The following is a 288,358-nucleotide window of genomic DNA, read 5'->3' on the forward strand; positions in this document are numbered from 1 at the left end:
CCATATCCGCTATTCAGGAGGCCAAGAAACGAAGCCCAAAGCGTTAGGGGTTCATGAGGACTCACCAGGTTGGCTCCTGCAAGCTCTTGCATTTCTCAGTGTAACTCAAACAGGTGACACACTGAGAAGACATCCCCAGAGCCCGAGGAGAATGATTCGGGAGGGACTGAAAAGTTGTCTTCCCTGGCCAACACTTCAGTTTAAATGATAAAGCCTGTGCATCAAAAAACATACTAAATTTAAAACCTGAAACGTGGGCCGATTTTGCAACTCTCAGAAACCCTTTCCTTTAGTTTCATGGAAAACACCAGACTCATCACAGTGCACCCCTGGCTGCTTTCAACACTGCCTGCAAAACCCCGTGAGCTTTCCAAGAAACCACCAGGCAAGTCACGACCTGCCCGGATTTCTGGTGGCCTTCCGAATGCTGCTCTCCACAGCTCCCCCTTTGAAGGGGGGCCAGAGGGTCTGTGCGTGTCCCAGGCCCGGCTCTGGGCCGTGGAAACGCCCCGTGTCCTGCATTGCCAGGCCTGGGAGGCTTTCTATCTTCATAAAACAAAGTAATTCGCTTTTAATGAGTGCCGGTGTTTTCGTTCCCAGTTGTATTTGAGCAGATAATGGGTTTGAGGCCTTCCCCACAGGGTTAAACCACGGTGACCTTCATAATCAGAGAACAGAAATAAATTATATTTACTCATAAATGTTACAAAGTCTCCAGTGCCCAGCTGCCTGCTAATCACAGATGCTGTGATAATATTTTGCTTTTATCGGGCCTCTCACTCACGGGTAACAAAGTGCTTTATTATTCCGCCAGGCAGGTAGGGAGCCCTCATGCTAGCGGCTGGGCGTCAGCGGCAGGAAGCTCTCAGGCAGCAGGTGTGGGTCACCTGAGTTGCTCCTGAGAGCCCCCTGAGCCTTGAGAACAGGTTGATGAGGGTGGGCGGGCAGGGGGCAGAGGCCCCACGAGACCTCCCCACCCTACGATCCCTGAATAGGCGCCCTGCAGTGTCATGGGTCCCTCTGCCCACCATCAGGAGGCCAATGAGTGTCCTGGCTCCCGCCAGGTTCCAGTGGCTGGTTTCTGTGCAAGGTCCACATGGGCTCAGCAGGAAGCCAGCAATAGAAGAGCTGGGCTGTGGCTACTGGAACCCACTGGTCTGACAAAATGCAGGTCCAGTAAACGGGCCTTACTGCAGGGAGCCAAGGCCCGAGGGACATGAAGCTTCGGAAAGTGACGATGGCAAAACAGGATTCGTCGTCCACACTCCCGACACTCGAAGCTCATGGGCAGGCCCCAGCTCCCTCACTCTTCTGAACAGACCCTGCCTTTCTCGGGGAGCTAAGAGGACAGGCAGAGGATCCCTGGGCTCATTCACCGGCAGCCCAGCCCTGGAACTGCATTTGTATTTGGGGGGCTCTCTCACAGCTCTGGGTGAGTTTCCAGTGGCGTGTAAGGGAATAGCACTTTCCCAGGACGAGGCAGCACAGCGCGGTGGAGCAGGCCCAGCCCCTCCGGCCCCTGCGGCTGGTTAGTCCCACCGCTGCTAAAGTATGCTAAAGTAGAAAAGCAGACGCTGCCTGCCCCATTAAATTTGATTTAGAAAACAGAGAGGGCTCTAACAATCTGTCCATTTGAGTCAGAAAGCGTAAGGGCGCTAACGACCGCTACGTGGGTTTTACTGGCCAGCTTGGCACTGGATGGAAATGCACTTCCGACAGTCACCAAAAGTTGGAGGGCAAGAATAAAATAAATCTCAAATAATCACGTTGTATTTTTGACGAGTTAAGTAAGTGTGTTTTATGCCCTGGCACATGAGCTCGCTTTCCTGTGCTCAGTGATCGCTGGACAAGTACTTACTGGGAAAACTAGGATTGTGATGCATTATGCATCTCATCTGATGATTAAGCCCTGGGGCACATCTGTTCGGAGCTGACTCTAGGAAATCAGAGGTTCAGCCAAGGCTGGGCAGAGTTAAGTAACAACCGTAATGGGCACGATCGCAGCCCCCGGTTCTCGGGTGTGTGGCTGCCGGGCCCCTTGCTGCACGTGACTCTGAGATGGTCGGACTGGCTGGGCCTTCAGCATCTTGTTTCATTTTGAACTTTTTTACAAGCCTTGCTTTACTTTCATTAAGGATAATTTTCTCAGAGACAGTGGAAACGTCCCGGACCATCCTCTCCATTGACTTGTAAGAATTACACAGTAGATACCAACACAGACCTTCAAAACGATATTCATGGCACGATGGGGCTTGAGAAAGGAGCCGGCTTTACATATCACGTCCCCCCATTTGTACTTCAGGGAACGGTAACCAGGGTCTGCTGTCAAACAATAAACAAGCACCTCCTTATCTAAGATCCTGCTTGGTGACTAACAGTGCTTGGCCCTTTGAAAGACACAAAGCTGTTATGGGTCGTAAACTCAGACCGAGTCAGAAGGGCCCTAACTCCTGCCGGTGTGAGCTTCTCAGCGAAACTGGCCTGCTACCTACCTCTCTGGCCAAGTTTTTATAGAAATACCGGGGAAGAGCACGTGCTGAGGACAGAGCCGGAGCTGCCATAGGACACCCTTCTGGCATGGGCACGGCCAGGGCCCACTGGGGGCCTGAGAGTGGAAAGCCATCCAGCATCCCTGTGCTGTGTTTCAGGACCGGCTCCGCCGTGTCCCGAGTTCACCAGGGAGCTGGTTGGATGCTGGGCACTGTTTCCTGACTTCGGGTGCCCGGCCACGCCGGTTTCCTCGGACTTTCCCAGTTTGAGCACTGAAAGACCTCTGTCCCAGGAGCCCGATTCCTGGACAAAGCAGGACAGCGGTCACCTTGCCCGTTCTCAATAAATGCAATTCAGGATCAGCGTGGAGAAGAAATGAGAACAGTTTGCTCTGTTGTTAGTGAACGCATCCTGAGTCCTGGACAGATTACTGCTGTTCTAGAAACCGACCTCAACAGCAACAGCAAACGTAAATGCTAGACATCACAGGCAGTAGTGATTCAAGGCAGGGTGACCCGTGGGCGGACGCTCAGTGGAGTGGGCCGGCCAGGTGACACACTCGGTCCCTCCACACCTTATGACTGGCCGCGCGGCACGCCTACATAGTAGAAACGGGACTGCACACGTATGATGCCTAATCTATTTATAAATATCTCATGGACAACGTGACACAACTGTGCTGATGTGTAATAAGAAACTGCCTCAAACCTGGATATTGGGCCACGAATATCCTGGGAGCTACAGAGGCTTGATAAGCGCACAGGGGGTGGGGGAGGGGGCAGAATGACGCCCGCGACAGGCAGAAGACCAGGCCACCAAGCTGGCAGGACTGAGAAGCCATGGCCACCAGACGCCCCACCCAACCTGGTGACTCCTGCTGAGAAGACACCTTTGCACTTGCCACAGCCCATAACATCTGCTGATTTATGATTCAGTCACCTGTCACCACTCCAGTAGTCTGTACACGGCTAGTTTGTCTTTTCTGGGAAGAGGGGAGAGGGGCATAGGAAGACTCCTTTTTAAAGAATGCCAGCTAACGATGGAGGAATGACAGAATTAGCAAGTGACCATTTAGCAACCCCCAGGAAAAAGTGATTCTGGCAAGAACCACCAATGGCTGCCTAGACCACTAGGTAAAGTAATGGTGGAGAACAGGAAACCCATGTTTGCCAACATTTTCCCCTTGTAAAATATCCTTAACGTTTGGTAATTCATCTCCCTTAGTAATTACAAAGGTAAGATGGTACCTTTCCGGTGGAGGCCCGGCGACCTTGACCTCAGCCAGGTGCTGGAGCATTGCCCGTCCCAAGCTCATCCCCAGTGTGCTCATGGAAGCTTGCCACACACATCCAGGATTGGATGTGACAACTGGTCAGGACCCTTCAAAAACCTGTCATGAGAAATTTTAAGAAACATAGGGTGGGGCATTCTGTATTAAAAGAGAAATAAAATACAGAAATGTTTGAATCTTGATCGTAGTCTATGTAGGGAAGAAAAAGCCATAGACAATTCACTTTCGATCACCTGGCAGGTGACACTGGACTGTGCGGCCAGACCACTGAGCTAGTGCCCGTGTCCTCAGGTGTGACAACGGTACCGCACAGGTCACTGGAGAATGTGCTCTCAGGAGGTGCCGGTGGATGGCTTCCCAAAGAGAGTAATTTTTAAAATGCTTTTTTTTTTTTTTTAAAGATTTTTTTTTTTATTGGGGAAGGGGAACAGGACTTTATTGGGAACAGTGTGTACTTCCAGGACTTTTTCCCAAGTCATTTGTCCTTTCAATCTTAGCTGTGGAGGGTACCATTCAGGAGTCGAGGAGTTGAACTGGCAACGTTGTGGTTGAGAGCCCACTGGCCCATGTGGGAACCAAACCGGCAGCCTTCGGAGTTCGGAGCACAGCGCTCCAACCACCTGAGCCACCAGGCCGGCCCTAAAATGCTTTTAATCATTTTTACTTTGGTTCGAACTGAACCCCTTCCTGGTTTTCTATTTCACTCTGTGTGGAGGGGGTCCGCAGGAGGTGGGACGGGGTCACAGGCTGGTCCCTGGAGCAGGCCTAAAGGACACAGAGCAGCGGCCATGGGTTTACTCAGTCTTCTTCAGAAACCTCCCTCCATACTTGGGAGAGTGGGAAAGTGCCGACTTGATAACCCGCGGCAGGTCAGCGGCCCATACATCCTCGTTTGGACATGCTCAAGGTCAAATTCGCTCAGCTGCAGCGGCCCGTGGACACATGAGGCATTGTTTCCCAAACATACACAGCCCTCGGTGTTCACGAAATGACCTTTGCATCCTTAGGACAATCTAAACCGGTCCCAATTTTCCCTTTCATCATCTTATCATGCAAACATCATTTTTCATCATTTAACCAGCTCTACTCAAGATAAATGCCACCCTGTGAACGCGACCCTCCCGCCAGCTTCGTCAGTGTAGCACACGATGCCAAATGTCAGGGTGAGAAAAAGCGAAGCTCCCATCCCCGGGCCAGTATCGCGTCCCCAAGAAAACCCGTTTGGCGGACCTTCCATGATGCCGTGTCCACAGGGCCTGGCTGTGCACCCTTAAGCCTCCCCGCTCTCAGGAGGCTCTCAGCAGCCCTAGTGTCCTTGGTAACGTAAGAGCTCTGCGTGAGGCTGCTCTAGTCACAGAACCGCTGAGCCTGGCATGTGCCTCGGAACGGACATGGGACGACGGCAGCACAGGTCCCCTTCCTGTTTCGTCCTTTCGCAGGCTCCACTGTCCCAGTCACTGGTGCGGCCCAGCGTCACTCCCAGCCCCCTTCCTCATGACTCCCCTCCAGGGCCTTTAGGCTCCCGTGTAGAGCTGGCATGTCTGACCTCCGGTCCTGACACTGATGAAGGTACCACTGTCCTTGGAGGGTCCCCAAACTCCCCTCGCCCCTGACCAACTTCTGCGTATCAGAACTGCCTCTAGAAACCTTCCTTCTCACAGCTGCTCTCAGCCTGCACGCAGCACTTCTGACTCGGCAGGTCACACGCAGCATCCAGCTAATCTGTGTTGCCAGCCTGCGTGGAGGCAGGGACCTGTTGTCAGCACACCGTGGCAGGACTTCCTGGACAAAGGGAGCAGGCAACTTACATGCTAGCTCACCCCCAACCCAGTCCCCACCGCCACTCAGCACCCATCTTTGTGGAAAAGCCCCTCAATAAAGCGAAGGCTCTCACTCAGTGCCCTGAGCACCCGCGGTCTTTCTTCTTTGCTAAGCTCAGAACCTGCGGGAAGACAGAGCTGTCCGTGGACTTGGATAAAACGCGGGTCCTGGATGTGGGGTCAAGGAGCGCGAGAAAGAGCAGACGTGTCTGCTTTGCAGTTAATCTCAGCACTAACTTTTTCATGTTTCCTGGACGTTTCACAACTTAAACCATTACTTTAGATACACACGGAGACACATATGGCTTCACGTTATGTTTCGAAACACAAACTGCTGGAGGGTCATGTTAAGATGCTATTTGAAAGTCTGTGACAAAACTGGAGTCTGACAGGAGTGGCGTCCATGAGCTCAGGGCAGCTTTCCAAGGTGTCCACGATGTAGGACAGGGCACGGCCGGGTCCGTGTGTTATGTAGAGGACATTTTATACTCACAACGTGTGACTGATGCAATAATTGAAGGTGACATTTAAATCAAGTTTCAGCATTTAAGAGAGAAGCTAATGTTAAGGGCTGGAGAAACAAGGGACATTTGTGAATCTGTGGCACACAGCAGGTACATGAGGACATTTGTACTTCTTCACAGAATCAGACTTGGCCGTACTTAGTAGGTGGCGTGTGTCGCTCTCACTGGTAAATGGTAACGCATGTTCAGACCTCCCGGATCCCATCTCAGCACGCAGTACCCGTGAGGTACCCAGGGTGTGTTTGGCAGCTTCGAAATTGCTCAGGAAAGGGCAAGACGGCCTGGAACTGATGAGCATAAGTGACAGAGACAGGCAGGGAGGAATGAACATTCTTTATCATTTCACCACTTTGGATGAGCGATGATGAAAAACTCCCACACGTGCGATACCGCAACAGTATTTGTAAGGCTTACGGCAATTGTTGACTTTTCCAAAAACACTTGCATTCCAAATACTTCAAAGAGTCAATTAAATATCAGGTACCACATTGAATGGATGGTTTTAGAACTTCTAAGCAATATGTAAAAGGGATTTCAGAAGCATCACTTTCTTTATGATAACTGCACCCTCTGGTGGGCCATTCTGTCTATTCAAAAACAAGAACCACACATGCGTGTACACACGTGCACACCACACCCGTCGCATCAGAGAGAACACCGCCCAGCACTGCCCCCCGTCTCCTTTCTTCTCCTGCCTCTACCTTGTCAGACACACACACACACACACACGAAAATGGTTTAAAACATAGAGTATTTACCTCGGATCAGAAAATTATTTCCAAATATAGTATTTTAAAAACAACAGACCACGAAAGAGCTGCACCAAGCGCTTACAGTCAGGAGAGTACAGGCCTGTGTGTCTGAAAGGGCACGTGGCTGACCAGCGGCCTCCCACCCCACCCGGCTACATCCTCAGGGAAGTCCGTCCTTGCAGGGCCTTGGTGGTGAGGTCGGCTCTCGCTCTCAGCACGCTGGCTTCCTCGGCACTCCCGGGGGCCTGCGTGCTCTTCAACAAGAAGTGTCTGATAAAGAGCGTCAAGCCTTCTCGCAGCACGCCCAGCTTCGGATTGTCCGACACCCTGCAAAGGGACAGCACAAAGCATCAGCGACAAGCTCACCACTCTCTCCTAGGCCTCCGTTCTGGGGGGTCTCCAACGTGGAGACAGAACATCGTTTCTTTTAAACACAGAATTCTCAGAGAAGAACTTAAGACATTCCATTTCCTAGCAACTGCTATTAGTTTACTATTAGGTGGGTTTCATGTGCCCCAAACCAAATGTGTATGACACTAGCTTAGAACTAAAACTGAAAGTGATTTAAGCTACATTCAAAGTACAACTACGTTGCTTTTATAAATCAATCTCACTTCGTTTCTTTTCCATGTGTTATCAGGACAAGCTGGGAACCTACCTTGCAAAAATTAAACCAAGGTCTTCAACTTCTGTTTCCATTAACAGCATATATAACACTTTTCGTAAAAAGTGGACTCTAGGCTTGTCCAATTCACTGAATTCAACTACCTAACAGAGCCAGGACAGAAAAGAAAAACGTCACACTGATTTAGTCAACTTTTTCAATGATTTCCAAATATAATAATTAGAGTAAAAAAATTATCCCTCCGCCCTTTAAATAAGGCTATTGGCAGTTTTATAAAAGGAACAGTGTTGGCAAGGACCCGGGGCCACGGGAAACCTTACACACTACTGGCAGGGGCGTGTACACCTTAGGAATCAGGAAATTAATTTCTAAAACTGAAACATGTATTATCTACACACATTCTTAAAGAAACCCCCCCTAATTAAAACACACACACACACACACACACACACACACACACACACAGAATTTAGATCTAGGAGAGACTAATTCACATATATACATCCCCTAGAAAACATATATATACATGAGAGGATACTACACAGTGGACTACTATACAGCAGTAATAAACTCAGAGAGTTGTGGATATTAACAGGGGTAAATTTCAAACTCAAGCTGAATTAAAAAAACTGTAACAGGATACTAAGTATGGTGATTGTACATTATCCTCAGAGATTAAAAAATGTACGATGGTGCTAGAAGCACCTGCAGGTACACAGGTGCAGCAAGAGCACAAAGCGTGCCCGGGGGAGGACAGCCCTGCGGGGCAGCGTTGCGGACCTCTGAGCTGCAAGGACACCGCAGGCCCTGCCCTGCGGCCGCACTGTCGGAGGCACTGCATCCTACTCCGGTTTTGGAAAGTGGTCCAGCAGTTCCCCTCAGCCTAGCTTTCGCGTTCCGTGGTTTCAGTTACCCACGCCAACTTCAGTCAGAAATGAGTCAATTTCCCAAACCATCGACATCGTCTGCTCCTGACATTGAACCCTGACCTGTCACGGCTGATGAAACCAGGATAACCTGAAGCAGACAACCCTCCTTTGGACGTCAAGTCAGAAGGTCAGCAGCAGCCTAACCCTGCGTCACAATGCCTTCCGTCACCTGGTCACGTAGGCACTGTGTCACCTCACACCCAAGAAGGTGAGCACAGGACAATGAGGTGTTTTGAGAGAGTAACCACACTCGCATAACTTTCATTACAGCAGGTGTTATAATTGCTCCATTTTACTATTAGCTATCACCGTTATCTCTTACTGCGCCTAACTTACAAATTAAACTTTATCATAGGGATGTACATATAGGAAAAAGCATAGTGTATGCAGAGTTGGGTACTATCTGTATTTTCAGGCACCCACTGGGGGTCTTGGCACGGATCCCCGCGGATAAATGGGGACTGCTTGCTGTATATGGCTCAATGCCTTCATTTTCAGTACAGTGGCCCAAACCCTACCCCATGCTCCAAAGAGACACAAGGTCAGCCTGAGTTTAAGTGCTCTGGTGAATGGATGAATAAATATAAATAGAAAAGCACAGCTACAGTCTGTCCTGCAAACCAGGGAGAAGGCACATAAGTCAGTCCAGGCCACGAACTCTCTCTGACCCTCAGGTTCTCCCGGTCCGCCCCCAGTGGTATTGCTGCTTCGCCGGCCACCTCAAAGCCCAGCTCCTGCATCCAGGCTTTACCAGGTGCTGCAGACCAGTGCCTGGGCATCTGCATTTCCTTGGCTCTGACGCACCGTGGAAACGAGACGGGGGAGGGCCGCCCAGCACTTCAATGTCTACAGCAAAGGGAGGTACGGCTGGGGCGGCACCTTGTCGCCGAGACCAGCTCCTCCGCCCCCCGCTTTCTCCTATCTTATCAGCGGCCAGCACAGGACTCACTAGGACCTACTCAGCACCCCGAACCCCGAAACCGATTCACTTAGATGAGCACAAGCAGTGACTGTGTCTCCATTTACCAGGCAGCTCACACTGCATGCTCATCTGGCTGTTTTCTCTGACGGCTGGGACCATGAATCCCTTCTCAGAATCGGAGGAAATGTACTTTTTAAGATACCAAATAGAAACAATTGTATTAGCACTTTCATTGCTTTCAATAATTTTATCTGTTACACAAACCTTTAAGATGGAAAGTGGAAGTGATTTTGTCTTCAGCAAGTGGCCCACCAGATGAACCAAATTAGAAAAATTAGTAGCTGGCAAATTTTCTAAGTCCCGAAATTTGTCCCATATGCTGAACTGGAAAGTCATCTAATATAACAATTAAAAAGAAAAAAAAAAAAATTTAAACGCAACAAATTATTAGAATCAATCACTAAGAATACAATCGAAAGGTACTCCACTCAGTCACTCATTTGTAGTATCATAAAAACCAAGCCTTTTAGGAGCAACCACACGTCCCCTTCCCACGTACAGCGGTTTGAAACAGCTTCCCAGTAATTTCTGTGGCTGCAGTCATTTCCTTCCAATTGGTACAATAGAAAAGAACACTGAAAAGGACAGGGCAGCGTGAAGCCAGGGGCACTCCTCAGGCCACCAGGCCGTGACACCCGGTCCTGTGACAGTCCCCGCGCACAGCGTGGGCTCCTGACTCGGAGGTGGGCGGAGCGTGGGGGACGGGCGGCCTGCTGGCAGTTACCTGGAACCTCCTTTCATAAGCACAAAACTTGGAGGCTAGGAATGCATAGAAAGGGTTGTACGTTTTCTCTTGAAGGCAGCAATCCATGAGGACGTGAACGATTTCTCTCTCCTGCTGATCCTTAAGTCCAAGCCTACAGAACACAGAGTGACGACAAAGCTTTCACTTGCCACATTTTAGCAGGTGCAGGCAGAAACCCTTCTGAGGAACGCATCCTGTCAGCAGTTTGGTTAAAAGGAAGCCGGGAGGAGGGGGTGGGGGAATAAGACAGGAGTCAGAGGCCCGGCCCTAACCTCTCAGACCTCAGGGTTTGCGACAATGTGGTGAAGGTGGAGGGGACCCCGTGGCCCGGGGTCTGTGCCACCCAGAGGCCGCTGACTGATGCCCGAACGGCAAGAAACAGGACTGACACTCAACAGCAGGCCCCAGTCAGGCTCTTGCCATCACACTGACTTCCTCATGTTTTCAAAAATTTATGGGCTAATTCACACACAGTAAGACCCATCCTTTCAGTGCACAGTGCTGGGTTTGGACAACCGTTTGTAGTCCTGTAACTTTTCCCTGTATCTCATTCTGAATTTGAAGCAAATAAGGAAAATGAGTATTTCATTTGTTTAGCAGTGCTTTGCTAAAGGACACAGGTGTACTTTTTAAAGTTTATTACAACTAATTATAGAAGCTACCAGGAAGTTCTTAAATTCGAAGTGATTAGAAGACAACTTTAATCTGAAGATTTTAAGCAATTTGTAATGACCAACAGCCACTCAGAATTACCAGCTGGTCACCTCATACTTTTGATCCAAACAACTCATAAATGCTCTCCTCGGGAGTGCACAGCGGCCAGCGGGCAGGAGCGTCGGCTGCGGGTGTCCGGGGCACGAGGACCAGGACCAACCCGGGTCGTGCCAGCAGCCCGACCAAGACGCAAACCGAGCTTCTTACTCCTCCTCCGACAACAAACTACAGCGCATTCACACAAATGCTTACTTTAGAAGCTTTTCAAATGCGTCCAGGAAGTCTTCACTTGTCATTATTGTACAAAATATGTTCCTCCTGACGTCAGTGTTCATCCGCTGCTTCCGCGCGAGTTCCAGCACCTTAGCGCTGACCTGAAGAGGGACACCGAGGCACAGGTCACGTGAGTGTTGCAATGAAACCTGGAACTCAAGCTAGGTTTCTAAAAAAGCATGTGTGACTTTGTGGCTTGATGTAAGCCTAAGTGAAATTATAGGTAAATACAGGGCTGTAGACGTTAAGCCTCTATTTTCGGGCAACCCCCACAAAGAGGAAAACCACCAGGAGACACGGCAGCCCCGGAAGAGAGCAACACAGGTTCAGAGACCTACAGGAGCTGTATGACCTGTGAGGCTCAGCCAACAATGAAATAAAACGGGGATAAGAGGTCACTGCTGCAAGCGCCAGCACAGCACAACCAAGTGTGACGTGGAATCCTGGGACAGAAAGAGGACACCAGGGGAAAAGAAAGGGGATCTGAGTAACATGGACTTCAGTTAATAAGTAATACAAAGAATTCTGACAATCTGAAATCTGAGGTTACAGGACCAGCAGCCATCTCTCCTGGAGACGACGTCTGCGTCTCAAGGCCTGGGGTCTGTCTGCAGCAGGAGTGTTCTGATTTTCTGTTCCCCTCAGTCCATTCAACTTTTAAGTCTTTTATGCAAAATGTTTTGCAGCTTTCGACAAATCTTTTAGAAAATAACAACATAAACTAAATTAAATTGTATTAGAAAGCTAGCAATTTCTCTAAGGTCTTCAAGTTAAGTCCAACAAATACTAGGTGGCCACTGCAGGGAAAGCCAGTGAGACACTGTGGGGACACGGGGACACGCCTAGCGGCAGTGAGCACAGGGTCACCTACTGTGCCTGCCAGCTGCTTCTGTGGGACCTTCTGCTGAGTGCCGTCAATCATGGGGGCCCCGCTCCAGGCGGACCCCACGATCCACCAGCGCCCAGTGTGCTTGGCGTTCAGGATGCTGTCCCAGGAGACACGCAGCTGAGTTTCCGGGCCGGAGCCAGCGCCACGCACCTGATGGAAAGAAAAGGAGCTGGTGAGACGCTGCAGCCGGTCCAGTCTGCATGCCACCACCCCAGGCTTTGGTTTCTGACGACGGCATTTCTGGTGCAGGGACGTTGTGATGAGGCAATGCCAACCGGATGTTAACCTGCCTGGAATAATGCCAAGTGGGAGGTGCACACCCAGGAGCCGAGTCTGAGGTCTGGGGTCTGTCACCCCAAACACCGTTGCCACAGCAGGGGAAGAGGCTCGGACTCAGAGGCCACAAGGAGCCCCATCAGGCTGGTGGAAGGAACACGACCGGGAGCGGCCTGTGGTCTGCTGGAGTCCACGTTCTGGATCTGACGGACTCACCCTGACTGGGGAGGCCAGTGGGTCTCAGCTGGGACCCCCCTAGGGAGCCTGAACAGATGAGTTCCTTGCCCCCAGGGCTAATGTCACTGGTCTGGGTGGCCCCGGGCCCGCCCTCTTCCCAAGTGACCAGAGGGTTCCACTGCGGCTGAACCTATTGTGCAGCCAAGTAGCAAAGGCTACGTGTGGGGGACGCTTAACTCACCGGGACCCCCCCACAGCCACTCATAGGGACACCCTCCTCCCCCGTTTCCATTCGAGCCCCGGGAACTCTTACTGACCAGACGGGCCCCTGTCTCGTAGCTCCGACTGACTACCCTCTACTGTCAAGGGGGTTCCTGCAGACACAGAAGCTCAGAAGCAGTAGCAGGGAGTGCGAATTACCAAAGCTCTTTGTAACTTCCTCAGTTTCTCCACAGGCTCGGGGTCATAGCCTGGAATCTTACGCATGTCATTATTCTTCAGTGCCAGCATGATCTCTAGCATAAACCGGACCTTCAAACAAACCAATCAAAGAAACAAAAACCATCATTTCAAGCTGCCTAACAATGGAGCCTTCAATTTGGGAAGATATCAACCAATTCTGTGCACGTGGTCATCACTGATGACATCAGAGGTGGTCCCAGCCTGCACTAATGTACCAGCTAGGCAGGGCTTTGCAGGATGTTAACACACCTCGGTCACCCGCCCTCCCAGGGGCGCCGGCACGACCGCAGGCTCCCTCTCCTGCGCCACCACCTCTGACCCGCCCGCATCACCCAGCCCCGGTTGCCAGTGCCTTCCTGCAGACTGTGCTGTTACCCTCTCCTCTCCTCTCCGTTGTATCTTCAGCTTCTTCCCCAATCCCGGCATTTTGACTTTTTTAAGTTTTAAACTGGAAATAATACCATACTTAGACAAAAGTTGCAAGAACAGTACTGGGAATTCCCAAATACCCTTCTCTGAGATTTCCCCAAATGTTAACTTTTTATTGAGCTATAACTCACATACCATAAATCTCACCCATTTAAAGGGTATAATTATTATATTCAGGGTTGTGCAACTGTCACCACAATTTTCAAACATTTTCAGCACCCCCCAAAAGAAACTCCAAACCTACTAACAATCACTCCCCTTCTGGCCCCCACTGCCCAAACCCTAGGCAACCATGAAATCGACTTCCGGTCTCTGCTGACTTGTTTTAAACTTGACCTCTGAGCCTTCAGCATGGGCCAAGTTCTTCCTCGGGACAGTCCGGCTGCCCTGGGGCCTTCCTTAGGCTCTGTTTCCCCCACCACGCCTCCAATGTCAGTGCTCCATAACCTCAAGGCTCCCACGACCCCCTCCTAGGGCTCAGCCCACACATCCTCCCTGCGAACCCAGGGGCTCTCGTTTCAGGATTTCAGAAACGGGCCATTCTTCCCTCATGAGTCTGTCTGCTCCAGAGTGCACTGCTGCCCACGGAAGGCCCCAGCTGGGAACCTGGGCTGAGCCCTGACCCCTCCTTTCCTCAGGCCCCCCAACCCACACCCAGTCCGGTCATCCCTAAGTCCTGAACCCACGCACCCGACTATGCTAGCCCTCCCACCACCGTCCCCAACCTCTGAATGGCAGCTCCCTGCCTGACCACCACCCTCCTCTACACTGTAACCGACGTGACCACTAGCACGAACACTTCCCACTTCACATACCTGCTCAGAACGCTTCACGCCTCTAGAATAAAATCCCAACTCCTTGTGAGGTTTGCAAGGACCCTGAGAAGGCCTCTGACCTGCTCCCGTGGGCTCCTCACACGAGCCCTTTTCTTATTCCTCACACAAGCCGCATCCCGTCCTCCGTTAGGGGGCTCCCCACGCCCTCCCATACCCCCAACCAGCGAAGGAGGCAGGAGCCATGATCAGCTCCATTTCCTTGATGGGGACCTGAAGCCCAGAAGACTTGGTCACCATGCTGTGAAGTGGCAGAGCCGGGACGCGGAGGGCTGGCTTTGAGCCCCGCAGACTGTTAAGTAAACTGATTCTGAAACTCACAAAGGACCCGAGTTCTTAATAAAGAAACGAGTTTGCTCACACACTGAAGACACCGCTATCAAACCCCTACGAGGCAGGTGACAGGGAGCACCAGGAAATGAAATGTACTATTTACCCCGAATAGTTATTTTAAATTCTGGTCAGTTTGTGAGCGTCCAGGCACTTAGGAAGCGGGTGAGGTGACGTGCTCGTACCCGGGTCTGGTCCTGGAATTTGCCGTGTGCCCCACTGGCTTTGGCCTGCGTCTCCGAGATGAGTTCCTTAAGGGACAGAGCATCATCTTTCCTCAATGAAAAGCCGACATTTTTCAGCATCAGCAGGATCAGTTCAATATCTTTTTCTGTGAAAGTCCCAGTAAGTTTTTTCAACACGTCGAAGACGAGAAGAGACCGTACGACATGGAAGTTATACAAATGGGCAATGATGGCGAGCAGGTTATCATTCTCCTTCCCTTCACTTCCCTTTTGATAGACGTCATCAAACCTCCTCACCACGGCCTCCAGAAAGTGAGCTCCGACCTGGAGAAAGGGGACACCAAACATCACTGCAAACACGTGACAACCGTGTGGGCTAGCCATTCTCAGGGACCCCCCTTCCTCTTTCAACAAACTTGAAAGAATTAGTATTTTTAAAACTAACACGTAAAATAAACATGTGGTCGGATATGAACTCCACCGGGCCATAAACTCTTACAACGTAAGTCTGAGAGCACAGTGCATTATCTGTGCGAAAACACGGACTCGGAAATGACAACACAGGGCAGCACGGCGTCAAACCTTCACTGTAAACACGCCCTCTCGTCTTTAAAACCAACACACTGGTATCTCGGGCCGGCAGCCATTCTGGCTCCTTGGAAAAAATCCTTCAACACGTTAAGGATGCGCCTACGTCTCTGAACTGTACCAATGTCGATCGCCACTCACTTCTCAAGCTCAGGCTGGGCCTGGAGGGAGGAGACGGAAGCAGGACCCGGTGGTATACGGAGTAATGGTAACGGTCTAGCCGAGAAACGATGACCTGAATGACTGCAGGTGTGCCGGCGCCGGGAAGACGGACTGGGCACAAGAGTGACCCAGTGACAGGAATGGCAGGTATGGCCGGCCACTGCAGGTGGCAGACTGAACACCTGGGTAACAGGCGTTGGGAAGAGCAGGTGAGTGGGCCGCACAGAACCAGTTTAAGGGGTCATCAGCTAGAGCCACAGAACGCCAGGCAGGGCTGGCTGGAGAGCAGGAGGGCAGTTAGAATCGGGGTGCAGATGAGACCGACCGGACAGGAGAGGGTCGTATACACGTCACTGCTAAACAGCAGATAAATGCTAGAAGATCCCAGAGAAGGTGCCAACAGGCAGGGGGGAAGTGACTCCACGCAGGCCAGCTCGGGAGGCCGGGCACGCGCCTTGCTTATAAAGACCTGAGAGGCCACAGGTGTCATGTGGAAATGCCCCTCAAACCCCTCACCAACGCTACACCTGACAAGCGTATCCTCCTGTTACCACTCTGTCATGTGCAAATGTTCCTACAAAAACGAGAATTCTGCAGACACCAAGAAAAATCCAGGCAGAAGATACACTCAGGTAGGTTTTCAACACACGAATGGAATTATTTATGTCAAAATGTGTCAACACTTTAGACTCCATTTCATGTCTTCAAAATAAAATGTAACTTAGCGTAGCATTTAAAAACAGGAGGAACATTCATGCTGCCGACATTTTCTAAGCATGCGCGGTAATTCTGACTTGGGATTTTGACACAAATCTGCAGATTTTGATTTCTGAATGACTCAGAAGCAATTCTGTAACTGACCCCATGGAACCCACGACACGCTTTTCCTTCCCCGAGTCCCTGAGGACGCTCTTCTCCTGACAGAATGGGGAGCTTCACAGAAGCAGCATCCGGAGAGCTCGTCACCTCTGGCAGCCGCTTCAGGGGTGTTGTTAGAGAAAGTACTGCAATGACCCCCTGGAATGCATCGTTTCGGTGTCCTTCATCCCATCAGTGAAGGTTTCAGACCAATAACCTCAGTTTTCAAGCCCAGTGAGTACCTGCTGGGCTGTGGGAGGTCAGGTCTATGGCTTTTACCAGAGGGTCAAACGCCGGCTGTGTTGTAACCGTCAGGTTAGGAAGCACCCAGCCTGACGCAGAACCACGGGACAGTAAGGAAGCCCTGGCACTACAGGCACTAGGAGCGCGTCCCATGATCCCCTCTGCGTCAGTACGTGACTAGGCAGAGCGTGACTAGGCGTTGTTAATGAAAATGAGCTCAGTCCTTAGAAACGAAGCCCTTTAACGTCGGGGAGCAACTCCCTCAACAGCTGGTGCGCATGCAGCCAGGACAGTCCTGCCGCCCAGAGGACGCGGGGCCTGAACCTCTCTTCTGTCCTCTGTCCCTGCTTCTGTCCTCTGTCCCCCGGCCCCCGACACCCACTAGGTCCCAGACTCTCCATCTTTCATGCGAAGTTACTGAGCACTTCCAGGGGCCAGGCCTCATAAATGTCCCTACACCAACTCTACATAGGACACGCCACAGAGGCAGAGGTCACGAGTGATGGCTGGTGTGTGGCAGAGCCGTGCTCTGGATGCGGGCAGCGGTGTCCCCACACACCACATGGCTGTCATGGCAAAACCCTTCACAGCATGAAGAATTCATTTTGGCAAGTTTGAGCACTTTAAGGTAAGAGCCCCACTCTAAGACCGCAGATGATTTTTAGACTATGACAGAGAACAAAGTATTGAAAAATAAACGGATGGAAGAGCAGTGCCGTCGAAACCAGCTTAGCAGCTGAGAACAAATTCCAGAGTCCTTTCACAGCCTGCGCTCTCAGGACCATCACACACTCTTCCGTGGTTCCCTGCACTTGCCAAGCGGGGGGCGGGGGGGGTGTTCAATCAGTGTCTGCCCTGCTTATCTCGTCGGGGACAGAGAAGAGCGACCGTGCCGAGGACATCAAGTGTGCATACTTGCACCGGGTCGGACCTGCAGTGCTCTGCCGCGAGGCCTGTTCTTGGCAGGAGGGCTGTCAGAGGCGGAGAAAGTAAAGACCACCTTTAAGACACCACCATGTAAAGATCCAAGCGACCAACACGTTCAGAATGAAACCGTCCTCCGGGAAATGTAAGGCTCACTGGCTGCGTCACCGCCCATCTACCCACCGTAGCATAAACTCCTGGGTCAGCTCCACCGAGGGAAAGAATACGGACCAGCGAGGTTACGACAGAGGCCGACCCCGGCAGGGGTGGGTGACTGTGGAACCAGAGCTAACCCAGAGGGTCACTAAGCAAGGGCCAAATACACAGAATGCGGTGGGGACAACTGTTTACTCAGCAGCACCTATTAGGCGCTTCACAGCGTCTGGTTTAAATCTGATGAAGACCCCATGAGGGGATGCTGCAGCCCCACCCCAGACGGCACACGGGCTCGGAAGGCTTCCGGGCCACCTGGCGGCCCAGCCAGGCCTGTCGCACGGCTCCTCACTGGGCGTCCAGTTTCACCTCACATTCTGGGGCCTTCTTATGAAAAAACGTACAAATTTCTCGGGAGCAAGACCACACAAACCACTGTAATCTGAATGTCTGAAACAAGCCAGTGTTAACGTGGAGAACACCAAGAAAACGAAGGCCGTCTGAGGCATAACAAAAACAAACATGCTCGAAGGGCCCAGACACAGAAGCGGAAGCTGACCCAAACCAGGGGCTCCCCGAACGTGGCCACGGATGATGGGGTACAGACCGGATCGTACCGAGCCTTCCGAGGTCTGTCACGGAGACAAGCACGTTTAGACCCCGACAGAGCCCTACCTCGATTCCCACGGTGCGGTGAAGAATGCTGACCAAGAGCATGTGCTCCATCACCAGGCGACTGGGCACGGGCGTGGCCGGGGCGCAGGCGCTCATGAGGACACCCGTCAGAGTGTCGTTCATGTCCTTCCTACTGTGCGCCATGTACAGCTCCTCCAGCTGTCCGCTTATGGAGGCCATGTTGGGCTCACTCAACCTGCAGACGATTGAAAAGACAGCCACACGACGTTTCAAAAGAGGAATGACTTTCAGGTCAACTGAAATAAGTGAAAAAGCTATCAGTACCACCAACACGTCCTATTTTGTGTACACATTGCCCTGCGAACAATTCTTATTGGCTTTGACCCAGCCCTAATGACCCAGCTTCCACCGCACACAACACACACACTTCTGGACTCTTCATGTGCGACTGTCGTCTCTCCAGCTGAAGCGCCCCACAGCGAAGGACACGCAGGACTCCCTGTAAGACCACAGACTGTGCTGACGATGCCCCCCGGGGAGCTGACCCTTGTCCCCAGGCAGAGGCCGGGAATCATACTTGCACATCAGCATGCGTTGTTGGGAAAGCCTCTAGTTTCCATTTTCCCGCTGGCAGAAAACCTGCAGTGCCTGACGCTGAGAAAAGGCTGCCCTGCTTAGGGGGAGGGGGCATCTGTGCACAAAGCGTACACACCGCGTACACACCGCGTCTGTGCCTGTGCTCACACTGTGCACCCGAATGGCCTGTTCGGTAGAATCCAGGCTGTACCACGGGAACAGTGTTTTAACTAAAAAGAAATTTTTAAAAAAGCAGTGGGAGGGCGGTTTGCGTGACCATAAGCATAGCCTGAGAGAACCGTCCTGTGCCGGGACGGTTCTGTCTTGGCTGTGGGGTGGGGACCCAGGGCCTCTGGTGTGACGCAGATGGAGAATGAGCAAAGGGGATGGCAGCCCACCGTGGGGCCCCCACTCGACCCCGCAGGGAGGAGGGTAGCCTGCTACCCCTGTTTTGGGACTTGTCAGGACATCCACGTGGGCACTGTTGCTGCTCTCAAGCTCAAGGGTTCAAAGTACCAAAGAGCAAAGGTGGACATCCTGCTTGTCCAGGTCCAGCGATGTCAAGAAGGGAACAGAAAGGCGCCAATCACAACAACAGCCCCACCCCTTCACTTCCAGCTTAATTCCTGGGATAGTTTCTGTATTTCCAGGAAACAGACGTCTTTAAGAGACGCACTATGACGACGCTGTGAGGTTACCTGTTAATTAGGCCCTGCACGTGCTTCTTCAGCCGTTCCCGCTCTTCCCTTTTCTGGGCATCCACTGTCTCCTCAGCCCGCCTTACATGGGGTGGGATGTACCTGTCACCATTTTCACAAAGACTCTGCTTGAAAAGACAAAAAATAAATTACAAAAAATGTACACTGAACAAATCTCACTTTTTCCTTCGCTATAACCACCTTTACATGTTAATTTCCCCCAAACTGGCAGAAGCTGTAACTATTGACCATGTCTGCTCTATAGATGTCACATGTTGACCGAGTGCCCAGGACAGTGCTGGGCTTACTCCACTCAGCAGTCTGCGGGAGTCCCCACCTACATTGGCGTCAATACGTGTCCCTCTGCACTTCTTCAGACCTGCTGTGCCCCTCCAGGATCTGCCGGCAGAGCCCTGTATTCCACAGGTCTGTCTGGGCTTAGTTTACCGCAGGCAAGGATGTACACAAACCCCTAAATTAAATGTACCCCTGGTTTTCGAGGGATAGTACTCTAAAAGAATTTCAAGCTTGTTCAAAAGTAACATCCAAATTTACATGATAAAATCAAAACCAACCCACTGCTCAGTGTCCCCCAGATGATCAACAGTGGGGTGGCCATTAAGTCGCTGGGACACATAGTTTTCTAGAGAAGTTTCCTCCCTTAACTCATTACGGAAACTTAGAAACATAAAAGTAGACAGAATAAGCCGATTTCCGCACTCAGCTCACACAATTACCAATACATCAACTGTGCCCCCTCTGCCCCACGCCCCGCCCCCTCCCGTTTTTCTACGGGGAATCTGAGGACCCAGGTGTTCACACCGTACCTGAGGCGCTGCGCCAACAACCTCCGAGGAATTTTTACTTCTTTCTGCATCCTCTGCAAAACGGACTCTCTTTCCCTCCCTCTTCTCCCTCGCTCTCTCCTCTGCTTCTTGGGTTTCTCGCTTTTCCTCCTGGACCTCCTCCTCCTCCTCCTCCTCTTCCTCGCTCCGCGCTCCCGCGTCTACCTGCGGCTCGTCCTTCTCTTCCCCGCCCTCCTCCTCTCCCCATCCGTCCTCGGTGTCGCTCTCCAAATCGCTTTCGGGGAGTGTCTGGGTGGCATCTTCCTCCTGCTCACTGCTGCTTTCATACAAGCCACTGCTGTCCCCTGACCCCAGGACTCCCAGAATGTAGTCGAGTCCATCGCGGGCAAAGCTAGGCGGCACGGAGCTGGCGTCGTCCTTCCTTTTGCGCTTGTTCAAGCCGAGGCACCGCTCCAGCTTCCGGATCTCTCGGTCCTCCTCCTCGTTGGCTGCCAGAAGTGCCCGTTTCCGAGCGGCGGCGGCCGCGGCTGCCGAGGGCCTGGTCCTCCCGCGCGGTCCCCTGGCCTGGGCGTGGGCCGGGGCGGCCTCGGCCCGGGGAGGTGGCAGCCCCTCGGCCTGGGCGGGTGGCAGCCGCTCGGGCGGCCGCGGGGCCCGACGTGAGGACGGCTGGACGCCCTCCTCCTGAACCCCGTCCGCCCGGGGATCGCTCGCTCCCCTGGCTCCGTCACCGCCGCCCGGGCCCGGACCCCGCGCGGAGCCCGTGGTCCTCTGCAGCCGGCGCGCCTTCCTCAGGTGTCGCTTCTCCTTCCTCAGCTCCCTGCGGCTTTTCCTCCCGCCGGGACGCAGGCGCCCCTCCGCGCGGAGTCCCTCGCGGCCACCCGGGCTCTCTCCCTCGGAGGTCGCCTGCACAAACTCCTCCACGGCCAGCTTTAGCCGCTTCAGGACCCCCGCCCCGCCGCCCCGAGGCCCGCGGGACAGCCCGCGCCCGCTTCCGCGCTTACTACGGGCCGGTCGCCGCCGGCTGCCGCCCCAGCCTGACGCTCCAACACTCGTGGACGCCGCCATCTTCCGGGACGCACCGACGCTGACTTCCGTCCGGGGCGGGACTTCCGTGCTACACGGGGCGGGGCGGAGCGGCGCCCCCTGCTGGCGGGTGGGCGGCAGCGCAGGGAACCGCACAGCAGCAAGTGCGCCTATTTGAAGTTCATGTGAGTACGCAAACACGTTCTCACTTAATAATTGAAAAAAAAAAACAAAAACCCTACAGATTATGGTAAAGAAGCCTCTTCACGCCCTGCCACAGAAGTAACCGTACTTGTCGGCAGGGCGTGAATCTTTCCTATGGGATATGTACATTTACGTGGGTGTGCACATATCCCATAGGAAAGTGTGTCATGTTGTTTCCTGCGTGTATTTTACGGGGTCTCCATGCTGAACTTACTGTTCTGGGACTTGGTTTTGCACTCAACCTCAGGCCTCAGATGTCTCTGGTGCTGCGTAATGACTCACCTTCTGTTTCCGGTTGCTGGTCTCTCCTGGGATGCTGGTCCCCTCTTTATTCCTCTGTTGATGGACTGCACCGGGATGATTAGTGTCCCCAAATTCATGTGTACCAGAAATTGTGAACGTGACCTTATTTGGGAATAGGGCCTTTGCCGATGTAATCAAGTTAAGAGAAAGCCTTCCTGGGTGGGGGCGGGCCCTAAATGCAATGACAGGCGTTCCTGGTAAGAGGGAAGTTTGGACTCTGCAGGGAGGAGGCCGCGTGAGGAGCGACACAGAGATGGAAGCAATGCTTCTACAAGTCATGGAACTCCGAGGGTTGCGGGTCGCCACCAGGAGCTAGGGAGACACCTGGACAGATTCTCTCTTGCAGCCCCAGGAGCCAATCCTGCCCGCACCTTGATTTCAAAGGCTGAGGTGAGAGCTGAATGGGCCCTTCAAGGTCCAGTGTGGAGCGCTCAGGCACCGCCCACCTGCCTAGACCACTTCTCCTAGGGCAGGGGACCAAGGGACTCCCAGCTGTCTGGGGGTGAGAAGCAGGAGGAGGGGTGCCCGGGCCAGCCCTCCCATGCCTTCCTGAGTACCTCCGCTCTGTGCCCTGGCTGGTGGGGCTGGCTGATTTCTACCCGGAGGGGCTGTGGATGAGCGTGCAGGGCTGTGGAAGGGAGAGGCAAGAGCCGGAGGAGAAAGCTCATCCTGGCCTGTGTCCACCTCCAGTGCTACAGTGCCGCTGCTCACTCAGCACCCTCGCCCCCAGGGTTGAGAACCCAGGTCCCTCCAGGGTTCTCACTGCTGTTGTCACACCCTGGAGCCCTCGCCTCTCTCTCATTCAGTAATTTCTCTGGGGGTAATTGGGGAGAGGGAGTCAGTCCCCCTTGCTACTATCCCATTTAACAGGAACCAAACAGGTAAAATTCATTTCCTCCTACAGAGTGCTTAGAAGGGTTCTGGCACATAGCAGCTGCTCAGTAAATGCCAGTACCCTCCTGATTGCCTGGCTCCCGCCAGTCCTCTGCTTGCTCACATTCTGACCCCTGGATGCTGTGTCCGCTCTGGCTTCCCCAGGGCGGGATTTTCTTGTCTCTGAAGTCACAACTTCTAAGACTTTGTGGGGGATTGATGTGGGCAAATCTTGGGGATATTTTTCGTCCTCAGATCCCAATGTGAAGGAGGCTTTTGGCAGTTATTCTGGCTGCTTCTCCCCTAGAGGAGCCCTGTACCTCCAAGCCTGCAAACTGCTACGGCCTCTTCCCCAGGATCCTCTCAAGGACCCTTCCTCAGGACCTCTCCCCAGGCCTCGCCAGGCATTGGCCAGTTGATGGAGAGGAAGTTCTGTTTCTCCAATCCTGGTGAAAGGGCTGGGCTGGGGCAATAGGAGACTACCATCTGGCAGCAAACATAAAAGAACGTTGATGACACAGGGGCTGATGAGCGTGTAGGGAATGTGCACGTCGCCGGGCCAGCGTGCAGGCGTGTGCTCTGTGTGTGTGTGTGTGTTCCTGTGTGTGCCTGTGCCTGCAAGACACGGGCTTGGAGAGGCTGGCAGGGGCCAGGAGTGACAGGGGTGGCCACTGGTGCTCCATTTTGTGTTTGTTTGGGGAGCAGTGGGAAGCCGGTGCTGTAAGGAGAGAAGCGGGTAAGAGTTGGGGGGAGTGACCTACATTGACCTGCATTTGGGAAAGATGGTCCTGCTGCTTACAGCGCTGACCCAGGCGGTCAGGAACGACGCGCAGACAGAGGCTCTTGCATCAGACACTTGTCCCCCAGCAAGGAAAAATTGTTGGTTGGGGCTTTGCCTGACAGCTCTTTAAAAATAATAGCACGAATGATCTATTAAGAGTCATATGACATACAATTTAAAGTGTGACCTTTTAACTCAGTGTCTTAGTGCGTTCAGGCTGCTATAACAATACCACAAACCATGGCTTAACCCGCAGATGTTTTCTCCTATGGTTCTGGAGGCTGGACGGCTGAGATGAAGGCACCAGATTCCCTGTCTGAAGGGGCACCTTCTGGCTGTGTCCTCACAGGGTAGAGGGAGAGGGAGGGGTCCCTTTCCCACCGTGCTTGGATCCCATCCTGAGGGCTCCACCCCCATGACCCAATCACCTCCCAAAGGCCCCACCACTTAACGCTGTCACTGTGGGGACTAGGGTTCAACATAGGAACTTGGCGGACACAGTCCGTAACCCAGGTTCACAGGCTTTTTTGTTTGTTTGTTTCAATGCATTAATTTATTGATTGATTATTTTAAAATATTGTTTTTTTCTTTAATTTTTTTTTTCTTTTTCACCCTTCTTCCGCCTCCCCCTGACTCTGGTTCAAGCATTATTTCTCAGTCTAGTTGTGTAGAACTCAGCTCCCTGGCCTATGCCCTGGAGCTGTTGTTCACAATCTTAGCTGTAGAGGGTGCAGCTCACTGGCCCATGTGGGAATTGATCCCGCGACCTCGGCGCACCCTACTCCAACCACCTGAGCCACTGGGCCGTCCCTATTTTTTTCTGATACAAAAATAATTTGCTCACCATAAAAATGGAAATATTATAGTTATCTGTGTGTAATGTAGAAAGGGGAAGTCCTCCATAAGCTCTTCCTTCCACAAATTTATCAGATTTATCATGCAGATATTAACCTGCGTTACTGTGATTTTGTTACCAAAATAGGCTACACTGTTTGCAGTTTCCATCTTGCTCTGGGTGGTACAGCTTAGGTCTTGTTCCCCGTCAGTGATCTGGGTCCTGGCAGCAGCGCCACTGGATGCCTGTTAGCAAGTGGCGTCTCAGGCCCTCCCCAGACCCACTGAGTCAGGATTGGAACCTGCAGATCACTGACTCTGGACCCCTCACTCTTCTCAATGGCTTTATGAGCATAATTTACATAACCAATCTGCTAATGGAGAATATTTGTTTCCTTTTTAAAACGTACAATTTTTGCACTACTAAAATGCTATAGCAGATATTCCTCTGTGTGTGTGTGTGTGTGTGGGTGTGTTTGCAGGATTGTGCAAGTGTTTCACAAGAATATCATTCTAGAAGTTGCTTAGGGAAAGTGTGTAAGTATTTTGTTTTCATTAACACATAATGCCGCGTTTCCAGCCTTAAAAGCTGTGCCAGCTCGTGCTCACATTCCGTGTTAGGCTTGTGCCCCATACCCTCTGCTTCACTGACCCATCTCGGGTTTTCATTTTTGCCCATCTGCTGGGTGAAAGGTCAGCACAAAGATGCTGCGAGGTCACCCAAAGCCTCTTCTTCAGTTTCCTTCACCAGCCAGCCGCCATCGGTCAGACCTGGGTGCTGCCTGGTCTCTTTCTTTGCGTCCTGTGGCCACAGTCCCAGTGCAGCCCAGCCAGGCCCTCCCTTTGTCCTCTGCAGTTTCCTGGCTGCCAGAGTTGGCTCTAAGCCTAAACCTCTCGTGCATTGTCCTGCTTCAGATCCTCCCGTGGCTCCTTGTGGCCTGCATACCGGCAGGGAAGCCTTGCCTGGGACACAAGACCTGCTCACACTCACCTCAGCCCAGCTGGAGCCGCCCCACCCCCAACGGATCCTGGGTTTTTCAGGACACGTGGGTCTCATACTCCTTGACTCCTCATGTGCCCTCTGACTGGAACACTCTCCTGCTTCCTGCCTGACCAACCCATCCTTGGCTCAGAGACAGTTTCCCTGTGTCCCGAGGTGGTCAGCTACTCCTACCCTAACCCTCACCTACGGGGGTTCCGTGGTCACCTCTGACCCCCACGCTGGACTTTGTGTGCCGAGGGAAGAGCTCAGACTCTGTCTTCTTCAGCTGCTTGCTCATTGCTCCCCTCCCACCCCCAGGGTCCATACCTGGCACACAGTAGGCACTCAAGTTTGTGTTGGGCAAATGAACAAATCAGTGAACAAATGACTCAGCGAAAGCCTTAGATTGAGTTGGGGCAGAAATGAACTTTCAGAGTCACCACGTCCACTCTGCTCCTTTTGGTATGTGAGCTGTCTATGGAGCAGTGGGGCCAAGAGCTGCAAGGCCCAGGTGGGGCTCACAGGGCCCAGGTGGGGCTGCAGGGCCCAGGTGGGGCTCACAGGGCCCAGGTGGGGCTCACAGGGCCCAGGTGCGGCTGCAAGGCCCAGGTGGGGCTCACAGGGCCCAGGTGGGGCTCACAGGGCCCAGGTGGGGCTGCAAGGCCCAGGTGGAGCTCGGGCAGCAGTGAGCTGTAGCAGGGCTCACATGACACTTGGAGAAGGACGTTTTGGTGGGAGAGGCTTCTAGTGAAACTCGGCCTTAGCTGAGCTTGTCAACAGGACCTCCAGTCTGTTGTTTTTTAGGCGTTACTGTCGGGTAAGCTCACCACTTGACACTATTCACCAGATGACTAAGGAGACGTCTCTGGGTCATAGACCTGTGCCTCCATCTCTTGCCCAGCAAAGAAAAGTGAAAAAAGGCATAGTTATATGTTGTGGTTTTCAATATTTTTAGTTTACAAGCCAAGTGTTTATCACATTAAGACATGGATCTATAAATAAATTTGAAAGCAGTGATACATCTGGGCCTCAAGTTGAGGCAATGATCCGTAAATATATTTGTCGGTGTCACTGCTCCCTTTTTTATTAATGTGGCGTTTGTTATGGCTATCGGTCTTCTCCCCGGTTACCAAAGTCCCTACAAAAACCTTTGTTGCTGGGCGGGGACCCGCCGGTCAGCTCTTAAGCTTTATCCGAGTAACATAAAGTGACTTCTCCCTCTGGCTCTGTTTCAGGTGCATCATTAATTTTCATTAGGTCTTCCTGCTCTTGCTATCTGCTCTCCCCATTTTCGGTGTGCTTGTGTATTATCTAGAGATGCTTCCCCCATTGGCAGCGTGTTTATTACCTAAATGCTCATGAATTAAGGGTAGGGAGTTACATTTCGACACAGGCACACTTACCTTCCTGAGAAAAGCCAAGCTGTTTTGTTAGTTATGCAAGATTTCTCATTTCTTTTTGTTACTGTCTTTGTTTTTGCTGTTTCCGTGAAAGGCTTTACTGTCAGGCAGCTTTATATGCATGCGGGGCGATCTTAGATGTGGTTCATTTCCCATTACTATTCTTACATGAGACAATCTATCCTAACGCAGGGTATTTACTGTGCGTTGCGCCAGCGTTAGACCAAGTGCAATATTTTTTGATGAATTTTCCCAAGAAAATAAATAGAAAACAAATTATTTTATTTGAGTGAATTGTAAATTGTATAAAGAGCTACGGGAACACTGCAGGGTTCGGGAGTGAGTGCTCACTTGTGCTTGACAGTGTAGTTGGTTGGAAATGCTGTAGAACTTTTCGCAGCATTTATTGATCTATTTCTGGCATACGAATCCCTAGACAGGAACTGTCTATGGGCCAGATTTTACGACCTCAATATAGATGCGAAGCTTTTAATGCACCTTTTGCCTTTATCATAATGTCACAGAGAAAATCAGAGTGGGTACAGATGGCCTGCTGACATCAAATTCCATGTTTAATTAGGTTAAGACTGCTCCGTTGTGCACAGCCCCTACGTCTAAAGATTTCAGAATAGTTCTTGGCCCATCCGGTCATGGGGCCTCTAAAATTAAGTAGGCAGGAGCCCCCCACCCCCCCATAAGGAGAAGGCAGAACTACTGTGATGTTCCCAGAGGGCCTCGAAAAGACCACTAAATCCACGCGTCAAGTAGTGTCGAGATCAACAGTAAAATACTAGTTACACCAACGTCAAAATACTCGTCCTGGTCAGATGCACTCTAGCCTCTGAACTGATAACACCAAGGAGGTGTATTTAATAAGTTAACTTAGTCGATCATTTGGTAACCCCATCTGTGTACATTTCCAGAAGCCTCAGTTCTTTCATGATAGGAGGGGATGCTGTTAAAATATTCCTTATCGGGGCCGGCCTGGTGGCTCAGGGGGTTAGAGCTCCGTGCTCCTAACTCCAAAGGCTGCCGGCTCGATTCCCACATGGGCCAGTGGGCTCTCAACCACAAGGTTGCCAGTTCAATTCCTCGACTCCCACAAGGGATGGTGGGCAGCGCCCCCTGCAACTAAAATTGAACACGGCACCTTGAACTGAGCTGCTGCTGAGCTCCCGGATGGCTCAGTTGGTTGGAGCGTGTCCTCTCAACCACAAGGTTGCTGGTTCGACTCCTGCAAGGGATGGTGGGCTGCGCCCCCTGCAACTAGAAACGGCAACTGGACCTGGAGCTGAGCTGCGCCTTCTACAATTAAGACTGAAAGGACAACAACTTGAAGCTGAACGGCACCCTCCACAACTAAGATTGAAAGGACAACAACTTGACTTGGAAAACAGGCCTGGAAATACACACTGTTCCCCAATAAAGTCCTGTTCCCCTTCCCTAATAAAATCTTTTTTTAAAAAAAAAGGAATATTCCTTATCAAAGCCTTCCACGAGATAAGAGATGGAAGGGTTTTATGCTGGGCTTGATGCTGCTGCTCAGTAAATGGCAGGAATTATTCTACTTAATGGAGCACGATGGCTCCATAACTAGTACTTGTTGGGTATTGAGATAAACTTCCAGTTGCTTTTTTTGAAAAATTACTTGTCTTTGGTGCTTTTGCAATCCCATTCCATGGGAAGATATAGCTGTACTTCGGAGGACAGGAATATAAATCAGGGTGTTAAATGCTGAAAATACAACTTCAGTGCTGCTGAACACCAAAAGCCAGAATGCTGATATCTAAAGCTTATGACTCTCTTTTCCAGAAATAACTCAACATGAGTGTCCGATAGCCTTATTCATTTAGTTTTTTTAACAGTTTTCTTGAAGTACAGTTGCTGCATAAAACACACATTTAATGTCTACAATTTGATGAGTTTGGACATATGTGTACACCTGTGATACCATCACCACCATGAAGGTCATAAACTTACCCATCATCACCCAAAAGTTTCTCCACGCCTCCCCCTTTTTTTGTGGTGAGAGACTTAGCATGAGATCCACACTCGTAATTCATTTTTAAGTGCACAATTCAGTATTGTTAACTAGAGGTACTATGCTATATAGCAGAACTCTAGAAATTGTCTCGCGTAAGTGAAACTCGACACTCATTGAACTTTACATCCCTATTTCTCCGTCCCCCCAGTCCTGGCAGCCACCTCCTACTCTCTGCATCTATGAGTTTACGTTAGATTCCTCATCTAGTGGAATCCTGTAGGGTTTGTCGTTCTGTGATTGGCGTATTTCACTGGGCATGGTGTCCTCGGGTTCCATCCATGTTAAGTCCTAGACGATAACATAGGTGAAAACCTGCATATGAAAACCTAATAGGTAAGGTGATGCCTTTCTAGATCCAACACCAAAGACTTGGTTCATGAAAGAAATAACTGAAAAGCTGGACTCCATTAAAATTAAAAGCTTTAGCTCTGCAAAAAGATAGTATCGAGAGAATTAGAAGACAAGCCACAGACTAGGAGAAAATATTTTCAAAAGACACATTTGATAAAGGACTATTATCCAAAATACACAAGGAACCCTTAAAACTCAGCAATGAGAAAACAAACAACCTGACTAAAAAATGGGCAAAGACCTTAACAGACACCTCACCCAGTAAGACAGATGGCAAGCAGGCATGTGAAGCTCCACATCATACGTGATCAGGGAAATGCAAATTAAAACAACGAGACCCCCCCACATACCTATCAGAACGGCCAGATTCCGGACACTGACACCCAAATGCTGGCGAGGACGTGGAGCCACAGGAACTCTCAGTCACTGCTGGTGGGGACGCAAAGGGTGCAGCCACTTTGGAGACAGTGGTGGTTTCTTACAGAACTAAACACACTCTCACCATGTGACCCAGCAATCGTGCTCCTTGGTATTTACTCAAAGGAGCCGAAACTTATGTCCACACGAAACCTGAGTTTATAGCAGCCTCATTCATAATCGCCAGAACTTGGAAATGAGGTGATGAGGTGATTCCATCCAGGCAATGGAATGTTACTCAGCGCTAAAAAGAAATGAGCTATCAGCCATGAGAAGACATGGAGGAACCTTAAATGCGTATGACTAAGTGAAAGAAGCCAATCTGAAAAGGCCACGTACTGTATGATTCCAGCTGTAGGACATCCTGGAAAAGGAGAAACTATGGAGACAGTAAGAAGGTCAGTGAGTAAGGGAGAGGGAAGGATGAAGGGGTGGAGCACAGAGGATTTTTAGGGCAATGAACCTACTCTTTATGATTTTATAATAATGGACATATACGTTGTTAAACATCTGTACAAACCCATAGAATGTACAACACCAAGATTGAACCCTAATGTAAATTATGGACTCGGGTGATTTTGATCATAATTTGATCAACCACTGTAGGTTTATCTTTGTTAACAAATGTCCCACCTGGGGGGTGATGTTGACCGTAGGGGAAGCTGTGCGTGGGTACGGATGGGGATGTAGGAAATCTCTGTGCTTTCCTCTCTGTTTTATCGTAAACCTAAAACTGCTCTAAAAAAGTGAAGTCATGAAAAAAGAAAAAAAGTTTAGCTTAGACAGTGGATATTGGAGATGAATAGCTTAAAAAATTAATTTAGTTTTTACATCCTTTAAGCTTCATTAACTCCCTTTCAGGAAATTGCACACTGAGGCAATCTTACTCTGCTCTCCCCAACAGAAACCTCTTCAGACTTCGCAGCACGCTTACAGATTCTGTTGCTAAAGCCCGCAGCTCATCATTGTCCTTCTGGCCGTTTGCCACAGGGCGGCTGTGGCCAGCCTGGGACAGGACCAGATGCTCCTTCAGAGCGGGCCTCAGCGCAGGGCTGCTTCCTAAAGTGGAAGGGGCAGGTGTCACTCTTTGTCCCCCTCTCCTCCATCTTCGATTCACATCCTTGAATAACTTCCAGGATGGAGGAGGAGAATCCAGAAATAAACTCTCTGTATATGGGCGGACCTGAGGATGGTTACATTGCTTCAAGTTGATTGGTGGGCTGGCGGGGTACAGAATTTTAGATTGAACATAGTTTTTTTCCCTTGGAAATTTGAAGGCGTTGCTTCATTATTTTCTAGCATCTAGCACTGTTTATAAAAAATCGGAAGCCAATCCGATTCTTGTCCCTTTCTGTGTTCTGAAATGACATCCTGGGGTGTGTGTCTTTTTCATTTATTGTGTCGAGAACTTTAAATCTGAAGACTTGTGTCTTTTGGTTCTGATAATTCCACACGTTATCTCTTTAATAATATTCACCTCTCAGTTTCTTTATGCTGTCTTTCTGGGACACTTATTAGTTAGATGTTAGATTTTGGGGGGATTGATGTTCTAATCCTTTTATGGTTTCTCATATTTTTCATCTCCTTGTCTTTCTTCTCAACTATATCTTCCAACTTTTCTATTGATTTATTTTCAATGTCAGCATTCTTCTTGAGGTTTCTTTTCCTTATGTTTCCTTTTTCATATCATCCTTGTTTTACGAATGCATTGTTTCCCCAGTGTCTCTGAGGACACTAGATTCTTGTTTAAAGTTGTGTTCTGTTTCCTGCAACATCTCAGATCACTGTATGTTTTTAAAATACTGTTTTAATTTGTTCCTATTTTGAAAAAATTTGTTTCTTACAATTTCAGAAGCATTATACATTTATGTAATTGGAAGATGGATTTGGAAAATAGAAATGGAAACATGCAGCAATGAAAAAAATCATGCCTGACACCTGGGGATTCGTATCTGAGTGCACCTGTTTGCAGAAACGCACACACATATGCACACATATGTGGGTGTGCTTACAAACACATGACATGTTTTTAATTGATATGGGGTCATAGCTACATATGGCTTCTTGATTCCCTGTTTCTTGTTTGTCTTGCTCTTTCTTCTTCATATTTCTGGTTTCCCAGAAACACCTGGTCGTCCTTTGTTGACTTTCAAGCTCAGGAAGAGGCCAGGGTGTGCTGAGCGTGGGCTCTGTGTTTGCTGTCAGGCTGCACTTGAGGGTGAGTGGGTGGGAGACCCACGGGCTTATGTCATGAACCTTGCACTGTGACTGATGTGGAAGTAGAGAAAGAACCCACAGTCATATGCTCACCAGCCCAGTTAGGCTTCTGTAAGCACCGTGATTTCCTGTCGTGGGACCAGAAGCCGGGGCCAGTGACAAACCGGCCGTGGGTTTCCAGGGAGCAGCGGAGGGCTGGCGTTCAGGGGTCAGGCCAGGGCACACCTCAGTGCAGAATGGAGCCGGTCAGCACTCATTCCATGTGCTTATTCTGTGCTCACTTTTTTCATCTCACACATTCATTACTTGTCCCATTTTACAACATGTGATCTACAGATATGTTTTTAACGAGTCCCTCGTGAAGAACTTGTGTCTCCCGTGAGCTGGTTCTTGCCTTCCTCTTTCTCGCTGGCTGGCTAGCCCTCTTCAGTTGGTTATTACCACTACCCTTATCCCTGAGGTCAGTGTTTCCAATGGGTAACATGTCCAAGCCCGATGATATAAACCCATCAGGAGGAGTCGTCACTTGGTTTACTGCAAGGCCTTTCTGAGCCATAGGTTAATATATTAATGAAGACTGTGGCCGTTACCCTACATTAAATAATGGCCGTGAATGACTGCGAGAAAAACATCCTTACGTCCTCCTGCAGAGTGCGAGATTGATGAGAATGGATTACTCTGCCAAGAGAACTCAAAAATATTACAACCTTTTATTCCTCTGCAGCTTGGACGGGTGTGTATTCATTTCTAAGTTACTACAAAAAAAAACAAAACCTCTCACAACGATTCTGAGCTAAAAACACATTAAATCATCACGTTAATTATATTGAAACAGCACACTGAGATTCTGTGGCTAATCTAGTTTAAACTTGGCCTCTGCAGCTCACTCAATATTTTATTTCTATTCAGGTCATATTAGTCAACTGGCCATGAGTAGCTGTATTTATTTATCTTATTAGTTTATTTTGGTCCAGTAGTAAATTATGATAGAATTATAATAATTCCTCCATTTATATACATCTCACAATCACCTACAAACTTGACCTTCTAAAATGTGATCTAAACACAATATATAATAAATATTAACACTTCCACGGTTGTCCCTTCCACTTTTCCAGAAGAGTTTAAATGGCCCAGAATATTCTGGGTTCCATTTTTTTCTCTGAAACTCTCCCATTTAGTACTTTATTTGTGGCATTACCTCTATGTTCAAAGAGATACAGAGCCACATATAGTATGACAATGTACTTTAAAGCTAAAAAAAAAAGGTGGTGGTAGAGGGTAGAAGGCGCATTGGGCTCCAGGACTCTGTCGCTAGCTGGCAGATGTCACCCGGTGATGGTCCTGGGAGGGCAGCAGGGATCCAGGCTTCCTGTGTGTCTCCAGGATTACCTGGGGGAGGCAAATGAAACCCAAGCAGGGCATCTTTCCCCCTTTAGTCTTCACCAGACCTGTGCTGAGAATGCTTAGAGGCTCAGTTAAGGGGATGCCTCTTCCGGGGAGGGACTCCCAGGGTCAGATTCATTAATTCTTGTCATATTTTCACAGTTCAGGCTTTGGCCCTGAGCTTCCCAGGTTCAGAAACTCGATTTCAGCTGAGGACCTGGGCAGATCAATTCTAGGACAAAACACACTAGCCAAGTTCATGAGAGTGGTGATGAAAACAGACTGTTGGTGTATTTAATGCACAGTGAGATGGTCACAGGAGCAGGTAGTTGTTTTCCTGTAGGCAGCCTGCACGGGAAGTGCAAACGCCATCAAAGGCTGCCTGAGGAGCCATGACTCCAGCGAAGGGGGCTGGCTGGCCTCCCGGTGTGCTTCAGGACAGCGGGCTGGATCCAGCAAGTCTGACTGTTGTCCACAGTACAAGCTCAGTTCTCCTTTTATTTGTGGTCATTACCAAGTGGAGTAATGTCCTTTTAGGTTCTGTAAACACAATGAGGAGAGTGGGCTGTGCGAACGTCTGCAGGATGATGCCGGCTGGGTCTGTGGCCACGTTCACGTTGACCACTGCCACCATCTCATCGAACTCTCATCCCTCACCTTCGGAGATGCAGAAATAAGTTCTGTGGCAGAAACAACATGGCAGAAATAAACCATCACTTCAGAGAACTGATTCCTGTCCCTGCCCCTTGGCTGACAACCAGAAGTAGAACTTCGAGTGCCTAAGCTAATAGTTTTCCTCAGCCTGTTTTTGGGAAGAGGAGAACCAAGCTGGATAAACTCCTGCCAGCCACCCTGCATGCACCCCCTCTGTGTGTCCTTGAACCATTCTGAATTCTTGCGTTAGTCCAACACAAACCTATTTATTTTTGCTAATGAGACAGAAGTAGAAGGTGGGAATTTTTACAATGTTAGACATTATGCGTTATAAGCCGAGCAGTCTAATTATTCACAGGGATCACAAATATTCATCCCCACTCCCCAGTCCATTGTTTACTATTGTCACATGCCTACGAGGCATTAACCAAATTTGCATTTAATTAGAAGAGAACATCCATGATTTCAGATAAAACTCATCCCTCCTAATTTTGAAAATTAATCTGATTTATTCCCACTTGGATTTCTAATGCTTCTGAAACAAATCTTTCAGAAAAAGAATAATGTGTGCTTTCTTTCCAATGATCTAACTTCAGAACGTGACTAAGTGGCGTTCAAAAATAATTCCTCATTTAATGCGACAACATAACCCTATGTTTTGTAACATCTTCACCTGCCTCCCCAGGTCCCCTCCAAGCTGTCCCTGGACAGCGAACCCAGCTGTCAGTGGCAAGGTCCATGACACCGAGGCTCCCAGCAGGGCTGCAGGGACAGCCAGACTCTGCGGTGTCAGCCGATGCCATCGACCGTCTATGCTGGAAAAGTCCAATAACCCCGAGACTGACCGTGGGCTGGGACTACAGCCACACCATTCTGATCATGTGAGTACTAAACGTTTGAGGTATGCAGAGAGAATGATGACAAAGGTGTGTTTTCAGATCAGCAGTTTTCACCGTGCCCTCAATAGACATTTATCAAGACATCCAATGAATATAAAAACACCCACATCTCTTTAGAAAACTGGAACATGTTCCGGGAGCAGCAGAATTCATAAACTGCAGGATGACTTGTTTTCTGCACGCTGGCCTGATATAATTCACAGATATCACCTCTCGTCCTGAGAGCACTCCTCGTCACTGTGCATTATGGGAATGTCAGGCTGGATTTATATGAAGGAGGATTTCTAGAGGTGGTATTATTGATGGTGAATGGAAGATTCACCAGACATTGGAAATCGGAAGTACTTCTGAAAACCCCCTTTCCCTTGAAAGGGCTATAAATCTAAAAATAATCTTGAATTCACAAGCAATCCTTTTATGTTATAAGTTGATAGCAAATATATTACTGAAGAGACACATAATTACCTTAAAATCTACCACAGTTAGGGATGCATTGGAGCTCTTAAATTATAATTTAATTTTATAACAGTAAAAATTTTAAGAAATATTTTTACTATTCGTTTTCTTTGAGTTTCACCTTTTATCCTCATGTTTATAATGACAAAGTAGGACTGTTCATAAACGAATATCCCAGACAGCTCCAAATATGTAGCAAGCTGATTTTGTTGACCAAGAGAATGTGGCTTTATCGTTCATTCCAGTACATGAAACCGGCAACCACAGAACCCGGCAGCCTGGCAGAGACCGTATCTATGGCACCGTCTGTCTTAAAGAAGACCTTTGTGGACCAATGGGGTGGCCAGGGGCTGGAGATGCTAGACCTGGGGCTTCCTGGCTGCATGTTAGAGTTTATAATTCAGCCAGCTCAAAGGGGCATTTTTTTGTCTCTCTGTCTAACCATGTACCCGCGTCTACACCCATGGCAGCACCGTCTCCACCTCCATCACTTAGCTGCATTTCCATCTGTCTCTCTGCTGTGTGTGTTTCTCTCTCTCTCTCTCTCTCTCTTACCCCCCTCCCTTCACCCCTCCCCCCTTTCCTGGGACAGCTCTGGGGAGCAGCAGAGAATACTCTGGACTTAGAGCAGAGATCTGAACTTTGGGGTTGCGTCTGCAACCCTCAGTATGTTATTTAACCTCATCATGTTCCAGTTTCCTCATCTGTTAAAAAGGGATGGTAACCATAGTTTATCTCATTGGGTTATTGTGAATTTAAATAATGGATAACGTGCTTTGTGGGCTACAAAATTCCACATAAAAAGTAAGCATTATTAGTGATAAAAATGTTGGGTCCATGTGGCGGTGATAATAAATTAGGGGACATTCTCATTTTAAGGCACATTCTTCAGTGCCTTCTACAGTTGAGGCCCATTCTACAGTTGTAGTGTATTGTGCTTTGCCCATTGGGAGAGTTCTGGGGGGTGTGAAGGAGGAACGAGGCCCAGGCTACCTGGCTACCTGCTGGGGCAGGACCGTGGAGTGGATGTGTGCCGAGTGCTTACCCCTCTCAGCCTCAGTTTCCTCTTCTGTAACATCCTTGGTTGATCCCATTAGAAGACATCACCCTAAGATCTGGGCTAAGCCCACGATTTAGGAAAAGCTACCGTGCTTCCCCGAAAATAAGACGGGGTCTTATATTAATTTTTGCTCCAAAAGACACATTAGGGCTTATGTTCAGGGGATGTCATCCTGAAAAATCATGCTAAGGCTTATTTTCCGGTTAGGTCTTATTTTCAGGGAAACACGGTAAGTGTAAAGATAAGTAGGATATATAGCACCACCTTTGGTCCAAAACGGGCCAGTACTCTGATTCGTGACGGGCTCCTGGGCTCCAAACCAGGACCGGGCAAGAGGAGGGAGTGACGAGGCCCCAGGAGCAGGAAGGAAGACATGCTGAGCCCAGCGGTTGCGCAGACAGCAGGGGGCGGGGGTGTGGTGTCATGGGCGTCTCACGAGCCATTGCTGCCCCCTAGCTCCACCAGGGCTCACAGTGCAGCCAGGCAGCACCCTCAGAACGTCCCCTTTCCTAGGTAGGACAAGCAGCAGGACCGGTGGAGGCAGCTTCTTAGGGGGCAGGGCCAGGAGTGAGGGAAGAGGGGGCCCAACCCTCTGTTGCCGTTTTTTTAACGCTGCAGGCCTGCACACTGCTCACACCAGACAAATGTGACGGCGCCAATGAAGCGCTTTCTGCAGGCTGCGTTTTCCAGGCCAGGCCTGTGTGTGGTTCTCATGTTGGATTTCTAAGTGGATAGTTAGGGCCGATTCACGCATTTGAAGATTTCCTGAGGAGGCATTTCTCTGTCTGTCACTGTGACCTCTGAGTCCTTGGCTACAAAAGGCCTTTCCGGAGGCCGTCCCTGCCTCTAGAGAATCGCCCCTGAGCAGACAAGTCACACACACACAAAGATGACAGCAAGGACTTCCGTCGCACCTGCCGTCACATTCAAACACAAAGCAACACTAAGCACTCGGCCTGTTTTGTTCATGTGTCTGTCTGGACGTTTTCGTCCTAGAAACCTTCCCAGAAGACAAACTTAGAAATTAGTGAGTCCTGCACAGATGGAGTAGTTTTTCTGTCCTCCTAGGTCAGTTTCCCCAAAGCTAACATGTCCAGCTACAACTGGCCAGTGGTTCTTCACTCAGCCCCCAGGGTCGTCGCGTCCTAACGACTGGCTAATGAACTCCCACGCCAGGGACAAGGCATGGCGGGGCATGCCAACGGCATTGTCCATCTTGCTTTTAATGTTTATGGCGTGGGCATTATTGAGCTGACTTCCTGGACAGAGTGACTTTATGACACTCACTTGAAAATTGGTTTAAAAGTGCTGTGAAAGAGGGACATTACCAGCAGGATGCTCAGGAATGCCACAGATCAGGGCTGTGTAAAGGCGACAAGATGTTTCTGTCACGGTTTACGAATCACCTAGATCAGCTTTCTGCCCCGTAAGTAATACTTGGCACAGGGACCTGCTTTGTGCCTGGGAGTTTTTAGCCGCCACCTGGGGCTGGTTCTTTTTTGTGGCGTGTCACCATGGCCATTACCTGGACTATGTATAGACATCCAGGCTGCCACCATAGGCATGGTGTGCCCCGTGGCAGAGAAGACTAGACAGGGAGGAACCCTATTCCCAGAAAACTTCCTGTTTTGTCCGCTGGCACGCAACTTGCCACCCAAGAGCCAAGAGATGAAAAGATGTTGGTTCACTCAAATATGTATAAAGACAGTAAGACTCAAATGCTGTAAAAATGTCAGTTTTCCCCAACAGAATTCCAACCAAATGCCAAGAGGATTTGGGGGTTGGGAGGTAATGACAAATGATTCAAAGTCCATCTGGAAAAACAGACATTTGGGAGTAACCAGGACACCCCAGTATGGGGACAAGGGGACACTCTCAGTGCTTCCCCCTCCTGCTGCCCCTCTTGACTCCACCTGCTCCCTCCTGGGCCCAGTTCCCAGCATGTGGCCTGGGAGAGTCCCAGAGGCCCCTCCCAGCCATGGCTGACTTTACCCTCCATGGGTCTGTTGGGCATTCTCCAAGGTTCCTACAGGCAGTCTTCCGCACCAGGGTCCTCTAGGAGCCCTCTGCTTTGATGGGGCTGGGTCCAGGGCAGCCTTTCCCAAATGAGTCTGGTGGCTTCAGCCTCCTCTGGGCAGATGACAGCAAACTTCCACATGGCCCACCTGCCTCCAATAATCTGTGTCCACATAGGACGTTAAATAATGTGATAAGTACTAGTCAGTCGACTACTAATCAAGCCCAGGTGAAAAGAATGGAGCAGATTGGTACAGGGGCTGGTACGAGAGCCAAGACCTACTGTTAAGTAAGGATATCAAGTGGCAGAACAGATCTCAAGGTGTAATAAACAAGTGTTCATGCCCGTGTAGAGAATCCGGCCCTGTGGCTCCCAGAGAGGGATCTGAACACAAGGGGAGAAAGCCCAGATTCTTAAATGCACTGCCTCACCATTTCCATCTTTTCCCTCCTTAGGAAGTATAGTTTTAAAAAAGTGAATGTAAAAAGGGCAAGTTCAGCACCACTTTCCAAAGCTCTGTGCTCCTTTCTGGGAGTTTTCAAGGTGGTTCTCCCATCGAAACCTTTTCTCCATCAGACAGCCTCTGCCCTTAGGCTTTGCACGTCTGACTCCAGGACACATGCCCCATCCCCTGGGCCTGCCGACTTCCCTGGGGGCTATCAGCTGTTTGAGACAAAACCGTGTCTGCAGTGAGTATGAGTCCGCCCTGCTGGCCTCAGCCGGTCCTGTCTGTCCCTCTTTGACTGCCTGCCATGCTGGCCCACGCCATTCTCCCACTGCTGCGGTACTTCCTGCCATTCAGGGGCCTCGTGACAAAGCTCGTCTCGTCCAGAGTGTCAGTGAGTCAGAGGGAAGGCGTTTTGATGTTGGCACTGCCAGGGGAAACCGGTACAGAACCTGCACAGGTCCCTTCTCTGGGACTCAGTGGGTCCTGCTCTCCTGTGTGTATCGGCCGTGCTGTTGTGTGAAGGGTGGGGGCCTCCCGGGACCTGACAGGAGGGGAACAGGCCAAACTGTGATTACAACACGCTTTTCAGGTCTTTGTTCTCCTGCTTGCTTCCACAAGCAGAGTCCCGAACGGGTCTTTATCGATACTCAGTGAGAGTTAGGAATGGATAGCAGGTGTGTGTGCACGTGTACATGCACCTCTCCAGCTGTGTCTTCAGCTGTCCGTCTGAGTGTAGGCTGTCGCCAGTTCTCCAGCTCTAGTCCATCAGCACATGGCTCCTCCCAGCCTTGCCTTGGCTGATGTGTAACCTCCCACGGCGACAGGGAGGGGCTTGGCACCCACCCCCCACCACTTGTCTGTTCTGTTGTGGTACAATGAACAGCATTTCCCAGATTGCTTACCACCCCACCACGGGAAACACCTTTACCAGCTAGAGTGTCTTTTGTCTCCATTCTAGAAGTTTCGGAGCTTTGCATTTTACATTTAAGTCTATGTTCCATTTTTTAAAATTGAGAAATAATCCACATACCATAAAATTCACCCTTTTAAAGTCTACAATTCAATGTTTTTAAATATATTCACAAGGGTGTGCAACCATCACCACTGTCTAGTTCCAGAACCTTTTCATCACCTTGAAAAGAAGCCATTTCTATGGGTTATCTTTTTACTTTCCTGATAGTATCCTTTGATGAACAAAAATTTTAATTTTGATTAAGTTCGACTTGTCTTTCGTTGTTATTGTTTGTGCTTTTTGAGTGATACTTAGGAAACCATTGCCTAATCCAAGGTCATGAAGCTGTACACGTTTCCTTTTTCTTACTACAAAGCCTGCCATTCTTACCAAGATCCAGCCATTTTTCTTGAACAAGAGATACCTGGAACGTTGCAAACCTTTGGTTAATTTCCAGAATGCTGATGACATTGATTCTGACGTCTCATTGCTTTTATAGAGGAGAGGATTTTTGGAGGTTCTTATTCTGTCATTTTTGCTTACATCATCCCATCATTCTACTTAATTTTTTTTGTAGGCATGAGATAAAATTCCTCTACTAAATCTCTTTTCTGCTTAAATTTGTCAGGGTTCTGTTTTGTTGCTTGCAAAGCCTCTTACAGAAGTGCTTTCACTAATCTGTATTTTGGGGTTATTACCTTGACTTTTTTTTAAATCAAGGGACACTAAACTAAACAATCTCATGAAACTATTGCTTCATTGGCTAAAGAGATATTTTTGAGGATATTTTCTATCACATTTTAAAATATTTTCCACCTGAAGGTCTACATGAGAGCATTTCTTCGAGAGCAAAGAGCTGGGGCAAGCTGTCTCTTCTGAAGAGCAGATATGCTTTCTTCTTATAGCTAACGAACATGATGTCACAATCCTATTTTCTTCTTCACTTGTGATGCCAGGGAGCTCAAAAAATTTAATTCAAAACTTGCAAATGGGGTACTTTATGATCTGCTGAATTAAGTTTAATTTCTTCTATCACTTATTATTCTAGTATACATGTTCCTTGGGTCTTATTAAAAAATATGTATACTTTCTTATCTATCTATCATCTTTTTTTTTTTTCCTCTTTAAAAGCGGCCTCAAATCCTTGGTAAAATTCGGAGGAACTTGCACTTCTCTCTACACCCAGAAGACTGACTGTTGAGTTAGCTCACGGTCTCTGCATTACTTTACACCGTCTTGACTCTGGGAACATTAGTCTCTGAGAGGCCGTCCGTCCGTCGTAGTGACTCAGATTATTGGAATGGCCTGCCTGAGTTTCATTCTGGCTCTGCCATCCCCTTTCTGTGTGTCCTCGGGCAAATCCCCAACCTCTTTGTGCTTTAGTTTTCTAAACTGTACAGTGGACATAATGAGTACACAGAACGATGGTGAATGCTAAACTAGATATACGCGGAAGGCAATTAGAATGGTGCCTGGCAAACAGTAAGTGCTCAGACATGTTTGTTATTTTCACTAAAAAATGAAAGTTCAAAAAGCAGGCAGGACTTAAAGATGGTGCAAAGTTGGGTGAAATGTTCAAGAAACTCCAGGTCGGGGCATAACATAGAGAAGTTGTAGCTTGTGACATTTCCGCAGGACAAGGAGGGGTCAGCAGCTTCCAGGAAGGAAGGGTCTGGGGGTGTGTGCGAGGCCAGGACAGTGAAGGGAGCCAGCTGAAGGAGTGGGTCAGGAGCTGAGAAGGGGGTGAATTTTCCTTTCGTGGGGATGGATTATGGAGGGAGGAATGCAAGCCCGGGTTTTCCAGGTCACTAACTTGTGTCTCCTTAGGAAAGTCCCTCCATTTCTCTGGGTCTTGGTTGTAATTAAACTAGGAGGTTTCTGACTCCTTCTGGCGTCAACCTCTGTGATTCTTCCGGGTCTCGCTCCCTCTGTATCATGATGAGGTTCATTTGACGGGTTGCTCCTTTTCCCGCTTTGACTCATTTCCCTCCTAAATTTTGTGAGCTGAAGTTGGAAGGAAAAAAAGAGTTAAGATGGATAATTAAAGCCAAGAAAGATGGTACATGACTGAATACATTATGAGCCAATAAAAATGATTGAAACCAACCTGCAGTAAGTTAATGTGTATTTATGATACTGCCTTTAGAAACTGTGCTAAATTGTCTCTTAGTTCACTGGAGCCAAGCGGTGTCCTGCATAATTGCCTGGAAGGTGTGACCCAACATCCTCCATGAGGATTAGCGGGTAGGGGACTCTCCGTTCTGAGCCCAGTGGAGTAGAGACAGGCTCTGCTTGTGAGGATTAATTCTGTGTCAACTTGTCTGGGCCGCAGGAGCCAGACATTTGATCTGACATTACATGGGGTGGTGTCTGGGAGGGCATTTCTCCAGATGAGATTAACATTTGTAGACTGAATAAAACACACTGCCCTCCCCAGGTGAGTGGGTCTCATCAGATCGTCTGAGGTCTGAATAGAGCAAAAGGGGGTCAGGGAGAGTTCCCTCCGCCTGTTTTCCAGCCGGGACATCAGACTTCCCTTGAACTTGAGATGTCAGATTGTGGGGCAATTCCTTATCACCTATCTATCTGACCATCACCTAGCTGTCCATATATGTCTGTCTCTCTCTGTCTCCTACGTTCTGTCTCTCCGGAGAGCTCTGACTACATTATTGCCTGAGCACATACTTAGGCAAACTAATGAGTGCAGAAGAATTTATGGGGGAGGGGACGGTGAGTGGTTAGGGCACGATCTCCAGCACAGGGACCTGGGAATGTCACTGTGTGTCACGCATGCTGCAACAAGGCTTTGGTTTTATTGCATGGGAGGGAACATGGTGCTGTGAAAAGAACAAGAGTTACTGAGTCAGGTGGATCTGGGTTCGTATGTGGACTGTGTAAACTGAGTCAGGTCGCTTTTCCTCTCTGAGCCTCGCTGTCTTTGATGTTAAAGGAGATGCCAATACCTCCTTCACAGGGTTCCTGTGATGGGTAAATTATGTACTCTATGTGAAACACCTGGAATGTGGTATCTACCCTACAAAAGCTAGCTCCCTACTACCCTAATTTCTCTCTCACTCACATACACATGAAGTGTTGACCTAAAATATAAGGACATATGTGCTAAGTGTCAAATCAGTGGTTGGGAATATCACTCCTGGTAAGTTTTCTGTCTGACGCCTGGACCATAAGCTCTGTGAAAACAAGACTGAAGCACTCTTATTTCCATTGTGTGTCCCTATTTGCCAATCAGAGAGTGAATGAAAGACTGGAATTGTCAGGAAAGACTTTGTGGAGAAGGCTGATGTTGGTGTCGCCACCGAAGGGTGGTAGCCCTGAATCTGAAGAGGAGGGAAGAGGATATGGAATGGGAGAAGGTGCTGGGCCTTGGCCCTGGGAAGGCTTTGGGGGCTGGAGAGGGGAGGAAGCCAGGCTGCAGGAAAGGCCTCTTTACGGAAAGAAGTGGGGAGAATGGCTGGAAGGGCAAGGTGGGGTCCAAAAGTCACGGTCTGGAATGCTATGTTAAGGAGTTAGATTTTATTTTGTAGTTAATGAGAAGAACTGCATTGAAGTGCTTTGAGCAGGGGAGAAAAAGTGTATTTTGGGAAGAGTCATGTTTCAGAGGGAGGTAGAAAAGAGGGTGTCGGCTGGGGTGTCTCCATCAGATAACTGGGCACCAGCTCCAGCGTGGTTGGGGCTTACTTACACAGTGGCAGTTGGAGGTTTCCCCAGGGCCAGCAGAAGGGACAAGCCCTAATGCACAAGCACTTGTCAATAGCTTCCTGTTTTCTATTGTCCCTTTGGCCAAAGCAAGTCACATGTCCAGGCCCAGACTCAGTGGTAGGAAATAGATTCAACTTGTTGATGGAGGAGGGACAAAGCCACACAGCAAAGGGGTGAGCGTGTAGGGAGGGGTGAGCTTGTGGCCATTTTATGGTTCCTACCCTGGCCTAAGTACTGTAACAGGGAAATAACTAAAACCGTGGTGGAAGAATCTCTACAGACAACTGCACAAAAGAAACAAAAAGGTCTAGCTGGTTTGAGTGTTGGCTTAGGAAGATCAGAAGTGCCATAGCATCCACTTTCTGGAATACATGTCTAAATGGCACACATCTTAAAATCTAATGTGTTTACATTCTTAGTGGAGAGATTAACCCAGAAATTATCCAGCGCCGTTGCGGGGACAAAGGAGCTGAGATCCTGCGTGACAGCCATTGTGGCAGCTCTCAGACCCTGGGCGTCCGGATGCTTTTCTGTGTTTCGCTGGTTCTTTAGGGCTCTAAGACATTTTAAAAATAAAGATGAATGTTGAATTTAAGGAGCTAGAAGTTATTCCTGGTGTCTTATCAGGCTATGGCAGCAGGAAGACGTGCTCAGACAAGCCTCCTGTTCTGTGTCCTCCCACTACCAACATTTTCCCGTAAAAAGCATCATAGGCACAGTATTTGGGGGCCACACGCTTTTCAGAAGTCATACAAAAGTTTGAGTCTTGAAAAAATTTTTTACTTCAATATTGCAAAAAGTACTGCAAAATCTAAATTAATAAATATCATAAAAATTATTTGAAAGCAATTTGTAGATTTTCTCACTTCCTAAGAATTCTCAGTGATGCCAAAAAAATCCCAGCCAACAGCAATTTAAATGACTTCCTTATAGCCAAATAAATTCAAAAGTAAAATGATAAATATTCCTTAAAATTCAGTTTTATGGCAAAAAAAAAACACAATAAAAGATACTTAATGCAGAATGAGGTGAATTACTGTGTTTGGCACGTGTAGCGTTCCCCCAAATAAACGTGCTGCGGAGGGTCCTTACACCTCCCCAGGAACAGGGAAGGGCCTGCCATTCAAGGCTATCTACGTTTTCCAGGTGGACAAGCCCAAGACCTGTGGCAGCCCACGCCCCTTATCAGACCCAGAGAACCCAGGTTTCGGGGTTTCCGCCCAAAGCGTGTCCTGCAACGACCGATTTCCGCCCTTTTACCTACTTCGGCACAGTTAAAGTTTCCGTGGGAGAACGGCTCGACTCTGCCAAGTGCCCTGCAGGCTGAGCTGAGTGAGGGGCACTAACTGGCGTGGCCATGGCTGATGAGTAACTCCTGTGGGGAACCAGAGCGCCGAGCCTGCGCCGGCCCGCCCACCTCCATTACTCCGCCCGCATAGGAAGGAGACCCGCCCCGCGAAGCGAGCCTCACCGCATCCTCCCGGGGCTCCGGCGGAGATCCCGCGGACCCTGCCCGCCTCCGCTCCCTGGGGGCGTGCCCCAAACCCCGCCCCGAGGCCTGAGGCTCCGCCCAGTCCCCTTGCCCACGCCGCCTTAGGCCCGGCGGGCGCCACGGCGCGTCCTCTGACGCGCGGCGCCTTCGTCTGACGTCAGGCCCCGCCGCGGCCCCGCCCCGGCAGCGCGGCGCCCGCCCTCCGCAGCCCGAGCGTCTACGCCTGAGGCAGCGGCTGAGGCGGCGGCCGCGCTCGCGGTCCTGGTGGCGGTCACTGCTGTCGGCCAGCTCTCGTCCCGGGCTAGCGGAGCGGCCGTGCAGCCCCTCGGACCGGCGGGCGATGGCGCGGCGGCGGGCGTGAAGGAGGATGGAAGGGCAGGACGAGGTGTCGGCGCGGGAGCAGCACTTCCACAGCCAAGTGCGGGAGTCCACGGTGAGCTGGCCGGCGACCCCACGGCGACCCGCCGGCTGCCTGCGGCCCGCGCCGCTTCCGGGCCCCCGCCCCTTCCCCTGCCCTCGGGTCCTCACCCTCTGCCCCTGGCCCTCCGCCCCAGGCGCCCCCAGTCCCCGCGGCGGCCTCCCCTTTGCCACCTGCGCGGCTTCCCGCCCCGGGCTCCGCCCCCGGCCCGCGCCCACCCGCTCTCCTCCCGCTCTCCTCCCGGGGCGCCTCGCGCGGTTCGCACGAGTCCCCTGTGGTCCCACGGGGAATGCTGCGGTGCCACCTGCACCCTCACGGGGCCATGCCCTCCCGGCATCGCGGTGGCCGCCTCGGCGCTCCAGGTGGTGGCCGGCCCCCGAGGGCTCGCGTGCCCCCGCTCCGCGGCCTGGCGGATGGACGCGTGTACAGTCCGTGCAGGTACCTGGCGGTGCCCGTGCGCCCCTCGCAGGCGCTGGCGCAGGACCGAGCTCGGTCCCGGGTCCCCGAGGAGCAGCGAGCGTCCGCTGCCCCGCTCTTCTGTCGTCCAGGTTAGCGTATTGTGCACCGTGCGCTCGGTCCCTCACCCCGGCGCCCCCCAGCCCCACTTGCACTAAGTCCGAAACCTTCCGTTTTGGGTGGGAAGACCCGCGAGTTCTGGGATTGAGGGCCGAGCAGAAGTCCACGGTGCCCTGGAAGCGACTTCTTGGGAGAGCCGTCCTTTCTCGCTGCGGTGCGCGCTGTCGCTGCCGGGGGTCGGGAAGCAGGCGTGGCCTTCGAAAGCCACTTTGGTTTTCCTTTTCGTGAGAACACATTGCAGTCGTGTTTGTTTGTGTTTCCATAACGGGGTAAAGCCGTACCCCTCCCTCTTCTAACTCAGCCACACTCCTGTTTTGAGGTGAAAAGATTCTGGTTTAGAATTGCCTAATTTGTGTAGCTCTTGATCTTGAAAATTGAGACTCACTTCGCCAAGGCACACCTGAGAATAAAGAGGACCTATAAAGTCGGAACTAGTGGAATTTGATACAGCATATTTCGTTTAATTTTAATTTTTGAAGTTAAAGCTCAAACAAACAAAAGTGCATACTCACGTGTGTAAGGCTTGAAGCGTTTCACTAAACACACCCGTGTAATCCTGAACCCAGACTGAGAAACAGACTCTTACTGGCAACCCAGAGGCCCAGCCCTTTTTCCTGTCCACTTACTCTCTGCCTCGCCAAGAGTAGCCACTGTCCCCGTGTTAATACATTAGTTTTGCTTAGTTTTGCACCATTATATAAATGAAAACTTCTAGCATGCACTGTTTTGGGTTTCTTTCACTCAACAATGTTTGTGAAGTTCCTTTATATTGTATGTGGGCATAATTCATTCTCAATGCCGCAGTTGTGTGCTTACAGCATAACATTTTTATTTCACTGTTGGTGGGCCCTTCCATGGTTTCCAGATTTGGCTACGGATATTCTTGTCTGTGTTTTTTGGTGAACATGTGTATGTATGCATTTCTGTCAGGTGTAGACCTAGGAATGGGACCGCTAGTAGGTTATGGGTTGTGCTCTTGTTCATCTGTACTTTTAATGCAGTTTGCCAACGTGGTTGTACAGATGGACGCTCCCACCTGCACTGTGTGATAGGGGTGCTTGCTTCCCATCTTTACAGCACTGAGCACTTTCTCTTCTCTTTTGTCTTAGCTACTCTAGTATGTGTGTGATAGTATTTATTACACAAAATATTTTCTTTGCATTCCCCTGATGATTAATGAATTTGAACACCTTTTCATGTTTATTGGTCATTTGGAAATCTTTTGTGAAGTAGCGTTGAGTTTTCCCCCATTTTTAAATTAGTTTATATATCTTTTATAAAACGTTTGCAAGAGTTCTTTATGTATGCTGGATATGATGCCTAGGTCTTTTTTTTTCCATTTTGTGGATGCCTTTTCATTCACTGAATGATATCTTCTGATGAGCAGAAATTCTTAATTTTAATTTAGTTCACTTTATCAAATTTTTTTCTTTCATGGTCAGTGCTTTTTTGTGTTATGTCCCTTTGCTTAGTCCAAGGTTATGAAGGTGTTTGCTTGTGCTTTTCCCTAAACGCTTTATTGATTTGCTCTTCCCACTGAGCTCTGCAGTTCATTTGCAATTTATTTCATGTGTATGCTGTGAGGTAGGAGTCATATATATTTCTTCACGTGGATGTCCCATTGTTTCAGCACCATCTGTGACCTTTGCCATAAATTAGGTAACTGTGTATTTGTGGGGTTTCATTTTGAACTCTATGCTGTTCCATCGGTCTATTTGTTTTTGGCTTTAATTTTAATTAATTAGGTATTCTGTCATATGGGTTTAGAAAGGGACCCAGGAGCTTTATTACTTTTGTCTCTTACCCTGGAAACCACTCAATTTTGGCACCGATTCTAGAGTCCCTTACTTCTGCCCCTCTCCTCCCACACTTCCTCTGGACTGGCACCCCTGGGTGGTGAGTGTACTCCATCCTCCACAGAACCAGGGAAGACAGTGACCAAGTGTAGTGAGTTGCAATTCACCATTTTTAAGTGCATAGTTCAGTGGCATGCAGTAAATTCACATTGTTGTGCTATCATATCATGACCACTACCCATCTCCAGAACTTTGTTGTCATTCCAAATTGAAACTGTCCCCAGGGATCAAAAACTCCCCGTTCCTCCCTCTCCCCGGCAGCCGGTTAACTTCTCTTCTACTTTCTGTCGCTATGAATTTGGCTATTCCAGGTATCTCCTGTAAGTGGAATCATACAGTATTTGTCTTTTTGTGACTGGCTTATTTCACTCAGCATAGTGTTTGCAAGTTTCATCCATGGCATCGCACGCATCAGAATTTCCTTCTCTTCTAAGGCGGGATAATATCCCATTGTATGGAGAGACTACCTTTTGCTTGTCCACTCATCCTTCGATGGACACTTGGGCTGTTTCCTGGCTGTTGTGAATAATTCTCTGAACATCGGTGTACAAATGTCTCCTTGAGATCTTTCAGTTCTTTTAGATAAGCACCCAGAATGGGATTGCTGGACCACAGGGTGGTCCTGAGGACCTGTCACTGTTTCCCAGTGGCTGCACCATTTTTACACTCCCAGTAAGCAGCGCAGTAGGCTGGCTGCTTTTCTCCTTCTCATGTGGTCATAGAGTCATACAGTGGAGTAGTGGAGTGGATGCAGATGCAATAGCCCACAGACTGAGGGTGTCATAACGGGAGCAAGCAGGAGAGGGACAGAGGGATAGAGGAGTCTTTGTCCTTGAGTTTCTAAACCGGGTTCAGTCAGTTTCCCTTGGCTGGCAGTACAATGGCCCATGAAGATGCTGTCATGGTAATCCCCGCAGCCTGTGAATATGTCACCCTTTGTGGCAGAAGTGACTGCAGATGTGGTCAGGTGAAGGGGGCGGTCATCCTATATCACCTGAGTGAGTGGACGGTGATCCCCAGGGTCCTTATGAGAGGGAGGCAGGAGTGTCAGGTGAGAAGGAGCTGTGACCAGCACCAGGTGGGATGATGCACAAAGTGGAGGAAGGGGCTACCAGCCAAGGAATGTGGCGGGTGGGGGGGTCTTCTAGAAGCTGGAAAAGGCAAGGGAATGGATTCTCCCGGCCAGTCTCCAGGAGAAGCTAGCCCTGCGGCACCTTGTGTTTAGTCCAGCGAAACCCATGTTGGATTTCTGACCTCCAGAAGTATGAGGAATAGATCTGTGTTGTTTTAAGTCACGAAGTTCGTGGTAACTAGTTAGAGCAGCTTTGCCTACAGCTTTGTCTCACCTTGTACTTGAGGTGAAAGGAGATGGAGGCATTCCTAATTGCACTTGAGATGTTCTTTCCTTTCTTCTGTTCTTCCTTCTTAAATGACAGCTGGAGGTATGGTTCCTGTGAGACGTAGGCATGCAAGGGACGCCACCTCCTTTACCCATGATTTTTGGTCTTAGTCTTCCTGTGTTTCCAAGCCAGCATTACCCATAGGACAGAGGGAGTCTCGCAGAGCCCTGTACTTCTGTTCTGTTCTGCTACTGTGCTCGGTATGTGTAGATACTCATTCACGATGGGATTAGGGCTTTGAAGATTATATCCACGTATGGTAGTGGGGGCTGGTAATTTAAGGAATTTAAGGCATTATCGGAAAAAAACACATCAGTGAATCAAGTTCAGAATTAATCTTTGAAAGCCCTTACAAATGTCTTAACACTTAAAAGAAAACAATTTAGAAGACACCAAATAAAGACATAAATTCTGATTTTACACCATTAATATCTTCTGTTCTTTGTGTGTTAGAATCTTTTCAGAATCCCCTTCCCCAGAATTTCAGTGGGATCCTTATAAATGCGTTTTGGGTCGTTTCGAATAATACGCTTTTTGAGAGTATTTTTTTATGTCTGCCCTCCATCCAGATGTTTAGTGTCCTTCTTATTTTTGACTTGGAGTTGTTGACGCCTGGCCTCAGCTCCGAGCCATCATTCCAGTGGCACAGAGAACTTGTGTGCTGAGGTGGCAGAGGCTCTGGGTGGCCTTTCCCAGTGCTGGGTGCAGAACCCGACCTCTGCGTTGGGGACGCCTTGTGAGAGCACTTGTTATCTTTTATGTACCTGCCTTCCTGCGGCCCTCACAGACACGTGCTGGGGGTACCTTCCCCAAGGCCGGTCCAGAGGAGGAAGTGGGAGGAAGGCAGTAGGGGGAACGCTCACTGTAGCGGGGTAAACCCTCAATACTGTGTTTCTCTGAAAATGATACCTAGCCGGACCATCAGCTCTAATGCGTCTTTTGGAGTAAAAATTAATATAAGACGTGGTCTTATTTTACTATAAGACCTGGTATAATATAATATAATATAACAATATAATACTGGGTCTTGTATTAATTTTTGCTCCAAAAGACGCATTAGAGCTGATGGTCTGGCTAGGTCTTATTTTCAGGGAAACATGGTATCAGAAATCTGGTAGCTAAATCCTCAACTTCTGAATTGGCAAGTCAGTATATATTGTTCATGTTGGTGAACAGAAAATACTACCTAGTGTTATGAAAGTGATTTAGAAAAGCAGAGATTGCCTATGAAAGGGAGAGTTGGGTAGAAGCTGTACTTTTCTTGAGGTCTTCTCTGCAGCAAATGCTTGTGTATCTCTGACATGTAATTTTCAAGTCGTCCCTTAGAGATTTATCTACCAGTCCTTCACTTGAAAATATACATCATTTGAAAAAATTACACCAAATACTACAATTTTTATATTGTTGACCTTTTTCCATATTTAGCACTCATTTCTTAGACCTATGGTTCTCAACTGGGGTGACAGTGTCCCATCAGAGGACATACAGCAATGTATTGGCATCTAGTGAGTAGAGGGCAGCAATGCTGCTAAAATCCTACAATGCACAGGACAGTCCCCCAACAACAAGGGATTACCTGGCCTAAATGTGGAGAGCACTGAGGTTGAGAAACTGACGAGTTGCCCCAGAAGTACATAAGATAAGCATAGAAGTAATGACACGGTATACAGCACAGTTCGAGTAGCCTCTAATAAGTGATGCTTATTTTCTATTGTGAGTTGCCATAGGAGGGAATATTAATACTAATTTAATTGGTATATTGTAATTAAATTCCTTTCTCTTTTAAAAAAAAAATTGGGGGTAGATTAAAGGATAGAGCATTCCAAACTACTTAATGTTAAAAGGGAATTAAAAAACCCCACTTTCCATTATGATTGCACACCTTGTATGTTTTTTAAAAAGATTTTTACCATGTTAACCAAAAACTGTGTTTAAAATTCAAAGTAAAACAGAATCAGTTACGAAGAAGTGCTGGGATAGCTTCTCTGGATTCAATCTGTGCAGAGAGTGAAGATTCCCAAGAATATGTGGAATGATGAACCTAAGGGAAACCCTCCCTCCCCCCCCGCCGAGAATGAGTATTAAAAAAAAGTATGTTACATCATACACACCAGGCATCAAAAGCAGTTCCCAGGTAAATCAAAGACCTGAAGATAAAAGATAAAACCGTAAAAGATAACATAGTGACTTCTGGTTTCCAGTCCGACATGAAAAGAGCTTGGAAGTCACCACTCCCATCCTCCTAACAAGTTGAAAATCAGCAGCTCTTCTCAGATACATCAGTCAGTTGAGAACTGGAGAGGGGTGGCCGCCTGGGTCCCCGCTTACCCGGGACGAAAGCCCTCATAGCACAAGCCTGCTGCGAGCCAGTGCTGGTAGGAGCACTTAGATGGAAGCTGCTGATGTCGCGAGGCTTAGTGTGGACTCTCTAGCAAGAGAGTTAGAAACTCTGGGGGGGGTCCAGTCTTGGAGGGCGCCCCCACAATTTTCATGAGTTTTACCTGCAGGAGCTCTGCCTGGTTCTCAGGGTAAAAAATCAGAAAAAACTCCCCTTGTGCTTCCAGCAGGGGAAGGGGGAAAGTAACCATTTTGAAAAATGCCTGGAGCATTTGAATTTAGGTACACATCTTAGACCTGGAATGTAAGGGTATTAGCTTTTAACAGCATAATTTAAATGTAGTATCAGGTAACTTGTGACCGGGAACCTCAGCTCCCAAATGCCTAGCCATTCTTAGCAGCACGAGGACTATAGCCTGTGGCCCCCAGAGGGCCGATCGCCTGTCCTCTGGGTCAGCTGGCACCGAGGCCATGCACCTACGCTGTTTCTGCTGGTGAGCTTGTCACCTTGCTCATCCTGCCCTGATGGAAGCTTAGGGGGAGAAGCTTAGTCTCCCCAGGGAACCAGGAGAGCCGTCTCTCTCGATCAGCCGGTCCTTGCCAGTTCTGGTGAGGCGCTCGAGTGATTTTCTCCCTTGGGTTAGGGATTTCCCTTCGTCGCACTGGATGTAGGAGGACAGGAGCTGTCATCCGGCTTTCTTTCATGTCACTCGTCCCTGTGGGTCTGTCTCTCTCTAAAGACACACTCATTTAGAGGGGCTCCTGCTCCTGGTCCCACCAGTTGTGTGGTTTTTGTCCAGTCTGTTATAGTAGAATTTTTATTTTCATTGTGGGTAGCTTTTATTTCCAAATTAATAATACGTTTGCTTTTATAATTGTTAGTCTTCTACTCGTGAATGAATTGCTTTCCACTGGTCTTTTCATTGCATGCCACGCACTTTGGTTCCTTGATTTCCTTTTTTCCATTAACTTTCATCCTTCTTATTCACCACTTCTGCACTAACTTCCTGAGTGCCTGAAACTACTGCTCTCCACCTTTAAAAATGAATTGAAAATCCTGGAATATCCTTAACCACGACCTTCTATTCTTCCAGCTTCCTTGGTTAAGTTCTTTTATTGCAGCCGCTTCACTGTGAACTTCCACTCCCATCTTCCTCTGTCCTTGCGTTCACTTTCCTCCCGAACTACTTAGGTTTCCAACCACTCCGCCTTGCTGATACCCTAAAGCAGTGGTTCTCAGACAGTGGTCCGGGGATTTCTGGGGGTTCGGGGTTAAATCCCAGGCGGCTGAGGTTGTGGAATGAGAGAGCTTGTGGAATGAGAATGGATTTCTGGCCCAGCCCAGGAAGTGGAGAAGAATAACGTTTAAAGGCTGCCAGAAGGGAAGCTAGTGCCGGAGGCTGGGAGAACAATCAGGAGGAAGCTTGTTGGCATGGAAATTGCTGCATAGAGGTCAAGTGTTCACAAGAAAGTGCAGCTTGGCTGTTGGATTGTTACGGACCACTGCCAGAGCACTGTGAGTTGGTCAGCGGGTGTGAAGTTGGATTAGAGGCGGGAAGAGTGAGTGGGAGGTGAAAAGTGGGTCTGCAGGTACAGGCTCTAACAGGGAGGAGAGAGAACAGGGCATCTGTTAGAATCAGGCCACTGACGTTTCCTGGGGACCCTGCCCGCATCGCCTCAGCGTCTGAGATGTGCTGTCATGTTCTAAGGTGTCACCGGGCCACCGCGCTGCTTGGAGTTCTGGCTTGGGCTGGCCTGGGGCTTTACAGGCCACTGCATCTGACCACTCACTGCCGCTGAGTCTGGTGTGTTTCTCTGCTCCGGTTACTCTCCCACTCTCCCACTTCATGAGCTTGCTTCTGTTTCACTGAGAAGATGGAAGCCAGCACGCTTCCACCACTTCCCCTCTTCCCTACCTGCGAGGAGCTCCGTGTTCTGTCTCTGCTTGTGCTAGTCTCTCCCGTGGATGAGTTTATGTCCAGCCCTGTGGCTTGAGCGCATTTGCTCAGCCGCTCTCCCTCTCCTTTCTGGCATCAGTAAATTTTCTCTACTGTATTATTGCTACAACCACCTGTAACTTCTCCCATCTTAAAAATAACCTTCTTAGGCCGGCCCGGTGGCTCAGGCAGTTGGAGCTCCGTGCTCCTAACTCCAAAGGCTGCCGGCTCGATTCCCACATGGGCCAGTGGGCTCTCAACCACAAGGTTGCCAGTTCGATTCCTCGAGTCCTGCAAGGGATGGTGGGCTGCGCCCCCTGCAACTAAGATTGAACACGGCACCTTGAGCTGAGCTGCCGCTGAGCTCCCGGATGGCTCAGTTGGTTGGAGCGTGTCCTCTCAACCACAAGGTTGCCGGTTTCGACTCCCGCAAGGGATGGTGGGCTGTGCCCCCTGCAACTAGCAACGGCAACTGGACCTGGAGCTGAGCTGCGCCCTCCACAACTAAGATTGAAAGGACAACAACTTGACTTGGAAAACAGGCCTGGAAGTACACACTGTTTCCCAATAAAGTCCTGTTCCCCTTCCCCAATAAAATCTGAAAAAAAACAACAACAATGAAAAAACAAGACACCGGCTAAGAATTTCCCCAAAACAAACAAACAAACAAACAAAAAAACCTTCTTCACATTTCCTTCGCTTTCCATTACTATAAACTCCTGGAAAGAACTGTCTACTTAATTTGTTTCCAGTTCTTCTCTCTTAATCTATGTCCGTCAGGGTTTTGCCTCCACGCCTCTAGAAAAACAAGTCTTGTCAAGGTCATAATGGCCTCCATGTTGCCAAATCCACGGTCAGTTCTCAGCCTGTCAGCAGTGTCTGGCACAGTTGGGAATTCCCTTTTCCTGGATAGCTTTTAGGATGCGTCCCTTTTGCCTCCTACCTGCTGCTCCCTTGTCAGCTTTTGCTGACTCCTTCCTTCCGTCAGGCGGACTCGAGCTCATGACTCCCGGTGTTTCTGTGCATCACTCCTCTTTCCAGGGCTCTTCCGGCCCTTCTTAGACCCCCTTCCCTTGTAAACAGCTTCCCCTGGTGCCCACCTCCTAGAAGACCTCTCTGTTTACATTTCTTCACCAATCACGGGCTTTCCTTGTTGGCCCATCTCCCCCACTCCGGAGGATCTTGTGGGGTGCTGGCGTTCACACTCGCTCACCCCCTGGAGTTCTGGGCAGGCTCCCTGCAGAAGGCCACTTTGGTGCCCCTGACTGCTGCTGTGGCCACAGTCAGGACTGTCTCTGTCACTCTCCCGTGTGTACTGGGGGAAGCTCAGTCTTCCTGTCTGTCCTCAGCATGTCGTTTCCTGGAGCACGTGGGATGGTGCATGTCCACCGTGTAGTCCAAGGTCATTCTCAGTCGGGTGCCCACCTTCAGAAATCCATGCATACCCTCATCGCATCACCTGGAATGGTTCCACTCGAGAGTCTTCAAAACATTCCACCGTGATCCACAGCGCTAATGAACCTTTGTTTCTGCACACTCGCTCTTTGACTGTAGTGCCGTCTCCTGTTCCTCGGCCGGTCCTTGTTTGCCTGCCTGTCTGCCCTGGATCTGATAGAAATTAAATGGAATTTAATATTAAAGTCTTTTGTTCAACTGCTGTTTATTTTGTTGTGCTGTGTTAACTGAACGATTATTTCCCCTCTCCATTAATTAAGTGATGCCTGTTGGCTGTGTAACCATATTACATAAATTTTTATGTAATAGAATCTGTTTTGTTGATCTGTCATGTTTTGGTGCCAGCACACTCTTTAAATGTCATTGAAGCTTTATAGTAGTATGTTGTAGTATTTGGTAGGTATGGTAGCTTCTCACTGACTTTACCTTTCAGAATTGTCGTTGACATAATGGTTTTTTACACTTCACATGACTTTGAAAACAATTTGATTAAGTTATGAAAAGAAAAATCTCCATTGGGCTTTTTTGTTTTTTCTGGAATAGTATTAAACTGGGGTAACTGACTAATTCATATAGATTAATATTTCATTCAAACTTTATATTAGCAAAATATCTAAAATGTTTAATTTGTAATAGGTTAAATCTTTTTTCCTATAAATACCAAAGATGTATCTTCTATTACTTAAAAAAAATATGCAAACAATGTAAATGATCTGTCAAATTTGCTTCATTTCAGATATGCTTCCTTCTTTTTGCCATTCTCTACATCGTTTCCTATTTCATCATCACAAGATACAAGAGAAAATCAGGCAAGTAGAAACATTGTAATGAAAACTGTGATTCTCATGCCAGGTGGCCTGGGCATGGCACGTGCCTGTCAGTGTGGCAGTATATGCAGCGTGCCCGTGACTGCAGCAAGCAGTTGCCTGGTACTAAGAGCACTAAAAATACCCTCCAGGGAGTCTGACTACTTGTGGGGTCACCCTCTTAGGCCTGAGCCCTTGTTTATCGTATTCTTATGTCCGGCTGTTCAGTAGCAGGGAAATTCGGAGCTGCTGAGGCTATCTGCTTCCTTGTGACTGGCCCTGGATCTGCACGTCCTTACCCTATCCTCTCAGACTATCAGAGTGTCTTTCTTTCTCTGAGGTGACGGAGAGTTTAGAGTCTCCATAATACCATATCCTTTTATTGTTTCATAGATATCTTATCTCGCCAGAGGGACCACTATATAGTTATTTTTTTTTAAATGAACTTTCTGCTGATTATCTCACAGATTTTTGTGCCAGGGTTTTATAAGTACCTAAGCAGTTGCCTTACTGCCTTCTGTTAATTTTCTAGAAATCACAGGATTTTCTACCTGTGAGTCTGGGGCTAATAGTAGGTGCTGTATGAATACTTAAGGATTTCACATGTTAAAGATTTCTCACGTTGTCACATTACACTTGTCAGGTGTTTGAGAGCAGTCAAATGACGCTGGCTCTAGTGTGTCACTTCAGTCCTGGGCTCTGACCGCACTGACATCCCCCTGGGAGTTTATAATCTCTCAAAATTTTGAAGCCCTGGGATCCAAGACAGTATCTTAGCCATTTTTAAAGATGTTTTGGCATAAGCTTTCATAGACTATGGCCACAGGAGAGCGAGAGAGATAATAAATGAGTATAAAGCATTGTTTCGGGGAACTTAGGGGCTGATGACCAGGAAAATTGGAGCTGTATTAGATGCATTTTAGAGTAATCACAGGGAGGGGTGTGAGGACTCCGGCTCTAGTTGGTAAAGTGTTGGGCACAGAGTTGAAGGGGCCGTGGAGATAGTAAAGTAGTCTTCATGATTTGTTAGTTTTTGGATGTGGGCACAACACTATAAAAATTAACTGTGATATGTTGTTTTGTGGTCCCTTTTGTTGTAAAGCTGTTTTGGGTACCTGTAGTTAAGAATGGAGACCGGACTAAAAGAATGGCCCAAATATGCCACTGACACTGGAGCGGCTGGGCACGCAGAATTGAAGGAGCCTTTGACAACAACTCCAGCGAGGCAGTGAGGGGAAGCAGGCGCCGGTGCTGTGCAGTGTTCTCGTAATTAGATCCTAGTCTCTTTGGCTGGGAAGTTTACGTGGGAGGACAAAGGAGATGGTGACAGCCATGAGAGGCAGGGAGAGGGGCGGGCGAGTGACCATCTGCTACCTAAAAAGATACACGAAACCCGATGCATTCGTGTCTGTAGCCTGAACAGTAAGATGAACTGTGGGGGCGAAGGTATCCACGGAAGTTCGGGTTGGTTCAGGAGAGTCCTCGTTAATGTTGTTCCCAGTGGCAAACTCCAATTGTAGAGAAGTACACGAGTTCGAAGGCCCTGGTTTTAATCTTACAGTAAACTTTTTTTTTAACTTTTATCAACCAGAAAATTTCATTCATTAGCAATTTCACTTACCTTGTATAATAATAAACTTGATAGGGTCCTGAGGTTCTACTAACTTTTATTTTCTTGAGCACTGACTATTTGGAACATTTTAATTTACATATGGGCATTTCGTTAATCAGGATTTTTTGATTAATCAAAACAGTATTCTCTAATTATATGCTATCCTATCTCATTTAATGAGATTTAAATTTAGATCTGTGTTGAAATAAACACAGTGCTGTTTGAAAATTGTTTCCCTTCAATAATTGCTTCTTTATATTTTTAATAAGTTAATGAAGCATTTTGTTGGAAGATATCAGAATATTAATACCTTAAACATTTTTGCAGATGAACAAGAAGATGAAGATGCCGTAGTCAACAGGATTTCGTATGTATTCTCAAGTCCCATTGTTCTGTTTTTAATTCTGAAGTCATAAATTCTCAGCATTCAATTCTACCTTTTGGGCAGAAATGTGGGAAAAAGTTCACCTGAAGTATTATAACACCTCCATCGGTTAACCCTGCGTGGAAAGAGTGCAGAGGCAGATAGGCGCGGCTACCTGGGGATTGATTGTCTCCTATTGACATTTGCTTGTTTAAGGAGCTGACAGATTTTATGTTCAGAAGATTCAACCAGGAAATGGGCTTCAGGCTGGGGAAATTGCTGGGCCATAAGAAAGAAAGCTCTTGGCTGTTTGAACAGCCTGCTGAGAAGCGTGTGCTGGCTTTGGAAGTGGGGGCCGATGTGGTCTGGTTAAGTGGACATTGACCTGCTGTGAGCAGGAGATGGGCTTTACAGGTGTCCTCGAGCTCCCTTCTGCTTATGTATGCTGATGATATGTGATTGAAATAAATGCCCTTTAATTTTTCTGAGGAATCAAACTACATGGAAAGCAGTGAATTCCTTTCTATCAGATTTTGCTTGATTAAAATTTGAAATTACACAGACAGACTAGATAGGACGGTATCTGTATCCCAGGATTGTTTTTACTGATACTTTAAAATTTTTTTGAAACAGTCCCAAATTTATAAGGAAGTTAGAAATAGGATGCAAAGAGCTTTTTTTCACCGAACTTTTGGAGACGTTGCGGACCAGAAGGTCCATTTCCTCAGGATACTTCCACGTCTGATTTCTATGAACAGCGTGTTTGCCTGTGAATGTAGCATTCTAGCGTCAGAACGGTGAGGTTCGCACTGTCACCCCCACTGCAGCTCCCCAGTTGTCCCCATGGTGTCCTTGCAGCAGGAGGCGCCAGTGCAGAGCCACAGTGCAGGCCGCTGTCAGGCCCGGTACTCCCTGGCAGGCACCCCGGGACATTGCTTCATGTTTCCTCCGCTGCCCTGGCTTCATTCCCACCTTGGAAGATGACCGGCCAGTCATCAGATGGGGTGGCCCGTCCAGTGTTCCTTCAGATCAGTGTCAGGCTGTGGTGCGGGCAGAGACAGAGACTGCGTGTGCCCATGCACGCACGTGCTTCGCTGCCCTGGGATGTCACTCTGCCATGAAAAGGGGTGAAGTGCTGACACGCTACGACATGGGTGTCCCTCTAAATGTGCTGCTGAGATAAGCCCGGCACAAAAGGCCACAGTGTGCGAGTTCATTATGGAAGCATCCAGAAAAGGAAGTGCAGCAAAAGCAGTCTGATGGGGGTGAGAGGAGAGGTGGGGGGCAAGTGCTTCATGGCTGTAGGGCTTTATTTTGGGGTGATGACAAGGCCCTGGAACTAGACAGAGGTGGTGGTTACACAACCCTGTGAGTGCACTAAGTGCCACGGAATTGTTCACTTTAAAATGGTTCATTTTATGTGAATTTTACCTCAATGAGAAAGCAAAAACTTTCAGCTAATAAACAAACAGGGCTGATTTGATTCGTAACTGAAAATGAGTATAAATCTGCTTTACTTGGTAATTAAATTATTTTAAACGCTCTAGGGCAAACAACTGTAACTTCGTTTCATAGTGGGAATTCTTTTTGTTTTTAAACAATTTATTTTGTTTTCTTTATAAATTTTTTTTTTTTTTAATTGGGGAATATTGAGGAACAGTGTGTTTCTCCAGGGCCCATCAGCTCCAAGTCATTGTCCTTCAATCTGGTGGAGGGCGCAGCTCAGCTCCAAGTCCAGTCACTGTTTTCAATCGTAGTTGCAGGGGGCGCAGCCCACCTTCCCATGTGGGAATTGAACCACCACCCTTGCTCACCCTCTAACCACCTGAACCATCCGGCCGCCCTATACTGGGTATTCTTGCTGTATGGGTTTAAAACTTCGGCCTCTAAATTGATGATTTTAACCTACTGGAGTAGGGCTCTTAGTTTCATTCCTAGCACCACGGCATTGTGAAAATTCTTACGTGAATCATCGTTGTCTCAGGTACTGCTCCTGTAGAAACAGAACAGGCGGCTTCACTTACTTGAAAAAGCCACTGTGCTGACAGGCCGACTGAAGCGCACATTAATTCATTAATTCTTCCGCAGTGCGGCCCTCTCGCACATGGAGCCTGTGACATACGCCTCTGCCCCTTGGGTCTGTGCTCCACTCGCGTGGTGCGTTTGCCTAAATGCATTTGAACATCAATAATTGATAGACGCACGAGAGCACGTCACCGGCTCCTGCCCCCGCAGTGTGTTTTATGGCAGGGTGGCATTGCCTGCCACGCTCAGGAGCGGTCCCACCTCCTCGACCTGCTTTAGCACGGGGCTGGCGGCGCACGTCCCAGGGCTCCGGTCCTCTGCACCCAGCCCTGCGCACAGACTCCCCTTCCCGAAGGTGGACGGGTGTGCTCTTTCTGTAAAGTCAGGAGGGGGGCGTGGAGGAGAGGGGCCCCCGCGAGAAGGAGGCTGACCTGTGGCCCTGGCCCCCACCGGCTCCCCTCTGTCTTTCACTGCCTTGGTTTCCTTCTGTGATGGAGTGAGTGAGAACTGAAGAGGGAGGCAGACCTGGGTTCAAATTCTGACTCAAGATTACCCTGGGTCCAGAAGAGACTGAGGAACAAAGATTCATGTTTTCCATATGAGAGGTGGGTCTCCCCCTACTCTGTAGTGCCCACGCGTGCATTAAATGACATGCGAAACAATCTGGGAGTGTGTTTGCTGCTTCATGGGCTTGAACTCAGCCCTCTTTCCTTGTCTTAGTTCCTGCCACTGCAGGGAGATGTGGGGCACTGAAGAGGAAGAGACACCGGAGGCTGGGCCTCAGGAGAGGAAGGGGCCGTCCTCAGACAGGTTCGGAAGTGCAGGTGATCGGCCGCCAGCCCTGCGTGGCCACGTGACCGAGGCCCCACGCTCCCTGCTCTGGCGCTCCAAGGAACTCCCTCCCCCTTCTCAACCAGAAATGGCATTTTCTGAAGGCTGCTCTCAGCTAGTTCTGATCTGATTGATTTGGATCAAAGCAGTCCATATACAAATACAGTGCCTAGTTGGTGACACTGCTTTAAGGATGGCTTGTGAGCCAAGCAGGAGAGAGGTCTGGCACAGTGTCAGAGCCAAGAGGGTGGCCAGGTGTGGGCTCTCAGGATTTGAGAGGGGGAGGGGCGTTTCCCTGCAGAGAAAATCCTGGCATGAGTGCCGTCCCAAGGGGGTGAGGAGGGTAGGGGCACTCTGTCACAGGGAGTCCGATCTCACACAGGGCAGGGAGGGCATCTGTGCAGGATGGCACAGCCCAAGCAGACTGAGGAGGGTGTCTCCAGATGGATGGCCTGGCATGGGTGTCAGAGCTCAGGTGGAGAGGGAAGGTGTCCATGGGCAGGACAGTCCAATACGGGGAATCACCTGGACAGGAGGACAGCTCTGCGTAGGCGGGGGGAGGCAGTGTGAGGGGAGACTGACCACACAGGGTTGGTCCATTCGGATGATGGACACCAGTCACAGCTGGGGGAGAGGGAGACAACGAATGTGATGAGCACTGAGCTGTTGGCAGTGCAGTTGGAGGTAGCGGTGTGGACTCAGCGTGCGCAGTGCCGACGGAGGAACCAGATGCAGACGTGAGTGTGTGTGTGAGTGTCTGTGTTCACGCGCGCATGCATGCATAACACCCTTACGAGCCTCGGCCTGCTGCCCACTGAGAACGCCTGGGAGCGCCAGGCCCAAGAGCACCCAAACCTTCACTTCTACATACAGCTTCCCACTCAAAGGAACCAGGGCTCCTTGGGGAAAGACGGGCGCAGGGTTGGGGTAGGGACGTTCCAGGTCACTGTACATATCGTTGTGCCCGAATGAATGATGGCGGGCATGTCAACAAGGCTCAGAAGGTTTGAGGGCTTTCACACCAAATTAGGGACGGTCCTGATTGTCATGGATCCTACACAGAATAAAACAAAACAGTCTCGAGTCATACTGATGGAAATCAATAAATGGTAACTTCTTTGACAAGGCTCAGGATATTTTCCTAGTTTCAAGCTTAGCTTCCCAGACAATACTTCTTAACGGGAAGAGTAACCTGGGATTGCAGGGCCCTGGCAGACCCCACCCTGACCAGTGATCAGAGAGAATGTGACCAGTGGTGGGGTAGACCCCCTGGGAGCCTGCAGTGACAAGCACAGAGCCCGCTTCTGTGATCTGGTTTCATGGACGTGCCAGGCTCCGCATGCCCTTGCTTCCCCGCCAGGCTGCTCCGTTGCAGTTGATACCACTGGACTGTTGCCACCCTCAGGCTGAAAACTCGGTCATCCTTGACCCCACTCTCACCCCACCCCCGGAAGTCCTGTGGGTTCTGTCCACAGAGTCCGCTACATGTTAGAAGGAGGCAGTACGGAAACTTCAGTTCCTAGGGGGCACTTTTCAGAGTTGCATCGTTACTGACCACTACCCTTTTCCCATTCGACTCAGGGCCGTACCTTAAGGACCCCTTGGCAGCATTTATCTCCAGCACGTCTATCTTTATGAATGGCTCTCCTTGTAGCTACTCAAGGGCGTCAGGGAGGATGGGATTATTGTGTTTGTACCTCTAGGCCCAAAAACAATACCTAAAATGCCATAGATTCTAGAAGTCTTGCTGAAAGAGCCAGCATGACAGTTAAAATCCTGAACTGCATATATTCAGGATTTCCCGGGTCATTTGTGACTTTACTTACTCTGTCTGTTTACCCTCGGGAGCTTATAGCAGGTCCCAGGTTTGGTTTGGAAACTGGTTGGCCTTCCTTGCTGGGTATGTGGTGGAGTCATGGGAGCCAAGTGGGAGGGTTCTGCCTTTACTGACGGGAGTGAGAAGGGAGACGCTGAGGAATGAAAAGCTTCCCAGGGCAAATGAGGTAAAGGGGGACCCTAGGGAGAGAGCCCACTGTGCCCCAGGGCACCGAGCCATGGGACCCACTGCCATTTGGGGTATGAGGAGCTTAGGTAAATCTGCCTGTGTGTGGGACTCTTGTGGCAAGAGAAGAGTCTGGAAAAGTGCGTTGGGTGGCTGTGCAGGACCTGGCGTGGGGGTTGTGGACTTGACCTTAGTTTTAGCTTTGGAAGGACAGAATTAGTGAACAGGACAACTTCCCCATGAGACTTGTGAGGACAACACTGAAGAAGCTTGCTTGAGGTCACGGGCTGGCCACTGGCGAAGTGGGCAGTGGGCCTCCTGGGACGAAGACAGTCCTCGTGCTTTTCCCGGGAAACATGTCCATTCAGCAAAACCACTTACAAGACTTGTCCCGTGTCTGATTTGAATTGTAGTTTTGGTATGTTCCATACGATGTACATGTCAAAATTTGTCCGTGATTTACTGAATGCGGAGCTTTGTGGTGGCTTGGGCTTTTACTAAGTAGGAAAACACTTTTGTGGGTCGCCACAAGGTGGCGCTGGCCTCAAAGCTACTCTTAGACGTGTATTTTGGGCGGTTAGTATGATTTTTTTCTTATACCTTCTCACATTTATTTTCAGATTCTTCCTATATTTGATATTAAATTTCTCTCTCTAACGTTAATGAGGTTCCCTTTTTCTTTGCCATTTAAAAAAATCTTTAAAAAATTAGATATAAAATTTCAAACATTTCAGACGTGTGTAACTGAGAATGTGAAAGCCCTTAAAATCTCTCTCTCCGATGGGACTGTCATAATTTGCTAGATTTGTCTTGTACCTCCATTTTTCTGTGGATATACCTTGTTTCCCCGAAAATAAGCCCAGTAAGATCGTCAGGCAGACGCATTAAGTATGTTATGACGATGTTCCAGAAGAAGATGACATGACTGTATTTGAATAAATGTAGATTGTGGTACATGAAAAAATAAGACATCCCCTGGAAATACGCCCTAATGTGTGTTTTGGAGCAAAAATTAATATAAGACCCGGTCTTATTTTCGGGGATGCACTTTTTGGGGAGGACATGTTTTCTATTATCCATGCTTTCCTTTAGTTTTTTTTTTTTAACTTATTTTAGACATTTTTCCATACTTGTATTAGTACATATTAGAGATAGTGTATTAAAAAATGACAAAATAGTGTTTTAAACACTGTTTGATAGTATAGTGTTGTTTAGTAGGTATGTACTGTTTACTAGTGTAATTTATTTCCACTGTACCCATTTTAACAGGAAGCAGACCAGCGGCTTTGCAAACTGATTTTGCCCTGAAATCACTGCGTTTTCAGACTGATTTCACAAGTATTTTTTCACCTGAAACAGTTGTTGCATTGCTGTTAGCGTATATCGCCAAAGGTGGTAATTAGATGCTGCAACTGTGAAATGAGTCCTCGAATTTAAAAGAGGAACGAGACTTTATCTTATGGAAAATATGTGAAGGACTCTGTCTTGAGTGTGTTTACCTTTCAGGGCCTACTCGTTAGATTTAGTGATCTTTTCCCAGTAAGGAGTTTTAGAGTTCATCTAGTTTAACTTGTAGGATGATACATAATCATGTTTTCCAGCCACATGTGTTTAATGAAATTCTTACATGAATCTTGTTAGAGTAAATAGTTTCAGAGTTTTGTTCTTTTTGAGTTACTTCCACATTCCTTGCTTTGTCCGCTCACTGGTGACAATGACTCTCTTCTCTTGCAGGTTGTTTCTGAGCACGTTCACTCTAGCGGTTTCAGCTGGGGCTGTCTTGCTTTTACCCTTCTCAATAATCAGCAATGAAATCCTGCTTTCTTTTCCTCACAGCTACTATATTCAGTGGCTGAATGGTTCCCTGATTCATGGTTAGTATATATCTCTTAATATAATACCAATTAAGGTTTTTCAGTCTCTACTGCCCTGTACTTGATGCGTTGCCGTTTTGTACTTTCCTTCATAGTATGCATCTTCCTCCAACAAACCATGTGAGTCCTTAATAAAAATCCGCAAACCAGATTTTACTTAGCCATCCCTATTCCTTGTCAGTGGCAGAAGCCTTTCCTTTTTTACTTAATCAAGAAACAGTTTTTTATACTTGCCATGATTTTGATGGGTAAATTTTCATTGAAATACGGAGCAAGAAAAGTTTGGTTTATCTGGACATGTCCAAAGAACTCAATCTCCATTTAAGATCTAAAGAAGGTAGCCGTGGTTTCCATTTTATTTATTTGCTGTTAGTTTCTTCAGTCATTTCAAAATGTATGATTGGTGGGGGAGGAACTCTTTCATCAAGCACAAATTTTAAAAGCAATGTGGCTTTAAAAGAAAGAATGACTTACTGTAGGCAACGTGGTTTATTGCTTTGAAGCCAAATAGCGTTCTAGCCTTGACTCTGCCATTATCTAGAAATTTTTAGTGAGGTAGGATATTTTAATTTATAAAATATATAAAAAGGTCTAAGGCATGTATCTTTTTATATGTTTCATACTCCCTTGCTTCTCTTTATTTTTCCCCAATTTTGAATTACGGGATCTCGATGTATCAGACACATCAACTTTTTAATCCAATTTTTGTAAATACGTTTTTCTAGTTGTTATTTTGCTTTTGAATTTTATTTGCTTTTATGATTTACAGAATTTTTATATTTTTATGTTGTCCTGTCTTTTTCTTCCTTTGGTTTCTCTAATTGTTTTTGTATTTAGAAAATCCTTCCCTTCCTGAGATATGACAAATACACCCTTTTTTTCTAAAAAAAATGGTTTTGTTTACAACTGTTTGATCCAGCTGGAGTTTTATACGCATACCTTTTCTCTCATCCCTTTATGGATTTTTTAAAAAAATACATGTTTGCTATGTAAAATTTGGAAAACAAAATTTATGGGGAAGAAAAGTATTATTATTCAGAATCCTGTAGTGTGGAGAGCTACTGTGGATGGTGTGCCTGTAGCCTTTCGGGTGTGTGCATGCACAGGGAAAGGAGCTGATGCCCCCCAGGGGTGTCGGGGGGGGGGGAACGGGGGAAGTGTTGTGCTCACTGTTACTTTGTATCCTCTCCATCCCAAGTGGAGGTTCAGTGCTTTTCTACACTGTTGCAATATTGCCTAGAGCCATTATAATCATGGATTGTTCCCAAGTTTTTAACTAGAAAAGCTACATTGTACATCTTAATAAATAAATATTTGTCTTTAGGATAAATTTCTGCAATTTGCTTTCAAGGTAAGCATACTTTAAAAGTTTTTGAAAAGATATTTCTTGATTATCCATCAAAAAAGCCTTACGAACTTCACCAGCAGTTTCACTTTTCTGGGTGGTATGTGAGAGTCTTTAGTCCCAGAATGTATCTTCACCAATTTTGGGTGTTTAGTTAAAAAAAAAAATTACTAAATTTAATAGATGAAAAATTTCTCCTTTTAAATTTACATTTCTTTAATTACTAGTGCAGGTGGACACTTACAAAGTACATTTTAGGCGATTCACATATATTTTTTAGTAAATTGCCTACCTGTATTCTCTCTGCTCATTTTTTCAGTGGTTTTAAATAATTAGCTGTCTGTCAGGTTCGTTGCAAATATTTTCCTCCCAATTTCTTTTCATACTACCTAAGCTGTTTTTGACATGAAGAATTTTAACATTTGAGTCTAGTCTTCTATTTTAATCTGGTCTTGTGGTTTCTGACATGCTTGAAAAGAAACAAATGGAGTCATTGACCCTCTGAAGACCAAATGAATTTAGTAAAGTTAGGACTAATTATTAAGTGAATAAAAAGAAATTACTCTCTTTTTCTTGCTTAGCAATTGGAAAACTCAAATAAGCAAACTAAGGTTGTTACTGAAATGGATATAAAAAGTAAGTCTGAAAAGTCAGTCACCCGTCATTAGGAAAGGCAGGAAAGAACCTGGAAAGTGTGGCTCTGATTTCCTGGTGAGTTCTTTTTAGATGACAGTGCTGTTTGTTAGTAACAAATACTTGGATAACATATAATATACAAAACGGTTTTTGTATGTGTTGTCTAAAAACCTTTGAAGAAGACTGGCACAGTTCCCTGTGGCCTTTCTTTGAAGGTGGCGCTCCACATGTTTTCACCAGCAGGGCAGGGTGTGGTCTCAGCCGGGTTAACCAGTGTGACGGGTGAACTGGCCTTTGTTTTCAGTTTTACCAAGTAGAAATTGCATGCTCTACTTACTGACCTTCAGATGCTCTAAGTCAGGGCTGATTCTTTTTTCTGTTGATGGACTGGAAGGAAGAGCTACCCACACGTGACACGCCGTGTGTTTGGTGCTGAGGCCTTAGCTTTGGGAGTAACGTTTGTTTGTATCCGCTGTCTTTCTCATTGCAAGGTAAGGTATGTAAGCTCAGGCATTTCATTTTGTTTACAAGTCAGGGCCTGGAGCAGTGCTTTCCACATAGTGGTCACCCAGTGAACGAATGTTGAATGAATAAACTGTATAAAAACAGTAACTTTAACCTCCAGTAAACAACATCAGCCGGAATTTGGGGACTTAGAGGAAGAACCTTCTGAATGATGTCATTACTTCAAAGTGTATTCTCAGGAGACCTGGGATGTCAGCCCTGGAACTCATTCTCGAAGCTTTTATGACCCCCGGCTTTCTTTCTACTTTGGATTCTTTGCTAGAGCTGTCTCCTTTGCTGCATGTAGTGAATTTCGTAAAGCTTCATATTCATCTTTGTCTTCTGAATTTATAGTTTTGTTTAACCTGTGGATGACATCCAAGGGAGTGCTTATCAGTCCCTTAGATTGTTTTAGGATTGAAGGTTTGTCAACCTTAGATATGCTTGCTTCTTGGCTTTTAAAAAATTGTAACCATTCATGGGAGCAAATTGCTGTAAAGCAGACCCGAGAGAGCCAATCGTGTAGTTCCAATCCGAATGTGCAGGCCTGAGAACAAGGAGAGACAGTGCTGTAAGTCCTAGCCTGAATCCAGAGGCTCGGGAAGGCCAGTATCCCAGCTCGAAGGCGGCAGAGAGAAAGAACTCTTCCTTACCCTGCCCTATTGTTCTGGTTAGGCCTTTAACAGATTGGGTGAGGCCCACTCACGTGGGGAAGGCAATCCGCTTTACTCCATCCATGAACTCAAATGTTAATCTCTTCTAGAAACACCTTTCCAGACAGAAATGTTTGACCAAATATCTGGTCACCCTGCAGCCCCATCAATTTGACACATAAAATTACCCATCACAAGTCCGCCCCTTGTCACCTTAGCAGTCATTTGTACTGTCTCTTGACACTGTGTTTAATCTCTATAAAGACAGTAACAAGGTCCTGCATACAAGTGGAAACACCCTGAGCCCATCCCCAGAAGAGGAGGTAGAGTTCTCGAGTGATGTTTACTCTTCTCCTTGGTGCCCATATTAAATACTATGTTGTAAAGTTAACAATACTTACATGCTATGATACAAAGTCAATGAATACGTCTAATGTTACCTGATAAGGGAATAAGAGAGGGAAGAAAACAAAGATATTGACTCAATATATATGTGTATCTGCATACTTACACTCACAAACATATTCATAGCAAACTAAGGAGGAAATCACTCGTGACAGTTACAGTCCTCATTTCTGGAACTGCTTACCTGGTCATAGCTGGTATTTATAACTCCCTCTTCCACTGCCTATTCTTTGTCTTCAGCAAGGTCACAGCTCTTTACCTGGTGGGGTGACCCAGACCTTTATTTCCGAAGCGTTTGGCCATTAGTCATCCTGCCCAGACTGAGTTGTCATGGTTTTCCACTGGCCTTTGTCATGGGGCATGGAGTACCAGGAGATGCGCTGGGGCGCTTCTGTATTCCAGACCAGCTCTTCCTGCCCTCACTGGAGCAGAAGTCCAGTTTCCCCGTGGTAGGCAGCGTCCGTGCCCACAGCCAGCCCAGGAGCTCCATTCCTTGGCAGTTGGATTATAGGTGTTAGGAGCCCCAGGTGGCTGGTTGGCTGAGTCACTGTTGTGTCTTCTGGCGGAAGCTTTCTTCCCTTTGAAGCGGGAACCTCTAGGCCTGATCAGAACAGAAGGCCGCAGGAATAGGAAGCAGCAATTTTGCTAGTGGGTCACTAGGGGTACTAAGGAGAGGTGCCACTCCCGTTCCTCTCCCCGATTCCTGGACTGGTGACTCCTGGCTGTGGGAGAAACGCCCCCAGGTATTGAATGCAGAGGCAGAGCCTATACAGCCTCCTGGAGAGCCTTGTGCCGGTCACCGAGCTGGCAGTGCCACCTCGTTGGTGCCGTGGTTGAATCTTCAGGAGCCGTCCTGCCATTCTGTCAAGGCAGCTGCTTTAGGATGGTGCGAACGCGGTAAGACCAGCGATTCCACGAGCGTGGGCTCACTGCCATACTCTTTGGCTGTGAAGTGAGTTCCTTGACCAGGAGCAATGCTGGGAGAACACGTGGTGGACAGGGCATTCTCGGAGCCTACGGATGGTAGTTTTGGCAGAAGCACGGTGTCAGAGAAGGCAAATCCATATGTGGAGTGTGTTCCAGTGAGGACAACACTGCCCCTTCCATGGTGGACAGGGCCCAGTGCAGTCAACCCCCACCAGGTAGCTGGCGGGTCACCCTGGGGAATGACGCCATGTTGGGGGCTCAGCGGTGGTCCCTGCTGCTGGCAGACGGGGCCCTCAGCGGTGGCCCCAGCCAGGTCCACCCGGTGAGTGGAAGCCTATGCGTCACCTCCATCCCTGCCACCAGGGCCATGTTGTCCTTGAGCCCACTGGGTGATGCAGGGGTGGCGGGGGAAAGAGCCTGATTGGGACCCATGGACAGGTCATCATTATTAAAATCCTCCTCTGCTGAGGTCCCCCTTTGGTGAGCAGAAGATACACACGTATCTTCACGTTTTTTTCCCATTCAGAGAGGTCTCTCTGCATGCGTCTTCCCCAAATTTCCTTGTGTGGGGACAGAGCCAAGAGTGCAGTTTCCAGGCTCTCGGCCTCATGTGGAAAGGTACTGGCTCGGGTAGTAGATGGCCGTCAGCTGTGGCTAGTTGGCCGTCAGCTGTAACCAGTGAGCCAGTTAGCCACTGATATAACTGCCATGGCTGCGCTGGTTGGTCAGTCGAGTCGGTCATTTGGCAGGCAGAGAAGCAGACAGCAGGTTGCAGGTCGTGTGGATCCAGCCTCCAATGAGACTATAGTGGTATGGCTCCCCTATCTATGGCTCCGTGGATGTTCCTTTTTGGCCTCACCATATCCTGTGTTCTTATGTGGGGAGCGGAACTAGAGGCCCCGCAGGCTGCCTCGCATGACACATGGTGCAGCGAGCAGGGTCTCCCACACGACACTTGTCACCAGTTTTCCAGTCGTTTTCTTTCCAAGCCCCTGGCCATTAGCCACACTGTTGGCCACAGGCCATGACTCAGCATATAATTGCACGTCTGGTCTTTTCTCCTTCCAAGCCAGTGAACGACCAGGTGTGCTGCTCAGAAGTGTGGCCACTACAGAGATTCCCTCTCACCGCTGTCCATCCGCGATGCCGCAGACGGCTGCACTGCTGCAGCTGTCCACGTAGCGCACGTGTGAGCCAGGTCTGAGTCTTGTCCTCTGTCAACTGGTCATTACGAACTCCCCGTGAGACTGTAGGTGCAGGCTGGGGAGAGAAGGCGGGAGTGGGACTGTGAGCGTGGGCTGCTTCTGCATGGACTCACTTGTGCCTGAGCACGTGTGCCCCACTTCCAGCGGGTGATGGAGTGCTGCTGTGCATGCCCGGCCCTGGCTCGTGGGTCGTGGAGCACCCTGATTCTGATGGGCAGCACGATCGCGTGGGCACTGGGTGGTCATGGTCACGTCGGCAGTCTGCTGAGGCCAGTAGCAGGCCACAGGCTGTCTCCCCAAAGGAGAGCAGGCTGCAGGTCTTTATTCTAGAACCTGGGGGCCTGTGCTATGCTTCACCCAATGGGCTGCCCCCGACACTTCTTCCCCATGGGGGCTGCTGGGTCCTGCGGCCCAGGGCAGCCTGCGCCTGCTGCAGAGCTTTCTCATTCTAGGCGGCACTCTATAGCAGCTCTGCCAGTCATTCGGAAAATGGGCCGAGGTCACACACCCAAGTGAGGAGCGCAAGGCGTTGGGTCACATGCACAACTGACCTTCTCCTTAGAAGGGTCTCTCAGTGTGCTCCTTACCACTGAGCCCTGCTTTTGGGTGGGTTTATCTCCCACCCTCTGACACACTTCTTACCGATAAGTCTAGATTAGTTGCAACTTCTTGCTAACTAGGTCCAGTCAGCGTGCTGTCATCAGGACAGTGTCCTGTGTGTGATGTGCAGTGGGAGGGAAAGGCCACAGATTCCTGTGCCACAGGGCTGGGGAGCTGCTGTACCCCCGAAGTAGGACAGTGAGGGGCATTGTGGGCCTCGCCAGCTGAAGGCCTTAGACGGCTGCAGACAAAGGCATTCATCCCATCAGCTGCACACCACGGAGCAGGACATGTTAGTTTACTCTGGTCATGAAACCACATCTGGTACAGCCGCGGCATTTAGAGTCACCACCTGGTTAAACTTGTGCTGAGCCACTGTCCACCCCATAGGTCCGTCCGTCTTGGGGACGGGGGCCTTGCCACCCCTGCGTGTCTCAAACCCACGATGGTGACACTGATCTCTGCAGTCCTTGCAGGGATGTGTCATTGTTTTTGGTGCACTGTTTTCCTAGTTAGAGGCAGTTAGAGGCTTCCACTGGCCTTTCCCATAATCGCAGGCCTTGCTGTACGAGTCACGGAGCCAGTGTGGGGATTCAGCCAGCTGCTGAGGATGTCTATTCCAGTCATGCATTGGGACATAACCAAGAAAGGTTTGGGGACCCACTGAGATGTGTGACACCTGAGAGAAAGCTCCACTGTTCACCTGACCCCCAGAAGTCCCCACTCTGACGGCGGGACCACAGTGACGGTCTGGATCTCCTGGAATTAGTGTCAGTTCAGAGCCAGTGCTCAGCAGCCCTGGAAGGTCGGGGTATTTCCTTCATGCCAGTGCAGTTACGTCATCCGCATGCATTGGCCAATCATTTACCATCTTGTGACATGCATGGGAGTTTCTGGAATTGTTTTTGACTTTTTTTGGTTAAACCTTTCATGAATTTATACTAAATTTTTTGAGGATACAGAGTATGTCTTAAGATTCAGTCTCTCACGGAGCACCCAGTCCAGAACTTTACACTGAAAATGTTCAATAAAGATTCACTGATGGAATGAATACAAGTTATTAATTGTATTTGTTAGGAAGATTTTCGTAAAAAATGAACTTAATTTGAAAAGAAACTTAATGGCTTATCCTATAAAATTGCCAACATGTATGTTTTTGATTGTGCCTTTAAAGTGTTAATCCCACGGATTAGAGGCTGAAGTGTGTGTTGACAATGCTTTCGTCTGTGTAAATATATTTTGTTTGGCGTCAGTACAGTGTTTGGATTCTGGACACCTGGGTTTGGTTGCATGCTAACCATATTATCTTAGTACGTGTAGCAAGTATCTCTGTTTTGTAGCAAGACGTATCTCTGTCTACAATGAGAGAGTGATGAAAACACCTTGAAGAAGGTAATACACAGAAATGGTATTGGAGCTGGAGAGAGGCAGGATAATAATCTGGGCGTCGGCAGATTCAGCCGGGGTCTTTGTCACTTGTCAGCAGGGAGCGGGGAGCTGTCCCATCATCTCTCAGTGTGGGTCACGGCATGCCCACAGCTGCAGGTTATAGGATGGTACAAGGTGGGCAGAGATGACAAATTAAAATGGTAGCTAAACTTTGTATTTTTGTTGTTGTAATTAAAATAGGAAAAGAACAAAAAATGAACAGAAAAAAGAAAGTATCCATTTGTATTCACTTTCTATAGCTTGTATGTTAAACAATTAGTAGAAAAATGTGAAACTTCAGTTCCATAAATAGAAAAACAATGATACAGCTGCTTTCTGGGTTTTCCTTTGGGAGTGATGCAAACGTTTTGGAGCTAGTTAAGGTCGTCGTTGCACAGCACTGTGAGCATGCTGAATGCCACTGGGTTTTTCACTGGAAATGGTAATTTTAGATAATATGAGTTTAAAATTAAGATAACATCCAAACAACGGTACATCTTTGGAGGGTAGGAGAATGATGGAATTAAAATTGTAGCCTTAAGGTCAGGACAGAATTCTTTCGTTACTGGTATTTCCCGCACCGGGGCCCAGGTTTTGCTCAGCTCTCTATCCTCACTTGGTTGCTCAGTGTGAGGTTAAAAGACAAGCACAGTACAACTGACTGGTCTGCAAGGTGTGTGTGCTTTACTCTCATTTGTCAACAGGAATAGGCTATGTGCTGTTTGGATATTATGAAGGATATAAAATCCATCTGGATTTTATCCATTTTCAAGTCCCACAGGAGACAAGCATCAAAATTTTAGATGATAAGAAATCAAACTTAAAAAAGGTATTATACTTTCTTATGTATAAATATTAAATTAAAAGTCAACCCTTAATAAATTTTAATGTCCCATCGTTTAGTTAAATGTTACAATTTGGTCTCAATAGTTCAGCCATGTATTATAGTGTGTGTGTGCATCACTAGTTGCTGGATATTTATTGCGGTATTGTTTATAATAATAAAAGTAAAAACAGTCTAAATGTTGAAAGTAGTAAATTTGCTTAATTAAATTTTGGTAGATTCGAGCAGTGGAGGGATTTTTTTGGCCATTATAGATGGTAGTATAGATGAGTATTTGTTGCTACAGAAAGGTGTTGAAGAAAATGTTTTTATCTGGGTGGTAGGATAATATAATGTAAAATTTAATTTTGGGATTTGCGCTGCATAATATTTCTACAGTGGACATGCATTGCTTTTTTGTTATAAGAAAAAACTTACATTAAGATAAAAAGTTTCACAACTCTTTGCAAAAACTGTTCATTTGTTTTTCTTCTTAGTAAATAAGCCAAAGCTATTCTAGAACTGAAGTTCTTACTACACTCACTATTCCGAAGGGAACTTGTTGTCTTTCTTCTAAGGCTTATGCTTTCTTGGTAGAATTATTTTATTAGTCACTTTTAGACATTGGATTAGATTCTCAATTCCACTGAAATATTTGTTTTAGCTTAATTTTGACATTTTGGGAGTTACTGAATATAGCTGAACTTGGATTAATTTTCTTAATTAAATGTATGAAGTTTTTGCTCTGTGATGCATAGTATTTTGAAATATTTTGTGACTCCAGCAGATGGCACTAGAAGTTAATGTATCCTGTGGTGATCTGGCAATTAATTCAGTTTGGTGTGGTGTGGTTGGGTTTTAACTAAGTATTCTGGGATTATTAAATAATCTTTGTTTAAGTTCAGGTACCTCTTCTGGGGATAGGCATTGGATATCTTTCAAAAAAGGTTGTCATTGATACTGATTTAGACAAGGAAGGTCTCTGAATTTTTAAGGTCTTTCTACTGTATTGAAGCATGTAATTTTAACTTTCTGAAGTACAGAAATTTGGTTAATATTTCTTTTTATTTTACAAATTAATATGTAATAATATATAATAAAATAAAGGCAGTGGTAGTATGTTATGTGTATTAGACCTTATTTTTAATTTAGGAATGTTTTATCAAAATTATAGAATGTTCTTAGGGGTATGTCTGATGTATGTAAAATACCGGAAACTTGCTAAGTTTTAGACAGTTGCTAAGAATATAATTACTACTTAGGAATTTATGTTAGATCTATTATTTTTCTGTATTTTAGATGTTCTTTTCATAGTAACTTTAACTTTCTGTATGTTGCAAATTCGATAATTAGATTAGCGTAAGCTAAGTCTAAACCTGACATTTATTCTGGTTAATAAACTTATGTTTGCATTTAATTAGTTAGACTTTGAAAAGAACTAGTTATTTATATGGATGATTATCCTATTAGGTAGGATAAGATCATCAACTCTTAAATTCTTAGTGTTAAGTGAATATTTTTTGTAAAAATCAATCCAGTTGTATGCAGCTTACCGACGGGGTATATATTCTAAGAAATGCGTCGTTAGGCAATCCTTTTCATTGTTGTGCGACCATCATAGAGGCATATACTCAAACCTGGATGGAATAGCCTGCTGCACACCTGGGCTAAGGCACAGCTTACTGCTCCTGGGCCACACGCCTGTGCGCCATGTCACTGTACAAAACAGCAGGAAACGAATCAGGCACAAGAGAACTTTTGTTTGAGCAAGAGCCCTGTGAACACGAGATGCGTGAGGCTGCTGCCGGCGTCACACAGCTGCTGTTTTACAGCGCACTTTTCTGTGTAAGTCGGAAGGGTACCCTCTAAACTCACTAAGAAGTTTAGTGTAGTAAATACATACACCATGGTCGTTTATTACTATCAAGTGTTACTACTGTACACAGTAGTGTCGCTACACTTACACACCGTCAGCGGCACCACTAACACGTGACCACGCGATGTGCTCTGGCATCATGACTATGATGACCTTACCGCAGCTACAAGGTCACTAGGCAATAGGAAGTTTTCAACTCCGTTATCATCGTATGGGAACACTGTCGAATATATGGCCCGTCATTGCCTACAATGTCTGGTCATGACTGTGGTGTATGACTGACCAGGGAGGTGCTAGATTATATCGTAACCCTTTCTACGACTGTGGTTGGCAAAACCACCAGCAGTCATGTTGAATCTCCCAGAAAAAGGCAGCTAGGGGAAGATACAAACTGTTAAGTTTCATATAATATGTATTTATAAAGTTCAGTACATAAAAGACGGCATCAAATTTCCTGACAAACCAAAGGAGTTGGTGTTCAGAACCTTTGTGATTCTCCTGTTGTTTTCTTCACTTGTTCAGCAGACTTTGTTGCTTACTAGTATCTGTCGGTACAGATTCCTTTCATTAGCTTTTCATAACTGTCTTTGTTTTCAGTGTGTTGGTTAGTCAGAGTAGGTACTTTTACTGATGTGTGAGCTTTTGCCTAAGGCAGAGTTTTATATCTTAACATTTGACTCCAGAGAACAATTTGAATTTGCAGTTTTCACTGCATGAAAGAGACATACATATATGATCAGAAAGATCAATTCTGGAAGCATGTATATTTATAGGTCAATAACAACAATAAAAGAGTCTCCTGTGCTAGGAATGATAGGTGATTATTTCAAATTGCAAAAACTAGGTACAAAGTCCCCCCATCCCATTATAAAGTACAGTGGGCTCTAAGCATTCAAAGGTTTATATACGTGTTTGCGACTATCTGAGAGTGGCCTTTGAAGCTCCCTGCCACTGGTAACATGCGATTTTACTGAGGCTGGAGTTGGAATTGTGCATTCGAGGCGACTAGTGATGGAGTGGGTGGTGGGGCCGAGGGGCCCAGCTGGCATCTGCACCTCCGTGCAGCTTTCTGTCCTCGGCCCTTACACATTCTGCAGGGAGGTTCTATGACATGGGGTGTGGAGAACTTTGTTTCACAAGGGGCTTTAAATATATTTTTAAATATATGTTTCGTGATTTTTAAGGGTCTTTATGTGCTCCTTAAAGAAAACTTAGAATATGCAGGAAAGTTGGAAGAAAAAAATCATCTATAATTTCACTGTATTCACATTGTTAATAATTTGGTGTATTTCTTTGCAGTTGTTTTCTATGTGTTTTTTTGGTCATCGTTTTTATGTATTTTTAATATCATGTCTATATACAGGTTTTCGTTGTATAAGCTTGTCTTGGTGTAATTAATAAGAATGATTTTTTTTAAGGAAGGGTTGAGAATGAATTTTAGCTGTAACTCACATCACTTTCCTGTCTTTCTCTGCTTTAATTGCTGGCGTGCATTAGAATTTCTCAGGTTTTTGGACCATTTGCATTATGTTGAGACAAGGTGGGGAGAGCTGACCTTTGTTTACCAGTGTTACTGCTCTTCTGTTCTCCATGAAAGCCCTAGCAGTTAGGTTCTAGCCTGTTTTATACATGAGAACAGTGGAGGTGAAGCCCTTTTTCCAGGTCATATGTAGCTGACGGTGCAGACCCAGGCTGGTCAGAGAAAGTGCCACTCACTCAGACATCTGCCAGCAGGACTGGGTGGGTCTTCCCATCATGAACAGTGTGGGTACCTTGTCTTGTTGGAGGACATTCTAGTGCACGGAGTACATGTAGTACATTCGGTGTTTGCTTGGAGTTGGGTGTGTTAAGAAGGCTTGGGTGTACATGTGCACACAAATAAATGCAAACACAGAAGTGCTCAGTCCTGTTTTAGTGTCTTAGAAACGATCAGAAGCTCAGCTGAACATTTTGTTTTATGCAGATGGGGAGAATTAATGCATGTCATATTCTCATTTAAACATTTCCCGTAATGAAATCTTATTAAACTAACGTTCTCTGTTTGGGGAGAAAAAAGGTCATGAGCAGAAATGAAGATTTTCACAGGGTTGCGTTCCTTCCTGGAGGCTTCGGGAAAGAATCCGCTTGGAGCTCCTTCTGATTATTGGCTGAACTTGGCTCTCTGTTGGTCGTCCGACTGAGGCCCCCGTCTTCTTGCTGGCTGTCAGCCAGGTGCCAGTCTTTGTCTTAGAGGCTGCTGCCACTTTCTCATGTTTTCCAGCAAAGGTGGGTCGAGTTTCTCCCTGACTTGCTCTTGTGCTGCATCTTTCTGACTCCAGCAGGAGAAATTCTCTGCTCTTAAAGCCCCACCTAGTGGGTCAGTCAGTCCAGGATGATCTCCCTGTCTCTTCGTTAAGGTCCTTGACCTTGGTTATATCTGCATTGCAGAGTCCTTTTTGCCACATATATTGGGTTGAATAGTGTCTTCCCCCATCTCTCAAATTCATGTCCACCTAGACCCTCAGAAGGTGACGTTATTTGGAAATAATTTCTTTGCAGATGGAGTTAAGATGAGGTCATACTGGAGTAGAGTGGGCTCTAATCCAATTACTAGTGTCCTTATGAGAAGATAGAGACACAGACACAGACACAGAGGGAGAGGGCCACATGGAGACAAAGGCAGGGAATGATGCACAGACAAGCCAACGGATGAATGCCAAACCCTGTGGCACCCGCCAGAGGACGTAAAGAAGGGTTCTGCCCCAGAGCCTTCAGGAGGGGCGTGGCCCTGATGACACCTTGGTTTTGGACTTTCAAACCTCTAGAACTGTGAGAGAAAAAATGTCTGCCCCCGTTTGTGATACTTTGTTACAGTAGCTATAGAAAGCTAAGACACCATGTAACAATGTATCCAGAGTCTAGGGCTTAGGTGTGGGTGTCCACACTGCCTACATGAAGTGTGCAGCTGAGTACAGCGTTGGAAAGCACAGCCCATAATGAGGAGAAAATCAATTAAAACTGACGCACAATTGACACAGATTCAGAATTAGTAGACAAGAACATGAGAACATTTTTAATAACTGTATTCCAGAAGCTAGAGGAAAGATAGAGCATATTGAGACATGGAAGTTATAAAAAAGAACCAAATCAGACTTTTAGACATGAAACCTATAATGTCTGACATGAAAATTTATTGGATGGGATAAAAGCAGATAAGACACTGCAGAAGAGATTAGTGAACTTGAAGACACAGTGGTGAAAACTATCCAAAAGAGAAATACCCAGAGGAAAATAATGACAGAATGACAGAAAATCTGATCAGGACATCAGTGATATGATGTTTCTGAAGGAGGGAGGGTTAAGAAAAAAACATTTAAAAAATTAATGGCAGAAAAATGTCAAGATTAGGTGAAACCTATAAACCCATTGATCCAAGAAGCTCAACCAGCCCTGTGTGCAGAAAGCCCTGTGTGGAAGAAACTACCAAGAGACATCATCAGCTTGGTCAAAACTGTTGAAGAAATGTGAAGAAAACTGTACCAAGACATATCATCGAATTGTTCAAAACCAGCAAAAGAGGAAATCTTAAAAGCATTCAGAGACAAAACCATGTAAAGTACAGAGGAGCAATGATAAAAACCAGCATATTTCTTGTGGGGGAAAAAAGCAAGCCAAATGCAATGGGGCAACATTTTTAAAACACTGAAAGGAACACCCTGCCAACCTAGATCCAGTGAGAATATAGACAGTGTCAGACATCCCAAAGGTACAAATTCATCACTGGCAGACCTGTGCTACAAAACGTCAGTGGAGGCAAGTTGGTAGGACCTGGAGATCTGGACTACAAAACAATGGAGTACACTAGAAGTGGAAATTTGTGGGTAAACATAAATAAGAGTCTTTATTATATGTTATTAAAAGATAATTGGTTTAAATAAAAAAAACAATATATTGTGAGGTTTGTAACACATGCAAGTAAAATGTATGACAGTAGCACAAAGATGAGAGGAAAGAAATGGAAACACTGTCACAAGGTTCTGATGCTGCGCTTGCACTGTTGTGACAGCACTCGAAGGTGGACTGCGATGAATTAAAGTGTATATTATAGACTTAAAAACCCTAAAATAGCTCAGTGGGGTAGGGTAGTCATTGAGCAAACAAAGGAAACAAAATGGAACCATAAAAAATAGTTACAACAAAGGAGCGTAGAAAAAGAAGAAAAAGGAAGGACAGAACAAGGATGGATAGAAAACAAACAGCAAATTGATAGAGTTAAAACTGACCATATCAGTAAACGTCTGTGGTCTAAACACCCCAATCAAAAGGCAGGGATTGTCAGACAGAAGACAAAAGTATATGCAGCCTCCGAGAAATCCACTTTAAATATGAAGACACAAATAGGTTAACAGGAATAGGGGAAAAAAGATATGCCATGCCAATTCTATATTATTGTCAGAAAAGAGTAAGGAATAAAGATTGTTTCATAATGAAGAAGATTTATTCATCAAAAGAACGTGATAATAAACATTATCCACCTAATAAAGAACTGTTAAGTACACGAAGCAAAAACTTACAGAAATGAAGGGATTAATAGTCAAAATCTAAATTATATTCAGATATATCGATTTCCTCTTTTCAATAATCGATAGAACAAGTAGACAGGAAGAAATTGAGGCTGCAGAAGACTTGAATAACACTCTTAACCAGTTTGGCTTCATTTATTAGAACACTGCCCAACAATAGTACATTTTCAGGTATCCTGGGAACAGTTATTAAGAGAACCATATTCTGGGCCATAAAATAAGTCTCTATACTTTTAGAAGGATTTAAGTCATACACGATATGTTTTTTTTAATGATGATGAAATTAAGCAGAAAATTAGTGACAGAAACATCTGGAAAATCCCTTAAGTATTTGGTAACTAAATAACATACTTCACAATAACTCACAGGTCAAAAAAAAAAAAAAATCAAAAGCGAAATTTGAAAGTATTTTGAACTGAATAAAAATGAAAAAAAAGTCAGTTCAAAATGTTTGTAACACTGTTTTAGAAAAGAATAGAGGTCTCAAATTAGTTTGCACAGTTTCCACCTTAAGAAACTAGAAAAAGGAGAGCAAATTAATCCCAAAGTAAGAAGATGAGAAATAAAAAAATAGATAAGGAGAAATCAGTGAAATGGAAAACAGAAGAAATACTGAGAAAATCATTGAGAAGATCGATAAAATTGATAAGCAAAAAGAGAAGACATCAGTTGCCAACATCAGGAATGAGAGAGGTGAGTTCACTATACAGTCTACATCTATTAAAAGGATAGTTAGTGTATATTATAAATATCTTTATGTCAATAAATTCAGCAATTTAGAGAAATGGAAAAATTCCTTGAAAGGCAAGAATTACTGAAGCCCTGTCAGACATTGTGGAAATGTTACAAACATTCTCACAAATAAAGCTTCAGGCCAAGAGGTCTTTACGGTCAGTTCTACAAAATATTTAAGGAAGGAATAATACAATTCTACAGACGTTTTTAGAATATCGAAAATGAAGGAATATTTCCTAACTCATTGAGGCTGGCATTACCCTGATACCAAAACCAGACAGACATTACATGAAAACTACAGACCACTATCCCTCATGAACATAGATGCATAAATAATACATAAAAGTTTTAGCAAATCAAATATAACAATACATAAAAAGGAGAATACATCATGACTTTAAAAAAAACTCAGTGAAAGTAATTTACCATATTCACATGCTAAAAATGACATATGGTCATCACAATATATGCAGAAAAGCATCTGACAAAATTCAGTGTCCATTACTGATAAAATCTCTAAGCCATCTAGGCAGGAAAGGGCATTTTCTCATCCTAATAAGAGCATTTATGAAAACCCTGCAGGTAATATCAGACTTAACAGTGAAAGACTGAATGCTTGTCCTGGGATGGGAACAAAGTAAGGATGCCCCCTTGTACCACTTCTGTGTGACATTATTCTGGTAATTTAAAAAAAATAAAGAACACTCAGGTTGGAAAGGGAAAAGGGAAACACTCTATTAACAGGTGACATGATTGTCTATAGAAATTCTTATGGGATTTATTATTAAGAAGAGCTATGAGAACCAACAAGTGAATTGTGCAAGGTTGCAGGATCCAAGATCAATATACATACAAATGCAGTTGCATTTCTGTATACTAGCAGTGAAAAAATTGGAAATTGATTTAAGATCCAATGCCATTTATGGACAGTAGTATCAAAAATGTGAAGCACTTAGGGATGTGTGGACTTAGGTGTATACTGTAAAGTATAAAACACTGCTGAGAAAAATAAGAGTACCGCGGTAGATGGAGAGCTCCGTCGTGGTCATGAATTAGAAGATAATACTGTGAAGACGTCATTTCTCCCCCAACGGAGTCACCACAGTGCTACTCGAATGACCACAGAGTCAACACAATGCTACTCGAAACCCCAGCAGGCTTTTTTGTAGAAATTGAAAAGCTGATCTAAAATGCAGATGGGAATTCAAAAAACTTAGAATTTCTGAAACAACTTTGAAAGAGAACAAAATTGGAGGCCTTAGTACTGGACTCCAAGACTGTGTGAAAGCCGTAGTCATCTAGACAACGTGATATCAGCATAGACAGACAAACATCAAATCTATAGAATGTGGAATCTAGGAATATATTCACTCAATTCTCACGACCACCTATAGACAGGGTCCTCAGCCTTTGCTTTACAGGTAAGAGCCTGTGACTTAGCAAGGCTGTCACATGGAGATGCAGACAGAACTCGAACCTGGTCTCTCTGAAAATCTAGGTTGTGCTTTTACTCACATCCTAGGTGCTCAGAGGAAAACAGTAGACTAATCATGACCCCTTTGAATGAAGAAAAGGGTTAAGATGTTTGCAGGCTGGAAAGTAGAAAAGTACTTTGGAGCAATTTTTATTTTAAAAAGTTCAAATTAAAGGTTTTCCATTGAAAGATGTAAGACATTTTCTAAAAAAATTGTGAAACATTTTATTTCCTGCTAAGATGAATATATGGTAAAATTCATTAACTCTGTCTAAATTTTTGAATAAGAAACTGTAAAGTGCTTTTGCTACTGACTCAGCCTCACATAGTCAAGGAAGGAAATCTCTCCAGGTAGCCTGCGCAGTGCTGCATTCGTTCTTTTTTGCTTGTACTCCGTGCTGTTCCAAAAAGCATCTAGGCGATTATGAAACATATATGTTAATGTGAAAGCAGCTCAGTCAGGCCTGGTGTGCTGTGGTCCCTGAGAGGCTGTGTGCCATCTGCACCTGAAGTGTTAGCTCTGTGAGGGCAGACACTTGGTGTCTGCTGCTCACTGTCCCTCCAGCCTGGTCAGCAGGGGCGTTGGAAGAACATCAGTTCCCACTTTCTTTTTTTTACACCCCTCACAGATTGCTAACCCCTCTCCCCCAATCTACTACCCCTCTGACATCGTATGTAGCTGTTACAATTCCATTGACTATCTTCCCTGTGCTGTACTCCACCTCCGTGACCGTGTGTGTGTGTGTGTGTGTGTGTGTGTGTGTGTATATATATTATAGTTGACCTTCAGTATTATGCAGCTTCAGCTTCAGGTATACACTGCAGTGGTCAGGCATCTACACCGTCCATGAAGTGGTCTCCCTAATGAGACAAAAGTATTGAATTATAATTGCATGTAGTACGTTGAATTTATACTTAGCATGATTCTTGGTTTCATAAATTTATAAAGATTATAGCCATCGTTTTGAAAATCAGTTTTAACTTTTAGTGTTTTACCTTTAAAAAGTGTGAGCTGTTGGGCCAAGTACTATCTCAATGACACGCCTAAAGCTCTGTTTTTCTAAATCTATTCTTATCATCTTAGTCACTCTTTACTGTGGTCTCATAAAAGAGCGCAGGATGTGCCCGAGAGGGAAAAAGGTATGTGGGCTTGACTGCCTGCCTCTCTTCCTTTTCCTTCTCCACCTGGAACTGCTCACTAAAACTCCGGTGATGTGCTGGCTTTTAAAAATGGCAGGAATTGGCGCGGCTGCTGGCAGGCTCTGCAGCCTTGGCACGCTGTGTGAGCGGGGGCCGCTGTGGAGAGTAAATGAGTTTGTATCAGATCTGTAAATCACTTGGAATGGCGCTTGGCACGTAAGGGCTCAATAAATGCTAATTATTAGTTTTAGAGTTTTTATGAGGCTTAAATTAAACGAGATTATGCATGTAAAATGTTTAGTAGAGTATCTGGCATTTATTAAGTGCTCAATAAATGCTAGTGGCTCTAATTTAAATATTCAGGTGCCAATATGTCTAAAGAGGCTGTCTTTGGCTCTCCGCACAGGTCATATCTTTAGTGAATTTATTTTAGGGCATGAGGAAAAATAATTCATTTCTCTGTTGGCTTTTACCAATAGGTATGTGTTACAAAGTTACACAAAATTTAAATAAATAGGTCATTGCCTCTGACTTCTAAGTGTCGGCCATTTGTTCTCCAAGTTTGTTTCTTTTTACTGTTACAAAGTGTAAGTAATACATGCCTTGGCGTGGTGGCTCCTTAGGCGAGGCCTGCGGTCTGACCCTCCAGTGCCGTGTCGCCCTCTGCAGGTCTGTGGAACCTCGCTTCCCTCTTCTCCAACCTGTGCTTGTTCGTGTTGATGCCCTTTGCGTTCTTCTTCCTGGAGTCCGAAGGCTTCGCTGGCTTGAAGAAGGTGAGTGTACCGTGTTGTGGAATTCAATGAGTTCCACGAAGAAGGAAATGTCACTCATGCTGAACTGTACAAAGTCGGGGTAAACACCATTTGACGGCAATGGAAAAGGTTTACTCTTGGCTTCTTGTCAACAGTTAGGTTAGTAATATTGCTCATTGGACGCCTTTGCCGGCACACAGGGCGAAAGGCACCTTTCGGCCCTTGAATGCTTTTATGGTCTGTGCAAACGTGGTGGGGTGTGCTTATGTGGAGTGGATAAATTCGGTGTGACAGCTGCTGTTCCTCTCGTAGGCTCATTTAAAGCATGCCATGAAATTCTACAAATCTGAAAGTATGTCTTGATGTGAAAGTGATTTCACAGCCAGTGTTTTTGGGACTGTATGTACAATCAGACCTGTCCGTTAGGTTGTCAGGTGGCATGGTGTTGTCAGCTGGTGACGCTAGGTGAGTAGGAGGTAGGGTTGGAGGTGCGCCAAGTGATAGACTGTAAGAGCTTCTTAATCAGTCCAGACTCTAAGTGGGATCACTCCACCTACCCTTGAGCATAACATTTTAAAGTGAAAGGGGTAGAGTTTCTATTTATAGTTTGTGGAGTTCTTTGCTATAATTTTTTGGAATATAATGCAAAGATATAAGTAGCTAATACTTTTTGGGTGACTTTTAAACTTGACAAAAGAGTTCTAGTGTTACAGTTTATTTATAGATGCATACCTTTTTAATTTTTAGTTCCATTCATATTGTGATATATGGAGTATAAGTGTGACTATGTATCTTATTGAACAATACTGTCAGGCCAGTTAAATAAATCTGGCAGGGGAAGCTGTAAGCAGTGTGTGTACTTCTTATTTCATATACCTTGCTGTGGGTTCTTAGGGAACTTGTTTAGGCTAACATTTCCCCAACGCTTCCGATTTCAAACCGTACATAGAGCGCATTTTAGCCCTGTCCACTGAAGGGTTCCGTGAACAAAGCAGTGAGGTGACCGTGACAGTGCTGTTTCAGCAGAGTCCCTTTCATGTTTTCTAGATGCCACTCCATACTTTGGCAGCGTGCAGCGGAAAACCAACAGTTGATTTCATATCTAGTGAATACCGGGATCGGAATGGGTGGTTGTGTTTGGCCGCCAAGCCTACGTTGACAAAACTGGCTTTCATATATTGGACTTGTTTTTTATTATGATGTGTTTAACTTGTTTAAGTCATTTATGTAATGTGAAAAATTACATAATTTTAGTTTGAAAAGCTCTTTGTTCATAATTTCTTGAAGAAATTATAGGACGTTTTGTTGCTGAAAGGGGTTTAGCTCAAACCCTCCTTTTGTAAGGAGAAAACTGAGGTCCACAGCTACTAAATGGTATTAAAGTGTCTGTGAACCACACGTGTACAACTGCAGAACTAGTATCCATTCCAGAGTGCTTGTGTTCTAAACATGTCAGCGCTATGGGGAGTGCGAGGACAACCAGCAAGGTGGGTGAGGTGACCGAGGACAGAAAGGGAGAGAGGCAGAGAGGAAGGATTTGGAGCGGGGCTGTCAGATGGCATGGGGACAATGGCAGGATGACCTCCTGGAAGCCAAAAGTGAGAGTGTCTAAGGGAGTGGCGTGTAAAACATCACGTTCATGAGGGGCTGTGGGTAAAGCCCGAGAGGAAATGGGGTCCCTGGAGACACTTGGGAAAGCAGTTTCTGTGGGCATTTTGAGCCTTTTGATAGATGTTCACTCACTTGGCAGAGGTTTACTAAGCACTTACTAAGTACTAATTGTTATGCTGTTAGAGGAGCTTCCTGGGGACAGACCTGAAAAGACAGGGCTCCTGCCTTCAGTGTGCCAGAGGACGAGATCAGAGAGCCCAGGGACAGCACACGGTGGCAGGGACGTGAGGAGTGGGCGCCCGACCGCCGGGCTTCCGCCTGCACTCGAGCTGGGCCTTGCAGGGTGAGCAGGCTTTTACCTGACTGATGGCCTTGCAGGCATGATTCTGACCAGCTCGGGGACTGGCTGCGCGTGCTATAGATCCAGAAGGTGAAGGTCAGAGGCTCAGCGGGGTCACGTCCTGCAGGCCTGCACCCTCCGCCAGCTCGGTTGGTCTTACGCTCTAGATAACAGGGAGTACGCAAGGGTTCTTGAGAAGGGTTTTCGCATCTACTGTTTCAGTTCAATCCAGAGATAAAAGCACAGAGTTTAAACATGTCACCTAGGGAAGGAGGACGTGCTCCACGCAAGGCGAAACCCTGTGTTTTGGAGCGGCACCACCAAGCTGAACCAATCATGCACGTGGCTCTTGCTAAATGAGTGTTTCCACATGTGTCCCTGAGGTCGCCACGTCCTCTCTTCCTGTCTGCATGCTTGGTGCCCCTCACCATGTGCCCAAGCAGCCTGAAAGCTCGGTGTTAAATCTGTTTTCACATTTGGTATCATAGGTGGCACCCAGCTTAGGCTTTTTACCAAAATCTAGTTATTAAATAGATTAAAAAAGACTGTAATATGGACAACTCCCTGCCTGCCAACAATTGTCCTCCCTTCTTGTGAACCAACCAACTAGAAAGGGACTTGGCTGACTTGATTGGAGCAGAATTAGCAACTATCTCTAGAATTAAAAAAAGAAACTGACACAGAAACCTAGTGACATGTCAGTATTCTCGTGTTCCCTCTCGTAGATTAAGGGCAGATGGAAAGTCAGCTCGAGGAGGTATACGAGGTTATTAAAGGTGCTTCGCACCTGCAGTTGTACAGCATTCTTCCCTCTACATTGTTCACTTCGAGTCCCTTTACCCGCGATTCAGTATTCTCTTCTCAGCTCATCTTTGTGTCTGTTGCTCTCCTCAGAATTCCTCAGGGTCACCAGCTCTATTTCCTGAGCAAAGGGGACTGACGCAGTGAATGGTAGGGTACCGTTGGCATGACCAGTGTGAGTAATTCCCAGACACAACCAAGAATTGAAGAAGCGGGCGAGAAGGCAGCCAGCACTCGGGAGGTTCCCGCTCATCTGGCTCTGTAGTTATGGAGTGAACGGAGATTGTAGAAACCAAACAGAAAACTGGGTCCTTAGTGCTGTTCAAGGAGGAGGGTGAGGGGTCGTAGCTTGGGGCAGGGACCTGCAGAAGGCAGTGAGAGTCATACCGCCTCAGGTTTTCTTTCTGTAAAATGGGCACAGTAATGAGAGTTACCTTGGTGGATGACATGAGAGGAGATTCTTCATGGAAGCAAACAAATAGCACAGGACGCAGCTCAGTAAATGGTGGTTGTTACTGCCACTAACCCAGGGCTCAGTGCATCTGACCAATAAGTATTCTAGAATGTTGTGTGGGATTGCTCGAAAGCAACTCAGTATAACAGTTAGCTCTCAGTTGTTCACTTATTACCTTAGGCAGTTTTAAGATTCCAAATTATTATTCCCATTTTGAAATGGCCTGGACTGAAGCGAATCAAACCTGCTTGAAGATGAGGTGCATTCTAGACCTTATTAGAAATGTTTGGAAAGCTTTAAAACTAAGGGGATCATGATGTTATTTTAAAATACCCATATTTTTCAGTTTGAATGAATGGCGTAATGTTTGCAAGGACTGTTAGCACTACAGTGAAGTGTGTGTGTGTAAAGCACACGCTTGTGCCTTTCTGTGACAGGCGACCACAGGTGTTTACTGTGCAGAGTCTAAGTCACGTTACGACCTCTGGTTGTTTACGCGGTGCCACCGGCCGTGTCAGTCACTACCTCTGCTGCTTCACGGACCCGCTGCCTCCTTCACACAGCTGGCCAGTGAGCACAGACCTGTGTTTGTTCCTTTGAAGCTCTTTCTCATTGGTTACGTCTGACACATTAGTTCCCAGCGATACTGCAGAGAGCTTGGAAACACCTCTAATTGGTAGATCGGCAATAATTTGAGTAATGACAAACTTGGAATGCAGTTGAGTTAAAGTCCCTCTGCATTCCGCGGCCACCCTCCTGGTGCTGTTTTACTGTGTCTACGTCTGGTGGAGTCCCCAAAAGGCATATGGCCCCGCGTCCTCCCAGTGATTCCCCTGGGCGATCGATTTTAAAACAGCCGCTCGCATGTTGTGCCGAGATGCGGAAATTGGTCGCTAGCCACCGGCGGGCGCAGGCCTTGGACTGAAAGTCAAATTAAGCAGAATTCTCTGCTTAGTTTTTAATTAAGCCTCTATGTTAATTCAAACAGGACATTTTGGGCCTGCGGGGTTGGCCATGTCCTTTTAAGGGCCTCAAGTAGCCTTTCTTCTTTCGCCTTACCATGGCGTGTGTTTCTGTTTTAGCGGCACGGTCTCCTCCTTGTTTCTCATCTACGAGAACGTGAATGGTTTTGATAACGCAATTTTTGTTTGTTTGTTTTATCTTGGAACTCTAACTTACTGTTACCAGTTGAATGTTTACCAAATGTGGAAGATTTTGCTGTCACCTATATGTATTGTATCGAACATCGTTTATGTCCATATGAGTTTGAACCTGCCCGCACGCCTACACCTTAATGTTTCAACCCTGATAAAAAGGTTGCATTTGCTGGTGAGTGTTTTGTGGTAGAGACACTTTCCCCGCAGTTTGTCCCTTGGCCACTCAGCCTTGTGCCCGAGTCTGAGGGTCTCCGGACCGCCGCGCTGCTGTCACCGTCAAACTGCCACTTAGCTGCCCTCTGCCTCCGAGACCTCTGGGTTATTTGGGGGATGGCAGAGAGTTTTCCAGTCTCATGAGGAACCCAGAGGTTGAAACTCTGGCCAGGGTTTGAATGGGAGTAAGCAACATGTTTGTTTCATACTATGTTTTAACCTCTTACATTAAAATGTTATGAGGACAAAAACTGAACAACTGAATGAAAGTGACAAAAATCTCCTCAGTGACAGATTAATTCCTAAACCAAAAATGTTTGTGGGAGGAACTTAATACTGTGCCTCACTTTAACGCCCATCTTTGATTTGAAATCATAGCATAAAATTTAACATAAGTGACAGCAACATCCTGACCAATTACCCAAACCATCCAGACATCCCGAAATGTCCAGAACATAGCACACGCTCTGAAGGATTAAGAGGTTAACTCCTATAACTTCAAACGGAGTGCTTGATAATAAAAGCAAAAAGTACAAAATTTGCGGTGACTTCCTTTCTTAATTAATTAGACTGACCAGGTGGAAACGAAGAGCTCCGTGCTGGTGCTTGGAGCCCATAAAGCCGGGCACCACGGCCGCACAATAGAGGAGGAACAGAGATCGCTTTAATATGCTTCTATCCTGTGTCACAGTTTGAGATTGTCCTGGTTTATGTCCCTTTTGGCAAACTTACATAAAAGTGACCTTGTACTGTATTTTATGAGCAGATGACTTTTCCCCGCAGTGGCTAATTTGTATCAGGCCTCCACCTAAAGAGATGCAGGGCCGACTAGGAAGTCCCGCGCGGCCTCCGTGAGCTTTCATTGCATTCTTTCATTATTTTTGCTCGTTTTTGCCGCTGCTCATCCATAAATTGTTGGAACGAGTGACTAAGGAAGTACTGCTTAGTGTCAGTGGCACAGGCGCATATTCCGCAGGTTTTTGTGGCCAGAGGAAATCACGTCCAAAAGGGAAACTCCTGCTGGGGACCTTTCAAGGAAATTCACCCAGGGTCGCGTTTTGATCTTGGTGTTTATTACAGAAGATGGAGTCATATCTCACTAACTATTGTTATGTGTTAATGTGATTTTCCCAACACCTTCCAGAAAAAAAATCATTCAGTCGGTTATTAATAGAATCCCTCCACCCTCCCCCAATGGGCAGCGCTGTTTTTCCCCCAGAGAAACAACATGGATAAGAATGATTCTTTTTCAAACATTCGATTCTGGCGGTGTTGTTATACTCGAGGTTCCTTTAGGAATTGTCACTCTACTGTAAGAGGCGTGGTTACCCCAGCATAGCCGAGATTTCAGACCTGGAAGCTTGGCACACAGGACCTCAGAGAAAGACATAAAAGTATTATTTTGAGGAACAGAGTATATTTATTTCATTTAAAAGTTATTTGAGTTTATAAAGATTTTGAACTAAAAATCATTTACTTCATGAAATGACATTCATTTTGTCTCCATTCTTATACAGTTGCATATCGGAGGGAATTAATTATAACTTCAGTAACATCTCTGTTTTTCTTAAATAGCAGCTGTGTTTTTAAAAGACATCGCTCGCTTCCCCTTTGATGGTCCGATACTTTGAAGTGGACTATTATTATATAGCACTTTCATCCTCATCTCCACTTATCGAAAAGGAGAGCTTTCTCCTGGGCTAGGTGTCTCTTTATTTGATCAGTAGTGTAATGGCAACATCGTGAGCTTTTAGGCCTGGGCTTAAATTCTGACTCTTCTCCTTGCTGACCTGGGCTTTTAGGCATGTTTCTCGGTGTCTCCGTCTGTGAAATGGGCCGGCAGTGTTACCTTGTCACGGGGTTTCTGAGGGGCTCAGTCGCCCATGCAATGTGTTTGCAGATTTCCCAAGAAACAGCTGCAGCGGCAGTGACAATAGGTGCGCAGGGTGGCAGCTGTGCGAGCCTCTGTGAGACACCATAGGCTTGGGTAGGACTGAGTGCTTTTATACGGTGTCTATAGCAACGCGATGTGAGAAATTAGAGGGGCACAGGCAGCCAGCTTCGTTTATTTACTTTTTGAAATTGAAATTGTTTTATCTTATACCAGTATGGGTTGTAAAAATAGGTATTATGTTTAATAGGTAACTAAAGTTCAAGCTTTATTTTATATGATGATTAAATTACCAACAAATGTCTCATAATTCAGGGCTCTTTGTTAAATAGGGAAAAGTTTTGGTAGGGAGGAAATAAAAAATCACCAGGTTTAGGTTTTAAAGTCATTGTAATTTTAATTAAACTGGCCCTAAGACTTCCAATTTTCATGACACAATTTTATAGAAATAGTCATTGTCAATTAGAGTCTCTTTTCTAAAACATTTTGGGGGAATTGAAAACTGTCCACCCTTGCTTGGAATGAACTTTATTTGAAAGTAAAATTAAATGTCAGATTTAATGCTGACTACGGAGCTTTTTACATAATTATGGCCCACACCACAGACCCGTAAGACAGAGCTCAGCCAAAGGGCTGGAGTTCAGACTGTTAAAATCTTACATTTATTTGGCATTGACATGCATATTTATTTGTCTGTAGAATCATTTGTCAGGATGTCACACTGTGACTCTTCTGATCGCTAGGAAATGTTGGCCCACATGGAGCTTAAACTTGGCATGTTACTTTACAAGTCATTTGGGCCAGTTTGTACCGGTATGTGTTTAATCCAGCATCTTGAACCAATGTCCCTGATTCCTCTTTCTCTCTACCTGTTAGTTTTACTGGCCTTTTGTCTGGCACATAGTAGTAATTCAGCTAGTTGTCAATTTGGGGGCGTTCTTTGTCTTTTCCCAGATCTGGGAGGCTCTGTGTTCCCTGCTTGAATCAGTTCTGATTTCATCGACAAGTATGGGTCCTGGTGTTTTCTCCTGGCCTCTCCTCTCTGCTTTGTAGCTGTTTTGGCCTTTCATGGCTTTAAGGTTGTTTAAAGATCTTTTCCAATCTGGTCTTTAGAGTTTCCTTCTCGTGATTCCAAGATGATTTCTACCAACGGATGAGTCCTTTCTGACTACCTCTGTATTCCAGGATGCTTAATGTTTAATTTTCCTGTGTCTTACTTGGCTTGCATGAAGCATACTCACAAGGCTGATGATTTTGGCTGATTTGCCTGTGTATCTTGACTTCTGTCGGTTTTTCATTAATATTTTAATTTTAATTGAGACAATTTTAGAGAAAGCCAATTAACCCTGCAGTGTATTTTATATCATTGCAAATTACCTGTCAACATTTGTCCTTGGATTATTGTGTAATTATAATTAGTGTGTACATATATTTTGTGTCCCTACTTTAATAATTCACTTTATGTACATAAATTTTCTGGTGCAGGAAAAATTGTCCAGGACTTGGAAATGGGCGCAGGAGACCCTGGGGTTCCTCCGCCGGGTGTCCTCTGTCAGGGGGTCCTGAGCGTTGTGCCGAGGGCCCACAGCTTTGGTGATTTTCTGATGACTTGGCTATTTTACATGTCCTTAGGGTCAGAGTTCACTGGTAGGAAACCGAGAGCAGGGCAAATGAATTGTGTCTGATAGAGATGTAATTGATTCCTCCCTACACATAAGACAGCTCTGAACATTTCATTTTATTGTCCATTGGATATTATCCAGTTTTGCGTCTATTAGCAAATTGATTTTATTTAGCATTTCTGATTATCTAAGTATATCTGGGGTCTTCAAATTCTCCTTTGACGTGGTTTTAACAAAAATTAAAACCATGTGGCCGTGCTGGCAAAGGACGTGAGAGAAAGGACCAGGTGCTGGGGAGGAAGGCGGGGGCTGCAGTCAGCAAGCCACAGGGACGCTGGCTTTGGGCTAAAGAAGAGGATGTGGGTCCTGGCGTTTGAGCGTCCGGTCAGTGCTTACAGATGTCTGCCAGGACCGAGGCTCCTGAGACACCTCCCCCAGGGCCAGATCACTGTCACCAGAAGCGGGAGATGGTAAGAGAACAGGCAGGGCAAAACCCCTTGAATATAAAGACGAGCAGGGGCTCAGAAGATAATGAGACGTTTGGGAAAAGCCAGTACTAGGAGGAACACCAAATTCAGTGTACTACAAGTGTTAATAGACAGAGAAGATTTCAGGGAGACTTTGAAATATCTGGTCTAGCATTTTTGATGTTTTGTGGCAGAAGGAATTAAGGATATCTCAACCTCCATATTGCCAGAAATGAAAGTTTTACTGACTCATTCTGATAAAAACAAAGTCAAGTGCAGAGTTTCCAGGGTATTTCTTCAAAGAATGGAGAACTCCAATTTCATACAAATTGGTCTGGAGATTTGGAGATGGAACCTTCACAGTTTTGTGTGATGGGACCAGTATAATCTTGATACTGAAAGTAGCAATGATAATATGAGAAAGGAATGTCATAGGCCCTTCTTATTCATGAATACTTGTAAACCTGAAAATCTTAAGCTGAATCCAGCCATGTGTACAAAAGATCATCATCAAAAAAAATTTATTTCAGGTATGCAAGTTTGGTTTAACATTAGGAAACTGATGATTGTAATTCCTAGTAGGAGAGTGAAGGAGAATAAAACCAAGTGAGTACCTCAAAAGAGGCACAGAACACATTCAGTAAAATCAATAACCATTCACGATTAAAAAGCAAACTAAGAACTGAAGGGAACTTCCTTAGCCTGATAGTGGATCTACCCTAAACCTACAGATAACATTGTACTTAATGGTAAAATAGTAAAAGTTTGAAATTGGGATGCCAGTTTAAATACTTTTATTGCTAATAATAAGTAACAATATAGTAGAGTTTTAGGGAAGAAAAGGAATAATTGAGAGAAACAAACAAAATAGTCATTATTGACATGATATTGTCTATTGAAAAATTCTATAGAATCTTAAGATAAATTATTCAAATAAAATTTATCAAGGAAGGTGAAAATAAGATTAATATAGAAAATCAGTAAATAACAGCAATAAACAGAAAACTTAATTAAAAATACCTTTCATAATAATTAGACAGTGTAAGGTATGCTGAAATAAATCCAACAAATGATATGTAAAACCTTTATGGAAATAATATATGGGAGCAAAAAATCTTATCGAAAGATGTTAAAGAAGACCTAAATAAATGAATAGATATTTCCATGTTTGTGAATTTCTTTATATGGTGAAAATATCCGTTCTCAAATTATTTTTTAGAGTCAGTGCAATCCTAATAAAAATTCTAAGAGGTTATGTGATGGGATAAGCAGATAGTAAAACTCTTACGGAAGAGCAGAGCACTAAGGACAATCAAAGCAATTCCGAAGAACATGGTGACAGAACTTTATCAAATATTAAAAAAGGAGCAAAGGACTTGAATAGACATTTCTCAAGGAAGGTATACACATGGGTGATAAGCACATGAAAAGACCTTAGCACCACAGTCCTTAGGGAAATGCAAATCAAAACCACAATAAGGTACTTCTTCACACCCACTGGGAGGGCTTCTAGCAAACAAACAACAAAAACCCTACAACAACAACAACTCAGAAAACACCAAAAGCGCTGAGGCTGTGGGAAGTCAGAGCTCTGCACACGGTTGGAGGGCATGTGAGACTGTGTGGATGTCACGGTCGTTGCTCAGAAACTGGAAACAGCATCACCGTGGGATCCTGCAGCCCTATGTCTGGGGATCTGCACAGAAGGACTGAAAACAGGACTGCACAGACATTTATACCCCCATTTTGTGGCAGTGTTACTTACAGCAGCCAAAATGGAAACAACCCACTATCCATCAGTGTATTACAAATAAACAAAGTATGGTGTGCACACTCAATGGAATGTTGTTTAGTCTTTAAAAGGAAGGGAATTATGACACGTGCTACGCATGGATGAAAAAACTACCAACAAGCATCTCTAGAGAGTGTCAGACATTCCCTTCTCCGCTCCCAAAGTAATCATTAAGGGTATGGACAGAAGGGTTTGGGTCCCAAGTCAAAGAAAACAGCTTTACAGAAAGCTTTCTTAGGCTCTATAGTGAACTATTTTTAATATTAATATTTTCTGCAGTCTTTTTTATACTATATACTTATTTAATGTAGTCTATGCAAGATAGAAAAACGAAACCTGTAAGATGTATTATGCTAAGTGAAAGAAGTCAGGCACAGTAAGACCAGTACTACTGTGTATAATTCCGTTATATGAGGTACTTAGAGTTATCAGATTCATAGAGTCAGAAATAGAATGGTTGTGGGGCTGGGTGAGGTGGGGGAAAGGGGAGTTAGTGTTTGATGGGTGCAGGGTTTCTGTTTAGGAAGACAGAAAGTTCTGGAGATGGATGTGGTGATGTCTGCACAACAATGAATGTGCTTAATGCCACTGAACTGTGCACTTAAAATGGTTATGGGGGTAAATTTTGTTCTGTGTACTTTACCGTAACAAAAAAGTACATACACGATGATCACATTGGTGGTCACCTTTGGGCAGCGTGGTGAGCAGGAGGTTGGTGCGGCTGAGAGGGCCTCGTGGGTCTACATTGGTCCTGGGCATGTTGCTTTTTGGGTGATGCAGCCACAGGTATCACAGCCGTACACAGCCAAACAGTGGACTTTCATTATTTAAAAACAGAAAGAAAAAAGGTGACTTATTTCTTGGTGATGGGCTCACATGAGCAAACAGGCTGATAGGGAAAAGCAAAATGCCAATTTATTGGTTTTCAGTAGGAAACGCTACTGAAATACTCGTGCATGTACGAATGCACACCTAAGCCACCAAAGCAGCCGTTACTGAGAGCCGGAGGGGATGAGGAAGTCAGGGAGAGGGACGCCCGACACAGCGGGTGAGAGCAGACAGCCCCCAGCTCTGCGGGCATGTTTCCTGTGTTGTTCCCTGTCGTAAGGACAGCTCTTCTGGGCTGTTCTGGGATTCCTAGTGCCCTCTGTGCCACATAAGCAATATGACACCGGTGTCTGCATTAGCATGTTGCACTTCTTTATATTCTGTCCAACACCTTAATATCTTGGACATTCTGCTTCTGTAATGAATGAATAATAACCCTAGCGACGTCCCTTTGTTGTGTCTCTACTGGAGCTTGTGCCTGGGTGTGCATGAAACGCACAGTAAGGCTGTGCTGTGATGTCCTACTATGTGAAGTGTCTTATAGGACGGAGCGCTTGCCCTCAGCACCATCTAGCTGTTACGGAAAATGAATGTTCTAGTAAAAGGAGCTCTTATGTGTTTTGCTTTGATTTCTTTACTAAAATTATAGGTTTGCCTTAAGTCTGTTTTCAGCTTCCTCCCCACCTCCCTATTTCCACGTTGGTTTGTCTTTGTGTCTTATGTCTGTCACGCTGGGAGAGGAAAGCAAAGCTGCGGGAACTGACAGGCCCGGGCGTAAAGTGAGTTCTGGCAGCCACTGAACAGTGCAACCACAGGCAGATTGTTTAACCTTCTCGGTGTGAGCTTCCTTATTTATAATAAAATGTACCTTTCCATTGATTGTGAAGATTCAGTGAGCACATTTAAAGCCACTAGTGGGAGCTCTCCAAATGTCAGCCCCCATCTCCTCTTTGTCCTGAAGTTAGAACAGAATTAGGGGGCAGGCCTTCACTGGCTAGCCGGGAAGTGACGGGACGCAGTATACTGAGAAAGAATTCCTTCCGAATTCAGATTTTTGTTTAAAATGTTTGCTATAAAGTCCCAGCAGTCTTTTTATAGTTCAGTTCTTTCATTTACATGCTGGAAACTTGCTGTATTAATGTATTTACTTGCAATCTGGAGGACTTTTGTTTGGTTAATGTCATGAGAAATTCAGCCCATGAATTTGAATACAGTGATATCTTGAATACAGTTGTTCTATGAACGAGCTACTAGTGTTTTCATTTTAACTCATCCTAAAATACTTTTTGTCAAATTTTATGAACTTGAGCATCTTGTAGGTTTAGTTTTTCTATCTTGTATGGACTACATTAAATAAGTATATAGTATAAAATAGACTGTAGAAAATATTAATATTAAAAAATAATTCCCTGTAGAGCCTAACAACGCTTTCTGTAAAGCTGTTTTCTTTGACTTGGGACCCAAACCCTTCTGTCCATACCCTTAACTTTGGGAGCGGAGAAGGGAATGTCTGACACTCTCTAGAGATGCTTGTTGGTAGTTTTTTCATGGTTTAAAATAATGAATATCTGCCTTTATTTTCTGTTCTTTCTTAGTGCTTCTATCGATCTTACCCAGATGACTGCATGTATGTTTGGTGCGGTCTTGATGTCATGCTGAGCAAACCTTATCTTAATGTTACCAGGAGACCCTTTTTGTTAAATGAAAACAATGGCTTGATATTTATTTTAAATGTTCTGTGAATGTAGAAAATTTTCCCAGGCTTTCCTGATGGGTGGAGACATAATATATAAAGTGGTGTTTACATACCTTCCAAGAGGTCAAGATATCCAGGCAAAATCTTGTTTAAATGTTCATCACCATAGAAACATATCAGCTTATTGTTAGAGCTTTTGTAAGTACATTGTAATTTTCACTTTATTGATGTTCAGTACAGAGCAATTAAATGAGTGATTGACCAGCCAAAACATTTCAAGAAGCAATTATATCATAATTATTTTAGTGTTTTAACTTTACTCATTCAGCACTTACTTAAATCTAAAAAGAAATTTATGAGTTTACGTGTATTTAGTCTTTACTAGCCTATTTAATCTAACACAAACTGTTACAAGGTTGAGGTAGTTGTGATTTCTGAAATAATACTGGTCTGAAACTAGTGTAATTAATTACATAGCTTGCTTTTCTTAAGAACTGTGTGGCATCTCATTGGCAGAAAGTACTTTGTTTCCTTGGTGTTTTTACTAATTCACTGAGTGCTTATTCCACTATGATTTTAATAAAAGTAATGGCGTTTCATTATAGTAACTTGGATTTATAGTGTTTTGGGAGGGGTTAGGATAAATATTCATACTGGGGACCACAATGTTAGGAAGTTGGTGAAATCCTAGTGGTATGTGACAGTTGAAGCCCTCACACTTCCGTGAAGGAGGTGCAGCTGTTGAAAATAAGCAGCAGTTCTGTCAGTCCTCTGAGCTGTTCTTCAGGAGACGCATCTGTCTTTATACGATGAGCAGTGGACGCCGCCTTCCTGCAAACAGGGTTGGCCACTCTGTCGTTTGCAGGGTATTGCAGTGCGTTGCTCTGACATCTGGCACATCTTTGAGCTCAGTGTATGTGAGAATGGAGTTGATAGGACCTTCCCCTGGGGCCTCTCCCTCCTGATTCTGACTCTTAATGGAAAAATGAGCAGTAGGCATATTTTTTTTGCTTATATGCCATCCTGCTGGTGATTAATGGTGGTGATAAAAGCTCTCACAATGCTTTTCATTACTTTGCAGACAGAATCACATACAGAAGTTTAAAAATCTCACACATTACATGCCACAAAGCCCATATTCGTTAGGCTTTGTAATATTTTTATGATCTCAAGAAAGGTACTGATAAGTTTATATTTTTGGTATTTGTATGAGCTACTCGATCCTGAATTAACAAGTGAAGTTTCTGATTATTTATAGTCCCATCGCTCCTTTTCTCTTTATCCTAAAGTTGCTCGAGGTAACAAATCTGCCACATTGCATTTAATGAACAAATGTGTTATATTTTTCTATTAGTGTAGCTAAAGTTCATACATGTGACACTTAATGGATTTCAAGTTGGGCTGATTTTGTCTCATTTAAACACAAAAAGATAATGAAATTCACAAAAGGAAAACCTAAGTGTCCTAGCCGCCTAGTGGATTAAGTCAGAATAACAATTATTTCTTACTATATCAGTCACCTTCAATATTTCATAAACGTGTAATCATTTTCAGTGATTTGGATGGCTCGCTCTGTGGCAGCCTTTTCTGTAAATGTAACGTTGCTAATTTACTCTTTTTATTTAGATCAATAGCTGAAAATAGATTTCTGTTTGTGAGTTATTTACTAGCTTTCAAAAGAAATATTAATCCATTTGAAGTAAATTTTTGAACAGTTTATATGATTTGACTACAGAGGCTTTTTTGGTTAAATGTTTCCTATTTGATGTTAAGCTTAAGCATGTGAATATACAGTTTAGACCCTTTTCTTGATATTAATCATATATCTGTAATAGAAAAAGCATACTCTTGGAATTGTGTAGCTTGTTCCTTTTTAGAAAGACTGCTCACATGTAATTTTTTAACACATACAAGATTTTTAGGGGGGACTTAGTTTGTAAGTATATGTGGATAAATATGTGGATATTTAACCCTAGTAACACGTTCAGTCAGATAGGGTCATACCTAGGTTGTATTTTAAATACTGCCTATTTTTCTCAGTGAGAGAATATACTTTTTCTTAGTATAAACAGAAGGGATGAGTTGTTGAATTTAATAGTAGATTTCCTGTTTTTGACATAAATGCTACTTACAACACTAAATAGAGCCATAGCTTGTTAAATGAGGAGGTTACTTTAATCAAGCTGTTTTTTGAAGAATTTTATGTCAAAGTTAAATGTAGAAAATGCCCAGAAAGTACTTGAGAACACAGAGAGTTCTTATATCGGATCCTGTTAGGAGCAGGCTGTTCCCAGTGTGCTCTGACCAGTATGGGAACCATTAAGCATGTGTGGCCTGTACATTTAAAATAATTAAAGTGAGAGAAAATGAAAAGCCAGTTCTCTGTCACAGTGGCCACATTGAAGGGCTCAGTAGACACATGTTGCTAGTGGCTGTCACCTCGGCTTAGCTCAGTAGAGGATCTTTTCGTCCTCACAGGAAGGTCTGTCTATTGGACAGTGCTGTTCTGTGTTCGTAAGTCATAACTAACTTGGTTTCTTTGATCTGCAGTTGTTTTTTATGGTCTACACAGCAGAAGAAAGAACAAGGAAGGCCCCGTTCTGTGGATACACTTATGTAGCACGTAGCTGGTTAAAGAGGACGCTCAGGAGAACACTTTCATTACCTGTTGTCACATCAGTGCATCTGTCCCCAGTTGCAGGCTGCACAAGTCTGTTGGCGAGTTATAACTGAGAGTGGCTTGGCCAGATCTGCATTTTGAAAGGATCCCATTCACGCCGCACTGTAGGCGACAGGTCGGAGAGAGGCACAAGTGTGGGGCAGGACACTGGCGAGGAGGTTAGGGAGTCGTCCCTGCGGGAAGGACACGCGGCTGTGGGAGGAGAGGTGGAAGCACTTACGCTGGCCGGACCAGGGCCAGGGTGTGTGCGTGGGGGCAGTGCCCCAGCAGAGGAGGGGCAATGGGACACTGAGGGAGAAACAGGTTTCAGGATTCAATCGTGCTTGACGTCAGAGTTAAGTGGACGGTGCCTGTGAGTTACCTAGGGAGGTGTAAGTGGGGGCGTATGGGTCTTGGCCTCAGTGGGAAGATTTGAACTGAAGGTACAAACTTTAGACTCCTTGGCCATATGAGGAGGCAAGGTCTCCTCGGGGAAGGACCGCAAACTGTTGGGTGAGCCGTCTTCCCCAGAACAGACAGAGGTGCCATCAGGCTGGCAAGCCCCTGGGGAACTGTGATGCTGAGGTTTGAGAAGCACCTACATAGCTGTGAGGCTGGGCTCTCAGACTGAGCGGTGGGAGAAAAGGGGGCCGACAGGTGTTCGTTTGGAGAAGGAGAGACATGAGGCCGGGGACCGTGTCAGCCATGCCTCACTGAGCGAGAGCAGTCAGCTGCGGAGCAAGAGGAGATGTGACGGGGACTCAAGGAGAACATAAGACACTTTCAGACTCAGAGCAGGAGTTGTCATTGAGCCGGAGGTCGGTGTAAGGATGGCCAGGCAACGCTGAAGACCCACTTCGGAACGTAGCAGCACAAATTCTCATGGTTTTGTAAATTGCTCTCCCAGGGCTGAGAATTCACGGAGTGAGCTGCCAGTGGAATTCAGCTGGCCTGGGGAAGCCAAAGGGACCAGGAATCCTGGGCTGTATCGCTACTGGATTATCTGTCAACTCCCGGAGGGTATAGGCCAGCAAGACAAGGCTGATGGAGGGGTGGGGGGATCGAGGCAGTGGAGGTGCTGATGGTGAGGACACAGCTCAGAGAGAGGACCGGAAGTGTCAGAGAAAGTGGGAAATGGGGCCGAGGGAGGGGGCGTGGTAGATAGAATGGAGTTCAGCTTCTTAGGAGCTTGTATGTTACTCATGCTGACAGGATGTGACAAGAAGGACTTGTCAGCCAGGTGCGCGTATCATTAAGAAAGACGGGATTGTTCGTCAGAAGTCTGTAGGCGGTAGGTGACAGATAGGAAGAGGGTATACACTGGTATTAGAAGGGGGTATAAATTTCATTCAGAAACACAAGTGGTACGAGAACTCCCAAGCCTTGGAAAGTTCAAAGACAGAGGTGATGATTTGAGTCATTAACTTTGTACGGTGCTTTCTAAACACCACTGTGCTAAGTGATCCATATATTAACTCACTTGGTCCTCACAATAACCCCACGAGGTAGGGCGTTAGTAACAAACCCATTTTACAAAGGATTCCTCCTTTGGAAACTGAGGCACAGCAAGGAGTAGTCGTTTGCCCAAGGTTATACAGTCGGTCAGCGATGGAACCGAATTTGAACTAGTCTGCTGCTGGAGTTGGGGAGTTAACTAGCTCACTACACAGTCTGTCTTGTAAACTGAACTTGGATATTTTTAAAAAGCTATTCTTGTGGGTGTCAATCTGCTGGAAATTGATTCTTTTAAGAAAAAAATTGAAAAACAAAAATAACATTAGTTAGCTTTCATATTGCTTAAGTCAGGCACATCCACTCTAGAAAATTCGGAAAACACAGAGAAGCACAAAGTATATAAGAAGCAAAGTTCCTTGTAGCTGGAGTCCTAGCGATGGGACAGTCCCTCCTGGCTGGCCTGCAAGGCTGGCTGTCCCACTGTCACCATAACACCTCTTCCTGCTTCCGCGCAGGGCAGGGGTAGCTGCAGCCAAGCCATCGTCGGCTGTCTCACTCCCCTTCACAGCTCAGCCCCAGACACGTGTCAGTTGGTGGGTCACTGGGGACCCTTCCTTCTTTTCCTGCCTGCCTGAGAGTGTTCGCTGTCACATCCTGGGGGTCTTTCCATAGCCCCCAGCCCAGCCTGTGGGGGCCCCTGTTTGTTCTTCTCCAAGAAACCATGTTAGCTTCCCACCCTGGTCACCCCGAGCTGCCCAGAACTGCAGAGGCTCGGAAATTTCATGGGGCCTACTGCAAGCTGACAGGTGAGTCGCAATCTGTGCGGACGCTGGGTGTAGATATGGCTCCTCAGTCAGGGACAAAGGACTTCCCTGCTCCCAGCTTCCTGCAGCTGCCAGCGCCGTGGATGGTGTGGCCCAGGTGGAGGCTGCTCCCGTAGTGGGCTCCTGGCCGAGCTGAGGGACCCAAGTTTCGGGCACTCACATTATTTAAAATGGGCGGCAAGCAAACCCGCCTGACCTTGCTCTGGAGGGGACATTATCTTTCTCATACGAGACAGTGAATACATAGACCTGCTTCTGCTTCCGCGAGACAACAGTCTCTGTCTCCCAAGGCTGTTTGCTATACACGCATCCTTGAAAAGACCATTCCTGTGTCTGCTGTGAACTGCACAGAAATGGGAGAGGCCCATCCATCATCTCCCAACACGGAAACATACTTGAAGAAAAACAAACTTAACTGCTATGAAACATTTCTTAATATCAGAGGAAGTGAGTAAATCTTATGGAGATTGAGACCTTACCATTTATCTTCATCATCATCATCATAACACTTATGGTTACATTGTTGTAACTGTTTAATACAATAATTATAACATACTATTAAAACACTTGCTTGGGCAGCGGGTCTCAAATAGTTCCAAGGAGCACTGCTCTTAGCTCATAGACACTAGCACTGGTATACTCTTTGGCACATATCACAACACTTCAGACATGCGTGTTACGTGTTGTGGGAGCCCTAATATTCCCATGGGCGGTCAGAGGCAGGCGCGTACTGTGAGCATATAACACACACACCAGAGTACCTGCTCTTTATCTGTGCTTTTTATAGGCTTTCCACAGAATAGTTAATGTGTAATAAAATGATTCTTGCTCAGGAAAAGAAAGATTATTGCTGAGAAAGAGAGAAAGAAAGAAAAAGAAATCACTGTTAAAAAGTGGTGGTTGTATCTGGGTAGCTTGAGTGGTTTGAAAGTTGTGAAGTCAGGTTCAGAGGGTTCTCCCGTGAAATGGGAGTGTGTTGCTTAGGTGTGTGTTTTGTGACTGTTCACATTTTATCTCGCTGGAATAGTCGCTACTGCTAGATGTAAACTATGAGTCTCATCTGCCCTGGTTCAGTGGCCTCCTCCCTGTGGGCGCAGGAGCGCCAGCTCTCACTTGGGCAGGGCAGTCCCATGGTGGTGGTGCTGGGCCACTGGGATCCATGTGAAAACCTGCTCACCCCTGGTTTAGGATGCACCTGCCCTCTCCACTGAATTTGAGGAACTGGAGTGCCATGATTTAAGTGCAGCCTATTCCTGTAACCTGGAAATTGGAAAATGATATTTGGGGCAAAACTAAAATATGTGTATGTTTAGGAGCTTTGTTTATAGCTCGTATCTCTAAACTATTCTTAATGCAGAAGGAAAGATTGCGTGGCTTATTGCGAAACATGGAAATATGTCTCATTTTGTTTGCTGTGTTAGGTGTTGTAGATTCGTGCATTAGCATATCAGTATGGATTTTTAAGTTTAGGTACAGATTCAATCATTGGGTGGTTTCAGGAATGTAAGGAAGTTTCTTTGTTTTTCGTTTTTGCCTTCGCCTCTAGTTGGCCCTGAGGTCAGAACCTGCTTCATATTTATAGCAAACTGTGCATAAGGATTCTTTGTTATCTTCCAGCCTCGTGCATTAATGAGAATTCTGTCTGATGTGGAGAGGAATGAGATGTAATTGGTTTATCTACTGTCCTCTTGGTTTCTCAGGTGGGATTAGCACGAGGAGTTCTCCGGCCGCGCACTAGAGGGCGCTGGAGGCTGGGCGTCGCGGACGACGCCGGTACCCGCGGGCCGACTGGGGCTTCTGTGCCTTCAAGTTCAGCGGGCACTAACCCGTTTGGCTGTCCCAGTTAGCCTTACATTCCTTTGATGAGAATCACAGATAAAAAAATTGTTAATCTACGTTCATGGTGGAAAGTGTTAGGAAAGTAATTAATTGTTTGAAATAGTTCTGCAAAATGTTTTTATGAAGCATTTTTTGGGTGGTTTCTTCAAAGCTTGATGGTATTTTATGTCATTTTGAATGTGTCAGTCTACACATTACAAACTGTAAGCCTTTAGTGCTTTTTTGTCCAGCTAATAAATATAAATTTCCTCTCCTTCCAAAGAATTTTTATGCTTTCACATAATTGTTCATGAGATGAAATAAAATATTAAAATTATGTCTATTATATTTTTCAGGGAATCCGAGCCCGGATTTTAGAGACCCTAGTCATGCTTATCCTTCTCGCATTACTGATTTTTGGGATAGTGTGGGTGGCCTCCGCGCTCATCGACAATGACGCTGCGAGCATGGAGTCCTTGTACGGTAGGCATGGCCCTGCCCAGACCAGCTTCCATGATGGGGGCCGTACTCACCAGTCCCTTTTTAAAGCATTTCAGGAATTCTTTGTATAGTTAACCCTTGTTGTTAATTTACAGACTTAAGTTTTCTGACATGTTTAAGAAAAGAAATGAATACTCATGTGTTTCCTATATGCAGAACTTGTAAGCAGCTTTTCAGATTTTTTTTTTTTTTTGGTTAGTTGGTTTCTGTTCTTAAAATTCCATGGAGGCTTTTTTTCTCCCTCCAAACAGGTTTTGCAAGGGGGTTATTTCCTGTTCTTCTATTTTAGATCTTTTTATTGTACAATTTAGAAATTATATGGTTTTAGTAGACTCAAACAGGCAATTACAATGTTTACTATACATTAATTTATAGTCAGCCCGTATCTTAATGTACAGTATTTTGGACTTACTAAAATATATTTACATTTTTTATAGATCTCTGGGAGTTCTACCTACCCTATTTATATTCCTGTATCTCACTGATGGGATGTTTGTTACTTCTCTGTAAGTATTTTTCTGACTTAATATGATAGGGAAGTAGAATTAGTCTGTGTTCTAGAAAATTATGGGAAATTTTCCTGATGAGATTCCTTAACAACTTGGAGATTTTTTTTTTAAAGTTGGCTCTTAACTTTTTTTATGTTCAAGATGAATTTTGATAAACTGAAACCTTGAAATAATGAGACACTGTGTTGTTCTCTACGGAAAGTGTCTTCCACAGGGTTGGGGGCGGGCTGGGGAGGGGGAGATTCATGCACGTGCACACACATGTGCACACACACACACGTGCACACACTGCCATTGCAACACTACTTTCTACTTTTGAATGGTGATGGTAGAATTTTGTATGGTGAATTTGTGGTCTTTATTTTAGAGTTTGTTTAGTTTTACTTAAGACATTACAACATTATCTCAGGGATATTATAAGCAGATAAATGTAGTTAAAAGGATTTAAGATTACAGTTGTCACTTTTAGATATTCTTGTCTGGTTCTCACTTCCATTAGTACTTGAAATTTAATCTGTTCTTTCGTTGGTTTTCTTTAATTGCTTTTAAGTGAAAATACTTACTATTCAACTGCTAGAGTCTTGCGTGCTCTAAGCCTCTCTAGTCGTCACCCGTCTCTCCTTAAGTACAGGAAGACACCCTCTTTAGCTCCTCATCAGAGATGCTGATGAGCCCTCCAACCAAACTCAGAGAATCTAAGTCAAGACAAGAACTTTCTTAAAGCAGTAGTGTTTGAGCTGCTTTATTTTCTGGACTGGTGGTTTATCTGCTGAGTCTGAAGTGAGCTTTCTGTCTGTGATCCCCCTGCAGTGTGCACCCCAGTCGGCCTTTCGCGCATGTTCACGGTCATGGGTCAGCTGCTGGTGAAGCCCACGGTAAGTCCGTCACAGCAAACCACTCGGTTTGTCAAGGAAAGTTTTGCACTTGCACACCCTTTATGTTGTGAACTGGCATAGTTATGGTTCTGAAAATTTGGCTGCATATTACATCTTGATTAATTAAATTGTACTCTTTCCCTTAGTCTCAGAAATTCTATATATTCATTTTTAAGTGATTTTCATTTGGTAGTAACTCTAATGATTTGTCCCTAAGTTTCTTGACCTCTAGCTATTTTGTCAAATATTTAATAATGCGAAAATAATTCTTAGCTTCATGCAGGGAATTTGTCACTGAAATTACTCTCATGGCCCCTCATTGCCTAAAACTCTAAACCACTTGTGTGTCCCGGGACCTTTCCCAACCTTCCCGCTGAATAGCCCAACAGGTGCACCCTCCACACCCCCCAGGTGCCCCCACAGACTCCTGTTCGAGGCTGCAGCTGACTTGCTGGCTTGGAGCGGGCAGCACGATCTCCCCAAGCACGTCTGAGGGCTTCTCCCACCAGCGTCCCTTCCCTGCCAGCCGCCGAGCAGCCCCCTGAGGTCTGGCTCTGGTGTGTGTGCACTTAACTACCGTCTCTGAACCTTCCCTCACTTCTTCTTTATGTTGAGAGAATTAAGCTCCTTCCTCTGCAATCTCATATTCCCCTTTGTTTGTATCTTACTAGTTGCCCTTATTAAATGATGATGGTTATATGTTTGTTTTCCTATCAGGGTGATTCATTAAGGGAGAAGAGTGAGGAGATACCATAATCGATTTATTTTTTAAGCAAATGCTTGCTTAATTGTGAAAATTTTTTTTTGTAAATGACCAAATCTCGTCATATCTTCTTTTAAATAAATTGGATTTTTTTACTTGCTACCTAAAGATACACACACTCAGATATAATACCCATGCTATTAAATCTTGAAATTCACTGCTCTCTTCAACAGGTTTTGTGACACTGCCTTCATTTCATTTCTTCCTAATTCTCTGTTTGGGTGTTTTTGGGTTTTTTTGTCTCTTTTTTTCATTTTCATTTCCTGCTCCCTAAAATAGAGGCAGATGTTTAAAGTCCTGTCCTGGGTTTACAGTGCTCTTCTCTGTTCTCCTGACCCCCCTGCCACTTACTTCACTCCTAATGCCTAATTCTATGAGAACAAACCAGTCCAGGGTAGGTGCTGAAACTGAATACCCCACAGAGCTGAAAACGCATCGTACGTGAAACCAAACTACTTCTTCAGCTCCCCTCCCCAGACTTGTCTGTTATTAACAGTCTCCTCAAAACTTTCATTATCTTTGCCTGTTTTCATCTTCCTCACATCCAATAATAATGGTTACTTACTGAGTAACTGAATATGTGCTATGCGCTTGCAATAAGTACTTTATTACACACGTAATTTCATGGAACCTGATGACAAACTGTAAGTGAGGTGGTGGTGTCCCCATGCTGTGGCCAAGACAGCTGCACGTCAGGGAGGTCGTGTCTGTTCTTCAGGCCCACAGGTCTGGGAGGTGGCTGGGGGTGGCTTCCGAGCCTGCGCTCTGGCCCAGCGCTCGCTCCGTCCTCCCTGGACACTAGAATATAAGCCATTTAAGGTCAAGGACTATGTCTTACTGTATTGAGGTCCCCATGGGGATGATAACAGTGTGTTTTCATAGGCTTGTTGTAGAATCAAGGGGACGATGCTCGGAAACACTCGACACAAATATGCCATTCATGTGTGACTCACACAGCACAGACCGGTGGCGGTTAGGCGTTATCGGACAGTTCGCAAGTAAGAGGAAATCCTTTTCAGTGTTAGACTGTAAGGAAAGTGAAAACAGCAGAAAGTGGCGAGAACACCAAAGGGAAAGAAACTTGGTATGGTGGCCCGTAAAGATAGAGTCCCCGCCTTCCTCAGGCGCGGGCCGTCCTGGGTGACTCAGCCCCGGGTCACTGCCTCCTGGCTGTTCAGTGCTCCCTCTTCTCCACTCTGGCCTCGCTGGCCGCCTGCCGAATGGGTCTCCCCAGCCCTCCTTGCTCACACGATGGTATCTTTTGTAACTATTTATGTTTTGTTAATATTTATTCTTATGTTATTTGATTTTGTTATTAGCTCTAGGCCATAGGAGACTATCAATGTTTACTGAAATACTGGAGACTATCAATGTTTACTGAAATTTTTTTATTTAAAAAAATTGGATTGTTTTAAATAAGTTTTGTATAAATTCTGCAAATTTGGTACCTGATAGGGATTGCATGATTTGAGAGTCCTTTTCCTGAAAATACCTCATCAGGCAGCTGAAAGAATATACACATATAGGGTTTCCATCTTTTTGTTTTGTCCATCAGCTCCTCACAGTTTACTGCTGTGCTGGGAGTAAGTGGTTTGGGTTTCAGTGACAGAGGACACTGATATCAGCCCTTCTTCCTTTCAGATTTTCCCGGAGCTGGGGACATGCTTAGGATTGTCTCAAGAAGGAAAGCTGTGTTAACAAAGCTAGAATTCAACAGTTTTAGGTTTTATCAGTTTCAAAGACAGTGCAGATAATGTCCCATATAATTGCTTATTGATTAGTGGTTTTTGGGTTGTTGTTTTTTACTCATGTTATGTGGTGTGATAGTGAGTTGTATCTGCGAGAGCTTACTATTTCTCTAGGGTTCTGTCTACAGGATGATTTTGATAATACCAGTGTTTAATATCTGTGGAAAATGTTATATTCTATAACGGTGTTGTAAATGGGAAATGCTGCATGATAGTGATTTCTTGTTTGAAACGTTCTGTAGGTAAATAGAGATGAGAAACCAGTGTTGGACTGGGTATCTGTTTCTTCCAGATCTAAAATACTGGCTTGGGCATAATGAAATATTACTGTATTTACCCTTGTGGATGTTTAGAATTTATACATTTGTCATTGAGAGAGCTGTAGAGTAATTTAATCCTTTAAAGTTTAAAAAAATCCCATTTAAATATGTAGATTTTGTGATCATCAGCTTTTGATGTACTTAGTTATACACTAAAATATTTTTACTTCATTTGTACACAGAGTAGTTTGAGCATTTTTATTTTAACCCCTAGTAGTTTGAGTGGTTGTCTAAATTACAGAGCAAATAGCCTCGATGTTCTCATCAGCACTAGTTTTGTAATGCTGCATCATTCATCATTCAATAGTTTGCTCTTTAAATTTAGATTCTTGAAGACCTGGATGAACAAATTTATATTATTACCCTAGAGGAAGAAGCCCTTCAGAGACGACTCATTGGTACGTATATATTACCTATTAAGACCAGAATAAAAAATTATTTAATTTAAAAAAGACAGACAACCTAGAGGAAAAATACAAGCTTCTCAGTACCTGGTGCGGCAGCGCGTGGGCCTCCCCGGTGGGGAAGGGTGTGCTAAAGACTAGTGCCATTTTGGTCAGATTCCCACCTTTCCCTGACTGCCTGGCTTAGTCAGCAAGGTCAGTTCCGAGACTCTGGCCATTGCAGGACACCTCTACTGCCGATCCTACTGTACTGGGAGCATGGTGACTTCAGTTGCTTAGTGACTGTCATATCCCTATTTCATTTCTCTCATGCTGAATCTTTCAGGTGAAAAGCAGTGTGTTTTTTTGACACTGAGGTTGAAATAGCACTAAGTTGTACTCTGTTGTTATTTGACAATGGAGTTCATTGTCAGCTGATAACCAAGTAAGCACGTCAGAGACTTTAAAATTTTACGTTTCGTTACTGATCAGTTTTGACTTCAGATGTAGAACCAATGAAAAAAATAGTAATGACACTAGTTTAACAGAGAAATGACATTGTTTGGGTAAATTTTCTTTTGATTTTACCTAGGTGATTTTCACCCTGCACGCTTTTCTCTTATAAAGTGTTTTTTTAATATTGAAAACCCACCACCAATATCAGATTATTAGTAGCTAACTGTATTTCAGAATCATAATGCAAGAGTAGGTCTAAAATGAAGGGTTACTGTAAGTATGAAATACTAAGAAATAGAAAGAAATATATCTACTTTCAGTTACAAATACTGAATTTTAATCATCAATCCAAAAAGTGTTGATAATACTTATAACTTTGTTCTTAGATGAGCGAATTTCAGATTGCATCTGTTCTAGAGAATTCTTGTCAGTAATATTGTATATTTTGATACTGATAACTTTTAGACTGGAATTACATGTATCTTTTATTATTCTAACTTTATTAAAGCTACTTTAAGATTTAAGCCTGTTTAGTTCTAGAATTGTAACTTTAATCAATACTGTTAGCTTTATAACATTTCATGAAAGTGATAAATATTATATAAATTTGTCTTATTTAGATAATCATGCCATTGTGAAATAAAGATGCCAGAGTTGTAAGGAATAGATGCCAGGCTGCCACCTGCAATGTGGGGTCACGTTTCAGGCGGAGGTGCAGACCATTTCTTACCTATAGACCAGGAGGCTCGGGTCCAGGAAAGTAAAGTGTAGTGCTCCATAAATTAAAGGATTTGAAGTAAGTCTAATCAGGACCAAACCAAACTCAAAACATAGCCTTTTCTTACTTTGCTCTGACACAGTAGGAAAAAAAGTCCTCCCGAATCTTTCTAGATCCTTTTGCTCCTCAAATCGAAAGTGGTTCGTAATGTCTAAAGAAACTGAATAGGAAATACTTGCCAGAAGGCTGACATTATAAAATGAAGCCAGCCCAGAAATGTCCGTGTGGAGAGGACCAGGGATGGTTCCATAGCTAAGTGTGTGATTTGTTTTCTGCCGTCCTGGTCAGCTGCGCGCTACCCCTGACTGCCTGTTGGCCGGCTGTCCTCAGTCTCACCAGCGACAGTCACTAACAGTCTGTCGGAGGACTTGCTGCAATTTTGCTGTTTGCTGCTGGCTAGCACTGGGACTGTTTCAGGTGGAGAAGAATAGGCTTGTGACATAAGAGGCTCTGTGGCAAAATGGACATCTTACTAACAGAGTTAGACTCGTGAGCTTCAGTACAGTATATTTACCAATATGGGTGGAGAAAGAAAACCAAGATGGAACAAAACAACATTTGCTGATTGGCTATTTTTAAGAAAATGTAGATCATAGGGAGTTAGTAATAGAAATCATCCCCATGGGTTTTATTTCATCTCGAATTTCGTGAAATGTGTTTTGTGGTACCAGTTACATTTTAAATTATTTTTTACAAGTGAAGTTTTCATTGTTTTTGCTCTGGGCTATTAAAAAGAATTGCAGATAAAATTACTTTTATCAGAATAAAAGATTTTTAAAAAATACAGATTACAGTGGCGATTTACCCAGAATTTGAGGTGATGTTTTGTTAATGAATGGCACACTGAGTATGCTGTGTGGGTCCGTGTGGGGACACGTGTCACGTGAGACCTGGGGACATCTGCATGGTTTGCTCCGAGCCCAGCTTTCCAGTTATCTGGAAAACATGATACTTAATATCAAGAAGTGCTTTAGTGCAGGGACAGCACTAGTTTCTCTGGGAGATAATATGACTTGTTGTGGTTATTATATTACTGGAGATGAGCTTTCGTGCCCGGTTTTCCACGTCTCAAGATTGCTCTCGGATGCAGTGTGTGCCGGTGACTCTTCTGTCATCCTGTTTGCCACTCGATGGTGCTAGAGGTTTTGTTCTTGTTGAAATAGTCTCACTGCATTAAATATGTTAATAAGATAAAGCTGACCTGTGTGCTTCTGGGAGGTGAGCCAGCGTCCTGTTTCCAGACTGCGCCACGCTCTCCTCCCTTTTCTGTTTCCTGCGTGTCTTCTTCGGAGCAGCAGGTTTTGTGGAGATGAATTTAGACTCTGAGTCTCAAATCATAGACTAATTGACTGAAGAAGAGAAGAAGAGTGAGAATCTGTAAGATTTTATCCAGAACTGAAGCACTTGGAGAAAAGACATTGCAGAGAAGCCATTGTTTCTGCAGCAGGAGGGCCCCCCAGCTTTCTGCCATCTGGTTGAGACAGCCCCTCTGCTATCTACCTCATCATGGCGGGATAGAGACATGTCCCCAGACTCAGCTTCGTGTGGCATGACTCCTGCTTCCTCCCGTCCCAGTGCACAGCCTGAGCTCTGCAGGGGTAATAAGTGCATTTGCCCTTCCCCTTTTCTGGTAGTCAGCATGACGAGCAGTGTATCCAGGTGCCTTGCATCTCAGACTCTGTCCCCCATGTCTATTCATCCCATTTCGGACCTGATTTCCCACTGTCCCAATGGTAGCTCTGAAACTGTGTGCTTGTACCCTTTGGAACAGAGCTGACCCAGCAGCAAAACCTTTGTAGCCTCAACCTCACCATCTTGCGTGAAGAAACTTGGCTGTGCCAGCGCCCTTGCTTGTCCCGTTGCCCACCCTCTCAGGTGGTAGCTCCGCCCTCTCCCAGATCCTTCATTTTTCTGTTCCCGGAGTTTGGGTAGGTGTCCTGTTCTCTTTTGCTGTTTTCAAACTCACATCATTGGGCTGTGACCCGAATATGTCCCCCTTTTCCAGTCACTCCTCACCTCGCAAGCTATTCCTCTTCCATCATTGAGGACGTGAGCTCCGCATTCACCATCATTCTCTCTGGGACAACACCTGTCATGATGCTTGGAGCTGGCAGTGTCCACATGGGTGACCTTCCTGGACGCGGGGACATTCCTTGACCTTTCTCGTTGCACAGCCCCTCCGGCCCTCGTTGCCTGGGATCAGAAGCCTGGCGCTGACAGTAGCAGGGACGCACGTTCTTGCATAATCGCAGACCCAGTCATCCCACGCTCCACCTCCCACCCTCAGTTCATTCCTGTAGGACTCCGTTTCCTACAGTTCTTCAGTATTGAGATGTAACATGCCGTTTCTCTATCCTAATAGCTTTGTTACCTTCCCCCGTATTTCTTTTGTCTGCTCGTGTCCTTACACGGTGGGAATTCCTGGGCTGGTACCATCAGTCCTCTCTTACTCTGTTGCCCTCGTGCTTGGCCACCCGCCACTCTCGGTAACAGCCAGCTCTTCACGTCTCCTCACTCACACCTGTTCACCTGACTGCAAAGCCTGGCCTTTCCTTAACGGTGTGATCAGTATCTTCAATTGACATTAGATTCTGCTAGATGACTTACACTCTCTTTCCTCACACCTTCTTCACCATCGTTCTCAGCTGATAACCTTGCTTGAGAGGACAGAAGCGATCGTGAGGAAGTGCTCCCAGGCTTTTTCCTTCACTATTGATGGGCAGCCTCCTCCACGCGCTGCCTCTTCTCCTAATGCTGTACCTGGATTGTCCGTGCTTCTGGCCCAAGTCAGCCCTCCCCCAGGGCCCTGCGTTCTGTCCCTTCTCAGTGATTCTAGGGTGCGATCAAGTGATTCCACGACTGTGTCTTCCTTCCATAAGTGGCTTTCCCCACTTGGGTCTCTTCCATCAGCGTAGAGCTGTGTTGTAATTATTCTCACTGGAACCTTGGGGTGTGGCTTACTCTTGCTAAGCCTTGCCTCCACCCTGCCACTTCTTCCCCTGTTTCCTGCTGTATTTCGTCGGATGGCACTTGCCACTGTCTGACACCCTGCTTTACTTTCTGTGTGTCTTCTGTCTGTCCACACTAGAGCAGGAACACTGCAGGGGCAGGCATTCTTGTTCCTTTTCTTCCTTTCTGTGCCCCTGATCCTATGGCAGTGGCAGACACAGAGTGGGTTGATTGAGTAAATAAATAGATGAAAAACATGCATGTGGAGGGTTGTCATTGTGCCACAGAAGTGAAGAAGAAAGAAGTGGAAGGTGGTGGTAGCGTCCTGTGGACAGTGTCCGGGAAAGCCTGAGGTGGAGTCCAGGAGACAAGCTGGGGTCGAGGGGCGGCAGGGCCATGCGTGCTGGGGTGTTCCTGAGGAAGGAGAATTAGGGTGATTTTCCCCATTGTTAAGCCATGAGGTTTGAACAGCAAGATCCATTTCTGCTCCAAGACCCCTGCAGAGCAGCCCAACAGAAAGTCCCATTACATTAATTGTGGTAGAAAATCTTTTGTACTTCCTGCCCAGGATTAGGAGGTACATGTATCATTAGCATGTTTAAATGTTTAAGTAATGCAGCAGCATTAATTGAAATAATTAGCTTTGGGGTGTGTGTGTGTGTGTGTGTGTGTGTGTAGCCTCTGGGTGTACTGGGTAACTTTAGAAACACCATAATGAATAGGAATTAGTTTTTGTTGTTTAAGTTCAAACCCTTCACAGTTCCTTTAATGTAATTTATTTAAAAATATTGTAGCCTTTGAACTTAATGATTCAATTGAATTTTGTTAGGTGCTATTTTCATCCTCACGATAAAACGTTCGTATATCACTTTTGGTAGCAGTTACTTTCCTGGTTGATTCTAATCTCTTTTTAAAGCCTGTTCTGTTGAAGCTTGTATTCTTTATTCTTAAGAGCAAAGAAGATGTACTTGTTTCATTTTTGCTGAAAGTCAGGTTGTAATACTTTTGTATTCTGAAAAATAAAGAATTTTAAAAAACGAACACATCGACCTTTCCATGGGGCTAGTGACCTGTCAGAAGCATTTTGTCACCGTCATCCTTGAGTCTTGCTATTTACAACTGAGTTGAGTTTGCCAGGCAATTTTATGAGGGTGCCAAGGTTGAGGGTGGTATTTGTGCTTGCCTTAGAGTAACAGCGTACGGTCAAAGGCATTCCCCATCAGCACTGGCAAGATGATTTGCTAATTTGGTTATTATCTGATGTCTTTCACCTAACACCCCTAATGATATAAGGAAACTTATGTCAGATTTTATCTTATGTCCTGCACCTTATTTCATCTTGGCTCTCTCGAGGTATTCTTCTGTAGTCTAGCAATGGTTATTTTACGAATACAGTTTACTGTTGATTATATCACTAAAGTGAAACTATCTCATATTTGTCAGAATCTGAGCCACTTTGAGAAAGGTTTAGGCTTTGACAGGCTGAAGGTGATCAAATACCAGCTTTCATCAGGAACGTATGTAGCAAAGATTACTGACACCGAATTAACCCCTTCTTTGGCAACACTGGGATAGAAGAAAGTATTTAGTAGTATCTTGACTTCCTGAGCTAATGGAAAGAATATTAATTCTACTGGTATTACTAATTAAATAGTTTCTTTCTAGTAACATATCAACATTTGGGTCCAAGGCTTTGAAACAGTGAGAGACATCTTGTTACAATTTATTCAGCTTTTTGGGTCATATAATCACTTTTAGGACAATTAAGATGTGGCCCAAACAGATTATTTGTTACAAAATGAAATGATGTGACTGAAGAGAGATAAGCTAATACATATATAGTAGCAGTGGATGAGGAATACTTTGGCATGAGAAACTATAAAATAATTTTGAGTCAAGTATTATATATTCTCTGACATTTAGAGAGATTGCATTATATAAATGATCCAAATCTGTTAGCAGAGCTCGACTTTCATATATATACACACAGGCTACTTGTTCAGCTGTAGCCTATTTGGGTGACGGTGTTCCCGATGGCAGCACACAGAAATACGAACTTTAAAAAGTAACCTAGTTTAAGATCTACCAGTAATGTACTCGTATATCTAAAGTAGAAAAAAAAGCCAAACCATTAATTTTACATAGCTTTATGTGATGTTCCTAAAGCTCATTGTTTAACATTTTCTATCTTTTGGCCATTTATAATGAGAGTATATTAGCATTTTCAAAATTGTGTTGGATATCGAAAGTTTCATGTTATTTGTTTCCATATTGAGCCATATTTTTGTGGATATGTCAGAAGTAAATGGAAACTATTATTATTTTAACAGATATCAGCATTGCAAATGAAATAGAACTTTTCTAGAAACAGAAGTTTAGAGTGTCTGGGTTTTCTGTCTGCTCTGTAGATAGTAACAGTGTTTGTCCATGCGGAAACGATGCTTAGCCATCTGAGCGTCCAGGTTTTGGTTTGCACCAGCTTCCTGCGGTCTGCCTCATCAGCCTCGGCTGCTGGTGTACAACACTGCTATTGGTGTAGGGGATGGAGATGGTTCACTCTACGAGTTATTGGGAGTCTTGGGCTTGCAACCAAATTGTTTGCCTAAGCGATGAGAAATAAAAGTGCTTGTGTGACCTCACATTTTGGTGAGAGAGATTACTCTGGTTACTTTAAAGTACTAACTGTGATCAAAATTTGAAGAGTTGTTACTTGGGTAACAGATTTTCTAATCAAGTTTCTTTTTGGTTATATGCTAAATTAAAAAGATACAAGAGAAAATAATTGTTTATGCTATAGGTGTCCGCTTCTAAACGTTATGAGAGGAAGTTCAGTTCACTGAATTGTTTAGGGATATCATCTTATTGCTTCAGGTGATTTGGATTGTTTACATACCAAGTTGGAGACTTATGTTTGTTTTAAGAAATACATTATTATATGTTTTAAACTAAATAATTAGAACCTGTCCTTTAACATCCAAATGTCAATTAAGGCTGTCCTATGCATCAAGAACGTATAAGGACAACTTAGTTATTGAAGAAATGCTAGACTTTGGGAAATTCTGATATCTTGGAAGCAAAATGTTTTCAATATTACACTAGTTTTTCAGCTTAAGAGTAAAGCTGGGAAAAGTTGCCTTCAGCTATTAGTTTTCCTGAATCCAAAGAGACGGGTGGGGCAGGATCAAAAATACTTATTTGATCAAAGTTATTGGCTCTGAAGTTATTCTTACTGATGTAAGAAAGATGAAAGGTGTTGTTTTTATTGCACGCTAGTAACAGTGTAATTTTGAACTAATTGGTGTTGAACTGCCAATCACCTGGGGGAATGCAAATAGATACTCTTACAATTTCCTTTGAGGTAGTGAAATCTTATGTCGAGGCTGGAAGGAAAACAGAATAATACCGTTAAATTGACCTTAAATGAGCTGCTTTGTGGTTTTCTTGGAGAATCCCTTTTTATTTTTCATGACTAGTCCAAACAGGTTTGGTCTACCAATCTGACTTATTGACTAGACAATGCTGACAGAGAGCATTTTGGATCCGTCTTGAAGTAAAATAATGGTAAGACGGTTCTCCAGGATAGTTTGATGGTTTTGTTGGTGCAGCTTAAATTTGTGCCCCGTTCCAGGATTTGTTTGCAGTTGTGATTTCTGACAACAGCCATTGTTTCCTTCTGGTCATTCACAGTGGGGGCTGCTGCCCAAACAGAAAGCATCTGCTCTCACTTAGGCGATGGTGTGTAGTAAAGGACGGGAATATCTTGGAAATTTGTGTTATCCCCAATGAATCTAGTCACTTAATAAATGCATGATTTCTTTGAGGACAGTAAGAATATATTCTTGATTTTTGTACACACGGCAGTATTTATTAACTGCCTATTGTGGCCCTCGCCCTGTGTCACCCCCACGTGACCAGTGTTTCAGAAGAACCACGTTAGTTATTTTCCTTTGAAAAATAATACGTTGTAATGAGCTTTGTAGACATCAGACCCACAAAGCAGGCATTTGTATCTTTTCTCTTAATTTTAAATTGGCAGCAAGAATATTGCCTATTCTGATATCCATCCCCTTTCAAAATTCTGAAGACTCACCAGATTGTTTTTTGTGGTGCTGAACTGGTTGCTGGAATGATACTTTTTTACAAGTACAGGGATGTAGTGTGGGATTGTACTTGTAATTAATCAGATCTAGAAGTTAAATGAGCATTAGCTTTAGGTACACACCATATAATTTATAAAGAATGGGATAAAAAGTAAAAGGTACTTATACCTAAGACTTTATATTCAGAGACACTTGAAAATCTTACAATGCTGTGCCGTCTTCTTGTTATGTGGAAATAGCCATTAATTCTATGACTTAATGTTTTCCCTTTTTGCTTTTGCTGCTAGAAACTCTAAACTAAATTTGTAGTCAAAATTGAGCAGTTTTGGGACACACTACCTGAATATCTCTGTACTGTCTTCACTCCCACTCTCTTATAAGTTATATATTGACAAGTTCTGGAAAGAATATGTAACATTCCAGTGCATTCAAGAACACACGTTCTCCACAAGAGAGGGTGTTGGATTTCTGTCCTCAGTGATGGACAGAAGTGAGGAAGGAGATGGGAAGGGAGGGCAGTGCTCACTTTTCCTAGAAACCTGGGGTAAGACTGGAGTTTGGGGCTTGGAAAGAGAGGCCTCTGAATTCCCTTATTGCACCTGCACACCTGCGGCCTCGCACTGGGCCTGCCTCCAGAGCCCCCAGAGCACTGAAGCTTCTTCCTTCCAGGCCGGGTTTCTGGCCGGTTCACCCGGTCCTCAAGGATGGAAGTTGCTGGGCCCTCCAGATGCTCTGTCACTGTCTGAGCAGCTGTCTGGCCTCATTAGGTGTGCAGGGAACAATAGCAGCAGATGAAAAAAAGTTACCACTCACTTATTAAGGCTGAGCGGCGAATGCTAACATGGGGAGAGAAATCGTACTTAGTCCCCAAAAGTAATCCAGACTCTCAAGGAGTTAGAGCAGAAAAAGGACTGCCTAGAATGTGGGAAAAAATGAACTGTTCACCAGACAGAAGGTGGGACAGCCTGTGGTAGCCACAGTAGCAGTGTTGCCAAGGTGTCCAGGTCCTAACCCCCGGAGCCTGTAAGTATGTCCCCTTCATGCAGTGTGATTAAGGAAAGAGTCTCGAGATTATCCCGGATGATCTGGTGGGCCCAGGGTCATCATAGCTTTGTTATGAGTGAAAGATGAGGCAGGGGGGCCCGAGGAGGACACGTGGCAAAGGAAGGAGAGGCTGCAGTGGTCCGAGGGAGGGGCCACGAGCCAAGGGATGCTGCAGCCTCTGGAAGCTGGAAAAGACCCGGACATCGTTCTCCTGTGCGGTCTCCATAGGAACGTGGTCCTGCCGACACCTTGGTTTCAGACTTCTGACCACCTCCCGCATGAGAAAGTAACCACTGAAGCGCCAAATTAAAGGGGGGAAAGAATCAACAGAAATTCCATCAGCTGGGAAAAGAAGCAATAAAGAGCAAAACAAAAAGACATTACGAAATTCCATGAAAGGAGAAAGCACCAGTCTTTGTAGTAAGCCAAGCAGTGGATAGCAGGGTTCAGTCCCTCAGTGTCACTGGAGCTTCTGGAAAACCCACTGTGAAGCCTGCTCTGTGTGTAAACATCTAATTACATGAAGTTATCAAAAACATTTTTCAGACCTAAAGGACATGAATTTGGAGCTGGAAAGGGGTTTGCTTAGTGCTGCCACGCTACATTTAAATGACTCATCACAAGGACACTGGTGCCCAAGGTCCTACACATTCCACAGGGACAGTGAAAAGCAGTTCATATACATGGGGACAGGAAGAAGAGCTTGGGACTCCTCCAAACCAACCCTGGAAGCTGGGAGACAACAGAGCAATGACTTCAAAATTCCAAAGGATAATTAGTTTTGACCTAGATTTCTATATTTAACCAAAGTGTAAGAAGAGCAAAGGTAAAATATTCAGACTTGCATAGTCTTAAGAAAATGACCTTCCACTAACCATTCCTTAGCAGCTGCTGGAGGTATGCCCCACCGAAGTAAGGGGGGGCCAGGAAAGAAGAGACACGCTAATAGGACTTAAGAGCTGTGCTGCCGGAGAGAAGAGAAGGAGGTCCCAGGATGACAGCGTCATGAGGTCCAGACTGGGGCAGCCTATAGACGTCTGCTAGGAGAATTTCTTCAAGAAAACAAAATAGGTAGTACCGTGTTTCCCCGAAAATAAGACCTAGCTGGACCATACGTCTTTTGGAGCAAAAATTAATATAAGACCCGGTCTTATTTTACTATAACATAAGACCGGGTCTTATATAATATAATATAATATAATATAATATAATATAATATAAGTATAATATAGTATAATGTAATATATAATACAGTGTAATACCACGTCTTACATTAATGTTTGCTCCAAAAGACGCATTAGAGCTGATGGTCCGGCTAGGTCTTATTTTTGGGGAAACATGGTATAACTGATGAATTTGAAAACCAAGAGAAATTTGAGTGCTCCTTCTGAACAGCAGATCAAGTGACCCATTCACAGAATTTTAGACCAAGAAGGGACCCTTGAGATTACGTCCTACAGAAGCAATAGAGCAAGAATGTCCTGGTCTCTTACAACGGTGTTTATGCAGCATGGTAGTGACCAAACATGGAGGGAAGCTTGAGTGTTCACACATGGAATGACTGAGCAAAACCAAAGTGCACTCATGCTGTGGGCTATTACTCCGCTGAGGACCTGGCTCTGTGGGCACGGAGGTGTCATTGAGTAGGAAGCAAGTTATGGTAAAATAACGTGGGTGATTTGACCCACTCTAGTAACATACATAATGAAAACATACGTAAAGTGTGTATGACTAGATGAATATGTACACAAATATGAAGAAAGCTGTTAACAGTTGTCACGGGAGGAAAATGGGATCGCAAACAGGAGATCTGGACTTTCTTTTACTTTCTATAATAAGCACATGATACTTTTAGAATTAATAAAAAATTAATAATAGATCCAATAAGAATTTTACCAAAATAATGTATTTTCTAGGAAACATGTAATGTTTAATCAGTAAGAACTTGGACTTGTTAAATGGTAAGAAAACGGGTGTACTCTTCTGTGAATCACAGCAGCATTTGTTTTTATTCTCAATGATCAGAATTTGCGGTGTGTTATTTTATATTTTAATTAAATGTGAACGCTACCTGCTCTGTTCTGTTGGGGTTCGGTTGTTATTATACTTCTAAAATAGTTTTGCTTTCACTAGGAGTGTCTTCATCAGTGGAATACAACGTGATGGAGTTGGAAAAAGAACTTGAAAATGTAAAGGTTCTTAAGACAAAATTAGGTATTGTACATTTTTTCCCCTTGACTTGTGTTTTGGTCTTGGTTTCTTTTTTTCTTTTTGACATGTTTCATGCGAAAATGTTTATTAAAAGGACATTAGAGATGGTGCCATGGAAAAATTCAAGTCAACTTATATTGAGTCTGTCAGGTAGATTTCTGCAGGCACTCAATTGTTAGAAATTTGAGTGCTCTTTCTGAACAGCTGATCAAGTGACCCATTCACAGAATTTTAGACCAAGAAGGGACCCTTGAGAGCTCTACTGATGAAGCTTCATGTCCATCTTATTCACCACCTAGGGTCCACCACCCAGCTTAGTATGTTTTTTTCTTTTAATGGTTTTTAAAAAATTAGTTTTAGGTGTACAAAACAATGTAATAGTTAAACATTTACACCCCTCACAAAGTGATAACCCTCTTCCCCCATCTACTACCCCTCTGACATTGTATATAACTGTTACTGTTCCACTGACTCTATTCTATATATAATTATACTTGACATTCAGTATTATTCAGCTCCACCTTCAGGTATACAGTGCAGTGGTCAGGCATCTACACCATCCATGAAGTGGGCTCCCTAATAAGACAAGTGCCCATCAGATACCCTTCCAAATCTTTACAACATTATTGATTATAGTCCCCAAACTGTTTTTCGTATCCCCGTGGCAATCTTGTGCTTTCTAATCCCCTCCCCTTCTCCTTCATTCCCATCTCCCTCCCATCTAGCAACCCTCAGTTTTTCTCTATATCTCTGAGACTGTTTCTGATTAGTTTGTTCATTTATTCTATTCTTTCGATTCCACATATAAGTGAGATCATACGGTATTTGTCTTTCTCTGTCTGACTTATTTCACTCAGCATAGTGTTCTTTAGGTCCATTCATACAATTGCAATTGGTATTGGTTTCTTATTAAAGATTTTACTGTAGTCCAAAATATTAAAAAATTATGAAATCTTTAGTGTAAATTACAAGCTTTCAGTCTGTCCAAAGCCTTGGTACAGGCTATCCTTTTGGGGAGAGGCTAAGCATCTATTGATTCACTTTGTTTTGTTTTGTACGTTTTAATGGCTTTTAAAAGATGCTGACGTCAAACTGTCAGTCTGCTATCTTTTCACTTGCAGTAATTCTGACAAGTAATCGTGTCATCCTTTCCTTTCAATGGCTTTTTTCTCTACCTGCTTTTCTGGTGTCCTCTTGATCGTTCATTTTGAACAACCTGATTATGATGTGCCTTAGAGGAATTTCTTTATATTTCTTGTTCTTTGGGTTCACTGAGTCTTGGATCTGGGAATTTATAGTTTTCATCTACTTTGGAAAATTTGGGGCCATTATTTTTCCCAATATTTTTTCTTCTCCCTGTGCCTCCCTTTTCAGGGACTGCAATCTCATATACGTTAGCTCACCAGAAGCTGCCCCTAGCTCAAGTGTGTTTCTTTAGTTTTCAGGTTTTTTCTTTTGTGTGTGTCACTAAAATATCTTCCCAGAGCTAAAATATAACCAGCACAGGATTGAGCTGTTTCATGGAGCAAACTGATTTTAAAACTCTGATATTTATAGTTGGAGGAAAATTAAAAATAATTTGTGTTTTTTAAAAAAGAAATTCGGTAAAACGAATACATACTGGTTATAGTTGTCAGAAATGAAAATGTGAACCTGGAGAGAATTTTTGACAATTACTGAAATCTTCTATTGTATTGTTTTTCCTTATAATAGAGAGGCGGAAAAAGGCATCAGCATGGGAAAGAAATTTGGTGTATCCTGCTGTTATGGTTCTCCTTCTTATTGAGACAGTAAGAATTTATTTGTCTAGTTATGTAAAGCAAATTATTTTATATTTACTTTAACATTTGAGTATGGCAACTCCCTCAGCTAAATGGTTCCAGGTAAACTGGTTTTCTATCAACAAGATTAAAATCCATTTATGCCTTTATTTGTGAAAACTTAGAACAAAAATAGAAATTCATGGTAATTTTTTAAAAGTCTTCAAAATTATCTCTTTCTTCAAGAAAGCAGGAAATTCATTCTTTTATTTCAATGAAAATTGAGACAAGGTGCTATAGATACCCTGCTTCAACTCTGTGATAAGATATGAAAATTATATTATTAAATTAGTTCTGATAACATTTCAGCCACTTTTTTAAATCTGTGGAGTTGTGGGTTTCCAGTTATGAAATCAGTTAGTAAATGGATCTATATTATTTGCTTTTGTCACAAGCCTTGAGATTATAATAATTTGCAGACTCTTTAGAATTTATTCTGGAGTTTTTGTAGATAGTCTGATTATTGTAGGTTTATATGTAGAATTTTGGTCTTGACTACTCCTCTCTTCTGAAGCATACAGTTGGTTGGTTACTTAGATTTTAGTGTCTGTGTATTGGCAAATACGTTTGAAACTTAGAACTGATGGCTTACTTTTTGTGTTGTAGTCCATCTCGGTCCTGTTGGTGGCTTGTAATATTCTCTGCCTGTTGGTCGATGAAACAGCAATGCCAAAGGGAACAAGGGTAAAGTAAAATGTTTTAAAATGTCTTTCTTTTGCAAGAGTATTCTGTATGTATACCCTGCGTGTTTCAAATGAGCCAATTAAAACAGTCACCTTTCTGCATGTATATTCTTCAAATTGTATGAATTTCTTTACACAAGGAGCCTTCATAAACAGTGTTTACAAACTATGATTTTTGTTTCTGATATCTTACTTTGGATTGGATGGGCCTTTTATCAAGCATCAGAGTTTCCTTTTATACTCTGTATCAGAGTCTATCTTTGTTTTACTGAAATTCACTATTTGTGATTCTTTAAGAAAATGTATACTCTGAAATAGTGACATATGAAGAGTTTTTTAGGAGATTCACTGGGTTTGCAAAAGATCCAAATGTATGATTGTAGGGACTCATGCTTCAAAAGTCACAGTTTATGAAACTGAGTCAAAATATTCAGTTACTGGAGGGGAGTCAGATGAACATCTTTTATGAATTAACTTAGTTTTTATCTTTAAAAATTGATGATTTTTCCTGCTATAACCCAGAAGTGTTAACTTTTCCTTTCTATTGTGAGTTTTGATCCCCCCCACCCCCAGAAATTGGTTTTATTGGATGTACTCAAGCCTCAAGTTTTTCAATAAAGAAAAAAAATCTCTAAAAAATTGATGATTATATTAAATTCTATCAATTAGCCTATTTGAATATATTTCCATAGAAGGTAGTTATCACTAAATATTCATATTTGGCGTACTTTTTCTAGGTGTCTCTATAAACTTTCGGATACTTGAAATGGCATTTAAATTTTGACATTTTATTATATTTTTCTAAGTCAGCAGCTTTCCCATTCACCACAGAAATGACTTCAAAACTCTTTTAGACTTTTGATGCCACTTGTCTCTCTGAACCATATGATATACCTTTTCTCTCATAGAAAAAAGCCAATGTCTATCTTGATTCCTTCTCTCCAGTCCAAGACCAAGATACCGTATTCTTTCAGAAGCGAACTCTTTCAGCCATATTCTCGATTTAGATTCCCCTGTACCCCCAAAATACCTTTCCAGGACTTTCCAGTTCCATCTGTTATAGCCATCGTCTCTCCACCAGTGTGACCTAACAGCAGGCACCAGGTGTCTCATCCCACCACAAACAACAACAATAAACAATTCTCCACAGCCTGGTCTTTGACTTTTGTTTAGACCAAATCCACTACAGAGTAAGAAGTCACCTACTATGGTGCCTTCTTTCCACCTTTTAACCTATTCAATATACCACACACTAGGTAAGTCCTAAGCCCCATGGGACATTTTTGTACCATCCCCTTAGTGCATGGTAGAGAGGGACTTATACCTGGTATGCTCCTTGTATGATTGTGTAAATAAATCAGATCACCCTAATCCTGCCTGTAGGCCTTCTCTCGAGACAGGGAATATTTCCAAAATGTTTTCCATGCCAGTTGTTGGGGAAGAAATGTTTTTCCTCTACCCTTCTAGGCTCTTCTGGCTGAGAATTTGACATGAGACAGATAAACAGAGAAAATCAAATTTAATTACATATATAAGGAGGCCCCATAGACATGAGACCTTAAGAAACAACCAAAGCAGGTAGTATATATACCATTTTCAGAAAAAGAAACAATTACTTGTGAAGATTGCATAAAACAAACAGTTTGTGTTTGGATTAGTGACTTACGAAGAAGTAACAGAGTTGTTTTGTAGCGTCCTCTGCCCCAAATTCCCTCTGTGGTGATAAGGACATCCCCCCGTCCTCCAGGCACAAGGAGGATGCCTTCCCATAGCTTTTTGTGTTCGTGGAACAGACGAGGGTCAGAGTGTTCTTCCTGCACTGGCTATTTCTCAAGTAACTAATTTGAAATAATCAACGTGCCACCTTGGCATATTTTGGGGTGGTCTGCCCTGACCCCCATCAAAGTCAGTAAGCTTTCTACTAGCATCATTCATTTCTTATTCAAATATTGACAAAAAGTTGATCAGTTCTTTGCTCTTACCTTATTTATATGTGAAATTTCCATGGTAATCTTCCTTCTTTATGCCTAAATTGAAATATATAAAAATGAATAATATTATTTATTGGTTTATTTTTTCTTAGTATGACTATACATTCTAAATTATCCTGGTATTTTTGTTAGATGCAATTGAAGCTGATAGTAAAATAGTCGTTTATATTCAGATAGTTCCTTTAATTAGTAAGCTTTGAAAATATTGTTCCTACTTCAGTTAAGAAATAATTTTTTTTGCCAGTCTGGTCTCACTAATAAATGTTACTTTTTCTTTGTGTTTGTTTGTATATGTTCTAGATAAAGATAGGTTTTGAGAATAGGTATAATGGTCAGGAAAAAAATTTATAGCATTACATTTTAAAATTCTGGGTTCATGATTTATATCTTTTAAAACTCTGAATTCCCAAGGAAGATTTGGGGAAAGGAACCTTTCAAGTATAGAAACAGGATATGCATGTTTACTTTCTTTCTGTGCTTAGCTTACTTTTGACATACTTTAATTGCATAATTTTTATATGTTGCCTCAGGGTTCAGATAATTACGTATTTTATTCCTATTGTACTATTATATTTAAAAAACTTTTTTTCCAAGAATATTCAGAATTTCACAGTAAGCATAATCATATCATTTTTATAAGTAACTTAAATTTGAGATAAATGTGCAATCTTTTGAGCTTGTTAAAATTGTCAACATATGGTTGAATTAGTTGATGCTAACTGTCTAATGTCATGTTTTATTGTCCTTTGAAAGTCTAGATGTTATTCTAGGATATTAAACATTCCTGATTTCAACTGTCCTATATTTATGAAACACCAGTGTTAGGGAAACCAAATATAATAGTGTCATTGAATTCTGAAAAGTGTTGTTTCTTTTTTTTCCAGGGCCCTGGAATAGGAAATGCTTCTCTTTCTGCTTTTGGATTTGTGGGAGCTGCTCTTGAAATCATTTTGATTTTGTATCCTTTCTTTAACCAAACGTTCTGTTTGTTAAGTTTTCTGTCCAGTTTTCTGGGACAGTGGTCATTTATCAAGACACTTGCCTGGAAGAAAAAAACAAGTCGTTGTTCTGTAGGCACGCCAAGGGGCTTCGGTTTTGCTGTGTTTGGAGTTTCCTTTGGGCCTTAACACTTGTGGAGACTCCTGAGAACGTAAGAAACCTGCATTCTGTGAAGAGTTTTTCCTTGACTCTCCCAGCTATCTCATGGCGTCCTCTGTGGTCGGTTTCTATAGCCTCCGAGTTTTTGGAGACTTTATTCCCAAGAAGGATGACACAACCATGACAAAGGTGAGGTGACGTCTCAGACAAACTGTGGACTGTTTTAGTTGGTAATCACCCTGAATGGTTCCCTTGCAGTGATAGGTATTTGTTTGTAAGTTGTGTAAACACAGACGGGAAGATTTTCAAAACGCTTAAGGAGTGGGAAAAGGATGTGCTGTGTTGCTTTTGGAAGGCGTCCATTCACTTGTAAATGCCGAGGGCGCAGGGCTTGTTGGCTAGCTGTGGAAGGCTCCTGAAAGGACTCTTTTTCCTCTAAAGAAAACGCGTTGCTAATGAGTGACTGTGGCTGTGTGGAACGTACTTCAGGGAGCTTGTCTGCAATCCGAACAACTTTGTGGCTACAAGCAGTAGAGGCAAAGTATTTCAAATCTGAGAAATTAAAGCAAGGCGGAAGAGCTCTCTATTCAGAAACATGTAGTCTGAGGCTGATTGGACTTTCTACAGTATGTCCTTGGCTTCTGAGTGACAAAGGCTGTTATCTTTATAGTGGCGCAGCTTTGTAGACCGTCCCCACAGGCTGACAGTGGAGAAGAACTCGGAAGAGCTGTTGGGTTCCTTTCTTTGTATTACATACTCGGTATTGTCATCTTGTTTTCAAAGAGAGAAGTTATTTTCTATGTATCGATCAATCTATCGTCTGCATAGTATCTATACCTATATCTATATCTATCTATCTATCTATCTATCTATCTATCTATCTATCTATCTATCTAATCTATCTAATCTATCTAAAATGCTGTGACTTCTTGAGATACTTAGAATCTAGTTTAAGGACCTTACATGTTAATCAGTATTTTCAGCTCCTCATATTTATTATGAAAGAATAAGCTGGTGATGGAAGGAGAACTTAACTCTGAGTGGTGAGCAAACACAGTGTGATATATGAATGATGTATTATAGAAATGTACACTTGAAACCTATGGAATTGTACTAACCATTGTCACCCCAATAAATTTAATTTAAAAAAAAAGGATAAGCATACGATACATCGAAAATGAATTACTAGAATTTAGCTGTTTTGGATTTCTAGCTTTCTGGTATTAAATCTTATAATAGTTAAACATATTAATATTAGACGTAGATCTTATATAAATCTTGAGCAGTACTTGGCTTTAAAAATAGAGTCAGAAGTATTAAATGTATTAATTCTTTTTTACTTGACAGGCAAACCCTTTTGAAATTGGCAACCTCAATCAATAATGTAAAATGCATTGTCTGAGGTGTAATTTTAGTACATGTGCTGCCGAAGCAAGCACAAAAAAGTAATTTAAGTGTTCTGTAACTATATTTGTGCCAGGCTCTGTAAATATCTAGAACTTACAGATATAACTTGAAACATTTGTAGACCAAGTTTCTTGTTCTTTGTAAATTCTATATTGAATAGTGTGATTAAGAAGTTAGCACACAGCCCAATAGGTAACTGGAATGTTCAGTAGCTTCCCAGAAGGGGAGTGGGTTTTATTTTTCATCCTCCTGCTTAACTGCCCAGTGTTTTTCTGACTTCTCTTGACAGATCATTGGGAACTGTGTGTCAATCTTGGTCCTGAGCTCTGCTCTGCCTGTGATGTCAAGAACACTGGGTGAGTGTAACATTTTCATTCAAAGGCCATACCTTTTAAAAATACCTTTTCTATACTTCTTCCTTAACGTGCAGTTTCTAAAAGATCATCCTTTGAATATATTTCCTCCCACATTGTTTGATACCTTTACTTTTATACTTCATTTACATGCAGAGCTATACCAAGCAAATACTTTTATCAAATAAAGATCATTTAGTTTTTTTTAAATACCGAAAAACATTTCTTCTCTAAACAGTGGACTTTGTTTTTTTACTGAGTAGTTAAGCTTTTGAGTTAAGCTAGTAGGAAACTGAGTTTTAAAAGAATGTTTAATGATTAGAAAATATTAAATTAATTTTTCTTACACGAAATATTTTTAAAAACTTGTAATTTGTGGTTTACAAAATTGAAAATCTGTGAAACAGGTTTTAAGCTGCTTTGTGCCCCTGGAACCGACTTGAAAGAGTGACATATGTGAGAGCACACAGATTTAAAGGACATCCTTTCATCTTTAGGATTTTACTTTGCCTGTCATTCATAACATTTCCTTCATTTTTCACTTCCCAGAGAATTTTGATCTTCTTTCGAAAGTAAGACATTTCCACTTGGTCCCTGAGTAGCTGAATGCATCTTCATTTGACCTCCTTACCTTTTATGAAGCTCTGTTGCAGACCGTACGCTCAGTTCTTGAATAAATATTATTTCAGACAGTTTCCATTAGGCAGTTCTGTTCGGTTTTCTAGACTTGGGTTTTGACTTGAGTGTTCACAAACGATGAGAAAAATCCCATCGTATGGCCTCAGCTCCTGACAAATGACTCGGAACTCTGAGTTGCTTCTGTTCTAGCTCTTACCTCCATTATTTATTCAGGACTTGTTGGCCATGAGGGGTTCGGGCTGTGCCGAGAAAGCATAAGCTTTATACTTAGCTTTGTAATTCTTACAAGGAATTGTACGTTTTAATAAAAAGTGAAGTCTAGGTATAAATGTAAAAGGGACCCTTCTCCACAGACTAAAACGAAGCTCATTCATTTCCTATTTCTTTTATGGTTGCTTTATAGAATTTTTAGTGTTCTGACACCTGCCTAATGGCATGCTAACCTTGAAAATACCAAACATAAGCACTTTAGTAACTTGATTTGTAGCTGAATCTTATCGTGTGTATTATGAAGTCCAACAAATAATTCCTGTGATATTACAGCCACCCTACCATTTTGTCATTTATGAAACTCACTGCACTGTTATTGAAGGTTAAGTGTTAATAGTAATACATACTGATTTTTATGGAAGAAAATTATATGCTGAGTATAGTTTTAATACAAAGAAAACAGTTTAATGGCAAAATTTGCTTTTTGAAGATCAACAAATTAAATTCCTGAGTAGTTTGCCATAGAGATAAATAAAAAGAAGAAGAAGAAAGATGGAACAATTAAAATGGCACTAGCAGATGCCTGGCCCCAGCTGTCCAAACAGGATTAATGGGGTATGCTCGGGTACAGTGAATCATGTGGTGCTTTGCAGAATACCCACACGCACTGCAGTACGCGTTATGCCCAGTGGCACTGAATAGATGAAAAGAAGTAAATACGTTAAACAGATTCATAGAGGCTTTTCACAGTAGTAAAAAAAGCAAATTTCTAGACTAAAAGAAAAAGCTTTATTTTCGTATGATGGGAAATGCAAACTAGAGAGTTACTTTGTAATTCCTCTATTAACCCTTTAGAATTGAGTCTTTGATTTTAAGAATAAAAAATGTAGAGAATGGTCATGAATATTATCCTACTGTATAACGGGATTTTGATTTACTAGCTGCAAAGCTTATAAGACTAGAATAGAAGATGTGTGTAACAACCACATTCCAGGCTGTGGAATTCTCCTCTCTTCTCATTGCCTCTCACAAGGAAATCCTGACCCATAGGGCACTCTCATTTGCTCCTGTGAACTCCGCCGTGGCATCGCATCACTTACAGTTAAATGGGAAATGAAGTAACCAGGATGCTCTGAATTGCCCTGTACACACACAGCTTTTCTCCTATTTTAATAATTTTTTAGTGATGATTATAACTTTAATTGTAGATTGAAACTATGTTAAATCCTGTATAAAATAATTAATTTGGTGTTCTGTGAGGGTTTTTTTTTCTTCTTTAATTTGCCAACTGATACTATTCCTGCATGATAGGCATAAACTATAGCTTTAGATTTAAATGCTGGTGTGATATGACATATTTATTAAAGAATCCCTTTGGAATACCTTCTTATATTTGAATGTGGAAAATTTTGTACACTAAGTAGATTTTATATGCATATCACTTGCTGTGAAAGTTTGTGAGAAAAATTTTGGCCATGTATTTTTAATCAAATATAATTAATATAGATGACAGTTTTGTTATTTATAGGAAAGGCAAAGAATCTGTGCTTGACATTTTTATTGAAACTCTTTAAAGCCTTTTCAAATCAATGCCATCCATGCCAGTGGATGATTTCCAAAACATTGTTTGCTGCCTGTTTAGACTTCAGTTTTGAGGAGTCCAACATTTGGGGGGATGTGATGTCCATATTTTTAGTAAACGAGTTACTATTTGGTTTAATAGACTCTCAAGGTGATTGGAGGAGATAGTTTGCAAACAAAGGTGACAGTGGAACAGGGTCAAGCCTAATAAATGATCTGTAGATGCCCAAACTTTTCTATAGTCAGATATTTTAAAGTTAGCAATGAATTTTGTAAGAACAGATTTTGTCCAATTGCCGACGTGTTCTTTATTATGCTTCATCCAAAAACCGAGAGATTGACATTTTTTGTGTTCTATATTTGAAATATCCTTTAACTAGAAAATTTTCTCGAATGCAACCAACAGACTTTGCAGTACTTTTATTAATTACTATTTTAAAATTATTTTTATAGTAATTTTTTCATCCTGAAGTTCTTTCTGTGACTTGTACATTATTCAAGGCCCAAATGCAGATTTAAAAAAATGACATACTTATGATATCAAAACAAAAACACCCTTTCAAATCAGCTTGAATTTATTTGTAGTATCACATATTTCTCATCTGGGTCCCATATAGTCCATCATCTTGCAGGAGATAAAATGGATTATTCTCTTTTGTTCCTTGATGAAGGAACCCTTTTTAAAATCCTATCCTTTTTGGAGAGATTTTTATTATTTATAAATATACTACTCATCTTTACCCTGGGCTTTCCCTCTCTAGTTCTGAGAGTCCAACAGAAATAAATGATGGTTAGAAATGACAGATGTGAAATAGAAGTATAAATCATAATATATATATATCCCTAACTATAATTTTGATGTAGAAATAATTCCAAACCCCACAGTGAAAATTTTTCAGCAAAAATTTGTATACGACTTAATTATGTTCAGTTGCTTTGCAGAAAGTAGTAAATGAGTGATACTAATTAACTTTTGATTGATTACTAATGTTCTCGTCCGAACAGTAAATTTGTATAGCTAGTTAGGATTTTTTTTAAAAAACTTTTATTTATTTAAGTGTGTTTTTCTAGGACCCATCAGCTCCAAGTCAAGTAGTTGTTTCAGTCTAGTTGTGGAGGGCTCAGCTCACAGTGGCCCATGTGGGGATCGAACTGGCAACCTTGTTAAGAGCGCCATGCTCTAACCAACTGAGCTAACTGGCTGCCCCCAGTTAGGATTTTTAATAAAGGAAAAGTACTCTGATCCAGTGTCTGAGAGCTTAGAGAGTGACTGGCACTCACCCCCCAATGCCTTGTCTCAATGTCTCTGTTTTCTGACACTGTTCCTGTTCAGGCTTATAATCTTGCCTGAGAAAAGGTCACAGCCACACGTGTCTAAATAACTGAGCTATCTGATGACATACATTCAAATACCTTAAATTGTAGTTTGTCATAAAATATTTTTCAGATGAAAATAATTCCAGTTAGGATCATTTAGCTGGAAGGAGCCTTAAGATGGAATTTTTAAAATATTAACAATTAAAATGTTACAATTAAAACTAGAAAGCAACCTATGGTAAGGGTCTAATTTGTACTAGGAATCAAGACCCCCCAACATGGCTGAGAGTGTTAGTAAGACATCTGTACGTAGTCAGCTCAGACGGAACGGGTGAACCGGCGCCCCCAGCACCCTGCTGAGCAGAATAGTGCGAGCGACGTTCTGGACCCGTTTCCTCTGCTGGTGGGATGCACTGTCTTTGACTGGTAACCCACGTTAGCTGTAGTTTCTGTTCGCTTGTTTGGTAGATGCCTGTTACCTGGCTGAGGAAATTTCCTTCTTTTCCTACTTTGCTGGAGTTTGTTTTTTTAATCAGGAATGGATGCTGGACTTTTGTTAAATGTTTTTTCTGCATCTATTGACACAATCAAGTCTCTTTTCTTTTTTATTCTTAACGTGCAGAATTACATTGAGTCATTCTTGAATGTTAAACCAATCTTGCACTCCTGGGACAAACCCCACTTGGCTGTGACATATTATCCTTTTTTTATATTGTTGGGTCCAATTTGATAAAATTTTGCTGAGGGGTTTTGCACTTGTGTTTAGGAGTATACTGATCTGTGGTTCTCTTTTCTTAATATGTTTTTTTCTGGTTTGATATGTGAGTAATGCTACTTTCATTGAAAGCATCCAGAAGTATTTCTTCTTCTCAATTTTCTAGATGAATGTTATAGACCAAATGTTTGTGTCCCTCCCGCCCCCATTCATATGCTGAACCCGAATCCCCAGTGTGATGGTGTTTGGGGTCTGGCCTTTGGGAGGTGGTTAGGTCATGAGGGTGGAGCCCTCAGGAATGGGATTAGTGCCCTTATGAAAGGAGGCCCCAGGGAGCTCCCTTGCCCTTTTGGCGTTGCGAGGATACACTGTAAAGGCAGCCATCTATAAACCAGGAAGCACACCCTCTCCAGACACCAGATCTGCCTTAGTCTTGATCTTGGACTTCCAGCTCCCAGAATGGTGAGAAATAACTGTGTGTTGTTAACAAGCCATCCAGTTTATGATACTCTGTTATAGCAGCCCCAACGGACCAAGACAGTGAGTTTTTCAAGCATTGGTTTTTCTTCCTTTAATGTTTGATGTAGTTGATCAGTGAAGCCATCTGGGCCTGTTGGCCCAGGTTCGTTGGCATAAACTTACTCCCCGTTTAGTGTAAGTAGATGTACGGGTGCAGTGCTGTGATCCCACCTCTCTCGTGACAATTTGTGTCTTCTCTCTTTTTCTCTGAACATACAGCTAGAGGTTTATTGATTTTTATTAATCTTCTCATAAGACCAGTTTTAGGTTTCATATAGTTTTCTCTATCCTTTTTATATTTTCTATTTCATTGATTTGCTTTATTACTTACTTTGAGGGTCATTTTCTCTTACTTTCCTGTTTTCTTGAAATTGAAGTTGAACTCCCTGATTTGAGATCTTTTTTCTTTTCTAATATTGGCATTTTAACCCTGTCAATTTCCCTCTAAGTCCTGTTTTGAATGCATCCCCCAAATTTGGATATAAAGTGTTTTCATTTTCATTCAGTTAAAAATACCTTTGACTTACTTACCTTGTTGTTACTTCTTTGACTCTGGATTATTCAGAAGTATTTTATTTAGTTTCGAAATGTTTGGGATGTTCCAGGAAGATTTGTCTGTTATTGATTTCAAATTTAATACCATTGTGGTATGGAAATATACTTTGTATGACTTGAATCATTTTAAATTTATTGACACTTGCTTTATGGCCCAGAATATGGTCTATATATTTCTTCTGTGTGCACTTGAAAAGAAAGTGTATTTTGCTACTGATCGGGTAGAGTGTTCTATAAGTATCAGGCCAATTTAGTTGATAATGTGACTCAAGTTCTCTTTATTTTTACTGATTTTCTACCTGCTTGTTTTATCAATTATTGAGAGAAGGGTTTTGAAACCTATGATTGTTGATTTGTTTTTCCTACAGTCCTGTCAGTTTTTGCTTCATGTATTTTGAAGCTCTGGTATTAGATACATAAATATTTAGGGTTGTTATGTCCTTTATAATTATGATAACGATAGTGACATTCTTTATTGCTGCTAACATTCTCTGCTCTGAAATCTACTTTGTGTGACATTAATATAGCCATTTTAGCTTTTTTAGATTAGGTTTAACATAGTATACTTTTTTTTAAATTCTTATACTTTCAACCTGTTTGTGTCTTTATATTTAAATAGTTTCTTTTTCTGTTTTTGCTAGATACTGTATAGTTGGGTCTTGCTTTTTTATCCATTCTATCAATCTTTGTCTTTGAATTTGGATGTAGACTATTTACGTTGAATGTGATTATTGATATGATATTTTGAATCTGCCATATTGTTATTTATTTTCTATTTGACCCATCTCTCCTCTGTTCCCTTTTTCCTCTTTAGCTGCATTCCATGGATAAATTGCATTTTAAAAAAATGATGTTACTTTATCTCCTTTGCTGGCCTATTTGCTATGTATAACTCTGTGTTGTGTTATTTGAATAGTTGTTTAAGGGTTTATAGTATACATTTTTAACTTAATCACAATCTACCTTGAAGTGATATTATAGCACTCAGTATAAGAACCTCACAACAATATACATTTGACCCTTCAACAACGTGGGGGTTAGGGAGGTTGAAGCACTGCACAGTCAAAAATCCACGAATAACTTTTGAATCCCCCCAAATTTTGTTGTCCCTTGGTGGGGATTGGCTCCAGGACCTCCCACAGATACCAAAATCAGCAGACGCTTAAGTCCCTGATATAAAATGTCATAGGTCAATGCATACAGTTGGCTCTCTGCATCCATGGACCTCAAACTGCAGATCGAAGACAGTACAGGTATTTATTGAAAAAAATCTGTATATAAGTGGACCTGTGCAGTTCAAGCCCATGTTATTTGAGGGTCAACTGTACTTTTGTTTTTTCACTGCCATCCTTTGTGCTATTGTCATACATTTTACTTTACATGTTATAAACCCCATAATACATTGTTTTTATTTTGCTTTAAACAATGATCTTTTAAAGAGGTTTCAAACTAAAATATCTTTTAAGTTTGCTCACATAGCAATCATTTCTGTTGCTTTTCATTTCTTTGTGTAGATCCAGATTTCCTTTTAACATCATTTTCCTTCTGCCGGGAACACTTTCTTTAACAGTCCTTGTAATTCAGGTCTACTAGTGATGGATTCTTTCAGTTTTCTCAATGTGTGAAATGTCTTTATTTTGCCTTTTTTTTTTTTTGGATGTTTTCACTGGGTATAGAATTTTAGATTGAGTTATTTTTTCTTCAGTATTTTAAAGATGTTACTTAACTGTCTTATTTGCATAGTTTTTGACAAGAAATCTTCGGTGTTCATTATCTTTTTTCTTTTCTATGTAATTTATCCTTTTTAAAATTTGACTGCTTCTAAAATTTTCTTATTGGTTTTAAGCAGTTTGATTATGATATGCCTTGGTATAGTTTTCTTCAGAATCTTGTTCATTGAATTCGTTGAGTTTCTTTTATCTCTAGGTATATAGTTTTCACCAAATTTGGAAGACGTCCAACCATTACTTCTTCAAATATGTTTTTTTCCCATTCTCACTTTCCTGTTCTTCAGGAACTCTCACCACAAGCACACTAGCAATTTGAAATTAATTCACATTTCACTAATACTCTATTCATTTTTTTGTCTGTTTTGCTTTCTCTGTTTCATTTTGAATAGTTTCTATTGATATCTTCAAGTCCACTAATCTCTTCTTTTGCAGTATCTAATCTGTTATTAATCCCATGTGGTGTGTTTAATATCTTATGTCGTAATTTTTCTTTGTAGATCAACTCGGGTCTGTTTTATTTCTTCCATATTGCTACTTAAGTTCAATCTTTCCTGTAGCTTGTGAAATACAGTTGACCCTTGAATAACGCCGGGTTTAGGAGCACCGACTCCCCCACACAGTCAAAAAAATCTGTGTATAACTTTGAGTTCCCCAGAACTTCATGTGTGAGGGAACATCTGGTCTCTTTTACTCCATGTTGGCTGGAACATGAAATTAATAAACATATTTCTAATTGATGTAATTTAATGAAAATCTACTTGCATAGTAAGGCTGGTCAAAAGGTAAAGTCTTTGCTGCAACAGCGTCATCTTTCATTCTACCCCCAAAGTAGAACCTCTATAGTTTTAGAATGACTTTGTTTTTGAACAAATTGTATAATTGGCAATGAGCCTATTTACATTAATCCTGAAATTAATGATGTTTAAAATGATTGTAGAGTTTAACTGTTTCTTTAAGTCGCATTTATTTTTTGACAGTATGTCAGGGTAATTTATTTCAGAAGTCTGGTTTAGAGGAAGGAATTTGAAAACCTAGTCAAGAAAATTTAAACTAACCATAGTGAGAGTCTAGAGTGGGTAGAAATGTGTTAATCCCAATGTTTCATTGAAGTACATTTAATCTCTAAATTTGTTTTTTTTGTAACAAGATGTATGTGTTCTTTTTGGCAGTCTTAGAGTAAAACCATGGATAGCGACGTCAGCCCTTTGAGTGATACGCCAGGAAACATCATTTAATGATGAAGTTACTTTAATGAGCCCTTTAGCATGTCATTTATAAACTCTCTCTCAACTTCTTGCTAGTTAAGGAACATGAATATGCTTGCTAAAAGTTGGAGTTGACTCAGGTGGGCTAACGAACGTAAATTCTGTTGACTCATGTTGCAGGTGGAGTAACCAGCTCTTTCTTGAAATGAGGTTTTGTTTTGTACCTTAGTTCTTTTATAAGGTATGAATAGAAAAGGGTCTTTATTCAAGGAATTGTGCATAAAACATTTTCAACTGAATCCTAGTGGGGAGAGCTGATGTGTGGTTTGTCGTGAAGAGTAGTTTATTGACAGATAATCCAGATAATGTGGCCTTATGCTTATCCCCTGCTTAACGCACTAAGCTTCTTACTTGGTACATGTTTTACTTATCTTTTAAAGAAATGCACTTCTAAGTGGGAATAAGCATTTCAATATTTGACTGGGAGAGGTAGATTAACCACATTTGATAATGAATTTTCTTACAGTTAGTAGTATTTTAAATTTTGCTACCTTAAAACTTGTATACCTTTCTCCAGAAAGAGATTTTGATGTATTATACATTTGTATAATAAGTGTTTTTAAGTTAAACTTTAAGAATTGTTACTTTTTCTTAAGTGTTGATACTTTCAATAAAAAAGTACATTTTACAATTTAATTATTGCTGTGACAAAAACCTCTCAGAAGTTTAGAGAAATGTTAGTTTAAGGTTTCTTGCTGTCTACTCTTACAGAATTTTCAGAATTGAAGAGCAGTGTGTGTTGTGCAGAGTAATCTTTTAGTTAGTCAATATTAGTTAGATTTTTAAAATGTTAAATTTGAAATAATGCCTTTAGAACTAGTCCCTATAACCTAACAGCTTGTATTGTGCCTGAGTCCACTGCAGCAGCACGGATTCCTGTGTGAAATCAATGTGAGGTTGAATGTGAAATCAATGTGGGGCCAAAGCATCGAACAGCAGACATTGTTCTTTGCCTGGTGTTTCATCTTTGGTCTTGATCCTGACTCTCGAGATACCAAGTTGAGTCCATGAAGAAGTTCTAGCGAGAACACTTTTCCATCGTTTGTACCGCATCTGCCGTTCTTCCTATGCTGGTGCATTGGGCCCCGGACCTCACTCGCATGTGTGCTAGTGCGGCCCCAGCTTGTACATGGGCCACGTTCGGGTGGTAGCTGAATTCAGCATGTACCAGTGGTTTCACCAGTGGAGTGTGTATCCCATGAATTCACAGAGTCATTGGACTGCATGAAAAAACTGTTAAAACTTGCATTTATCTTTATTGCTGTAATTCTGATTTAAAGTTTTTGTCTGTTTATAATGTATCTGTCAGTGAATAGTACATATGTAGTTGATAGATAACCAAACACACATATGTTGGGTATATGTGCTCTAATTTTGTTTTTGCTGATGGTGGAGTATGATCAAACATTTTAGACCAGATAAGACCTATGGGGCATCTGGGCAAGGATTTTTGTTCTGTGGCCTCTGGGTGCCTACATAAACCAGCTTCATGATATACACAGTTCTCTGTGTGTGCAGATGTGTGCTTTTCCTGTGAAAGAGCCGTGCCTCTCACCAGATTCTCAGAGGAGTCTCTGGGCCTAATGATCAAATAAACCACTTGTCTGGGACCCCAGGCCAAAAGCAATGAGGTTGGTTCTGTAAGGACTACATATTGTCTAAAGATGGCTTCCTAGGTGAAATAGATGGCATTTTATTGGAAAATAAAATGTATCACTAGATACATATTTCTTGTAACAAGTAAAGTTTTGTCAAGGCATCTGAGAATCCACGGCCGCCATGGCCACCGTGATCTCATGCCGTGTGAGCTGCACCATGCAGCCTGCTGTGGTCGGGCCCTCTGCCTTCTTTGGAAAGAGATTTCATTGTGTGTTTCCATTAATCCTCTGTCCCTTTAAAAGGTTGTGGTAGATTATTGTCTCTCAAATTCAAATCCATCGGCCCTGGGTAGATGTGGCTACAAAGAAACCTTCCATCCTTCTGACACTGTTTGGATGTGAAGGTTTTCCTGTTGCCTCCATAGCTGTTTTTGTGGAGTCTGTCGCTCCAGCAGGGGACAGGATTGCATGGATGCTGATGAGAGTTAAGTTCAAAGCTGGCTGGTAGGGTGAAGTTCACTTAAGTCAAAATTATCCTTGAAATCCTTAGACCACCCATAAAAGGAAAGTCCATGGTTTTGTTTTTACAGTCCTTTCTGGGTAAAAATTTTTATGGCCCTGTGTAGCTCTTCGATTTCTTCCTTGAAAAATGTCCACAATATACCAGTGGTCAGAAAGATCCAACCACTCACATACTCTTTTCAGTAAGTACTGGGCTTTGGGCACACGTTCATTGAATAGAATGACTATTTAAATTTTTTTTTTAAATAAGAGGACTTGTTTTTTTAATGTGTGTAGGTGAATTACAGTAACTCCAGTGCATATATGACATAAACACACTGCGTTTCCAGCTCTGTCACTTTATTCCACAGCCTGTAGCATCCGATTCACACTAATAACTTTGTTTCTGGAAAAGACTCACTGTTTGTTTACTCATTTATGTAATGAGTGTGAGTATACGCAGGCATTGGGATCAGAGGAGGGGAAAAGACACAGTCCCTGCCCTCGTGGAACTCACATTCTAGTGGGAACCTAGGCAAAAAGTAAGCCAGACAGGAAAGCAAACACCTCAGGTACTGTGTGCTGTGAAGAGCCATAATCTGGCCATGGACAGGCCAGCTGTTTTCCGTGGGGTAAATAGGTGCCCTCGTTAGGAGGTGACTTTGGAACCAGGACCTGCAGGGAGAGAGGGGACACGTGGTGGCGGAGGTGTGCGGGTTTGTCAGGTGTCTTTTCCATCATGACTCTAGTTTCTGATTTCAGCTGAGCACACATCCGGCCTCCGCACATGAGCAGCACAGTGGGCTTCTTGTCCACAAGAGTGTAAATTCTGAGTGACTGGCAAGAATCATTCAGCCTCATGGCTCCTCACTTCCAAGTGACTGTGGCAAGTGGATAAGTGGATAGGTTAGGGCCAGCTGTTCCCGTAGGTCATTCCACACAATAGCCATGATGTACTTCAAACTGGGATTCTCACTGACAGAAGAGAGAAATCCATGGAATTTGATCTGCTTTGCACTTTATTTTGTAACATATATGTATACAGCCATCATACCTGATTTTATTAAGGGCTGTTCTGTTTGTTTTTAACAGGAATCACTAGATTTGATCTCCTTGGAGACTTTGGAAGGTTTAACTGGCTGGGAAATTTCTATATTGTCTTGTCCTATAATTTGCTTTTCGCCGTTGGGACAACACTGTGTCTGGTCAGAAAATTCACGTCTGCCGTCCGAGAAGAGCTGTTCAAGGCCTTAGGTAATCCATCCTCGGGGGGATGGACACTGTCTCCTCTTCTACTAATTGACCCTGCTTGTTGTTTGTGCTCTTGTGTAAATGACCTCTTCCTCATCCTTCTTATTTTTAGGATGGTTGTGAATATTAACTGAGATAATTCTTGTAAGGGCCCGGGCATTGTCCTGGGACATCGGAAAGGCTCAGAAAATAGCTCTTTTATTATTACGTTAACGGTAGTCACAGTGAGATGAGTGTGAGAGTGTGCTGAAGGCTTAGTTTTGGGAATGATACCTCTTACTGTTTTTCAGTTAGGGATTTTTTTGAGGCTTAGATTTTACAAGTATCAGGCTGACCCATAATTCTCTTCAGTAAGCTAAATAATAATTCAGGATAAAATATTCGTATTCTTGGCATTAATAGGACATGTATTCCATGAGTCCCATGCTTTGTGATAGCATTAAGAGCTCTGGAGCTTGGCTGAAGTATAAAGGGGACAATTGTAACCTAGGAGTGTATTTTCATGCTCACTATAGCATTAGCACTAACATATTTCAGCCTTACATTTTAGGAATACTAGGACAATGGAAACTATCGTGCTCTATAAACCCTTTTGGGTTTGGGCAGTGTACTTTTATATTTTATAATAAAAGACAAGAAAGGCAGCGATTTATTGCAGAAAATCCTGACTAGCTCATGGATGAAGGGACATCATTTGAATGTGAGCATTCCGTGTTCCACTGTGGCTTTTGGCTACTTTATTTAAAAGGCAACAGAATACTTGAGTCGTGGAAGTCCACGTAACTTAAGCCTTATGAGCAGCGGTAAAGCTTTGCACCCACAGGCTTTCCAAGCCCGATGATTGAAAGGATGACCTTTGGAAAGAAAAGGACTTCAGATTATCTCTTCATTCATGTTTTACTTTATATTCACTGTGAGGGGCTGACTGATGAAATATCGGCCTGAAAGGGAAAAGCTAGGTCTCATGTCAGCGGAAGCACCACCAAATGGATGCATTTTAATGCCTTGGTTCTGCGATGCTGGTCAGACCTCACTAGACCCTTCTCTCAGCCGGGGGTCCAGTTAACACTTCGTTTTTAAACCTGATATGATATTAGCAACATTAGTTAGCCATGATCTCAGAGCAATTCCCGCTTAGCATTCACTAAATGAGACGGTGGTCCAGGCACCGCAGGAACGTCCGCTAGGTGTCCTGGATGGCGGCTGGCTGGGGAGGCCTGTGTCCGAGCGTTCCTGTGCCATCGGCCCTGACTGGATAATCAGTCGTGTAGAGTGTCCGATAGATTTGAATTTTCCCCACGTTTCTGTCATTCTGTGGACTGCTCTAAGGAAGTGATGCCTGACACACAGGAAGAGGCCCCCTTTAGTACGCTTGACGAGGGGTAAGCTGAGGTTTCACTGGGGTCATAACGTGAGTACGGTGTGACCGTCCCTTCTCTTCCCTTCCTTGTAGGTATTGTCTGCTGCTGTGTCATTGGTAGTAGCAGTGCCCATGCCGTAGTCCCTGGCACCTGGTAGATACTCACTGTAGCTGTGGGGATGGCGGTGGGGGCGATCGGTCCTGCACAAGACAGACATCATGGTTCCTCAGAGCTGCGCCCACGTTTCAGGAGGAACCAGCAGAAATAACCTACCGAAAGGGGGTTCTGTGCCAGCTGGGGTGTCAGTCCCCTCGCAGCTGCTCTCCCTGACCCCTCTTGTAGCTCACAGCCACCAGTGTGGGTTCCTGTCGGCACTCGGTGCTTTGCCATCCCTAGGCCAGAGCTGCTTTCTGTGTTAGATTCAGTTTTTCCTTCCCATTTATCCATCACAGACAGGCTCAGTTTTTCCTTTCTTTTCATTAAGATGTGCAGGTGATAGAAAATTTTCAGTTAGGAGTGCTATGTTGGGTAAAGAGTGATACAAAGTTGCATAACTGTAGATAACTGTACATAACAACTGTGCATAACTGTAGATAACATCTGGGATTTTAGGGGGAAATAATCTTATCCAGGTACGTTTCTGAGTTGTCACAAAGATCTGAGCCTCATGAAAGCTGTTTCCTCAGACTCTCTTCCACACACGTGTCCCTGAGTGCCTTTGTGCCTCACGGACTCAGACGCCTGGAGTTTTACAGTCACAGGGACGCTTAAACCGTCTTCGACCTTTTCTCCCCGCGAGAGCAGGGCGCAGTATTGTTCTGTGTACTGGCCACATCAGGTCAACAGTTGCTGTGTGACACAGAGGGAACTTAATGTAACTTAGGGAAGGGAATGGTACTTGTTATTCTGTGAAGCGTTCCTGAGTACTGAAATATTACTTCTCTTCAACCGGTTTTTTTTGTCATTTCTTCCTCTTTTTCGTAATCTTTTTCTCTTTAATTACATGATTAACATTTTGCTGTGTCTTTCATACGTTTCCTGTGTGTGTATATATGTGCGTGTGTGTTTTAAAACAAAGTAGGATCATACTTGTCTGTGGTTAGGCTCCCTGGGAAGCGCACTCTGGGATGGGAACAAGCTTGCAGGAGGGTTTCTCGGAGCGCTCTTGGATCAGGCACCAGTGGGCCACGTGCCTCTTATCAGAAGCCCCAGTGGGCCCTGGGGGTGGTGACGAAGGAATGGCCCTGGAGCCGGGGCCACACTGGATTGGAGAGAGGGCGTGACTTCCCCCGTGTTAGCTGCCTGCAGCTTAGCCCCCGCCCACCCCCCAGGAGTTGCCAGCGGGGAGAAGAGACTTTTCACCTAAAAGGGGTCTGTTCAGCACCTGTTCACACGGTAGCATTTAACAGTTGACCTTGTTACTGTCCCAGCCCTTTGCCAGCACTGTGCGGCCATCATATCTCACCCTTTACTTCTTTTCCTGCAGGGCTTCATAAGCTCCACTTATCACATACTTCAGGGGATGCAGGAACAAGCAAGCCTTCTGCAAATGGGCATCAGAAAGCGCTGTGAGACACAGCACCGCCTGCAGCTGGGCTCCCGCGCCCCAGGCATGCGGCAGCCAGGCCACAGTCGGCCGGACCCGTCGCTGTCCTCTTCCCAGAGTTTCCCGAGCGCTCACCCTGTGCTGGCGCAGGGCCCTGTGCTGTCCAGCCGCATGCGGGCACCTTCGGCGGCACGCTCCTCTGTGCACGTTTGCTCCCACCCGCCAGGAGGACGCCAGAAAGGCCAGCGTCAGGCTTTCTAAGGATTCACTGGAAGCGACAGCCTGTTATTCAGAACCTAGAAGCCTGCGTGCGAGGCGTCCCTTGGTGCTGGGGTGCGAGGGAAGGCGCTGCAGAGCATGAGGCTTACTGACGTCCTCATTGCAGGCGCGTTCGAACTGTGAGGGTCACAAATCACGTTTTTACTTCCTTAAAGAAAAGCACAAGGCATAGTTCTATTTGTGTTGCGGAGCGATGCTGAGTGGACTTTGAGTCTTGGGAAGACAGGAAATGCCTTGAAGCCTGTGCCTGGGTAGAGTCCACGGGAATGCAGTCTGAGCAGGAGCCGGCATCTCCTCTCCCAGCCGCACTGCTGAGGTGGGACCTAGACTGTGCCCAGGCACAGGCACTCGCAGTTCTCAGCCTTTTCTCAGAATCCCTTGATTCCTTCTGCCTCTGCGTCCCCTCTGAGACCACACACACTCTGTGGTAGAATCCCTTACCCCACGCCATTCTGCAGCTGGGGTCACTATTATATACGCCAGTTTAACCCAGACCATGAAGGTCACCAGTTTAATACCCAGACACACAGCACCAGCATTCCTGGTGCAAGAATCGTTTTGCAGTGATCAATCACTTATCAAGGTGTAAATAATCCTGGGGTGGTTTCTGGACTTTAAGTCCACTGAATAAAAACTATAAGATGACCATCCTGTGGCAGAGTACCGAAAATTGTGCACACGGAACATGAGATGGGCTGTTTGCACACATTTGTAGTCATCCCATCTCTGTAAATACATGTCCACATGCACTGTGTTACATGCACGATGTGTCATATGATCCACGTGTGTGGCAATTGATAGTCTGTGTTCAGACGAGTGAAACAACATTTTTCTCAAATTGTTGAATTTAAAGCCTTTTTGGGAGGGAGATATTTATGAAAGACGGGCTGCATTACTTGATGTCCAAAATTTCCACTTAGAGCCAAAATAATAAGAAAAATGAATCGTATATTTGTAAGCTCCATTGAGTATGCGTGTCCTTTGTTTATGCCTCTGCCTTTCCTTCTGAGCTTCTCTTGTTAAAATGCAGCTTCGTTTTTAAAAAAGAACATTTTATGATTGTACACAGCACCCGGTAAATACCACTAGTCCTCGTGTTGGGGACTGTTCCAGCATCGAGTCCACACACTGAGAACCTAAACAAAGCCGGCTGTTTTCTGGTTTCATGGGCACTTGCCCCTCTGTAAGCATTAGCTGCAAGCTCTGTGTCTCACTGAGACTTGCCTGCCGTCCATGCTGTGAGCAGACCAGGTCAGGGAGGAAGTGGAAGAGACTTCTTCAAATACAACAATATCACTTTTAAGTTACACCGATTTCAGGGCATGTCCAGAGGAAGTGTTCCTGGGTATTTGTAAGATGTCTGAACTTTTCTGAGTAAAGTATTAAACTTTTCAATGTCTGTATCTACTCTATTCATTGGAAGTTTCTGTCTGCGGACCTGAGGCCTCGGGTTAGTCGGCAGTAATGTGTGTTATCAGTTCCTGAGGCTGGTTGTCTCTGTCGCTGTTGGAACAGAGGACACGCATCACGTGGGGGGACGGTGTGAACCTGGGGGCTCAGGTGCCTCTATGGATACAAATCACGCAGTTACAGCCACTCGGGGCTCTACAGACAGCAAGTGTGTCCCAGTCTTACAGGCAGCTTCTCTGGAGGGAGGGGCTTGTCCTACATGCAGGTGTGTCTGTGGACACACACTGGAGCCTGCAACAGGAGTGGGTGGCGGCACCCTGAGGTCTGGCACTGGACACTGGTGAGGACACCCGCCTTTCGGGTCTCCCTTTGCTGCAGACGTGGCTGGTGAGGGCGCAGTGCCGAGTGGGGTCTGGGGGGTGTGCCCGTGACGCCCCTAGCACTGGACCCCGGCTCCCCCCACCCCCAGCTCGGCACTGTACTCACAGTTTCTTACAGGGACCTGGCCAAGGCCCACCATTAATTGGTTCTGCAATATTGAAATAAGTTATTTTAAAATCAAATTTACAGAGTATAACATTGGTAAATGGTTTTTACTGACTTCCCAGGTATTTCTTAGATTTAGTCTTAGCTTTCTGTGCATTCTATACAGAATAGGTCTGTTTCAAATATGAGACTTTCTGTGAACATTTTACACACATGAGTGGTGAACTCCATCACACTGAAGGGGTCAGTGGATGGGGTGGAACCTTTGTGTGGTTCTGACTCCGGGGCCCTCGCATCTCCTGCGCTTGCCGCTGTGTCCTCAGTGAGCCTGAGTTTGCCAACAGCATGGGTTTTCGTTGGGAAGCCCGATGTGGCTTTCTTTGTAGTTAGCAGAGCATCTAATGCGTAAAGGCAGAATTCTTACAGTAATTAAAAAATATGAGCACACATGAAGTGCTGACTTTTTAAACTTTAAAAAATCTAGTTTGATGTTACTTTAAAAATGTTTTTTGTTTACAGTGTTTTGTTTAAAATTGTCAGTCTTGTTTGTTTCTATGAGATACTTTCAGTGTGACTCTTTAAATGTCTTAGAAATTGAAATTTTACAAAAGTGAGTTCATATTTTGGTGTACAGGCACTCAAATATGTGCTTTTAAAAAAAAATCTTAAGTACTGTCATGTCTAAGGGTCTGTATAGGGTACTTCTGTTTCAATTTTATAAACGGCAATAATTATTCTGGTGCCATGCAGAACTGAGGAAGAAGTGGGTATTTTCTCTTTCCTTTTGCTGTAGAGTTATTGGTAGATCGATTTCTTGCAACCTGAAAGAACGTAGCAACAGTAATTGGAATTATGTATGTTGTTTAGTTGTTTGAGTTATTTAGATTTGGTTCTTCTAATTTCTTCCTAGAATGGCCTGACCACCTAATTGTGTCCAGGCAGCTTTATCCAGAGTTCCCGGAAGACTACATGACACCAGCCTCAGGGTTGATTCCCTGACAAACAGGAGCCTTTACACCAGTGACTTTTAAGCTCTTAGCCACAGGAAGACACATTTTACATTGTAACTCAGTGTACAGCACACTTCTATATGTATAAACCAACATTTAACAAAACCGTACCTACTTTTACTATGTGATGTATGCTGGCAATTTCTGTTCTGTTGTTATTTTTTTAAAATTCTAGACACAACCCCCTGAGTCGTTTCCTGACCTACTAACGGATGGTAAACTTCAGTTTGAAAAATGTGACTTTGGAATCTGAAGGAAGAACAAACACAAAGACCATTTTTTGGCTTGTGAAAATTATTCAGGTAAGATACGTGATTATAAACACGACTGAAGCAAATATATTGTCATGCAAATTACTTGTTGCACTGCAAAAATGTAATTAAAATCAGTAGAAATTGCAAAAACTGAAAAATGGGTTACAAAATTTCAAAACTAGGTGGTGGACCTATATGCCTTGAAGGGGCAGAAACTAGGAGCTAGCTTTCAAGAGAAGTGATTTAACTTCCTATTCTGTGTAATTCAATTAGGAAAACGTGTTTGCAAGTTCCAGTGTAAGCACAGGAAAGCCAGACAACCCCAGTCATTTTCGGACACGACTTTGGTATTATGGCCTTCTGAACGTGCTCAGAAAGTGGCCTTCACAGGGGGCAGCAGCCAATGTCCATGGTGTCTGAGGACAAAAGTGAAACAGGGACCTTTAGTGTCAGGATGTGTGGAGCTGAAGAGTCAAATGTGGGGCTGAGAACCAAGGAAGAGTTTTACCAGTTGCTGAAATGCTGTGTGATGTCTTTCCTTTGGAAGCTATTATTAAAAGAACACACCGCTTACAGACGTGGTCCTGGGCATCACGGATGTGGGGCTGCAGTGGCAGTGACATGATGCCACAGGTCTCCATTCATGGCCTCTTGAAAGTGTGCACAAGCCTTCTCTGCTGGCTGCACAGTCTGCCTGGAGAGTGAAGTGACAGGCATTCTGGTCTCTCCTGTGTACACCGCCTCCTCAGAGGCGCTTCATTTGAAGAGTGCTTTCAGGTTACCAGTGTGCTGGTCAGACACGAGCTGTGTGCAGTACCCATGCCAATGGCCAAGCCTGGGACACCGTTCTGAACCATCCTGGCAGGCCCACTGCTGCCATTCAGAACTTCGTGGAAATAGGCCAGTTAATCCAATGAGGAAAGGGAGTAATTTACTGTTCTGAGCAATCCTGACTGGTCCATGAGAAGTACAGCAAATCAGTAAATTACAGAATCTCTGAAACCCAAATTTTATTGTTTCCTCACTTTCTTGAGCTGATAAAATGCGTGAATTTGAAATTTTATAGATGAAATAAAACTGGTTGGGCTGTCAGCTTTTACAGCATAGCTGGGTTTCCCCTGTATGAACTAAAAGAACGGATTACACTGTGGTACTTAACCCCAACCCCCACAAGTGGTCCACATTTAAGGTAGGCTCCCCCAAATGATATACTGCTTCCGACCATGAGTTCAACTTTTAAGGATTTTCTTCTGGTAGCAAGAGCGGCAGACGGGACAGACATGGAAAGGAGAGCTGTGCCCCCAAGAGAACTCCTCCAGGGCCAGGAGACACTCGTGGTGAAACGTGTGTGAGCAGGACAGGAGGACCGTCTCCCGGGAGGGCTGGCCGCCACCTGGCGCCGACGCCTCGTGCTGGCAGCTGTTGCTCCCTGAGAGTGGGGTCAGGCAGATGGGACACTCACAGGCCTCCCGGTGCAGAGCCTGCAACACAGACGAGAGCAGGCTCTTACTGTCGTCCTAAGAGGAAGTTTCCAGGGTGAAGAGAGAACTGTATACTTAAGAGATGGATCTGGTGCAGATGAAGACGTTTCGTTGTGTAAAGCTCACCCTAGTTACTACAGACTAGGGCAAGGGCAGGGTAGGAAACCCATCAGGAAGTAACACGCGGGAAGTAACGTCTTGCCCTGTGGTGTTTCACTGTTCACAAAATGGCATCATCAAAGCCGAATTTCCAACTGAAGAGCCTTCGGTGAGGAAGGTCCAAGGGGCCTCCTGCTGGGGCCAGCACAAAGCACAGGCCTGGCACCCCCGGACCCCTGACTCCCTCAGCCTCCCTGAGTCCCTCAGCCTCCCCTCCAGCGTCACCACAGACCCCTGCGGCCGCGCTGCTCCAGGTCACTGACCAACGCCTACCTGCATATGGATTTTCCGCCAGTCCTCGTCCGTGAGCTCACGGCCACACTGTTCCTCAAGCTGCTGCAGAACGCTGCGGTTTACGGCCAAGCAGCGGTCGATTTCCGCAAAGAGCTCTTCTACGTCCGTGTGGAAGGAGCACAAGATGCGGTGACTGATCTCTGTGAACTGAAGACACAGGAGTTGGGAGTGAGCTTCATGCTGACCGGGGCCATTCTTGGGGGAGGAGGAGGCAAGCGCCTCTGGAGTCCCGACCACCTCGTTTTCCTGGCTCCCTTCCAGTCTCTGCCTTTGAACAATGCTTTTTGGGGAAACAGACCTCTATTTACTTAATACCGTTGTTTCCCTGAAAGTAAGACCTAGCCGGACCATCAGCTCCAATGCATCTTTTGGAGCAAAAATTAATATAAAACCCAGCATTATATTATGTTATACCTGGTCTTATATTAAAATAAGGCCCGGTCTTATATAATATTTTGTATAATTTTTGCTCTAAAAGACGCATTAGAGCTGATGGTCCGGCTAGGTCTTATTTTTGGGGAAACACGGTCCATGCCCAGGTAATTTATGCTGAGAGATCACCAGAAAGGTTCACCTGGTTGTCAGCAAGGAATACATTGAAGTTAAAAGTTGAGAGGAGAAGGGAGTTAGAATTTTATAAAAGGAGGACAATCGTTGCTACGGCCGGGCAATAGGTAGCTGGAGCTGGTTCATGTCTCTGCTTGCCAGCCATCCGCCCACTGTGGTTGCAGATTATGAATTAATTTAGTGTGACCATTACAAAAAGGAAATCCATCCTCATAAACTAGTTATCCAGCCTGCTTTTTCTCACTGAGCTCTAAAATCATAATTTGAAAACCCCCATTGCCTAAGGACCTTAAAAATCTCTTTACATAAACTGATGCAATCAATTCATCGACAGTTGTGTGCCCCTTTGCTACAGAACACATCTTCAGGACTTAAAATTCTGTTTTCACTGCCAGCATCGTAGTGGGGAAAGCATATTACATTTTATCTCAAACTTTTAGAAAGTTTGCTTTGAAGTTAATTGCCCTGAAATGCAGTCCCTAATACTCTCCCAAGCTCATTTCTTTCTATGAAGTACTAACTTTTGATACAAAAGATTTAGAAAAGCCCAGTGATCTTAGGACACATCATTTAGTTGGACATTATTGGTCGCTTGTGGCATGGCGTGCTATCGCCTCCTGTGGTCAGGAAACCAGAATTGCCAGGATGAAACAAATTGACTATTGGCTCTCCTGCTGTACAGTGTATGGATTTGTGAATTTAATCCGATGTGACTGGTCAGGTGGAACATGCCTAGATAATGTAGATAATGGACTCATGGGTGCTTTCCCTCAGCAGGTTCATTTTTGTGCCATTACAAGGTAACACTTGCTAACGGTAGTGTAACATAGTTTCCTTCAGTCTCTTCTAGGCTCAGTTTGGCTGTGTGCCCTAATTTGGACATATTTATTATGGGATTCTCCCTGATATCTGTGAATTTTAATCTTCAAAATTAGGAACCGTCAACCCTTGTATATATGCCCTTCTGTCAAGATGTTCTTAAAAAAAAATAAAGTTCTATAGTTTTGATGTATTAGAAATTTAACATGTCTTAAACTTTCGTAGGGTTTTATGAAGACAATTATTGTTTTTGTTAGTGTTTTGGTTACAGGTGTACAGGTTTCAGATGGTTTTCCCATTTTTCCATAAGTCGTGCACGATTTTTTGGGAACATACACATTAGGAGAAATGCCTAGATTGATAAGTGATGCTGTGATAACGAAAGGCTTCAAAAGTCCAGAAGTCAGTCTCACGTGGGTTGGGAAGGAAGAATAATTTCATGGATTTCAATTAAGATCTGGATTATCAGAGTAGCAGGGCAAGCATTCGCTGTGGAGGAAATCTTGAGACCGGCAAGAGCTGGGGCGTGATGTTTATTATCACGTGAATGGTTTATTATCGGACTGTATTTGATTTTATTATTTTTCCCTCCCCAATTTTCTCAAAGTGGTGTATGATACACGTAGGGAAAAAACCCTTTTAGTATAATTGTGTTTAGAACTTTCTAAAATGTAGGACTTGTGAGCTGCTCTAGATTGGCACTGACCAAAAGAAATGTAGCCTGAGCCAAAAATGCACTCTTAAGATTTGTAGGATCTGCATTAAAAAGTTTTTAAAGATGGGAAATTAATTTTAATAATATATTTTATTTAACCTAAAATATCCAAAATATTACCATTTGAAAGTGTATCGATCAAATAAACTACTACAGGGATATTTTGCATTCTTTCTTTCCTGGTAAGACTCTGAAGTCCTGTGGGTATTGTGCATTCCAGCACATCTGAATTCGGACTTGCCTCACTTCGAGGACTTGACAGCCACATGTGGCTCCGTGGCAACCTGTTCTGGACAGTGAGGCTGGTGGCTGCATCACTGGGGAGAGACTATATCATCTGAGGCACGGAGAGGAAGCTCACCCAGAAACACGCCAGCAGCCCCTTCGCCAAATCTTTGAAGATGGATATAAACTGCATGGGCTAATCTATTGTTTAGAGGGAGAGACAGGAGTGCCTGTCACCTTCTTCCTCTCGTGTTTGTCCTTCCCCTGCACAGGGCTGTCTACAGAAGTTGGCATCTCATCCAGAAACCACATTTCCTGTCCCTCTGTGCTAGGTGGGGTCACGCGACATAGCTCGTCCAAGTGGAAATGGGGTTTCTGCGGCCGGACACAGAGGTGTCTGAGGCTCGGGCTGGCAGAGCAAAAGGATGGAGGGGGGAGTGCTTGTGTCCCACAGGGTGGGTGGCATGCTGCACTCCTGGATGAGACTGAAGCTTCTATTTTCAGCGATTGAAATCCCAGGGTTGTTGGTTCCAGCAAGTAGAGGTGTGACATTCTGTGATATGTCACGGGTTGGGCTGGGTGACATGAGCTGAGCCTGTCAGAATGCGCATTTAGGCGTGTGATATGGGGACTTACATTGTACAGCGTGTAGCACGGTCCAACCCTCAAATCCAGTCACGTGCCGTTTAATGGCGGGCACATTCTGAGACGTGCGGCCTGAGGCGACTGCGTCCTGTGCGAGCATCACGCAGGCACTTACCTCTAGATGATATAGCCTACGGCACAGGTAAAGCCTAGCGCTCCTGGGCTGCCAACCCGGACAAAACAGCAGGAAACCAGTCAGGCACAAGGATGCGACCAAGAGCCCCGTGAACACGAGATGCGTGAGGCTGCTGGCGGCGTCACTCAGCCGCTGTTTTACAGCGCACTTTTCTGTGTAAGTCGGAAGGGTAGCCTCTAAACGCACTAAGAAGTTTAGTGTAGTAAGTACATACACCATGGTCGTTTATTACTATCAGGTGTTACTACTGTACACAGTTGCGTCGCTGCACTAGCGGCACCACTAACACGTGACCCCGCGATGCGCTTTGGCTCGACATACGTCATTACATTGCGTCAGCACTACATTGCGTCAGCACGGCTTACGTCAGGACACGACGGCGTTACGTCACGGCGGCTGCTTGTCCTGGCGGCTCCACCTCTGGAGGGCTAGACGGCAGGAGGGCTGCGCGGGTGCCAGGCGGTGGGACTCCCGCCGCGCCACCGGCTTGTCAGGGGCGTCGGTGGGGTGTCCCAGGCTCCGGGTCACCTCACGGCCACGGCCGGAGCAGCCTGGCGGCGCGCGGCGCTGAAGTCACCTCAGAAGCTGCCGTCAGGCACGGCACCGACGTGGGTCCCGCCCGGAGGGAGCGCGCTGTGGTGAGTGAGCGTCGCGGCCTGTCCCTGCCTGGGTTGGGGGGGCGCCTGTGACGGCCGGCGGTGGGCTGCGTGCAGCCGCGCGTGGCCGCCCTCCGTGGACGCGGGCCTCGTCCTCCGCGCCGGCCGGCCGGCCCGTCTCCCCGGCACAGTCGCCGGGGCGTTGCTCTCAGGGCTCCTGGTTCCCAGCCGGGCGGGAAGTCGGGGCGCTGCCGTGGGGGCTGCATTCCTGGCGGTGTCGGCAGCTGCCTGCGCTCCCAGCCGCACACGGGGGTTTCTGGACGCGCGAGTTCCCAAGGCTCAGGGCTTCTCTCCCTGCACAGTCGGGCCTGGGGAGGGGGTCGCGCCCCAGTCCCGGCCTCACAAAGTATCAGGTCCCCAGGCGTGTTCTCCAGGCGGTTCTGAACCCAGAGCGCCGCCTGGGGAGGACCCCCGTGTGACAGGTGGCGCTGCGCTGGTTTGGGGGCTGTGTGTCCGTGGTCCCGGCCCAGCAGCGCGGGGAGCGTGTGAGAAACGCAGCTTCTCGGGCCCCAGACCCGCTGGGCCACAACCTGGGGGGCACCTGTGCTAGCAGGCCCCCAGGGGTTCTGATGCTCGCCGAGTTGGAGCCGGTCACAGAAGCTACCCGATCCTTCGCTGAGTCCAAGTCACTGAGCACAGCGCCAGCCAGCCGTCGCTCCTGGAGGCCGGACCTCCCGGCTCATGTCAGCTCGGTGAGCTGTGCGAGGTCGCTGGGGACAGCAACGGAGCAAGTGCAGAGGCGGCAAATACCAACTTTCTCCTGTAGCTGCTCCGAGGGTCACACTGGTGTGTGTGTCATGCGGGGCGGCCTGTGGGGTCTCAGCTCCCGCTCCCCACATAAGAATGCAGGACATGGTGAGGCCAAAAAGGAACACCCATGGAGCCATAGATAGGGGAGTCACACCACTATAGTCTCACTGGAGGCTGGAGCCACACGATCTGCAATCCGCCGTGCTAACTGCAATCCGCGCTTGCAGGCTCAGCCACCATCTTCTTACTAGCCCCCATTTGCTGCTAGCGCAGCCACAGCAGTTATATTAGTGGCCAGTGGCTCACTGGTTACAGCTGACGGCCAACTGGCCACAGCTGATGGCCATTTGGTCACAGTTGATGGCCATTTACTACCTGAGCCAGCACCTTTCTATGTGAGGCCGAGAGCCTGGAAACTGCTTTTTGGGGCTCTGTTCCCACACTCCATCCCTACAGGGTCTCGCCTCAATCTACGCGACAAGCATCTTCCACGAGGGGCCCTGTGTGAGGAGCCTGGAGGTGAATACAATATCCTGGACACAGCCAAGCTCTCTGGTCACAGCCAGGGTTTCTCAGGGCACCACCAGTACTTCTGGGCACAGCCAGACTTCCTGGGCTTCTTAGGGTACCACTAGTCTCCCCAGGCACACGAGGGCCTCTCAGGGCACTGCCACTCTCTCTGGGCACAGCCAGTCTTACATATTCTCCATGGGGGCTGGTTGAGACAAAAGCAAACATCCGCCAGTTCCACTACTTGGTGGTAAGTTCCCAAGCAAACAGTCAAGTGGTCCATTAAATTAGGGATGGAAGGCAATTCCCCATAGTCCACAGTCATTCGCCAGGGCTGTCCTGAGGGTGAGGAATGACCTTGACCTCACCCTCATCTGCCACGGAGGACTCAGCAAGCGTTTCCTCCTGGGACTACAAGTCCCGCGTCCGGGCTGCCTCAGCAGGTACTTCCCAGCCCACAGGGCCGCAACGACCTTCGCTTTCTCTGGCCTATGCTGGTTGGAGAGCCGTCCACATCTTCCTACCCCTCCACGGGGTCCAGCTCTCCGGCAGCTGCTCCTCCTGGTCTTCCTGAGACTGAGTGTTCATAGGCACAAACTGCTCCATCGCCTTGCGGAGAGTTTTGGCAGGCACCGTACCCTGCTCACTGCACCATGTGTCGTGTGGGGCGGCCTGCGGGGTCTCAGCTCCCGCTCCCCACATAAGAACGCAGGACATGGTGAGGCCAAAAAGGAACACCCACAGAGCCATAGATAGGGGAGTCGTACCACTATGATCTGACTGGAGGCTGGAGCCACACGATCTGCAATCCGCCGTGCTAACTGCAATCCGCGCTTGCAGGCTCAGCCACCACTTTCTTGCTAGCCCCCATTTGCTGCTAGCGTAGCCCCAGCAGTTATGTTAGTGGCCAGTGGCTCACTGGTTACAGCTGACGGCCAACTAGCCACAGCTGATGGCCATCCAATCACAGTTGATGGCCATTTATTACCTGAGCCAGCACCTTTCCACGTGAGGCCGAGAGCCTGGAAACTGCACTCCTGGCTCTGTCCCCACAGTGTGTCATTACGTACTTCTCTACACTTTGACTGCAATTTGTCATTACGTACTTCTCTACACTTGACTGAAAGGCTCCCAGCTGTACTGAAGTTTCACCAGTGAGCTCTCGCAGCCTCAGATAAGACCCCTGGGATGGCAATAGAGCTGATATGCTTGAACTCCCAGGCAGGGGACTCCTAAGTGGCCTAGTGGGGACAATCCTAACCGTTGCCACCTGACCCAGCCGCTCCCCCTCCTGCCTCCCGTGCTGTTGGCAGCACCTTGAGTCCTTCGTTATGGTGCTGTAAATTCGGGGGCTGTGTGTACCGTAATTAATACCGCTAACACCCTACGGTGATTTTCAAGGGTTTTCACGTGTCACCTCACTCGGTCTTTAGGTCTCTCAAGGGCTTGCTTAATATGTGCCTGACCACGGTGGGCACCTTATACTGTTGTCAGTTTTGCAAATATAACAAGTAAATCTGGGGAGGGTGGACCTTATGCTTAATACTGTGATCTTAATGCTAATTGGTGTAAGGTAGCAAAAAAGCAAATAAATAGTTAGGATGTGCTATTACATGCGAGAGTCACAAACTATTTCTGTCTCAAATGTTTGCTTCTGCAACGACGCCTTGCATAGAGAAACATATTGCTTTAATCTCATTGCACAAATTCTGATATGTATTTTGCTTTTTAATTCAGTTCAACATATTTTCTAATTTCCGTTTTGATCAACAGGTTATTTAGAACTGTTTCTTAATTCAAGCCTCTGAGATATTTCTAGTTATTTTTTTTAAAAATCTCTAGCTTTTAGTACAGTGTGTCAGAGAACATACTTTACATATTTAAATTCCTTAAGCTATGATGAAAATATTTACAGTCAATTTTTATAAGTGATATATTTGTACTTGAAAGAATATGTGCATTACAATTGCAGGGTGGTGGTCTGTGCCATTATTGCTAATGCCCTTTGCTTTTAAAATCTATTTGTCTGACACAGTACCCCAGTTTTTTCTGTATTGAGTTTTCTTGGTATATGTATATATATAAAATATAGTATAAATTTATTTATATATAAATATATATTATAAATTATATATATAAATTAAATATATATCTATATTTATATTCTCACATGCTTTAGTCTTATGTTTTCATGCATAAGAATCTCTTCCAAATGACATATAACTGGATTTTATTTTTTATGGGCCATCAGCCCAATCTGTGTATTTACCAACATACCAAGAACTGTGTCCATCCCGTTCTGTGTTTCCTAGTTGTCCTAGTCGGTTAGTTTTTATCTCTGTTCTTTTCCAACTGAAATTTTCTCTTTTCTCTCTACTACTTTGGAGGTTAAAACTCCATGTTTATTCTTTGAGCTGTTACCCTAGATGCATGCTTAAGTTATGAAAGCGTAAAGCCTCTCCACAGTGCCAGGGTCTCTGGCACTTTGACCGATCTTCCTGACTTGGGTCCCTGTCACACATTTAAGCTCACTCTCTCTTCCAGCCTGTGAGCGGGACACTATCGTGCTTGTCATGCAGAGCCGTGTCTGTTGGATCGCCTGCATTTCGCCGCTTCCCTTGCACTTCACGGCTCCTCACATCTCGGACTGTGGGCTGTTCTCTTCCTCAGGAGAGGCATCATTACAGTTTCCTTGATGAAGACATTTTAGGGGCACTCCCCCAGCTTTTGTCTGAAATTGCCTTTCTTTTGTCTCCGTTCTTGACTGGAATTTCCATTTGTGTATGTGGAATTCTGGGCTGTTACTGTCTCTTTCAAGACACTGAAATGTCACGCTCGGTCTTCTAGCCTCTGCCGTCACTGTTGCTGCTGTGAGCATGACCTCCCTGTCCTCTCACTGCTTCCAGGATCTTTGCCTTCAGAGTTCTGAGGCTTCACTAGACACCTTTCTTCTTTAAAAAATCATAGTGGGGCTCCTTTGGCTTAAGTCATGTTTGCATTTCCTTCGGATCTGGAAAATTCTTAGCTTTTCTGCTTTAAGCTACAGTCTCTGTCTCTATGTTCCCTTTTCCTTCTGAATCCTGGTTATTGGATGGAACCCTCTCATGTCCTTGCCTGGGCATGTCACTTCCCTGTTGCCACTCACATTGAAAATGGTGATGCAGAGGGAGAGAGAAACTGGGGACACGCAGAGCCCCTTCAGTGCTGTGAGCCGAGGGCAGGATATGTCCCCGTGACAACAGCAGCGGGGTCAGTTTTGTTCAGTATTTCAGCTGTTCTGGTAAGAACGAAATGCATGTGTGTACGAGGTGGAAATGCAGATTGTGTAATTTTGGCCATGTACGATTAAATGCTCTTATGTTTGCCTTAAAATTGGCACTGTACAGTATAAAATTCATGCTAATAATTTAAAATGTTTTCTTTACAACATTAAATAGCAAATAAAAAAGCACCATGACAATCTGAGGGAGAGGAGCAGGCCGGCCACAGAAAGAAGTTTGACATTTTCGTCCTCTTCATGGCAATTTCCTCCAGGCTTTGTGCAGTGTCCCCTGCCCACACCCTGCAGCCTCCTGGCACCGCTCCCATCTGTGCAGGCACCTGGCAGAGCTGTGAGCCCTGCTTCTTCTCCCCTCCTCTCTGCTCCGCGGCAGCACCTGTCACAGCTGGTCACACCCTCTCCCTGGAAACATTTGATCACTTGGCATCCAACACACGGCTGTCTCGACTCTTCCCTGGGTCTCATCAGCCACTTCAGCTCCAGGACTGAACCTCGCCGGGCCCACCTTGTCTCTAGCCGTCCATTGCTGTGCCCTCCTGCCCAGCCGTGCTCAGAACTCTGCAGACAGAGACTCTGGCACTCTTACAGGACCAAGTGCCAGTCTTGTCTGCTATCTGCCAGCGGGGACCTTCTCTTGCAGGTGTCACAGGCAGCTCAGACTTTCGTAAGCAGAACCTTCGCTTTTTCGCCCAGACCCGCCCTGGCCGGTCTGTGACCCCTGTTCTTAGCACCAGTTGCTTAGGCCTGAGTCTTAGGCACCAACCTTCAGTTCTCTCTGTTCCTCAAACCCAAAATCCAGTTCATCAGCACATCTTGTCGGCCTGCCTCTGGGCATGTCCCCAGTGGCCACTGGCCACTCCTGCGTTGCTGGCCTTCACTCCTGGGAATGGCCTCTCACTGGCTGCAGAGATCGTCACCGGCCACACGTCAGGCCTCTGCTGTGTCAACTGTCAGAACTCCGGTGGTCCCTGGCACTGGAGAGCACCTGTGCCCACCAGGCCTGGTCACGCCAGCCTCTGTTTCTCAACGTCCGATGTCTCCCCTCTGCCTGGAAAAGCGCTCCTCACTTCTAGGCCTGTTCCTCAGCCAGAACCCAGTTTGGCGCAGGGCAGACCTGTAGCTCCCTCTTCACCGGCTTCGCCAGCACCATGCTCACTTGATCCAGCTTCCATCTGTGCACCATCCGGGTGCTGAGGGCCGGTGGGGCCTCCCGCCAACCTGTTTCCTATGTGAATCTTCCGGTCTGGCCAAACCCATTTCCTCAGTCCCACAAATAACTCATGTTTTTCCGTTTCCATGACTAGGCGTGTGCGTGCCTATGTACTTGGGTTGGAAGTGAGTCTCGTTCTCAGCTCTCATAGAGCACTTGTAGGCCCTTCTTTTGACACTTACCACCGGTTGGATGTGGTTATCGTTCTCTTGTGTGTACTTCTTATCTCCTCAAATAAGTCCCTTCGATTCAGCAAAGTACCGGATTCATCTTGCTGAGGCCCTTAGCATTCAATAAAAATTTTGACTTTAAGTTTGCAATAGATTAGAAATGAGGACACATATATTCCCAATGTATATATTATGAAGGGGTGCAATACAGTTTTCTTTTTGGGGTTAAAAACAGCAACAGTGTCTGTGTGGAATGATTTTGAAGTTAATGCCACTTTCAAGACTCAGTGAAAGATTGGCATTTAGCTTATAATCATGACATTTGCTTGTTAATAAATATACTGAAAATCCTTCGGTGTTTATTGATGGCAAATTTCTAAATGTGAACTGGTGTGCCTGTCTTTATTCTCATAGCTTCAAGTATCCGAAAGTTAGCAAGGGTAACATTTTAAAAAGTTAAATCAACATGAATTTATTGACTACCTATTGTGGCGAATTCAAAGCCATGTCCTAGGTGTAGCTTTTATTAAATATTTCTTAAATGTCAAATTCTTATGTATTCAGCATCCTTCTTCCTTTATTTACTCCCTCACTGCTATATGGGTCAGATGCCCTTAGTAACTGAAAAGGTAGGAACTGGCAAAAACATAAAAGACAATTGAATTCTAGTTTTTACACTACTGGTTAATATTATTCTACAGAAATAGACAAAATACATAAAGTTTTCAATTTTAATAAGAATGAATGTCTTCATATACTTTTAGGTTTCATTTCAGATATTTGATAAATTAAGTAATTAAGAGTTCAGGTTATTGATATGTAAAGCAATTGCTGGTCATTTACAAGTAATACACCGGCTAAACATTAAAAAAATACACCAGCAAAAGTACCCAGGTGAACTTTGCCTACCCAGGAGGCCTCCCTAAGTGATCCATCTTCATGTCAGCAAATTGCTTACTAATGTGTTGACTTAGGGCCACCCGCAAAAGCAAAATGAAAAGCCTGGAATTTACAGCATATCAATGAATCAGTTGATAAGCTCTTACTGGTTTAATGTCCTCCCAGTCTTGCTGCTCGGAGCCACTCCAAGTTAGCAACAGAGTGTTTGCCATCTCTATGTGATAAAGGAAGTCAAAGGACTAAACAAACTCGAAGACCATTACGCTGTTTGGTGAGATGTAAATGAAAAAAGTAAGAGAAGTCTCATGTGGGAGGGTGTGGGAGCAGGCAGCCCCTAAAGTCAACCACAGCATCTGACAAATCACTAACTTTTTAAACAATGGTCAGGACTTTTAGCTTGGGTGGAGATAATATAATGCATTTGAAAAGTTTTAATTGCAGCCATAAAAGACCATGCCTCAATTATATGACATATGCTAGCAGAATTTCTAGATAAAGATCAAAGGCATTCAAGGACCAAGCACTGCATTCTGGGCAACACTTGGCCTTTCTGTACACACTGGTGACAGGCGTGAGCATGGCAGCTCTGGGGACCGCTGCAGGTGGCTTTGATCTGAGCTCACCGTGCACCAGAACTACGGTGTCGTCCCCGACAGCTCCAGTGTCCTGTGACAATGCACTGCTGGCTCAAGGGTAGTTCTCTGACACTCACAGGCATGAAACTCGGCATCTGACCTTTTGGGTTCTTTCCACAGGACCACCGTCTATTTAAAGGAACCTGCACTGTCGTGTAACATCACCTTACTCGGGCTCTGTCTTGTTGGCAATGTGGCAGGTCTGTTTTTAAGCAAGGCAAATCTGCAAAAAGGAGTTCTCAGTGTGTGGAAGCATTACTACTTGTAGAAAGATGACCCCGGTATTTTATTAATTAGTTAACACCCACTAGCTGCATGAAAACTAAAATGAGAAAAGACTTCATTAATTCCCCCTGTAACAGAAGAGTAACAATGCAAGGCCACAGTTCTTTTACAAGGAAGATAGATTAATTTATAAAAATAGAATGCCCAGAGCTAATCTAATCTAGAGTATTAAAAACACATCCATCTTCTCGAACTATTAAAACATTAAAGGAAACAAGCAGTTCCTAATTTATTGTGCCTAAAAATATCCCACTATTATCCCTTTTTGCTGGTCTTTTCTATTGATTAGACTTATTTTTCCCTGAAAAGTGGTTCTCAAGTACAGAAAAGAAGTTTTCACCCACCTGCCAGCAAAGAAGAAAAGTAGCTTCAGTGGAGTGAATTTTTTGTAAAGCTAAATGTCTTTATGGAAAGAACTGTCCTTTCCTGTGTGGCCAAGGACTTCCTACTTTTCTGATGTTAAAATAGTCTTTCTTTTATGAGGTGATTTCTGATGGCACATGGTGTTTTAACTCTTAGTTGGCAAAATAAAAAGTTTTAAAAAGTGGGCAGCGACTTTGTTGGAGACTCAGGCTCCTCTTTAACAGCTTTGTAGACTCCAAAAGTCTGGAGACCACTGGGAACAGAATTGGAATGGGTTGTTGGGAGACAGAGGAGAACCCTCTGCCACGTCTTGCTTTATTTGTTTGGTGGAGGCCACAGATCCAACATTTATCTACCACTGACTGTGGGATTATCACATGATTTGTTTCTCCTAGTAATTTGTAACTTCAATTGTTTTAGACTAAAATGAAATGAATTTGCATTACTTTAACATTCCCCAATGCTCAGAACAGATACAGCTTAGAAATGTGGCTGGTGGTTGCACACATGACCCCAGATTAAAGACTGTTGTTGTTCCACAGATGATTAAGAATTTTACATCCAGTATTTTGAATTTTGCACCTTTGGCTTTGTAAACTTTCCAGTTTCTAAAATTCAAACATTAGCTCTCTCATAGTTCATTGCTGCAAAGTTCCATGCACATTTAGGCCGTGGGGAGGGTGACAGGGTGAACAGGTATGTGAAAAGACAGGTGTCAGAGGCCAAGCTGAAAGGCAGGCCTCTGCAGGAAAACCTGGCATTTCTGGAATGTCACTGTCACAAAGCTAGTCTCCCACCCAAAGGAGCCTCAGTAAAGTCATTGTTCATCTTCGCTTTGGAATTTATTTATTTTTAAATGGGTGTATCACTAGGAAACATATACACACTGATTCTTCTGAAGCTGGACTTCAGTACACATGTTCAGTTCTGGAAAACTGGAAGGATAAATCATGAGAAACCCAGCCCAAGAGTTATATTTTTATTTTATTTTAAATATCTTAACCTGGGACTAGATTTTGGTTGACATATAACACTGTAAGTTTGAGGCATACAATGTGATGATTCAAAACAGTATAGATTGTGACATGGTTACCATAGTAGGATTAACCATAACACGGTTACCGTAACACGTTCATCATCTCACATGATTACCATTGCTTTTTCGTGGTGAGAACATTTCAGGTTTACTATCTTAGCAATTTTCAAGCATACAATACAGTGCTGTTGACGACAGTCACCATGCTGCACATTAGATCCCCGAACTTACTCATCATATCACTGGAAGTTTGTGCCCTTTGACCAGTGTCTCCCCAATTCTTCCCTCCCCAACCCCTGGTGACCACTGTTCTGCTGTTTCTGTTGAGTTTGACTTCTTTAGATTCCACAGATAAATGATACCGTATTTGTCTTTCTCTGATTTATTTCATTTAGCATAATGCCCTCAGGGCCCATCCATGTTGTCACAAATGGTAGGATTTCTTTCTTTCTTATGGCAGAATAATATTTCATTACATCGTATACATACCACCTCTTCTTTATCCATTCATTCGTGGATGGACACAGGTTGTTTCCACATCTTGGCTGCTGTGAATAATGCTGCAATGGACATGGGGGTGCAGATACCTCTTTGAGATCATGGTTTTATTTCCTTTGGTTAGATACCCAAAGGTGGGATTGCTGGCTCATATGGTAGCTGTACATTTAATTTTGGGTGGAACCTCCATACTGTTTTCCATAGTGACTGCACCAATTTACATTCCCACTAACAGTGCATGAGGGTTCCCTTTCTCCACATCTGTACCAGCATTTGTTATTTCTTATCTTTTTGATATGGGCCATCCTCACAGGTGTGAGGTGATATGTCACTGTGGTTTTGATCTGCATTTCCCTGATGATTAGAGATGTTGAGCATCTTTTCATGTACCTGTTGGCCATTTGTATGTCTTTGGAAAAATGTCTATTCAGATCCTCTATTTTGTATCAGATCTTTGGTTTTTTTTTTTTTTTTTTTTTTTTTTTTTGCTATTAAGTGCTGTGAGTTGCTTATATATCTTGGATATTAACTACTTATCAGATACATGACTTACAAATATTCTCTTCATTCTGCAGGCTGCCTTTTCATCTTGATGATTTCCTTGCTGTGCAGGTTTTTAGTTTGATGTTGTCCCATTTATTTACCTTTGCTTTTGCTGCTTGTGCTTTTGGTATTATATCCAAAAAATTGTTGGTAAGACCAATGTCAAGATTTTCCCCTACAATGATTTTTCCCTCATATGTTTTCTTGTAGGAGTTTTGTGATTTTGTGTTCTGGTATTAAATTTAAGTCTTTAATCCATTTTGAGTTAATTTTTGTTATATCCTCTGATGAACTGACCCATTTATCATTGTATAGCCATCTTGTCTCTTGTTACAACTTCTGAGTGAAAGTCTATTTTGTCTGATGGAAGTAAAGCAGAGAGAGCTTTCTCTGCTCTCTTTTGATTTCCACTTGTATGGAATATTTTTTTTTGTCCCTTCACTTGGAGTGAATGTGTCCTTAAAGCTCTAGTAGGCTGCATATAGTTGGATCTTTTTTTTTTTTTTAATCCATCAAGCCATTCTACACCTTTTGATTGAAGAAATCAATTCATTTACATTAAGAGTAATCATTGATAGGTAAAGACTTCCTAATGGCATTTTATTGTTTTATAGCTGTTGCGTAGTTCCCTCATTGCTTTCTTCCTCTCTTGCTGCCTTCCTTTGTGAATTGATGATTTTCTGTAGTGGTATGTTTTGTGTATGTACTATAGGATTTTGCTTTATGGTTACCATGTGTGTCTGCATTCTGTTTTATCTAATTTGTTTTACCCCTAGTGAGATTTTACCTTGTAGCTGTTACTGTTTTGTAAACTCTGATGGGATATTTATCGTACAGTTTCTGTTTTCCAAAATACCAGCTATTGGCTTCATTTACCAGTTTTACTTTTTTCCTAATAAATTACTTCTTTTATCTTTATACTTTTTTACTTTCTGCATAAAATAATTTAGTGTTGTTTATCTAGCTTTTCTGATCTGAATGATGGTTCATTATTTTCCATCTTTCATGTTCAATAATAAATGTACTTGACAGTACTAATTGTCCTCTAAGTACAGCTTTAGCTGTATACTGCAAAATACTAGTGTTCTCATTGTCACGAACACCAGAATAGTGTATACTTTAGATTTTAAATTTCCAAATACACTTTAAAATTCATGTATTGATTTTCTGTTTTATGTCATTTTTTTTTTTGCATTTGTCTCATTCATTTTTGAGCATGCCTTTACATAGAACATTTTTGTTTCATTTGGTTCAAATGTGTCTCTCAAGAGCAGCTGTTAGCTGATTTTTTTCAGTGTGATTCAAGAGTTTGTTCTTTAATAGGGAAATTTATCTCAATCATGTTTGTTGTAATTACTGTTATGTTTTAATCCTATCATCTTACCTTTTCTACCCCTTATCCTCTTTCGTTGCCTTTTCTTGACTTTTGCTGGAAATCTTTTTGTCTCTACCTTGGTCTTTCTAATTGCTGTGTAGTAATCATTGCATGGATGTCTTCTTGGTGGTGGACTCTTTGGTTCTTTATGGTTCTTTCTCTTTTATAGGCATTGCGGCAGTGAAAATACTCATCAATATATTTTGGCAAACATTTATGAGTATGTCTGTCGGGTAAATTTCTAGAGGAGGGATCAAAAGGAGCTGTCAGCCAGAAGGATTGTACGTTTTTGGTTCTACCAATGGCTTATAAGAATGTCCATTTACCCTCATTCTCATCAGCACTAGATGATTGTCATCCACATTTTCAATTCTTGCCAATCTAATAGGTTGAACTGGTTCTTATTTTTGTTTTATTATAGTTTTCTTTAATGTGAGTAAAGGTTGGGCATCTTTTTATATGGTAATCATACATCTGTAGTCCGCTGTAAACTGCTTTTCACATATTAAGGAAATCTGCCTCTAGTCCTTTGAATTGCAAATATGTTTTCCTGACATTAAATGCAACCTTCATTTATTTAAAATGAGGTTTGGGTTTACAGATTTCAAATGTTTATGGACAAACGAGGTAAGTGAGCTGGGGTGAGGTGTGAAGAAATTGCACAGAAAACTTAGGAAGCTAGCAGATAGAGTTGGGGCTTCTAGAGATCATTGAAATAGAAAGCAAAAAAAAAAAAAAGGAAGAAATAGGAAATAGGAAGCAGAGGCAATTATAAAATGCATATTTGTGTTGTGTAACAAACTGGCGTCACCAAATTAATATTTTGGGAGACAAATGATCTGAATTATAGAGTGTGTGTATGTTTGTGTGTTGTGTATAGATATACTATCAGTCAAGTCTCATGACTTTGCTTTATGTGAAAGCAAAGTGTAGCCTATATTTCATAAGGTAAAATGACTATCAAATATGTAATTAAAATTTTATAAGAGAAAACAATGAATAACTTCTGATTTGAGAACCAATACTATCTTATATTAGAATTGCTAAGAGTAATTCAGAATAGTCCTTCCTATCAGACTACGGAATATAACAAAGCCTGAGAAGGATGAAAACCAGTCGTTTACTGACTTGAGAATGAGTGACAACACCAGTGATGACCAGTCTCTGATGAATGATGAAAGATATTGCTAAGAAATAGATCAATTGGCCAGAAAACCAGGCATTCTGTAGGAAGTGAGCGTGAGGACTTCAGGTTGGGTTGCAGCTGTGACCGTGTTTGATGGACACAGGCTTTTGAAAAGTAGATCAGAAACTCAGAGGGACTGGGAACCAGACAGCAGGTGATCACATGGCTTTCTCAGCAGTTAAAGAGGAAGGGTTCCCATCTGAGAAAGATGAGGGCAGCGTGTATTATTATTATTATTATTTTTTTAAAGATTTTATTGGGGAAGGGGAACAGGACTTTATTGGGGAACAGTGTGTACTTTCCAGGACTTTTTTTCCAAGTCAAGTTGTTGTCCTTTCAATCTTAGTTGTGGAGGGTGCCGTTCAGCTTCAAGTTGTTGTCCTTTCAGTCTTAGTTGTGGAGGGCGCAGCTCAGCTCCAGGTCCAGTTGCCGTTTCTAGTTGCAGTGGGCACAGCCCACCATCCCTTGCGGGAGTCGAACCGGCAACCTTGTGGTTGAGAGGACGCGCTCCAACCAACTGAGCCATCTGGGAGCTCAGTGGCAGCTCAGCTCAAGGTGTCGTGTTCAAGCTTAGTTGCAGGGAGCGCTGCCCACCATCCCTTGCGGGACTCGAGGAGTTGAACTGGCATCCTTGTGGTTGAGAGCCCACTGGCTCATGTGGGAATCGAACCGGCAGCCTTCAGAGTTAAGAGCATGGAGCTCCAACCACCTGAGCCACCGGGCCGGCCCCAGCACGTATTCTTTTGATCTAGTACCTCATCAGGGGTTCTAGCTGAGCTGCTGTTTCTTCTAGAATGTGGGTGTTTGAGGAAGAACTGGATGTTGCAGACAGGAATGGGGAGCGGCTTTTCACTAGGACTCTGTCCTCCTTCCCTAAAAATCCATTGCTCCCCAATTCATACTATAAGGCGCATGAATGACTTGGAAAATAGTTTTTTTTCTCATATATTAGGTTGGTGCAAAAGTAATTGCGGTTTGAAAGGTTAAAAATAATTGCAAAAGCCACAATTACTTTTGCACCAACCTAATAAATGTAGGAAAAGTGTGGAAGGGCAGATTCTCTGTCCACAGCCTCCAGCCGCCTCTCCTGCCCCATCCCCTTCTCCCAATGAAAAGAGCCACTCTCACTCCACTGTCAGTGGAGGGGACACCTCCCAAGGCTGGGACAGGGACAGCACTCTGGCATCCTGGCCATTGCTCAGACTGCCCCTCTCCCCCATAGACACCAATGTCTCTACCCCCTGGTTCAACGTCTTTGTCGTCAAGACATGCAGTATTTTAGGTCATTTGCTCTCGCAGAGCCTTTAATGTCCTTCTGCTCAGGGCCAATCAAGTGCATTTTCGAAACTCAGTCTGAGGTACAGTGACATCACAATAAGCCAGGATTCTGATTTTCTTCTCACACTGGTAACTGCATGGCTTGGAACAGCTGCCTGAGTGTCCAGGAAGGCACTGGAAGAACCCCATTATCAACTGCTTCAGAGTCAAGCCCTAGTCCACTTCCAGGATTCCTGTGGCCCCCTGCCTGGTGAGACACTCCCTGGCACGTGGACACTACTACAAGAGTTAAGCATCTGACTTACCTTTTCTTCAAAGAAGTTTCTCCTCAACTTGGTATCTGTGGGAGGCAGAGTCTTCCTCAGGTCTCGGTACCATTTTCTAACCACGTGTCCCCTCCAGCAGGCTTGGATTCTGGAACATGGGTGTTGGAGAATGTGAGTTGGTGGCCGGCACGGGTACAGCAGAGCTCACCCTGCCCGTGTGGTGCAAGGCCCCGGGAGAAGACGGCCAAGGACAGAGGGGACCCCCTCCCACTGTGGACAGGAGTTACCACACTGGACCTCTGAGCGGCCACATGGAGCTCTGTGGCCGTCCTGGGCCCTTCTCACCTCGTCGCACACTTTGTTCTGAATAGCTGGGCCCCGTCGTGGATCACTCTCGTCTGATACTGGTTCTTTCTACAGAGGGGACAGGTTTTTTTATTTGTGAACTCTTCAAAAGCCTGAAGACATGCCTGAAGAGAAACATGGCACTTAAAATTTTACGAGTAATTACTTACAAACAACATTTTTACTTCTAATGTAATTACAGTGTTCTTTTCTCTCATGAGACTTAGTCCAGTTTAGATTATGAAGAAGTTTCATCAGATGGTAACACCTTCTGCAGGAAACTTGTTCTCAAAATGATGTTTCCCAAGAATACACATGCAGATACATAAAAAATGTCTGAAGACCACGCGTGTAGTGGTAGACGACCCTATGTACGAGGCTACCACGCAGTGAAAACACGGGACGCGAGCCATCACTCACTCTGACGTCCATTACTAACAACAGTCTGCCATACGTGTGGTTCTTTTGTCACATAAAATTTCCACTTTCCAAACCAGAATGTATTGTACTGTAGCCTGAAGTCCTATTTCTAACTAGAAATGGTGATTATGGATAAAACAAATGGGTCCTTTAAGGAGACTCTGAGCAGGACTGGGCTCTATGTCACTGAGCTGCAGAATGATGCATGACACACTGTTATGGGGACAAGCAGGATTTACTCACTCTGTGAAACACGTGGGAACACGAAAGCAGCACCTGCTCACAAGAAGACAAACAAAATGTTTGAAGTTTAAATTAGTTTAAAAGAGAAACAGCATAAATGCATTAATTAAAACAAAAATTCTGAATGCTTAAAAGGTAAGCTGTGTTGTTTCTTTGAAAAATTAGAAAAGCAAATTAATAACCTTGCTATTTATAGTATTTAGTGTTTAAGTTTAGCACAGCACAGGTATATAATCTCAACAAGAAACACTAAGTTAACCACAGTCTGAAACATCAAACACACATATGAAGTTTGCTCTTAAGCCATTAAAATGAGCGTGTATATAAAAATGAAAGAGTTATGAAGTACATGTATGTCCTGGGCAGATCCTGAGAGAACGCACAGTGGAGGTAGGGGGTGCAGGTGGGGGAGAGGAGCAGAGAAAGGGTAAGCCGATACAGCCTTTAGGGCTGCATGCACCTACACTGAAACATTTTAAAATCACACCTATTGAGATGGCAGTCTGATGCTCAGAATTAAAAAGCAATAAATCCTAGAGACAAATGAATCACTTTTTCTTCTTTAAGTGTAGGGACAGTGTACTCACGAGAAGATGTCCCCCTTCTGTGACCCAAACTCCCCACCAAATAGTGATATTGTGGGCTATGACAAAAAACAGAAGCTTAGACCGAAGAAAGAAAAAGGTAGTTGGCTTTTGTGGAAAGAAAAGCCAGGAGATGAGGGCAGGACAACCATGTGGCTGGAACCCAAAGGCCGGTTCAGGTTGGGAAGGGGCCGGCTGCAGGGCTTCTCTCCTGAAAGACATCTCTCCAACCCCAGGGGGAGGCTGACCCTGTTTTTAAAGTGACCATCCCCCTGCCTTCATTCAGGCTACACTTCTTAAATGGGAAGAATGCAATATTGAAATAAATAGTACTCACGAACCTAAAACCTTTCTTGAGACTTACTGCCAACAATAAGCCAAAATTGGAAAAACTCAGTAATATGGGTCCTTTTTAATTACCACCACTTAATTGAATAGCAATTTTTTGTACACTTGATTACTCATTTAGTAGAATAATCTTTTAGAGTCCTTTACTAACAGATATTTGGTGACCCACACTGAATAAGATTATTCTTCTGTATATTTAAAATGTACTTAAAAATGTCCGTAGGTATTTGTTATTGGCACACATTCTCTGACATACCAAAAATAAATGATTAGGTAGTGGTAAATTCACACAAAATGTCCTAGAAGTTAGGGTGAGATCCTCACTGGACCTGCGCACACTCCCAAGTTGTCCTACTGTGGGTCACTCAATTGTTTACTTCCCCATCTGTGAAGTGGGTTAATGCCTGCCTCAGAGAGCTAATCTTTACATGTCAGGAAATGCTGCTGTAGCTTATAAGTAAGGAAAACCTAAATATGAGAACAATAATTAGAAACGCAAAATGAACACCTTCCATCAGTGTCTCAACTCTCTTTCCAGCTGTTAATGGCCAGTGCAGTGGGGCCATTCCTTTTGTACAGACATTTGTACTTGGAAATGAATATTTAGTAAATGAACATAACTGTTTAATGAGGGTGTTTAGTTCTTGCTCACACACATACTTTAATTAATGGAAAAGAAAATGGAAGTATTTGAGGATCACATAGGAGGAAGAAACTGGAAGAAAGAAGCCTCAAATCTTTTTTTTGTACTTAGTGTGTCATATTAAAGTGTACATGGGAGAATCCTGAAATGTTAACCCCAGCTCAGTGTCTCCTCAGTAGAGAGGGGCCCACCAGACTTTTTATCTAATCTTCCCACTAACTACCTGGGGGCGAAGTTCAAATTCTTCCTTGCATATTGGGCAGGGCTGCATGGAATCCCCTTGCAGGATGGATCTCTGTTTCACTTTTCCCCATTCGTCTGATGACAGAGGTAGTGGGGGAGGTTCAAACAGGCCCAACCTCTGTGCTAAAGTTAAAGCAACACAAAATATGACTTAAAATACATTTTAGAACATGGTACTCATATATAATTTTAATGATGTTGTTTTGCAAACAAATGTCAAAGCAAAACATATCACGTGCTTTATTCCACCACATATGGAATGCCACCTTCCTGCAGGCACTTAGGAGTCAATGATGACAATACCTTATGTTAGTGCCTTATGTTCTTATTTACAAATAATTTCCCATATCATTTCATTTGTACAGTAATTCTATAAGGTGGGCAGGACTGATACTGAATTTTACAGAAGAATTGAGTACTAATTTTTCACATGTATTGGCCAAAGTTCCTCATTTTCTCACCTAATTTATCTTTGTGGCTTCACACTGTCTTCTTCCAATAAGAGTCTCTTTCTGCCCCCACTGAGCTTTATAAAGTAAGTATCAATCAAGCTTGTCCCTTGCTAAAACATGCTTATGGTGAGTAATTACTGTCAGGATGAATTCCTTACTCCACAGTATCTGAGTACCACCATGTCAGCTGTGCGTCAGCCCAGAGCTTACATGTTGTGGGAACACACACTCTGAAAAGGGGCTGCAACAAGCTGCGCAAAATGCAGGCACGCGAGCATCAAGTGATAGTGAATGGATAAAACGTCACCCTATCTGGCTGTCTTCAGGAATAGAAAGGGAAGTGTCACATCCAGGAAAGAACAGGAAGTGGTAACAGGAACATTCTGAGTGCAAAACAGAGCTCTTAAAAATTGAAGTTTTTAATCTTAGAAACATGAAAGTCAACTGAAAGACTGGAAGAGGAAATTAAGATCACCTCATAGAAAGGAGAGAAACAAAATAAAGCAGGAGACAGAAAATAAGACAAAGGATCAGTCTAACAGGCAGACGTCTGAAATATTGGCATTCCCAAAAGAAAACAGAAAATGGAGAGTAAGCATTTTAAAGAAAATAGTCCAAAACATTTCCCAGAAGAGGGCAAGTTTTGAGTTTGAGGGCCCAGCAAGGCCTGGAACAGAGGACTCACACCAAGTCCCATCACTGTGCAAGTTCAGAAGGGTAGAGACAAAAGGCAGATCCTAAAAACTTGCAGAAAGAGAGAAAAACCCCACAAAAAAACAGGTAAAAAAGGATCAGACTTCTCTACAGCAACACAGGCACTAGAAGACGGTTCTTCAGAGTTCTGACAAGAAAAAGATCCCATGTGGAAATTCATTAGCGATAGATGGAATGTGAGAGGAGAATGGAGCACGTTTCTGGTGGTAAGCTTGCACGCTGGCCTGGGGCACTTCCTCCAGAAGCTACCAAGGAGGGGAGGGATGCCATCACGGGAAGAGGACCTGACCAGAGCCCAGGATGTCAGGCACAGAGTGACTGACGCTGAGGGCAGGTCCCCCACAGAGCAGCAGGTTGACGGGAGGGGCCAGGACAGCCTCCAAAAGATCTGTGCAAACCTCACCATGTACTTCAACATATTGAGAGGGTACATTTCTGCAGATTTTGGGGGCTCATTTAAGGTCTTTTCCTACCAGTTAAGACATGTTGCAAAACTAAAACAGTGAAATACTGACATAGAAACAGAAGCACCGAGACCTCACCCGCTGTCTCTCTGTCCCTCCCTTGTATAAATATGGGAACCTGGCAAAAGATGGTGCCACCAGTCAGTGAAGAAGGATGGCGAAGGGTTTGAAGGGAGAATCTAACTTACATTTTATACCAATCGATGTTTCCAACGCCACATGCAAAATAAACTGATGGATTTAACAGTAATCAGAATGAAGACTATTTAATATAAAATAACACGTAAAATTAGAAGATGGTGACAGACCAGACGATACCAATATTATTATAGATAGATAATAAAGAGTATATGGTTCAACCTTCTTAGCAACCAATATGCATAATAATTTTTAAAAATTTAAAAAACACTCCTAAAAGAATGACTCATTTACTCTCCTTTATAACCTCATTTATTTTCCAAATTGGGAACTTTTTCCTGCCTTTTGGTTGAAATCTGTCCTGCTGAGTTGACTGTGATGAGGTGACCTGATCGTTCATGAACTGCACACGCACAGAAGACACTTATTGATGGTCATATAACATTATTCAATGAGCGTGTTCTGTGCTGTTTTCTGGAACACAACCAGCTCTGTGAGCAGCTCAGAGTGAAAGACGAAACTGTCCACCTGGCATCGCGGTTTCCACGCCCAGCAGCATTTTAGAATCTTTCCTAATTTTCAGTTTAAAATAATTTCAGACTTGTAAAAGGTTGAAGAATGCTCATGTGCCTTTCACCCCGCTTCCTCAAACGTTAATGTTTACATAACTCGACAACAATGGTTACAGCCAGGAAATTAATGTTGATCTGACACTGTCAACCTACATTCCTTATTGGATTTCATTCTTGACTTTTCTGACCCAGATTACATTCTGTACTCATCTGTCATGCCCCTTTCATCTCCTATAATCTAAGACAGTTCCTCAGTCCTTATTTGCTTTTCTTGACACTTCTGAAGAGTACTAGCCAGGGACTGTATAGAATGGCCCTCAACTTGGGTTTGTCTGCTGTTTCCTCAGGATTAGATTCGGGTACGCATTTTGGCAAGAATGCCAAGAAGGGTGCTGTGTCCTCAGAGCCCTGGATGGGGCGGCACGGCTGTTGGTGTGGTCACTTTGATCCTTGGTGAAGGTGCTATTTGCCCAGGGTTACCTGGTAAAGCTGTGGTTCCCTCTGCACAGAACTCGAACCTGTGGGGAGGCCCTGCAGGGCTCCCACTAGTCCAGCACTGCTGCCCTGTGTCGTCACTGTGTTTGCCAGTGGCGATTTCGTATTCCAGCCCATCCCCTGGATTTACTCGTTGTCATCCTACTGTAATAAAGAGCTTTTTCTTTTTCATTATTTATTTATTCACTTATTTCTATCAGTGTGGCTGAATGGGTATTTATTTTCTACTGTTTTTACCTATTCTACTTATCATTACTGTTTTTATATTCTTGCTCAAATTGTCCCCATTGTCATTTATAAACTTCAGTACATACATATCTTCCTGTAAGATTATAAATTATTTCTGTACCAGAAAAAAATCATACTATTAATTTCAACTAAATTCTTTAGCTCTTAATAAGCCAAATATGATGAGATTAGCTTACCTAAAGTTAATGGTGGTGGCTTTGGGTCAAGAACATATTCTCTTTCTGGATCTTCTGCTTTGGGGCCTTGTGTAGTTTTTTTAAGTCCAGTATCTATTGTTGCTTTTGTATTTCTTTTTAGAAATTTGGATCTGTTCTCTCTCTTTTGTACCTTTGTCTTAGAATGATCTGCTACTGACAGATTTTGAAGTTCAAAGTCACGTAGAATGTGATCTTGTAAAGCAACAGCAGTGATCGCTAAGCGATCTTGTTTAGATGAATAAGCCTAAAAAGTAGGAAGGAGTCATGTATTCAGGACATTCTGTAACGGAGCATTTAGAAGAAAATTGAGGCATTAATTCCCAGCCTTGAAGCAGACTATCCCAAATCTAATAGTAAAGAATACTTGACCCTTTGTTACCTGAGTCGGAGCAAAGCCCAGTGTTGTTGTTTATGTTAACGACATGGTACTATCTTTTCATTTAATTACTGAGGCCTTAATTATAATATGAATAAATTCATTATGACCTATAAACACTGTGCATGCCTGAACACATTCTGTCTCACTATAATTAAATTGGACTCCAGGCAAATCTTGCTTCTGTTGTACTAAAGAGAATCTTACATTTAAGTACGTGCTTTTTTGGTAAAAAACTTGGAATAAAATTGCCATGTAGCTAAGAGATGCTTGCAGTAAATACTACAGCTGATGTTCCCTGATTCAAACAAAGTTTGCGAACTATTTTTTTATATTCTTATATAGCTGAATTAAAACATACTCATAAGTAAAACATTGTTTATGCTTTTAAAAAGGATTGCGTACCTTATTTTTTAACATGTTGATCAGGAAGTGCTGCTCTTTGGCTATATCCAATTATATCGTCATCATATTCCATTCCTTTAATTCTTCTACTGTGAAGACACCGTCAACAGAAAGTCAGAGTGCACATAAAAATGAGAACAAGCCATTGATCAATAGGATGATGGCAAACATAAATGTAAAACACCTCACAGCAAAAAGGTCAGGGCTGCTAAGTGAAATACATCCTCCAGAGATAACACTCCCACTGGTGTTGGAGGGCAGAGGCAAATGAGTATGCTACACTCCAGGTGGGCACAGGACCACAAAGGCACGTGGGCACTCAGTGTGCCGAGCACGGGAACGGCTGCAGTCTGGAATGGCAGAGGGATGCTGGCAACAGCAGTGTGCCCATCACACAGAAGCACAGGCTGTGGGGAACACACAGTGGGTTCCAGTCTTGCTCTGCCTGTTTGCTGGGCCAGACACTGCATAGCTGAGTCAGTTTCCTCATTTTAAAGCAGGGGTGAGACGTGACCAAACAATATGGTGAATGTTTAAGTAAAAAAAAAAAAATTATTACACTAAAAGACACATTGCCATTAATCTACCTCAAAATACTCCCCGTCACTTTGAACACACTTATTCCATCATTCTTGCCATTTTCTGAAACAGTTCTGGAAGTCCTCTTTCGTGGGTATCTGTAGTTGTGCTATCGTGACAGAAACACCAGAAGTGATGTGTGACACGGAGCATTGTCATGATGGTGATTTATGGCACACTTTAAAACACACCTTCTCTCAACCGTAGCTCACAGCTGACTGACTGCACCGAACAAGTTGAAACTTGTCACACACTGTTACTAAGGTTTGATGGTTTCCTTCCGTATTGAACATTCTGGCCCTTCCGTTGGATGGCACTTGGCAGCACCATTCACTATAGTTTGTGATCACAACGGAAAGGCTCTAGTCACACATCACTTCTGGTATGGCAATTTCTGTCAAATAAAAACATTATGGTGTGTCCTCATCCAGCTTATTCATTGGATCTGGCACCATGTGACTTCTGGTTCTTCTCCAAAGTCAAAATGATTCAGGACACCGAGGCAGCCACAACTGAGCAACTAAAGACACGCATGAAAGAGGACTTCCAGAACTGCTTCAGAAAGTGACAAGAACAATGGGATAAGTGTGTTTGAGGCAAGGGGGAGTATTTTAAGGGGGATTAATGGCAGTGTGTCTTTTATTGTAATACATTTTTTAAATATTTAAACATTCACCATATTTTTTGATCACACCTTGTATAATAATAATACACATCTCTTGCAGGGTTAGGATTGAGACAACCTTTTAAAAGTATTTTAAATGGGTCCTTTCACATGGAGGACACTCTGTAAATGGATATTCTTGCTGTACTTCCCTTTAAAGCTGGTGGAAGAATTTGGAATTGTTCCCTTTTAGTTTTCAGACAAGGCTATATTTTATGAAGACATGAGTCCAAACTATGTTGGAAAGGGGAGAAGCAATGAGTTACTAAAGTAATCTAGGAGATAGTACTGAGGGCCTAATTGTACGACTAGAAAAAATCCTCTGAAATAAGGACGTTCGCATCAGCACCTCCATTAAATCAGTTCACCAGGACAGACTCGAGAGAACGTGCAGAGCACAGGGAGGGCGAGCAGATCTTAGCTCTCCAGGGCTCAGGAGCTGCCAAGATCCCAGGAAGCTGGACGAAAGCTGTTACTGCAGCCTGTTCCCTGTCAATCCTGACATCAAGAGATGCAGGAGAAGTTCTATCCAGCATCTCATGACAGTCTAGGTTGGAGAAATGGTAGAAAGGATTTAAAGGGCTCAAAGTTCCCTATCAGAATTTCCTACTTTCAAAATGCTATAGGTAGCTTGGCAGAATATAGTTTACATCATACTAAAAATTGTTTAAGAACCATAGCTAGCTCTCCACAGTCCACAATTGTATCTCCTGCCTACACCATAAGCCACTATGATTAATAGGAAGGGAAGAGCTTTTAAAAAGTGTCCTTTGTAAGTCCTATAGTATCATTACATTTCAGAGTTGGAAACTTCAAATATTTAGTCCAACTCCATTTGATAAATGAGAAAACGTAACCAGAGATTGATTAGGTGACTCTCAAGATTATATAACTAGACTGTGGCAATGGTAGGATTAGAAACTTAATCCTCGTCCAGTATTAAGAACTAAAATTAATAGGAATATTGTTCCTTTGTAAACTTCAGTATTAACAACTAGTTAAAAGAGGTAGGGCTTGGTGACAAAAAGTACCATTGAAGTGTCAGAGTAATTAGTTACAATTGTCTAAGGAACCTTAAGCTAATTAATAAGCTAATTAAAAACACAGGTACACAAGAGATACAAACATACAAGTTGACACACTATCTCAAGTATCCTAACTTGTAAATTCCTGCTTTGTACGTTTTTAGGAGATTCGACCCGGGATGGCCAGAAGCACACAGACAGATGAAAAAACGACATGGTTTAAATTCTCTGTAAAAACTTGAACCATCCCTTCGGACCTGGTTCCCTTTTAAGAAATGGGTAGCGTTAGGTTTTAGAAATGATCAGTTTCAGACTGTTAGTGTTTTGAGGCCCTCCTAACGCACGGTCACGCAAGGCTGTGCTGGGGACCGAGGACTCTGCCCTGTGGCCAGGAGGACGTCCACCGCGGACAAGCGGGCGTGAAGCGCAGGCGACTGCCCGCCGGTCCTCCACGGTGTCCTGGGTCGTCACCCAGCCACGTTCTGCAGCACCCACCCCCGCAACCCTGTTCGGCCTCCCCGACCCTCCCTTTAACTCTGCGGGGGGACAGTCCCCTCCTCGCCCCTCCTCCCTAACCTTGCTGGGGTGGCACCCGCACAGGCAACCGACTCCCGCTTTACGCGCACCCACCGCCACCTGCGTCCCCAGCTTCCGCGATGTGGCCATTGCCTAGCAACCACCGCTGCGGAAGTCACCCTCCCAAACCCCCAGCGCGCATGCCCAAGACCTAGTCCCGCCCCGTGTACCGCGCCACGTTCTGGTCGCAGCCAGCTCTGCCGCGCCCGCACCGCGCATGCTCACCAGCCCAGCCAGGCGCGTGGCTGCGCTGCGTGTGCTGGCCCTGGGGGGAGGCGGTCCTTCCTGTAGTGTCCCAGTCAGTGCCACCCCGCGTGGTGCTCCTTGAAGCAGGGCGATTGTATGAGCCCTGGGGGTTTCCTTCTTGAGCCTTGTGCTGGGAGTTGACTAGCTGCTGGGATCTGTAGTTCACAGTACATTTGACAAACTTTCAGCCATATTACTCAAATATCTTTTCTGCCTCCCATTCCAACCCTTCTCTGCTCTGGACACGTTACATTTATATCAGATTTCTTTAGATATATGTATATATACAGATGTCCCCGACATGCTTTTATGACTTTACGATGGTACAAAAGCGATACGCATTTGGTAGAAACCATTCTAATTTTGAATTTGGAACTTTTCCTAGGCTATGCGCAGTAAGATACTCTGATGGTGGACAGCTTAGGATATTTTCAACTTATGATGGGTTTATCGGGATGTAACCCCATCGTAGGTCAAGGAGCATACATGTATATATAAGCTCACTGATGCTCTGTTTTTAATTTTTTTTCTCTCATTTTGGACAATTTCTATTGCTATGTCTTCAAGTTTGCTAAATTTTTTCTTTTAGCATCTCATTAAATGAGATGGTATTAAATGCCATCTCATGTATTTTTCATCTCCGGTGTGCTTTTTATCTCTAGAAGTTCAGAATGGGTTGCTTTCATGTCTTCTTTATGTTTCCTAATATGCTCGCGCTCTCCTCCAGCTCCTTGAAAATGTGGAATATACTTATATTGGCATCTTTATATACTTGTCTGTTAACTGTAACCGTCTATGTAGTTTCTGTGTCTATTTCCATTGATGCCTTTTTCTTCTCATTATGGGTTGTATTTTCCTGCTTCTTTGTGCGCCTGGTCAGTTTTGACTAGGTGCCATACACTGTGAATTGTATGTTGTTGGGTGCTGGCCTTTTCATGTTCCTTTAAATGATTTTCAGCTTTGTGTGTGACACATGTAAGTCACCTGGAAACAGTTTGCTGCCTTTAGCCCATGGGGACTTTTTTCCCACTACCTAAGCAAAACCCTCTGAGGCTGTACTGGATGCCCCAAGTGTTAGGATTCTACATACCCCGTTGGGAAATTGGAATATTCCCAGCCTGTGTGGGCTCTGAGAATTGTTCTGCCTTCCCCCGTCGGTGGGGAGTGTCCTCACATGCACACCCATCAGAACTCAGGTGAAAACTAAAGAAGGACCCTCTCCAGGTCTCCATAGCTCTCTGTCTGAGGATCTTTTCTCTCTGGTGTGCTGGTGTGGCCTAGAATTTGTAACTCTGTACGCTCACGGCAGTTAGACTGTTGGCCACTGTTTTGGTGGTTGTGGCCTGGAAACGCCATGGCTCACTTCGTTTTCCCTTCTCTTAAGGATCACAGTCCTGTACTGCCTATTGTTCAGTGTCTGAAAACCGCCGTTCCACGTATTGTGTCTGATTTTTCAGTTGTTTGAAGTAAGGGCTTAAATCTGATCCCTAATACTCCATTGTGGCCAGAAGCAGAAATCAATAAGGAAAAAAAATAATGACAATGACTCAATTGTGCTATTTAAGCTTATGTTTGTACTTTTATTGAAATAAAGTTCAGCTTAAAGTACAAAGAAAACATACAAAATGTGAGTAGTGCCCCCCTCCCCTTTTTAACTTCCCTGAAAGTGAGATCAAAAGAAGTTACCAAGTTGAATGGAAATTGATCATTGATTGTTAAAGACCTAAAAGTTAAAATGTTTGACATAACTTTGGAATAAATGATATTGTTATATCCAAGAAACAAGATAATTTGAAGCTCCACTAAAGATAATTTTTTTCTTAGTGGTATTAAATTTTCTAAGCTGGCCACTCCTGTTTGGAAGTTTGTAAAAAGAGACTAAAAACAAGCTAAATTTTTTTGATAAGCCAAGTTAAATTCATAATGAAGTTAATTTTAAGGTATTAATCTTTCGCATAGAAGTTCAAACTTTTTCCAACAAATATTGTAACCTTGATTTATGTTCCAATTGGTGATAGGTTTAGAAACAAGTAAGAGTCTGTTTGCAGTCCTGAGGTTTTTCATTCTGTGCCTGTGAGTGTTAGTGTAGCACAGAGAGAAGAGTGGGAGAGCTTTGGGTCCAGATAGGAAGACCTGTGTTAAAATCTAGACTTATTTTCTATGTGTCTGAATAGTGGCAAGTTACTCTATTTTCCTAAACTGTGGGTTCCTTATATGTTAAGGGGACATAGTTACTTCTCCTCTCAGCCTCCATGAGTCCTTCTCCACCAGTAGCACTGGGGATTTTCCAGTCCTGGGATGAAACATATGACCAGCCTGTGCCAGTCAGAAAATGACAGCGCCCTGGCCACAGTCACTTAATTGAGTCGCATATGACCTAGGTGAGCCTATTAGCAGGACTCAGTATATTTGTGGGAGCTACTAAGGGATTTTTCTGCAACATTCACCATCAGAACCTGGTTAGGTTACTGGGAGTGAAGCTTGTGAGTGTGTGGGGGCCCCTAAGACAGGGCGCTGGGGATTTTTAACCCTTAAGCTAGTGTGCACTGTCAGTTACTGTTGAAGTGTGCCCGCCTGCTGGGAGCTCCAGTGGGGGCTTTCACATCCCGCAAGCTGTGACTCCCTGCACTCACTTCTCTCCCCAGTTTTCCGGGTGGTTTGCCCTGTGACCTCAAACCTCTGTTCATTCTAAGAAGAGCTGTTAATTTTCAGTTTGTTCAGCTTTTTTCTTGTTGGGAGGATGGGAGTGATGGCTGCAAGCTCTTTATATGTCAGAGTGAAAACCAGAATTTGTGAATCCAGATAAGTTTTAGTTTCTTTGGCTTTCTTTGATATTTTCTTTAACTGTCCCCCGGTTGTATTATTTCCTTTTATTCCCTCTCCTTGTAGTTTTTCTCCCTCGTTTTCTCTTTTAAGTTTTTCTACCTTTTAGTTTATATGATCCGAAAAGTTTTTACTTGTTCTCTTTGCTGTCTAGTACCTACTATTTATTTGGTGTACATACATTTCTAAACTCTTCCCTGATTTCTTTAATAAATTGTTAGTAAATTATTGAATGAATAGATTTAGATCTTTATTTGCATATTTTCAAGTTTTGGTTTTAAAGAATAACTTTACTATTTTTGTGAAATGATAGAGACTCGTTATAAAATGTCTAACAATATATAAGTATACAAATAAGAAAGCAAACACATACACACACTTAAAATCCCACCAGCCAGAAGCACTCATGACCTCTGGGTGACCTCATTTAGCCATATTCCCAATGCCTATATACAGATGGATAGATTGTGAAAATTAATTTGAGATAAGAGAATCACACTATACGTGCTATTTTAAAAAGCATCGAGTTTTATTTTTAGATAAAAAATTTTTACTACAAATTTTTGTTTCTAAAAGATCTTTCTAAAACATAGGGGAGATTATGAAAACATTGAGGTATTGACATCCAGTTTCATTATCAAATTTCCCTACTGAACCATTTATAAAATCAGCTTTATGCAAACATCCCTTACCACGCCCTGTCGTCTGTGCCGGCAGCATCTTTGCGAGTCTCTCACAGACAGAGGACACTGTAAACTGTTAAGAACACGAGGAAAGTAGATTGCAAAGCGTACATGGAAACTCTTGTGAAAGATTCGGAATTCCATGTAGTCGATGAAAATGCCCTGGTGGGCTCTCAGGTAACGTTACTGATTGGAGGCCCGGCAGAATTAGACCAACTGCTGATCTTAGAAGAGTGAATGAGAAGGACGGTGGCTGGAAGGACCTCCGAAAGGGAGGCATTTACAGGGTGAGGCAGTAAGAAGTGCTTGGGAGCACGCTGAAGAATCTCGGATCATTTGTGACCAGACTGTGCTTTAAAAGTCAGAGCTGAAGTGAATGAATGTCACAGTCTAGTTTCAAGCTGGCACCACGAGGCCTGACAATGAAGTTTGCTAACTCGCCACCGTGCACTTCCACTGGCAGCACTGTATACACAGCTCGGGAAGGTTTCATCACCTTGGTCCATCAGTGTCCCACAGCTGTGCTCGTGTTGACGTGTGGCGGTGTCTTGCTGAGTGGCGTCCATTATTGTTGTTGTGTGTTTTTGTGTGCCATCATGAGAATGTCTGAGCTTGAATGAGAGCAATGAACAAACATTAAATTCCTTCTTAAACTTGGCAAGAGTGGAAGTGAAATCGGGGACATGTTAGTCCAAGTTTATAGGGGTAATGCCATGAAGAAAACGGCAGTGTACAAATGGATGAAACATTTTCCTGAGGGGAGAGAATGTGTCACTGATGAAGAGAGGTCAGGGTGGCCAGTAAGGAGCAGAACTGACGAAAACATTGCAAAAATTTGTCAAAGTGTGAGTCAAAATCTTCCGCTGACTGTGAGAAGCATAGCAGACCAAGTAAACATCAATAGAGAAACAGTTAGGAAAATCTTTTTTTTTTAAACATTTTTAAAATTAGTTTCAGGTGCACAAAACAATGTATTGTTAGACATTTATCATTTATACCCCTCACACAGTGACAACTCCCCTCCACCCATCCATTACCCCTCTGATATCGCATACAGCCATTACATTCCACTGTCTCTATTCCAAATGCTGTACTCTGCTTCTTGTAAATATATATATATATATATATATATATATATATGAAATTGTATATATATATTTTATATGTATATATAAAATTGTATATATAATTATATATATATATATAAAATTGTAGTTGACATTCATTATTGTTCAACTTCAGCTTCAGGTGTACAGTGCAGTGGTCAGGCAAGGAAAATCTTAACTGAAAATTTTGGCATGAGAAAGGTATTTGCAAAAATGGTCCTGAAGGAGCTCACCGATGAACAAAAGCAAAGGAGAGTCGAAGTCTGCCAAGCCCTTTTGGAGAGGCAAGATGATATTTTGGGCTGTGTTATCATTGGTGAGGAAACATGGGTGTACCAATACGACCCTGAAACAAAGCGCCAAAGTGCACAATGGAAGTCAGCCAATTCTCCACGACCAAAAAGTTCTGTCAGTCCAAATCAAGAGTCAACACGATGTTGCTAACCTTTTTTGATATCAGAGGGATTATTCATTATGCATTTGTACCAACTAGACAAATAGTTAACTAAGTTTACAATTTGGAAGTGCTTAAAAGGCTGCATGAAAAAGTTAGACGACATGAACTTTTCACCAACAATTCATGGCTCTTGCATCAGGACAATGCACCAGCTCACATGGCACTGTCTGTGAGGGAGTTTTTAGCAACTAAACAAATCACTGTATTGGAGCACCCTCCCTACTCACCTGATTTGGCCCCCAAGGACTTCTTTCTTTACCCGAAGATAAAGGAAATATTGAAAGGAAGACATTTTGATGACATTCAGGGCATCAAGGGTAATACGATGACAGCTCTGATGGCCATTCCAGAAAGAGTTCCAAAATTGCTTTGAACGGTGGACTAGGCACTGGCGTCAGTGCACAGCTTCCCAAGGGGAATGCTTCAAAGGTGACCGTAGTGATATTCAGCAGCAAGCTATGTACCGTGTTTCCCTGAAAATAAGACCCAGCTGGACTCTCAGCTCTAATGCGTCTTTTGGAGCAAAAATTAATATAAGACCCGGTCTTATTTTGGGGGAAACACGGTAGCATGCCGTTAGTCAGTGAGTCAGTCCAGGATCAGAATGGGAGGCACTGCAAAGTCCCCTGGCTTAATGGGTGGGTCCAGGGAGAAGTGACGAATTGCAGCCAGACTGGCCAGTGGCTTCACAATTCTGCCCGCCCCCAGCCCTGTGCGTGGCCTCATGATCTGCTTTGTCCAGGCAAGTGACACTGTTGGATACAAGAAAACTACTGCATTGATGGCTGTTCATTAATTTTCTTATAGGAAACATATCATTACTACTTTTTAAATGAGATCGTAACCCATGAGTCCAGAATTTGTTAATTTATAGACCACAAGTTTAAAATGAGATCAGTGAAGTCCTTTTCTGCAGTTCAGATATGTTTTTTTTTCGCAGCACCAAAGTAATTTGGAAGTAAATGTTTTTGTGAAAATTTTAAGTGTTGTATGTGTCATTTATACAGTATTTACTTTCACCATTACTTAAATCCTCTAGTTTCCATAATGAAGTATCCATTCATTTCTTTTAGATTCACTCTCTTTCTTAGTTATGAGCCTTTAGTAGCGACAGTCTTGCACATTGGTTATACTTTTCATTGACATTAAATCCTAGTATAATAACTGTCACTATCTCTTTATTACCCTTAAAATGAATCATAAAGCAAGTGAGTTTGGGGTATATTTAAATGCAGCAGGTGTGTGAATTTTATAAGATAGCGTCACGCTTTGTGTACACAGCAGTGTGTGAAGTTGAATACTGAAAGGGTCCAGCTGCCTCAGTTGTGACAGCGTCCTATTGTGATTGTCTTGAAATGCTTTAGGACTCTTAAAATACTTACTAAAAGAGGGAATAAACACCACACTGGAGCAAATGTCATGTTAAGAACTTTTACCAAGCTTAAACTTCTTTAATAGAAAAAGGTGTAGTTTGATGCAAGTAGGAATACAAAAAGAAACTGGTAAATAAAGGAATAATATGTGAAAAGTTAGTTCTCTTTTTAAAATTGTCCTATTATCCTCTCAGTGGTTTGGTGGGGAGTTTTTTTCATGTGTACTTTAGTTGATGTCTATTTCTGTGTTATTCGCAGCATAGTCAGTTTAGGGGAGCTGGGGGCAATGTGTTTAAATTCATGTTTGAGTCATTCATTCATTGAATGACATTAAATGCCTATTTTAGGAAAGTAGCATGCCAGGACCTACAGAGACAACCACCTAAGTCAGTGAAGGGCCCTGCCCACAGGCAGTTCAGAAGGAGAAGAGTCGGCATGTGAAGAACTAATACATTGTCTGGTGGGAACTGGGAAGGACTGGCAGGGGCAGGAGACGTGCCATCGGGACTCTCCTGCGACCAGACGCCTGCTCCGGGGCAGGGGCCCCTGGAAAGAGGCGACTGGAGCTGGGAGGGTTTCCTGAACGGCCATAGAGCAGGGCTAGGGAGTGGGGTGGAGAGGAGGCGGGCCCCGGCGTGCTCTCCATGGGCCGGCAGTGGCTCCGGTCCCTGGGAAGGAGTCAGAGGTGACTCGAAGCTGCGGGGACCACAGGCGTGGCGGGCAGGAAAGGAGGAAGCCTCTGTGTGGAGTGAGGGCATTCCTACACTGCCTTGAATAGTCAGAACTCATTACACTTTGTTTCACTGTGAAAAGAAGAATGTTTTTTATGTAGGAATTTCTGTAATAACCTTTAAAAAAGAAGTTTAGAGCCATAAAACTCAGTGTCGTGAAGCAAATCCAGTCGATGACACTGAGCATTTGCTCAAGTCCAGATGATTCTTTTGCTGTCGCCACCAGCGCTTTCCTCAGCACAGTGCTTTGTGGCCACTTTGTCACCCTGCCCCTCACTGTTGCGGCCGACAGAAGGGCCGGTAGCCTTCATCCCGGAGAGCGCTGTTTCTCCGTTTGGTTTGCTGCTGACCAGTTGCTGTCCACATTGCACAAGTTGTGTTTCCTAGTTATTCTGGGTCACGTAGGGGATAGAAGGGTTAGTGAAAGTTTGAAATGTTGACTGGCTAGCTCAATTTTCATTTACTCATTTACTCAATATTCATTTCATTCAATTTTCATTTTTAATTTCTAGTGGGACATCGGAATCCAAGAATACATTTAAAAAATAAATAAAAAACAGTTCTCATGGAATCGAAGATAACTTTTGCTTGTTTTCTTAACTGCGGTGTTCCCAGCACATAGCTCAGTACCCGTTCATAGTAGGTGTCCAGATGAGATTTTGTTGAACTCATAATTCCATGTTGAAATGCCTAGATCATGGAAACCATTCAGTAAGGGATCAAATAGGACTGTTTGCTCTTTGATTCAGGAAGGATTTTGAAATAAAAGACCAATGCATCAATTCTGAAACCATTATCATAACTCATGTTTATTAGAACAAAATGTTCTCACCATAATTCAATGAAATTGCCCCCACTTTTCTTCCGCCCCCACTTTCTTCCTCCTCCCCCCTTTTCATCCGCCTCCCTCCCACACCACTCTGGTTCAAGCGGTTGTTTCTCAGTCTAGTTGTGCAGGACCCAGCTCCCTGGCCCATGCCAGTATTATGAGCCTTGCGCTCCCCAGCGGCTGAGGCCGTCAGTTGGCTGCCCATGGCAGCCCACACCGACCTCTGGCTGCTCACCAGCAGCTCAGCTCCAGGAAGAGCTGTTGTTCACAATCTTAGCTGTAGAGGGCGCAGCTCACTGGCCCATGTGGGAATTGAACCAGCGACCTCCGCGTTAGGAGCCCGGTGCTCCACCTACTTGAGCCATGGGGCCAGCCCCAATGAAGTTTTAGAAGTAGAGAGACATAGGTTCAAATCCAGGCTCTGTCACTTACTAGACGTGTGTGATACGGGACAAGTTAACTTCTTTGTGCTTAGTTTCCCCATCTGGAAAATAGGAGTAAGAGTGTCTGTCTTCCAGGACTTTTGTGGGAATTAAATTAGGTCATATCTGCAAAGCACTCACCCAGGGCCTGGCAGATGGTAAGTGCTCAGTAAATGGTCACAGCCTGCCTTTCGGAGTGGTTACAGGTGATGTGATGTAAAGATGTGATGTAATCGCAGGCAAACTTTGTTTCTGCTGCAATGTTATTGAATTAACCATTCCTTACTAAAGAGTCCCTTGTGGTCCAAGTTTACACAGGAAAGGGAGAGGCGATTGACGGCTTCTTTCTGTAGAGTCTGCTTGGGCACAGATACCCCACAAATTATTTTTCAACTAAGAAAATAGAGGCACACTAACATGTTTCATTGAACTTGTGCTAGTTAGTTTAAATTTTGCTGTGAGTTTCAGACAAGAGCAAACAAGGAAAATCAGTGCTTGTAGTATGTGTTTTATTTATGTCTTTTCCTTATTATTTAAAGCTCTTTGCTCTTCGAGAATGTGGTAAAGTTCTATCATTTCAGAGCTCAGAATTAGCATTGAAAACACGGGATTCTTTACCTGGATTGATGAAAGTAATTTATTGTTTGCTGGGTCAAACACAGCATGCTATTTGTCACACTGTGGTTTGTGTATCTTTCTAGAAGCTTTCAACTTTGATCTGAGTCAAAGTATACTCAGTAGCACAGATGACAGAGTTAAAAACAAAACAAAACCCAGTGATGTGCATTGTCACTCATAGAAACTCTAAATCAACAAGTACAGAGACGCAGAGTGAAAAAACCCTACTCCTTTAAAGAGGCTTGTACGTTCTTGTGAGAGAGCAGACCTCTGCCTTTCTTGGGCGAGACAAAGGTGTGGGACAATTTATTAGTTAAAGATTGAGTTCACTGTGTGCAATCAAAAGGCGCCTGTCCAGGGCCAGCTTCTGGCCCTGCCTGTATTTTTAGGTAAACACCCGCATTTAAAAGACCTTGCAGAGCAGGGCTCCGCGCACATAAAAGCGGCTTTCTTAAACTGTCATCAGAGTGGATTTTAGGACGTGCTTTTAATACTTACGAGGTTGCTGTTTGCCTTTAAAAAAAGCCATTCGAGATAGGTTTTTATTTAACTTTCCCCCCGGCATCCTTTTTACCTGATTCGAGGCAGCTTTAAGGAAACTCCCCTTGTTGTGCCACCAGACGAAGATTTAGGGAAATGCTGCACAGGTGACTTTTGAAAGTCGAGGCTTAACAAAAAATCCTTGTTTAAACACCATAAAAACTGGATAGAAAACAAAGGTATATAATCTTCATCTGAACATTTGGTTTCAGATTCTTTTTATTGAGTTTGGGTTGATTAGACTGTGAGATAAATTAATTGTTTTCCAGTATTGCTCTGTACTCCCATTTCCTCTCTGGTTTTAACAAACAATGGCCCATATCAATAAAAAGAAAGAGGTTTGGGATATAGGACATTCGTGTACTCTTAACTCTTACTCTTCCCGATTATGATTCTCTTAAAAGAAAATTAGCTATGCTGTTCAATTGTATTTGTAGAGTTAATTATTAGTAGGAACTTCAGGCTCGAAGATCAATACTATTAGTAGCTGCAAAATAGTACATGGTATGAATGTAACATAATTTATTCAGGATGCCTTTACTTATTAGTATTCCCTTTGCTTCCTGTTTTGAAGCAATAACTTTTCTATAAATTTATATTTCTAGACCTAGTATATTTTTAATTCAAGTATATTGAGGTAAAAAATACATACACCTTTCTAACTGTACAGTTCCATGCACTTTGACCAAGGCAGATAGTTGCGTAATCACCAACAAAATCAAGATTTACAATATAGCCATCATCACAGAAAGTTTCCTTGCATCCATTTGTAATCCCTTCCCTTCAGCCCCAGCCCCTGGCAACCACTCCGCTGTTTTCTCTCCCTGTAGTTTTGCCTGTTCCAGAAGGACACATACACGAAATCTGGCTTTCCTCTTAGCATAATGCATTTGAGATTCATTCATGGTGTGACACGCATCCATGTTTCCATTTTATTGCGGAGATGGATTCCGTCAGCTGAGTGTACCTCACTTTGCTTATCCATTCCCAGGTTGATGGACGTTTGGGTTGTTTCTAGTTTTTGGCAACTATGAATAAGACCACTGTAGACACTCATGTACTGATTTTTGTGCGAGCATATGTTTTCATTTTTCTTGGATTAAACATTTAAGAGTGAGATTGTAGGGTGGTATGGTCCGTGTGTTTAATTGATAAGATGCTGTCAATTCCAGAGTGCATTGTGGGTGTGGCCCATCCCGGCTCATCCTCACAGCCGTGGTATTGGCCTCTGTGTGTCCTTTTTGGTGCAGTGTTTGTTCTAGTCTTCCTTTGCCGTTTTTTTTTTTTTTTAAATGGGTTGTTTGAATTTATTGCATTTTCTAGACACAAGTCCTTTGTTGGGTAAGTGATTTGCAACTATGTCCCCCTGTCTATAGCATATCATTTTGTTTTCTTAACAGTGGAATTGCAGAGCAACATTTGTAATTTTGATGAAGTCCTATTTATCATTTTTTTTTCATGGATTGTGCTTTTGGAGTTGTATCTAAGAAATCTCTACCTAAGTCCAGGTCACAAAGATTGTTCCTATGATTTCTTCTAAAAGCTTTATACATTAACATTTTACATTGAGATCTCTGATGCATTCTGGGTTAATTTTTATATAAGGCTTGAGGCTTAGATCATGGCTATTTTGTTACATATGGATGTTCCATTATTCCAGCAGCATTTGGTGAAAAGATGATCCTTTTTCCTTTAGTTGTCCTTGCACTTTTGTCTAAGATCAAACGGCCATATCTGTGTGGGTCTGTTTGTGAACTCTGTTCTGTTCCACTGATACACGTTTCTTCCATTCCTTGCCAATACTGTACTGTCTTGATTGCTGTAGCTTTAAATAATTCTTAAAATTGGGGTGGGAGGCCTCCAACCTTGCTATTATTTTTCACAGGTGTTTGGCCATTTCAGATCCATTGCCTTTCCATGTGAATTCTGGAATCACCTTGAATATATAAACAAAAGCCCTGCTGCCATTTTGACTGGAATTGCATTAAATATGTAGGCTGGTGGGGAGTCTTCCAATCCATGTATGTCTCTCCATCTAAGTGGGTATTCCTTCTTTCCTTTTTTCAGGGTTTTATAGTTTTCAGAATATGTTTTGTATTTATACCTAAATGTATCATTTTTGGAGCTATTGTAACTGGTATTGTTCCTATTTTTTTCCTTCTTGTTATTTATTGTTTGTATATAGGAAATATGGTTGTTGTGGGGTTTGTATGCTACAAACTTGTTAAACTCACTTAGTTTTAGAAACTTATTTTATAGATGCTTTGAGATTTCTACAATCACAGGGCAGATTTTCTATATGCTCCCCCACCTGTCCCCCCATATATATTGAAATGGTTAGGATCTCCCGTATGATGTTGAACAGGAGGGGTGGGATTTTTTGATGAAGAGAAGTTCTTAATTTTAACGTAATCCAATTTATCAAACTTTCTATTTATGGTTAGTGCTTGTTGTGATTTGTTCAAGAGTATTTCTCTACCCTGAAATCATGAGATATTCCCCTAAAGCGTCTTTGGTTTGCCTGCAATAGAGTTTTGTTTATGACATAGTGTAGGGATCCAATCTGAGTTTTTTCCAACATAGATATTAATTTTCCCAGGACCTTTAATAACTAGCTACTCTTTCCTCAATGGTATGCAGAACTCCCTCTGTTTTCTATCAACTTTCCATATATGTTTGGGTCTAATTGTGGGATTTCTATTCTTTTCTCCTGGTTGATTGCTTATAGCTCTGTCTGTATAAATCTAGTACAGACTCTAGATTTATAATATTTCTTGCTATCTGGTGGGGCAAGTCTCTCCACTGTCACTTGCCTTATGTGTCATGGCTCTTCGTGGCCCTTTAGGGCTTTGTGTAAATTTAAATTCAGCCGCGTTCCATGAGAAGCCTCGTTAGGACTGGGATTGTGACTCCATGGCGTGCACACCAGCACAGACCTCGCCGTGACGTTGCGTGCATGAACGGTGCATGAACACAGGTACCCCCCCCCTTGTCCTCCTTTGATACCTTTCAGTGAAACCTGAAAAGATGGCTCAACTTATGTCAGACTCAGACCTCATTATCTAGAAAGGCTTTTTTGTTGTTTTGTTTTTGTTTCCTATTTGAATGGTATTACACTTTCTTTTTCTTTTCTGTCACTAGTCAAGAAATAATACTGATTATTGTATGTGGATCGTATGGTAAGCTATTTTGATAAACTGATTATTTCTGATAACTTGTCTGAATATTCTTTTGGCTTTTCTGGACAATTAGGCCATCTGTAAATAATAAAATTCCTTTTCCAGTTATCATGCCTTTAATTTCTTTTTCTTATTGTGCAAGCTGTACCTCTAATGTTGACTAAAAGGGATAGTGACATCATTGTTTTGTTTCTGATAGGAATTCTTCTAATGTTCCACCATTAAAGTGATATCAGATGCAGATTTTGGTAGATGTTCCTTATCTGGCTAAAGATTAACCTTATACTTCTACTTGGTTAAGGGATTAGTGATCTGTTTTTTGAAATTCTGATGAAGCCACTTATAACACCATCTCAATATATTTTTTTATTGGGAAAAACTATTGATTCAATTTTATTAATTGTCATAGAACCATATAGGCTTTGTTTTATTTCTTGAGTCAGTTTGATTTGTTATATTTTTCATAATATTTTATATATTAAGAATTTTTCAATTTGCTGTAATTTTTCAAATTTGTGTGAATAAAGTTGTGTATAATAGTATTTTATAACTCCTGAAGTGTCTGTAGTGATGCCCCTCTTTTCATTCCTGATGTTGCTGATTTGCTCCTTTTCTTTAAATTCTTGCTCAGTGTCAGAAACTTATCAACCTTACTAATCACTTCGAAGAACAAACTTTTGGCCTTTGATCCTCTTTATTGAATCTTTGTTTTTATTATTAATTTCAGCTCTTTGTTGTTTCTCCTATTTTCTTCAGTTCATTTTAGATTTCTTTCTTTCTTTTTGAGATGGATACTTCAGTCACTTATTTTGGCTTTCTTCTTTTCTAACATATACAGTAAGACTACAGATTTTTCGTTAATTATTGCTTTAGCTGAAGTTTACAAATTTAATATGTAATATTTTCTTTATATTTCTCTTACTACTAGCTTTACTTTGAACCTACTGAAAGCTCTGTAAGTGAATACTTTCTGTCTTACATATTATTGGCACGGGGTACAGGGGAAAGTGTAGACCCTGTAGTTTGTACGCATGTGAGCACGTGGGTGGAACTATATGGCACTGATGTGGAGAATTTGAGGTCAGCCAGAAAGCTGGCTTACTGTCCTGATTTGGATTGAATGAAATAGCAAGGTGAGATATTGAACCCAACGTGTCTGCTTAGTGTTTCTAACCTGCTGCAAAATTGCTTATAAGTCAGTTTGTTAAAGCATAAGCATCATAAAGCTCTATGGTCAGTTTAACATGTATTCACTGAATGTGGTGTGTGTGACAGGCACGCTGCTTCTTGGAGTACCAACATGAACAGGACACGTTTCCTGCACTGAGCACTTTAAAGTTTAGGGTGGATTTCATGTCAGCCTCTGTTTCTTCATTCTTGGAGGTGGCTGGCTTAGGGTGGGGGCACTGTGGGGATTATGTTTCACTGTAAATAATGGGGCTTTGATTACAGTCACTTAAATGCACAAGAAATGTGGCAGAATGAGGCTGGTACGGCAGCTCCCCCAAATAATCTGACCCTCAAGATCCTTCTGTTTTTCTGCTTTGCTGGAGTGATTTCCATTCTCAAGGTCACCTCATTTACTAAAATAGCTTCTGAAGCTGTGGTCATCTTGGCAAAACTGACAGAGGAAGCAAAAGAGACCCTTCCAGCTGACGTAGGTCCCTCAGGGCACTTCCCCTCGCACACTATCACCCAGAATTTAGTGCCATGGCCACACCTAGTTTCCAGGAAGGATGGAGGATGTGATCTTTCACTCCTGGCAGCAAAGTGCCCCACAAAAGTCAGTCTCTGTCACCAGCACGAGGGGCTGGGTGTTGGGTGGGCAGTTGGCATCCTGGCCCCAGTGGGGGTAACTAAACTGCTTTTGTACCATAGTGATCAGATCAAGGCTGTGGTCCCACCACTGCAGGTCCGGGTGGGAGGGCAGAGGCGGACAATAAAGAGGCAGCCACGCATCCTGCTGGTTTAAGGTCATTTGTTCCCAAGCAGCTTAGGACAAAAGGCCCCTTCACACCCAGCCCCGTTTACTAGATTGTCCCGTGGGGCTGGGAGCTCGTGGCCAAGAACACGGCCAGTGGTGCAGGGCTCCTTGGTCTGGCCCCTCTTTGGCACATTACCTCCCCCGGGACTCACAGGGACTCAGGGTGATGGCGAGAGGCAAGGCGTGGGTCTCCCAGGTCCTCTGCCCAGAGGCCTTCGCAGAGCCCCCACTGTCCCTTTCGTTCCAGTAATTAAGAAAAAGCATATTCTTGCTGTGTGGACCAGATCATTCAGAGGCCAGCCTCTGCCATTGCTTTAGATCAGGGTTACTGCTTAGTCTTGCTTTTTGCAAGTAATTATGCTCAATAAGACTGGGCTGCTTTCTGTGTGCCTGTTGGCCACGTGTGTATCTTCTGTGAAGAAACGGCTGTCCAAGTCCTTTGCCCATTGTTAAGTTGGGTTGTTGTTTTTTGTTATTGTTGAGTTTTAGGAGTTCTTTATGTATTCTGGATATCAATCCCTTATGAGATATATGCTCTGCAAATATTTTCTCCCATTTCATGGCTTGCCTTTTAATTCTGCTGATATTCCTCCTTATTTTCCCTTCCTTCCTTCCCTCCCTCCCTCCCTTTCTTCTCCTTTCCTTTCCTTTCCTTTCCGATAGTCTCCTTTGATGCACAAAAGTAACATGTGTTACCTTGAATATCTAAATGAATAGGAGGCTTCCTTAGAAATAAAACGCATCTGTGAGGTAGAATTTCCTCATTGGCTTGCTTCATGAGGCATTAAAAATGGAGATCATGCTTATAAATCCCCTAATTTACAAATTAGCAATAACAGTGTACAATGTTGGGAAAATATTATTCCTGGTGTGCAGCGAAAAAAAAACCCACAAAGGAAATTACTTCCATTTCTACCTGAATAAGTATAATGTTGGCACAGATTTTTTTTTTCCTGGTTAATGTTGGCATTTTACCTTGGTGTCTAGTTAAAATGAATAACCCCTTCTGAGACCGAGAAAACATGTCTGCTCTGTGGTATGTCTTCCCTTCTGACTGGTGAGCTAGGTTGGGAATTCACAGCAGACAGGACTTCTGCCAAATCAGGGCACAGTTTGAGTTCGTATCAGAACTTCATCTTTTAATTACAGAAATGTTTAAGAAATAGTCACTCAGGTAGCAAAGATTGGCTTTTCAGCTGCGATTTTATGGAGCTATTAACTCAGAGACACCATTACTTAAATGTAATTTTTATTATTACAATTAAAGACTGATTTGATTTTATGAGATCGTGCATTTTTATTTTATGAAAGTTTTATAGGTAAATTCAATTTAAAAGATTACTCTGTATTTAAAGTAAAATATAAGCAAGTACAGTATTAAAATTATACTGTAGTTCTCTTGCAAATCAGATGTTTAAGCTTTCATGCAGCTGATGACTGTGGTGGGAACAAATGTTTCCTGATATAACTACGTAAGAGCTAAGGAAAGACAGTCTTGGCTTATTCTGTCTTTGAAATTACAAGCCATTGTTTCCTTATTAAATATATCAAGTCTAATTTAGCTTATTGTCAGTTTTCTGTGGAACATCAATGTGGCTTTCCTTTCAGCTGATCCTTGGAGAGAGCAGCTTTGGATCAAAGTGAGCTTTCATTGCTGTTTTATTGTTTGCATGGTGCCAACTGGTAAAAATGGAGACTAGCCACTCAAAATGCCAGCTTCTGGTCCTGACATTTCACAAAGGGAGGAAGTTTAAGGAACTAAGACGCACATAGCTGTCACGTGGCTGTGAAGGCCAGCTTATGAGTTTGGAAGCTTCCATGTGATATTTGCAGGCTTTTGGTTTTGTTTTGATGGCAGAAAAGAATGTAAAAGAGTATTTGCACTAAATAGATTAAGCTGTTAGTAAACATGTCCCCTTTAAATTAACTGATGTGGGGACAAAGAAAGTGCTTTGTCGTTGTCAGCTGGGTTTGTCTTCAGTCACAGGGACAAACAAGTGGAGCAGGGACCCTCTTTAAACCCTCCTGGGAGGGAAGTCAGAGGTTAATCGGAAAGGCTCTGTGAAATGAAAAAAGTGGAATTGGATTCTTCCTCCCATTCATTTGGGCTAAAAGCTTGCTCTTCTTTCTCTTGTTGGCCTTTCTTGGGAGGGAAACCTGGCTTTTCCAGAATTAAATTAGCATAGGAACAAATATTACTCAGGAATGTGAGCTCCTTTCAAGGTCTTACCACTTGTGACGGATAAGTCCTGCTTGGGAAGTGGCTGAGGGCACGTCCCTGAGGCTGCCCCAGCGCCTGGCTGCGATAATTAATCTCACTATCAGGCCTGAAACAGAGGCAGCTTGTTCCTGTTTATGGTCTGGGCTGCTGGGTGGCCTGGGCCCCTGAGCCATGCTGTGCTGGAGTCAGGGCCTCGCTCCCCGAGAGCGCATTGCTTGGACTAAGGGCCTTCAGTCGTTCAGAAAAGAAAGGGAAAGGGAGGGAGGGAGAGAGGAAACAAGGGAGGGAGGAAGGAAGGAAGGGAAGGAAGGAAGGAGTGAGGAAGGGAGGGAGGGAGGGAGGGAAGAAGGAACGAAGGGAGGGAGGAAGGAAGGAAGGGAGGAAGGAAGGAAAGGCTCTGGGTTCAAGGGGACTTTGTTGGGAACGTCTTGGTCCTGGGAAGGGAATGAAAAGCCCAAAGAAATTCTAAAGCAGGGGAACCGGCTCAGAGACCCGAGAGGAAATGAAATGAGCTCTCGGCAGAACTTGGGCAAGCCATCTCTTCACTGTTTCAATTGTCAAAATTCGACTGTTTGAGTTGGAAATGGTGTGTCTCTGAGAGATGCAAGAGAGCAGCCATGGCATTTCAGACGAGGACACCGAGTTGCTCCTCCGTTCGGCAGTGTGTTTGTTTTTAAGGAATAATTACTTCTGGTAACTAAGTGAAGTTCATGTTGTATTGGCTGTCCAAAATTGGGGGTTCACCAAGAAAAGTGAAAAGCTATGGCGAGGAGGTCCTGGGGCCCCGTTTTCAAGCATGGTGTGAACGTCTCTTGTAGGGGTTCTTAGAAGACACCTTTACAGGTGAGATGAAGAGAGCCGTTCTGCTCGGGGCTCAGGTGGGTCTTTGAAACAGACGGAGTGACAGGTACGATAGGGTGGCCTCCTCTTTGAACTGCCAGGGTCCCGCGGGCACCTTTGCTGTGCTGGGTCTTGCTGAGCCCTCAGGCAGCGTGTCCCGTGGCATGGCGTGGTCTGTGGCCGCAGGCGCGCCCACTGGCTTTGAGGCCTGACGTGCTCATTTCACACATGTCCGCAGGAATCCAGAACTGCGTATGGGGTCCTGACAAACAGGGACAATGTCTTTTTGTGCTTTTGTGGCTTCCCAGGGAGTTGTAATCTCAGATTCCTCTGTCCTCACATGGGCCCTCCGGGCCTGAAACCCCAGGGTGGTTGTGAGAACCGAACGGATAACAATATGCCAACCACGTAGCATGAAGCCTCGGATGTGACGGGCTTCACGACCATGAGTCCCTTCCTTTTCTCAGCATTGGAGCCATTTCGGAGGCTCCCCCAGCCCTGTCTTTCAGCTTGTTCTCGTCTAACTGCTGGCTTTCCGGTGGCACACGGCTTGGGCTGCTTGTGACTTTACAGCGTCCTCACTTAGCCCTGTGAGCAAGATGAGGGACTTTGTGAGCGGGGAGAGCCAGCCTTCAGAGTTTGCTGGTGCCTGCGCGTGAGGGGACAGGTGACGGGAGGGAGATGCAGGCGCACGAGCCAGGATCTCTGGCCGATGGTTTCGGTCGGTCGTACCCATGTGTTCATCTACTCGGCTGCTACAACAAGCAGCACAGGCGAGGCGGCTTAGGCAACAGGAAGTGGTTTCGCACATTCTGGGGACGGTGAGTCCAAGATCAAGGTACCAGCAGGATGGGCTTCTCCTGAGGCTTCCCTGCTGGCGTGTAGACGCCACGCCGCCTTCTCCCCATGTCCTCGCACAGCCTTTCCTCTGGGGGCCTCCCTGCTGTCTCTCCCTCTTTCCATGAGGACACCAGTCATATTGAATCAGGGCCCCACCCTTATGACGTCCCTTAACCTTAACCACTTCTTTGGAGACATTTGTGGTTAGGACTTCAACACACAAGTTTTGGGGGGACACACTTCAGCCCACCTTGACTATGTGATCTGTAGATTTGAGCCATGTAGCTTGGTTATATCAATTTTACATAAGAGCAGGGGACCTTCTTGCCTGATATAATGGCCTTTTCATTCCTAAAACCTTGGGTGCTGGAAATAGACACTAAGTCAATCACGACACCAGCTAACCCAGATTTTCAGTATGTGCAGTCTACGCAGACAACTGAGTCATTCTCTCAGCATTTTCATTTTTGTATGGATACAGCACACCCAAAGGGAAAGTGAGTGAGTCCCCTGTCTCTGGCTCTGCCCCAGACCGAGTGTAACCATGGCCAAGTCCTACTTAATTCCTGTTTTGACCTATAGTTTCCTGTAACCTGATTATTAATTATATCTACTCTTCCTACCTCATACGTTTGCATGAAGATTGAATAAGTAAAACCCTCAGCCATTACTGGACTCAAAATAATTTAGTTTGCCTTTTGGTTTCATAGCTATTCATCGAGAGCTTATTATCTTCCAGTAGGTGTTGGGGATATGAAATGTAAAAAGACAGCCTTGTTTTCAAGCTAAAGCAAAGACGGGGAAGATGACGTCATACGGAGATTGTAGACGTGGGCGCAGTATTCTGTCCACACGTGCAGCGAGGGCGTTTAGCTCAGCCTGGGCTGAGGTGGGCAGTCAGAGAGAATTCTGCTTCTTCTAATGCACGTTAATCTAACCGAAGTGAACTGAAAGCATAATTCCTGAATATTCCCTTAAAAAATAGAGTCATCAGTGCTACTGAGGAAATCACTTAGCAAATAGAAAATAGTTCAGAAATTGGATTTAATGTGTTCAGACATTGACTAGTGTACATAGAGAATCCAAAAGAATCTACCGGGAAGCTATTAGAATTAATAGGCGGAGTTTCTAAGGATGCAGGACATAAGGTTAATAATAATCTTATTTCTGTACACTGTTATTAGATAATTGGAAATAAAATTTTAAGTTACCTGTCACATCACAAACATGAAATAACTAACAATAAGTCTCGTGAAATATGTGCAATATTTCTATACTGAAAATTATAAAACATTGCTGAAATAAAGAAGACCCTTATCTATGGAGGGACTTGCTATATCATGCATGAGTCGGAAGACACAGTTTTGTAAAAATATCATTTCCGAATACATTTGTAGATTTCGTGCAGTTCTAATAAAACGCCTGCAGTGTTTTATGGAAATTGGTAGGCTAAGTCTGAATCTATGAAAATGAAAAGGGCTAAGAATAGCAAAGGCAATTTTGAAGAAGAAAGATAGTTGGAGAATGGCCTATCTGTAAACATCCAAAGTCGTCATAGATTAAAATGGTTCAAGAAACATAGGAAGGCTGCGTGTGGAAAGGCCTGTGAAGCATCTGTGTGCTGCCCACGCAGGCGGCCTTTGTCTGGGGTCACGGCCGGGCTTAGTCGGCTCCCTGCCTCAGGCGCAGGCTGCATTCTGAAGCCGATGGCCTGTGTGGTCTCCAGTCCCTGGCGTCGGTGTCAGCAAGTGTCGTGTCGGCAGCCTGGCTTCCTTCTTCCTCTGGCTTCTCTTTTGACTCTTGGCCTGAGCAGTTTTCTGTTTGTCAGGAGCGTCTAGGCTCACAGGCTGTGCTGCAGTCTCTTCCTGCACATCAGGGGGACTAACCCCCGAGGGGCTCCCAGGCCCCCAGGAGCTACCTGGCACTGACTGAGGCCCCTGCGGTAGCCGTGGCTTCGAGCGAGAACTTAGGCGAACACACAGGTCTAGTAGCCTCCAGTGTGCTTGGCTATTCACACAGAAATGCAGTGGGAGGAACGGCCTGCTTACATCAACGTCACACCACAGTGCAGGCGAGCAATGTGGCCTTCAACGTAGCAATGACACTTTAGTAAAGTATTGTCATAACGAACCAGTCCCAGAGACGATCAGAATCCGTGCAGGGCGGCTGGTCCGGCAGAGGTTCGGTCTGCGTCCGATGGAGCGAGCAGGTTTTTGGAGCAGAGCAGCGTGGTCACCTCTCAGTCGGGACCAGCTCTCTGAGCCGTCAGAGTCCTGGGTTGTAAAGACTTCAGCAGCGCCACATGATCAGTCACCTTATCAGTCCCCACAGACCTGTTTCCTGTCAGTCCATGCAGCTGCCACACCGTCCGTCTGGTGGTTGTTTACTTGTTTATCTTCATGGGGAATTTCCACAGCACTCAGTGTCCAAGATGGAGTCACTCTTGCTCATACAAAGCAGAGTCACTCCTGCTCATATGAAAACACCCTTTTCAGGGATGCTGTACACACTGTCTTTCTGTGAGCTCAGCTATGTAGTTTTTAATGTTCTGTTTTGATCTAGTTTTCTGTGTGATACAGTGGGAGAAGCCCTGTTTTTGCGTCAGTCCTGGCCCCCAAATCCCTGGAAGCAGGCCCCAGTCTTCAGTCTCATCCTTGCTATGTTCAAGCACAGCTTTTCTTTTTTAAAGTAAATAACACCCCTCCAGCTGGCCTGGCGTGAGTGAGTCTGCATTAAAGAAAAATTAGTTCATACAATTCACTTAACCTCGACTTTTCCCAGTGAAAAGTTGAACTATAGCAAAATCGTTGGCATTAGCGTGTCCCCTGCTCGGTCCTGTGTGGCTGCCACTGGGAAACACGCTGCCTGTGACTCGGGTGTGATATGTACAGGTTTGTCCATTGTAACATCACATGTGTGTTTTGTCTAATAGTCTGATAATTCCATGGGGCCCTTTCCTGTCTGTGGGTATTTCATGCAACCTCTCTGCTTTCTTTCGTACATTGACTGAACTGAAAATCACTCAAAGACCACCTATTTTTGCAGCAAAACTAAATTCTGAAGACATCTCAGGAATCCTTTGGGAAGGAAAGGATAAGTATATAAAAGTATATCAGTGAGTGTATTAACAATCTCGAGGAAAGTATTATGGGGCACTGACAGTTACTGAAATTCTCTTCCTCTGCTGTTTTGTTGAATTTCATGAAAAGCTTAAATTATAAAAACGTAGGCACCTATCTTGCACTTTGGCTGGCTGCCTGGAATTGTTTTAAATTGGAGCTTATAAATATTCCATCAAGTCCTATGTAATGGAACTGCTTTTTCCTGGCAGTTCGCCTGTGTGGATGGCGTCTTAAACATTCATGCTGTTTTTTGCAAAACTTGACAAAAACATTTCAGGCATTAATAGTTTTGTTAATAAATTACTCAGCACCAAAACTATATATTATTTGAGAAAATCCTGGAAACCAATCACTGTGCTGTTTTACTGTGGACACTCGGTGAGACGTGGACTGCCCACAGCACGCCCAGTGAGCCCCGCGCCTCGGTGGGAGCGTTTCAGGCATCAATGTGTGCGTGTCCGCGCACGTGGCTGTGGGCCTTCCCAGCGAGAGCAGGCAGCTAGCACACAGGTGCCGGCTTCACTGGAGAACTCATTTCCCCGTGGCAGTCCTGATGGGCACTGGCGTGAGGTAGTCCTCATGTCCCGTCACGACTGGCCAACGGCACCAAGGCTGCGTGCGTTACTGCAGTCTCAGTCAGCTCGGGTCTTCATGGAGAAGTTAAACCGTTCTTTAAAACAGGTGAAAATAATCCTTACTTTGCAGTATGTTCCATATTGTAACACGTTGGAAAATAGCAAACCATTAAGACAGTGATTTGATTTGTGCTTGCAGATAATTTCTTTTGGGAAAACTTTAAGATAAAGAGTACCCTGCCATTCGGGGGCATATATTTCAGCTTCTGATAACTCTAGCATTAATTTAAAAAGCTGTAGCTCCAAAATGACCATGTTTTCAAAACAATTCAGGCTGTGGTTCCTATTCATATCCAATTCTGTAAAAGATCCTGCTACCCAAGCGTGCGTGTGTGTGAGTGTGTGAGTGTGTGTGTGTGAGAGAGTGTGTGAGTGTGTGTGTGTGTGTGTGTGCACGCACGCGCATGTGCCATCTGCTGGCCCCACTCAGGACATGTGTACGTATCCTAGCGCCATGTTCTTGTTTGTCAGGTAAGTGTCCTTACTGTTTATCGTAAGTCTCAGGCTCTTCTTTATAGTTTGCTACTCATCTCCTTTCAAACTTCTGGATTGATTTGATTGAATTGCCAAGGATTGTAAGGGAAAATCTTAAAGCTGTTGCTGTTCAGTTGTTGAGGGCACCGTGCAACCAAACAAATGCAAAAGTAATTAGATGCAGAGCCTGAGAAAATTGCAAGTGTAATGAGTAATTCCTGGTTTCAGGTGTCCATCAGAATTCATTATTTTTTGTTGCTTTGTTTTATAATGAGACATTAATATATATACTTATGCATTATATACTTCCGACATACTATCACTATTATTTGTTTTGTGTATTGAGGTTCCATGTAATTTTTTTAAGAAAGGGCATCTGCTACTAAAGGTACTTGAAAACTCTGATAGGATGGTGACAGCATGGCTGTGAACTCAGAGATCTGAGTTTGCGTTTCATCGCGGAAACATAACGAGACTTTGACATGGGCCCCAGTTACCTGACCTCCCTGAGGCTCTGTTTCTTTATGGATTAAACATGGACAATACCTACTTCATAGACCTGTAATGAGGATTAGATGAAGCAATGTATACAGCATTGAGTATAGTGTGTAGTCTAGTGACAAATGGCATTTATTACTGTTGGTTTATTGTGATGTGATGTGGGTCTTGGCTTTAAAACAGTAAAACCAAGAGTGAGGAATTCAGGACTAATAAGTGGAGAGGTTTGAAAGTTGCCTTGTTGTCAAGAAACATGGTGTTAAGTAAAACTGAAGTTTAGGAGTGAAGAGTGGTAACAAATATGGTGTGGAATGGGGTTATTTTTATGTATGTTGTGTTTACATTTGATAAAAAATAACTACTATTTGGCTTCCAAAAGATAAAGCAATGTCAGTGAAGGCAACAGGAACTTATCTTACTGTGTTGTGTTGTCTCTATGCACAAATATGGTTTAGAATTATACAGTAGAGTGTTGTATACAATTAATTATTGTATTATTTTCATCAATTTAGAATGATAGAATTGTTAATTTGGAAAGAATATTAAAGATTATTTAGAGTATGTTAGCTTACTTTATAGAAGTCAGAGAGGTGAAGAAACTTGGACAGACTAATTACTAGCTAGTTAGCAGGAAGTCAGCCCTGGAACCTGCATTTCCTGACGCTCAGGCCCATGGCCAGGCCGCCATCTTTGCCTGCTGACCCTTCCATGCTGGGCTTCCAGGATGGGCTAGTTCCAAACATTCAGCCCCGTCTTCAGACTGGCTGTCAAATACCAGTCCAGGTGTGGACTGTCCTAGCATTTGGAAGGGAAGGGGGGTCCTGTAAATAGGATTACTTTGAAGACTTTTATTCCCAGGGCATTTGGTTCTCTGTTAGGAAGTGACAACCCAGCTGGTGAAGCAGCGAGGCTGTGTCCTTTTGTTCCTTTCCCGTTCTCCATGGAGAAGTGTGCAAGGCCAGCAGGCGCAGGGGGACCCGTCCCCTGCAGTGTCCGCAGATGACAAGGCGGTGTAAGACGACAAGTGCACTGACTGAACTGAGACAATTTCTTCACGGTAACTTCATGTGAGGTTAAAATGTATGCTCTTTCCCCTCCCTTGGCAGCTTGTATACCCAGATCTGAAAAAAATCTCGTGCAAAGCAAGCTGAGCATAGATATAGATGAAGAGATAATTCAGCATGTTTGGCATTTCCATTAATTTACTGGTTTGTTAACTTATCCATCAATTCACCAAATTGTCATTAAGGATTTCCTACGTCCTGATGTCACAGTGCCTAAGTATAGTAGATGCTTAATCAATGGTGGACATTATTATTACGTTAAATGGCCCATCCCTCTGCTGACACGCTGGAACAAGTCAGGCTCCATCCTGCGGTGCTCCCAGTTGGGGGGAGCGCCGCGATCAATCAGGTCATCAGAAAGTGCACTAGGTAACGAGACCACACTTCGCTGGGTCTTGGTTTTGATCCACTCTGGCAACACAATCTCTGTCTTTTAATTGGTGTATTTAGACCGTTCACATTTAAAGTGATTATGGATATAATTGGATTAATATCTATCATGTTTGCCGCTGTTTTCTATTTATTGCTTGTTCTTTGCCCCCCCACCCTTTTTTTCTGCCTTCTTTGGTTGTAGTTGATGGCACATGATCAAAATGTTATATGACCCCATTTTCTCTCTTCTCTTAGCACATCAATCATACTTATTTCTAAATTGTTTTTAGTGGTTACCCTACAGTTTACTTTCAAATAATACTTACCACTTTAGGAGGAGGGCAGGTACCTTGGGAAAAAGTGTTCCCAACCCCTCCGCCCATACACGGCTTAGGACACAGCTGCCACTTGCTGCACCTATCCCTATGCTCTCACCCCCCGTACAATGTTACTGTGATTGCTTAGAGCGCAGAACACTTATGTATTAGATGAAGAATAAGAAAACCATTTTTTCTTTCACGTATTCCTTTTGCTCTGCCTTTCTGTAAGTAGACCTGAGCTCCATCTTCCTTGTGTGAGAAGGGAGGCTGCAGGGTCTGGAGTTAGGGAATCTGCTTCCCCAGGCAGGATACGTCTTTTCCCAGAGGAGTAGGCCTTTGTGATGGCGGATGCTCCAGTCTCTTTCATAAGGTTACCTTCCCCTTCCCCCCACCAGAAACAGAGTGGGGGTTTTCTTGACTTTCCTCCTGAGAATCTGGTGGGGTTCCTGGAGTATAACCCATGAAAGTGTGGGGTGCCCCCTGAGGAATTTCTCATTCTCAAGCTGATTCATAGTAGCCCCCGCAATTCATCAAAACCACCAAAGTTGAAGTGTTCCTACCAGTGATGGCTCCAGCACTTCTGTGCTAGGTAAGCTGGTCTCACTGTGATTCTCTGTTCTTCTGTGTCTCCAGTTTTAGGGGCAGTGGCTTGCCCTGTGACCCCAATTCTCTGACAGCTCCAAGAAGAGTCATTGATTTTCAGTTTGTTTAGCATTTTTCTTGTTGTAAGGACAACTTCTAAGCTCTTCACATATTAGAGTAATGACAATTACCAAGTGGTAAGGAATTGTTTTAAAGTTCCTTATTTTTGTCTATTTTTTTATACATCTTAATAATTTTTCTATTAATACATCTTATAAGCATTTTAAACCAAGAAGTTCTCTTAGGCTATCTCAAATATTACCATTTTCAAATTAATTTTTTTTCAGAAAAAGGTGTTAATATTATTTTTCTACAGAATACTACCATGTCATTCCAGCACTGGGAGTATTGCTGAAGAATGTAATTCTACACAGTAAGGCTTTATGCACAGATGTACATTGTAGTAACACGTGTGGAATGGCTATTGAAATCACCTAAGTCATTCATTACCTTGATCTTTTCTGTAAATTATCTTTTGTCTTCTCTTTTGTGATGTCTTCTTTACCCAACCAGCTCTGTAAACACCTGGAGGACAGGGAGGCTGTGCGAGGTTTCTGTCAATACCCCTGCCCACTGCCACCCCCACAAAACTTGGCACATTGTGTTTTTTTAGTCAACAAAGATTGGTGTGCTGGGCACTGGGCAGTAAAATGGTGAACAAGAAAGAAACAGCCTCTAACCCCATGCATTTAGATGGCATTCTAGGAGACAGGCATTACGTAAAAAACTGTATGGATCATTTTTAATTAAGTTGAGAAGGAAAGTACTGTGAAGGAAAGTACTGTTTACAATATTATACAACACGGAGTGACTTGCACATAGTAGGTCCACAGAATCTTTCACTTTATCCTGAATAAACTATGTCCTGAGGCCTGTTCTTGGAATTTGTATACATGGAATAACAGTATGTACTTTCTTGGATCTGATTTCTTTCCCTCAATTTAATGCATTTGAAACTCATCCCATGATGCATTTAGTAATGTTTAGTATTACTAATAGCTGGTTCCTTTCTGTTGCTGAACAGTTCTCCGTTGCATGAATATACCACAACTTAAAAAAATCATCTTTTGCTTTAATTTCTTACTTATCTAAATGAGTATGAGGCTCTTCTGTTTCCCAAGTACTGAAACAGGAATGCCCCCAAGGGGACCACATGGACACAATCTCGTGGTTAGTTAATAAATCACAATCCTGACTAGCAATCAAAGGTTGGGGTGCGTCTGATTTCAGGGGAGATGTTCACCAAGTTTGGTCTCCCCTATGTGGGAAGATTGTGTCCAGGCAGTCTATCTGAACAAATTCGTAGATTTTATTGTTTTCTTTTTTTTTTTTACTTGTCCAAATGGACATGAATGTCAGCAATTGGTCATAGGTTATTTTTTTCTGAAATTGTTTTGCTCCTGCTTTATGGAAGAACAAATCTATGATGAAAAAGATGTGTGTTAGGCTCTTTATAAAAGATAGGAATAGTGAACCCTGAGCTTCCCTTTGTAAATAATTTAAAGAGACATTTGTGATGATCTGATCACTATTCTCCTTGGGAGGGGAAGTAGAACAGGTTTTTTTTGCATCCCAGAGTTCTGAAAAAAACTGGCGACAGTCATTAACTGGAGCTCTCACCTCTTTAGCCATTTACCTCTTGACTTCAGACTTTCAAAAAAATCTTAGATTTTTTTGTTTCTGTTTTTCATGTTCCTTAATTGTTTTCCCCCTACATTGTGACATTGTGTGTGTGTGTGTGTGTGTGTGTGTGTGTGTTGTAAACTGCTATGAATTGAACTCTAATGAAAAGACTTATGACCCTACTTGGTTAAAACAAGCAAGCAAGCAAAAAAAATAAACAAACAAACACCTTTTCTGTTTTCTAATACACTGCTATTTTAGAATTGCTTCCTTTTATAAGACGTAAGTAGCCGCGTGAAACTTTTGGCAATAACAAGGCTGATCATTATAATTACGAATAGTGATTTCATATTCTTATAGATTACTTAATGATTACATAGAACTTACCATGTCATTAGATGTTTATTCGGCATGTAACTTTTGTTTTTCATCAAAGTGGTGTGATTTACACAGCAAGGATATTTAGCCTATGATTATGAGTCTGTCACCTTGAACTGTGCCTTAGTAACTAGCTACAGTTTCCGATGTAATTAAATCATTGAGCCCCGTCGTACGAGGTGAGTGGGCAGCTAAGTGTGTGCGCATGAGGGCTTGGGTGAAAGGAGTTGGGTTAAAAATCGTGAATTTGCTCACTAATGAAGCATCACCGAGTGGGGTGGTGACTGTGACCCTCTGTCCTGAGACCACTGAGCCTTGACTGGTCACCCCCCCTCCCCCCCCACCCCGTGGTGTGCGTTGAGCTTGTTTGTATCTGCCCACGTGTGAGCCCGTGGGGCATCAGCACTCGGTCCAGGAATGACCTCAGGCGTGGACCTGACCGAGCCAGGGGTGACCCCCTGAGCCTTTCCATTGACTGGTTTAGGAGTGGGAATGTGACCCCCTTGGGCCAGTGATACTTAGGAGGAGTTTGCCGGCTGGAAGGCGAGCCCTTTCTCACTTTCAAAGAGAGTCGTGGGAAATCTCTCTGGTTTCCTGGTATGTTTCCAGAAGGGAAGCATGGGGCCCAGATCACGCCGGCACCCGTCTTCAAACCGCACGGAGACCCGCCCGGAGCTACGGCCACGGTGCTAGCCTAGAGGGAGGGACATCACCAGTCTGTGACGTTGTCATTGAAGCACCGGGTTAATCTTTGCAGCCCAGGTGGCTCTGGACATCTTCCTGTTGCAGGTTGAATTGTGTGTCAACCGGAATTTTGTGTGACACCCCCCTTGCACACAGCCCTCGTCCTCAACTTCTGATGGCAGAAACCTAGTTCTGTTCTTAGGCCGACATTGGCCCCACTTACCACTGTGTGATTTCTGGCCAGTTCTGCATGAAATTGAACTATGAATGGAAAGAGATTCGACACCACCAGCACTACAAATCAAATGACCGTTTGAAGGACACCTCCAAAGAGACATTTACAATAAATTGCGACAAGCGGCCCAAAGTAGGACAAGTGTGTAGGTGTGTGTGTCCGCATGTGGGATCACTCATGTTAGCAGCTATTGTGAATGAGGCTCTTTTATCTCGTTATTTATCAAAATTTTCTGATTAAAAACGTAAATAATGTAGTTGGACCAAAAGCATTATAAATATCCGAATTTTCCCCAGGAAATTCCTTTCGTATCTTCAAGGATCTATTACATTATCTGTTAAAGTATTGATATTATCTACCAGTTTGGTGTGTTGGTGAACTTTATTTTTTATTAAGCAAATTTGATTCTTTTTACATTTTTCATATATCTTCATTTTAAATCTTGGTTCAACTAGTGATTTCATTGATGTGTATATTTTCTGGTCAGTCTAATTGATGACAGTGAGCAAAAACTGACTCCCCACCCATCTACTGGTCTGTAATTACAGTTAGTTTATCTTTCCAAATTGAAGAAAACATTATTGTGGCCCATCTGTTTGACTGGGTATATTCTTGTGATTATAATATCGCTTCACAGATTAATTTACAAAACATGCCATTTGTTTTCTTTTAATTAATAGCCTGTCATAGTACAAAGTTCAGTGGTGTAACCTAAAGGTCAGGACCTACCACTTATGAACTATTAATTACCTATTCACTCATTTACACGCATGACCTGTTGATCCATAGGCTTGGCTGAGAATAAAGACCTAAATGAACCTAAAAGAGCCTAAAAAATATTTTACATAACTTTCCAAACATTTCCAGGAAAAGTTGATACTTGCATGAAAAAGAGAGGAGAAAAAAGTTCATTAATTTCCAAGGTGTTTTACTGCCTCTCCCCACAGGACAGGCAGGTAATCATTTGAATAGTGTCATCCCTTTCTTAATCATTCCCCCACCAACACTGGTGAGGTGACATGAGTGACTCTTCTTTTTTGTTCTTAGGGAAGGAGGGGGCATCAGAAATGATTTCTCAGATCTTTGGAAAGTGTGATCCCAGCATAAATTGTAACTGGGCTTCATTTAGAAAGTGCTGCATTACCTCATCGTTCAGTTTAACTATGGATTTCCCATAAATCTTCCTGTGGCCAAACGTGATAAACTGCTCAGCACATCACAGAACAAGGCGGTGCTTATTAGCACTTGAGAAGTTATTGATTGCTTGTCTTGATTAATCTTTTATGGGTCTCCGTAGTATTAATTCCAGAGAAGAGACCCATGGTTCTGCCACAGCAGAGCTCATTCATGGTTTCCACTTCAATTACAAGGTTTTTGATGCCCACAGCTATTAGTTTCATTATGACTTTTCTAGCACAGATTTTTTTTTTGTCTTTATGAACAATGAACATTTTAAAATTAATTTTCAAGATGTGCCAATGAGAAGAAAAGTGTGGCCAAAAAGTGTGTTTTATACTTAAGGGTAAAAATGAATTTTAATTTATGTTTTAAAATAAGTTTTTATGCAAATATATATATGACTATATATGACTGTGTGTGTGTGTGTGTGTGTATGGTGTGTGTGTGTGTGTGTGTGTGTGTGTGTGTGACAGGGTTGTTTTTAACCAGTGAAATCAGGAGTTTTTTAAATGAATAATTTGTAGTACTTTGATGCTGACTTTTTTTTGGTGGTGTGGAAATTCCTTTTATAAAATTTTTGTTATTTTTTTATTAGGTTGGTACAAGAGTAATTGCGGTTTAAAAGGTTAAAAATAATTTCAAAAACTGCAATTACTTTTGCACCAACCGAATAATTTTCCAATTACTATTGCCATGCAATATTGTATTAGTTTCAGGTGTACAGTATAGTATTCGGGCATTTACATACCTCATGAAGTGATCCCCCGGCACCATCATGCTGACTTTCGCTGCTGATTGTGCTTGAACGTTTTCTAAACTAGAACTATAGTATATTGTGGGATTATAAGGACATTTACCTGTCTTTACAAGTGGCCTCGAATGGAGCAGGGAACATTGTAGGGCTGCTGGCCCAGGGGTGTGGGGTGAGGGGTGCAGGGACAGCCCCCTGGTTTGGGGCAGGGACAACTTGGGGACATGGTCTTGAAGCTACATCTGCACAGCACATGATTTAAGATATGGGGCAGGGGGCCAGCTGGTGCCCCCATATTTCTGTTTCACCATTGCCTTAGGAATGGATGGCTGACCTCACAGGAGGTAGGCAGGGTTCTGGCCCGAGATGCTAACCAGTCAACCCGGGTCCAGCACTTCATTGCTCAGAGCAAAGTGTTTTCCAAGCAAATCGCTCGTGGGTGGGGCCACACTTTAGGCTCCTGTCAATTACCTGAGACCAAGTCTGCACGTCCCCGCACTCAGCACATGTTTATTTGATTCAACGGAACCAACATCAGAGTCAGTGAGTTAATTAGCTCACCTTTGGCAGGAGTCCCTCTGGGTGGAGGTTAATGCAGATGGAAGGACCAGAAGGACACTTACGGGGAAGAAGGCAGAGCAGTTCTCACGGGAGTTGAACACATGCCAGGGTCACCTGGGCAGGCTCTAATCACAGTCTGGGATTGAAGATGTGAAGGGTGATGTGATTTAATGACAACAAAGTCACGTGTAGCGTGTCCTTGGCATGAGGGTCAGAATTCTGTTTGTGACTCTTGTTTGCAGCTGCCAGTAAACCACATTTGCTCATGAAGGGTCGTTGTGAAGGGGATTTCTAGGGAGTCATGTTTGCTGATGAATGTGTTATGTCACGGGTCTGAAATACCTTCTGTCTCTGTGGTGTCTTTTACCCGTGATGAAAATATGGCAGGATGAAAAATATATGTCCCTTATCCCGAGGAACAAGCCAGCAGGCGCAAAATAATTGATCTTAGGTTGGCAAAGCAAGGCATGTGTCGATTCACAAGTCAGTTATAAAGATGTGCGCTTATGTCTGCAGCTCAGGTCGGTTTTGTTGGTCTAGGTAAGGTTATGTGTTCTAGGACTGAGACGTCATGTTTAATTAACTGAGAGTTAACTTTTATCTGAAATCAGAGAGATCTGGATTTGAACCAGTTCCATCATTTACCAGCTTTTTGAACTCGTCCGTCTCTTGTTCATTATTCTAATCCATGCCTCAGAGGGTTCTTGCAAGGATAAGTTGGCTGAAATGTGCCATAACACACAGGAGATGCCCAAAAAACGGTAGCTGTTATTTACTGACCTGAAGTGTCAGTGAAAGTTTTGGTATGATACAACAGAAGTAAGGAATCCTTCAATAATGACTGCTGTTGGATTGGCTAATATCTGTGTGCCAGGAATTGGGGCAACGAACATACAAAAGTTCCCACACGCTGGGAGCCCATGATGTATAGGTAAATGGTTCCCTGAATGGTGAGTTCCAGACTAACTCCCTTTCTTCGGGATTAAAGGTGTGGACTGTGAAGCTGAGGGACGAGTCCAGGACTGTCAAGGAGAAGGTCAGGGCTCTGAACTTTATGTTCTCAGACTTCGTATCTCTTTCTGATAGAGGGATGCAGATGACATAGGTGAGGGCTGGTGTTTCAATGTGCGTGACGTTGAGATTTGGGGGGCGGGGTGGAGGCCCTCCACACAGCGGAAGCGGCAGCAGAGGAGCGCAGAGGTAGATTTCAGGATGTGTCTGGGACAATGGGTAGGTTTGAAAATTAAGAAGTAAATTCAAGTCGGTGAAGAACTGGCTCAGCTGATTAACTGGGAAAAGATGCTAAACGACTATTGTGTCAATATCTTGACTGGTGTCAACAGCACATTCAGGGGTCAGTCAGAAGCTGTCAGGTGACATTGCTGGAGTCACACCTAACAGAGCAGGTGTCCTGCAGTCTAGGCTGACAGATAGGTGTGGCTGGTCTGGAGGGTTCAGGTAGAGGAGGCTCCCTCCCAACCTCTCCCTTCCTCCCTCCTTTTTTCCTTTTTTTTTCCTTTCCGTAGAGGAGGAAAACTTTTTAAAAATTAGTTTCAGGTGTACAAAACAATGTACTAGACATTTTCCTCGACTCTCTTAGGGTCCCTGGCTGGGTCTGCAAACGTTTTACTTGGCGCAGGAGCCGTTATAAGACCGGAAGAGGGGCCTAAACCTGAGAGTTCTTTTGCTAGGTTTTGGGGAGGGTGGGCGGGTGTGGGGATGCATGATGGGACTGGGGGGGTGAGTGCAGTGAGGTGAAGCCTTGGGTTCTTCCTGGTGCCCCTCCGTATAGGAGATGAAGGCACCCCTTCCCTCCGGCATGGGGAGGGCAGCTCTGCCACGAGGGGCCTTCTGACCTGCTCCAGGGAGAGCCGGGAGGTCAGACACCCCTCTGCTTCTGGCGTCTTCTCAGACTCCTCAGCCTGAGACAGTCACTGTGTCAAGGCGTCACACTGCAGGGTCACGTGTCCTGAACCCCACCACTTCCTTCCTTCCATAAGCACAGACTCAGTGCCAACTACGTACCAGACGACACTGTTTAGCTTCCCATACAGCTTACACTCTAGGAGAAGACAGACAGATACGTATTTATATATATTTGTAGTGACAAGTGCAGTGCAGTAAACATGCCAAAGAGAGAGACCAGGACCTACTTCCACTGGCCACTCAGAAGATCTTTCTAAAGAGGTGACTTTAAGCTGACATCTAATGACAGCAGCCATCAGGGAAGTCACTCTCTCTTCCACGTAAAGGTTACTTCCTGCCTCTAAGCGCAGCATCTCATTCTGGTCTCCACCATTTTGTTCCTGCTGTTTCGCTTCTAGCATCTTCTCTCTTTCTATGTACGGACTTCCTAACTGCCACCTATAGGAACATGGCTTGTAGGATCAACGCCCAAACCAGCATCTTGAAAAGGTTATGTGTATTCTAGCTTCTCTTAGTAGCCATTTATGGTTTGGATATTATCATTGTATCCCAACCATTCTTGAATCCACTTAGGTTTTCCGCTTCCATTGCCCCTGTGAGGTAATGAGTTTAATCGGTGCGCTGCCTGTTAGGCTTATGGATCTCATTGCAGGGAGGTGGTGCTGACGGTGGGCCACGTGGGGTTAAGATACTGAGGGAGAAGGAGGGAAGGAAAGAGCAGATGCAGAGAATGAGCACGGTCTTGGGGGATGCACACCTCCCTTCGCCAAAGCACTGATGTCTGCGTGTAGTACAAACTCTGGGACAAACAGTGTGTTTGACCAGCCTCTCCAGTTCCTTCTTCCCAGTTCTGATCAAGCATCCGGAAAGCCCGTTGGAAGTGCTGTGTTCACAGTGAGTCTCCCATGATTCATTGAGTGAAGAGCAAAATCATTGCTATTTGATTATTTCCTCCCGTCGAATCGTGGCAGAGTCCTTGCACGTCATCCTCACGGTGTATGTAGAAAGGACGGTTAAGGTATGTGTAAGCTCGTGATTGCAGTGGGATACGAAAAAGAAATCTCTCATCTTTAATAGATGTTAGTGTAAAGCATTAGTTCGAAATGTATTATTTTCCTGAATGCTTTAGAGGAAATGTAGGGAAAACTACCAAAATAGATAAATTTGGGGGTATTTACTTACCGTTGAACCAGCCTTCTTTCTGAGACCTTGACTGTCCACATGCTTTGGATAAAAGACATGTGTGTGGCCTGACCACCTGTGGCCTCCGTGGATTGGACCAGGGGAGACACTGACCTGGGGCTCAGACAGTCAGATTCTCTGACAGATTTGAAATTGGAGCCCCCTCCCTCGAATTAGTTGTTGTCTCCTTCTGTCTGGAAGTGTAGGACGGTCTCGTGAGCTGTAGGACAGCTGAGAAAGGAGGTCAAAGAAAGCAAGGAGAGGGAAAAGAGTGGGAGGGGCCAGGGATCGGAACAGTGTGGGACTCCCACTGTCCTGTCTGGCAGGGTCCGACTCTGTGTGAGCAAAAGTGAAAACTGTGCCTTTCACACGAGAGAGAAACCTGTCATTTGAATGGAGAATGCTCTTTTCATAGGAAAGAACGTGTGCTAGAGTAGCAGAGTGGGGTTACCTGTGAATGCATTAAATAGTTTTCACCTGAAAGGCCACCTCACAATCCCCACAGGCTTTGGTTGGCTTTAATGTTTTCCTGTCTTCTAATGGACAGTAATTGAAATGGATTTATTATCTAAATTATTCCTTAGTTCAGGATATCACTTAGAAAATGGGATCATAAAATGAGATCTTCACATTCCAAAAGCAATCTGCAGAAGCACGTGAGTATTAAGGCAAGAGTCCTCCAGCCTGACTTTCCCACATGGAATACAAAGCAGCCTTTCAAATTTGGAAAATTTATTGTATTGTAAATTGGATTTAATGTCTTTCTTTACCTAATTTAGAAAAATTGTCAGGAGAAACTATGTCTGATTTTACATGCGATTTCCTCAGACTTGGGTACTTCTACAAATGAACAGATCTCTGAGAACATTGTCCCACATGACTAGGCCCTGGAATTTTCCTTCCCTTTAAGCATCACAGTTGTAATCTCTCTTCTTTTTCCTTCATGCCTGCAGAGCCCACCGATGCCTGGAGTTCGTCCCAACTCTCCTTTCCCACGTCCCCTCACGCACCTGCTTCGTGCAAGGCTCGGGGGTCATTAGGACAGCTCACCCCTTCCTCCCCCCGCAGACCCCTGGGCACGAAGCTTCTTCAGCCCTCACACCACCCTCTTTCCCACGCGTCGTTCCTAGGACTGTGAGAAATCCCCAAGACCCACTACTTCTCTGAGACACAAGTTATTCAGTCAATGTTAGATCAATGCCTCCAGGCAGGTACTTGGTATGTCGGAAGTCCTACATATTTGAACATATTTGAAAAGTTAAAATATGGAGTCGCTCATTTCTAGGAGCCTGCCATATATGGGAAGGCAGATAGGACAAATGTCATCACAAAATAATTGTTGTAGATGAGATAGGGACCAAGAGCAGTGGGGACCCTGAGGAGGTCTTCCCGGTGGCCCTGGGGGAGTAGGGTGGCTGGGAGGCTGTGGCAAAAAGGAAGCAATGTCACCTGCAAGCTGGAGAGCTTCTGAGGCGCGGGGGTGGGGGTACAAGGAGTTGAGAATTGCTGAAAACTGTAGTGTAAGAAAGATGGGGCCTGAGGCTGGGGGCTGGGCGGGGCCGGTCGATTAGACCTTCCAACCCCGTAAAGAAGTAGAGATTTGACCCTGGAGAGCTGTAGAAATTCACCCGTTTCATCGCCACGTGTCAGCCTTAAGCAGGTGGCCAAGGAAAGTTAGGGGGCTGTCTCTCAAGACACCTTGCGAGGTGGCATCATGATTTCTTGGGGTTCAGGATATAACCTTAGAATGTTGCAAGTCTCAGGGTCAAATTTACCCTGAATAAATTCATGAGACACATGCATTAACTTATAATGCAGAGCGGCAGTCGGAGGCCTAAGAACGAGAAGCGTCTATGCAGACAGCACACTTCCTCCCTGTAAGCAGACCCACCGAACCGTAATCAGAGGGTGGTGAGCAGATCCCAAAGGGAAGAGGGTGAGGCCTGTCTTCAGGATTCACATGCACCCACCAGGGGACACCGGTGGTCCATCTCCTATAACCCAGCACCTGACTCACCTTAGGGGAACCTTTACCAAGAGGTCTGGGCTCCTCCAACCGTTCTCTGCCCTGGACCGTGCTGGGTGGGGCTGAGCCAAAATGCGTCTGTCAACATTTACATGGATGTCATGGCCAACCAAACATGTGGATGCCCGCATTTTTCCTTTAGACCCGTCAGCACGTTCTACAAGGTTGTAGTCAAACTTGCTTAGCGTGGGAGGGACTCTCCTCCCCTCAGGTGACATCAGTCCTTAAGAAGGCTATAATCTGGGTATTACTATAGACCAAATGGAAAAGGACAGTGGCACTAATTCCCTTACTCTAAAGCACAACTTTCCTAGGACGGACAGCTGTGAGCGGTCAGGTGAGGCCTCATGCTGGGCTTCACTCTCAGTGGGTTGTAGTTCTTAACGGGAACGCATGTCGGGCCCAAAGCGAGTCACTTGGGCGCTGGCGGGGTGCAGACCCTGCCTGCAGGGCGCGCTCGCACCCACACACCTTGCTCCGTCCGCTAGGAGCCCACCTGTCTCTGACCCGATCATCTGCCCCTGCACATAGATGGAAATGGTTGTCACTTTCAGATGGTTCTCTTCTTCAGGGAAGAAAAAAATCACATTTTATAGGAAACCTCCTAATATGCCGGCTGGTACCTGCTTAACTTTATTCCCAAGTTTAGATGATCATACAGAACTTTAATGATCCATGAAGTAGTTGTTATAAACTGTACTGGAAAGTTCTGGAATGCCATTATGAAAAAATCATTATGCCTGCATGTTTTCCCTTCTTCTGTGCTCTTGAGAATTTCTTTCTCTTTTTTACATTGACTTTCACATTATTTAATGCCTTCTGCCGCCTAAGCATGCGTCTTCACCATCTGTGACATCACAAGTCATTCAGCAGGCGACGGGCCAGCCTCAGTGAGCTCAAATTGTGAGGGAATGCCAGCGCTTCCGGGTCTGAATCACCAGGTGTTTCATCAGTGTGGCCACAACAGAAGGCACAGGGACAGGCTGGGGCACGTGGGCCAAAGCGAACATGTTTACAGCACCAGTGTCTGTAAGGAGTTGGTGTTGGGAAGGCAGGCGCGCAAGCACACTCATGCCTGTCTTAAATCTGTAACTAAAACTGTGGATTAAAAATTATGTATGCTCATTATGAACAAGTTCAGATAGCAGAGACAGCTTTAAAGACAAAAGGGGAAATCACTCAGGTCTTACTATCCATTAATAATCATAATTAGCATTTTGAAAATCCTTCCAGATTTTTTTTTGGCCATGAAAACATACAAAGGCACTCTCAAAATGAAGGATTTATACCAGGTATACTATTTTATAACCGTTTTCTTCATATTTTGAACACATTTCTAATTCAATAAAGACAGATCCGTATCATCATTACTGATGTCCACCACCAACCATTCTAGTGTCTCATGTTATCTAATTTATTTTTCTATTTTATTTAAAAAAAGTCTTAAATTTTTACTATTTTTATTTTTCAATTACAGTTAACATACAGTATTACATTAGTTTTAGATGTACACATAGTAATCTAATTGATTTAACTATATTGTTTTAGTATTAATTAATTTAATTATGTTGCTCGTCATGCAGTTTGTTTCCGGTTTTGGAATTTGCAGATAATAGCAACTCTGTGATGGATACTCTTGAATGCTCATGCTTGTCCAGTTCTAGGGTTCGTAGTACTCGACGTCATGTAGAACGTCCAAAATTGTCGGACTAGTGAGAAGTACAGTCACTGTCAAAGGTTATACAAGTTTAAAAATTTGGCATATATTGTTCAATTGCCCTCCTTAAAGCTTGTCTCAATATGCACCTCTTCTAACAACATACAAGGATGCCCCATTCTTCAAACATGGTGTTTGCTGAGGGTCCCCCAGTATTTATCTTGCTTGGACTCTGCAGAGCTTAACTCTCTGGCTTGATGTTTTTCATTAGTTTTAGGAAGTTTTGAGTCATCATCTCTTCAAATGGTGCTATTCCTGTGTTCTCGCTTTCTCTTCTTTTTGAAACTCCACTTACATGTATGTTGGGTCTTTCCTCCCAGGTCCCACAGGTCTCCCCTGCTCTTTTTGTGATCTGTCTCTATTTTCTTTCTGTGCTTTAGTTTGGATAATTTCTGGCTTCCAGTTTATGAATCCTTTCTTCTATTGAGTATCATCTGTTAAGCCCCTCTTTGGAGTTCTTAATTTCAATTACTGTATTTTTCAGTTCTAAAATTTCCAATTGGATGTTTATAATAGATTTCAATTTTCTGATGAGATTATCCTTTTTTCATTGTTTTCTATATCATTTCCTGGAACACACTCATAACTATTTCAAGTTCCTTATCTGATAATTTTAGTACTTGCATCAAATGTGAGTCTGTTTCTATTGGCTTGTTTTCCCTTGATTTTTGGTCAAATGGCTCTGTTGCATTACAAACAAAGCATTTTAGTTCCCTGAATGCTGCATGTTGTATATGAATAATTGTAAAATCTCTGATGTTATCTTCTCCTAGAGAGGGCTTACACTTTCTTTGCTGGGAAATCAAGTGGGTGTGATGGCCTTTGTCTGGTTGTGGGCTGAGTTGACTCGATGCTCAGCTGTGAGTCTCTTGTTGGCCCCTTCTCCCAGGTGTATCACCTGAAAACCTGCGGTGATCACCTGGGCCCCCTTCACTGCTGTCTCCACCTCTAATCCCTGATTTTTTAGCAATTGGCTGAACATTCATTATGCAGCCTGCTTCTTTTTGACTTCGTGCTTCCTGCCCTTGCAGCCTCATGATCTAGTTAATGTCTGGAGGGAAAAACTGGAAGACTACAAGGGTCCATCTTATTCCTTCCCTTCTCACTAGGACCCCAGCCCCCTGCGTCTCTAGTTTTTATTTCTCCACACATGTGCCAAAACCTTGGCATGTTTCTCTGACTGTTACTGGCCTTCAGACTCGCCCCTTGTCAGAGCCCACAGCCTTGCTCTGTGCCCAAGTTAGCGACGCCTCGGCAGGTGCAGTCGCCTCTCCATGTGATTCCCCGTCTTCCTGACCTTGGTCCTGAAGTCCTTTTGCCTCAGTGGCTCTCCAGTGCTTTCAAACACAACTTTTTGGATCCCTCCCCCCCCAATTTTTTCTATTTATTCTTAGCAGGCACAGTGGTTTGCCATAAGCTGCTTCACCATAGGGAAGCCTGGAAGGGAAGCCTGCTGTAGGTTTTTTTATTATCTCTTTTGGGGGAAAGGGGAAAATCAAATTAAGAAAGTTCCTTTCCGTTTTTTATATTTTTTAAACACATGAATGGTGGTTAATTTTATAAAGTGATTTTTCTGAATCAATTGAGGCAATCATATGGCTTTTCTTCTTTAATCTCATAAGCTAATTTGGTAGATTACCTGATTAAATATTCTGATGCTGAATCACTGCATTCTTAAGCTAAATCCCACTCTGTTGTGATAATTTATTTGTGTACACTGCTGATTGGCTAATATTTTATTTGGAATTTTTGCATTATGATGAAAAGGAGAAATGGCATATGGCTGCTCTTCTTGTTCTCTGGGTTCATTATTAATGTTTTGGGGGCTGTTTTAAATGGCCAAATGCCAACTTTGATTTTTCGCTGTGCAAGCCCTTTCTGCTCTGTCACCTCAGAGAGGCTGAGTCACTGTTGGCACATTTCCTAATCTTACTTCCAGCAAGCCTCTGGCTTCAGTCCTGCTCTCAGCTTTACACTTGAGCGTCATCAGCCTTGGCTTATAGAGCTATGGAGCTAGTTTTGAGTATGATCATGTCTTTTTTTTGTTGTTGCTGTGGATTTTTGCTTGGTAGATCTTTATTAAATTAAATTTATTGGGGTGATATTGGTTAATAACATGTAAGTTTCAGGTATACAGTTCTATAACACATCACCTTTGTATTGCATTGTGTGCTCACCATCCAGAGTCAGTTCTCCTTCCATCACCATATATTTGACCCCATTTACCCTCTTCGTCCTCCCCTCATGTCTCTTCTCTGGTAACTACCATACTGTTGTCTGTGTCTGTGAGTTTGTTTTATTTTGTTGGTTCATTTGTTGCTTTCTGTTTTATATCCCACATATGAGTGAAATCATGTGGTGCTTGTCCTTTTCCGTGTGATTTACTTCACTTAGGGTGATACTCTTAAGATCCATCCATGTCGTTGCAAATGGCAGTGTTTCATCCTTTTTTAATGGCAGAGTAGTATTCCATTGTATATGGAGGGTGCCAAAAAATGTATGCACATTTTAAGAAAGGAAAACTGTATTAAAATTGTAATACTCAATATATACCGATAACAAAAGATGAATACAAGTCACATTTCACTTCTGCAATTACAAGAGGTGCTCAAAGTGGTTACCATCAGTGTCCAGACACTTGTGATTATGGTGAACTGCTGCTTGAGCAACATTGACCAAAGTGTCCACTTGTATACATTTCTTTGGCACCCTCTCTATGTACCACATCTTTTTTATCCAATCATCTGTCAAAGGACATTTTAGTTCTTTCCATGTCTTGGCCACCATGAACAATGCTGCAGTGAACATAGGGGGACATGCATCTTTACAGATAAATGTTTTCAGATTTTTGGGGTAGGTCTTATCCATCGCGATAAGTGTTTGGGTCTGACAGCGTTCTTCAAACACGGACTCTGTTATGATGTCTTGACTAGACACCTTCAGAGGATATTTACTTATGGCTACATGTTGTCAACTTTTCATTTGGAAAAATTGCACATGCAAAGAGAAATTTAAAAACGGGTGTAAGGGACACTCAGCTGCCTTCTGTAGATTAGTCCCTTGTCAGCACTTTGCCACATTTGCTCCGTGTGCATGCAGTCGTCCCCCCTTATCTGCGGTTTTGCTTTTTGAGGTTTCAATTACCCACGATAAACCCCGCTCTGAAAATATTAAATAGGAAATCCCTGGAATAAACAATTCATTGTTTTGAAACCATTCTGAGGAACGTGATAAAATCTCGTGCCGTCCAGCTCCATCCCTCCTGGGATGTGAATCATCTCTTTGTCCAGCGTTTCCTGGCCCGTTAGTCACTTAGTAGCTGCCTTGGTTATTAGATCAGCTGTCGTGGTATCACACAGTGCTGTGTTCACGTCACTCTGATAGTAGCCTCACGCTGTGTCACGACGGCTGCATCATTCGTCTCATTTCATCTTGTCACGTAGGCCCTATATCACCTCATTCATCACTACAGGAAGGGTGAGTGCAGGACAATAGTATATTTTAGGAGAGAGAGAGACCACATGCACATAACTTTTATTATAGTATATTGTTAAAATTGTCCTACATTATTGTTAGTTATTGGTGTTAAGCTCTTACTGTGCCTAACGTAGAAATTAAACTTCATTGTAGGTAGGCATGTATATGTAGGGTTTGGTAGTAGCTGAGATTTCGGGCATCCCCTGGGGGTCTTGGAACATATCCCCTGTGGAGAAGGGGGGACAACTGTATACAATTTCTTTGCTGAAATAGTTGAAGGTAAATTTCAGGTTTTATGTCACCCCACTCCCGAATACTTCAGCGTCCATCTCCAAGGGGCCTTTGAGAGCCTCGAAATGGACCAGACTGTGAGGGATCACAGGTATCGTTTTGTAGTCCCCCCTGCACTCCTTTATCGTTAGTATGGATAATGGTTCTAACTGCTCACAGGACGGCAATTACAGCAGAGGGGTGTGCCCCAGATTGTAGTGACGTCAACGCGCCCATTGGCTCCTGCACCGGATTCTCGTTCACCACAGACGAGCGCCATGTTTCTCACTTTCCTCCGCCGGAGACCCTGTGTGTATTTTATTTAGTTTTTCCTTTTCAGCCAACACTTAAATACATATTTCAAATTGTTAAAATGTTTTAATAATGTTATTTTCTCAGGTCCATTCTCTGGCATTAGGCCACTCATGGAATGTGTTGGGTATAGAATAACTCAAGCATGTAATTCACAAAAATATGCTTGGATAAAAATGCCATAGTGTTGGGAAAGAAAAGATTACTTTAGTCCCAACAAATTAAAAATACTTTTACATCCAGGTAGTTGACTACTCTAGTCTCAAGTTTCTCATATTTAGGTTTTTATTTTAAAGTCCTTTATAAAAGGGGAGTTTTAAATTTTTTGATTCAGGTCACCAATCTATCTGATTATTCATTGGCATTTTGAATCCGTGTTTCGGAAGAGTAGTTGGATGAGACTTGTATTTATGTTGTGTGTATTTTCTAGCGTTCTGTATAATGAAAAGGAAACGGCTGACTATTTACCACACATGTGCCCACACTTCAGGGCCGTGCGTGTACGTGGACCTGAGTTCAAGGGTGCTGGGAAGTTGTCGAACCGGGTCCGTGATTCTGGCACAACCCCAGGTCTTGTTTGGACGTCGTCAAAACAAATAGTTGTTAAATTAAATTAGTGGCTTCTAGTAGCTGTGTTGGAATGTTCACTGTGCCAGGGAGAATGGAAATGTAGGCCAGAGGGCTGCCTTTTGCGTCACGTTTCCTCTTGTGTGTTAGTGTGACAGATGGCGTTTTTGCCCTATGTCTTCTCTCTCATACATGGCTTGTCATGTGAATTTGCAGTCCCCCTTCTACCCCCCACAAAAACGTGCCGAACCTCTTGGCCCTTGACTTTGGGTTCAGACATGGGACTTTCTTTGGTCGGCAGACCTTGGCAGGCGTGATGGTGGGCAGTTACAATCCAGCACCCACAGGCCTGTGTGTTTCGCTCACTCTCTTGTACTTCTTGTGCTGGCAGCTTGACCAGGATGGCCCGCAATTCCCAGGAAGGGATGCAGGGAGCAGAGCTGAGCTGCTCTAGCTGGACCCAGCCTGTGTCAGCTGACCCTTAGCTGACCTTCAGATGGATGAGCCAAATCCACGCTTGTTTTCTGCTGCTGAAGTTTCTGGTTGTTTTGCAGCATTATCGCACCTGTAGGTAACCGTTACAGTTGTCAGTGGTCAAGGAAAATGTCTTTGTCCAAGTTTCACGTGACACAAGTGTGATACTTAACAATGATGTGTCCTTTCTAGTTTTTGACAGTGTTTGTAATAAAAATAATCCCAGAACTATAAATATGAAAGTGTTCCTACAGTTGGCTTCAGACTTAAGGCCTTTTATAGACGAGGAAACAGCTCAATGAGTTAATAACAGTCAGGGCTGGGGCTGGGACCTGGCTTCTGGGCTTTCGGTTCAGTGCTCTTTCTTTTACCTCCAGAAATTCTTATATAATTAAAAAAGCCACAAGATCCCACATTGTGTGCTGTCTATGTGAAGTGAAAAGTTAGAAACAACCTTCCGTGCTGGGGCTGAGCGTCATCCTGAGGCCCCTGAGAGTTTTAGAGCAGTTCTAGTGTTTAAATGGCACCAAACTGGCTGTGTTCATGCAGCAGGCCCCAGGCCGTGTGAGAGGTGGACGTCTGCTGTAACTCATGTGCTCACAAGCACAAGATGTCACTCTCGTGCCTTCTGTGCAGATAGCACTCTTGTTGAAAATTTAATGCCTTTAATGGTTTGCCTTTTTAGCCCAGAGTGAACTAATCAGACAGCCTGTACTGAGACATAAATCATAGAGTATTCCTGGGGAACCTCAGGTGAAATAAATCAAGATTCTTTTCTCAATCAGCTCTTCAATCATTCTTTTTAGTCACATAGAAAATATGGTCCATGCTGTATTTACAGTTTGATGGTAAGGAGATGTTTAACATCAATGTAAGAGATTAAAAATGACAAGTTATATGGTGAAGAGTGTGAAAAGGTGTTTACACTGACATGTAATATCTAGGTTGATCTACAACTCAATAATAGATACCATCAATCTTCCAGCAGGCCCCTGAGATGTGTGTCAGAGAAGTTAACATGGCGGTCACCCCGTTCCAGTGGCACATGTATGTCTCGTGTGTAGGAAGATGACATTATCGACCCAGCCCTGGAGGGGTGTGCGCATGAGCTGCCTCTGCTCTCCTTGTCCGGGGTCAGCTGCGCTCCACGTTTAGTACTCCTGGGTTTTGTGTGTGTCATGTCTGATACCCATTCACCCACTTGGTCTCTACTTTCAGAGAATTAAAACATATTTTCCTGATTTATGTGAGGAATAAACCCAAGTGATAAATAAACCCAAGAAAACAATAATTTTCTTCCACTTCTGGCCCCAAACACATTGCAATTCTTGGAAGAGAATTGTGAATAGCAGATGTTTTTCGATTTTATTTTAAAAATGAAACTTTCATATCTTCTATAAAACATTCTGTGTAAAATCTTGACAGGCCACCAAGATTATTAAAATTATATGGAAAGTGAAAAGTGAATTTGTCCTGAGTGAAAGCCTGAAGAGCTCACTTACAGCTTTATGCTTTAGACGTGTAGGTGCTGTCCTTTCCTCCATTTCTCTTCCAAACAAAACAAAAACAAAACATCCGTGAAACAAAATCAACATTTATCTTACTTGTCTCACACACACACACACACACTGACACACTCATACAAACACACACACACACACTCACGCACCTCAATATATTCACTGATTTTCAACTATGTTATAAGTTAATGCTTTTCAAATTGGGATGAATAATGGGTTGATACCAGTGCATTCATACTCTTTTAAACGCAGTTACACCTGGTACTGACAGGAAGTATTTATGAGACAATTACCCAGGTTAGTAGTGGGATCCCAGGTTATCAATATGTTTGTACAGTTTTGTTTATATTCAGTAAGTATTTATTGAATGCCTATCATAGTTACAGCAAATGGTAGCCTTTATGTAGAATATACAAGAAGTGTAAGCCATAGCTACTGAACATTTTACTCTATTTGGAAAGAGAATAGATACATATTATGCTAATTAAATCATGTTATAATCAGCTGAACTGGCTTAACCCCATCTACAAAACAAAAATATTTGACCATAGGAAAATAATGACTATAAAAAAAGAAACAATTTTGGCCCAAAGCATGTTATTTTTAAAACTCAATTTCAGAATAGTACATAATAGAAAGATTTCTTTATAGGCAGGATAATTATTTTCACGTTATATTATTTTTACCTTTTCCAGACTCTCTTCCACTGAAGAATTTTATTTAAGATGACTAGAGTGGGTGAAGCCACTGTAACACCAGGAGCTGGCTTTTTGCATTCATCTCTCTGGCCTCCCTTTATGTGAGGGGGAGTAGGGTCTGCCCAACACCCTTTCTGGCCTGCTAGCACCCCCTTAGGAGGCGGTACCATCCAGGCTTCTGACTTTCTGCTTCTCATAGCTACTGTGCAAAACCTGGAGTTACAGGGCAGCCACGCTCAAATATTCAGTGAACAGAGGGTGTTTCCTAGTTCATCTCATGATCTGCTCCCACTTCTTTTATCTTCTCATGATGTCTTCTCTGGTCTGGGGCTTGCAACCTTGACCTCACTGTCTTACCTTGTCCCATGTATACTGTATTCACATTATTTGTCTATATTTCTGAAATGTTTGTGATATCATTTCCTAATTTCCTGCAGGGTACTTAATAGTGAAACATTAGAGGAGAGTCTGTTAAAGACATAAAAACAACAAATGTTTAGGAATACCATTATTATTTAGTGCTATTTTGAAAACCCTAACAATTGCAAAAATTACATGATAATAATACATTTTTTAAAATGAGAAAAAATCAATTATTTTAGGTGTAAGGACTGAAAAATCTAAAAGAAGTCATGTTAAAAACAGTTGGATTTGATGAGTAAAGGTGCTGGATACATAATAAATACACAAATGTCAAAATTATTACTATATGCAGAGATAATTTGTGGATAACATAATGAAAAGCAAATCCTGTTTATGGTAACAAATTTATACTGTCCAGGAATACTATTAGATAGGTCTATCATTTCCTGGCCACTTATTGCACTTTTAGAGACATTGGCTACCTTGTTAACTGCTCGACGCATAGCAGTCCTACCCACCGCACCAATGTCACAGCCCAAATGTGGGCAGGCTGAACTCAGGGAGATTGGATCTCGGCTGTGTCCTGAAATGGAGGGATAGCTCTGAGCGATATGGAGATGTTAGGTGCATAACCAGTCTGAGGTCACATTTTGGGAAGATTTTTGAATGCTCCAAGAAAGGCACATTTTAGTTAAAAAGATACAGGGAACAGAGACCCTGTAAAACCACAGTAGAGGGGAGCTCACAGAAGCAGAAAATAGTATAAAAGCTATCGAGTGTCCTAAGGAGACAGAAGTGGTGAACACAGGACACAAACGTGGGCTGCCTGGACGTGTGCTCGTGCGACTGGTTTAAATCGTGCAGTGCGTCTGTAGGTCTTATCCGGAGACTGAACTGATTTTATAGCCCTAAGGACATTTGAGCATCCTCTAACGGAAAATATTTCCATCCCAGTGGTGCCTCTTGTTATGGTCTTCTAGGCTTGTCCCCCAACCCCCAGATTCTTATGTTGCAATCCTACCCACCATGGGATAGTATTAGGTGGTGGGGGCCCTCAGGAATGAGATTGGTGCCCTTGTAAATGGGACCCCAGAGAGCTCCCTCACCTCTTCTAACATGTGCGGTCACAGTGAGAAGCCCTGCGCCTGTGAACCAGGAAGTGGGCTTGCACCTCACACCAAATATGCTGGTGCCTTGATCTTGACCTTCCAGCCTCCCAAACTGCGAGAAGTAAATGTCTGTTGTTTATAAGCCACTCAGTCCGTGGTATTCTGTTACAGCAGCCCGAATGGGTGAAGACACCTTTACTTTTGTTTTCTACTTCAGTCAGTTACGAGTGTTCATCTTTTGTCTAATGCTCGAGTTTTAATTTCGTGGGTGGGCCAGAACACTCTGAAGAAAGGGTTTGATGCCAGCGAGGGAGAACAGAGAGGTGTCTGCATTTGGGGTAGACTGAAGAATGTCCTGGAACACCCCAAAGACCTGACGAACTTCTTTCCACAGACCTTGAAATTCTTTCACTTGATACATTTTAAGTTGTGCACAATTTTTCCATTGAAATAAAAAGGAAAAAAAAAAATCTCAGCGATATAGCGCTGACCTCTGCTAACCCCTGGAGGAGGATGAGCAGAAAGGGTTGGCGATGTCAGGTCCTGGAGCCGAGGACACGAAAGCCCCAACATACCTGTCTGGCTCCTCCCCCTCCATCTGCAGTGCAGACTGAGCCCAGGTCGCTCTCAACAGCGAGAATACTGCATGTGAGAACTTTGAAAATAGAGACTTGACTAACTGTGCCTCATCTTCGGGAAGATAAAAGTCCTTCCTAGATCAATAGCGTTTGTCTCTGTAATGGGCTATGAAGTGCAATGTGATGAGACTTGGTCCCATTTTATAGTTGAGAAATCGAGGCACAAGGAAGTGAAATGACTCCGAGGTATGTGGCTCCTCCTCTGATGTTCTCTCCACTGGGTGACGCTGTCCTGTGACATGTTCGAAAGACCACGCGTTTCCGGAAAAGAATCCAGCATCCAGGCAGATGCCAAGGACTGCGGCGTCCTGGGTCACAGAGCAGTACATCCGGGCACATCAGGGGACACTTCTCTGCGCCGACAGGCATTCTAGTCCCGCCCATGAGACCTCGCTCGTGACCTGGCGACGTGCGGGGTCCTGTGAAGCTCGGTGCTGTTGGCAGAGCGTGCCCGGTGCCATGCCAACCGTCGTGACGTCAGCCGTGATCTGAGCGCTTTGATGGGGGGTTGGGGGGTGGGAAGGGGGGGTCTCTGATAGCAACACCAGCAGCGACGCGCGGACAGTCCTCGGCTCCAGGGACCAAGGTAAATGCAGATCAGAGGCTTAAGTGTGTTTAACTGAGTCACAGAGACTTCCTAGGAAAACCAGGAACTTAAAACTCATTGCTTTAAACAAAGATCTCTTTTCCTACTACATGAACTGCTGGACAGTTTGTTTTTTTTTTCTCCAGGAGACCCATTTTTTGCTTAGAAGTAGTGGCTTCTTTATTCCACCCTGTTATCAGGTGTGTTTGATACTTAAAAATGCAATTTTCCTTTTTTTTTTTTTTTTAATTCACTCACAACTGGCTTCTTATTGTCTACAAGCTTTTGCGAAGGCAAGTTTTCGGACAGGCGCTGGCCGTGCAAAGCCCTGTGAACGGAGCTGCAAGGGGCTGGTTGGACGGAGTGACAGGCACGAAGGTCGGCTTGGAGGCCGCGCTGCCATCGCTTTCCTCCGCCATTCCCAACAGCACGCAGGGCCTTTCCACGGAGGGCAGCCCCGGGGCGTGGGGCTGAGGGCGCCGCCCCGCCCATCCTCCCTGGTGGGGGGGACACAGCGCGTGGGCTGGGTGCTGCGTCGCCCCCCGCGGTTCTCTGTGTGTCGTGGAACCCACGCAGCAGCATTTTCAGCTCGGCCCGATGAAACGAGAGGTCACGCTGAGGACGGCGATGTCTGAGACGAGACGTGCCGCTGGAAGATGTTAAATTGCAGCATTGATCTTTTCGTTCTCTTGTATTCAAGGTAAAAGGCCCGGCGTGCCTTCTGCCAAACTTCGAAATGTTGGAACTCTGTCTTATCTGTAACGAAGTAACGAGAACACGCTCTATTGATTGGGACTCACTGTTTGATTAACTCTCTTCCTTATTTCCCTCTATTAATGTCTTGTCAGAGTTCTGGCAGGAGCAGAATGTAAACGCAGAGACTTTAACGAAGGGGCTTCTTACGGAGGGGTGAGCTTCGGGACAGGCGGTGGAACGCGCAGCACCCCGAGGCGGGAAGCTGCTCCAGCGCGGGAGCCAAGTGCAGGCCCAGGCCTGAGCTCCCAGGGCTCATTCGGGGTCACTTTGTCCCAGTTGAACTTGTGGTGGGGGACGGGCACCGTCTTCTTAGTTTCTCTGCTACTTGTGTTTCCACCCCGTTGTTCCCTGACTGGGGCAGCTGCTCTGAGCTTCCAAAACGCGGCGAGTGCCCTGTGACTGGGATGGTCCAGCTTTAGTTTCCCCGCGTAGTTTGGAAGGAATGGGACCGAGGACAGAGCGTCTGTTTGGGGAATAAAATGTAGGGAAGTCCCCCGAGTGCGGGTTTGCAGGACCCCTGCGGGTGACAGGAGAGGCATTTCTGCCCACAGCTGGGGATATAGGCCCTGGCTCTTCCTGGAAGCGAGGAGTGTGGCGAGAAATGGTGGTGGTGCCAACCACAGGTGCAGCGCACTCCGATTTGTACAGACACCCCGCTTCTCAGCTGTGACCACCCCCTAGACAGCAGCACCCCGTGACCTCCGCTCACATCGGTTCCCATTCTGAAGCTGAGCAGCAGGATTCCATGTTCACGTGTCACCATGACGTCCTGTTGTGTTCGGACCTTTCAGCCTCCAGTGGACACACAGCCCAGTCCACGCGCTACAGAGCGGGCTGTGCTCATGACTGAACTGGCCTCCACGTCTCTTCTTTGTCACTGATCCCCTGAGTTGGGAGCACACCTTGATCTCCAGAGGCCAGAGCTGCTCCGAGTCTCAGTTTTCCTCCCTAAACGACGGTGAGTCTGGTCTGCCCGGACCTACCTGCCCCCGTTCATCGCTGGAGTCCTAACCTGTCAGTCAGAAGGTGACTGTATTTGCAGAGAAGGTCTTTAAGGAGGTGAGGAAGTTCAAATGAGGCCTTAATTCCATATGACTGGTGTCCTCATAAGAAGAGGGAGAGACACCAGCGGTGCGTGTCCCAAGGGACAGCCACCTGCACGCCACGGGGACAGACCTCATGGGAAACCACCGTGGCCTGAGAACTGTGAGAAATAGCTTGTGTTGTTCAAGCCGCTCAGTCTGCCTGCTGTGTGGTGGTGGCCCTAGCTCCTAATGTGCCGTCTCACAGGACGGACGATGTGCCATATGGACCCCGGCAACTGGCCATTTGTGGGACGTGCCGGAGCCCGTTCATTCAGTCATTCATTCAACAAATGCCCACTGTGTCCAGACGGGGAACAGCCAGTGAGCCTGGTAGATAGAGACCTGCATGGAACGTGTCTAAGGGAAACCGCCTTAAACTTTGTATTTTGGGATGACTAAGTCACCTCAGATAACATGTAATAAGGACTGGTCAAGAAATTAACCAAATTTCTTGAAAAAAAAAATCGATTCTCAGTCACCCATTGTTACCATTTTTAATTATTATTACTATTTAAGAAACAAAACCGTGTGTAGGTTTAATATGTATCCTTCACTTTAAACCAGCAAGAAAAAGGCAGTGGGTCTATTTTTTTGCCACTATATTACAAGCAAGCATAATACTTCTAGTGTTTCGGCCTGTTTTCTCTGCCAGGTAACTCTCATCCAGGTGGGGAAATGTAAACCCTGCTTGTTGTGAGAAGAGCAATGCGGCCCTGAGCACACACTTGTACAAACAGAACTGCACACACACGCCACACCTACGATGCACACACACAAACACACACTTCCTGAGAACACGTGCACGCACACATTATGGATTTGCAGTAACCACAGTGTCAGAATAAACCTGCTGAGTTGTCTGAAGTGAACAGCAGCGTGTTGAGTGCATCTCTGGGTATCACAGACTTGTAGCCTTGACACTGATTTGCTGGTAGATACCTGGCTGCTACAGCCTGTGTTGTATGGAATTTTCTCGTTCATCCTTTTTAGGGGGCAGGTGGCAGGGTTGAGTGTGAGCAAGGAGGGACGTGTGACGCCAAAAAGGGCCCTGGCCCAGCTTCACAGGCCCCACGTCAGCTCCATCATCAGGAGGTGGCAGTGTCACTGGGTGAGATTGTACAGTGAGGGACCTGACGCTGAGCAGGAAATGAGTGGAGGCCATGAGCAGGTTCAAGATAAAAAATAAAAGTATGAACAAGAAGAGAAGGCAGAGGCTGCAGCCGGAGGGCAAGGTCGGCCAGTCGCCATTTTCCGGGATGGCACTATTTGCCTTGGCACGCCTTCTGAGGGCTTTGTCAAATGTCATTGTCAAGGGCATGCCTTTGCCTGGCTCCAAGTTGTTCCCTCCTCAAGGTGGTGGTGACACAGTTTAGGACCTGACCAAGCAAGGAGATTCTGCATTGTTCTATCGGGACTCAAGCAGAATTGTTTTCGTTTCTTAGGCAATGCATTAATAACATGGGAATTTAGATGTGTGCATATCCTTTCTTTCCATTCCAACATAATGGTACCTATAGGATGTGTGCGAATTAAACATTATTGATGGTTTGCTTTATTTGATATTTTTTCTTCACTTTATTATGAAAAATTTCAAGTATACAAAATGAACAATAGGATAACGGACGCATATACTTTCCATAGTTACTAACATATTGCCATAATGTTTTTGCTGAAGCATCATCGATTACAGATGTTACAGACATCAGGGCACTTTACCCTCCAAAACCTCAGCACATACCCTTTCAAAACAAGGAACATTTTCTATGAAAACACAATGTGATTATCACAAAATTAACAATTACCACCTAATACTCCATATTCATACTCCACCAACTGTGCCCTCAATGTGATAGGGCACCTTGATCCTGTCCTCTCAGTGTGGCCGCATGTTACTTATTAAATGGTGATGATGATATCCATGTTTCCTACTTTACTGGAACATTTTGAGAAAATGAAACAACAAACATGGAGTCACTTTGAAAACCAAAAGCACTGTATTAACTTCAGGGATTATTTTATCGAGGAAATGAGATTTCTCAGAGACGAAGAGGGTAGGCCTTTCCACATTGATCGTCATTCCAAGATAGAATATGTATTGAAGAGGTGCTTTTGTGTTTGGAGAACTAAGACGGGAAGCCCACATCACCTCTCAGAAAGCCATTCCCAGTAAAGGAAGGGCATGAAAATGGGAGTGAGGACAAAAGCCTTTTGTACCTTATGGATAGCAGCTCATGGTGTGCTCTGGTGGCCGGTACCCTAGGTGAGCCGTCTGGCTCTGCGAGGGACATCAGAGCACCTGACACTTTCTTCCAGGTGCAAGGAAGCTTCAGCTCATCCTCCCATAGTTTCCCCAGTGTTGCTTCCATCAAAAGGCCCGTTCTCATCACTTCAGCCCACACTGATCTCTTCCACTTAACCCTACTTTCTGTGGTTTAATCAGAAACGTGACATTTGGCATAAAAATTTGCCTTTGAAGTCTGGCACATCTTGAATTCGGTATTTTTTAAATGTTCGGGGCGTATAATCTCTGTAAGTAAATTGTTAGCTCCCCACAAGGCTAGGGACGATATCATAAACACTTTCTGTGGCCCAGAAAGTGACCACCGCGCTGTGAATACGTACGTGGGGGTCTGACCGTCATTGCTGCTCATGAACGGAGAGGAAACCTCTTCTTCATTTCTGAGTAGTAAGTGGGGAATAGAGAGGAATGCCAATTTTATAATTCTGATTAATTTAGCACTTAGAAGGAAAACAGGCTTTTTAATGATAAAATTTATGGTCCAAAGCACCTGGCTTCTCTTGTTGCGATTATTCTGGGAAATATTTTGCATCCTTTGCTTCCTTGAAGAACTTGACCTTAGGTTAAAAATCAGAGGCATTATGGACAGGGGACAGCAGTCTTTGTGGGACGCCTCCCGTTGGCGTAATTTCAGAGGAAGAGGAGCCTGGCCAGGTAGAACTGCAAGATCCAGGATGACCCCAGGATCTTTCAGTGATTAGCTCAGCCTTGCCAGTCAGTCAGAACGGAACCCCCCCCCAAACCCTGGCAGCACCGTTTGCTTGTCCTCGCACCTCTTCCTGAAGTTTTAATCTTGTGTCACCCCTCTCCTGTAATCATTAGCGTTTACCGAGCACTAACCCGAGAGACAGTCTCCCGTGCGTGGGGATGGCTTTGACTCTCTCTGACCCATTGTTACTGACGGTGGGCAATCTTAAGGCTCACTTTCCTCACCGGGAAAATGGGGTAATGACAGTACCTCTCTCCTGGGAGTGTTTGCTGTGCACTGGGCACCAGTAAGTGCTTGGTAACCGTTGGCAGTTTCATTGTTAATATGTGAGAGATTTACACAGTGCCTGTGGGACGGCAGTAAGTGTTGGTGGGCCTGGATTGAACTGAAAGACGCCCTGTACAGAGCCTACTCACATCTGTTTAATTCTGTGTACAGAGCTAATTATAAAGTAAAGGTGAATGACAGAGGCTGCCAGGGAGACAGGCAAGGAAGGCCGGTGGGGAAGCAGGACATGTGGGTCCTGGTCCTGGGACCGCCGGGCAGCCCTGGGTCCTAGTTCCTTCATCTCAATACACAGGGGTTCGGTGTGACGACTGGCTCCCAGCTGCCTCCTTTAGAGCCCTGAGCCTGTAAAATGCCCCGTGGAGAGAGGCCTCGTGGTCAAATGGATCTGGGAAGCAAACAGTTTGTCTCCCATTTGGAGAATCGCAGTGTCTTTAACTGTCTGAGTTAAAGAAAGAAACCTGGTTAATTTGGTTAATTACTGAAATTACTCGACATCCTTTCACATTATGCGAACCTAATGTTTCAAAAAACAAACTTTAGAAAGTGTTGGACTAGATGATTTTCCAAGTCCCTTTGAAGAGTCTATTTTTAGGTATAATACACGGTTAACATTTCTCCATTTCTGTAATAATTCCTTTTCTGATTTTCTCACACCTGAATATCCTTCTCAGTACTGTTCCTTCTCTGCAACTTCAGATTAAACTGTGTTTCTAGAAACATCCTTCATTCCATTGTTTAGATTTTGCAAAAGTAGGTGTACTTAGATTTTGGTGTACCTAAATATAACTTCATTTAATAAAATAGAATTATAAGAATATTATTACAAAAATGGAATTATTAATATTCCATGAAGAAGAAGAAATCGGGACCACAGTATTAGCACTAGTAAACTTTGCCTGTGAATCGAAAATCCACTACAAAGCCTGATCTGTGGCAATTAAGAGCAAGAATTTGTAGTAATTACAGTAGTACTTATTTTGCTCTTGGGAGTCAGAATTTCAAGGGGGAGAAAGCAATGAGTCTAATTATTTATAACTTCTTTTAGCTGGAGACACAGTTTTTGATGTTAAGATTTAACGACTAAGCTCATTTAATCATCTTTTAAGATTCGTGGCCCACCAGAGCTTATTAGAGATGAAAATTATTCCAATTTTCACAAATTGTGAAGAGAGGGAAGCTGGCGTCGGTTATAAGGAACTTACCCTTGGAGTCCAGTGAATGGAAACTGTGTTGCTGTGAAACGCTGTTTAACTAGAACTCGGGGAATGTTCCCGCTCACCCATGTGCTGGTAACCGAGGACTGACGGGGACCCCATTATCTTCCTTCCTCAGTCGTGAAAGTTCTTGTGAAAAGCATGAACTCCCCTGTTAATTTTGTTACAGGAAGCCATCGCCAGTGAACAAAATCCAGCCTTTCTTGTGTGACTGGGAATCTTGCAGTTTGTCTTGGTCATGATTCTGAAAGCAAATTTTGTTTTGTCTGTGAGGTTGCCATAGAGGCTGGACAGTGGCCGTGGGGACAGAGTCCTCGCTCGGGCGCTGAGTGGATGAGTAAGCCAAACCTCCGTTACCCGAGGGAAGATGGAGAGAACAAAGAGACCTCTCTTAGTGTTGCTAAGAGGCTGCACAGGACGGGCACGCAAGCTCCTCCATCGCTGTTTGGCGCATGGCACTTGGGAAATGTTAGTTCTTCATCTTATGAACTCTGATATTAAAAGGAATAAACCTGCAGTGTATAACATGACTGTGCTGAGCAGAAGCTTGCCTCTTTCTAATAAAAATACCCCAATAATGTTTGAGATACTTGCTTCATTGAATTCTGCTGTTCTCCATAAGGATCAATCGGTGACACCCCAGCCTCAATAAAGATGAATAAATAAGAATACTGTATTTTAACCAAGAAATATGGACCAAGGAATGAGCATTTGATGAAGAATGTTCTATGGAACCCTGGGAATACTGCAAGGGTTCTGTCCTTCCCTGTTCACAAGGCTACGACATGGATCTGTGAAAGTCACAATCTAGCTTACTATTAGGGGTTGAGTTGTGTCCCGCCCCCAATTTATATATTGGAGTCCTAACCCCCATGACTATATTGGAAATAGACTCATTGCACATGTAATCAAGTCAGGTGAAGATGAGATCATTGGGGTGGGCCCAATCCAGTACCACTGTTTTCTTTATAGAAAGGGAAACTTTGGACCCAGAGACAGACATGCACGGGAAGCTATGTGACGATGAAGATGTTCATTACAAATTGAGGACAGAGCCTGGAAGTGACCTCCCTCGTGGCCTCAGGCAGATGAGCCCTCGACACCTGCATCTCGGACCTCCATCCTCCAGAACCGGGAGACAGTCAGTTTCTATTGTTTAAGCTTCAGAGTTTGTGGTAGGTTTTTACGGCAGCCCTAGCAAATGAATATACTTCATTAAAATCCTTTGGATTTTGGTTTCAGTGGTCAGCGGCACTTGATGTGAATTACTTTCCTTATTTTCCCTGATACTCACCGAAATCATTTTCACGCCCATGGGTTTTTCTCTTGGTATTTCTTCTGTAGGATTGCTTGCCCTTTGCTTTTTCATCAATCCAAGTTCTAATCAGTTTTTGTCTCAGTTCAAGAGCCACTTTCTTTGTGCAGCTTTTCTTCACAGTACTGCTCCATCCATCCATCCATCCATCCATCCATCCATCCACCCATTCATCCTTCTTTTTTTTTTTTTTTTTAAAGATTTTATTGTGGAAGGGGAACAGGACTTTATTGGGGAACAGTGTGTACTTCCAGGGCTTTTTCCAAGTCAAGTTGTTGTTCTTTCAATCTTAGTTGTGGAGGGTGCAGCTCAGCTCCAGGTCCAGTTGCCGTTGTTAGTTGCCGTTGTTAGTTGCAGGGGGCGCAGCCCACCATCCCTTGCAGGAGTCGAACTGGCAACCTTGTGGTTGAGAGCCCACTGGCCCATGTGGGAATCGAACCGGCAGCCTTTGGTGTTAGGAGCATGGAGCTCCAACTGCCTTAGCCACTAGGCCGGCCCCATCCATCCATCCTTCTATCCAGCTATTATCCCTCCCTCCCTCCCTCCCTCCCTCCCTCCCTCCCTCCCTCCATCATTTGTCGGCTCACTCATTTAGAATTCCTACCTTAATGCAGTGCCTACGTGTACAGGCTCAGCCTTTCCTTTCTCTACCTGTGGTGTGGTCTGTTCCGTGCGACTAGGGAGCCCTGCTGACTGTGTTGCTCATGGACCGTTCGCCACCTGTCAAGCAGTTGACGTGTACAACAAGCGCTCCAATGTCACAGGGGAGTGTGCTGATGGGAAGGAAGGAGGGGCATTCACTTTTGGAAGAAAACACGTCTTCCTTAATTTTCTGTCGTTTGAGACAGCATGTTTCCATTTCCTTGTTGGGCTGCCTTGAAGCCAGCATCCCCTTGAGGGTGTCCAGTGCCTGCTGTGCCAGTGTCTCCCTCACTTCCCACCTTTTTTCTAATTGTGGAAAATAGGTCACTGGCGCTTTCTACTTCAAGGGAGTTGGCTACCAATGCTGGAGGGAAGAGGGACAGCAGGGCTCCACGGGGGTCAGTACGCCCGCCGTGATGGCGCCCTGACAGCGACTCCCCGAGTCCGGCCTTATGCTTCTCGGGGTGCACTTCTGTCACTGGCTCATGGGTTTTCTTTGCTGGTCTTTCTCTCCATTTTTGTGGAGGAAGTGCACGTTTCCTGTGTTCCCTTCAATGATATTCGCACCCTCCTCATCTTTCTCTGCCCTTATTTCTAACTTGCTCTAGGTAGTAAAGCCCCGAGCGTGATGCCACCATCCGGAGATTGTATACGATTCTGACCACTATTTATGGATAAGCCCAAGCAGGCCAAATGTACTAAATACACTAATTAATGAAAAGTGCATGGCATTGTATAACCCAGTGCTAGAAGTTCCACAGTAGTATCTTCACTGAAACCGTTGGGAAGGGAAGGTAAAAAGTGGTAAGAGTTTTCTGGCAGTAGCAGAAATAAAATAAAAATGCTTAAGTTCACTTATTTTGGCACTGGAGTGTGGCTTTGAGGTGGGGATGGTTAAGGTTTGAATTTGGAATTCCATATCCTGGTGGGGAGGGAAGAAATCCAGGAGCAGTTTCTGCAGGTCTTGCCGAGGCTGTTTTCTCTGTATCGTTGAGGTGGCTTCATTTACAAAGTTGCATGTCTACCGGACTCTCAGTTTGAGCCATGTTGGCAGGAAGAACTAACAGACTGGGGGTAACACAGGGGCTTCCGGCCTCTGCCTCCCGATAATGACCTCCTGTGCTGTGAACTGTCTCGGCTCACGCACAGTGTAAGGCAGAGCAGGAGTTAAACTGTTTTTGCCGGTTGCACTTCTGGTGTCTACAGCCTGCTCTGTCTCTGTGTTTAAAGATGGCTTTGTCCTGGAAAGAGCCCTCACCCATCACCCGTCACTCGTCGCTCAGAGCCTCACTTCCTCACTAGGGAAAAGCGTTTCTGTGTATTTTCTGCCTTATTTTGTAGTTATTTGTTTACACACCCATCTTTCCACTGGAGCGTGAACCACTTGAAGGCAGAGGAAATGACTGAGCACCTGGGTATCTCGTGGGCCTGGCATGGCGTCTCCCGCAGAGAGATGCTGAGGGACGTTTGTTAAAAGGATGCATTGAGGTGTTTTACGGACCTCAAGGTCATCATGTGAAGGTCAAGTGAGATAATATGTGTGAAGACTTTTGAAATTTTAAATAAATATTCAAACAACTAATATTTATCGAGCACTTACTCTGTGCCATATACTGCTCCAAGTACTGTTTGTTATTCATTCATTTACATTTTATTAATACAGTGACCACCTATTTCACACTTTGAAACAAAAAGCAAACTGATGACACGTGTAGGTACAAGCTCAAAGAGGTGTTACAGGAGGGATCCCATAGGCGTCATTTGCGTCTCTGCCCCTCTCCTTTGATAAGCTGTCTTGACGGGATAGGACAATTAACACACAGAATGAAATCCTACTACCTAACCTAACCTAACCTAACCTAACCTAACCTAACCTAATGATTTTCTGGGGTCAAGATATTTTACAAGGGCACGGAATTACTTTTACTTATAACCCTATCATTTGGCAGATAATAAACACTCCTGATATATCTCTCCTATTAGATTGATATTTTTGTTTTTAACAAGGATGGGAAACAATGAGCTGACCTGAAGATAGTATTGTATTAACCGTCATACCTCTGCATTTTCCTCCAATGTAATCTGTTCGACATTGAGTAGCTTTGTGTCTGACATCTGGTTTTTCTTCAGTGACATCATTGGGCCATTAATCGAAGAAAACTCTGCTATGATTTTTTTTTTAAGGTGAACATAAGGAAGACTTTGGTTTTGAACATAAGGTCAAAAAATGTCAAGTACAGACCATCAAATTAAAAGTAACTAAATCAATAGCATTTGGAATCTAAAAATGCTTCTACTCAACACTGGAAAACTAATAGACCTGTGCAAGTATAAGATTTAAAAAGTCTTAACATAATGGAACACACTTCAAATAATTCGAAGCACAAATGAGAAGGGGAAGGAAAAAAAAAAGAGGTAAATCTGGCATGTAAGATGGATGCTAACTAAATGTACGGAAACAGCCTAACTTTGTGCCAGCGCTAGGACATGGACCCGTGGAGGCTGTTCCTGTGGAGGGAACTTCCCCAGACACCAGTCTTAGCGTCCTGACCAGACTGAGTGTGACTGACGTCAGAGCTCAGCACCCCAGGGCCCCTCAGCCTCCTGTCAGACGCTTCATGTTTCTAGATCCACAGGGAACCGCCCCCACATGCACTTCCTCCGCTTGACCACCCCCCTCAGGGTGAGTGGGGTGACGAGCAGGGGCCCTGGCCCAGATCTGACCTTCATCCCGCTCTCTGTATTTTTTCCTCATCTGGAAAATGGGAATGTCACTTCCTTGGGTGGCACTTCTTTTTATTGAGGTGAAGTTCACAGAACATCACAGCGCCCATTTTAAATGCCCAGTTCAGCGACAGGTGGCATATTCGCAGTGTCACACAAACACCATCTCCGTCTGCTCGCAGACATTTTCAGCACCCAGGAGGAAACCCCACACCCACGAAGCACGTCCTCGGCCCCACAGCCCCCCGTCTGGCCCCATGGGCTTGCCTGTTCTGGACATCTCACGTATTAAAAAGTGGAGTCACACAGGATGCCATCTTTCTGTCTGGCTTCTTTCACTTAATGCGTTTGTAGGCTCCCTCCACGTGGTAGCGTGTGTCAGTCTCCATTCCTCTTCACTGCTGAGTAAGAGTCAACGGTGTATCCATCAGCTGGTAGACATTTGGGTCACTCCCACCTTCTGGCTCTTGTGAGTAATGCTGCCATGGACATTGGTGTACGATTTGGTTTGAGTCCATTTTCAGTTCTTTTCGGTGTATACCTCGGAGTGGAATTGCTGAGTCATATGGTAACTCTGTGTTTACTCTTTGAGAAAATGCTCAAGTTCTTTCCACAGCAGCGGAACCATTTCACATTCGCAGCAACATATGAGGGTGCTCTCCAAGAACTTTGAACAGAGCTTTGAGCCAATCACATGTGCTCTGGGGACAGGTTCAAAGGAACCAAAGCTAGAGACAGGGAATTTGAGGGTGATTTCCTAGCTAAGGCTATTCTGCTTGCTGTTGGTTTCCTTTAGAGTCGGTGGGAGAGGAAGCAAGGAAATGTCCCAAAGGTGCGTAATTTCCCCCAGTTATGCCCTTGTGTCCTTACTGTTTCGCCCAGCCCAATCTTCTGAGGATTAGGCTCCACTGGTTTTCGGTTTAGCTGCTGCAGCCAACACTCCCCCTGCCACCTTACTTTGGTTCCATCTTCGTGCCCCTCCTAGGGCTTCTGCGGATGGATAACTCTGTGATCGCTGGCCTGTTATCCCGCCTCTGGCTTCTCCTTGTGCGTGTTCTGCCCTCAAGGGCAGTACCTGTTAGAAACAGACTGTAGTGGACTGAGCTGGGGCCTCAGGAACAAGAGGTACAAATGCCCCTGACCAGGGCAGTGGCAGGGGGCAGGGAGGAGAGGCTTGTGGGCTGGAGATCCACGCAGAACGTCTGTTTGTGTTTCTCAGTATCTCTAGGGCCCAGATGGATGTAACCCTGTGGTGACAGCCACAGCACATGGGTTCTTTATCTCAGTCCGTCACTCCGTGGTCTCAGAGACGGAGCTGACCTCCCCAGTGCAGAGGGCAGACTGGGAAGTGGGGTGATGTAACGACACAGCACGTGTCCTGATGTCGCACTGCTCTAGTGGAGGAAGAGCGTGGCTGGCCGTGACAGCAGAGATTGGATCACTCAGAATAAATAATGCGTACTCGATCCTACAGCATTGTGTTCGCCAGGTGTCTTAGTTGACAGAGGAAATAATGAGTAAGATTTAACAAAGCGCGATTTGTTGGAAAGATATGGAGGATTCCCCAACTTTGACTGGAGGCTGAAAGACTTGGAAAGGGAGGTCTGAGAAGAGGAGCCACGGAATGGCCCCCAGGCAGGGCTGTCTCAGCGGTCACATGCAGGCCCAGTGGGCTGGGTCACGGCCCCATCTCCCCATATGCAGATCCCCCAGAAAGAGCTTCTAGCTGACCTGCCTTGGTCACGTGCCCAGTCTCTGCGCGGGCTGGGGAGGGCTGGGGAAAGGGTGGGCCCTCCTGCTTTGGTGCTTGTGCAGTGCCAGTGCAGGCAGGGATGAATAGGGCCGGGAGGGGCAGGGTGCGCCCAGGGAGAAACGACAGACAAGTGGTCCCTCTGAGCGTGCTCAGCATTTTCTTACGGCCTGCAGTACTGTAGGCAGGGCTAGACTCAGAGCCTCCCGCCTCCCCCTCGAGAGGGAGACCAGTTGATTTATGAAGTGGACGCTAACCACCCCCCTTGCACTTAAATAACCACCTTCCTTTCGGTCACTTTCACACTGTTAGGATAGAGAAGGCAGTAACTTACCTTGGTTTTAAAGTCCTACGGTGGGGGAGGGGGGGTGTAGATTTGTACGGAAAAGCTTGTAAGTAGGAATGTTGTTCAAAACAGGGCTGTGGAATTCGGACTGCTGGTTGTCTGCCCTAGGAGGGTGTCGAGTCCAATAAGCAGACGGTGGCCGTGCTGAAAAACTGAATCCCCCAGACGAAAAGAAGGCTTCAGAGTTCAGCTGATCTGGCCCTAACGGACTGCACGTGTGTGTAGCGATCGTTATGTGAGAGAAAAGACTGCTCGCACCATGTTCTCTGGGGGGTTTTCTCATCCAGCTTTCCCCGGCCTGAGCCACCAGAGTCTTGTAGAAAAAGTCACGCGGGACCGCTCCAGCCGCGACTCTGGGACAGAGGTCCGTGTGTCCTGGACTAAGGTGCAGTGTCCAGGGCAGAGATGGCATGGAACCTCGTAGAGGGAGCAAAAGGGCTGGGAGAGAACGAGCGATGCCCGCAGAGGGGGAGGGTGCCCTGTGGTCGCGTGGCATACATAGTAACGGTCACACCGCCAGTGGCTGGGAGTTGTCACGTGCACACACGTCCAGGCACTGTTCTCAGTACCGCAGCCACCAAGGTGGAAGCACTGGCACATGCCCGTTTCTTACGGGCAACCAAGGCACAGACCGAGTAAGTCATTCCCTGCGGTTCTCCAGCTGGGAGGCGGTGGAGCTGGGGTTCGGGCAGACGGTGACCCCACTGCACTTCAGCAGGCAGGCATGAAGTGGCTTCTCAGGTCTACTTCCCCACGAGTGATCTGGTGAGCGTCTCTGGGTGGAAGATGGTCCTTCACCGGCCTTGGCTGACCCTCTCGCGTTTCTGAGTTTCGGGGGAGCTGCTCCTTGGCTGGTGCTGCTGTTGGCCCCGCCCAAGTGTTCTGTGAACGGCCTTTCTTCTGCGGGACTCGTGAGACCCTCAGCGGACAAGACGCTGCTGCCCATCCTTCACTGTTCTGGGGGTGTCTGTGGGGGGCACACACTTTAATCATGATCGCAGGCTCCTGTAGTGCGTGGGTGGTTTGAAGGAATCAAACTCACTTTGCAGGTCCTAAACCTCACTGTCCCAAGCATTTGCACATGTTTTTCTCCCCTCTATATTATTTCATAAATAAAAACAATTCTTTGGGAAGTGTTTCTTGGAAAAACAAATGCAACGGGAACAAAAATATTGTTAACTCTGGGAAGTTCATCTGGGGCCCAAACTTAAATGAAATTTACATGAAAGGAGCAAAGTGGAGATCCGGAAAATAGCTTCTATATTTTCAAACATGTTCACACATGTTCTCCTTGTGGTCTTCGGAGACCACAGTAACCTTTTAATTTGATGCGATAGGTCCTATGTGTCTTATCCTGAACACTGTGCTGGGAGTTCTAAGGGCTACAAATGAAAGCACTGCCCTCCACTTCAAGGAGCTTATAATCTTGTTAAAAGTAGAAAATCCTCACATCTGAAATATTAGAACACGTGGGAATAGCACGAGACTTTGAGAGGGTGGAAAGCTTCCTAATGGAGGGCAGTATTGATCTGGACCTTGAAGGATGGGAATGACTCGGATAGTAAGTGAGCAGGCGGACGGCTGTTACAGGAAAGAAGACCAGCTGGCGGTGGACTCTGGAGGCCGGTGACGGACCGTCTTCCACCCAGAGACGCTCACCAGATCACTCGTGGGGAAGTGGACCTGAGAAGCCACTTCATGCCTGCCTGCTGAAGTGCAGTGGGGTCACCGTCTGCCCGAACCCCAGCTCCACCGCCTCCCAGCTGGAGAACCGCAGGGAATGACTTAGTCGGTCTGTGCCTTGGTTGCCTGTAAGAAACGGGCATGTGCCAGTGCTTCCACCTTGGTGGCTGCGGTACTGAGAACAGTGCCTGGACGTGTGTGCACGTGAGAACTCCCAGCCACTGGCGGTGTGACCGTTACTATGAATGCCACGCGACCGCAGGGTACCCTCCCCCTCTGCGGGCATCGCTTGTTCTCTCCCAGCCCTTTTGCTCCCTCTACGAGGTTCCATGCCATCACTGCCCTGGACACTGCGCCTTAGTCAAGGACACACGGACCTCTGTCCCAGAGTCGCGGCTGGAGCGGTCCCAGCGGACTCTGGACTCTGGGCAGAGTCCTCGTCCGAGCCGAACATGTGGGGCCACATCCAAGTGCCGGGAGACGGGCTTTGCAGGCTCGGAAAATTGATATGAACTGTGAGTGTAGCTTTACTGGTTAGAATGAGAGGCAAGGCTGCACCCCAGAGGCCGGCGTGTTTACGGGACCCTGTGGCTGTCATTCAAGTGGGAGGCGTGTCACAAGGATGGCGGAGGGCCGGAAGGGACAGGGAGCATGCATAGAAGGGACGGCTTACAGGGGCACCTCCGAGTCACGGCTGTAGAGACGAAGGTAAGGCTTTGAACTGAAAAATATCTGCTGATCTCATGTTATAAGTCTTCACTATGAAAAATGGATGAGATTGGCCTCATGTATCTTTGCAGCCACAGAATTGGATTGAGATAAATACACACTATGTATACGTTGATGAAATGCAGTCTTGAATGTCGGTGACTAAGGGAATGGCGGTACTGCTGGCAGGTGGTGTTCGCAGGTAGGCGAAGGGGTTCTTCTAAGCGGAGCATCGTATAATCGCGAACGAGTGAGGATGCGGTGGAGATAGAAGCCTGCAGGGTGGGTGACAGGTTAGGGACTCAAGACAGAGATTTGAAAACCATCCTTGGGGTGTTTGTGAAACTGTGTGAGTGGATAAAGTCTTTGATCAAAAATTTATAGGAAGCCAAGCCAAGGCTGAGCCATGGTAATGTCCACAGATCTGGGCGGGAGGAGAGAGGGGTCAGGAGCAGAGGTAGGTGCTGTGGAGGAGCCAATGGTTGGAGGTGTCTCAGGAGGGAAGGTGGCCATCAGGGTCGTAGCGGTCAAGGGGAAGGGTGCTGAGAAACGGCCCTGAACTGCTGTCAGTCAGGAGGTCCATCATACCAGCTTGTGGGAGCTGCAGGAGTGGAGGCAGATGACGAAAATCAAATCTATTCAACAAATGCTTATCAATTGCAAATTGTTGTGACAAGTGTTACTTGGAATATGGCAGTAATCAATATAGCAGCCCCCCGCAAGGGGAGTGTAAGCATTTCCACTAAGAACCATCTTGGGGAGTCTGCGGGGAGGTGGATGGAGCCCGTGGAGATTATTGGGGTTCCGAGGAGGGAAGTGCTTCTGGCGTGGGGACGCAGGGAGGGGGCAGCGGTGGAGGGGGGGGCGAAGAGGATCCGAAATAAACCAGGCAGGAGGTGGAGGCAGTTAGTCTTTGACAGATGACTAGATTTGAATGTCCAGAGGTGGTGGGAGAGGCTTTTAGGAAACTCGATCAGAGCGGCAAATAATTTGGTGGTGAAAACAGAAAACTGATCAAGGTGCAGGCGTGAGAAAGGTGGTGGCGGGTAAGTGGGCTCCCGGCATTGGAGGGCCGGCTGGGGGGGCCTTGGTGAGCGGCCCAGAGTACTTTACGTCGTCAGCAATGTGGGACTTGACAAACGCGTGTGCACACATTCGCACACACCTGCACACGCACATGCACGCACATACATGCACACACACACACATGCACACACACGCACTTATGCACAATATATATGTATATGTATGTATGTATAGCTTTATCGATGTACAATTTACATAAACTACAACTTACTCATCTAAAGTGTATTGTTCACTGAGTTTTGATACATGTATTCGTGCAACTACAGTACAATTTTAGAATACTTTCGTCACCTTCAAATTCCTTCCTGGTCCTTTGCGGTCAGTATCTGCCCCGACCCCGGCCTCTGGCAACCACCAATCTCTACATCGGTTGGCTCTCCCTGGCATTTACACAAACAGGATCACACAGTGTGTAGTGTTTTGTGTCTGGCTTCCTTCAGAAGTGCGATGTTTTTGACATTCACCCACATTGCTGCATGTGTTAGTGGCTGATTCATTTTGGTTGCAGAGTAATGTTGCATTGCATTTGGTTTATCTGTTTACCAGTTGATGGACTTTTGGGTCCTTTCCAATTTTTGCCTCCATGGATACTGCTATTGTGAGTGTTCGCATGAAAGTTTTCATGTGGACATATTTCATTTTTCTAGGGTAGATGCCTAAAAGTGGGCTGATGGGTCTGTATCCTTATTTTAATAAGAAACTGCCAAACTTTTCCCCATTTTCTACACCCGGCAGTAAAGTATGTATATTATTTCATAAGGTTAGCTAAAAGTTTAAAAATTTTATTGATATTTTTAAAGAGCCATCTCTTAGTTTCATTGTTTTTTATCTATTGCTTGGCTGTGTTCCATTTCATTGATTTCTGCACTATCCTAGTATCTCTTTTGTTCTCACTTTGGGTTTAATTTGTTCTTGTTTTTGTGTCATTGATTATAAACATTCTACTTTTCTAATATAAACTTCTAGTGATGAATTTTCCTCTAAGCATGACTTTAGCTGCATCACACAAATTGTGATATGTTGTGTTTTCATTTTCATTCTGTTCGAATTATATTTTTCTCATTATTTCTCCTTTGACCTTTTGGTTCTTTATAAGTATCTTGTATACTTTTGACATATTTACCAAAATATTTTTTCTGTTATTAACTTAAAATCTAAATCTGTGGCCAGAGAACATGTTCTTTATGATTTCAGTTTTTTAAATTTATTGAGACTTGTGTTATGGCACAGCATGTACTCTCTCATAGGGAATGTTCCATGTGTGTTTGAAAGGAATATTTTGCTGTTATATGCTGAATATTTTGCTGTTGTTGGGTGGAGTGTTTTATAAATGTCGATTGTTTGATAGTGTTGTTTAAGTCTCTATATCCTTACTGGTTTATTAGGGTACTTGATCTATGCATTACAGAGAGAAGAGTATTTATCACGGGCTATAATTATTTATCCATCTCTCAGTTCTGTTAGTTTTTGTTCATGTATTTCGGAGCTCTATTGTTAGCTTCATACATGTCTAAACTATATATTTCTGCTATATTGAACATCTCATCATTATGAAATGTACCTCTGTGTCTTGAGTACTATTCCTTAGCTTAAAACTATTTATTTTATGTTAATATATCCACTTTACTCTCTCGTGTGTAAAGTTTGCATATCTTTTCACTTTTACTGTCTTTGTATCTTTGAATTTACAGTGTGTCTTATGTAAACAGCATATAGATAGATTTTGCTTTTAGATCTAATCGACAATCTCTGCCTTTTGACTGGCGTGGTTAGTGAAGTTATATTTAATATGATTACTGATATGGTTGGATTCATTTCTGCCATTTCTGTTTGGTTCTATTTCATAGTTTCCTTTTTTCTCTGTTCTCTCTATTCACTCATACTTAGCACATTTCCCTTCAGTTCTTTGAACCTAATTTTCTTCAAGTCTTTGAACATATTTATAATAGCTTTGAACATCTTTGCTAAATTCAACTTTTGGAGAACTTGGAGTCACTTTCTATCACTGCTTCCCCTTTCTCCCTAGTATGGGCTACACTTTTCTATATTTTTTTTTTTGCATGTCTTGTAATTTGTATTTGAAAATTAGACATTTTAGATAATATCCTGAAGTGACTGTGATTCTGATTTGTATTTCTGAGGGTGCAAGCAGTTAACTTGCCTGGGCTCGAACTGTCATCCTTGCAATGTGCAGCCACGAACATCTCTGCTCAGTTTTCTTTTTTTGCTGGCCTCCCTGGAGGTCTGCCTGTGCTCGCGTTGTTTAGCAACCAGTCAATGATTTGAGTAGAGCTTGTGTTCTGAAATTCAGGACAGTTCCACTCTCCTCCTCTGGGCTGCGTGTGGCTTGAGGAAGACATTCAAAGGCATAGCAGTTTCATGATGTCCCCCTTGCTTTCCTAGCTGCTTTGCCACCTACCCTGGACCACTTCCACTACATCTGAGCATATGGCTGCAGCCCCTCGGCACCTGATCTGGGGAAGAGCAGGAGCGTGTGCCCCGGGCAGCAAGACCACAGACGCACCATCACACCTGCTGCAGGTAGGCCTTTCTTTACGTGAGCAGTCCTCAGGTTGCTGCCTGCCTTTGGCTGCTTTCTAGTGACCCAAATGGATGTTTTCAGTATTTCTTTTTCCAGTTTCATATTTGTTTTCTATGGAGGAAAATTGTTTAATATTCTCATGATGCCATTACTGGAAATATTTTCATTCAGAAATTATCTATGTAGTGTTTTAAGAAGGTTAGTATGGGTGAGTATGTGGAATGGTGAGAGCCTAGAGGTGGAGTCAAGCTAGGAGCCGCTGGAACAGACCCTGAGGGCCTGAGGGTAGTGGGGGTGGGGGAGAGAGTGGGGCAGGCAGGGCAGGTGGGAGTGAGGTGTCCGTGGTTTAGCTTACAGGGTAAGCTGTTGGAACTCAAACTCTAAACTAAGTTACTGGACATTAAAAAGATGACTACAAGGGAACTGGAACAAGGGCTAGAAGGGAAGAAGGGGCAATTAATGGATTATTCAACATGGGAGAGACCTGGGCAATATTGCAGGCAGAGAGGAAAGTTCAGTGGAGAGGTTAAAGACAAAGGAAAAAGAAAACCTGTGTGTGGGAATATGGTCTTGAAGTCATGTTCACTTGGAGTGGATTTTAAATCTGAGGCACGTAGCTTTTGTTCTGGTTTCCGCCAAGACGACAGAGCAGCTTCTTCCAAATGCTGCCCTGGGGCACGTACCTTGCCCCTTCGTTGGGGAGCTGGTACATCGTGTAAATGAGAATGTCCACATCCACTTCCCATGAAAGTCATTTTTCTCTTTTGAGAAGGAAGAATATATATCTGTTTTTCTAAGCCTATGGATATAATGGTGTAAAGTTATATTAAAAATGTGTAAAAAGTGGAAAAAGGCAGAATGTGGATAGCCCAATTGAAGATATTTATTTGGGCCAGTAAGCAGTATGTCGCCTTAACAAAGTAGAAAAATGAACAATTACGAAGCTGATGATGATGCATGAGTGGGTGTCCAGGGGGTGGGCTGGTGAGCTGGTGTGGGTAGTGAAGGGGCTCCCTGAGAGCTGCGACACCTGGACATTTGCCACCAGCTCTGTGGCTCTGGGTAAGTCATTTCTTACTGCCCCAAATAGATTGGATTTGAAGATATCTAAAGACCTGCACAGGTACGTACACACTTTATAATGATTCTAGTGGTCGCGTTGGGAGTATTTATTTTAACAAACTTCTAGATTCTCATACTAATAGTTCTTTGATGTATGTGCACGGGAGAGGCTGTCTCCTAATAAATTGGTCAGGTTGTTTTATAATGAGATATTTTTGTTACATGTATGATCGAACCTTGAGATTTAGTTAAACACATTTGGCAATGTTCGAGATGCCCTCTTATGGTAAGTGCCTACCTCTAATAAAGGGCATTGTAATGTGGTGTAGTCACAGCCAAGCTTACCTGTAGGGGGGCACAGAGTCACCAGATGGGAGGACTGAGCACCAGGACTTGAAAGGCATATCTGCTCAAAAGTACCTTCCATACCCGTGTGCTCTGCTACCCAGAATTCTCCCCTCAGGAATTGCTTCCGTAGGGTTAAGGCGCTGTACTTCCAGGATTCATTTTTAAGATCTCTAACACTTCCTGGGACTGATGATGAATTACCCGCCTGGCACTGTAATGGGGATTAGTTTATTTCATACCTTTTCGTTCCGTGGGGCAGCATTACATCAGAGGTGTGGAGGGGGAGAGCAAGTTCAAAAAAAACATCTGTTCATTGCGGCACCAGTAGAGGTCGTACAACTGGTCTACCTGCATCCCGTGTCCCTTCCCTCTACTCAGCCCTAAGTACCCCTGCCAGCTCCATTTTCTCTTAGTCACAGTTCTTTTAGATGCAAAAATCAGAAACCCATCCAAGATAGCTTAAGTTAAAATGGGGGAGGGCCTTTATTTTAAGGACCTGGAGAACTCATGCAAGCCAAAGACAGGAAATGAAGAACAGTTGGATCTCATATGAGCTGGAAGTGGAATCAAAATACTCAGGGGTTGAAACAACTGTTGTTGTTGTTACATCTTGGTTGCATTCATGGCACTTGGTAGACTGGCTCCGTCTGTTCAATGCAGGCCAAATATGGCCGGCCCAGCCTCTCGCTCCCCTAGCTCCAGTGCCTGGTGCTCACCGCTCATTGCCTGTGTCTCTTGGCTCAAATTTCTAAGGGAAATACTCTGACTGACTCAGCTCACTGTGGTTTGGGAAGAGTCTTTGCAGGAGGGGTCCTTTAAGTAGCTGTGGCTGGGAGGTGGGGTCACAGGATGTATTGTGAGCAGAGTGGGAGGGGCTTCCCACAGATGCAGGATGGGTGAGGCTGGCACTTATGGCTGTCTCTAATGCACATTACAAACTTCTGATTGTGTCATTCGTTTGCACAAGAAACTTCAAAAACTGCCCGTATCTTAGAAGACTGCACGGTCCGGCCCACCGTGTGGGTTTACCCGCATTTACTGCTTTTCCCCTGGTTCTCTCTGTCCAGTCAGCCTGGCCTCTCTGCTGTTCCTGTCATGCCTGGTCCATTCCTGCCTCAGGACGCTGACGCCTGTTATTTCCCAGGCTCGGGACTCCTCCTCCCAAGAGTCAGCGTCTCACCCCTCACATCCTTCAGGTCTTTGCTTAAAGTCTGTCTTCTCTCCTCGTGAGGCCTCTCCGAGCCTCCTCCCCCCAGATACCATGAGATGACAGGGCAGCCTTCCCCGAATGTGTGGTTCCACCCTGATGATGAGAACAAGATCAGGCACCCCAGTCAGTGCTTCTCCAAACTGCCAAGGCCATGACAACCCAGGAGGACCGAGGAACTATCGCAGACCAGATGAGACTAAGGAGACATGTGGACCCAGTGCCACAGGGGTGCTGGGTGGGGCCCTGGAACCGTAAAAGGACATTAGTGGGAAACCCAGGGAAATCTGAACAGAGCCTGAAGCTCTACTCGTAATATAGCAGAAGTGGTTTCTTAGCTCAGGCAAACGCATTGTGAAACAGGGGAAACTGAGCAAGGGGCTCTCAGTGTATCTGTGCAACTCTTCTATAAATCTAAACTATTCTACAGTAAAAATTCCATTTAGAAGCACAAATTTCCATTACCTCGACGTTTCTTTTGCCCCCTCCTCTACTTTTCTCTCTAGCGTTTATCATAATCTAAGTCTGCTTTATTTTGCCAATTTGATCACTGTGTGTCTTCCCCTTAGAATATGAGTTCGTGAGGGCAGGGCTTTTGTCAGTTCTGGATTCTCAGGGCGAGAACGGTGCCTGGTGTGTCATCAGTGCTCAGCCAGCACAGGTTGAATGAATGAGGAAAGCCCGCATTTCTTCATGTGGTATCAAGGCGCCCAGCTCTCACCCCACCTGTACTTCTAGCTGTTTCACACGTGCCAAATGGCGGACCATTGCCCACATCTGCACGTGCTGCCGCTTTGTCTGGGCGAGTTTCTCCTCCCTGAAAAGTCCTCCCTCCTTATGTCCACATATTCAGCTCTCTGTCAATTTCTGGGTCACATGCCACCTCCTGGGTGAAGTTGACTCTCCCGCCCCCCCAAACACAGAAATAGTTTTTGTTCCCCAGGATTCTCCTGGTACCTTACCTCTGGGCTCCATGGCATTCACCAGCATCACTAGTGAGTATTTCTGCTTCATGATTTCCTCCACTGGATTCTGAATCCCCTCGAGGGCAGCAATGGCTGCCACCCATTTTTATATTTCCCATGATGTGATACGCATGGCTGGTACTCAATGAATGGCCGATAAATGGATAAAGCTGAAGGTTGACCAACTCAAAGTGGAAAGACTAAGAAAGTAGATGACAAAGGCACTACGTTAGTTAATTACCATGGGCTTTTGTGGAGAAAAGGCTACGATCAAGTTGGCAAGTGGTCTGTGTGTTGAACGTTAAACATAAATAAAAAATGGCGACTTTGTGCAGAAGACTGAAGAATCTGAATAAACATTTAAGAGGAGGGAATGTGCGTAACTAGTTCCTGGGTAACCGCTAAGGAGGCCAGAGAGAGGAAGTAGGTGAAGAAAAGGAAGGTGTGGAGAGCGGCCGGTATGAGAAGAACCTGAAGGTTATCTGGCTTTCTGTCAAAGGCTGTGAAACGTGTAAAAGGCGCCCACGGCAGGCGCAGGGGCGAGGCCACGCCCACAGATGCTGAAGGGCAGTGCCGAGGTCTGTGTTAATGTGTAGCTGCCCAGGTACAAGTCTCTGCAGACATCGCAGGTCTGCACCAGCTCTGGGTACGACACGCTGCCTGTCACTCACTTACCAGGAGTGCTGTGCCAGGCTTAGGAGGCCTGCCAGGAGAGCACGTGGGCAGGAGAGGGGAGGACATTCCTCTTGGCCAACCATGTGGAAATTTCTATTTTTCCACAGCCAGATGGATGGAAAGCAAATTCAGACCGAGTGAGCGTACATGAGATGATAAAAGGATGGACGCCCCGATCAAGTTGATCTTGTAATGAGTTTGGAAGCATAGACGTGCAAACACCCAACCTGGCTGCTGTTAAAAGCTCAGGTCTCCAGCACGCTGCTTATAGGAGACGCTCCCTTCTCTGGGTGTAGCTGTTGGGAAATACGTGGGAGGGAGAGCTGGCGTGCACGTGCCCAGTACACACCGGCAAGCCCCACCAGGAGCCCCAGCAAACGCACACCTGAAGCTGAACTTGGAGAAACATTTAAGTGCTGGAGCAGCGCACAATTGCTGAAGAAAGGTGAACTTTGGACTCGGGGCCAGGCTGCTGCAGACTGAGCCAACCAAGGGGCAGGCCTGGACTAACAATGTTTGTTTCTTTACTGCCTGACTCCTGCCTCTGGAATGCCAGCTCTGTGCAGCCCCACCTACCCTGTTCATGGCCGGGCACCCACTAGTACCAAGCACGAAGCTGGGACTTGGGGGTGTTCAGTGCATGTTTTCAGTGAAGGGCCTAGAAAGCAGGAAGAAGAGGAGAACCAAGCTGTGGGAGGCCCTGGTTTTGTGACCGCCACTCAGTATTTCTTACCAAAGAGGCACCTACGGAGTGTCAGGCCGTGGCCTGCAGCATGGTTAGAGATGTTGGCGCTCGTCCCTGCCCCCTCCACAGCTCTGGGTAGTCCGAGTTTATCAGAGACGTAACACACAGTAAGTGTTGAAAGCAGGTTTCACTAGGTCAGATTCCAGGTTGCCTGGAGTTAGGGCTGCAGACAAGAATCCAAGATGCCCAGTTAAACACGAATTTCAGATACCAACTGTTGATCCTGAGCAATAAGGTACCTACCGGGAAGGGTTCCTGGTGGCTCACTGGGCTCAAATTTAAAAAGAAGCCTAGCAGCTGTTTCTATACAGGGGCCTCTCACTCAAACCCCACTTCAGGGAGAAGCCTGCACTGAACTGCCTGTGCACTGAATTCCTGCCATGTGAGCCAGCCCTTGTAAAGGAGTTCCTGGGATCCTATTTTAACCAATAAGACTGAGACTTTCTCCATCTAGTTGGAGCTGAGCAGCTACAGCCCTGTCAGCCTCTTCACTGACCAATCATAGCAGCTCCATTCTGTCCAATCAGGATAGTGCCTTTTGGACCAATCAAACTGTGAGGATTTGGAGTCCTCATCTGCATGAGACCAGACCAATCAGGGACCAGGCGTGGGGACTTCTCTCTATATAAGTCAGCTCCCCTCTGGCTCAGGGATCACACTTCCCCTTTCCTCCAAAGACTGAAGACAGTGTTTCCCTGGCTGGAGCTGAAACACCGAAGACATCTCACCAGAGCAGAGTGGAACAGAGCTATTCAGCCAGAGAGGGGCCATGGCTGAGGACTCCCTTGCAGGCGTGCTGTTCTGTAGCTACGCTGCTTCCTGATTGAGCTGTAACACTATTGAGTTATCCTATAGCCATGCTTTAGCACAGTTGAGCTGTTTGCACTGAATAAACTGTCCTTTACTGTACTCAAAATTGGAGATTCCTGTTGTTGTTCACTTGGCACTAACGGCCATTGGTTGACACAACAAATAACTTCTTTAGTACAAGTTTGTTTATGAAATACTTGGAACACACTTATACTAAAACATTATTTGTTGTTGGTCTGGAATTAAAATTTAACCGGTGTTGAGTATTTCTTTCTTTGCGCAGCGTTGGAACCCTGGATAGAATGTGGTTCCCATGGACGTGATTGGACCTGTGTATGTGATAGTTTCATATGGATAGGTACCTTTTCCATGGTTACAGACCCTTTTCTTCACCTTCAATTAGTTTTCCCACAAACACTTGCTGTTGGAAACTGGTTCTGAGAGGCTGGAGAGCCACCAATCCCTTAGTACAGCACCATTGTCTGTGGGAAGAGCTGCCAGGTTACGATGACCATGGTGGTGGCAGAAGACAACAGAGCATCAGAGACAGGTGGGTTTTTGGACCGCAGTTCCCACCATTTCCGGTTTCCTCTTCAATTCCAGGCATAGTCGCCTTGTGGCAGTGCTCAGAGACTGTCAGGTTCTGGGTTCTGATCTAGACCCTCTTGGGAATTACTGAGGAGGGTGACTGGTGGCTGGAACCCCTTCTTACAACCCATAAGTTGTTAACGTTGAGAGGAGATTAAAGAGTGCGGTGACGTCCCTTTTCTCGGCAGATGGACCACTGATGCTGAGAAGGATAAATGAAGAAGTCAGTGTGAATCCTATGCTCTCCTCCCCCCCATTTCCCTGCTGCCCTGTTTTCAGCAACCAGTGGTTGAAGGATTGGTGTTAGCTGAGCATTGCCAGAGGCTAGTGTCCCCTGGGGTTGGAAGCTGCATTTGTAAACGTACCTGCAGCAAAAAAACCATTGCTTCAACAAAGTACAAGGTGGTGTGAGCAATAAGAGAAACTCAGGTGGCGTCTGTAGCTGTAGTTGACTTTTGAAAACAGGACTTGTTATAACAAGAAGTGTTGATAGCTCCTGGAACAGAGGCAAAAGAAAGCAGCCACTGGGCAGTCACTGAGTGTTCACGTATGAAGAACTAAATTAGGCCCTGACCGTCCCACTTCCCCAAATCCTGACAAAGTGACAACAGCACGATAGCCTGTAAGATCTGTAAGTTTTGTAGAATCCCTTGGTTGGCAGGGACCTAAAGGAACGGGCAGTTGGCTCAGCTTCTTATCTGAATTCGAGCCTGTCTTTGCTTGGGCACTTGTACCGAAGGGAAATCCATCCTCTTCTTTCCAAAGTGGCTAAAATTTGTTCCCAGACTCCAGTAGAAGTTTTGCTGAATCCTATTCATGTGCATCTTGTTCATTACTGGCAAGTCACATGACCCACATAGCGGTGGGAGAACATGGTATCAGTTACCGGATACCTTCTTCATTCACGCTTAGTTTGAGCTAGCAAATTCTCCACGTTCCTTTTTGTTGGGAGTTAAGCATTTATTTCCTATCTGCAGGAAGCCAGACTGTCATGTCTGTGACGTACTCCGTAAGATTTTACCAGGAAAACCCATTTAGTTGAACTTTTTTTTACATTTATATTCTTTTCATATTTTAAAATTATAATTAAAAATGTAGGAGTGACATGAAGTGTTTGCTGGGATAGAAAACCTATAGTGGTAATGGTGGCATTTGGTTGGAAATACAGAACAGGCTGAGACTAAAGGCTATTGTTTTGGACATGTTGGTTTTGCTTGTTTTAAGAAAAAAATTATATTTTATCCAACATGCTGCTATTTGCATAGTCATTTCCTTGACAAAATAACAGGGTTTTTGGAAATACCATTTCTTTGGATTGCTTGATCACTTAGCTTAGGAAGGGTGGGGATCCACAGGCTCTGAACTACAGATGCAGACCAGCCAGTTCTATTGAACTTGACATGTGCGATTTGACTCAGAAGAGGTCACTCTTCTGGGGCAGACAGAAGGTGAGTGGGACCTCGGCTTCAAGAACCTTGTAGTGGGGCTCTGAGTAAGGAGCATGAAGCAGGAGCCAGAAATAACAGAAATACAAACATGGCTGACGGGTTCCACGGGCGAGCAGAAAAGGTGAAAGGTCATAGGAGTTTTGACTCTGACATTGGGAGCTGGGTCCTTGGGGAGCAGCATGAGGCCAAAATTTACCCAATAGCCATGATTCTCTGCTCTCTTCATTGATTGTGAGATTTAAAAAAAATTATTGCCTTGGAGAAAATACTTTGCAGAGGCCAAAAAACAGCCATTCTCTCTGTTGGCCTAATGCATTATCACCATTAGCTGCCGAGTGAGCGCCAGCTCGCATTGATTGTCCTTATCGATTTACAAAAATGAAAGCCGTCACGCGCCCTGGAATTTTAGAAGCTTCCAAACACTTCTGACACAGGAGGGAATGTGGTCTTTCCACCTTCTTCCCAAATGATGTTCAGAAGAAAATGACGATGTTTGAGATTCATGTCACACGAGAAGTCAGCCTTAGTAACTTCTCGTTTTCTTGTTTGGTGCCGAGTTTGAGAGTGTAATTGGGATGTCTCACGGGCGGCACACAAGTGTGAAGCCTGCGTTATCGAGCGTCAGTTCCCTTTTCACAGTAAAGTCCTTTAAAACGAATGAACACGGTGGTAAAAATGTACACTGTCCCTTATGTACTGTGTGAGGGTGACAGGGCTGGTTGTTTGCGCTGAATGTTCTCCCACCTCCGAGAAGGAAATAGGAAGTTTGGTGGAGGGGAGGCAGGCTTCGTGGGCCGTGTCAGCTGTTTACAGCAGAATACAGTGTATCCACGAAGGTGAGCAGCAGACACTGTCCAATAAGGTAGCTTTTCTAGAAGTTGAAAATGACAACATAGTGCTAGAACATCGTGCTGACATGTCTTTTTACCAAACGCACCATGCTCTTTCAGAGTGAAGAGAGCTTAATTGTGGAAAAACATTTACTGGGAAATAGGTTAGGTCTGGACATTTTTGGTAAACATCCTCTACCGTTTGAAAAGACCTTAATAATTGTACTTATTGGACTGTTGATGGAGAAGAAAGTGAAACAGAGACCTTTGTATTTATTTGTTTAGCAGATTTTTTTTGGACTTGATAACATGTATATGTGGGGAAATGGTCAACATCCATCACCTTACATAGTTACATTGTTTTTCTTGTAATGAGGTCTTCTAAGATCTCCTCTGTTAGCAGCTTCCAAATATACAATACAGTATTGTGACCTCTAGTCTTGAAAGAACTTTCTATTTAGATGCAAAGTCTCATGCAAACTTGTTTTAGGACAGTGTTTCCAAAAGAAGGGCGAGCAGTTAAAAAATACATTTAAAGAATTACATTTCAGGTACAGATGCTGTGTGTGCACGTGTGCGTGTGTGCAGGTGAGCACGGATGTGTGTACGCCTCCTGCATGGTGCTCACGGCACTTCCCCACCGGGCAATCTGTCCCCACGCAGGAAATCCCACTGAGTGCTCATTGCCTGGGAGAGTGTCAGCAGACACCACCGCAGTGAGCACCCACCTGCTGCGGGAAGCCTTTTTAAATCGAGTGCAGCTTACTTCGTCTCCTCTTCGTTTTCCTTTGCTTAATTGCAGGTGATGATTCAAAAAAAGCCTTCACCTGTTTGTGCCTGGCTTTCATCTTTCGCAGACAAAGCAGGCTGGGGCTTGGGCCTTGATCTGTGGCTGCTGAGGGCCTGGGTATTAAAGGGGCTGGATCACCCGCAGGCTCTTAAGGGTTTTTTTGGGTTAAACTGGTGAGCGTGTATAATAAATTGAAGCTTTGTTGTTTGGCAGATTTTTTTGTATTTGTTATTCTTGTATCAGGTAAGAGACTGGGGGGAGTACCTCATTCTCCCTTCCACATCTCAGATTTGCCTTGAGATTTGTAATGGACTGAGAGGGGCTTTGATATTACAAATATTTTTGCGTGTTTCTGTTTCTCAAATAATTACCCTAAATCCAAGTATCTGAGTGTCTGGATATCTAGTGCTAAGTCGCAGCAGAGTTTGTGCTGGGCCCATGACCTGTCGTCCCCTGTCTGGTCTCTGCAGCGCTGGCAGGCCTGAAACAGGCGTCGAACCACCCTGCTGGCATGTGGGGCTACCTGGCAAGTCTGCTCTTCTGGGGCTGGGGCTCCACGCTGTCCAGTCTGTAGGCCTCTTCTGTTTGTTGCTCTGGAGCTTAGTTTTGTGCAAAGCAGAAGTTCATGGACTCAGTGAGGATCTGTGTTAGGACGGCCTGCCTCTGCGGCGGCTGCCGGCCTGAACGGCAAGACTGTGCCGAAAGCAGTCAATCTGCGAAGAGTCAGTGTCACAAGCTGGTCTGGACTGTAGACAGCACGTGCGTGCGCTGAACCTCAGCTTGGGCAGCTCCTGTGGTCTCCGTGGAAAGGAGGCGATTGCTAAACATACCTGTGATGCTTCTACGACCTGGCAGAGCACAGACCAGCGAGCGTGTGTGTACGTGTAGCATGCGTGCACGCGTGTGCTGATATATTCATTTCGGGGTGGGCGGATGGACCGTTGCTCAAATACTTCCTTTTCCCCTTTATTCCAGTGGGCACCATGCTCAGCAGTGTGTGTGGAAAAGCCACAGAACACGAGGGAGGGAGTGTTGACTTTGTTTTCAGTCTTCCCTGCTTTCCTTGGGTCGAGGTGATTGAACTCCACCTGTACTTGCTGAAATGCTCGACTCCCTCTGCTTAATTCTTCGTAAATAACACGGAGTTCCCTCTCCCCCACACCATGGCTTATTTCTAGCTTCATTCACTGCTCCAATCCCGGCTAATCGTATCTCTTGGAAATAATATGAGAAAGTTATGCTGTTTTACTCCATCAGACTTAATAAGTTTGGATGGTTTCCAAGGAGCAGGCATTAATCACACTTAAACCCAGGCCCTGACAGTTCACCCACCAGGAGTGTTCGTGTCAGACACATAAAACAAGCTGCTTTAATACCCACAGTCCTCTGTAAATGGAGCGCTTGCCTGCTGTTAATGAAACGGCTTTGTACTGAGGGATTGGGGGAGAACTGGGGGTGGGGACTGTTAGATCATGGGAAGCGCTTCATGGATGGATTTTCCTCTCCTGTTTTGAAGCTTTGCAGAATTATCTGGAACAACAAATGGAATGAGCTAAGCTCGGAACGAGGAGGTAACGGTCACCCCTCAGCAGTGTCCAGAGTTTAGTTCTTACCTCAGAGAGATGGAGAGAAACACGGTCCTTTATCTCAGGGCTTCCTTTCCGGGATGCCGATGAAGCAGACGCTAATATTGGCCTGTTTTCCGGTGGGTGGGACAGTGGTTCACTGGCCGCACAGCTTCTTATGCTAGAAGGTGAGGCTGTAGGGAGACAGAAGGAAATGCAAGTACACAAGGACGTCATTCTCATCAGCTTCTAGTACGTGGTCTGTTCCTTAGACCGGCTTTGCTGGGACCTTGTAAATGGATAGTTTCCTGTCTGTCCTCCACCCCCATGAAGACAATGCTTTTGGCAACATTTGGCTTTGTTTGTTTTGGTACGAAAGTCTTCATATTGTAGCAGAGTTACATCCATAGCTAATCGGATGACCAGGTATGGTTGGTGTTTTGCTCACAGGTCTACTGTGTCATTAGGAGAAATTGGCTCTGGGGGACAGAGGATGCACTGAGAACAGAAACTGTGCCGGTGGGGGTGGGGTGGGGGTGCTCTTACTGATCCTGGGGCAACTCCTACGCCGCTTCTAAGTCCACAGAATGTGGGCGCTGAAGAATGTCTGCCGGGCTCTGAGGTAGAAACACCTGTCAGCCAACACACGTCCCTGGGCCGCGCACTTGGTACTCAGTCACTTTAGGAAACAGCAGATATCATAACTCAAGTTTCCCATCGTCCCAGCAGCCACTCTGCTAAAAGACAGCTTAACCTCTGGGTGCAGACTGTGGACAGAAGGGTTGGGTGTTAACATCACACAACACAAAGGTGCTAACTAGTTGCGAAGTGGTGTGGTGAATTCAGAGTTCTGAGAAGGGCCAGGCCAGGCCTGGAGATGGCAGCCAGCCGGGAGGGGGCCAGTGCCTCAGTGCTGGCTGACTTCAAAGGCCGGTTCTCCGGCCTTTCCCTGCATAGCTCCCTGACCCTCCCACAGCCGCACATGCTGTCCTCAGTTGCTTAATGTGTGACTCTGCCACCAGGGGACTTATGGGGAGCATGCGTGCACATGTTGTATTTCGTTTGATGAAGACTATACGTGCAAGATATTTTGACTTTAATCTGAGCACACAATGAATTACCTGGACCAAAACAAACAAACCAGCCAACAAACAAACACAACAAACTAAAAAATCCTGAAAGAGATAGTAGAGTAGGGGATAGCTGAGAATCATATAGCAGTTGATTAGCATTAGGCAAATTAGATAACTGGACAGTGGTTTCGCCTCTCTGTTTTATAATCCATGCTGAAAGGAGTCTATCTTTAGAAAATATGACTTAATATTTGGAATGACTTAATATGTGGAATTTATTTGCTTCAAATTGTGTGAACGTGTAACATTAACACTGGCCTTGTATTAATGCTTGGAGTTTAGCATGTGTTCAGCTGGGGTTGTTTTTATCTACTGGTTGTAAATAAATACTCCTATGTTGTATCTGCAGACACCCAAATTTAGCATTTCTTTGGGATATTTGTGCCATCAGCAAGTTGTAGTAGTTTGATGGCACGATTTATGACACTGACGCTGGGAGACAGGGCTTACCTCTTAGAAGCTGGCGGTTTTGTGTGGTAGTTGTAGCTGTTCCCGGAAAAGAGCTTCATCCACACGACATCATGCTGAGAAATAAGCTGCATTATGCGACTCCTTCTTTAAACATTAGCTTAAAAATATTTAGCAAATGCCTGTTGTGATCCAGGCACTCTTCTAGATGTTAGGGATAGAGTAGTGAGCGAAAGAGACCACGTTTCTGGTCTCTCAGAGCTTGCGTTCTACTGGGGAGGGAAAGACAGAAACAGTAACATAAAAGGAGTCAGTACAGGAATGAAAGTCGGGGATGAGACGGGGAGCCATGGATGGAAGGCTGACACTTTGATGTGGTCAGAGAAGTCCCCATTGATACAGGGCATGTGAGCAGAGACCCGAATGCAGTGAATGAGCGAACCTGGGAGGTGTCTGAGGGAAAGAACATTCTAGAAGGAACAGTAAGTAGAAAGACCTTCGAGTAAGAGTGTGCTTGATGTGTTCAAGGAACATCTGTTGTTATCCTATAGCATATATTGTCTGTATAAAGATATTTTTAACTCAACCCAAATTTTCAAGTATAAATGAATTGCTTTCCACCCTGATGTATAAGTGCTTGGGGGCTGACACTACAGCTTAACTGTATCCTGTCCTTTCATGTTGTTTAGGCCAATGGTGAATCCATAACAAGTGTTTGATAAATACATGTTACAGTTAATGGACTCAATGATTAAAATATTACTATTACTATTAACTGGATGTTGTGGGCAGGTCGTTGATATGGCACATTTTCCAAAGCAAAGAAAAAATTCAGCTGTCCCATTGGTTGTGTTTGTCTTGGGGGGCTTAACTCCCTCCCACTGCTGGCGTGCTCTGTGTAGATAGGGGCTGAAGAAGGTCTCCAGACAGATGCAGGAGGCACCTTGTTTGTGGATCTGGCACCAGAGGCACCTGCTGTGTACACCTGGTTAGATCAGCGCCCAAAGAGCCACTCCCGCGTAGGATGTGCAGTAATACAAAGGCTCCCAGACGCATTCTTCTCTTAGACCCGCCTGCAGACTGAGCGAATGTGTCGGGAGTGCAGTGTTGGGGGCGGAAGTGGAGACAGAGCAGGACCTTTCCTGAAAGTCCAGACAGCAGGAGAGAGGGTGTGGGCTGACCAAGGCGCTTGCTCACACCCCTGGAGGAGGCTCAGTGCGAAAAGCCTGTGCACAGAAACTCTAGGAACTGAACAAGCTCAAAAACGTGACCAGGAAGTAGGCTCTTGCAGCCACAGTCCCTTTGTGAGTACTCGTGGGGATATTGAAAATGTGCCCCAACTTCATTTAACGTAAAACTACCATTTAATGGCACTTAAATAGCACAGACAAAACTTATAACCCAATATTTTCATGCCTCCAAGTTCTACTCGTGACAAATCTATTGCCTCAGTTTCCCTCAAAGGGGACTATTCTCTCCTTATTCGCCTTGGGGCTGAGGAAGTGCTGTGTTCCTGGGAACCCAGGGAGATAATATTTCCAGGTTTCCCGGGTCATTAGGTTGGAGCCATGTGACTGAGTTCTAGCAAATGGGAATGTGGGCAACGGCACTGCACCCCTCTATTAGGAGCTGGTGTGTGCGCCTTCATTTCTCTCATTCCTTCCGCACTTCTGGAATCCTTTCATAAAATTCTCAGGTGGGAAGCATGTTATTCAGGCCATTGGGTACTTAATATCCAAACCACACCATATCACTTTATTAGTATCAAAAATTCTTGCACACGCATGCATCCATTCCACAAATACTTCATACTACCAGTGCCAGGTGTTGTGGTAGTTGGCAGGGATTCTGGAATGAAGAAGACAGACCAGTCCAGCTCTCAGAACTCATGTTCCAGTCGGGGGACAGACACTAAGCAAATGAACAACAAATTCACGATTGAGGACAGTGAGCAGTGCTAGGAAGGAAACAAAAGGTGTGTTGGAGAGACAGAGTGAGGACTGATTTGATTGGAGAGTTAGAGACCACCTCACGGAGGAGACAATATTTGAATTTAGATCTGAGTGTAAGAAGGAGTAAGACAAGGTCAGGGTCAGAGCGATGGGTATAGCATTTGCAAATCTGAAGGGTGGACCGAGGCCAGTGTGTCTTGTAGAGTGAAGGGAAAGACGGGGCTCAGGATGGGCGGCGTTGTTTGCATGAGCTGTGGGTGGGGAATTCTGAGGGGGAAGTTTGAAAGCCCAGGGCTTGGGTGGGTTCACCCAGGAAGAAAGTGGGGGTAGAGATGGATAGATGATGGCTCTCTTGATGGAATTCTCACTCAGACTAATTAATCTTGGAGATGTAATAAGTATTTTTAGGACCATCATTAGTGATTATTCGAATGTGTGATTGAAGTACAATTATGAAAAAATGGGAAGTTTGCTTTTGGGGAGGAAATATTTTATGCTCCCTTAGGCCAAAATTCTATACTAGAGCAACATCCAAGATTTTTTATTTCTAAAGATTTAGAAAAAAATCTACTTTCTCGGAGACAACTGGTGTGTGATAAGTGTGTGTTTGTGTGATTGATGGAAAAGTTACACATTAAAAGTTGCTACTTTAAAATATAACCCATAACTATGATCTAGGAAGGCACACTGCTTCACTTCAATGTAAATTTATAACTCTAGTGAGTGTACTTAATAAAATGGCATATTTTTTGAAATCTGCATATGAAAATATATTATGCCTGAAAATGAGATACTCTTCTTATTAAGCTTGGCCAGAGTCCAATGTTCCCAGCTAGCTGCCTAAATTCAGTAAGGATATTAAAACAGGAGTAAGAAAAATAGATGGTAACCACCGCCCTGACCTAAAGCAATGTGCTGGCCACTCAGGCTGGACAGGTGAGGAAGCTGGAGAACCTGTCTGAGACCCGCTGCTTCCCATGCACTCTCAGCCTCTGTCAGAAGAGAAGCTGGGAGATGGGGGCTCGTTTAGAGAATGGTGAAGCGCAGGGAGGGGAGGGTGTCTCCCCACAACTCACACTCAACAGGTGAGACTCCCTCGGATGACTTGACGTCTGCCCCGTGTAAGTGTGGCCATCATGCCCAGGGACCCACGTCGTGGAGGGCACCTCGGCTTGTCTGTCCTTTAAAACCTGTCTTGGGTCATTGCTTTCTCTGAACACTTTCCTTTCTCATTCCTAGTTCTAATTGTAAAACACCAATTGCTTCAACTAATAGAAAAAAACTGTCAAGAATCTTTCAAGACATTTCATAGAATTTATGTATCCACCATCGACCTTTGACTCGATAGACAGAAATTGTTAATTGGGCAATTTGAATGATCTTAATATTGATTTAAGCTTTTAAATGGTCCTTTAGATGTTTTATCCTAATGCCAGCATGAGAATCAGGAGGGCAAAAATGATTTTCTAATTTATCAAATTCCTACATTAAATGGTGTAAACCAATGTTGAGACCTAGCCCCTTTTATATTTAACTTATACTTTAACATTTGTACATTTAAAAAAGACAAATTGGGTGCTTTTGCTGTATTCTGATGATCAGATTGCAGTCATGTTTCTGAAGTGGTATCAAGAAACCCTTGATTTAGCAAATTATGGCCAAGGGTGTCATCTAAGTTGTAATTTTGCCCAAACTCAAAATAATCATTTTTGATGGTTTTCCATTGGCACTTAGATGGGTGATATCAATACCTCCAGGAAAATAAATAAATGTACTTATGAGTGGTTCATTTTGTATGTACTGGTCCATATAATACAAGAAAGACATTAAAAGTCTACAGTGGGACATGTGGAACGTGGTAATACCAAGAAAAATCAGCGGTTTGTTTGGTACAGAACTTTATGGCTTCAAGAAATCACCCATCACAAGTACCGAATCTGGCTTTGGTTCCTCCTACTTCTCTCCTCCCTCCACTATAGCCAGTACACAGTTAGGTTCCTTTGCCTTTTCAATAAAACAATCTTTGTCATCTATATGGCTAAAAATCTCTCAATAGTTTTCCCTGTAACTCTTATGGAAGGAAGGCTTGACTGAAATCATGATGTGTAAAGTATACTTAGGGAAAGTGCTGATCATTTCTAGCATTCTCCATCATTAGCTTCATTTTCAAAGATACATAAGACTATGTGACCTGAATCATATCAATTGGCCCCTTAGAGAAGAATGCAGAATTATGCTTCAACAGTGTGCCCATGGAACCAATAAAGAAACAGCCACATGCAGCTTCAATTTGCATTTTAACTACAACTTTCATTGATGGCATTGTTCAGAGTCACTTTGCTCAGGGTCCCTCTTTTAGCTCAGGAGCAAGAAAAGCTCTATTTTCATAAGAGCTGGTATATTTTCTTCAAATAAGGATGATTTAACTCAACTCTGGCTTGAGTACCAGAAAGTCTGTCGATCCATCCATCCATCCATCCATCCATCCATCCATCCATCCATCCATCCATCCTTCCATCCATCCATCCATCCATTTATCCATCCATCCATGCAGGTATAGACATATAGTGACCACCTTTGCACTTGCTGTCAATCTTTACTTTTTGAATTTCATCTTTTTCTCATTGTTGGTTGATTTGGGTCTTATGTCGAGACTGTGGTAAACCACATGAAACCCCATGTGGATAGAATCTACATGTGAAAAAGAACCCATCAGTGCTAAGTGTTGACGGTTGATAATGGTGTAATACGCTAATATACACTATGAAAATATCTTTGAATTTTAGTATAGGTCTTTAATGTGTTAACTTCTCATGAATGACTAATATTGGGAATTTTGAGCACTGATAGTTGTGGGAGGCTACTTCAGAGTCGGGGAAGAATTTCTGCCCATCTCCATTGTAGACAATTTGAGTAGGGCCAGCCGTGTGTGCTCGTGGGTCATGCATAATTTTAGATGACTATGTATAACTAGCTAAAACTGAGCCATCCATGTAACCACTCAGTACCTGCTAAGAGGGTTTCTAAGTTAAATCCAAAGTCCACAGCTGTTAGGCTTTGTGAGCCTGTAATTGTCACTTATTCTTGCTACAGTCTCACTGATTTGATGAGGAAAGGATTGACAGGCACATCATTCATTTCTGTTCAAGTGATATTTATTGATCCCTGCTGTGTGCTAAACACCATAGCATGTGGTGGGTACAGCTGCAAACAAAACTTATGCAGCCCTTGCCCTCATAAAGCGACAGTCAGCAAACAAGATAAAATGTCACTGTGATCATTAGGAAGCACAGGATGCGGTGGGGAGGCTTAGGGGCCCCTCCTCTCATGGATGGGGAGGTGTCTTGAGCAAGCAGAGACCTGGGTGAAGATGACAGCTGAGTGGTGGCAGGAGTTGGGCCGGTGCTTGTGTAATGTCTGGACTTGGTCCTTTGCACAGTGAGGGGTCAGGAAGGGGTTGCCTCCCCCCGAAGGGGAGGTCTAGTGGGATCCTCTCTCTGCAGTCCTTCCCGCATGGTTGCTCTCCCGTGGGCGATGCCCTGTGCCCACCTGCCCCCCACCTACGCCCAGTCCTTCCTCAGGACTCAGCGCTGTCCTGTGGGGTCTCCGCTGATCTGTGTGTCCTGCGGCATGGCACCCCGAGTTTACTGTGTGTGTGCTCTCCCTGTTAATAGTATCAGTTAGTGTTTCCTCTTTAAGAAGAGAGTTGTTTTCTTGGTACCTAAGAACAGGGCCCTGAAAACAGTCCCTAGATACTTATTTTAAAATTCCTATTGTTGGAAAAATAATAGTACTTAAGTAGCACGTTCTTGGTAGAAAATACAGAGAAGCAAATAAGAGAAAGTAAAATTCACCCATAACTCTATCATCGAGAGATAAATACATTAATATTTAGGTGTAATTAAAGCCTAAACAACCTTCCAGGCTTTTGTTTCTCATGTAATTATAACTATAACGAATATATGTGCACATTCATATATATCCATGCACAACACATTTATAAACTACAAATCACTATTTTGTTAAGTTTTGCTTAATAATACATTGTATCTTCCTATGTTAATACGTATTTTCTACAACATTGTTGAGTTTGTTTCTTTTGATTATAAACATGTCTGAAAAATTTGCAGAAGATGCAGAAGTTTTAAGGAAATTAGGAGCATTTATTATTTGACCTTCAAACATAACTTTTAATGTCCAAATAGCACTTATGTTACCTTATAACTAGACTATAATTTAGCCGAACAACTACCGATTGTTGGAAATCAAAATTGTCTTCATTTTTTCTATTAAAATTAATGCTGAGATGAACAGCCTCATGGATAAATATTGCGTACATCCTAAATTATTTCCTGAAAATAAATTCTTAGAAGTGAAATTGCAGTATTAAATAATATGCTCAATTTAAGTGCTTATTTTGCAAAACTTCAAATTTTCTTTATCAAATTTCCCATCAGAGTGTTTTGCCAATTTACACTCCCATCAGAGTTTATGAGCAATCCTATGCTCCAGACCACTGGGTTTTTCTTTTTGAAAAGATAAATTTTTATTTTTCCTGATTACAATATATATATATATTTATGAAAAAACTCATTTGCTCTCCCACCGTCAGAGGGTCCGAGACATAGGGATGTTCAACTCTTAGGACAAGGAGGATGGAAGCAGGTGGGAAGAAGGACCATTGTCCGTTGTCCTCTGCGGAGCTTGGGCCCACCCATGCTGGCTCTGGGAGGACAGGTAGGCTGCCCGCTGGGTGAGCTGTGCCAGGTACTCCATGAGTAGCCTGGAGAAAGGCACATTTGTATTGTGTGAATCTTTTTCTTCCTCTGAGCACAGAGGGACTCTGAGTTTAAAACAGTTCAAATTAATCAGACGACTACAGAACCATCGGATGTTAGTCCCTGGGTGTCCCAACGCCATCCTGGCTGGCCTTGCATCCTGTCCGGTGTGGCACAGACGGAATGCAGCCACCACGGGTCACGCCGTGGCCTGACGGCTGCCGGGTGCCTACATTTGATCAAGGTGGCAAACACTCTGTCACCGACTGGTCTCAGGTTTCCATGACTGTAAAGACCAATGTCAAGCTTTAATGCAACACGTGATGGGTTGAGGTGCCCGTAGCCGTGGTGCTGCTGGATGGGCGAAGGCAGACTTGGCGATGCGGACTGTTGGCCTCTGGCGTGTTTCTCAGATGCCGCAGTCAAGGACGAAGGGATTTAAAGGACCGGTCAGACAACGAGGCCTGTATGTTTTGAGAAGGTTGATAATATAGGAACATTGAAATCATTTACACAGTGGGAATATTTCCTTGAAGAAAAGAAATGGAGATATAATTACACGTGTAACTGACTGGAACCCAGCTTTCCACAGGGTGGTAACCATTGTGTAAGTAAGAAGGACATGATTGCGAGTTAGATTAGCCTGCGTCCCATTCTGCATTTGGTCTTGTGTGTAGTCCTCCATTTTGCTTCCTGACTTTTGTCTGGTCGGTGGTTCTCCATCTTGGCTACACATTAGAACCACCTCAGATGTTTCTTTAAATCCCAAAGCCGAGGTTCACCCCAGTCCCACAAAGTCAGACTTGCTGGGGGGTGGGGAACTTTGACATCAGCATTTTAGAAACACCCGGGGTGATTCCCGTCTGCAGGTGGGGTTGAGACAGCTGGTCTGCGTATGTGCCCTGTTTTATTGATTCTGTGTGTTCCTGCAAAGTTGGCTGCAATGTGGATTTTGAGGAAAGAACCTCCAACATTTTGTTGTTAAACTCAGCATGTGTAACTACAAAAACTGTCACCCGTTGAGCTGCGGTGACCATCTTTGTAAATTAAGAAGTTAAAATTAGTCACGTTTAAATATTTTTGCTGTCCTTTGAGAACTTTGATACATCTCCTCCATCTGGGATTTGCTCTGTTATCATCCATCTCTTGTCTTTTTCAACCACACAGTTATCTCTTAGTTAAGTATATCCAGACAGACATTTAAAGCCCCCTTATTTGCCTTCCCTCCTCCTTTGATCTGTGTTTACATGGACTGAAGTCACAATCTCCTACTTTATTGGCTGGCACTGTCTTACTCTTAGGCATGATTTACGATAGCCTGAAAATGTGTAAATTCTGGATCTCAGGTTCCATAAAATGAATCGGGGCCTTAGCCGTCCATCCCTTGCCAATCAGGTTCCAAGGTTTTTCCACCAGCACTCTTATCTCTGGGCTGACAGGAAAGTTGAGGGTCCAGGAATGGATGTGCTTTTGTAGCTCTGGGAGGGGCCTCTGGGCTCATCTCAGCCTCTCCACTTGATAACTGAGAACATTGGGGCTAGAGAGGCCAAGGAACTTGTCCAGGTTCATAAATCAACCAATTTTGTTTCCTGGGAGCGGATATAATAGAGAATTGATGGCAGAAAGTTTTGAAATTGAACTGAAATGAGGTTTCTGGATTACCCGTGGACTTCAATTACCTGATCTATTTCTCTCACTGTGGGACAGGTATTTTGTAGTTCTGTATAATAAAGGTTCACTTTGAAACAGGCTTGACCTAGAGAAAAGTGGCAAAAATGAGTAGCACAATAATGGATGTTATGTTCTTTATGGATCAAAATCTAATTTTAGATTTTGGTATCACTATAACAACATGCTGTTTCTAGCTCATTATTATTGCTTATTTTTGCTCTAGTTTAAACGTTAGCTTAGATAAGAAGTTTTATAAATTGGAAATTTTAGTCTTGAAAGAAGCAACTTGAACGAGACAGAAGAGTGATTTACAAGTAGTAACTAAAATTGCCCGAGGGAGGAAAATCAGTAATGTAGAAATAAATTCGGAAGTTATGATTCATGTTGTAAAAGTAACTCTTGACTTTACTGAAGGAAAATCTATCCATGCTTCTTAGACAGTGATACCTTGTGCACTGGGGGGTACTTCAAGAAGCAAAAAGGAGGACGATATCTCACATTTGTTGAGTGCTTGCTGTTTCCAGGCTCTGCCCCATCTCAGCTACATCCCTCCTTTCCTATTATTCCCGCCTCCCTGGCGCTCTCTCAGTCTCCTTCCTATGTTTAAACATGTGTGTGCATGCCTCAGGGCCTTTGCACGTCCTGTCTCCTTTTCACGAGAGAGTGTTCATCTCATTATATGCGAGGTCTTTCACTTGTTTCCATTGGGTCTCCTCTCCTTTACAGAGTGCTTACCTCAGCACTCTCTAAATTTACGTTGTGCCCCAGTTCTCCACCCCTTCCTGTGTTCGTATCTCAGAGAATGGCATCACCCAACCAACTGCATGAGCCTGAAACCCAGGGCTCATCCTTGACACAGCCCATAGCTAATATGTCGCCAAGTCCTCTTTGTTTTACTCCCAGACCCGGGGGATCTGTGTACCTCTGGACATGACTTCGGTCTAAACTCAGCCTCTCTGGCTTCAGCCACGCCCACTGTCTGCTAGCTTTGCCCTCTTAGACTCTCATCGATCTTTGAATAATAAGGAGATTTAGTTGTTGTTGCCTATATTTGCTGTCTGTTCATTTTTGTAGCTGCTTAATATTCCTTTCTGTGACTATGTCCTGATTAATTTATCCATTCACCAACTGAATGATTTGAGTTGTTTCTAGTCTTCTGCCCTTATATACTGTTCTACTACTAACATTTTGGTATATTTTTCTTCAGGTACACGCACAAGTGTTTCTCCGGGATATATATACCCAGGAGTGGAATTGTTGGATATACAAATGCTCAACTTTACAAAAAATAGCAAATTGATTTCCAGATAGGTTGTATCAGTTTATAATTTGTCGCCCATTGGTTCCCCTGCTCTCTAAGCTTTGGTATTGTCAGAATTCTTGCTTTTTATTAATATAGTGGGTACAGAATTGTATCTCCCTGTGTTCTCCGTTTACACTGAGCTGATAACTAGTGAGACTGAACAACCTGTCATGTTTATTCGATTGTCTAGTTAGATCTTCTGCAGTTAATAATGGTTTTGTTTCTTCCTTTCCAATCCTCGTAACTTTCATGTATTTTCTTTTCCTTACCGTGCTGGCTGTAATCTCCACTCCAGTTTGAACTAGTCAGCAGTGAAGGCCATCCTGGTCTTTACCTGATGTTAAGGGAGTGCTGCTTCCAGTATTTTCTCATGAAGACTAATGCTCGTGGCAGGTATTTTATACACAGTCGTTACCAGATTCAAGACGCTTTCTTTTATTCCTAGCTTGAGTGAGGTTTGAGTATATAAAATACGTTTTCTCTAATTACAGCGATAACCATATGATATTGTTCTTTTCAAAAATAATATTCTTTAATCTGATGAAACTGTGGATGAAGTTTACGGACTTTCCAGTATTAAAACACTCTTGCATTTCTGAAATAAACTTGGACACAGCATCTTGTATTTTCATATTTACTGTTGGATCTGGTTTGCTAGTATTTTATTTAGGATTTGGGTTCTACTCACAAATGAGGATAGACTTGTCTACATTCAGCATCAAGTTTGTCCTGGCCTCTTGGCACAATATGAGAGCTCTCCTTGTCTTTCACTCTCTAGAAGAAGAATGTTATCTTAGAATGGAATGATCCGTTTCCTAATAGTTCGTTAGAACTTATTTGTAAAACCACTTTGTTTTGTGCTTTTTTTCTGGGAAAATCCTTAGCTATTACTGTTTTGGTTTTTTTAATAGTAAAAAGATTCTTCAGGAATTTTATTTATTTTTAAGTTCTTATAAGTTAGAAAGGTCTTATCCATTTGTCCAAATTCACGTTTGTGGCATTGAGCCATTTTAATGATGAGATCTGGCAGTATGTCCCTTCATTCATGGCTTGTTTTACTTAGTTGTGTCTGTTTCTTTTTTCCTTATCAGTTTCTCCAGAAGTGTGGCTATTACTCTTTCTAAAGAACCAGATTTTAGCTTTGTCGATATTCTTCAGATTTCTGGGGACTAAGGAGAGAGGACGTGAGTTTGGGAACAGAGTCCCGTGAGTGATACGAACATTTGTGGGGCCTGTTGGGTTTTCATGCAGGGGCAGAGAGTAGGTTTCAGGGCCAGTCGGAGACACCGACACAAACGCTGCTGGTCGCGTGTGGTGTGTCCGCCTGTTCGATGGGCGCTTCACTGGGACGCGCGCACCGATCTCCAGAGAACTGAAATGCGAGGTTTCCTCAGAAGGAGGCAAATATGGGGGTGGGGGCAGTCTTAGGGGGCATGTTAACTTCCAGGAGTGACTGAGTCTGGAAATGTGAGCAGGTTGTTTAGAAGGTACAGGGGTTAAGGCCTGGGAGATGTGTACACAGTGTGGAGGGGTGTTGGGTAGCGTACAGCTCCTGCAGCTGGCGGGGTTGACAGTCAGACTTCTCATGACGTATCCGTGAAGGCAAAGGGAGGCTGCACGGGGCACGTGTGCGCGTACCATGCGCTTCATCTTGTCTTTTCCGTTAGTGAAGTGGCGTTCACTAAGTACTCATTCCTCGGAGCGCTTTCACTGTGGTGCCCGCCTTCTAAACTCACGTCAGCTGCACGAGTGTTAGCGGTCCAGACGGTGGGGGGCCTTGCCTGCCCGCACCGTTACCAACTGGGAAGCCCACAGCCACACAAAGCTCAGCTTCATGTAACACGTTGCCTCTCAGTACTTTCTTCTCTAAGTTAGGAAAATGTGGAGCTCCCAAATAAATGACAGGCAGAGATTTGCAACGCGAGGCTCTCAGAGAGGAAAGTAGTCCCGGCGGTCCTTTATCTTCTACAATATCTTCAGGGGGGCGTGCAGAGTCTGTTCTCTTGTGAGACCTTCCCCTACAGGCTCTCCTGGAGCTTGTTCCATGGTTGCTTAGGAGAATCAATTCCCTTTCTCGGAACCTCATGTGTCCTGGAACAGGTTGTGCTGGCTGCTACTTTGGGTTTGGGATTTCCTTTTGAGCAATTCTCTGTGCCTGGAAACTTTCAGAATAAGATCTGCTAGACACACACACACACACACACACACACACACACACACACACACACAGTTGCACATTCATTGTGACGTTGAAAGCGCTCACTATTTGACTACATATTTCAGTGACTTAATAAGAGTTTTAGGCACATGGTTTCTCTCTCTCTCTCTCTCTCTCTCTCTCTCTCTGTCTCTCTCTCCCTCCCTCTCCCTCTCTTTCTCTCCTCTTTCCCCCTCTGTCTTCGCTTTGCTTTTTTAAGTAGACCAGACATTATGCCTCTACTTGCCCAAGACAGTCTCATGTAAAACGCCCTCAGTAATGGCTGTATTGCATTATTGCTTAACCATGGGTGATGCTGCTAGTCTTTGCTTGGAGGAGACTGTCACTGATGTTATAATGCTAATGATACAGGCCGGCCTCTCTGAAAAATAATTACAGATCAATAAATTATGCGGTGAATTATAAAATAATTATCAAATAAGTGGCTCTAGTGTTCCTTTAAATATTGATATAATAGTTGATTTAATTTATGAGATTCTGGTTTTTCCTTTTTCCATAACTGCTGAGTTAAGCAACAGTAAGTCGTGGTGACAGTGTGGTATTCTCTTTGCGCGGGGCACCTTTCATTACTCGTCACGTGGGTCCTTGATCAATCCACCCTGCTTGCCAGGCTGTGCTACTGCCATCCTGCTCTGCAGACAGGTGGCAGGAAGCTTGTTGTATCCGTTTCAGCTTTCTGACCCTTCGTTCCCCCTCAGTGATTGCCTGTAGGTCATGGAGATGCAAAGGCAGCAGCATGGACACAACAGAGCTGATGTGGTAAACCCACTCCATTCACAGGACTTGGGGAAACGTCAATTCCACCTGGAGTCAGAGCCCAGCCCAGGGCACATGGGCTGGCACAGGCAGCCAGGCCTTGGCGCAAAGTCTCTTTCAGTTTAAAAGGACCCAATGATTTTCCATTAGAAAATGAAGAACAAGGCTTTCTCATCCGGATTTTAGCGCACAGTGGCCTCTGGTGATAGAAATGAGATGAAGTGGAGACGGATGTAGGACTAAAGATGTCAAAACAAGCAAACCACTAGCCCTGAAGCAGCCGTCGTTCTCAGAAGAGCAGTAGAATGTACCAGTTCACTCAGCTTCTTTTATCAAAGGACAATGCCACCACGTCAGCTTATTGCACTGGGTTTGGCATTCTGTTGTCTTCTACTTCGAGTTGCCTGAGAAAGGTGTTTACCCTACAAGGGCTATTTTGGACCCACGTGTCCCACTGCCAGTGGACAGGTGCAAGCCAAGCTTTTCTAGCACCGTACCCCAGGGCTGTGTTTCTGTACTGTGTGAAAGACTTCTGGAGTAATGTGCATGTGTGATTTTTCACACATCTATTCAGAATTGACATTGTAGGGCTGACTTATATTAATGCTATTATATTTGGAGTAGGAGGGAGTTGTCCTCAACGCTGTTCGGAGGGAAGTTCTAAGGAGCTGATCTATTATTGAACACTCTCAGCTTGATTAAATTACTTCGTTCCCAAACAGAAGCCGTAAGAAAAAGTGTTAATTATGTTTAGCTCTAATAAATTTCAATACGTATAACTTCTTTCTACTATTTTTTACTGAGGTGAAATCCACATTACATAAAATTATCATTTTAAAGTGAATAATTCAGTCACATTTAGTACATAGCTGTACATCCATCACCTTTACCTAGTTCCAAAACCTATTCACCCCAAAAGCAAACTCCATACCCGTTAACAGTCACTCTCTATCCTCCCCTCCTCCCAGCCGTCGGGAACCACTAATCTGTATTCTGTCTCTATAGATTTACCTATTCTGGACATTCTGTACAAATGCAATCATACAATAAGTGACTCTTGGTGCCTGGCATCTTTCACTGAGCACAGTTATTTTCAAGATTCATCCGTGTTGCGGTGTGTGTTAGTACAACCGTTCTCTCTATGACTGAATAATATTCCACTGTTTGGATAGACCATATCCATATAATGTCATCTGTGGGTGGACATTTGGGTTCGTTCTACGCTTTGGCTACTGTGAAGAATGCTGCTATGAGCACATGTGCACATACATTTGTTTGAGTCCTTGCTTTCACTGCTTTGGGGTCGATACCTAGGTATGGAATTGCTGGGTCATGTGGTAATTCTATATTTAACTTTTTAAGGAACCACAGACTTTTCCACAGCAGCTGCACCATTTTACATCCCCATAAGCAGTGTATGAGGGCACCAGTTTCTCCACATTCTCCTGAAGTCACCTGCACGTATGGCTGGGTGTTGGCTGGGCTCTAAGGACCATGGAGCTCTGGCCTGAGCATGGGCCTGTGGGAATGTGGGCGAGCCACTGAGCTCTCCGTCAGCTGGAGAGTCAGTGAGTTTGGAGAGCTTCTTACTCGTTGGTTTGGAGAGCTCCTTACATCTTTTCCACTCTAACGTCTAAAATCTATGAATTCATCATCTAAAGGGTCACCACCAGATGCGAGATTTTCTTCTCCTTTTGTTTCATCCTCATTTGCATTCTCAGAGAAAGTTCTCACACTCATCCTGTAACTTTTGGAAGAAATCAGAATTGGACAAAATAGCTTCAAAAGATCAATTTCCAGATTGATTTATCATTAAGATCAGAAAGCAGTAATTGAGTATCTACTCTGTTTGTGGATTTTGTTAAGTTTCTAGAAAGGGAAGATGAGATCCATTTCACAGAGAAGACAGGGCAAGTACTCTAGGTCATGGGGCAGCATTTCCGGGGCACGGAGCAGCAATTTTGTTTTCCTCTAGAGACAGCTGGTCTTGGAAGGGAGGGCGGGCAGTGACTGGTAGGTGCCCATCGTGTCATGTCAAAGAGCTGATACTGCCATCTGTGTCGATTTATGGCGTCCACGAAGACACCAGACCTGCTATGCTGGTCTACAGATAACCACGCTTTACTGGATGCCTTTGATACATTCCTTAATACATGAAATATTTCAACATACCTTGTATGTATTTTTTCTGATGCTCACAGCAACCTTGCAAAGTAGATCTCCTTGGCTCCCTTGTAAGAATGAGAAAGCCAAGGTTTGGGGACATGTAGGCAATTGCCTGAGGTCAGAGGAGCAGTGAGCGGTTTCAGTGGTTGAAGCTGAGTTGTGCAGACTTCAAATGCGGTGGTTCTTCCCTAACACCATGCTGCCCACCTGTGCGTGTGGAGGGAACGAAGACCATAGCACGCATGCAGTATGGCGTGCTCAGAGGGCTCTGTCCGCCATCAGACTTCCAAGTTCGGACATGAGGTCGCGTCTCTCCATCACCGTTTGCACTGTGTGCTGAGCCCACTCTTCAGGTGCAGTTTTAGTGTAATGGTTGAAGGCACAGGTCGAATCGCAGACAGACCTGGGTTTGAATCACAGCTCTGTTGTCTTCTAGCCAAGTGGCTTTACTTCCATGCCTCAGTTTCCTCATCTTTAAAACGAAGGGAATAACGTTTCCCTACAGAGTTTTACATAAACCACGGAGAACATATTAATTACGCAGCAACTGTCAATAAATATTGTTGTTGGACATTGTATAAAACATTTAGTTTATATATCTATAAAATAGCTCGTATATTGAAAGAGCTTAATCATCCAGTTGGGGAAATGACATATAATTCAAAAAATAAAAATGAAAATATAAACTCTCTATAGAAATTCCCAAGTGGGTGGTGTGGAAGGCTACGCCACACATTCAGGAAAGTGGGAGAAGAACACAATGTGGAGACATTTCAGATGTGTTTGCGGAAGAAATGAGACAAACAGGAACCTGGAACGTTAGATTGTAAGAGAGGAGGGGACAGATTATTCTGGAAAGGAAGGATATGAGAAGCAAGTATGTTTAGGTGAGAATGTTTAAGAGTTTGGAAGCCACCTCTTGGGCTAGTCTGACTGACATACGGGGCTTGTGTGGAGAATGTTGGGTGAATTGTTGAGAGAAACAGAACAAGATGGTGGGTAGATATTTTCCCACAAGCACAATAATGTGGAAAGTTAACTTGCCAGTTGTTTGTATGGTAGATTGAAGTCAAGGAGAAATAGAAATGAGGATGAAACAAGCCAACCCAAACCTTCTGTGTTTAACCATGATTTGGAAATGCAGTAAGTCACTGTCAGTAATAGAGTCGGCTGGGCTGGGCGGGAGTGGTCTGCCGAATGTCTCCAAGGCAGACGGAGCCTGGACCACCGTGAGGTGGAACCTGCAGGGCAGATTCTCTACTCACGCTCGTTTCCACAGAGATACAGCTATGAAAGGGTGCTTGTATCTTGGGAAGTTGAAGGAAACTCGACTCGGAGATCTGTGCACTTTTATTCCCTAATTATTTTGAATTTCCAAGTCAATATTAGTTCTCTGACTTTAAATTTACCCTTTAGGAGGAGTGGTACCCTGTTCTCTCAGGAACAGTGTTTGATTGAGAAAGCTCCAATCCGTGCTATGCATTTCGATGACAAAGAAATGTCACTAACATCTCCACTTGGAAAATGCTTCTATTGCTTAAAAATACACACACACAGAAAGAGTTACTGGTGGAAGTTAATATGTCGCAAGAACTTGGTGTTGATATCAGCAGAACTTAACATCATTCCCTCTCAAAGTAAGATCATTGTTGGCTTAACTATGAATAATTTCCAAGTTTATTTTCAGAACGTATTTGTTTTTAGTAGCACTTTAGGATTTAATGTGATGAAAGACGACTGTTGTGTTTTTAAAATTTTCATCACTTCAGCTAATAAAGGGAATGAGGACTACATGTCCGACTGAACTGTCTTTCTCTGTGCAGGCACCAGATGGCGCCATGTTGCAGGTTCTTAAAACATTAATTTATTATTTTAAAAATGAATTCAGGAATTATAGCTGCTGGTAGTCTCGGTTCACTAGATTTTGCTTAGTGTTTCAAACTGTGGATAAGAGAATCAGAGACTGTATTTAACATGGTTTCTAGTCTCCATTCTCATCAGTTGTTACAAAAGAAAGACTCTCTTCCCTCCCAAATCTGGATTTTCAAGGGAGGTGGGGCAAGCAACTTTACACAGAGGCTGTCCCAGGCAGAACTGGGATGCTGTGCCCCACAGCCTTATCTTGTTTCCGTTCTCTCCTTCCCTTTCACCTGTAGAAAAGTGATTCAGTAAGAATAGCTTATACTAAAATGTTAGTGACTTATTTCACTAGCAAAATAGGTGCAAAGGATAATGTTTATGCCAACGATTGGATTGCTAATGGATTTTTAACTCTCAATGACAAATCAGTTCAGAAAATATGTTTAAGATTTATACTTACCTTTACCTCTAACCTTACCAGTATTGTTTTTATCTGGATAGATAATAAAAACATATGTCATTTAGTATGATAAGTACATTTTGCTAAAGGCAAATTTGGTTTTCCTTGTTTTCATAAGAATATTAGAACTACGAATGGCTACTTTGAGTTTACAATTAATAAAAAGTACTTTTGATGCATTGGTTTGAAGTCTGAGAGGAACTATGGAAAAAATGGAACAGGAAAAGACATCTGAATATCCAGGAACACTGTAATTGATGTATTTGAATCTTAAAACACTATTTATCACTGTAGCTAATGCAGAATAATATGTACCGCTGATGCTTCAAACGAGTAAGGTAAATTCCACTGTTGAAATTACAGCTTCTGGTGTACATTCTTTCAGGTTAGCCTTTATTTTCATAAAAATATTCCTCCTGCTGAACATATATTTTGAGATTAAGAAGTGCTTTTTCTTCTCCAGACAAGAATATTTCTCACCCCTCAGCTTTTAACAGAATAGTGCTTTAAAAAAAGGGTTCTGTAGCAGTGTGCAGGGCGCAACGACAAAGAGAAGCGCTTAGAACCAGGGGGCAGTTTCCTCCACTTGGCCATCATTCACAGAATACTTAATGAGCACCTACTATGTGTCAGGCATTAGCCCAGGCCGTGGGGGTGCAGCAGTCAGTAAGCAAGAAGGAGACATGAACTGACTCCTGAGGTGTGGGAGGGCTAAATTAGGGCGAGCAGGGGCACAGGACCGGCCAGAGTGGAGAGAGATTTTGGAAGTAGGATGGACAGGACACGACGGGCTTTGCAAAGAGGGTGCGGACGGGGATGAGTGTATGGTGTCGCTAGGGCGTCCCCTCCTCCCTAGGCTTTAACACCCTGAGGAAAAAGAAGAAGTGGAGACCTTCTTGGGAGACTTTCTAATTCTCTTTATATTTCCCTCTCCATTCTTGGCACCACTGGACGTAGGGAAATGTTTCCAGAATGCCCTGCACCCATCCTCTTGCCCCACAGTTGGTTAAGGGTAGGGTTAGTATTAATATTTTTGAAGTTGCAGGCAACCGCTGGGATTAATAATCAAGAAAAGCCAAGTCCCACGCAGCGGTGATGGGCTTGCATGTGGGACTATCATGTAAACGCACTTGGGTAGCAGCTCTGTTCACAGACAGGCCGTGTGTCCAACGTGACAAAGCCTTGGAGTCCTACTATGTGCTGCCCGGCTCCCCCCGTGACAGTGGGGAAGGCCTACGTTTTCCATAGTGTGGGTAGGGAAACAACTCCTTTAGTGTATTATTTGACATTTATGGGCCCAATCACTCGTTCCACAGGGACTGATTATGTGGGTCCCGTGTTTGTTCTGGGCTGCGTCCTCCACCGTGTTGCACAGTCCTCCCCTAGGAATGCTGCTTGCCCTCTCTGTGACCTTGGGCATCCCCCAGTCCCTTCATTTCATCTGGAAAGACATGTGAAGAACTGGGAGTACTTCTTGGGACATAGTAGGAACCTAATGGCAGCTCCCTTCGTTTATAAGCAGATCACAAGCTACTTGCTGGGACAAAAAACAAACCCCTGGAAGAGGCTGCACTCACTTCCCACGTGTCAGGGGAGAGCAGCTCCTGGAATGGGACCCCAAGTCAGCTTTCAGCTGCTTTTCTGCTTTATCCTTTTCTCAGGCCTTTGAGGACACGGGTATTGGTTTGTAAAGCTTCTGACAGGGAGAGCCAAATGGCTTGTCCTGGCTCCATGGGACAGGAAGTGATGAGTGATGGCCAAAGAGGGCTGACTTTTTCTCAGCTAAGTGCAGAGGTAAAGGAGAGAAGAAAGAAGTGGCCCCATGTTGCAAAGGAGGAATTTGTCCATCTTATGTTTGTAGTGCTCTCGGCGGTGTTTTCTTAAGTTTGCAGCAAAGATAGAAGCACCGCTGCGCGTTTCAATCCCTCCTCCCCACTCTGCTGTCCCCACTGCCTTGCTCTGTCGCTCATCACTGAACCCAGGTGTCAAGAAGGACTCACAAAGAAATGTCTCACTGGGCTGATTTCCAGTTCAAACACGTGATCTTGCGACCTCAGGATGACAAAGATTATGGACTTCAGTTTAGGTGTCGTGGTCTTGTTCACTGGCAGAGAACAGAATGAGTGAGGATGTGGTCCTCTCAGCTGAGGCCCCCTCCTTCTAAGAAGGCGAGACCAGGACTGAGCGGTGGCAGGCAGAGCACAGCAGGGCTGCACACGAGTGACCTGAGCAGTAAGAGCTGCGGGATTTCAAGGAAGGATGTCCAGTGGCATTCGGGGTTGCCCGAGGGGCTCGTGGAAGGTGTGGTTGTTGAGTGCAGGGCCCCTGCTGACTGGCCTGGAGCTCCTGGGCAGGCCCCGGCGTCTCCTGTCACCGCTTCATCTGTTGAGTCATGGGTTGTGAAATGGCTTTTGTGTTGGGTCGTATTAGTGATGTCATGTGAGAGGCGTCCCCTTTGCTGAGAGCACTGCACAAAGAAGCCCTGAGAGCCCGTTTAGTGCAGACCGCTCCCACGCGGGGCACATTGAAGCACGTGGAATGTGCACGTCACAATGCGCCAGTAGCCAGGCCATGGTGCCAAGGACATTTCCCCCGGGCCTGCAGGTTCCCCCGCTGCCTGCAGCGTTTCAGTCACTTGGGCTTTTCTGGTCACTTGGTGGTTCACGTGGACCTGTAGGGTGGGGTGACTCCATCACACGAAAAGCCCCGGTAGGAAAGCTTTGCATAATGGAGCGCCCCCATCTTAGTAAACAGTTTCTGTTAGACCATCCAGAGCAAAAATGCTGAGTCTTTATCAGAGTGACTCACCATCAAGAGTACGTCTTTATCTTTGTTTCCTTCTTAACATGGAAGGGCGGTAGAACTGACCCATTGTTGCTGAGTTTTGCAATTCTTCTCTTCTGCCATCAACGCCTGACTCTCCCTTGCCTCCCTCCACTTCAAGAATTCCATTCATTCCAGCTAGGGAAACCCACTTCAACTCCTAAGCGACAAACAACAAAGACACACAAAAGCTCCCCTGCAGCCCAGAGGAGAGGTGTTTGCATGATGCCTCTGTTTTCTCCTCTGGGTATGAAGTATTTCATTTTAATTATTCACACTAATTTACAGTTGGAACGTGGGGATCAATCTATGCCTCGTGCCTTACAGTTTATTTGTCATAAAAAAATTCCATTATAGGAGAACCTGTAGGTTTTTCCTTGTATATATATATATATATATATATATATATATATATATATATATATATGGGGATTTAGTTCATATAATCATTCTTGTTATGAATGGGCTTAGATAACATTACACAGGAGTAGCTTTTGTCTCAGAGACTGTAGGGAATAATAAAATGTAGTCACTACTAAATTATGTCGTGGACTGAAGTAGATTTTTACCATTAATTGGATCTAGGCCCTCTGACCTTTTAGCAGGAAGCAAACTAAAGGTATAATAATTTTTATAAAGATGAGCTTTCTGTACTTCCAGTAATTTTTTAAAAAACACTGAAATAATTTCTGGACAATGAAAGAACTCTGACTTTACTGTTCTTGAGATAAATAGAGCTTTGATTTTCAAAGTTGTCACTTTCTTTCTTTCCACATCACTTCCCCACCCGACCACCTTTGGCCCATGTGAAGTAAGAGAGATGAATAAACTCAAAGATAACTGACACTCAGGAGCGAAATCCAAGTGAATCAAATTTATATTTCTACCAAAATCATTTTTTTCTTCTGAGACTAAATACTTTATATCAGATTTATATAATTCGGAAACTAGACTATTAAAAGCAGGCTAAAATAAAAGCTCCTAATGGACTCTTGAAGGAATGTAGCCAGGCCAAGCAGGAGGAAGTCTTATGTAGGTCGAAGCTTATTTATTTCAGATTCCAGTGCATTTTGTTTTTTCTGAATTTTGTCTATTTTGCATGATATTTGCTCCACATACTGGCTGGGCCACCATTGTTCTTCCCAGCTCTACTAGACACTGTGGGTGGGTTCAAGATTTTTTATCATTTTCTAAATGATGTTTGTTAAGTCAACTGATAGAATTGAACAAACACAGTGGGTGGATTCATACCTACCGTAAACGTGATACCAAGACTGGGCCGACTTTTCTACGTTTAGAAATGTAATGAACTGGTCACATGCTAGATATATAAGAAGTGCTGAGTAAATATTGAATGGTTTAACACCAAAGCATATATGAAAAGATACAAGAATATGCATTTGTTGCTGAGTTTTGCAATTCTTCTCTTCTGCTGCCAGTGACGCCTGACGTCCCCTTGCCTCTTGCCCCTCCAAGCATTCCATGCATTCCAGGTTGGAAGGTATGAAGAGCAGACACTTTCCAGGTCCCACGAGCCACTTCCTACACTCTGGAGAGTGGGGACAGCCTGACAGAATTGATCAGATATTGTTCACTTATCTTTTAGTTGTTATGCATTTAAATGAAATAACCAAACAATTTGACCTTTAGATGTGAAATCATTGCCTTGAGATAATAGTACAGAATCTCTCCATAAGACTATTGCAGGAAAGGTTAAAGCAGATCATTTTGCTGTTCAGTTAATAATATACAAAACCGTATGTGTCGCTGTGCATACATTTATGTACATGTATTCTTGAGAAATAATTTCAAGATGCAGATGCACCTTTTTATATGCCTGACTTGTGCAGCTGTGGAAAGACAATTAGCAACATATATACAGTATTTTGTAAGTAAAGACATGAGATACGCAATTATTCATAGTTCTGCTGAACTGTCAAAGGTTGTAGGTGAGGTCACCAAGATGCCGACTGCATGGTTGAATGCTTTATTTGAAGTAAAGATGTGTGATCTTTGAATGAAGTTATTAATGATGTGACAAAAATCTTGAAAACCACTCATTTCAATGGGAAACTCTAGTCAAAGCCTTGTACTAACAAGTTAGCTGCCACAATGCGGCTTTGGGGTGTAATGCTAGGATTGTGGATCTCTGCTGCAACAATAAAAATAGGAAAAACACGTACTCTGTTCACCGTCTCAGACTTTGTTGGTTAGAGCTTATCATGATAATGGATTACACAGCTAGTGGTTTTCCTAATTAGGTTAGAACTTTTTTTCTAGTTTTGCATTTAATCAGAATAGATATGAATCATGCTAGTGAATTATCAAAAGATTTTATATGATGCTAAATCTCGTTTCCACCGCTCCACTAACACAGCTGACCTGACAGAGAGAAGGGAGAGAAGGGTGGTCGGTGTGTGAGCCGGCTGAAAGGAGCCGGACAAGTCATGGCCACTTATCCACGTCCATGGATGAGGCAGGGAGGCACACAGGGCACACAATTTATTCTAGAAATCCTAGTATAGTCTTAAATAGTGTTCTAGTCTCCCCAAATAAATGGATTTAGGGTAGACTGCAAATGAAGGATGCACCCCTTTAAGCTGAGGGAAGCCCTCTCACAGGAGGCGATGCGGAAACCCGGACAAAGCCATGGGTGCCGAAGAGCAAGCGGGGTGGCCAGCAGGGCCGCTGTGCGTGGAGGCTCATCCCAGGCCGCGGGCTGAGCTCCGGAGGGAGCGCGGCCCCTTCCTGCCTTGTTCAATGTCTCCGCAGGCAGGGAGCCTGGCTCGGCTTGAGGTGCCGGCCACGAGTGGCTGTTCCTATGTTCTCATGTAATCAAATTACGCAGGTAATAGGAGCTTCGCTTCTTCGGAAAATCACTTGGGAGCAATGTTTTTCATCGAGGACGGGAAGGAAGTGTTGTCCTCTTTCTTCCGGTTCCTGTGCCGGCACCATCATGAGCTCGGCCTGCGCTGTCTAGTTCCAGGTTGGCTCCGGCTGCCCGCATACTCACCTGTGCCCTTCAGAGGTCGCGAGCTGCTGTGTCATCCACCCCAGCTTAGAATGAAGCCTGAGAAAGCAGAATCCCGGCTTTCCCACATAGCCTTACATCTTCAAAGAGAAATATCCATAAACGATTCACTTGTGGATGAAAAGGCCCTGCTCATCCTTTGTAGTTTTGGCTACACGTTGAGCTCCCTGGAGCTACGGCATGGTTCCCGGTTGTCTCATCCTGGGTTGGATTCTGAGGGACTGTCCCTCCATCTTCCGTAGCAGCTGCCCTGTCTACACGCCCTTCAGCAGTGCCCAGGGTTCTAGTTCCTCTGCATCCTCACCTGCACTTGTCATTTCCCGTTTTGGAACAAGACTGCAGGGCCCAGGGCAGACGCGCATAGGCCCAGGTGGGTGGTGGTGGCGGTTGGGCCAGAGCAAGGGTGGTGGGGGTGCCACGCGGGTCGTATCCGGGCGACCTGGGAAGGTCAGGCCGCATGCTTTGCTGATGGGTTAGAGGCTGGATGTGAGAGCAAGAGAAGAGGCAAGAAGCAGCCCACGGGAGTGCGTTTCCCTTCGTTGAGGTGGATGTGGGGGCTGCCAGGTTGGAGATGCAAACACAAACACCGCAAGCCTTCTTGGTTTGCGGACAGGACTAGGAAGGGCTGTGGTGTAATTTATACCTTGCCGATCAAATCCTGACCATCTAACGCGGACTTCCAGGAAGTACCTTCTGTGACACCGTAGGGGGATGTTGGAGCTGTCACTCGGCAGCCATTGAGAAAAAGGCGTGGACGTGGGTACACGACTGCACTTGCTCTCTGCACTCTCCCCTCGTGTCTGCACCTCCACCTTGCATCGTCTTCCCTTGAGCCTGTTCCCTTCTCCCTTTTCCCAGGATAGTAGTGGCTCCCGGGGGGCAGGGTCCCCCCCGTGGTGTCATGGAAGCGCTCCATTCTCTGGTCCCAGTGGCTTCCCGCCCCCTCCCTCAGGGCTCTGTCTTATGCTCTCAGCGCCCAGCCGGGAGCGAGTGCTCTGTGATCATGGAAGGGTGTCGTGGATGTTAACACTGTGTTGTCCCTCCGTATAGCAAGTTGATCTCCATTCTAATAGTGTCAGGTGTCAGCAATGTGGGGGCCGCAGGGACGCACTGGGGGGCCTCAGTGGCGCCTGCCCAAGGCTGGTGTTCGTCCCTGCACGGCGAGTCCTCCTACAGCTGCAGCCGTCTCCCTCACGTCCTTGTTTCGTCTCCAGTCCATGCCTCAGCTGTCCTCTCTAGATTGCATCCTGGTCAAAGCCATTCTTCTCCACCTCTTCCAGCCATCGCCCTCCGCCTCTGGAAACTCTTCCGTTTTCAAGGAGCAGTCCAGGGCCTGACCTCCTGCAAGGTCTTTCTTGTCATTGCGAGAATTAATGCCGATAATTTCCCTCTCTTCTCTGAGGCTTCATAGCATATATATATATATATATATATATATATATATATATATATATATATATATATATATAATTTTTTACCAGTTTCAAGCCATTTGGGCACATAATCATGTTTTTTCATGGGAATGTGTTGCTTCTCAGCTCAATGGTCAGAGTGTCTGGGGACAGGAGCAATTTCTATCATTCGTTTTGTCTCCTTTCATTTCCTAGCTCAGAGGTGGACAGGTTGGCATATCTGTTCAATAAAAGCTGTGGGGAGAGGGAGAGGGCCTGCTTTTCACACACACCACGCACTGGAGTGCCTCAAATTTTCCTTCACGTAAATACATGATTTATTGTAAGATAAGTGACCCAGGAGCAAGGGCAGTCTGTGAGGGCAGCCATCATTCTGCAAGTAGCTCAGTCTGATGGCAGCACAAAGGTGGGTCTGGAGAAAAAGCACTGGTACCTCGTGCTTAGCGCACGGCACATGCGCAGGCGGAGGTCTAGCCGTGGACTAGACCTCCGAGTGGTCTGTGCTAGATGCAGCACCGCGGACACATGCAGCACCTGTTTGAGTCCTCTGGATCCAGGACAACCAGACACTTGCAGGCGCTGCTCCCCTCACACCGCCGATGGCCTCGTCCAAACGCTCTCTGTGCAAAGCGCTCTTTATTCCCCTCGAGTTTCAAGTTTAGTTTCATTTAAAATAAAAACTTTCAATTACAGTTGCCATGCCATGTTATGTTAGTTTCAAGTGTACAGCACACTGATCAGACATTTGTATAACAGAAGGGACCCCCCCACAAAGCCTCACACCCACCTGAGAACACATGTAGTTATTACAGTACTGTTGACGATAGTCACTATGTCGTGTTTACATCCCTGGGACTATTTTACGACTGGCAGTCTGTATTCCTTAGTCCTTCACCATTTTTTTTTTTTAACCAGTCTGTGGGAAAGTGCTCTCAAGCCCCCCTGACGGTGCTGGGCTGTCTCATCACGGGGCTGACCCCTATTCCAATCGTATTTCTTCTCAAAGTTCTAGTCAGAGCTTTTGCCTTTTCTTAATTGATCTGATGACGTTCAATCAGCGAGGGAACAGCTACAGACATAGTGGGCAGGATGCTTCACGTGGTCTTATGACAGTCCCGGTCCGCGACTCCTCCGCAGGCCCCATCGGCCCCCGCAGAGAGCCTGGTGCGTTCGAGACTGTCCTCTGAGTCTCCCGATCCCGAAGGAGTCAATGCCCCGGTGAGGCTGGACTGCCCCCAACTCTCAGCTCGGCGCTGGGCAGGTAGAATGCCTTACGTGGTTACCAGGGCAGGTTAACATGCAGGAAGAATTTCCTTCAAATGTCTTCTAGTCTCCTGGAAATTCTATACACTAACAGTAACCTGCCAGGGATCAAATTGCAAGCCAGAAGTCATCTCTGAGGGTGAATAGAGTTCTCAAAGTTTTATTTAGAAACCTCCCTTTACAAAGCCATTTTTTTTCCTAAGTGAGAAACAAAACCAGAATTTTAACTCTGCGTTAAACCTAAGCAAACAGTGGTGAACACAATGGATTATGGCAGCTGTAACTGGAGATAGGCCCCGCCCTGAGCAAACGGGGAGCCAGTGGGTGCGTCTTTGATGCTCTCTCCTGCTGTTGGCCCCGCCTGCCCCGTGATCCATGCCCCTCACAGTCAAGTCTATTAACTTCAAAGCGGAGCCCGCACCTACAGCTCAGCTCCACCCAGACCCTGAGATGCGAGGGGAGCCTTCCCTGGAGCCCACATACACACTCGTAGACGCAGTGGCAATTCGTTCTTGCTGCTGTTGACTTTGAACTCGGTATCTCAGATTTCTCTCTGTGTCGCTGGCTTTGAACTTCAATTCTTCAGTGTCTGAATTGTCTCTTTACAACCGCACCTTGATACCTGCCAGAGACCCTCCCGGATTCCATCCAGTCCTTCACCTGCCTGGACGGCACCTATCCTCACCTGTCTTAGTCACACTAGGTAAAGACCTGGGGTCTCGGAACAGTTTCTAGCAGTCCTCGTGCATCTGTGCCACATTGGCAGAAACTTCTGCTTTCGGGCAGAAGCCGAAGATGGAGCTGGCAAAGCCAGCATCACCCCTCAGGCTGTCTTGGGGCTCTGGGTGTTCTCATCTTTAATTCACCAAAGGAGGAAGCTTAGCTCCCTTCCCTTGCAGAAGGCAAGTTCTTTCCACCTCGCTTCCTCTTTTTTTCTTTTCCTCACCAACCTCCAGTTGTCTGACAGATAAATCAATGCCAACTAGTTAATGGCTGACAACCACTTCGTACCTGGGAATATTTCCTAAACACCAAATGCATTTTCAGGGGTGGTGCTTTATTCACCCATAGAAATTCCAGATCAGAGAATAATTTGCGTGGCTTTTAGTCCTTTCAAATCACAGGCACACAGGGCCTACCTAGTCTTCCTGTTAAAATTTTAGAGCAGACATTTTCTGTTGAGTGTCATCTGTATGTCATCTTTATTTCCAGGTCACCAAACAACCCTAAGTGGAAGGTTGGTGGCTCCACAGGGCCCAAGGTCCTGAAGGAGGGGCTCTGTCTCATGCCTCACTGTGGCTCCAGAGCCACGATATTGGTCTATGAGCTCACAGCCGAAGGTCATGTCCGTCCCCCTCACTTCTGCTGAGACAGTCTTGTCCAAGATCTCAGCTAGTGCTTGCTTGTGTTGCTGGTCTGTCTGCTGCCCAGGTCCACTTCCCCGCGTTCTCTCCCTCACTCTGCCCTCTGCCCTCGTGGCCTGCAGTCCCCGCCACTCCCCACTGTACCCTGCAAGCAGGGCTCCGGTGCAGGGCCTCCTCCTCTGACCAGGGCCTTCTTTCCCCTCCGAGTCTTTATTTGTGTAGCGTCCTCTTCCAGAACGCCTCTCCTCCTATCGACATTTTCTTTATTCCTTAAAGGTCTGGTTAACGTCACTTTCTGCCATAAGTTAACTTTTCAAGTTTATCCTACAGAGATTTGGTGATTTCGTCCTCCCACTGCGCCTGTAGGCCGTAGCACACACTGGATTGTTCTTAAACGCTCCAGCTAACGTGCCTATGTCTTGAAGGCCGAGAGCATGTCTTCTTCTGCATCTTTGCCTTACCTATTGCATCAGCGCCTGACTAGCACTACAGGGGACCTGCCCAAAGTCAAAACTGAATTTGCTCTGAAAAATACAAGATTATATCTCATAAGTTCATGTGCTCGTGCACACATGGAAGAGACAGCTTGCCTCTACTCGAGAGCCCTACTCCCTTTTGCCTTTTTCTTGCGATACAATAGCGTTCGAGACCCATCGTCCAGCACGCCTCAGGCTCACTGCGGCAATCTAGTGTTCAGTTTTCGTTTTCTGGTCACTCCTTGGCCTCTTGTCTAACTATCCGTTACTATGTGGCCCCAGTCTCAGGCTTCACTGCCAATTGCGATGTGGTTTTGTGACATGGAAACACATACCCATTAAAAACAGACTCGAGAGCATGAAGCCATGTAAGCTAATAATATAGTGCATGTAAGCGCCTTGCAATCACCCATAATGTGGTGAAGGTTTAATCGTAACCTTGACATCTGAAGCAGGAAAGTGTTACCATGGTCTTGGCTGCAGGAAGCAAAAGTCAGAGGCCTCCAGATTTGTAAATGGTTGTAAATGAAGGGACAGTTCTCAGAGACTCATCCTCGCCGGCAGCCTCTGCCCTATTGTGTTCTGTGGGTGAAAAGCCCTTGCTCAGTCCCATTTAGATCACGGGACAGCCTGCTGCCGCGAGCGGGGCGCCTCTGATGGGTCCAACTCTAGGAGTGTGGAAAACCCAAGGCAGAAGACATGCGTCTTTCCCAAGGTGGCCCCGGGGGCTGTAGCCAGAGCTGGCTGTCCTGGGCTGTCCTTCCACTGCTGGCCCCACCCCCGTTCATTCCACAGTATGAAATACTCCCCACAGCCGGTGTGGTATTAATAGCGAGGGGGCAGAAACAAATCCCATCTCTCCAGGGTGGAGACCTGCTGTTGTCACCTCCGACTGCACGTCTGTCAGTACTCAGCACGTCCTCCTGTCTGGGCAGACAATCCCTTCCAGGCTTCCCAAGGTTCCCACTTTTAAACCTCTGGGTCGTGTCATCACTATTATTATACTTCCATGGCATTTAAAACACTATGCATGTAAATGTCAACACACACATGCACACACACACACACACACACACACACACTACCCCCCAAAAATCCCAGCTGCGCCAAGAAAGTCCTGCCATGGCTTCCGCATTCTCACATTAGCTACTTTTGTATATTTTTGAAGAGATTGCACAATTACACTCAGTGCAGTGATTTCTGAGTGTAATTGTGAACGTCACCCACACACCAGTGAGGGGAAGCCCGGGCCAGTGTTCATGGGCTCGGGCTTCAAACAAATCCATCTTTTTTAACGGCCCACAATCATCAAATAAACGTGACGGGAAGGAGCCTCGTGCTGCTCATCTCCTACACTTTGGGTCACAGTAAAGTACCGTGGGACGGAGTGGACTGGCCACAGTGCTGCGAGGTCCCTTGGGCAGGTGACAGAGATTCAGCCAGACGTTTTTACAGTCCACTTGGGGGAATGGAATAGTCTGCGAGGACTGTGTAGGCATTGCTGATCTCACTCTGGGACAGTTAAATCACGGACAGTAATCGCAGCTTACAACGTTGTGCAATCTCTTCAAAAATATGTAGGAGTAGCTCATGGGAGAATGTGGAAGCCATGGCGGGGCTTTCTCAGTGCAGTTATGACTTTTGTAGAATGTTCTGTGTGTGTCCGCTGAGCCCGTGCAGGCATGGGCTCAGGACGCCCTTTGTTGCACACACGACCCCCAAATGCACGCCAACCCAGTTCACACACGGCCCCACCGGTGACGTGGGAGCTTTCAAGGCCGATTACGGTTGTAAATTCTTCCACCTTATTTATTCACTGACGTTTGAACTCAGCACCTCTGAAGGTGTTTCCAGACCCACAGATTCTGGATTACTGGGCATTCATTTTCAGATTTCCGAAATGGTTTTCACAGACCCAGTGAGTTCTGACTCACGGTCTGAAGGTGAGTATGGCTCCTCCAGACGGAGCCTGACTCAGACAGAAGCATGGGGACAGCCCTTGGCTGCTCGCTTAATTTATTATGAAGAATGAGACCTTCCGACCGACACCAGGGCATCACACAGCTGACCAGGTACGAGCAAAACCAGGTCACAACACAAGAGAAAACATGGTCTGGTCTTGGAAAGAATTGGTTTTAAAAAAAATCGAGGTAACTGTCAAAAAAGATCAGAACTCACTGGGCTTCTTTATGCCCATATTTTGGGAAGAATAATGTTTTGATGAATTAAATATATTTTGGGGAGCCCAAGGCCTACCTGCATTTGGCCCTAATTTAATGCCATGCTTAGAGGTAAGCTTAAGCGGTGCCGTCTCCACAAGACAGAAGTTCATGAAGGTGATCATGACTATTAGATTTTTTACCCAGATGACAGCATGAGGTGTGAAAACACAGAGGGGTATTTAAAAGACTGCCCTAGGTATGAAAGTGGAGGAAAGGAATCTCGGTGCAGAAAAGGAATGCCAACCTCCCGAAGAGCCACGTGGCCTGCATCCCATTTGTCCTTATGGCCACCTTCACTTGTCGTCCTTCCGGCATCGAGGGGAGGAAGTCATCTGCACACAACCTACAAGTCTGACAGAGGAAAAGCGTAGGGTGAACGTGGATATGGTGTTTTCACTCTGTGCCAACAAAGGATATATATTCCTAGCCTCCAAGAAGTTGCAGAACTAAAAAAAATACAGGCCTGCGTTTGAGGTTCTTTCTTGCCTTCAAACACTGCAGCGTCTGTTGCTGGGTAAATAGACGACACAATCTGAGCCATAGGGAGGAATGCAGTGTCCTGGACGATGGAAAGAGAAGTGGGTACTTCAGAGGCTACCAGCACTGGGGCCTCACAGTGGTGTCTGTGAGACACCCACCAAGCACGGAAAAGCAAGATGCTTTCCCAACGGTCTGATGTACTCCACTTTTAGTGAGGCAGGTCAGTAATGTCAATAACGAACTTCACTCATTCATCTCAGCAACATTCCAATGGCTATGGAAAGAAAGGGGGGCTTTCTGCCCCCTTTCTCCAAATCCGGAGTAAGTTGATCACATTTAGCTCTTCTGGCAACTGGTGCCTTTGTCATCTCTGGAAAACCACCCACATCAGGGATGACTGAATGCAAAGCTATTTTTAAGCCACTTTGGAGAGTAACATAAATGGGATGCCCAATATTGAGTTAAGACTTTACACTTTATAATCCCCTTTTCCGGCTTTCCCACCCAATGGGAGGAAACGCTGCTTTGCGTGGGCTTAGGAAATGCACTAAAAATGAATCACCTTAACAAACTGAAATAACCTGAAACTACAGTAATAACAACCGACCAACATGGGAAACACCTGGAGCCGTAGGTAAAATGGCTCTGTGCAGCCATGATGCCCCTCACTCTTCCTGCGGGAACACGCTCAGTGAAGGATGGTTTCTGCGGCGTGTTTGGGGGAGTTCAGAACCAGCATCTGTCACTTCTCCCAGACTCGCTCTGGCCCGTTCAGACTGGTCTCCCGCAGGCCCAGGGAACTGTCTGTGTTTATTTTGCACTGTGGGCTTTTCACACGTTTCTCTGGGCCAGGTTGCCTGTCCTGTCACCTCTGACCGCCCTGCCCTTCAGAAGTTGTGGCTTCCGGCCCAGAGCCCGGATTTCCTCCCCCTACACATTTCTGGCCGTTCTTATGCCCTACTGCTCTGCCACTTGTTTGCCATACACAGTCGTCCCCGACTAAGTTCCAGCTCTTGGAGACGGGGGATCTCAGTGTCCACACATGCTGTTGGGATGCTGGGTGCAGGGCGAAGGCTCAGAGACGTGTCCTGGGGACTGCTTTCCAGAAGGACTCTCCAAGATTGATTTAGTGACGTATACCAGAAGCAGGCATCTTTAGGGGACCTGTACCCAGGCCTGTGGTTTGCTAATTCCCTCATTCCCCGAAAATAAGACCTAGCCGGACCATCAGCTCTAATGCATCCTTGGGAGCAAAAATTAATGTAAGACCGGGTCTTATTTTACTATAATATAAGACCAGGTCTCATATAATATAAGACCTGGTCTTATATTAATTCTTGCTCCAAAAGACGCATTCGAGCTGATGGTCCGGCTATGTCTTATTTTCGGGGAAACAGGGTTTTAAACAAGGTCTTCTGTGTCTGTCTATCTATCTATCTATCTATCTATCTATCTATCTATCTATCTATCTATCTATCTATCTATCAATCATTATCTATCACAGGGGTGTCCAAACTTTTTTCAACGGTTTTCACCAAGGGCCGTATGCGGTAAAACACACAAACAGCCGGGCCACTCCCTCGAGGTGAAGTACGTATTGCCTCATCTGGTTTATTGAAGTAAACTAAATATATTTTTGAAATTTGCTGCGGGCCAATTAACAATGGATTGCGGGCCACAGTTGGCCCACGGGCCGCAGTTTGGACACTCCTGATCTATCATCTCTACGTCTCTCTCTCTCTCTTTCTGTCTCTCTCTGTCTCTCTCTCTCTCACACAGGCACACACACACACCTGAATGTCACTGCCAGTTGCCTATTTTAACGGATTTTTGGGTAAGTCCCTTGTCCATTGCCATGATTCACGTTTTAAGCTACTTAAATGTCTGCACATTGAGTTCCTATGCTGCATTCTGCTTATTAACTTAAATGTTTATTGATTGTCTGTCATGTCCCAGAAAGTATCTGAGCAGTGAGGATATGGACGCACGTAAAGGAGAGAAGGCCTGGGTTCTCATCTTCTGTTGGGAGGGAGCAATAATTAGTGAGTAAGCGAGTAAGTAGCCATTTTATGTGGTGATGGGGACTGACTGGGACAGGTGCGGAGGCCAGGGAAGCCTCCAGGAGGATGGAATGTATGTCAAGATTGCCATGTCCAGAAGGAAACACGTATTTGAGGACCAGGCAGAGGGAACCAGTGCAAGGATTCTTTGTGGGAGCTTACAAGAAATGAGGAATACTGGGGATGCCAAAAAAATGTAGACAAGTGGACACTTTGGTCAACGTTGCTCAAGCAGTAGTTTGCCATAAACAGAAGTGGCTGGACGCTGATGGTAACCACTTTGAGCACCTCTTGTAATTGCAGAAGTCAAATGTGACTTGTATTCATCTTTTGTTATCAATATATATTGAGTATTACAATTAATACAGTTTTTTCCTTTCTTAAAATGTGTATACACTTTTTTGGCACCCTCTGTATAAATGGACTTTGCTAATGTGCCTGTGTGCAGTATTCTAAAGGAATGGAGTTTAGATCATCCAATAGTGTATTAAAAATACATCAGGCCAAGCATGGCTCATCCCAGGAAAACGAGAATGTTTATCGTTGGAAATCTCTCTTTGTGATTCTCTACGTCAATGCACTGAAGGAGAAGAATTACATGATGACCTCAGTAGAGGAAGAAAACACATGTGATGAAGTTCAACAATTACTCATGAAGACATTTCTTAGAAATGAGGAATATAAAGAAATTTTCTTAACTTTATAAGGTCTGTGTAAATAGAAATGAACAGGAAGCAATGTGTTTTATGGAGAAACTTTAGATAATTTCTTTATGGTTAGGATCAAGACGTGGAAGGCTGCTTTCCATGTTAATTTTTGACGTGTCCTGATCAGAGAAACAGGATAAGAAAAATAAAAGCAAGGATATATGGTATTAAAATATGAAGGGAAGAGACAAAACTATCATTTTCTGTAGGATATAAATGTCTATACAGAAAATTTAACAAAATCGATGGATAAATTATTAAAACTGAGAGAGTCTAGTAAAGACTCTGGATTCAGAATTAACCTCCAGTTCTCAGTCATGTTTTTGTTCTCAGCAAGAGCA

The 288,358-nt window shown here is 44.5% G+C and overlaps 3 protein-coding genes and 1 long non-coding RNA gene across 17 annotated transcripts; 2 read left to right on the plus strand and 2 right to left on the minus strand.

The window, feature by feature from the left end:
- Positions 1-6,859: 6,859 nt before the first annotated feature.
- Positions 6,860-21,435, minus strand: NOM1 (nucleolar protein with MIF4G domain 1). Of its 2 annotated transcripts, none has more exons than XM_033099244.1 (11): positions 20,392-21,435; positions 19,565-19,692; positions 18,330-18,525; positions 14,727-15,050; positions 12,908-13,018; positions 12,017-12,184; positions 11,125-11,246; positions 10,138-10,270; positions 9,618-9,749; positions 7,536-7,645; positions 6,860-7,204 (listed from the first exon to the last, which is right to left on the minus strand). In XM_033099244.1, the coding sequence occupies exons 1-11, from the start codon at positions 21,433-21,435 to the stop codon at positions 7,030-7,032; spliced, it is 2,643 nt and encodes an 880-aa protein (XP_032955135.1). In that variant the 3' UTR covers positions 6,860-7,029. The 2 variants fall into 2 exon arrangements, with proteins under 2 accessions (XP_032955135.1, XP_032955136.1); XM_033099245.1 differs by having other exon boundaries at positions 7,030-7,204; positions 19,565-19,689.
- Position 21,436: 1 nt separating this feature from the next.
- On the plus strand, positions 21,437-35,738 carry LOC117018306 (uncharacterized). Of its 2 annotated transcripts, XR_004422207.1 has the most exons (4): positions 21,437-21,578; positions 22,124-22,290; positions 34,525-34,720; positions 35,440-35,738. It is a non-coding gene; the product is annotated as an uncharacterized LOC117018306 (long non-coding RNA). The 2 variants fall into 2 exon arrangements; XR_004422208.1 differs by lacking the exon at positions 22,124-22,290.
- A 9,324-nt stretch (positions 35,739-45,062) lies between these two features.
- On the plus strand, positions 45,063-143,520 carry LMBR1 (limb development membrane protein 1). 6 transcript variants are annotated; one of them, XM_033098770.1, is made up of 17 exons: positions 45,063-45,316; positions 55,599-55,671; positions 57,608-57,647; positions 64,237-64,376; positions 83,359-83,462; positions 103,426-103,552; positions 104,008-104,076; positions 104,890-104,954; positions 108,111-108,183; positions 119,629-119,709; positions 121,420-121,496; positions 122,133-122,210; positions 125,085-125,158; positions 125,397-125,487; positions 126,995-127,061; positions 138,781-138,942; positions 141,787-143,520. In XM_033098770.1, exons 1-17 carry the CDS (start codon positions 45,251-45,253, stop codon positions 141,870-141,872), a joined length of 1,473 nt encoding a protein of 490 aa, XP_032954661.1. In that variant the 5' UTR covers positions 45,063-45,250; the 3' UTR covers positions 141,873-143,520. The 6 variants fall into 6 exon arrangements, with proteins under 6 accessions (XP_032954661.1, XP_032954662.1, XP_032954665.1 ...); XM_033098771.1 differs by lacking the exon at positions 119,629-119,709; XM_033098773.1 differs by lacking the exons at positions 45,063-45,316; positions 64,237-64,376.
- A 151-nt stretch (positions 143,521-143,671) lies between these two features.
- Positions 143,672-175,110, minus strand: RNF32 (ring finger protein 32). Of its 7 annotated transcripts, none has more exons than XM_033098776.1 (9): positions 175,000-175,110; positions 172,156-172,244; positions 171,354-171,618; positions 168,074-168,216; positions 166,276-166,308; positions 165,613-165,737; positions 165,307-165,415; positions 147,199-147,366; positions 143,672-146,766 (listed from the first exon to the last, which is right to left on the minus strand). In XM_033098776.1, the coding sequence occupies exons 2-9, from the start codon at positions 172,168-172,170 to the stop codon at positions 146,515-146,517; spliced, it is 1,110 nt and encodes a 369-aa protein (XP_032954667.1). In that variant the 5' UTR covers positions 172,171-172,244; positions 175,000-175,110; the 3' UTR covers positions 143,672-146,514. The 7 variants fall into 7 exon arrangements, with proteins under 7 accessions (XP_032954667.1, XP_032954668.1, XP_032954671.1 ...); XM_033098777.1 differs by having other exon boundaries at positions 172,156-172,241; positions 175,000-175,107; XM_033098779.1 differs by lacking the exons at positions 143,672-146,766; positions 147,199-147,366 and adding an exon at positions 164,346-164,400.
- Between the last annotated feature and the right edge of the window lie 113,248 nt (positions 175,111-288,358).

This window comes from Rhinolophus ferrumequinum, chromosome 26 (genome assembly GCF_004115265.2).
Source record: "Rhinolophus ferrumequinum isolate MPI-CBG mRhiFer1 chromosome 26, mRhiFer1_v1.p, whole genome shotgun sequence".
NCBI lineage: Eukaryota > Metazoa > Chordata > Mammalia > Chiroptera > Rhinolophidae > Rhinolophus > Rhinolophus ferrumequinum.

Coding starts and splice junctions, on each gene's coding strand:
- NOM1 (XM_033099244.1), bottom strand. CDS start 21,435: ATGGCGGCGTCCACGAGTGTTGGAGCGTCAGGCTGGGGCGGCAGCCGG. Junction 7,646..9,617: donor TTCCACTTTCCATCTTAAAG/GTTTGTGTAACA, acceptor TGGCTCTGTTAG/GTAGTTGAATTCAGTGAATT. Junction 7,205..7,535: donor CTTGGTTTAATTTTTGCAAG/GTAGGTTCCCAG, acceptor GTCCCTTTGCAG/GGTGTCGGACAATCCGAAGC.
- LMBR1 (XM_033098770.1), top strand. CDS start 45,251: ATGGAAGGGCAGGACGAGGTGTCGGCGCGGGAGCAGCACTTCCACAGC. Junction 45,317..55,598: donor GCCAAGTGCGGGAGTCCACG/GTGAGCTGGCCG, acceptor GCTTCATTTCAG/ATATGCTTCCTTCTTTTTGC. Junction 104,955..108,110: donor AGCTGCTGGTGAAGCCCACG/GTAAGTCCGTCA, acceptor CTTTAAATTTAG/ATTCTTGAAGACCTGGATGA.
- RNF32 (XM_033098776.1), bottom strand. Junction 168,217..171,353: donor GCCACCACCATTAACTTTAG/GTAAGCTAATCT, acceptor CTTTAACTTTAG/CACAGAGGTTGGGCCTGTTT. Junction 147,367..165,306: donor GAAACTTCTTTGAAGAAAAG/GTAAGTCAGATG, acceptor CTGTGTCTTCAG/TTCACAGAGATCAGTCACCG.